This window comes from Chiroxiphia lanceolata, chromosome Z (assembly GCF_009829145.1).
Source record: "Chiroxiphia lanceolata isolate bChiLan1 chromosome Z, bChiLan1.pri, whole genome shotgun sequence".
In the NCBI taxonomy this organism is placed as follows: Eukaryota; Metazoa; Chordata; class Aves; order Passeriformes; family Pipridae; genus Chiroxiphia; species Chiroxiphia lanceolata.
Window position 1 is genome coordinate 13,140,104 of NC_045671.1, and position 288,358 is coordinate 13,428,461.

The window sequence follows — 288,358 nt, forward strand, 5'->3', positions numbered from 1 at the left end:
TTGTGTAAGAGAACGAGTGGTATTCATGTTGCTTTATTCTACTATCCTGAAAATTTTAGCGGCTCAAGACTCTTCTGTGCTTTGCAAGGAGTTTAAAGAACAACACAGTTTGGTGAAAAAAGCAGAAGTACCAACTAGACAGGATGTATAATCAGAATCATATAAGTATATTCATGAAAATTCAGTGTTCTGTATAAATTATAATCACAAAAATGGTTTTGCAGCCCTAGACAGTGCAAGCATAAGGAATTAGTGCAGTTATAGTCTGAAAAGGTACTGTATCCCCATTACTTCTTTCATCTACTCAAATATCTGATCTGTACAGTATTTAAGTGTGTAGCCTATTATGAAGTACAGTACAGCAGCATTCAGAATGAGGCTAAGAATGAAGACATTTTACTGTTCAGAGCAAACTGCAACTGTTAATGTTTCATTTAAACCGCGATAAAGATTTCCCTCTCACCATTTCTTTGGTAAAAATGTTTGCTTCATCAGCTAGTAAAAGGCATTTTCTTTTGTGGAAACACGTTTTTAGTCTTACATGCCCAGCTTTATAAAACACACTCTTATATTAACCATTTATTCAGTGAATGCAAGGTTAGTTCCAGTTTAAGACATAAAATCAAAAAACGCCTTCTAGTAGTAAAAAGACAAACGTTACAGAGAGCAAAAGTCTAAATGCAATACAGCAGATTATCATCTCTAAAAAATGAGCAGATTAACAGCATCTTTTTTTCTCATAGACATAGAGGACTTTACTTAGAAACACAGTGAATGTTTAAAATGCATAGCTGCATACATCTTCTGTAGCTTTGTAACAATTTCCACTTCTGTTGGCTTAAGTCTCCTGCAATAAAAAAGAATAAACATCGCATTATAATAGGAATTCTACTATTTTTCTGCTTAGTATTTTCCCATATTTATTTGAAAATAAACTTCATTCTGCTCCTCTCCCCACCCCACCAGTGAGGAGGTTGAGGTGGGTAAAAGGAGTTGGGACACAGCCAGAGTAGCTGACTCCAGCTGACCACAGGGATATTCCATCTCATATGGCATCATTTTCAGCATATAAAGCTGGGGGAGGAAGGAGAAGGGTACATTCAGAGTGATGGTATTTGTCCTCCCAATTAACTCAAGTAGCTATTATGCATGGTGGAGCATGATGGAGCCCCGCTTACCCAGAGACAGCTGAACACCTGCCTGCCCTTGAGAAATAGTGAATGAATCCTTTGTTCTGCTTGTGTGTGCAGCTTCTGCTTTCCCTATTAAGCTGTCTATATTACAGCCCACGCAGTCACTCACGTTTACTCATCTGATTCTCTCCCCCATCCCATCAGAGAGCAAAAGTGGCTGTATGGGGTGGAGTTGCCAGCTGGGGCTAAATCTGAACACTTAGGGAACATAAGTCAGAGGAATCAAAAGTGAAATACCATGCAGGAAACCTAGGAGACAATATAATCTTGGAACGTAATTTTCTGGTTTCCTGATTCATTACTCTTTTTACATGAGGTTTACCTGACATTTCTCTTTCTGTTCTTTAAAACAAAGGGTATGGGAACAACCTTTATTCAAGTAGATGGCTTGCGATGAGGATAAACAGTATCAGCACTGATTGTGATTTTGTGAATGCAAAGTCATTCACAACTGTCATCTGTACAGATGAGAGTTTGGGGTGCCAGATGCAGAGGGGAAATAAGAGTGTGTAGGATTGGTCCTCAACTGACAGACCATCCTTTGACAAGCATTTCCAGCTGCCATAAGTAAAAGCAGCCTATAATTGGACTGTAAACAGGGTAGAGGATCAGGAAGTTCATTACATAGCTTTCACAGGGCTACATACCCTCTGCTTCCTTATTCTACCACTAGTCCTTTTGAGTCACCATCTATTAAGCTGTCTTTTTTCCTAGACTGCTCTAACCCTTGTTTCATCTCTCCAGTACTGTCACATTCCCTGCTTGCTATCACATTTGAATCCTTCCTCCATAAACTCACTCAACATCCAAAATACAGTCTGAAAGAGCATGATTTTGAATACAGCAGCAATTCTTATGCATCTCAGCACCTATCCTGGTCATTCACTGGACTGTTTCACAATCAGGAGCCAAGCAGTTAAGCTGGTTAACCTAGGTCCCATTTTAAAAACTGCATGGGTTAACAGAACTATTAACTCACAATGACAACAGAATAGAGTTTAAAGGATTTGGACTTGCTTTCTTGCTTGACTGTATGTTGTTTCACCCAAACAATGGTTCAACTACTATATTGCTACCACATAAAAAACAGATTGGGATGGCACAGTGGACTTCTTTGTCCTAGTATTAGGCTGCTCAACAGAAAAGTAAACTCTGGTCTCTGTTTCATCTCTTACCTTTTCAGGAACTGGATTAAATTTTTCTGTGGCTAGCACTACTGCCTTCACGTGATTTACTAGAAGAAAGAGAGGTTGAATTCCAAAACTCAACTTTAAGATACCACAATTATTCCAGTCCCCCAACCCAACCAGAATACATCACAAATGTGTTAGATTTTCTCTTTTGGCATATGAAGAAAAAAAGATTAGAAGAAATTAAGCAACCAAAATAGTGACTCTTGAAGTCCTTCAAGTAAAGACTCAACTCAGTCGCTCCCAAAAATCCCACAGAACTCTGGGCAAAAGTTAGAGCAGTAATAGCACTCCCAAATGATTCCTGCACTATCACTTCATTCAATATAAAGAATTTGTACTCAAAATGAATACTCGAACAATATACAGGCAGTAAATATATAGCTCAATATTCTCAGAACATGGAATGAAACCAACACATGATTACTCCTTCCAGAGTAACTTCACCTAGTATATGGTGTGGATCACAATCAAGACTTGAGTTAAAAATTCTCTTGCTAAAAAAATTTTGTGAATCACTAGGCTCCCACCTAAATATATAGTTGGATGTGACATTAAAATTATAGCCTCATCAACCAAGTTCAGGTGTATTAGTCATCCCACACAGAACAGAAATGTTCCTCTGGAGCCATTTTCCCTGGTACACAAATCTATATTCTAAACAGCCAATAGTTGAAGCAACATTCAGTTCTTGAAATCAGAGAAGAACAGAGTTAAATAAATATTCCTCGTATGTTTTTATCTAAGATAAAATTCCACAATAAAGATTAAGCAGAACCGCATCCCACAAGCATAAAAACATTATTTTAGTGCACTAGTCTATATTACAATCCTAGTTTAATACAGTTCTAGAGGGTTTACAAGAAGAAGGGCTGTGCATAAGGACAATCATTCTATTTTCAAACCAAGACATATCCCCAAACACTGAGCCAAGTAATAGCATACTGTATTCCCAAGACATACTGCCACTTTGTACTATAATTGAGTTAGAGCTTTAGATCTGTTCAGATAAGGGCAAAAGCACCAAAACATTTTCAGCTTGTGCTGGCAAAAGGAATGAGAAAGTGTATACAACACAGGGAAACAAAGGTTGCTGCAGAAAAAAATTCAAGGAGGGAGGGAAAGACAGCTGCTCAGAAGAAAAAAAAAGGAGATAAACACAGGAGAGAAGCAACTGGGGGGAGAAAATCCAGAACAGACTGAACAGATCTAAAAAGAGGAACTGTTAGGAGACTTTCCTCTTGTTTTATGGTGTAACCAGGCCAGATGAGGCAACTGGGCTTCAGAAGATGGGCAGAAAGTACAGCCCGTTTTAGCAAGCAAGCCTATAGGCATGCATCATCCTAAGGATGGGGAAGTCAGCATGGGAGCACAGACCCTCAAGCAGCAGACCAGCAGCCCAAGTGCCTACACCTGCTCCTTTGTTTCCAGCAGTGCAGATGGTCCTGTGCCCAGAGAGCCCAAGTTATCAGTCCCCCTGAGCGGTTGGACTTAACCACCAAAACAGCCAACAAGGGCAGCTCCCAGCACCCCAACGACTACAAGCTGTCCTAGGGGAGTCAGGGCTTCGACCAAGTGAAAGTGAGAGAAGTGTATGTTAGTATGGACAAATATACATTTTTAAAAAATTCTAAGCCTCTTCTGGAAAGTTACCACCCCAAAGTTATTTCCTTGCAAGTTACAGTCATAACAAGGACACATGGTGCTTTCAATAAAAAAAAAGAAAAAGAGAAATAGCTTAATCTCAAAATCAAGTGCCAGGTAGAAAACAGAGCTCTGCTCACTTTGGAACTAAGAAGTCTTGAGGAAAATAATAAACTGTACCTCCACATTCATCATCATCCCTTACCAACTAGTCAACAACAAGATAAAACTCTCTACATCAATAATACACAAAAGAAAAAATATTTAATTTAACTCCAGTAGAGAAATTCTTTACTTACAGTTGCTCAGTTTGGTCACATGCTTTTCCACCTTCAGCAGAAGATTAAAAAAAAGGATTAAAATCTCACTTTAATAAACAATAAAAAAATTCTGATTTTGTGTATTATTTACTCATTTTTTAATCAAAACAAAACCTTGTTTTTCATTTGCTTACTTTTCTTAGATTTTTAATTCAAATTATCTTGTTACTCTAGTGAATGAAATTACCTCCAAATTTTTCAAAAAACTTATTTTGATAAAGTTTTATTACTCTGATTTTAATACAAAACATGTTATATACATACATTTCTGTATGTACATGCATATATGCATTATGCATTGATACATGCATGTATGCATTAAAAAACATATATACAAAGACTTTACTATATACAATTTCTCTTTCATCTTGCACATCTAGTTCTGTTCACCCCTAGTTTGCCTTAGGTTCAGTAACCAGTTTTACTGCATTCTGGTTTAACGCCTTTTTCCTTCTTACTCCATTTCTCTATACAGATTTCTCCCTTCAAAGCTCTTATGAGTTGCTTCCATTCCTAAGCATTCCCCCAAAAAGTACAGCCTCTAAATTCCCCTGTATTCCAAGGAAAAAAAATCAGCACTAAATCAAACCCTTTATGGGAAAATATTGCTTACTGAATTCAGTTTGCATTTGATTCAGGACTCATGGAAGAGATTTAAATATCTAAAATAATGTGGTGTTCTAGAAGAAAGTATTTTATCAGAAAGAAATGATGTAAAATTCACATTAAACTTCATATATGAAGTGCTGTGGGTCATACCTTTGATTGCACTTTCAATGGAAAGCTAGAAATCGTTAAAAAAAACCCAAACAACTTACCTGTACATTTTCCTTTCCTTTTCGAATACAACTCATAAAGGACAATGGTAGTTACCAGAATAATAACTTCAGCCACAACTGCTATGAAGGGTTTGAGAGGTGCCATGAGGGACAGAACTTTAAGTTCCATCTTCCCTTCACTTTTCCCTAATTCGAAAACAGCTTCACACCAATATACACCAGCATCTTCCTTGGTGAGCTTGAGTATCCTCAGACGGGTTATATTGGCAGACAGTCTAGAAATTAGGTACTTGTCTGTCCACAAAGATTCATTAAGGATAACCTGAAAATAAAAAGGCATTACAAGTCTTATTAATGTAACAAGTTCTTAATCAAATTGTATCATTGACAAATAGTTCTATAAAGAGATGTAAAATGGGTGAGGAACGAGTGGCATTTGTGACACATGATTACTCCACCTCCAAGGGAAGGGTTTATCTTAGGTGGCCACCCTGGTTCCCTTTAGATTCAAAGGAAACATGAACTTTCAGTGGGTTAGTTGTCTGACCTTTTTTATATCAGGTCAGCTAAAAAGGTACCTTTGGCTCTATTGACTCTCTGATGACAAAGGTATCCTCAGGTGCCAGGATCTAATGCACAGCTTTCACCACAGCACAAAGCATAAACTTTCATGGGCACCGAGGTGTGAACACTGGGAAATATCCTGACAGTCTTACAAGTCAGTGCTACTCTCCAGCAGTATAATGAAAATAAATCTATTTAACTCCTCTCAAGAGCCCTCAGAAAAGGGCTAGAACACAGTGGCTATACTTCCCAGACAGATCATAGGCCAAGAAACAGAATTACTTTCCTCCCTGGAGGAGGAAAAGAAGGGACATATTCGTATCCTCCCTCTGTCCTACAGGATCTTACAAGTCTTCGACAGTGTGTCCCACTGAAAGATTTTTTTTGTATGAAGTGGCAAGATTTGAGGAATATAGCCAGCATAAATACAGCAAAACCAAGTCTCTCAAGACTCACCTTATCTGTTTTACTCTTACATGGTCTACAGGAGTAAGGCAGGGACTTTTTGGAAAAGAAACAACATACGAACCAGAAAAAAAAAAATTCTACGTCCCAGTAACAATGATTACTTCTAAATACCACATGTATTTTTTTCCACATACAGAGTTAACATTAAAGTTAATGGAAATGCAATTTGTAAAGCCTCCAATCAAGAGCCATCATACTTTACGAATTGTCTGTACTTTGCCACACTGTTTTGCTTGGCCAACAGATGGAGACCTTACCGGCTTACTTCCACTCAACATATACCAGGTCCAAGTCATGGGAGTAGAGTCACTTTTACAAACCATTACAGCTGTATCTTTTTCATAAGTGATTACAGGTTTTTCTCTTGCTTCAATTTTCGGTACTAAGAACAAGAAGGAAAAGTTCACCAAGTGAGAGATACAGGTTTGAATTAGTGTTACAGAAAGAATATATTCAGGTATGTATTTATAGTTGTCTATTCACTTCTCTTTCACTTAAACACAGATGATTCTATCATTCATGACATGATGTAAATGAGGAGTCATTTCATGTTGATATTTCATATACAGAATTTGTAAAGAAGACTATCGGAACCCTTTTCTCAGTTGCTGTGCGATCTTAAAAGTTGCCAATTAATACCAAACACTAAGTGATAATCAGACTGTGATTTCTACCCTTGCCCATTTCCTCTTTCCCTTCCTTGATATCTGTAAGCTATATGCTTCAGTTTTATTACACTAGAAACAAACATAGAATTTTCCTGCAGTTTCACTCAATCTGCAGAAACTGACAGAAGTCTGTTCCAGCCACAGTGCGACTACATAATGGTATCTGGCAAGCTGTGCATGCAGAGAACTTTTCCAAAATTAAGACAAAACTGCAAATTGTAGATCTGTAGTTACAAGTATTTACTGAGCTGAAGTAATGACTTTTGGATGCATGACAATAAATAGGATTTTTGGTCTTATCTTGCTGAGGACACAATACAGTCAACAAGAAACAAGACATCAGTTTAACTTCAGAGCTACTTGCCCAAGCCACTTTAACTGCGGGTATCCCTCAAGCTTTGAAAAGCCCAGAAAGGCTGTTGAATGTATTGAGGCTATCCAACAGATACTGTTAGAGCTTAGCAATTACATCACGCTAGAGCATGTATTTCCCCTTCCCCCTCCTTTCCCTCTCTATTAAGATGTTCACCAACATGTTTTCCTCAGATCCAATTATTTTAAATTTTTCTTAAAGTTTCACTGCTCTACTTTGTACATGCAGATCCAGTACATACTTAAAATTATGCTGATCACACTAAACAGGTCAAGTACTTGCTTTGCAGCAATTATGATGAACTTGATACAAACTAAGATTGTTCTTGTCCCCCCCCCTTGACTAGCCAAGTACAAACTATTTTTCCCAAAAAAGTTGACTTCTCATGTGTATTCAAACTTCAGAGCTTCCAGTCCAGAAACATAAAACCAATTTTTTGATAACAATTGCTTTCAGCCTCATTTGCTGCACCATACATCAATCCAGCCTCATTATTAATGAAGTCTTCTCACTCCATGTGCATGTATTATCATTCAACACTACCCTTAGGAGTACTGGTGGAGTATGTTCACTGCTGTGAGTAAAAGGGATGACCTCACTAATAACTGTTGCCACCTCTGAAATTTAGAGAAGACAAAAGGAGGCTGGGGTAAACAAAAAAAGGAGCAAGAGGAAACAAACAAAAACCACATATACTACCCAGCACAACAAGCTTATGTGGCAGTCAAAAAGATTCAGCCATGCTGATCAGTGGCAAAGCACAGCTATAGGTATTACCAGCAATACATGTGAACACATTAGCCACGATCAAGGATATGAATATCCACCATGAGTTCTGGGATCTGGCTCTTTAACAGCTGCTAATTTCTGAATGTGCACAAAGAAATAATCTACTCTGTCCCAGGCATTTTTCCAAGCAGATCATACCAGATTTGGTGACAAAACACTTCTGCTGCACCGACAAAAATCAACTGTTGAAGAGACAGACAGCTGTTAGTTAGCACCAGCATTTACACCAGTGAGATTTCCATACAGTTTTAAAGACCAGAGCTATTTCATAGTGCATGTTCCTCAAAAGCTGCTTAAGGATCCCCAAACAAAGGGCAAACACAAATTAATCTATTCTACCTTTTTATAAGCTTGCAACACTTCTCAACACTAAAATACCCATGAATGTTCTCTGTGTTTAATAATTTGAACTTCCTTTAAATATCTCATTGTCTGCAGACATGAGTAAAAACCTAACTCCACAAAACCTGCAGGGTTACACCAGGCCAGGAAGCAGGGGAAAGGAGAGGAGAGGTAAAACATCCAATCATGCCAAACTGCCTAGTGGAAGAGTTATAGCAGCTAGTTACAGCAGTGATGACTTTAGCTACTGAGCTTATACCAACACATTACTCATCTTTCAGTTTCAGAACTGTTCTTCCTGCATTATTGACTGGAAGATTCAAGGACTTCTCTTTCCCATTTCCCTCACTCTTGCACAATCATAGAAAGTGTCAAGCCAGTACTTTTTATGGCATCAGAAGTGATGGCGTTCAACCATTGTGAAGCAATTCTCCCATCTTCTTATAATAAATCAACCAGTCCTATGCACTGTCCCGGAAAAGACAACTTCCCTATTGAGCCATTGCTGCCCTTACTGCAAGAGATATTGTATACTTTCAAAAAAAAAAAAAGTCTCCTTGGACTTTTTTCAATTGAAACAGACATGGTTAGTTACTCAACTAAACCTTACCCACATACTGACAGGAAAAATACATCATCATTTTCAGAGATTAAAAGGCTTGAATAAACTACAATTTTGTCTTCATTCAGTATTGCAAGCTAGTCTCCACCGGCTGAAGGTCTGAAAGCAGGTGTCAACACTAAAGATTTGAACACACATGAGGTTTGCTCGAGTCATATTACCAGATATTCCACTGAACAAAGGCAGCTTGCAGCACTGAGAATCAGTAAGCCCTGCTAGTTATTTCAGCTGAGGTTAGGATATTGATTGATGAGTTGGGGTTTCTCAGAGCCTGTGCTCAGGGGAAAATCTCTCACGTACGAGCCTGTAGATCCCCCACAGATTAAATGCTTCCCTTGCTCTTTGCAAAATTTGGGTAGTGGGAACAGAGAAGGGAATAACTCTCTCATGAGAGTTATTCACCATAACAGTAGTGTGTACTAATTTCATTTCGGCACATCTTCCATTCACCTACTACTGTCAGGGATAACATTATTGGAGAAGAGAACACAGAACAGAAGAAAGGGCACGCATACTGCCAATGAAGCATCTAATTGTTCATGTAAGTGCTATTCTTAGAGAGAATAAAACATGCACTAAAACAGTAATTTAGTGTTTAAGAAATACAACTGAAATTTTAAAAAAAAAATCTGCCTCTATTCTACCAATCTCTGCTTCACATTTAACACCAAATCTCAGACCAAACTTTCAAGTTACTGGCTCTACTTTTGGAAGAATTTATATGAGACACCATCCTTTATTCCCATCCCCCAGAAAGTGAAGAGTATTCACTCAGGCTCTAGGGATGGACAGGGAAAGGGGGATCAGTTACTCATTAAGGGAAAAAAACCTAGACCTGTATGTTCTTTTGGTTGTTAGGAAATTTTTTTAAAAAGGATTTTAGCTTTTGTCTTCCTTCCATGCTACAGAAATGACTTTGAAAGTAATTCTCACTTAGCTTGACCTTATTAGTCATTACTTATCAAATTAAGTTTCAATTTCCATACTCTCTAGAAGCCATATTAATACAGGTTTGTAGTGGTCAGGTGAAACAAAAATTTAAAAATCAATAAAAATTAATTAAATACAATTACCGTGTAAATGAAACGTAGCACTGATTTCTTTGTCACCTTTCAGAATACAGCTGTAACTTCCCATCTTACTGCTATCCACTATCACCAATCTTAAAAAAAAAAAAAAAAATCATCCATTTGCTTTTTGCACGTATTTTCTTTTGTCTTACAACTATGAGTGACTGCTAATTAACATTCTAAAGAAAATAGTAAGGATTAGTAGCAGGGAACATACATCACTGAAACACTAGGATTCAGGTTTAGTGCAGTGCAGAAACAGCATGACATTTTTAAGAAAACAGAAGACCACAAGAACATAAACATTCTTTTCACTCTTCGTGGTCACAGAAGGCCAAAACATCTTTAAGCAGTATGATCTATATGTTACCAAATCAGAAACAAGTTCACCATGTCAACTATCTAGCATATCCTATGTAGGACTTTAGGAAGAACAAACCATGGAAGTAATCTACCCTGAAACCAGTCAGTTCAACACAAAAAAGGAGTTTTGAAGAGCTTCCAGCATCTTCTCCACTGGCAAACTATAGGTTTCACTGGCACTCTGAAAAAGACCTGCATGGCTGTGCTTGTGTATATGTATATCAGAAAAGTGACAATCACATTGTCATATTTTCTGTCACAGAAATTTTATAAAATTATTATTGCTGTTAAGAAACCTAAGCTTGAACTCAGAAATGAACTGGAGACCACCTGGTTAAAAATGTGTAAATGACCTAATTTTAAAGAACAACAGCAAATTGTACTAATTGTAGAAAGGTTTCTATAACATTTGAGTTTCTGTAGAGGTTTGAAAGAGTTAAGAAAACCTTCAAAACATCTTTAGTGTAAAGCTGATTTCTTCTCTGTTTTGCTAATTATGAAGGAAAGGAAACTGGCCATTGATGCTTTCCAGACTTCTGCAAAGCAGCAAGGAGGTGGAAAAGACAAATGTCAAAAGAGAAACTGCTAGAATACCTCAATCTCAGACTGATATTACTATTTCACTTACTGAACAGAACTACTGAACCTCAAAGAACTGTGTCCTTATTTATGTTCTTTTCTTGCATTATGCTCTTTTTCTTGTTTTATTTTTCCCAGCACTAGAGGAAGAACTACCTGCACCCTTTCTCCTTTCCTGTAGCTCCAATATGATGATTAATCTTTGCATTTGGCTTTTTTCCAATATATACATGACTAGTGTTGGGCAGTGTATATACATGTGATAACTCTTTAGAGCCTGCAAATCACACTGTCAAGAATGCTACTTACTTGATGCTCCAGCTGTTCTCAGTTTTAGTGGTGTGACTGATTGTTTCATTCCCCCTTTTCCAAGTCACTTGAGGACTTTTTAAATGAGAATTCGGATCTAATTTGCATGAAAGTTCAACTGTAGTTGCATTGGCCAAACTGATATTTCTTTCCAGCAAAGTACCAGGAGGACCTAGAAAAAGTTTAAAAGATTTTTACTGAAAAAACCAGATTTCTTTATGCTTGGGGAAGAAGAGATTGGAAGATTGTGTTTGCATATGCAGGATTACAGTTGAATACAGAGCACTACTCATACTTTACAGGGTAAAAAAAAAACACCCGCAATGTACCTCAGTAATGTTCTTAAGCCCTGTTATGATACACAAGTATTACAATAATAACACACTCCATTTTGTAGGTAAACTTCCTAGTTTACCTACGAAGGGGTCTATTATAGAAACATAGATACTCATTTCACTGAAAGCAAGGTAGATTCATGTGTTTACATTATTTAACCCAAACAAAAAATATTAAGTACATAGTAAGTATATAGAAAGTGATATTAATGTCAAGAAGAGTAAGCTATAAATATCTATAACCCTCTGGATTTTAGACAGTTGCAGATTTTTATGCTACTGAGATCACAGCCATATCCTAATTCTAGGGAAGTTGTTGATAAAGTCCACATCCCTAACATTGTTGGACCACAGTTGGATCCAGTCTTTCACACTACATATACTCCAGCAGAAATCAAATCATCTTCAAACCAATCTACAGCTGCCTTTGCCTTCCTGACAAGTTTGTAGAATTACAATGTGAAAATATTCCAATACAGTAGGAAAAGCATAACAGGTTTTTGCTTTTAACAAGGTTCACACATATCCAAAAAGTAGGTTTTACACAGCAAGTATCTTCTGACCCATAGAAACAGCCTTTTATACGAAAACATGTTAAACATTGTACCTGTTAGCAATGACATTTTATTCCATAATTGGCCTTTTGTTTCATGTCTTCTAGATACAACTGTGGTTAGTCCATCTGAATTCTTCATGAAAATTTATTGCAAGCATCACCCCAATCCTAGACAAGCCCTGCAGTACTTGATAGTCAAAAGAGTGCAGTTGTATTTCACAGCTTGCATTCTTTCCAAGAGAAAAGGAAGCTTTAAAATACAGCTCACTGTCTTAGTAACGCAAGTCATACCTAGTCAACAGCAAGGCCTGGTTGAAGTAGAAGCACCAGATACTTCCCAGTACAGAATATAAGTGAACTTGAGTGGGTCTGGCAGAGAAATTTACAACCTGAAGAACAGCATGTCTAGAACTTCAAGTCCCAGTCAAAATATTTCAGATCTGCTGAACTGGAAATAAACTTAGAAATGTAACACCTCAGCCTTTCATAGCAGAGCAGAGTCAGTTATTGAAACATTTATTAGAGTGATTACACAATAAATGAGTCAAGCATAACTCTGCTTGTTGAGGTTGCTTATGATCAAATTTTACAAATGGAACTGGTTTCACAGCAGAAAAAGTCTAACAGTCAGATTACACTGGTTAAAATAGAATCTGTACCTTTTGAGATTATTTTAAAGTTAAAGCCACCCTTTAAATGAACAGAACAAGGAAACACTATGATATTGAAGATTAACCACTAGCAAGACTGACATCTGGGGCAACCCTGTACCAAGAGAACACGTACCATAACAGGAAACAGACACTACCTTAAGTTTCCTGCCAGAAGAAAATACAGCATAAATGCTGCACAATTATATCCTTAAAGTATCATGCCAGTACTTTGCAAACCTTTAAGAGATTTCAGTTTTTCCAGTTGCCCAAGAAATTAATTAGAAAATATTATTTGGCAACTGGAAACTTCACATCTTCTTTAGGAATGGGTTTAATCTTACCTTTTCTCCATGCTTTAACTCCTGTAATGCTGCTAAGCTAACACCTGTACCCTAGCTTACATGGTCTCTCCGAGTGGATTCACTAGTGCAAAAGAACTGTTACTTCAATTGATTTGGAGGAAGAGATAGGTATGAATTGTTTTTACTTGTAGTTTTAATAATGAATGTAATTCTCTACTGCAAAACAGTTGTTAGAACACAATAGTCAATGGTAGCATAAACTTATTTTTATTCTTTTACTGAGCTCATCACATGCTCACTCTGAGCTTCACTCCTTCTACAACTCATATCAAAGATTATCTGTAAGCACAGGCATTGGATATAAAATAAGGGAAGATAAAAAATAACACACTCACCAGGTAGAAGTATCTCAAACTGCAGAAAAGAGCCATTAGACTGGTGCTCCTTGCTTGGCTGCTTGAGATCTTGTGTGGTAAGATCTGGACCTAACAAGGTTTGGGGCAAAGCAAAGTAATATATTATTCTATGTAAGTAATCACAGCAGCATGTCAATAAGGTAGTGCAACCATTACTTATAGCAATCTTGGGGGGGAAATAATAACCTTGCCAAATGCTGACTACTACAGAGATCCTATTATATATCTTGTGTGTTAACAGTCAGAATCTTAAAGCAGCAGTGTTGTGGGGTTGCTGTTATAGCAATTATGCTATGCTAGAAGATGGTTTCCAGCTTTTATTTAATGCTCTAATTGTAAATGTCAATACTCTAAAAATGTCATCACTGTTCCACAGCCTGATTCAAGAAGTCACTTATATATTACAGATGGATCCTAGAACCATACAGGACTACATCCATGTTTAAATAGTTCCTGAAAAAGCAGTAAGCTTTAGAAAAATAAAGAAACAGAGGGACAGAACACTGCCATTCCCAAAGCCACTACAATTTTATCATACAGCCAAAAAGTCTAGGCAAGAACACCACTAGAACATGTGATCCACTAGAACACAGAGATCCTCACTGCTCCACAAAACTTCTATTGTCCTGTCCAGGAAATGCGCTTCCACACAAGAAGACTATCAATATCAATCATCATGTGCCAGATTAAAAACTACTCCTTTTGTGAGGAAAACCTACATTTAAAAGGTTTACTATTTTCTGCAAAATCCCTTTTCAGAAGGACTATGGATTCCATACTCTTCAGAGAGTATGCGATCCTTTATAAAGCCCTACAAAGCTTAGCTTGATACAGCAACTGTAAGCACAGACAGTCTGTTCCCATCACTTGTTCACACACTCAGTGTATTTCAAGAACAGAAAAGAGCAAATTAATAAACTACAGCTCTAAGAGTTGTAGACCAACTACAATAATCCTCTTTTAATTTAGTGATGATACAAAGGAAATAGATCCCCACACCTACCCCTACTAGACACACTAAATGTTTTAAGCCACATCTTACATGCTTGAAAATAATTTCTCAGATATTTCATAATGCATTGCAGAAATACATGAATAGTAATTACTGTCTAATCATACAGCATTGTAAGAGAAAATTATTCTAGATTTTGTAGAACGAAAGGGGCTTCATAATCTCTCCTGTCCATGGATAGAAAAGTTGTCTACTCACAACTGAGAAAATAAGAGGAATTGGACTGCAGCTTAGTCTTCTTGCTGAGAGAAGCACTGGGTGGCAGAGTTGATCACTGTGCAGTAGAAATAGTACCTCTGAAAGCCTAGATCTCGGTATAATTACTCCTTCTCCTTTCCTGAATAAAATAATGAACTTTCACATAAAGTTCTTAAACATGTGCCTCTCAGCTCAGCGCTGAAGGCTAGCTGAAGTTCCCGCTAGTAGTTTGCATCTAAAGGCATAAACAGAGGTACTACATGCCTTTCAAGTTGCTGGTCAGTTTCAGAAGGCACCATAGCACAAGGAACGCTCTGCAATAGGTGATCAACCTTTTGCCTGGCTTGTTCCACCTGTGCTTTCATACCTTCCATCAAGGTTCAACCAGTTTAAGCAAAAATAAAGCTATAAAATACTAAGGTGGTTGGTATGGACGAACAGGGCATGTTGTTGAGAGCAGACTGTTGTGAACCTCAACTGGCAGCCCAAAATGACTTTTTAAGCAAAGGAAAGCTGTCCCTAGTAGTAGTCACGAAGTCCTGTTGCTCTAGACAAGAACACAAGCAAACCTTGGTCTCTGCCCAATGGAGAAACAAACTAGTACAGTGTTTACCCACGAATTAACATGTAAAGGCTAAAAGTTCTGGCAAACCTTAGCCTGTCTGTGTGCACAAACACTCTGACAACATGCCAAGGCTGTCATGGATTACCTGAGTTTCTGTCAGTCTACTACATGCATCACCTGGTTTGTTATTAAAATCCCTCAGGATGACATATTCAGAAGGCACCACTGCCAGTTCATATGGTAGCTGTTACCCACCCATAAAAAAACAGACAGCCTTTAGAATGTCTTGCACTCCAATAGGATTTTCATACTGACCTTTTATCCTCAATTCACATATCAAATGAAAATAGCCAGGTGAGGTCATATTATATGAAATACTTCATTATCTTAGCTCCTATTTCTATTTGTGTTTACGTACATAGAAAGCTACTGAATCTATTAGCTACTGCACTCGTAGATCTCACAGAGCTAAAAAGCTCTGAAGATGAACAGCAGATAAATAGCGATGAACAGCAGATAAATAGCATTATCTCCAACAAAAAAAACCTGCGGAGGGAGCAACTTGTCATAACTTGATTGAGTTCATGTACAAATATAACTTGCCATTTTTGATTTGCACTAATGAACATGAGCTTTGGTACACTGCTGAAATCCTCCTTCTCTGATCTTTACAAAGAAATAAGAGGCAGAATCAACAATCATTCATTTCTTCTCCTGCCTGGAACTTATTCTCTGCTCCCCGTCACAACCACAGTTAAGGCCCAGCAAATAAAAGTAGAAGGGACAACGGATGTTTTCGACACAGTTGTAATTAATAAAATAGATGGATGAAGGCAGCAGGCACAGTGATGCAAGGGCATTATTGCACCTTTCACTAATACAAGAGCATAAGGAGCCCTCACATGAAAAATTATCAGGTCTAAGTGGTAGAACACTCCTGCAATGGTACTACTTCAGGCATTGTCCAACCTCCAGGGTCACTGCCTGCTTTAATGGCATATATGCATAGGGGCAACAGGTCACACAACTGGCAGCTGGATAGCTTTTTCCAGTACTACAGATGCTTATAACACTTAATCTCTTAAAGCAATGGCTTTAAAAGGTCTAGATAGTATATCTACTCTTGTTTCTTCTGAAAAGTGACAATTTTTTATTTTAAAAGGCTTGAGTATGAAACATGCTACATAATAAATAAGTATCACTAGGAAAAAGTACTATAAGTTTAGGTGTACTGAAATAAAACAATTACCAGATGATTCATTAAGTCCAGCTTGCATCTTAGTCAAGGAGTTCGCCTGAGACTGACTGGCATCTTGTGTTGTCATAACTGGATCTAAAAAAAAGTTTAAAGAAATTTAATTCGAGTTAGAAGCTAGTTCATGAGAAAGATTCAAGAAGAAGCTCCTCACCTCAGCATTCCTTCTCCATTTCTTCCCAAGTTCTGAGCATATACATGGAAAAATGCACAAGAACTGTTTTTCAGTAGTTCTTTAGCTCACTTTAGCAAGAAAATATTGAAGAACAGAGGCAGTATTAATTTGATCTCTAATTTCTGTATACAGCTCTTTTCCTGTAGTTAGTCTACAGTCAAACAAAGCCATTCTTCAGAATATTACAGTAGACTTTATAAACTGTACTCCTGAATTTCTCCTGGGCTTAGACAACCACTGACTCTAGTTGACTGCTTTTAACACGGATTAGCAGAATTGCTAATAGAATAAGGACTTCATTACAACCTTAAAAAGTCTAGCGTGATCCAATGAACAAACCTTATTTCCTCCTATTAGCAACTTGGTAAGCAAAACAAAAGACACCTGTGTCAAACACAAACTTCAACATATAATACTAATGATGATTTCCATTTTCCTTAACACCACTACAAATCTGATCCTCCATCTATAACAGGTTTTTTTCCCAACAGCCAGGTTAAGACTCTAGGATTTTGCTTTATGCTCTTGACTGGAGAAAGAACAGCAGGGGAAGAAGATGACTTCCTTACTTTAAGTCTTTGTGTCACTCTCCTACTAAGAATTCAAGGTATGTAGATGTTTTAGAAGAAGGGAAATGTTTGGTCCTTCCTTTCTGTTTCCACATTTGGGTGGCAGAGCTAGTTAGCACAAAATGAACACTATCTTCACATGCTAGTGAAGGTATTGCAGGACATATTCTACCACCACAACACTCAGAGTAAGGGATTCTGCCTGTAGGCACAAAGGGCAAAAAGGGCATGTTTTAGAGTTACAGTTAAAGTCTTGGGGGCATGGGGGTGATAAGCTCTTTTAGGTATCCAAGACAGCAACAAACACGCATAGATGAAAAGTGAAAACCTACATCATACTTTTAAGTCCATTCAAACTTTTGAGAACTGCATGCTTTCAGCAAAGGTGAAGTCAGCACTCTGCCATTTCCTACAAATGAATGACACTACTAACGCTCCTACCCCATTTCAGCACTATAGGCACAGACAACCCACAGACGCTCCCACTGGCACTTCCAGCACACAGTCACTCAAGACTACATCACAGTCATGCCTGGCTTGCACCATCTGCTCTCTCAGTCTGCGCATCATACTTCAACCAGTTTGGATCAAGAGTAAAACAAGGTAATCAAAGGATATGATCTAAAAAGTTAAGTGTTATGGGTTCTCAACATCAGTTTGTTTAATTTGCATAATTTTTCATAGTAGTCCACTGGTCTCACAGCTAATTCTTCCCTACCAGTCCTTCCCCTAAGAAAATAATTTAAGAAATCTGCTCCGAACATCTGCTGGCTTATGACCCAGCCAGTAAGTCTTACTCTCTGCTTTACAGAGGTGCTGAGAGCAGGAAGAGCTATTATTTTTCTGATATTCATGGTTAAGTTTGAAGAAAGCTCCATGGATTTTTATACCTGAAGCATCTTGAGGCATTCTAAGTATGTCGTGGATCACCTGCACAGTAATTAAAATCCCCAAAGATTATAAATTTAGAAGGTGCAAATGCCAAGATGTACACCAGCTCTATTATGTCTCTGCAATGAAGACAGATCATCTGCAACATGGTCTGCATATTAACATTATTCTCATCTTGGCTTTCCTCCTTGATTCATGTATTAAGTGCAACCAGCCAAGTCGTGCTATTTCTTGTCACCACTGCTCTCACATCTTCAGTCTTATCTGTCCATATGTCAAACTACACAGAACAGAGGTAACATTGCACCGCTCTTCTCCTCTCATATACACCTGCTGAATAGCATCAGAGATCAAGGTTAGGCACCACTGCAAGATTAGTGTCATCCAGCCAGGCAATGATGTAAGCAAGTCAAGTAACTTCTCAAACTACTGAGTCAGAGCTGCATGCCTTAGCTTTTAACTGACTTGCATTAGATTTAATCGACAGCGTGGTAGCTTGTAGAGCTCTTGTTCCAAGAGTATGATGTCATTAATTTATTTTTCCACCTTATGTCTGCTCCATACTGCAGTCAATATTTGGGGGATAAACTGTGGATGTACCATGCTCATCATCATCATCAGAACAATGTCAGACTTAAAAATCTATTTGCTCTCTTTCAGCCACAAAGGTGCTGAACAAAGAGAGGCTGAAATATAATTTAGTTTAATTTAACATCATTAAGGTTTGCTATCAATCATATATATACTCTGTGTAAGTACACAAGCATTCAGTAGCACCCCAAACCACTCACCAGAACCTCCTAATACCCCTGAGACACCAGAGAACCAACATGAAGGACTTCCAAATGCCCTGATAAACACACTTCCCTCAGGGCAAACCAGAAAAATTCAACCTGTAAACAAAGTCTGTAAGAAGTGAGGTTTGTTCTCATCGTCCTTGGTTTCTTCAGGAGCAGAAGATGAGAGATAAGATGTGGTGGGATTGCTTTTCCTAAATCAGTCAACTACATAAGGCAACCACAATAGTAACCAAACAAAGAAGCAAGTTCTGAACAACTGTGCTGTGATGTATTAAAAATTACCCGTAGCTCAACACAGAATAAAAGCAATGGCTTAAATTTTTCCAAAACAATTATCCAAGTTAAACAACTATACATCTATAAAAACATTTAATGCAAGTCTAAAGAAAACAGCCTTACTCTCTATGGATAAAAGGAACTAAACCTGCTACCTTAGTTCTAATAAAACCTGACCCGATATCCATCACCTTGGGAAGATGGTAGATTTGTGGAAATTTTGGAAACAAAAATAGGGTTTTGTTGTTTAATTTGTTCGGCTTTTTTTCTTTTTTTTTTTTTCATAAGAGTACATAATTTCACCAATTGCTTTATATATAAACTTGGAATTGCTTCAACTACTATCAGGTTACAGTTTTTTGGCAGCAACAGACATCAGAAAAAACCACCTCATGGCAAGTTAGCCACATGGTGACTTACATGTTCCTGTAAATATCGGCAATTTACAGTCACAAAACTTCTCAATGAAGTAAGCTGTCACAAAGGCCTTCAAGTTTTGCACATGTGCAGAAATAACACATACATATTTCACAGACTGTTTAAGACCTACAAAGCAGATTTTTCCCTGCGCATATAAATACATACTTTAAACAAGCCTTAAGAACTGCAAAGTATGTTTCCTTTCACATTATGTGAGACCACTACGAAGTTTAAGAAAGCTACCATCACACGAGAAACAGTACTGCTCCTCTCAGTATTAAGGAGGCAGGCACAAACATATAACTATTTATATAACACACACTGAAGATGTAGCTGAACTACTGATGGTTAATTCAAGTCACAGCCATGGTGTTCACACGTACATCACGACAGAACTCCCGGCCTTGGTAAGACCTGTTCTAGAAAGCTCATCTTGCACAGCAAACATCAGCTATTTGGTAGCTCCTCCTGATATCATTCCATTCTACTCTGCAGCAGCTCCCAAAGCAGGGATTAACAGCAGAAATCCACTGATTTAAGAAATAAACTCGTATTTCCTGAGAATTGCCTGGCCCCATGCTAAACTGCTGAAAACCACTACAAGAAGAACAAGGTCCGGAAGGCTCAAGCCCCTCATCCTTCATGGATTTTAAATGCCACTTTTAAAACCTCAGCATTAAATCCCAAGGAGCATTTCTCCCAACCTGCTAGGCATACTGATATTTTAGCACTGTAATCTACCAATTCGTTCTTTTTTTCCCCAGGATTTAAATGTTTTTCTCAGTAAGGATAGGGCAGCAATAAAACACTATCCCTCAGCCTCCCAGTCCTGCACCTCTGAGCTAGTAAACCCTCCCGTTTCTGACAAGAGACAGTAGTGAAGCTACAGGACCGCACAAAGCGGATGGGCCGCCGCCAGCCACCCCGATGGCGGGGGACAGCGGGGAGGGGATTGATTCCCTGGTGCCCTAAAACAGCCCCGAGCGCTGAGGGAGGCAGCGGCGGCCGGGAGGGTCGGGGCCGCTGAGGAGAAGAAACGGCTCAGCCATTTCCACAGGCACAACCGAACAGCAGCCGCCCGGCTGGGCCAGCGCCGCGCTACCCCGGGAGCCGGGGGGATGCTGCGGGCCAGGGAGGACCTTTGCTCCCGGGCGGTGTCCCGGCCCCCTCGCACCAGCCTGCCCGACACTAAGGGCGGGGAGGACCCGGCCCGCGGCACAAGGGAGCTTTTCCATTTACCTGCGGGGCTCCCGCCCGAGAAACTGATGCAGAGCAGCAACAGCAGCGGCGGCAGCAGCCGCCCCAGGCACCTCCCGGCGAAGGTGGCAGGCATGGTACCCCCGCCGCGCTTCCCGGGCTCGGCCGAGCTCGGCCCCGCACCCCGGGCTGTGCCGGCTCAGGAAGCCTCGAGCGCACCGGAGCGGCTCTGCGGCAGAGCCGGCTGGTACCGCAGCGACAGGGGTCAAAAACTGAAGCAAAGCGGCCCCAAATGCACCTGTGCAAGAAAAACGACAGACAAAAGAAACGGCCGGCCAGCACCGGTTACACAGCCGATCCCCGGGGCAAAAGGACCTGCCCCGCGCTCCGCTCGCCGCCCTTTATGTGGCGGAGGAAGGGCGGGGGCGCGCACCGGTGCCTAATTGGAGCGGGGCCCTGCGCCTGAGCCTCCTGGGAGACCCCCCGGGGTCGGCGGGAGGGTTACGGGGCAGGTAGGGCGGCTGGGGCAGGTCTTGTTTTTGTCCCCAAGGGCCGCGGCTGCGGGACCACCGTGGGTGGAGCGGTGCTCGGGGGCAGCCGGCGCTGGCACGGCTTGGCCGGAGAAGGTTGCCTGGGGCAGAGCCAGCTTGTCCCTCCCCTTTGGCTGGTGATCTTCTGGACAGCCCGGCTTCGAGGGTCAGTGGCTCCAGGGCAGCTGGGCTATACTGTATGGGAGTTGCGGCTTTTTCACACCTGTCCTTCTGAATCCCTCAGCTTGTAGAAAAGTGCCCAGGGAGCAGCATTTTTAGCAGAAGCTTCTGAGGTCTTTGATTATGGCTTGGTGCAATTGCTTACTCTCTTTTATTCTGTATTTATATGTAGTTACATGGTAAACCCACTCAGGTATGTGTATACATGCATTTCTGATTGTTCCTTGGTAAATAACTGATTTCTGATTGTGCAATATGAAATCTGACAAAGTGGCATTCTCCAAAAGAGAAACTTTGGGATAATTACTGCTTCTTCCTTCTTGTCAAGAAAAGGGTTACTTCAGTAATGCAAAGGTTGAACCGCGTAGAAGCTTTATATCAATGATGCAAAAAGGTCACTGCAAATAAGCCTTTACATCATCTTAGCTCTGATGTTGGCAGAGCTATAGGAGTTTATGTAGAACAAACGCCCCATGTGTTGATTTTCCAGGATTGTACGTGTTCATGCTGTGTTCCATATCCTTCAATACCAGTACAATGTCTTTCAGAATAAAATTTTAATTCATAAAAACTCCCAATTTATACAACTAACAGCAAAAGACTAGGAACAGGATTGCTTTGATAAACCCTTGCTGTATGTTACAGGAGGACTCAGGATGCAATGTGCTGTAAGGAGAGATTGAACCTCCAGCATTTTGTTAATCTTCCAGCCTGCTAAAATTGCACAGAATGATAGGATTCAGAGAAAGAATCCAATTCAGATAAATTTTTTAGGAATGGTAGATATCTTCAGCTTTTAATGGGAAAAAAGGTGGCTGGCACTTGAAAGCTGTTTTATTTGAACCAGTTAGGTCTGAAGAGATTTCTCTCAGGGAGGGGGAAGAAGAGGGGAAGAGAAGGGGAGGGGGAGGGGAGAGAGAGGAAGGGAGAGAGGGGAGGAGGGGAGGAGAGGGAGAGGAGAAATTGTCAACTGCCTTTAGATAGGAAGGGACTGATTTGCAGTTCCAGTTAGCTCTCCCTGAAATGGGTGGAAAGAAAACCTTAGATTTGCCTGATTTAGCAGTTTGGTGTGCAGCACCTCTTGGTGAGAGAGTTTTTGTCCACCTAGAATCCACATGGACTGGTTAGTGAGTGGCAAGTCTGTATAGAAATTTATTACTAAAGACTGCCAGCTGGCATGAATGGAGTTGCTAGGGCACTCCAGTCTAGTACTTTAGCTGTAGTTTTATCAGTTTTTGCTCAGTGGAAACTGTAGAGGTTCTGATGGAGACAATTTGTTTTTAATGATTTGATGTCATGTCCTGTATAGGACTGGCTTTTATCCTTCTTACTGAGTTATCTTTGGTGAGCAATCTGAAGATATGGTGAATACCTTTGCAGGATAACATCTCAACTCTTTAGGGCTTCTTATCTGCTAATAGTATATCCCACACTTAATGCTGAATTGGAGGGAAACAATTATTAAACTACTCCTGAGGAAGCTGTTTTTTTCTATACTCATAGTAAAAGATGCAGAAGCCTCAACACAACGGAAGGGAGAAAGGCAAAGAGGAAGCAGAATTTAGAGGAACCAGTCAAGCAAACCAAGCAGCCCTTTAAGGGTTTCAGTGCTCCAGAGTATGCCATACCATAATAACGTGCTAGTATTAGATTATTCCTGAAGTACTCTGGATGGATTTGGTAGATCATTAAAAGTGAGAGATTTCAGAAATTATAAAGTTAGTGATAATAATGATAAAGCAGGATACTGGGGATATTAAAAAAAAAAAAATAGCTGTCATATTTTTTTGCATTTGGAAACAGGAAATTTTCAGGAAAAGTATTTCTATTTAGATTGTACATACTAAGACTAATCTGCTTCACTTATTAACGTCCAGCATATTTTGCTCTTCTCTCTTGAGCTAATTCTTTTCTCTCGCTTCCATAGAGAAACTTTGACTTATTCTCACAAGGAAATTACTTGGTAGTTGTGACAGTTGTTTTGGAATAAGGACTCATATATTGAACCATACTCTGGCTTATAAGAAAACTTATGTTTAATAAAATCTCTGATACTGGGAAATTGCTGGTTTACTCAGCTAGAAGGTCTTTGCCAAAATTTTTCATAACAAAACAAAAGTAAATGAAACTCTGAAAGTTGATGTGATATGCAGAAGAAAAATCTGGATGGTAATTTGTACTTTTACAGCTCCTTTTCACTAACAACAAAGTTTTGTGTTCTCAAAGCTTAGTCTTTAGTATTCATTTATTTCTGTTAATAACTAAAACAATAAAATAACCAAAGGACATACACGATCCAGCAGTTTCTTGTCTGGAGGTTTACTTTTTACAAAAGCCACTCAAATTCTGAAAAGGTAATTAAATGTATGTGAGAAGAACTGAGAAAAAGAAGCAGACAGTCAAAAGAGCCTGAAAACCTTTTAGGTGGAAGTTTAGAGACATTTCACGAATGGGGTTTAACAACTTTCAATATCTGAAGCTGAATCATCAAGACTTGCTAGGTTCTACGTAGATTTTTCCAACATTAAAGGACTTTAATGAGGAGACTTTTTTTATGGGTATGAAATTTTTAATTGTAAAAGCAGGAAAACAAATAGTGGTAAATAGGAGTCACAATTTAGAATTACTTCAGAAATAAGTCTTGCAAGGTGTCCAGGAGGTAACTTTGCAAGGCCAGGAGATAACATGTTACTAATCTGTGGACCACTATCAAACAGATATGCCACAAGAGATGTTATGCAACACCTCCATGGGTTCCCCATTCTGCAGTAACAGGTTATAATAAAATTTAAAAAACCAATGCAGAATGCATATGTTTCTGAAAGCCAAGGAACTATACTAAATGCCTGTGCAAGACTACAAACCAGAATTTTATTTTCTTCTCCAAATATTTATTTTTTGCTTGTTCTTAAAGGATTTAACTAAGTGGACCTCTTGGCTGGATTTAAAACTACAGGGCAGATTATGCAATCCTCATACTCTGCAATTAGTTACTCTGCACTGAGTCTGCATCCTGCTAAGTGGCTGTAAATCCAAGTATCTCCTGCTACCTTCTCAAAGGCACTTTGCAAGATTAAGCATATAATCTCTATTGAGAATTCTGCCATTTATCAAATGTTTAATGTTGTATACGAAACAAAAACTGGGGTATAATGCTTTAGGAAGATATATTTTGAAGATCTTAGGTTGCTGCCAGTATGAATTACTGAGCTTGTTGATATTGATCATATAAAATCATAAACTGTTACTGTGCAGGTTTGCAGATTATGCAGTATGACTCTGCTCAGAAAAGGCTTTGTTCACGTGGCAAACACAACATCATAAGGAACTGGCATCCAAAAATTCAGCCAAGCAAGATTTTTTGGACAGAGTTCTTTCTACCACCAGCCCCTGCTTTCTGATGTCTGAACAAAAATGACATTTTGAAAATGGAAAATATAATGTAAAAAACCAGTCTTTTGTTAAAAATACAATTTAAATTGAAACCTTATGTACAGACAACTAAAAAATTGTGTAAAATCTGTTAAGCGTAAAAATAAAGTTCACAATGATAAGAATGCATACCGTCTCATCACAAGGTTTGCTTTGCAAGCTGTTGCTTCAAAATATGCAGAAGATATTTTTTATGTCTCAAACAGGACCAGACTTCGAGGGAGGCAGTATCTTTCATTACAATAAGGTAGCTGCAAAAAATAAGCCAGGCTCTGATTTGAATACAATTTGAAAACAATTACTCTAAATCTGAATACAATTTGAGAACAATTGGTCTAATTGTAATTATGCTGAGGGCATGCAGTCTTACCTACTGCTTTAATATCAGCAAAAAGATCACCTTTGATAAGTCTGTCTTTTTTACGAATTCTTCATTTTCCTTTCAAACTTTTGAAAATAGCTTCTCTTCTGTGGCAACAATAAAAAAATCATAAGAACCCTTTTATATAGTGAACTATATAAGATGGTATACTCCATTCTGCTGCAGTACCTGCTCAAGGATCAGCAATAAGCAGGAGCACTACGTTGTCTGGTGAACCAGGCCTTGCTTATGTCATTGAAATTGGGCTTCTTGGAGTAATTAATGTGTGAATGCTTTTCTGCATTTTTTGTGGGTATGGTGGCAGAGTGTAGACTTTGTCTTATCCAAATTACCTTTTTTATGGGTTTCATGGGCTGTGGAGTTTTGTAGGTTTGGATTTTTGTTTGTTTGTTTGTTTTTTGGGGTTCCCCTCCCCCACCCCATAGTTGACAGAAACAATGTTTCTCCAAAAATTTTTTTTTTAATTTGGACATATGAAATATGTTAGTAATTTTGAAGATAAGACCTGAAGATAAGGCAGCATAAAATAAGTAACAAGTAAAGTGTCCTAAGCCTTATTGATTATATTCCTGGTGGAGAGAGGTCATTCAGGTTAAACACTACGCCATTTGTTTATGAGGCAGCTTCAGTAAACTTTAGAAACCCTGACAGCATCCTTTTACTTTCATCACTGTTTTTCCTTTATGTATTATTTTTGAAAGAAAAAAATGGGGTTCAATGAAAGAAAGGGGGGAAAGCTATGTAACTAAAAGCATTATTTGTAATTCCAAAATCGTGAGATTTTAAACAGTTTTTATTAATCTTTTGCTATTTAATTCTTTTGTCTCTTAAATGAAAGCTAAGAAGATTTTTTTCTGATGACAGGACTTCTGCCACCAGTGAGGGAGCAGAAGTATGAAGAAAAAGGATTGCAAAAGCCATGAGACAATCTTCAGCACTTTTACTGACTGCAGAGTCATCAGCCGAAACTGCACAACTGAAGTGCGAGGAACCTTGATCACATTAAAACTTTGCAGAACACAGGTAAAATATGTTCCTGTCCTCATTAGTGCAGAGGCAGAGACCTCACTCCATGTGCATTGGGAGTACCTAACAGTAGAGATTTTGAATTTAACACTCCTAAAATTTAACAGTCTATAGACATGTTGGAAGAACCACACCATCTAAGACAGCACAACCAAATGTATCCTGGAATCTCCATACTACAGGAATATATCCATGTTTATTGTACCATACTCTTCCTATAGAGAAGAGAAAATTCCTGAAGAAATTTTCTGAAGAGAAAATTCAATTTCAAGGTTTACCAAAGTGATAATTCAAATGCAATGTTTATTTAACAGATACAGAACTATTTAAATACTTTCTGAAATGATGCATACTCAGAACTGAACGGCTTACTACTTTAATTTAAAAAAAGGATGTTGGTCCAGAGAGAGGTGGTCTTAGATATTTGTCTTCATGTGTGAAGGAAAACACTATTTTAACACAAAACAGTCTGCAAACATTTTTAGTTCTCTGTATATGGAAGAGCTGTTTTCCAGTCTGCAAATATTTTGTTCGGACAAGTGGAAACATCAGGCAGCAAACAGAGTTCAGACAAAGGAAGGAAAGCTATCAGAACTCTAATAAAGGAAATTACTTGTCTGCTACAATAAGGATGATTATAAGGAGTTAGGCTTTGCATATAAAAAATTTGTGGAATACTTGTTTGTAAAAAACTGTTTTCCCTCGTTTGCTTTTTCACAGGCTGAATATGCATCATAATCCTACAGTTTCTCTGATGCCTAAAGCAATATACATGCTTTACTTCTGCATGGGAATAATTTTCATTCAGAGCTGTAAACTACTTCATTAGAAGTATCCAATGGGATCTGTGAGACAGAAGCTGTTGGGCTGTGGGACAGTCATCTCATGTATCATTTTAGTCCTATTAAAACATAAATTTTATTTTACACTGGTAATAATACAGTTAAAATGGCTTTTTCAGCTGAGCTTATGTCACACCAGAAGAGTTCAAAGATGAACTTCTGGTTGTGACTTTTTACCAGCAGACTTGCTCTGCAACGCATTTCCATTATATTACAACTTGGACAATATTTCCAGAGACAAAACACTTACATATATTTTTAAGTTAAAGTAGCCTAAACTATATTAGTGTGTAGAATGTGAGTTTCACAGTGAAAAAGAACAGTCATAACTAGTTTTTAATTTTAGGTCTGATTCAGCAATTGTTAATATATTTCCAAATACTTCTGTGCTCAGTAAGCTGTGGGAGGATTATGCAAAGATAACATATCCTAATTAAGTTTTACCTTGCAATACAGCAATTAATAAAAAAATTGTTCATGAAGAGAAGAATATGCACAATCAGTAGTGGAAGATCTATAGATGTAATGTAAAATTTTTTTAACAATAACTGAGATCAACTTATCCTGGCTGATCTATGAAATTTATTTCAGGTTTTGTAAACCTCACAAATGCCAGGAAAAAAAATAAAGCATCTTTTTGTTCTTTATTGTTCAGCTTCCCCTGTAGCATGTTTTACGTTCTTCTGGTTGTGAGAGTTACTGGAACCATCTGCAAAATGTACTGTAGGATTTCAATTTCTAGTGTAAGAATTAGTTTGTTGTAATTATTGGATTTTTATTAATTCAACCACAAATTAGAATTAGTACCACTAAGATAGTTTTTTTAGAAGAAAAAAATAATTTTGTTTGGTTTTTAAATAACTCAGATAAGAAGAAGACTTAAGAAAAACATACTGCTAAGGGTTGCATAATTATTTAATGGAAAATTAGGTGTCAGATAAAAATGCAAAACAGTCTACTGTGAGAATGTTGGTTCATTCTTATTAAGTTTACTTATATTCCTCAGATTAGACACACAGTCATAGTGTTTGCAACAAGTCTGTCACAGGGAAATGGGATCTCTCCATGTGGACCCTATTCCTATGCTTGACAACATTTAATGTGTTTGTCCTTACATCAGCCCTGTGGGTAGCGTTAAGTCCAGTGAGACACAAAGTAGCTCACCTGAGATAACCCAGGAAAAGGTTTACAGTTGACTGTTCTTCTCTAGCTTTTTCTGCCCTGTGCCAGATTCTTTTTGATTCTCAGAATAAAGCTGAGCAGTTAGAAAAGGCTACTTGGGGTGCACTGAAGAAATCAGAGGCATTCCCAGCTGACCTTTATTACTCTTTCTTTCAAAAGAGAGCAAACCATGCCCTTTGTACAGACAGCATGTTTGGACTTGGCTTGGGAAGAATTTGAGTTGCAGTCTCTAGCACACCGTGCAGATTACAGGTAAGTGTGGGAGACTGCAGACAGCTGTGTGAACACAGTCATTTTGATGCAAACAAATGTTTGAGCACTTTTACACATTGGCATTATGTTGGAAATTAGATTTTCCAAGTATGAGTGACCTAAAAAACTGCTGTTCAACACTTTCATTATTCTCTAGGACTTCTGCAAGGTTTTTGATTGTTTTTAGATCTCTAGGGCTTGATAAACAGATTTCCTGAATCTACAGCTAGTGTATCAACTGGAAAACCACTTTTTTTCAAGCCAAAGCTTCTTACAGATGTGTCTTTTTCTAGGTTTACAGATAAATGCTGTCCAGCTTTGCTGTAAAAGTGGTGTGCTCACTCCTACATTTGAACTGTCCTGGAATTTTCAAATTGAAAATAAAATTTCAAGTACAGTTTCTTATTGGTGCGTACTTCTTTTAAACATACTCGAAGGTTTCATGAAATTATTTCAAGCTGCTTATAAAGTTGTAAAAACAAAGCTTATTAATTCTAAGTTGCATCGAGGCTTTTTCTTTTCTCAGCTTCACAATTAAAATGCATCAAGCCAAGAGCAGTGCATGTGTTAATTACATTTTTTAAAGTAATCATTAAATAGTTTTTACTTCACACAGAGACCATGAATTCCATGCAGTAAGTTAATTGAACTTAGTAGTAGGAAAATAAGAGAATAGATCTGTGTTGCAGAAGGCACTGTTGGAAATCTCTGACTAGAGTGGTTAGAAAATACATGATTTTCTTTTCACACACCTTTATTAGTCACTGTTTTATTTAATCTTGATAAGCAGTTTTGGACTAGATGTCCTTTTACAGGTCTCTTACAACCCAACCCATTCTATGATTCTATGTGGGCATTGACAAGTTCTGTGTCATCTAATACATCCCAGTGTATCAGTACAGCATAATTCATCAGTATTTGTATAGCTTCTCTGCAGCTTCATCCTTGAGCAGTGAAAGAGAAAACAGTCCTTAGGCAGTTCTCATGACAGTGCACTAATTTTTCCAGCTGTTGTGTGCTGCAGAAGTTTCTCTGCCCACTGAAACTCCATGAATTGCATCTTTCATTCCTAGTAGGAAAAAAATTGCCCATTCATTACCCATGAAAACCGTTGTGCTATTTAACAGACCTTTAAAGCGTGCTTTGTGATGTCTTGGGTAGAAGCAGTATCGGTGTTATTACTGGAGAAACACAGAACCTTGCAAGGAAAGTGCATCTCTAGATGGGATTGTAACAAGGAATATAATATGGTCCATACAACACTTAATTTTATCTCACTAACAGACTGAGTGATGACTTGTGCAGGTTTTGACTGGGATAAAGTTAATTTTCTTCAAAGTAGCCTGTGTTTCATATTTGCTGAAAACTGCGTTGATAATACAGGGATGTTGTAGTTACTGCTGAGCAGTGTTTACACAGTGTTAAGGCCTTTTCCGCACCTCACCCCACCCAACCAGTGAGGAGGCTGGGAGCTGCACAAGAAGGGAGGGGACACAGGCAGGACAGCTGACTGCAACTGACCACAGGGATATTCCATCCTGTATGGCATCATGCTGAGCATCTAAGCTGGGGAAGAAGGAGGAATGGGGAGTGATGGCATTTGTCTAACCAAGTAAACATTATGCACGATGGAGCCCTCCTGTCCTAGGGATGGCTGAACACCTGCTTGCCAATGGAAAGTGGTGAATAAAACCTTGTTTTGCTTTGCTTGTGTGTGTGGCTTTTGCTTTCCCTATTAAACTCTATCTTGAGCCATGAGTTTTCTCACTTTTGCTCCTCTGATTCACTCTCCCCTTCTGCCGTGGGGAGGAATGAGTGAGCTGAGTTCCTGGCTGGGGTTAGACAATGACATGACCTTTCAGTTACCTTATTTCACAATTATTTCTTTTTATGTACTTTTCGTGCATTTTTATTATCTATATTTTCCTAAAACACATACTGCGTAACATTATGCAACACACAAGAAATCCACACTTGGAGATTTTCAGAAGAGAAGTATTTCAAAAGAGACAGGATCTTGTAATGACAACTTGAAGTCAACTGAAGCTGGAAGCATCACACTTTGCAATTCTTTTTCTGCCAAGTATGCAGCTTATCTGATTCACAGTATGACTGTCCACATTTAGCTCTAAACAGGCATTCTCTGTAGTTCAAAAAAATTAAACTTCTGGTCTTTTAAAAAAAGGAAGCAAAGTACAAAAGTGAGATCTCTCACAAAAGGACTGAATTTCTCCGGGAACTGAGCAAGCATTTTTCCAGAAGATTTCTACTGAGAACAGCAGGGCTATCAAGTAGCTCTTTTATGTCTCTTATTCAGATAAGACCTTTGTGCAGTGTTTGCTACTTTTTCACTCTTACAACAGAAGCTAGAGAATGTTTATCAACTGCACATTTGTTTCTTGCTCTCTTGGTGTTACCTGTCTGCAATATCTTTTGCCGTTTTTTATGTATGTGCATATGAATATTAACTGAATGCAAAAATACATGCATCAGTTGTAGTTCTTATTGGAAAAAATGAGATAGGATATGTGAACATCATCTCCCTAATGCTAAGTGTATACAGTGGATTTTTTTTCTTTATTCTTCCTTCATAGACCTAAAGGGGAAAATGCTGTCTGTAGAATACTATCAGAGTATGGACTACAGGCACAAAAAAAATGGCTTATTGAAAACATACACTGTTTTTCACAGTTATCTCTGAGATAGCAATTTTACTGTCAGTAGATGCTGATCAGAAAGCAGGCAGGAATGTGCTTGGGATCATACTTAACAGTGGTGTGTGATTGCTTGCCCTATCAGCAATGGTCAAATTTTGCCCAAAGTCCTTGGACTTCTGGCATGATGAGCTTTGACTTGAGTGCAGGTTTGGGTCTGTATCTGGAAGACAGTGTAGACATATCCAAACCAACCATGTTTATATAAAACCTGGCTAGCAATCAGTATGCAAATAAGGCTTAAATCAAAACAAAAATCCTTTCTCCAATGCAAAGTTAACTTTTTGAATGATAATGACACGATTACTGGTAGAATTTCATAGATAACAGTAATCTTCCCTGGAGCACAACGCTGCAGAAAAGAAAACCTGGTACTATTATAAACACAGATGAGAATCTGATGTCACTTCTCTATTACAATAAATAACTTACTTGTACTTTTTTGTGTGTAGTTTTCAACCAGTTCTAGAATCCTAGTATGTTTTGTTATTGCATTGGACAGTCACACTTTTACTCCCCAGATTCTTTCATTTTAAAACCATCTTTCTTCAAAAACAGCCCATGCTTGTTTTTCTGAGTTTGCTATTTCTTCTTTTATGTAGGACATATCTAAAAGTATTCAATTTTTTTAAAATGTGCTAACATTATCCATATATAATGCACTCCATATACTGCAATAAAATTTTGGCATAAAAAGCTTAGAATGCAACACAGCTTTATAATACATTATATAAAGCACTGAATACTTTCATGAAGGTAATAGCATTCACTCATTGCTGAGACAAGATAGTTTTGACTGCTGACCTCTAAGACAAAAGGAGAGGTCATCATTCCCTGGAGACACCTAAACAACTGTGTGGTCTTAAATGTAAAAAAATTTCATTGATCCTTGCTGGAAGATACTGCATGTTTGGTTGTTTTGAGAGATCTTGGTTTTTTGAGTGTAGGTGACTAGAGCCAGGTAAGATTGTTTGTTATAAATCATATATTTAGTAATATGTCATAGTCATAACATCAGAGTTCCTAGTAATTGAATTTTACTGACAGTATTGAACCACAGAATCATAAAATGGTTTGGGTTGGAAGAACCTGAGAGAGCACCTAGTTCCAACCCTGCCATTGACAGAGACACCTTGCTCTAGACCAAAGCTCCATCCAACCTGGCCTTGAACACTTCCAGGGATGGGGAATCCTCAACTTCTCTGGGCAACCTGTGCCAGTGCCTCCCCCCCCTCTTCCCCCTCCCCCCCGTTAAACGATTTCTTCCTAATATCTAATCTAAACCTGCCCTCTTTCAGTTTGAAGACAGTCCCCCTTGTCCAGTCACTGTATCTTCTTACTGTATGTTCTTGGGAAAAGTCCCTCTCCAGCTCTCTTATAAGACCCCTTCAGGTACTGGAAGACCATACTGAGGTCTCCCCGGAGCCTTCCTTTATCTAGGCTGAACAACCCCAACTCTCAGCCTGACTTCACAGGAGAGGTACTCCAGCCCTCTGATAACCTTGGTGGCTTTCCTCTAGTCTTGCTCCAACAGGTCTTCATCCTTCCTGTGTTGTAAGTCCAAGTGGGGACTCAAGGGCAGAATAGAGGGGCAAAATCACCTCCTGGCCATACTGCTCTTGGTGCAGACCGGGTTGGTTTTCTGGGCTGTAAGTACACATTTCCTCTTGATAGCAAGGTGCAAAATGATGAATACCAGTTGTATGATTAGATCAAGAAGTGTGAATGTTTTAACATGGTCTGCATGATTTTTGCTGTTATTTCTGATTATGGTTATATTTACTCAGCTTTTGAAACCATAATTCATCTCTCATGCCTATTATAATGGTAGGTTGGGTGGTGACAGTGTGGGGTCCATTTAAAACACTTAGAAATCTGAGGGGATACTGAATACTGAATGTTGGCAAAGAGTTCTTTTTGTTGCAATCAACACAAAATGAGAAGACAGCCTTAGAAACAATGCCTTGGTTCTTCCTTGTGAACATTAAAGTGCATTATTTCAAACACTTGAATGCCACAATTAACTCTGGCCTATCTGCCTGAATACTACCGAGGATGTTCCTGTGATCTGGTAATTACCAAAGCAAAGTCTTAGTTATCAAATTTTAGTTTATAATTCCAGAGTTCTAGTGATGGTGCTAAATACATGGTGAAAAATTGCAACACAGCTTTTGAAAGCTTTCATTTTTTTTTTAAGGAAAAAAAAAATGCAAAAGTGTGGGAGAGATGTTTAAAGGTTGTTTGGCAGAATATCTTAAATATCTTTAAGTTCATGTTGTAGACTGCATCTAATAAAAAGGATCCAATGCAAAAGCTAGGGAAAAAAGTGGTTGTTGTGTGTCTCAATGTTTCTTGGTGTGCCTATTACTTATCTTTTTTTTTTTTCCTTGCTGTGTCTACCAAAACCTTCATGAATTAAATATTTTCCACATTTCCCTTCCTGGTGAGAAAAGCTGGGCCTTGAGAAAGTTGTTCCTTAAAATAAGACTCATGTCCTTTTTCCTGTCTTGCTTGCACTAAGTTCTCTCTCTGTTTACAATCCACCTGTTCTAGATTTTTTCTCAATTGTTTCTTTTGTTGAAACAAGGAATTTATGTACTCGTGCACATAAAAATCTCCTCATCTATCATTATACTGAATTTTGAGCAGCCTATTCAGTACTAGAGTCAGCAGTTTGCATATGTTTTTATGCCTGTAGGCTGTCATCATTTGTATCTTCTTAGGTCTCACATTCTCCCTCTCAATAAGGGATTGTCTTTTCTCTATCCCTCAGTCTTGTCCGAATACTCTTCAGAGCTTTATCTTTTCAATAAACTCCCTTCTGTTCCAGGTTCAAGAATGAAGACAGTGTTTTTATTTTTGTACCTGTTTGACTTGGTGAATTTATTTCGTTGCTTCGATAGCTATGCTTGTACAGACACTTCAGAATATAGTAAAGCAAACCTGCCATTGTCTCCCTAGTATGGTATTTGAAGTACGTAACCACATACTGCACACTCGCTATCAAGAGTTATTGATACTAACATTACAACTAAATTGCACTTTCTCCATTTACAGTTAGAACAGATACAGAGTTCTGTCCTAGGGATTGACCCTGACCTAAGTTGGTTGATAAATGAGAAACTGTGAAATGACATCCTCTCAATGTCTAAAGTGGGATAAAATCCCAAAGCGGGATGGCACTGAGATGGTACTTTTTCTTGCACCATGTCAGGCTCAAGCCCCCTCCCTGTCTCTCCACCCCCGCTGCAATAGCTTTTACATTTTTTACAGCATAATTAAAGATTAATTGAACCAAAGAGGGAGACTGAAAAAGGGCATGTGGCCATGCAGTTGGAGCACTCACTGGGGAGTGACTGAAAATAGTTTAATCCCATTTATGTACCTTGTTCAGTAACTGTTCTTGAAATAGTATCAGGAATCCAATTTTTTGTTTCATTTCATATTTCAAATTTTACTTTTAGTGTGTAAGTCCTACTAATAGTAATCAAGTCATGTTTTTCCTGTAGTGGTGGAAACATTTTTTAGCCCTTTCATGGGAAGCAGAAGAAGTCCCGTTAGCTGGGGCATGTGCCAAGCCCCAGCCCCAAGGTGTTTGTTGCACTCTGGGTAACTTCAGCACCTCTAAGTACCTCAATCATTACACAAGCATTTCATCTAATGACAGGTTAATTAATAACAGGCCTTGAAGCAAAGACCAGGAGAGGCCCTTGTGAAGTGAAATCCCTTTCATGTTATACCACCGGCCCTGGATTGCAGTGAAGAGACTCCAATAGCAGTGGGAAAGCCTCACCTATGAGGTGAGAAAGGCGACTCTGGACATTCCCCTGGTGAGGGAATGCCTTGAAAGGGTACTTCAAGCAGCATCTCTGCCTCAGAGGAGCATCCTGCCTGCTGATCTTTAACTCTGTTTCCTGGAACTTGCTGCAGGGCTATCCCCCAGCTGTCCTGCATGGAGCTAGTGTTAGGAGACTCAGGAAGGGAGCTGGTTCTTAGCAGTGCTAAAAGAACCACTCCAGAACACAGACGCAGGTGTGTGGATTATAGTGTAATCTGCCTGGGGAGGAATGAATGCACGATATACAGAGACCTTTTGAGTGATGCCTATCAAATACACAGCTCATGGCACTTCATGGCATTTGGGTGTCTGTAAGATAAGGTGCCAGCTAAATGGTGTTTTCAGGCTGAGTAGATAATTCCTCACTGAATGCCTACACGAAAGACCTCTCTTTTCTCTGGATCTGGCCCAGGTTCATGCTAGCTGTGGTTTGATTGTTACCTACCTCCTAAGGGTTACATTTTCTCTAAAGGACTCACACAACAATCTATTCAAAAAAGTAATCTTCCATTACCTCAAGACAGGCAAACTCTTTTGTTATTGTCATTGTGAAACTCCTCAAAACTGAAGCACTTTTACATGGTTCAGTCTTTAAATATCCTCTTTTATTCTCATTCAAGAAAGTCTAGTTTTGATAACAGTCCAGGATTTTAGTATTTCATTTCAGCTAAAGAAAAAAAGTCCAAGGAGAAATATGGTAGTTTTTATTCCTTAATTTATGTCCTTTTTTTTCTGAAGTAGAGCAGTGAAATCTTGCTAACAACATATAATCAAAGTAAAATAATCTTTTCTGTAATTTTAGTTTTAGCAATTCTTGAAGTAAAAATACACCTCTGTATGAATTTGCTCAACCACTACTTTTAAGCCTCAGTAAGAACTGCTCAAGTTGTACAGTAGTCAGCATTTTTGCTATATTTTTATGCATGCAATTTGTCATCAGTTTGTGCCTCTTTAAAGCTTAGCACTGATTTCTTAAAAAGTCTCTTTTAGTTGCAGTGCTCCTTTGTTCCTTTCAAAGATTATTTTTGCTTCCTGAGGCTCCTTGGTGGAAGACAGAAGAAAATATAGAGGCAGGAGTATTATAAACTGAAGCAGATGGCATTTTGGTTTTGGAGAATATAATGAAGCTTGCACACAAAGTAAATTGTCCCATAACTGAGTGCATTTCTTGCATTGTGTTGAAAATCAACCAGACATTTCCAAGAGGAAGGATTTTCACATAATTTAAGAAGGTGTCAGTAAATAACATGGAAATAAACAGAATCATTCCAAAGTGGGAAAACTTGAAGAGGTCAACAAATTAGCTAATGCAAGGAGTTTGGCTGGCTGATGCTTTCTCATGTTTAAAATGTTTAAAATTCTCATGTAACTCAGAGACTGTTAGTAATTCCTGTTACTGAAAACATCAAGATAAAGAGAAGCATTGAATAGACTCATCTCCAGTCAATTCCTTTGGGAACTGTCAATAGCATGATTAAATCAGATTTGACCAATGTATCATGGTCATTTGGGGATTGAAGGTGAAATAAGCTTTGTCATGGCAAAAATTTAAATGCCTTTTTAGATCAAAAGGTAGTTTGAGTGGGTTTTTTTTAATGATCTCTAGCATAGTGTCAAGACTGTTCTATTTCACCAGAGAAAACTGGTTATAGTTCACTTTAGAGAAGAAATATATGTGCTACTGTGACAGTAACTATTTACTTACCATAATAGGCTGTATTCTTAGGGATGAACAGAATGGTATTATATCTTAGAATTCCTGGAACAGGCATCAGAGAATATTAATATAACTACAGAGGCAAAATTAGTGTCTTCAGTGTAAAACAATAAGCAAACAACATCTCCTTGCTTGTCGGGGTTTTTTTGTTTGTTTTGGTTTGGAGTTTTTTAAATGCTCTTACTAGTCTGTGGAGCACAGTCTGTATTCACAGATGACTGTTTATTAACCATAATAACATAAACCCTCCTACTTGATTTTGCTTAAACTACAAGTGGTCATATTTATGTTTCTTCAGATATCCAGGGGTGATTTTTCTTTTCCTCAATACAGAAAATAATACTGGGTAGTAATGATCTAATTCAGAAAGAGGAAGTCTCATCTATATGAGAAAGTAAAGTAGTTTTTGGAAGATATGTACATGAGCTGGAAGCTATATGGGCAGAAAGAAGGGAGTTATCACAGGTGCTTCCATAAATTGAGATATGTAATTTTTTTTTAAAGATAATATACTTTATCAAAGAAATGCTATTGAACTACAACATCAAGGTTAAACTATGATGCTAACAGAAGAGAGTCAGACTCCATCTTATTGTCCATACAATGTCTGTAGGAGACTTTGCTTCCTTAATCTCAAAGAACAGACTTTGACTGTAGCTGAAAAGGTTATTTGTAGGTTCTTTCTGCAACAATTCCTCCAGTTTTTTTTCTACCAGCCTGGAAACTGTGCAATCGCATTGTCCATGCCCTTGTTTTACTGCATAATTCAGCTGTATGAACTTTATGTCTTTCAAAGAAAATCTGTCATTGCTTTTTGTTCTCCCTGCCCCATCCTCATTCCCAATATTGGAGGAAATCTCTGCGCAGTGGAATCTGTCTTCTGCAGGACTCCTTGCAGAACTCACAGCCTGGCAGACAACAGGAACAGTGAAGAGTGTAGGAAATGAAGGCAGCAGAAACAAGCAGTCTTTTTTTTTTTTTCCAGCCCACAGCAGAGAAAGAAGCTCTGGTTAGCTCATGACACTTGCAACTTGTCAGAAGGGGGAAATGGGTTTCAGAACATAGGCATGCACCTTAGTAGGACAGGCAGCTTGCCTCCAGCTATAGAGAGAGCAGCTGAGGGAGTGTACAGGAGCCTTATCTTCAGTTAGCTATCCCCAGCTGTGTGTTGCAGCCATTTTTGTTATGTAGTATTAGCTGTTGCAGCAATCCCCATGCTGTTGAGGAGACAAGGGGAATGTTTCTTGGAAGAAATGATCTAGAACTCCAGCTTCTGCTATAAATGCACAGTTGCTTAGGGAAAAAAAACCAACTATATGAGGCAACTTTTAAAACTAAGCCATCCACTTCTGCTGTGCACTTGGCTTATGTACCTAGCACACTTTTCTTGTTCACCTGTTGTGTTGAACCCCCCCCATATTTCCCAAAGCTCTCAACTCCCTGCATCTCTTAGAAGACTCCAAGCAAAACAAAATTGCACCAATCAACCTGATGAGCAGTCCTAGAACTGAAAGAATCTGTGCAGCCAAAAGGCAATTTTTAGCCTTCAAAATTAATGAATACAGAAGGCCTTAGATGTCTAACTGAATAGTTCTGATTACATACAATTAAAGAGCAGTGGTATACACCTAGCACAGTTCCTTTCTCAGATGTCTGTTATTTGCTATTATCACAGAGACAGATATATCAAGGTGGGATTTAGCAAATCCCATCCAAATACTTTTTACATTTTGTACTATGAAGTTATGAAGCATAAACTTATTTTCTGCTAGTTATTTCTGGATGTAAATCAGACAGTAAGTACACAGAATAATTAAAGAAAGCTGCAAACGGACACATAAAAAGCTTTATTCTTTGCACTCCCAGTGTCAGATTTGATGCCAATACACTGTTTTTACAATTACAATATATTTCAGAGTAATGTAGATAAATTGACTAAAAACTGAAGCTGAATACTGCAACAGACAAAGAAAGAATACAAGTATACAGGTCTCCACACTCACTTATTCCTGAAGAATTAGAAATGCTACATTACTTTCTTAAAATGTAATATGGCCATAGGACAATACATAATTTTAAAATGTGAAAGAATTTAATGGGCCATATGCTACTAAAGAAAATTAGTTTCTGAACTTGTGATCAAATGCTTGTATGGAGAGTAATTATACCTCTTTTTTCCTGCAATATTTCTTCTGAAATATTTTCCTCACAAATGGTTTAGAAAAATTTATTGGATAGTATTGCCAGTCCTCCCTAGGTAGGAGGACAGAAGTGAGGGACAGTCTTAACAAAGACTGTTTCTATGCATCAGGCAGGCTCACGTAATCAAAAATGCTGGTGTCTATTTAGGTAAAATGGTGACATTTGTTATTCCAGGTTGCAAGGAGGCTTGACTTGAGGCTCTGTGCCCTCATAAACTGGGAAACACAGATCTGTTCCCAGACTGTCTGAAATATGGAGACTGATGTTTACATTATCATGCTGAGCATTCCTTCCTGGGTAGTTTTTGTCCTTACCCACTTGGCAGCCTCCCATCTCTGGATTTGAGCTATCCTGGTCACCTATGGGGTAAGGAAGTAACTGAGACTGACTCAAAGGAATCTCTACACAGTATGCACTGTATACCAAAAGCACACCTTTATTCCAGCTGGGGGCCATGCTGGGGTTAAACCGCTACAAGCATTTCCGACAAGTGTCAAAACTCAAGAGGTTTTTATATACTGGAGTGAACAAGTTCCAAATTTTATCTGTCACATACATCCTCCCAGAGTCGGTACAAAGTTTGATTTGTAGCTGTCTTATCTAACTATACATTCGGTTACCTGTTCTCTATACCTGTTATTATATATTTGTTACATAAAGCCTTATCATTTCAAGCAGTTATACAACCATCCATCCCCTGGTCCTCTTGCAAAGTTATTGATCATTAGTGTTACACGTTGAAGTGTTTTTCTTTCTGTATTATCTTACCCCCTCAGATAGGCATGCTTACATGCAGTTACATTCCCTTCCTGTGTTTATCTTTGGTCAGGTGGGCTTCTTACAAGTGATTATATTCCCTTCCTATTTTATCTTACCAATTCAGTGGGGTTGGCCTCCTCTTAGAGGCGATTATATTTTTCAAACTCACACTTCTGCTAAGTTTCAAAGGTTATGCTAACCTTACGCTAGGTGCATAAGATTATGCTAAGATAACCAAGTCAAGCTTTATTTTATTGTCTCCGTTTCAATACCATTGTATAATGTTAGATGGCCTTCTGCTTTCCAAAACTCCACTTTGTGATGAGTTATTTTGTCCTTATATCAAGTGTTTCAGCAGTATAGCTCAAGTGGCATTTTTTAGGACTTCTGATGTGAAGTTACATACTCTGTACTTCAGTAGAAGGTTTATGTTTTAGACAACGATGTGTATGTTCTCCCCTGTCCAAGGGGTAAGTAGACTAATTGACTGCAATTAGTGTATGCAAGATAACATTTGGACTTGGGAAACTTCTCATAATTGCTACAGCCCATCAGTGTGGTTTGCTGTGGTCCTCTCCCCTCCATTGAATCAGGATGTTTCTTAGTATCTACTTCTGCAATAAGCCACTTCAAGAGCTGAATTGTTGAGAATTGCTTTTTATGTATGGCTGCTTTTTGGTTTCATTCCCTGCACCAGCTCACTGTGGATTTGCACAAGCTCAAAAGGTACTCTAGCAAAGGGGCTTAAAACACACAGGCAAAGATGGAAGATAAGTGGACTGTGGAAGCTTAAACTGAATCCATGAAATTTCATCATTATAGGGGAGGAAGAGGGGAGGAGAACAAAGGAACATGATGGTGTATAGTATGTTGCAGTGGCTGTTATTTACATTCACACATAAATTCATATTCAAAGTTTAGTCTGGGTTGTTTTTTTTATTTTTCTTTTATCTCTTTACCCTCTCTTTATCTCTTTGATGCCCTTGATGTTCTGGTTCAAGAAACATGACCTAGAGAACACTAATGACTATGTCAATCAAAAAGTTCCTGAAAGTTAAGGATTTCCAAACTCCAGAGGTGCTCCAACTATGCCTCGTTTCCCTGGACATTCTTCTTACTTATTCCTTCCTAGGAGAGTATCAGAGTGGTATATGAACAATTGCTTTTTTTATCTGGTAACAGAAATGCCTTGTAAGGGAGATTTTTTATTTCAGTTAAATGTGTGAATAGATAATATTTTTCCCCAGCACAACATAATCCTCTCCTTCATTGAGTTATGTGGTTTGTGCATTCAGTCCAGATATGGGAATATTGAACTGACTTCTTTCCTCTTCAGGAGATGGATTTTAGGCTTCTCAAAAGAGTGCCATAAATACCCAGCTTCTCAGACAAGTGCTCTTGCTCTGCGCTTGTAAAGCTGATTCTTTGTCTAAACCAAAACATTGAGCAAGGGCCTGGGATCCTCTTGAGTAATTTCAAACAGTGGAGCTGAAGGTTCATTACTTCCAATCAAGGCAGGAACAAAACCAAACCAGGCTTCTGCCAAGTATTCTAGCAAAGAGCTGGGAGAGTTTTCTGGAGTGGGAGCCTCTGTTGAAGCTTCTATAAAATACTTCAGTAAATGTCAAGAGGCTGTGATACAAGACATCAACATAAGGTCTTCTCAGCCCTTGTAAGCTACAGAATAAAAGGATGTTTCTTAGTGCAGTTTTATGACTTCTTGTTTTTCCTCAAATGAGTGTCCCAAAGTGAAACTTTTTGTTTCAGGCTTAAAGATCAATTTTGTGTTAAATTGACCTGAAATTCTCTGTCTCCTATTTCAATCTCCAGAAGAGCTGACAAAAATAAGTTTAGCTTGATACAAACCAAATATGATTTTGCTTTTTTCTTTGATTCAACAGAAGTCCCAGTTGAAGGGAACTCAGAATGCTAAAGACCATGGCCCTGCCATTTTGATAAACATATATATCACTTCATTATTTAAGCACCTTTCTGGAAACAACTATCAGGTATTGTATTGCTTGAAAACAGTTCACTCTAATATTTTCAATAATTTATTTACAGTACATTTTGCAATTATGTTACATAATACTGTGTCTTTCTAGACCATGTAAACAGAAGAAAAAATTTCTGACTCAATGTAAATGCTTATACTTGCCACGGTCCGGTGGGTAGGGGAGTGGGACTACGACACTGCATAAAGGAGAGTCCGACAAGGTAGAAGGTCGGAGTGCAATGGCCGTTTATTAAGGTAGAGCAGGGACTTATATAGGGTTTGGGTCAGGGAGGCTTGGTAACAGGGGAGGCACGTGAGATTGGCATCTCAGGGTACAACAGGACAGGGGAACACAGGAAAGGAGGAGGAATTTTGGGAGGAGCTGGGCATTAGGAACCTATGGGGATCCACCCCGCACTGCAGCACTCTTCGGCCAACCAGTGCAGGGTGAGCAGGAGAGTGAGGGGGTAAACAACTTTTGGCAGGAAAACAACCCTGGGCAAGCCCGGGGCCATACAAACATATGAGATTAATACAGCCAAGTGGGTAAAGTACATCAAACAGTGCTCAAAGCTAGATATAAACAAGCAAGTCCATAAGAATGGAGTTTCTTCAGGTGCTGTAAATGTCTCTCCACGCTTTAAAGCATTCCCATTCAGATTTGGGCTCCTCAGCATATATTGGTACCAGAATAATTATGCCTGCATATTGACATCATCCAGTGCAACAATCCTGCTGAATATTTTCTGAAACAAGCAAGTGTAAGGAGTAGAACTATAGGCAAGGTGTTTTTTTGTAAATGTCTCCATGACGATTTTTTCCTACTACCTACCCAGCTCTGCTCTTGTGACTGACTTTACTGAAATGCATAAATCAGAGTGCAGTATTTTAGAAGTCTATCCATCTATATTTCTCTTTTAGACTTCTCTTGTCAGTATGAAATATTGTGCCAAGAGCTACATCTGTGTAGTTTACAGAATTCAAATAATTATGTAGGAAGACAAAAGATTAATTTAATAAGAAAGAAAGAAAAAGAGTTGATAGTATAGAAATGTCTGTAGCTGCATGAAAAAAATCACCAAGACAAGAAAACTAAGGCAAATCTCCTTAAGTAACATTTTATCACTGTTTTGCACACCAAACCTCATAGAGCATATCTATAAAACTGCAATAGTTTAAAGACAATGTTGAGCGTTTTAATAATTGATTCAGGGGGATGGAAATGTATAAAGAAAAGTCTGCTGACATACTATCAACTGATTATTTTACAGGAAATTTCTTTTCACCCTTGAAATATTTTGAAAATTTATATATTAGCCTTATGGTTTTCAAATTTTGAATAAAAAAAAGGGAAAACATCAAACATAAATGCTATATAAAAAAATAACCAAAGTTTACACCTAGAAATCATGAATAACAACCCAGTTTTGTGGCTCTTTTTCCATACTATTGCCACAGAGCAAAGTTAGTTGGATAATTTACTCTGTTTACACAACTATATACTTTATGTTGTGAATATTAAAAGGAATTGGTCTCATACTATACAAGCTTTAGTAAAAACACACTGAAAGCTTTGTAAAACAACCTTATCAGTCACAAGACAGCTCATCTACATTTATAATATATTTAACTAGTGCTTATGGGTTTTAGATGGGACAAAATAAAGACAAAATTCAACCAAAACAAACGGCGCTCCAACAAAATTTGTAAAATGGGTTACTTCACTGATGGCAGCCTCAATCTCATTTCAGAAAAAAAAACAAAGCAGAATTGAGGAAGCTGAGGAAAGCCAAAAAGGTCACATAGACGATCTGAAAAACACACTCAATCCAGAAATTATTTTTTTTTGCATGTTTTTCGTCAATACATTTGTGGTTTTGTATTAATATGACATCCATCTGAGCTAAGACAGAGGAACTGCCTACAAGAGGATATCTTTATTTTACTCTTAGGATTTAACCTTGGTCTTATTGGATGTTTTGTGTATCAGGGAAGTAATGGAGAAGGTAGATAGTATTGTGAATACTCACCCCATGCACTGCTATAGGCATTGCTTCATTAGTGGTCCTGCCATAGAATCACAGAATCACAGAATGGTTTGGGTTGGAAGAAACTCTAAAAATCATCTAGTTACAATTCCCCCTGCCACAGGCAGGACATGTTTCACTAAATCAGGTTGCTCAGAGCCCCATCCAACCTGACCTTGAACACTTCCAGGGACAGGGCATCCACAACTTCTGTGGGCAACCTGTTCCAGTGCCTCATTACCCTCACAGTAAAGAGTTTCTTCCTAATATCTAGTGTAAACCTACTCTCAGTTTGAAGCCATTCCCCCTTGTCCTGTCACTACATGCTTTTGTAAATAGTCTCCCTCCACCTTTCTTGCAGGCTCCCTTCAGGTACTGGAAGAACCTGAAAGCTGAACAATCCCCATGTTCTCAGCCTTTTCTCACAGGGTAGGTGCTCCATCCCTCTGACCATCTTGGTGGCTTCCTGTAGACTTGCTCCAACAAGTCCATGTCCTTTGTGTGCTGGGGACCCCAGAGCTAGATGCAGTGCTCCAGGTGGGGTCTCATGAGAGTGGAACAGAGGGGTAGAATCACCTCCTTGACCCTTTGGCTGTGCTGCTTTGGATGCAGGCCTAGGGCAGGATTGGCTTTCTGGGCTGTGAGCACACATTGCCAGAACATGTCCAGCTTCTCATCCACCAGTACCCCCAAGTACTTCATATCCCAACTTCCATCCTCACAAAGATATTGATGAATCTTTTCAACAAAGACAGCACATTATTTTGGATTCCTTTTCAAGAATATAATGTATTTATGGAGGCTTGTTTCTAGTATTTATTTTAATATATATGTACATTTAAAATATATAAATAATATTACTGGAATAGGCAAAGCTTCACTAGATTTACAGAAAATGCCCCTTTTTATATGCTACATACAAAGTTATGGTTTTTAAAAAGTATGAATATAGCATAAGACATTAAAATTAATAATTTAATTTTAATTCATAACTTGTCTTGTTGACATCGCTGGGACTACTCATACTGAAATCTTATATGTGATTTGCAAAAGCAATGTCTTCATTAATAATGGACATTATTTTTTGTAATAAGAAGCAAAAATACTGACATCTTGTGCTGGTTTAAAGGTAAACCAGCAGGGAAAATGAAATCAACTCAAAAGAGAGATTATAAGTCAGAATAACAATTTAATAAAATAATACAATAAGTCTCCCCATCTTTTTGCATTACTCACCAGGTGAAACCCGGCCCTTGAGCAAAAACAATCCCTTGGATGGGTTTGCCTTTGCTTGAGGTGAGACTAATCCAAACAGTCTTCCCTAACATACCTCTCATATGCACCAGAGAGACTTTATCTCCATCTACAGTATGCAAAGGTTCTGATTGGGCAGGGCCAGCTCGATTGATGGAGCCTCGGGTGTTGACCAACCAGGTGGCCTTTGCTAAATGCAGCTCCCAGTGTTTCAGAGTCTCCCCACACAGTGCCTTCAGGGTGGTTTTCAGCAGTCCAATACACCGTTCAACTTTTCCAGCAGCTGGTGCATGGTAGGGGATATGATACACCCACTTAATGCCGTGCTCTTTGGCCCAGGTGTCTACAAGGCCATTCTTGAAATGGGTCCCATTATCAGACTCAATTCTCTCCGGGGTGCCGTGTCACCACAGGACTTGTTTTTCAAGGCCCAGGATGGTATTCTGGGCAGTGGCATGAGGCACGGGGTATGTCTCCAGCCATCCAGTACTTCCTTCTACCATGGTCAGTACGTAGCACTTGCCTTGGCAGGTTTTGGGGAGCGTGATGTAGTCAACTTGCCAGGCTTCCCCATACCTGTATTTCGACCACCGTCCACCATACCATAGAGGCTTCACCCGCTTGGCCTGCTTGATGGCAGCACATGTCTCACAGTCATGGATGACCTGTGAGACAATGTCCTTGGTTAAGCCCACCCCTCGGTCACGAGCCCATCTGTATGTTGCATCTCTCCCCTGGTGACCGGAGGCACCATGGGCCCATCGAGCCAGAAATAATTCTCCTTTGTGCTGCCAATCCAGATCTACCTGAGAGACTTTAATTCTGGCAGCTCGGTCCGCCTGCTCGTTGTTACAGTGCTCCTCATTAGCCCGTCTCTTGCATCTACGTGACCGACCTCCACACTCAGCTTCTCTACCTGGCCAGCGATGTCCTGCCACATCTCTGCCGCCCAGATGGGTTTCCCTTGGCGCTGCCAGTTGGCCTTTCTCCATCGCTCCAGCCATCCCCACAGAGCGTTGGCCACCATCCATGAGTCAGTGTAGAGATAGAGTCTTGGCCACTTCTCTCGGTCAGCTATATCCAAAGACAACTGAATGGCTTTAAGCTCTGCAAACTGACTTGACTCACCTTGTCCTTCGGTCACTTCTGCAACTTGCCGTGTGGGACTCCATACGGCTGCCTTCCATTTTCGGTTTGTCCCTACAATACGACAGGAGCCATCCGTGAAGAGCGCATATTGCCTTTCATCTGCTAGCAGCTCTACCTGGCTAGAGGCAGGGCACCCCTAGTCCTGATCATGGTACTCATTGTGCTCTTCTTGTAAGTAGGACCTGGAGGCCCCTTCAAGAGGATCAGAGTATCATCATTCCTGTACCGTCCGGAGTCTTGCTCACAAGAGACTGGAGCAGCATTTATCCTTGAAGAGTTCTTTGTAGTACTTGTTCCTCTTTTCAGTTCACGTACCCGGGCTGCTAAGGAAGAGGTGGGTTTCCCATCCCACTTCCTCATATCTTCTCCGTGCTCATGGAGGTAAAACCATAGATTGCCACGTGGAGTGTACCCTCTCTCCTGAGCTGGGGGACCCTGGCTCCTAATAGCAGAGACCCTTGTTTGTCCTGGCGAGATATGGAAGATCCCTTCCTTAATTTCTTCTCTTAGCTTCTGGTGTCCCTCTTCAATCTTCTCTTCCAGGCTTTGGACATGTTCAGCCAGTTTGGTTTCCACAGATGAAACGTGGGCTCGTAATGGGGCGGTGACAGTGTCTTCATAAATCCTGAGTTTACTAACCAACGCGCCCACCTTGTCCTCTCCCTCCCTCCATTGCAGCATTGCTAAATAGCGGGAATACATTTCTGGGGCGAGTCGTGCAAACTTTAACCACATCTGGGATGTGCACTGTACACCATCTGGACTTTTAGGGAATCTTTCGTCCTCTGAAAAGATTATCTCCAATACAGCTAATTCTCTTAAGCACCGGATACCTTGTTCCATCGTGTTCCACTGTCCTTGCTGTACGTGGAGGTCCTCCTTACAAAGGTATCTCTCCCTCACACTGGACAACAGTCGCCGCCAGAGGCTGAGAGTTTCCCGCCTCCTTCCAATCCCCTGATCAATGACTACATCTCGAGACAGGGATCCCAGTTGTCTTGCTTCACTCCCATCTAGGATTGTATCGTTAGCTGCGGCATCCCAGATTCGGAGCAGCCAGGTCAGAATGGTCTCATTCGCCTGTCGTGTGAACTCTCTCCGGAGCTCACGTAGCTCACCCAGGGATAGGGACCGAGTGATTATTTCTGGCTCTGTCTCCTCCGGTGGATGTGAAGGTCCTGCCTCTTCATCATCATTTGCTATACGGACTGATTTAGTCTTTGATTTCCTTTTCTGGACAGGGGTGCCTGCTATTGGTTTCGGTTGTTCTTCTGGCTCCTCGATGATTTGTGTGGACATGGTGCCGGTTGGTTTATTTCTTTCTCCCTCTGACTCAGCTGTGGAGATGGTGGACGTGGGTGGGTGGACGTGGTGCCTGTGGATTTGCTCCTTCTCTCCTCCCCCTGACAGTGCTGTACCATGTCAAGTAGTGTCCAGTAGGCAGTGGGCAGAGCCCAGCAGGTTGCTCTGAGCTGGCCATCTCTGGAGCTACCAGAGCATTTTTCCTTCACCAGTCTTATCATGCTAACAGGATCCTGCAGTTGTTCAGGGGAGAATTTCCAAATCATTGGAGGAGAAAACTTCTCCAAATACTGGCTGATATCCTCCCACTTCCCGTGTGTCATGGTTTGAGATAGCCCAAAATCCAATTCTCTACCTCTATTCCCCCTCCCACATCTCAGTTTAATGTGAGATGGGTTTTTCCAGACAAAACACAACCAGACTCAGAATGGGGAAAGGGAATATATTACAATGACTGTACAAATAAATACTACAATACATTATATACAACCTTAGCTATCTCTACTATGACATATAGTATTTACAATGGATCAGATCTCTTCTCCCCTCCAAATAAAAGTCCAGGAGGGAAAGAAGGACAGATCCCTTCCAGTCTCTCAGGGCAGCAGCTTCTTCAGAGTAGCAGTCACTAAGCAGCAGCATCTTCTAAGGCAGCAGGTTCTCTCTCTCTTCTGTTTCTTGCAGTAGCTGATAGCTGGATCTCTGCCAGCACACACGAGGGGGTATCCCCCTCGGCCACTGGTCTCTCCAACGAGGGGTCTTCCGTGGGCTGCGTTTCCCAGGACAAGGGCGCTATCACCACGTCATATCACGAAGCACAGGGGGTCTTTGCGACAGTCCTTATCTTCGGGGGACTCAGCCCCTTGCAGAGCTCCTGTGCCCTGCCTCAAAGATGGCTGTGAGCTTCTTTGTAGCTTGCAGCAAGGGAGGGCCTCAAGGTCAACCTCCACACACCGTCCTGGCTGAGCTCTCAGGACGACTGAGCTTCTTAGCTCCTTTACCCATTTAGGACTTCTAATCAGTAAGAGTCCACCTCCCTCCATTTTTGGAGGGATCTCTAAGGAAGTTTAGGGGAGTTTTACAGTTCTTACCCCCAAGCTTTCTCTCTGTAGAAACTTAGTTCTGTTCTCTGCTGCCGTTCTTTCTCTCTCAGGTTTGCAGAAGTTCTGCCTGCTTTGCTGCATGGTTGTTTTGCTGCTCTCTTATCTTTTGGCTCTGTGCCGCCGCTTTTCCTCCGGTCAGTGCTGGTCTGCTGCTGCTGTCTCTGCTCACATTGAAGAACCATTCCCCAGTTCATAGCTACAGATACATAGTCCAGCTTAACACTCTTCCACGTCCCTGTAGCCCCCAACCAGCTGGGGCTGGGGGGGGGGGCAGAGGCCCCCCCAGAGGGCTCCTGCCCTCTCCTCGTGGCTTTCACAACATGGTTGCTTCTTCTAACCTAAAAACTACAACTCTTCTCTTCCGTTTGGTTGTGGTATGTTTACATTTTTGCAGGAGTGCTCATTGGACAGAGTTTCAAAACTTCCAGGGGTTTCCACCCCTTGGGGTCTACCACTTTTCTTATCCTCTGGGGGAAAATAAAGTCCAAACCACTACACCGTGCCACTCAACATTATCCACTCCCAGAGCAGGCGTCCAAACAACCTCCCTAGAAGGCCCTGTTCTGACCCTAAACATGGTGTAGACAGTACAGAGCAGACAAAGCAACACTAACAATAACATTATGCTGTCTTTAACATCAAATATTTTCAAAGACTGTTGTAGCAGGTCTGAAGGGGAAGAAAGAGGTGAAAGGCTGGAAACAACCATTCCCTCCTGTTCCCCCAAAGGGCTGGGTGCAATTTTTAATGAGGCTCCAGAGGTAGCAACCCAAACCAGGGCAGGCAAACAAGACTGAATACACATTTACAATGAAACTCATTGCTTCTGATGTTATGATGACATAAACATAGTATACTAATAAAGCAATTTGGATCCCTCTCCCTGGTCTTAAAAGAGAGCATCAAAACAGGCAAATAGTTCCCCATCTGTGGAAATATGAACAGGCTCAGATACAACATCCACGTGAATGCATCAAACAACATGGTGATCAGGGAGTTTCTGTATCCAAATAGACAAATGCTTAAAATGAAATTGTGATTCTGACTTCTCTCTCTGCCTCACGCTGGGCACCAAAAATGTGCTGGTTTAAAGGTAAACCAGCAGGGGAAATGAACTCAACTCAAAAGAGAGATTATAAGTCAGAATAACAATTTAATAAAATAATACAGTAAGTACGATTATACAGACAAACAATTGGTTTTAACCCACAAAGCCCAAATGTATAACCCAGCACCCTGGGGCATGAACAGAGTGGTGTTCTTTGGCCCCCCTGAGTCCAAAGTAAAAGGAGAGGGAAAAAACCTGTTGGTGAGAGTGCTGCTGCAGTCTGGTCAAGAGTGGTGGTTGCAGCCCAGTTGAGAGTGGTTGTCTGCAGTCTGGTTGAGAGTGGTGATGTGCAGTCTCCCTCTGGATCCCACGAGTGGTTCCAAAAGCTCCAAGAATCCAAGATTATATATTCTCCAGTTCAGGCAGGAATGCTCAGTACTTCCCTCAGGGCGGGGAGTTCCACAAAAGAGTGTGAGGACAGGGGGCCACCCTCCTATCTTGCAGGCCTCTTAACACCTAGTTTATAGCCTGAGGAGTCAGGATGCTCTGGGCAGAAGTTGTAAATAGTCTATTGACAACAGTTGCTGGGAAATGGCATGGAAGGCTATAGAATACACAGTTCTGGGTTACACCCATACAGTGATGAACTGGTCCCAGCTGTTCTAACTAGAGCACATCTCCTTTAAAAAAAGATCAATTACTTAAATATTTCCTCAAATATTAAAATTAAATATTAAAATTAAAGATTAAATATTAAAAACCATCTCACTCCTTTTCTCCCAGTTATTTCTGAAATTGCTTGTTAATTCCTCTACTTTTTTCTCCCCTTTTTCCCTTTCCCTTGCCACCTTGTACATTTGCTTGAGGGAGATCTTTTTGTTTTAAATATTGCACACTTTCTTTTGAATTTGATAGATGTGTTCTGGAGGGCTCTCAGGTTTTCTTTCATTGCCAGTTCTTCTGTTTCATCCATTTGCTATCTTGTAGACAACCAGGAGTCTCACAACTGCACATCTGAAGCTGATCATCTACTGAAAAGCTGTCTGAAGTTAGCACATGGTTCTGAAAGGAAAGACATATGCATGTGGTAACCATGATTTTCTACAAAGTGCAGAAATGTATGGAAGGGAATGGATTTCTTTCTCCAAATTGTTCACTGGTTTGGATCTATTACTCCACAGACTTTTGCCTAAGATTTTTTAGTTGTTCCAGTCTGTTGGAACAATTAGCAGAGACTGAACATTTTTACTAGTTTAGATTATGGTGCTGTTTATCTTAAGAGTGACTTCTGCATTCTGGATACTGTTGGCTCACGCTGTGCTTCAGAGTTAAGATAACAGGGAATTCAGGGAATGGGTTGACTTGTGGCAATCATGAACATGGCTTGCAAACAAATTATCTGGATAACTACTAAAAGATATGAATACTGTACACATTTGGCTGTGTTTCATAGCAGCTACAGAATTAAGCAAATCCCCACACAGTGCACTCCCTTGTATGATTTTAATGTTAAATACAATGTCTTAGCTATTCTTTATAAAGGAAAAAATCCCACTCTGGCTCCTGACAGATTACACAACTGTTTTATCAGATGAGAAACAACCATCAAAGATGGCCTGTAAACAGTTAAAAAGATAAAACCCCTTTCTCAGCCATAGGGGCACTGGACAGGAGACTGTAGGAAAGTGACTAAGGAAGACATCCATATGGAATCTGAAAGTTAGGCTGTTGTATACAAGCTGGGGATGCTTTTGGTAAGAGTTAGATGAGACAGCTGCATATGCTTATTAATTATTGTAAATGTCACTTTCTTTTATTCTTAGTTCTTTAAGATTAAAGAGTGCCTTGGTTTAAGACGACTGACTGAATATTGCATTAACTCATGGTTCCAGCCTTCTAAAGGGAACAAATGCAGGCACCCAAATCTAATTATGTATGTGAAGTTAAGCATGGTTGTGCAGCAGTAGCTGAGCAAACACTATATGACTTTGCTTGTGTACAGGAAAAAGTACAGTTACAGCAGCACAAAACTCTGTGTATGCTAATCTTCCCTCTTTTTCAGGCTCTCATTTAGAGTTTGGTCAGAGATCAAAACAGTACCCCACAGACTGCAGTATAGATGTGACATGGTCTAATGATGGGATTAGTCCTCAGTTTCTAAGGGTTAACCTTGCAAGATGCTGAATCTTCCCACCCTATCAATTCAGCTAAACTGTGAGTACTTGACAATTCCTTTTAATTTAGGGTTACAAATTCTTAGTTAAGATCAAGCACAAGTTTGCTGCAATGAGGTTATTACAGCAGGAAAGCATTGGTACCTGGTAACAGATGGTGACATGGTGAATCATATTTACTAATGCAGAAAATTGACTAAGTGAATTATTTTTAGCAAGGGAAGTATTTTATAGATTGAGTACTTTCTGTCACGATTATCTGTTATTAAGAAATTCCAATCTAGATGTAGGGAACAGAGTAGGGTTTTTTAGAGGCTTTTAAACCATGTATTTGCTCAGAAATTGAGAAATTTGCCATGTAATAAGTTCAGCTGTGGTTAATGACACTTCTAAACGTTATCTTCTAGGGCCAAGTGTGAACTAGGAGCAATGCTTACATGCCACTGCAGGGCAAGAAATGCAGCTATGCCGAGAGCATAGCAAAACCATCCAGGTTCCCTGCACAGTGAATGAGAGCAGTAAAGCTCTTAGGAAGGTTATTTAAAATAGCCCATGGCCAAGTAAGGAATGGAGATGAAATTCTGCCTCTCTCCTAGGTTTACCTGCTTATCTGCACCCCTGGAGACAGGTGTCTGAGCCTGACTGGGAAGGCATTGTTATGCTCAGGAAAGAGGGTGGATCTTCAGCACTGATCACTGCTTGGCCTTAGGGTGTAACTGATAACAGGCAGTTTTGGAGGCAGTAAGCTCAATTTACTGCCTAACAAAGTCTATTATGCACTCACAGCTGTCTACTCTCTTGTACAGATCTGAATCATGGCTCATCTACCGCCACCACCTGCGTCTCCTAGAACGCTTCCATCAATGCTGTCTCCGCACAATCCTAAACATCCACTGGTCAGATTATGTGACCAATACATCTGTTCTAGAACAAGCAGCAGTCACAAATATTGAAGCCGTGTTGCTAAGAACACAGCTGCGTTGGGCAGGGCACGTCTCAAGGATGAAGGACCACCGCCTCCCTAAGATCTTGCTTTATAGTGAACTTGCCACCGGCTGCCGCAAGAGAGGAGCCCCGAAGACAAGATACAAGGACTTCCTTAAACAACATCTCAACCTTGGCTATATTGATCGTTATAACTGGTCTACTCTGGCCTCACATTGGGAGTCCTGGAGACACACCATCTATAACACTGCTGATGCCTTTGAGAACGCACACAGGATCACCCTTGAGGAGAAAAAACAACGCAGAAAGAATCGTGCCTTGCAGAATATGCCATCTAAAGAGTCTTTCTGCTGTGCCTTTTGCAACCGGACATGCCTGTCTCGTATGGGCTTTTTTAGCCACCAACACGCTTGCAACAAATGTGGGTAGAGCCCTTCCCAAATCTTTGTTCGCGAAGCCCAGCCATGATGATGTCAACTTCTAGAGCAGTATGCTGGCTACAGGGCTGCAGAGTAATCGAGAGTGAGGCACCATTACTTGCCTTACTGAGCACTGCCACTGTGCAGCCAGAAATGCCCTTGATTTGTGGAAATAGCAAGGATGCAGGAAAGCGGCAACTCAATTCAGGAGCTGGCAGGAACTATACAGTTCCCCTTATGGACTTCTTTGTGACTGACATCAGAAAGTTGTGGATATAATGTTTAGAAATATTCCTGCTTGCCTCTCTTAAAACTCCAGTTTCTATAGAGAAAGTTCCATTTTAGCCCTACTAACTTGAGCTGCTTATGAAGTGAGACACGAAGAGTGAGGTGTAAGAGGGGAACTGGATGGGATGCACAGAAGAGTTGAAAAGATGGAATAATGAGATGCGTCTCAGTGGTGTAAGACTTAGTGAGGAAAAGAAAAAGGAGAAATAAGACAAACAAGCAGAGGCTGAAAGCTGAGATATTAGTGAAGGAGGAAAAACAAGTTAAAACCATCATTACAAAGCGTAATGCTAAGAGTTACAATGCACTGTGGTGTCATTTGTGACTGATTGCATGCCCTACTGAACATTGCTAGGAGCATTTATCATTCCAGCAGCCGTAGGCTGAGTTACTGTGGACCTCAGTGACACCTGGAAGGATAAGCACTCAGTCTTTAATGGAAAGTTAGAGATCACTTGTCACAGCAATCCACACATCAGTTGTGTAGCACCTGTACATGCTTATGTTTTGTTTGAAGTGAGTATTGCTGCTGTTTAATACATATAATTTTTTAATTAAAAAAATGCAGTTGCTTTTGAAATTTCAACACTGAATTGGAAAAAATAAGGCTTGGTCCTTTATCACTTCAGTGCTTCTTTCCCCCCCTCCATTGTTATTCAAGGAAAGAAATTATGTAATGTGAAGCCCCTAGGCTAGATGAGACAACTTAAAATAATTCAGTAATTTTTAAAAACTTCAGGAGGATTGGAGAGGTGATAGTTGAACCTATTGTTTCATTTGTAATCTAAGACATAACTTCTGTTTTAATTACATGAAAATATTTAAAGTTTTTATGAAGAATTAAACAGTATTTTAAGTCATGTTATTAACTCCATTTTAACTGTCATTCTTTTTTAAAAAAACAAAGGATTTTTATCAATGGAACAGTGCTGACTCAGTCCAAAAATCGGTAAGGTTGTTCTACTCATAGTGAAATTCAGTCTGAAATCATGACAGGTTCACTATTAGTGTATTTTAAGCCAAGTCAGAATCACAGACTTAGAGTGATAACCCAAAGAAGTCAATGTGTCACTAAGGATTGGGGATACAAAGAGTGGCAATGACTCCTTGGATGGACAACTGTAATGGCATAGACCACAGCTGACTTGGTATCTGTCTAAAACTCAGTCTTAAAGAAAATTAACCAGAAACACAGAGTATTTACTTGACTATTGCATCAGAATATTAGAATGCAACTGCTAATAATAAATATCTAGTGAAAATTATACCAAAGATGTTTTTATGCCTTGTGTCACTTCTCTCTTAGTAAGAACATCTCTCGCACCTTAGTGCCTATGTTTTCAGACTAATCACAGAGTCACAGAATTGGTCAGGTTGGAAGGGACCATGGTGGGTCAGCTGGTCCATCCTCTGACAGCCTCCCTTCATATATTAATAGACATTGATGAGGTCCCCTCTCAGTTGTCTTTCTTGATGCTGAACAGGCCCAGCTCTCTCAGCCTTTTCTTGTAAGAGAGATGCTCTAGGCCCTTAATCATCTTTGTTGCCCTCTGCTGGACCCACTTCAGGAGCTCCATGTCTCTCTTAAACTGAGAAGCCCAGAACTAGACACAGCATTCCAGATGTGGCCTCACTAGGGCTGAACGGAGAGGCAGGATCACCACCCTCGAGCTGTTGGCACCCCAGGATACCACTGGCCTTCTTGGCCATAAGGACACACAGCTGACTCATGGACAACTTACTTTAGAAATTATTGTGTCATTTTAAAGAAGCTTACTGGAAGGCTAGCATTGTGTTTTATGGCTTAAGAGTAGAATTCTATTGATTTGCCTCCCAGAGCTCACTGTCTACAGCCATCAGTGAGTTACATTGTACTGATGGCTGGAATAGTCCTGGATCTTGGACAAAAAGTAGAGGTTTACTTTGTTTTGTACTAGAGGGTCATCTGGGGCATAAAAAAGTGGAGACATGATTTTGTTACTGATTTGTAGTGCTGATTACCATTTTGTGGTTTAGAGTGTTTTGGATTATTTTCCTAACCTCTGCCCTTTTTAATGCTCTCCTGCATTAGAAATATTGGACAGATGCCATATAGCATTGCCCTAAGTTCTGTCAGTCATCACATGGCTAGGCTTCACAAACGAAGATTTGGGAAAGGCTCTATCCACATTTTTTACAAGCATGCTGGTGGCTTATGAGGCCAATATGAGATAGATATGTCCGACTGCAAAAGGCACAGCAGAAAGACTCCTTAGGTGGTATATTCTGCAAGACACGATTCTTTCTGTGTTGTTTTTTCTCCTCAAGGGTGATCCTGCGTGCATTCTCAAAGGCATCAGCAGTGTTATAGATGGTGTGTCTCCAGGACTCCCGATTTGAGGCCAGAGTAGACCAGTTATGTTGATCAGTATGGCCAAGGCTGAGATGTTGTTTCAGGGAGTCCCTGTATCTTGTCTTTGGGGCTCCTCTCTTGCGGCAGCTGGTGGCAAGTTCACTATAAAGCAAGATCTTAGGGAGGCAGTGGTCCTTCATCCTTGAGACGTGCCCTGCCCAGCGCAGCTGTGTTCTCAGCAGCATGGCCTCAATATTTGTGACTGCTGCTTGTTCTAGAACGGATGTATTGGTCACATAATCTGACCAGTGGATGTTTAGGATTGTGCGGAGACAGCGCTGATGGAAGCGTTCTAGGAGACGCAGGTGGTGGCGGTAGATGACCCATGATTCAGATCCATATAAGAGAGCAGACAGCACTATGGCTCTGTAAACACTGATCTTTGTACTTTTCTTCAGGTGTTTATTTCGCCAGACTCTTTTATGAAGCTTTCCGAAAGCACTATATGCCTTTGCTAACCTGTTGTCTATCTCTCCATCAATCTCACCATCCGAGGAGATGAGGCTACCAAGGTAATTAAACTTCTGGACTGATTTGAGCACTGATTGGCCAATGGTGATATGGGGATGATGGAAGACTTCCTGAGGTGCAGGTTGATAGAGAACTTTTGTCTTCTTTAAGCTGACTTCCAGCCCAAAAAAGCTCAGCAGCGTCTGCGAAGCAGGATGTTAAACGCTGCAGGGCTGCTTCTGTGTGGGCAACAAGGGCGGCGTCATCAGCATAAAGCATCTCCCGGACAAGATGGTTTAAGATCTTAGTGTGGGCCTTCAGTCACCTTAGGTTGAATAGGCTTCCATCAGTACGATATCAAATGTAGATACTGTCCTGATCATCGAGGTCTGCAGTGGCCCTTTGGAGTATCATGCTGAAAAAGACTGAGTAGGGTTGGAGCGAGAACACAGCCTTGTTTCACACCATTCTTTATTAGAAAGGGCTCAGAAAGTGCATTGCCATATCTGACTTGGCCATGCTGATCCTCATGGAGTGAGATGATCATTTGAAGGAACTTGGAGGGACAACCTAAACGTTCCAAAATCTGCCATAGACCTTTTCTGCTCACAGTATCCAAAGCCTTGGTGAGGTCAACAAGGGTTACATAGAGACCTTTGTTCTGTTCCCTACACTTCTCTTGCAGTTGTCTTGGAACAAACACCATGTCTGTAGTACTCCTGTTGGCTCTGAAAGCACATTGGCTTTCAGGTAGAATTCCTTCTGCTATAGCGGGTATTCTTGCCAGGATTTTGCCAGCAATGGAGAGCAGAGTAATACCATGGTAATTTGAGCAGTCTGATTTAATTCCTTTCTTCTTATACAAAGTGATGATGACTGCATCACGAAGGTCTGATTGTAGTTTGCCTAGTTCCCAACAGCGCACCACAAACTCGTGAAATTGAGCATGGAGTGCTTGGCCCCCATGTTTCCAGACTTTGAGTAGAATTCCATCAACCCCAGCTGCCTCGCCGATTTTCACCTGCTGCATGGCCTTGAGGGTTTCTCCTAAAGTGGGGGCAGTATCCAATTCGTACTTCATTGGTTGTTGTGCAATGGACTGAATTGCTGAGTCTTGGACTACACGGTTGGTACTGAAAAGAGTCTGAAAGTGTTCAGACCATCGATTCAGAATGGAGGATTTATCTGTTAGAAGCGTTTGACCATCAGCGCTGAGTAGAGGGCTTTGGACCTGGTATGTAGGCCTGTATGCTGTTTTCAGGGCCTCATAGAATCCTTTGTGATCACCCATATCTGCACATAGTTGAGCTTTTACAGCTAGATCAATCCACCACTTGTTCTGGATGTCACAGAGTTTCTGTTGAAGCTTGCTGCATGCAAGACGAAATGGTAAGTGTGCAAGTTTAGGGTTTTTTTCTTTTCTTAAGACTTCTAGTATGTATTTATATGTCACAGGAACATGTTTAGAAAAATTCATATAGAACATAGTTTGGGACAGAACACAATGTCCTGATGCTTACTGAAACATTTGTATCAGTTTTACTAATACATGGAAAGGGGGGTTATTTCTGGCATAAATTGAAAAAAATCTGCTTAGTCTAAGAGAGGCAGAATCCATTTATGAGCAGAAATTGGCTGACCTATGCATTTCCTCAATAACTTTCTCAGTCACTGTTCACACATTATTGAAACACATGCACTGTGTTGTTTCTCTCTCTTTAGATAGTTTTCCCCATTACATTTTGAGCTAATCTTCTCACATAAACTTTATAATCATGTATCTCTATGAATTTAATTTGGTTTTACCTTATTTACACCTCTGTAAATGCTTTCAAGTTCCTACGAACACAAACATAAAAGTTATTTGTGTTTCTTTTTTACTTTTACTGGGATAATCAGTTCAGTACAATGTAACTGAGCTGAGCTGAACTTGAGACAAAACTAGAAATTACATGAGTCAATTTTCAAGACTGAAAAGCCATGGGAAAGACATATACTGAGTTCCCCTGAGCCAAGACCATTACTTCCAAGACGAACTTTCCTATTGTTCATGAAATTACTTGTAAAACTCTTCAGGAAGTTTCTTCATGAGAATATGTCTCTATCCCAGCCAAAACTGGCACACGGTGGTATAGTGTACATCCCCTGTAGAGGCATTACAGCATGCACACAGATGCCTTTGCAATAACACTTTGCAATAACCTGGATGTCAGCAGCTTGTCAATCTTTACAAATTTAGGGATCAACTCTATGGATTCACCTTGCTTTTCTAACACTTTATTTTCAGTATTTAAATAAACAGAGTGACCTCAGGATATAATCTAGCTTTTCCTTGCTGAAATTGGCAATTTCTGCTGTAATTGTACTGGAGTCATCAAGTAAATCAAGGGCCAAAATGATTCCTAAGAAACTAGGCATTTAAGAGCCACTTACAATAAACAACAATAAATAGAATAAATAACCAATCGTATTTTCAGACCTCTTGTTCAATTCAGTTGATGCTATGAAGCCAACTGCATTAACTGTCTTGAAGACAGTGTTTTTGCTTTGTGGATGACTTTTCAATTCACTGTTACCAAGCCAGTGAAAACAGTCTGAGGCTTAAAAAAACAGCCAAGAATTGTGCTAATTGACATGACGCTGAGAAGAACTGTGTGGTCAGAATAAACTGTAAGCAGAATTGTCAATATAACTATCCTGTAATAACCTCCCCCTTTCCCGATCCACGTGGGATGGATAACGGAGACCTTTCTCTACAAGGTTCAGGACCAGAACACCATGAGAATAAATCAAGTTCTGATTAAATCTTCTAACTATGATTAAGGGGAAGGCAGCAAACATGGCTGCTGATATTCTAGTGTGAATAGTTAGAAAAAAATCTCCAGAAAAGCATCACTTTTCAACCATCACTTGACAGAATTATAGTGTCTTACCATATTATACAGTATATCAAATAACAGTGATGAGAGTTCTGTATCCTGCCTTGGAAGAATCTTGCTGAGTAGAATCATAGAACCGTAGAATGGTTTGGCTTGGAAGGGACCTCAAAGATCACCCAGTTCCAACACTCCTGCCATGGGTTCCACTACAACTTGCTCATATAAAACTGACATCGCCTGCTGCAAAGCAGTAGCCAGGTGCTCCGTGTTAACAAAGCAGAAGGGAAAAAGTGTAAAATTTTATGGTAAAAAACTTATTCCTAACCATATGCAAGTTTTATCCGAGGACAGACTAGCATGAAATCAATCTTGCGTAGTTTCCACACTGAAAACTCATCTAAAAATCTCTCTTCAAAGAGAAATTATTTTCTTAGAGGCAGAAAGTCATATCACATGATGGATTTTTTAAGTTCCCTCCCATTCTCTCCATCAGACATAATATCGAGACAGGAAAAATTATGGAATTTTTTAATCCTAACTTCCATAGCCAATTTTCACTTAGGAACAACTAATAAAATAAAGTGTTTGTCTCCCGTGTTTGAAATCAAGAATACATGACTAATACACTAATACTTGCTTAATGAAAAAAACCACCCTTTAGAATGACTGAGCTCAAGAATGAATGGGAGCTGTTTAGAGCTGGGGGAATACATAAATAGTGAATTTGGTGAATATTCTTTCAATGTTCTAATCAAGCCTGTTTCTGCTGCACTTAGACCTGCTTTTATTAATGATAAACATTGCACTACGATGAAAGATTCTCGGTTTGGTGGACTTGACGCTCCCTTCTGAGTTATATTACGGTAATTCCGTTTTATGCACTAGCGCCCCAAGCCTGTAGCCTGGCACTGTACCGACCGCTCGAGCTCTCCGGTCTGAGAGACAGCTTTGCTGGACAGTGAGGGGAGAGGACAGCGATTAACACCGCGGTGGTCAGAGAGAGGCTCCAAACACGTTCATCCTCCCTTTGCTGTTTCCATGGGCACGCATCCCCGTGGACAGGTCGGAGGCGGATGCGGGCAGGCGACGGCACTCCTAAGAGTGGGCTGCCAGGCTGTGCTGCTGGGGCACGGCCGCGCACAGCCCTGCCCGCGGTCCCGGTCAGGGCTCCGTGGGACGGCATTCCCGTCGGAGGGAAAAAGGGCACGGGCTCCGCCGGCCGCAGCCGCCCTCCTTCCCCGCCCCGCCGCCGCCGGCCTTGCGCAACACGGCGCTGCCCGCTTCCTCTCCGGTGCTGCCAGGGAGCCGCCCCGATCGCTCGCTATCGGCATTTCCCCACCGCTCAGGAGGCGGCGGCAGACTGTGCCCGGGGCCCGGGCAGGGGGAGGCGAGCACCGACCGGGGGGCAGGGGCCATCACGCCCGCCGCCGCCACCCGGGCCGCCCGCACGGCTCTGAGCATCCGCCTCTTCCTCCCCCCGCGCCGCCTCCGCCGGGGGAGCCGGCGGGGGCCGTACGTGCCGGGCCGGGAGCGAGGGGAGGGTCTGCGGCTTGCTGCAGCAGCTAGAGCCGGCCCCGCCGCGCCGCCGGGGACCCGGTGCGGGTGCCACCGCCGGCTCTCCGCCTGTGCGGCTGCTGCTCCTGCCGCTGCTGCTGCTGCGCGGCGATCGCCGCTGCCGGCGGGAGGGGCAGGGATGTGAGCGGCAGCGCGCGGGTCGGCGAGGCCCCCCCCCGCCCTTTTTTTTTTTCTTTTCTTTTCTTTTTTTTTTTTCCCTCCTCTCGCTTCCAAAAAAAGACCAAACCAGCCAGCCAACCCCAAAAAACCCAGAGGGCGTGGGGGGTGGGGGGGTGGGGGGATCCCGTGTCGTCGCCGCCACCCTTCGCTGGATCCATTGTGAGGAAATTGCCATTCGCCGGCAGCGGCGGCACATCTGGGCGGGCACATCTGGGCATAGAACACCGGCTCCCGCCGCCTTCCACCTACGTCCTCTGAGTCGGCTTAACGGATCCCTCTGGGCCGCCGGGGAGGCTCCTGCTCGCCAGCCCCGGGGTCTTTCTTTCGGGCTGAACCTTACAAAAAAAACCTGGCAGCGCGGGGGGTGGGGTGGAAATAAAGGCTGCTGGTTTTTTCCCTGGGATTTATTTCATGGGGATGTGTTCAAGACAAGAGAGGATTCAGAAGGATATTGACGTTGTGATCCAAAAGTGCAAGGCGGAGAAGGACTGCCTGTTTGCAGGTGAGTTTCTCCCCGGGCGCCAGCTTGGCGGCGCGGAGCCTCCCGGCGCCGCCGCCGCCGCCCGCCCCGCACCGCGCTCCCGCCGCGCCGTGCCCGTGCCCTTCGCCGCCGCTCGCGGCTGCGGGGTCCGCGCTCGGACCCCGGCTCCCTCCCCTCCTTCCGAGGGCATGTGAGGGCAGATGAGAATAGCCGCCAGCCGGGAAAGGGGCGGGCGGGGTAGGGGCGGCATCCCGAGCCAGGGAGCGTGGCGGTGGCCACAGGCAGACCCGGCGGGTGTAGGAAGGGAGCCCGAGCTCCCGGCGCCTGGCGTAGCCCGCAACCGAGCGCGGCGCGGAGGCTTTTCGCTGTTCTCCGGCGCCTGCCTCCACTCCTGGCCCCAGGGCCGGTGGCACAGCCCGCGGGGAATGGGCCCTTTCCCGTGCAAGCAGCCCCCGCCGCCCTCCTCCGGGGATCCGCGGTGCCCCGGCCGTGCTGGTGCGGGGCCGACCGGGATGGGCCGCCGCAGGAGCCCGGCTGTCGGCTGCCTGTTGCCGTGTGTGACAATGGAATTCCTCGCTGTTGCCATAGCACCGGGCACTTGTTGCGAGGGGCTGGGGGCGAGATGCTGCATTTCTTCTGGTTCACCCCTGCTCTCCCCAACCACCCCCGTGTCGGGAGCTGAATGCTGGTCCGTAAAACCTCAGCTACATCAGCCAAAATAAAGACAAGTTGTAATAAAGCAGCTCTTTGTCTTTCAGATTTCAGGTACTCAGACTCCACCTTTACCTTCACCTACATTGGAGGCTCCAAAAGGTACTTTACTTTGCGGTAATGACTAGCTTCATTTCCTTATGACAGTGAAGTGCAAAGGTTTAATAACGTGCCAGGCTTTTTTATTTCCTTATCTTTTGCAAGGAGGATGATTAACAAACGTAAACAGAGAAAGAAGCATGGAGAGAGGTGATCAGAAAGGTGATCTTAGTAGTCAGAGGCTTGTTCTTCTGTGAAGCTTCACTTTTTATTTATTTTTTTAAAATTTGTGTGGACACACAGGATTTCTGCCACATGTAAACTTATCAGAAACATAGCAAAGGCATCAGCCTATGATGTAAAGTTGATTCATGTTAAAAACTAGGAAAAGTTAAGATTATCATAACAAATAGGCCAAATTTCATGTTAGCACCTTACTTTCTTGCATGAGAACCATGTTTGGTCCCATGGCAGATGCAAGGCTGTCTGCATTTGACCAAATTAAATTCTTGAGGGATTAAATGAAATGTCAGTCTAACTTCGAAGGCTAAAAAAATGTTTTATTGAATGTTAGTTGAAATACTATTTTTAAGTGCTTCCAAGCTCTTGGTTATAAATTAGATTGTGAAGGCGCACATTCTTAAAATATATTTTGGCATTTGTTGTGTTTGTCTATTTTCAAAAGGAAAGGAAAAATATGTAAAATATTGAACACATCCTTTTCCTTTCTGTGATGGTTAGTTATCTTTTATTTAATAAGGTGTTAACAGTAAATGCTACATTGGTCTCTTTTAGTTGATTTTTTTTTAGGTAGACTTGGCAAGAAGTTTTTGGTTTATTTTTTGGTTCCCTTTTTTTTTTTAAATTCAGTTTGTCTTGTATCTTTGTCAGTTATTTTTCTTTCCCAGGGTACATCACATTAAAGTACTGTATTCTTTTTTATTTACAAGTGAACTTGTCAGTGCAGGCAGCACTCCCACAGCTATTGGTGCAGCCCCTGGGCATTCTTTGGGATCTGGCTGTAGGACCAGGCTCCCAGATGGTCCCCAGGCTCCAGGATGGCTCAGAAAAATGTTTTCCCACCTCACTATCCCCCCTCTTCCTAGTAAAGGAAAGAACAACTTCTGTCATTTTCAGTTGAAAAGTTCACCCAATAGCTGAGAATTAACGTATGTTTAGGTTGCTTGTAGTGTACGCTTGCTTTTAGCATTTTAATCCATGTTTTGTTTTACTGTTGTTTTAAAAGACAATTTCAAAAGGATTATACAGTAAAAACTGTTTAACAGATATACTATTTACCCTAAAAGTAAAATGATTGAATTTGAAAGTTACTTTGGACTGTTCTCTAAACCAAATGTCACAGCAAGAAACCAGGAAGTGAAACCTGTCTATTGTTTACATTTTCTGAGCTGAATAAAGTAGAAAGCCTAAGGGCACAACTGATGGAAAACAAACTGGTTTATCAATGTTGAAACAAAGTGTTGTCACTTGTTCAATGAGAAACGGAAGAGTGCCTTCCATCCCACAGCCTTGAATTTTAATCAAGGGCAGCATATACTTAGGAAAGTTTTGACTGGAAACCAGTCTCAGGACCTTGACAATTCAAACACAATTGAGAAAAAATCATTATGCTTACAGAAATAGGTGAAAGTGTGTTGTTACTTAGAGCATACCCAAATTTGACTTTATTTTGCACATTTTAAGGACATTTAAAAAGCATCCTTTGAAATAAGGGCTTTGTGTTCTCTGCATTCTTTGCTCATCTGTATTGTGATTCAGAAAGATGTTTTGCAATATTCTTGGTGTATGGTGGTGTACCGAGTGGCAGGTTTACAGCAGTAAGCTCTAATTCGATGTACATAAAATGAAAACCCTAAACCTTGACTATTCAGTGCCAAACTTCAGCTTCTTACATCAAAGATGAGTTAATAGTTTCTTCTCAGAGAAGGTGCTGGTGGAGCAGCAGCTATACTGCACTGTATGCAGAATTCAGGCAAGTCTCCACTAGAGGGTCGACAGCAGTGATTTGTCCATAGTCACGTTTAGGATAGCATGAGGTCATCCCAGGACCTTTATTTTGGCCTTTAAAAGCTGTGATTTTTTTCTTACTGCCACTGCTGCAGCTGTGGACTTCCTGAGTAGGAACACCGTTTTTTGACTACTGCACTCAGGAATTGTCCCTAAATGACAAAACCTGTATTAGATCCTGGCCATGGACTCATCAGCCAACGGGCCTTGTCCAGGTACTTGCGATACTCATCCCAATGACTTTGTTTTTCCAACCCTCAGCAACACAGGTGCTGGAGTAAAGGGCAAAGGGGTAGATGTTCGCTGAGTGGATGTTCAGACGGAGGATTTAGAGAGTCGAAGTGGTGCGTAAGGAAGATTATAGTACTATAGTGGTTACATGGAAGAGCAGAAGCCCTTGAAAGAAGGCAGTCTGTTTGAAAAGCAGGATTCTTTGTAACCCTTGTATAAGAGCAAGTGACAATACTAGCAAGTTAAACATGACTTGGGGTTTTCCTCAGTGTACTATAGTTGCCTCTAGTACCCATTAAGTCCATTTGTCAGTGATCTAAATTTATAAACTCAGATCTAGGTTCTCAGTAAATCGGGTAAGTCCATGGAAATTAGTGTTGCCAGTATTATTTCAGTTATTATGAGGACCTAAAGTTTGTTTGTGGTTTTTTTCTTTTAACTGTTATCTGTGTGAGATTTTTCTACTTGGGACCAGCTTCTCAGACTTTATCTGATTTTTCCCCTGTTGCTTGGATTGATTGCACAGTCTCTTCCTGCACTAGTAGTATTGAAATATTAGGCAGTATGTAACCACACTGCAGATCCATCCAGATAGATAGGCCTGATCCAGGGGACATTTATTATTGCTTCTGAGAAGTTAATTTGTAATCCCACAGCATAGCAGTAGTTCTCTTAATTCTTTTAGAATGTATTTCACGTCACCTTTTTTTTAATTTATTTTAATGCAATTTGTTCGTACTTCCCAATTATTAGAGCTGTTTGACACTGCAGAGATGTGACCTGGTTTGGGAAGGTTGTAGTTAGCAATTTATTAGTGAAAGTATGTCTTTGTGCATAATGTGGGCGCTAGATAGACGGCAGATTGTTTACTAATCTATTAATGTTTAATTTCACTGTCAGAAAGCAATAACTGGGTTGATTTCTTGTAAAGTGAGGTGTTCAGTCAGGTGCTGTGACTTTGCGAGATTTCTTCTTCTTTAACTATATCTGGCATGATTTCAACAATGGCTAGATTTTTTTAATGCTTTTTACTGCAGGTTCTAAAATTTGTCTTAAATTGTGAACATATTGAGTTCTCCTTTTTAAAAGAATATCTGGTTTCCTTTTTCCGTTTTTCTGCCCCTCTATGAAATACTGCTCCTCCAGAAACTGTGCAGACTGAACAGAACTGCTTATTTGCTTATCTTTCAAATAAAAATGCGTGGTGCCCTGAAGTTGTTTTCACTTTGTATGCCATTTGACATGCTTTACATAGAAGCAGTGCTTGGTTGTCCAGAAAAAAAGATGTTTCCCCTTTTTCTTGTTTTTCTTACACCCCCACCCCCCCACCCCCGCCGGCTTATTTTTTTTCCCTGAGGCTAAACAAGGATATCATATGAGTCCTGAAATACCTCTTCATTCAAATGCATTCTTAACTCTCATTGGCAATGAAGGACAACGGCAATAAGGCTGTGCATGAGAACAGATCTAAAACTGCGTCATATAGTTAGGAAACTAAATAACGCCTGAACACACAGATTAATTTTGTCCATAAAATTCCCATCTCCTATTCACACAGTGGACTTCTGTTCTGCTTTCTGTACTTTAGCACAATGATTATAGCAATGGGAGTTCTGAAGAAACAAGGAAATTAGGTCTGAAGTATTTGTTTATTTTTGCTTAAAATAATGACTGGTTATTATTTTACACTTTGTTTGGCGTTTTGTGTTTTATTCGGGAGGTCATCGTAGAGCAGAAATTCTCATGTAAACTGATGAATTAATTCCTACCTCACTGTAGCAGTGAAATATTTCACAGATGGGGAGCTGTGCCACTGAAGAAGTGTCTAAATTGCTTATAACTTTCTGTAGCTAGAGATGAAAACAACTATCTGAAGTTCTAGCACATTATGTCCACCAGGTGTTTGAACCACTTGACAATAAATAGATACATATAACCTTTTTTTCCCTGTAGTGATTGCTCTTTTTCTGCTTACATGAATTTATAAAACTGCCTGCATGAAAGATTCTGTTTGGTGAATAATTTTGAAATTCTGGTGTAACTCTGATAATACTGAAGTCTTCACTACAGAAAGCTGTGAAGAAAAATATTTTTGGGGATAATTGATAGATGTTTTAATCTTAAAATTTATGTTCAATTTTTGTAAACTGTAGGAAAGAAGGAGAAAACTGAAAAACAGTTTTTAAACTGAAACATAAAATTGTGTCCATCAGAAAGTATAAAACCACTTTTCTGAATTTTTTGTTTCTTTCATTTACAAAATCATCTAGTCTAAGACAAGCTTTCTTTATATTGGTTAGTTTTAACCCAGCTCCTCTATCAGGTTCCTTGCATGGCAGTGTGCTTACTGGCTGGAAAGAGAAGGTTTGACTGTTCCTTTTGGAAGCAATGGTGGCTTATGTAAGATGAAAGTGTCTGTGAAAGTATGACTTAAAAGATGAGAACATGTTTTTTTGGGATCCATTGCTCTAAATGGTTTTAGTTTAGATGAAATCAGTTTTATGCAGGGCCTAGGAAGGGCTGGTAAAAGTACAGTTCATCTCCTGTTGCTGATGGCTGCATATAACTTTGTGTTCAAGTTATTAAAAAGGTAATTTACATTCCTGAAATCTACTTCTATTACGGTAAGAAGGGGTGAAATATAGATATGCAGCTTGTACCTAGCTGTTTGCTTATTGCTATTTCTACATCATCCTTCAGTTTTAACTTTCTTATCAAATATGGCTTAACATTTTTGCTGTTGGTACATGATTTCTTACCATTTTCTACACTGCTTCCGTGGGAGAAAAGTCTGTGATATGAGACAGGAGTCTAGTTTAGACATGGCAAGAATTGTGATTTTCATTTCTCCACTAAGGATTCTGTAGATGAAGTAGTGTTGAATACAGCCTTAGGTAATTTTAAAAAGCATTTTTGTGTTAGGTGTTACTTAGGTTTCAGTTTTAAAATCTGTGTTTAAGTCAAGCATTTTCCATTATATGACTTCCTGTTAATGTACCTATTCTAACTTCATATCACCTTCTAATACTGACCATGTGTAGTATGCACTTGAAACTTAGCCATACATTCCTATAGATAGCTTTTCTATAGGTATTACCAGAAATTCAGTAGGTGTGATTTAACAAATTTTTCATCCTATAAAGAGACCTAGTAGGACCCTATGGTGTCATTAAGTGTAATGTTGAAGGTAGCGAAAACCAAAATCACCACCATTGTGCTCATGGTCTTATTGATAGTTTTGTGTCTGACAGCTCCTTCTTACCTTGCTGTTAGAAAATGTGTCTTGTCTGAAATTAGCCCAGTCCCTATCATCGCGCTGTGTAAAAATTGTGTATTTCAAGGAGAGGATAGTCTTGTGGAGATCTTGTACTGGTCTGGTGAAGCAAATTGCTGTCCTCTGTCAGCTGCATACTGTACTGATACTAAGAACAGCACATTTAAATTGTGAACTTCTGCCTTTTAGTGTGAAAAATGTGGTTTTACGCACTTAAATGAATGGCTTAGTTTTAAGAAGTGCCGAACTCCCACACCACCTAGAAGTAACCTACAGTGTTACTGTAGGTTGTTTAGCACTTTGTAAAAGCCTCACCATCTTTATGCAGGTGTTTTTGTCATGTAGATGTATGCACTGTTGTTTGAATGGTTCACCAGCATAGAGTTGGGAGGGGTTCTTGAATGTCTTTACAGAAAACATTTACAGTAACTGCTACTTTCTCTACTTCCATCACATATTTTAACATATTAAGTACCTAAAAATAAACCTATAGGCTGTCATTGTTAAAGTGTTAATGTTTCAAATAAATTTGAAAGCAGAGCACACGCTGACAAAATTAATTTAGATAATTTTTCTCTATGTTGGGACTAATGCCATTTCTTGTTTTTCCTGTTAGTCTCTACTAATCTCCTATATTTTTCATTGCTCATAAATAAAGAGCGGAAGATACCTATTGGTATATTTTTTCCATGGATTACTTACTGTGCAGAATATGAATTCTCATTTGAATCAGAGTCTAATCACTCCAAGTCAAAATAGTTTCAGCACCAAAATAGTTTCAGCATCTAGACTGAAAGTAAATTTAAAATTGCTGGAAGAGATGGCTTAAAAAAAGAAAGGGATGAAACGTGAGTAAATCTAAAGAAAAACTCCGGTATATAGTTCTGCCTTGGCATTAAATTCCACGAAAGAGGACGACTCTTAAGAATTTTTGCCCTCCTTGCTACAGGAAGGGTGAAGATTTTTACAGATATTTCATTGAATTTACCTCATCTGAGTCAAAGGACCTCCTTTTACAAGGTAAAATAGTCTCATAAAGGTAAGCCTACTATCCTGTGTAGCAGTAGGTAGAAAATCTCACTGAAAGAAGAGAGACTGAACAAGATACAGAAATAACATCTCCTTTGCCTGACAGCCTTCTGTATGCTCACACAAGATTGTATCCATCCTATTTCTATGGAAGGAAGAGCAGGAAAGAGCCTTGCCTGAGGACCAGGAGCAATTGTTGCTTTTATGAGTCACTTCTCCTGGGAGGACCCATTATCTCCTGAGAGCTTTATGTCATTCCCCTGCTGCAAGGGCTAAACACCATCATACATGCTGTTGGCATTATGGAATCCTCTGGAAGTAAGTCATGGTCTTGCACATGCTCAGGGAAGGCAGCAGGCAGAAAAAAGTCTTGAGTTGGAGGTAAGCATCTTTCTCGAGCTTGCTTGAAGGTAGAGGACCTACATGAGCCTTATTTGTCTTCTGCTGTCTTAGAAGATGATGGCATATCCTGGCAATTAGGATGGAGCCGAATTACCTGTTCTGAGGGAAACTTCTGTAATGCTCAGTGGGAGCCTGTCTGGAGCCTGGAATGGAGGGCAAAGAGGAAGTTCAAAGAAACTAGCTAACCCTCCAGATGTTTCCTTCCAGCCTTGAGGCATTGATCAGAAATAAAAGGAGCAACACCTGCATAATGAAATGTGCTGTTTGCCAAAACAGAGTGCAAAAATGGTCGTATACCATTTGTAGAAACTAGTATATCATTAAAGAATAAGTTACTCTCATGTTGGGTAGCATTTTTCATCTCACAGAGTTTGCAATTTTGAAATCTTGTTGCGTTAATATACCATTTTATATTTAAGAATTTTTCATATTAAGAGGCAAGCTGGAAGGCAGGATTACTTTGCACTGTTAAACTGTCATGTACCCAGTAATGTGTAAGGCGTTTGTGACAGACAGCATTTGCTCACAAGTTGAAAAAAATAGCCTATGAGTTAGACATGATATTCCAGGTCATTAGCTTTTCTGGAAATCATAGAATTTGTATGTGTGTCTAATCAACTCATTATTGCTTATTCATTTTCCTTAATGAAAAATTCATTTTTGATGGGGAGTCCTCACCCTGGAATAATCACACATACAGCAAAATGTGGAGGCTTCTGTCAGTCTGGGCTTGATAAAGGTGTTAAAACTAGGAAGCACTTCATTTTCTTGAAAGTACTTGCTGATAGTCAACTTCTTGATCTCATTTACAGCTGCGTAAGTCTGGAGTAGTTCTGCTAATGTGATGGGGCTAACTTTGCTCCACAGCGATACTGCTGAACCTTTGATTTGGTGCTGACTACTCCTAGTGAGTGGCAGTCTCAGTGATTTTTTTCATCTGGGAAGGAGGGTTCTGAAGACCAGAGCATTGCTTTCTGTCATCTTTGCAGATGTATTGTCAATTTTGAGTACTTTTGTGGATGGTTGGAGAGCTGCAGTCTATCCAAGGAAAAAAGATGGCTTTCATGCATTCTTACAAAGTTGCTAATGTTGCTACGGGCACAGGTAGATGGCCAGTTGTCAAACTTGTGCTCCCTTTCTGTCTTTTTAGCCTTAGCATCTGAAAACCTGGTTGTCACAGAGTCCTATTTTAAAAATGTAATTTGCTGGGCCACATGAAAAGCCTCTTTACCTGTCACTCATTCAGAAGCAGTATCAAATCTGAAGCTAGTCCGAAAATGGTTTCAGATCTTTTTGTAGGTATAACCATTAGTTGAAATGGAAATGGTGATTTCTTCATGAGGACTATTTTGTGAAAAAACCTAAAAGGATCATATTGACTTTGTCTAGATTTAAACTGGTGAAATCTTGTCACTTCAGTATGTATTTGTGCAGAATACTGGAAACATAGGAAAAAAAAAAGCTTTACAGTATTTCAGACTGAATAATGTGATCTTCAAGTATTAAAAACTTGTGGAAAACATGCTTTAGTACAGCAGTTATTGACACTATCAACAGCCTTCCCTTACAGACAGGGAATTATATGAAGTAGTTTACTAGTTTAATATAGTCCTATGAATATTCCATGGACTCTTTCATATGTGTTTGTAGCTCTGATAGAGTTACAGCTGAAAACTAAACATACTAATTCTGTTCTTTTAAGGTGTACAATGTTAAGTGTTTTGCTGGAAGGACATTTAACCATCCTGTAAAACAAAGCTTGTTGGGCTTGGCATAAAATTTAAGTCGTAGGATTTTCTTAGGCTTGTATTGAAGAAGAACTAATGTTTTGTTAGTAGGTGACAAGAACAGTGAAATTGGGTGTTTAAGAGGCAACAAGAGGAACATAACCTCTGCAGGAATCTCCTTGGGCATACACTAGTTTTGTTAACTCAGGCCAACAGAACAAGTTTTAATAAGTTTATCATTGCCTCTAGAGTATAAAGAAAAGAGTCATAGTAATCAGTCCACCGGAGATGCAAGATCTTTTGCCTTTAGGAGACTGATGTACACAATGTTGGGTTTTTTGAACGTCTGTATAACACTAAGAGTAGCATTGCCTTTGGTATGCAGTCCTGCTTCGTACGTGTTCTCTGTGCCAGATTTAGCAGTTGATGGAATTTTTACAGCAAATTTTAGTGTTAGTTAAAGCTTTGAGCAGTATTGCATGGGTTAGCAGCTACCAGTTTGATTCTTGTTAAATTATTTTTAGTTTAGTTTAGTTTTAGTTTAGTTTATTGCTGCGTAATTTAAGGACATTTATAATTCTGTGTTTTAGCTGTTATATTTTATTTGTTTATTTTGGTAATCTATTTTAAAATTACAAGTTATGAGCAATTCTAGTGTTTCTTTGGTTTTATGTGTATGTAGTGAATTAGAAGAATCACATTCTCCCTGTGAACCACACTCTAAGGACAAGTGTAGGGAGACTCCAGGCTCTATTTGTACCTGAATTTATATTTTACTTCTAAGCATTTACTTGTTTTAGATTGTCCCTCTTGTGATGAATAGTTGCTTACTATACTGTGTCTATGTTTAAATGTCAATGAATAGATGTTAAAAAATACTACTTCAGTCAAGTGTATGCCTTTATTTAAGCCGTGAAGAAACACATTCATCCTGTAGTTCAGCTAAGAACTGACCTTTGCCAAAGACAGGAAACACACAGAGGTATGGCAGGTAAATATCTTTTACAAGTAGCACTGTCTGACTTCAAGACAGGCATGGATATGTGGAAGATCCTGGCCTCCCAGTGTTCTACTAAGGATTAGGCATTTGCAGTCCATGAAGAGAACAGGAGTTGCAGTTAAATGAGTCAGGATAAAAATTATAAAAGCTGTTGGTTTTGCTTGTAAAGGACATAAACCGATCACCATTTGGAGTCAAGAAAAGCTGTCTATGAAGACTTTACTTATTTCCTCTACTAGTAAGGCATAATCAGCCACTCAGCAGAGTGAGTGGCCTTTGACTGAAAGGCCACTGTGAATGGTCGCATGTCTTGTGTGGCATGGCAATTTCTAAAGCATATTTCCAGCATATCTCAGTGTATATAACAGTTGCAGAACTTTTGACATAAATGCTGAGCAAAGCATCATAAACGGCTAATATTAATGACCATTTTGCCATTATTCTGGCTGCTTATAGCGTATTCTCATCTTTATTTTGTCCCAAGTTATTTCTCTGTTGTACTTTATGTGATCTAACATTATTACCATAGTCTCAGCTAATATAAATTGACAAATTGCCATGGAATTCAGTAAAGTCATGCCAACTTATAGCACTGCGGACTTGTCTATAATTATATTCGTCTTGTTAAGGAAGTTTAAATAGAGCAAAGCCAAATTTAAATGTTATCTTCCTTGACTTCTAGTAGAGCTGCTCGGCCCCGGCAGATGAACCTCAGGATTAAAGGGTGGGCTCAGCTCAGCGCACACTGTGTCTCACCTAAAAAATCCACTGCGCAGGCTCGAAGGGCAAAGACCCTTCCCAAATCTTCGTTCGCGAAGACTGGCCATACTATACTATACTAGTAGAGCAGTTTAGTATATTTATGATTAGTTACATACCAAAGTGAAATTACACATTTTTTGTGTTGGCATTTTAGGTGACAAATGAGGACAAGTTTCTTGGAAGCTGATAAAGTCAGATAAAAGTTATATTCTTTGGGAATGGTTTGTATGAAGTGAGGGGAGGACCAAAGTGGTGCATACATGCCTGAAGTGATAGAGACTTGGGAAGTTACATAGCAAATGGGTGTTCTCAGCAGTGTAGCACTTGAGTCTCAGGTTTGCATGTGGTGCAGTGCCGTGGTCAAAGGCCAAGATACCGCCGAGGTCTCTTTTTTGTTTTCAGTGCAAGGTGAGCTTGGCAAAGTACTGACCAGCCTGTTTGTAAGGTAGATGGTCCCACAGGATACCTCTGGAACAAGGAAGATCTTATCCTCAAGAAAATAGCACCTCTGCACTCCCCCTTGGGAGACAACGGTGACTTCAGTCTGCAGAAGTTAGAGAAAGGTTTCACAGTAACCCTGGCCTTGCCATTTTCATTTTGACTGTGCCACTGGGGAGCATAGGCTCCTTGCAGTTGTCTTCCTATTTCTTCCCAACTTGTGATTGTCCACCCTCTTTCTTATGGCCTTTTGTTTTCCAGAGGTGATCGGCATACTGATTTATTACAACAAAAACTGCTGTTTGTTTGTTTTGTTAATACTGTTGAAGCAGACAGACACGAAACTGTTGGCATTACACAACTGTGCTATGCAGATTAACAACAAGGAGCAGCTATAGACCGTGTATCTCCCAGTTCTCTTCTGTTTATGTATAGAACCTGAAATACTTGTTTTGGTTCTTTGGAAGCTTCACCACAATAACAACGGGTGCTCAGTCTGTTAATCAGAGTGATCACATGTTCATGGCTATTTATTATTCTGGTTTTGGTTTCTAATATGTGAGTGTCTAGGGGGAAAAAAAATCACTGCTAAAATAATTGCAGCTGCAGCCTGAGTTGTTTGCTGATTTAAAGTTTAAAACTTAAAATATTCTCTTTAAACTGGTGTGTTTTTGCAATTTCTGTTGTACCTAAGTAGGTCTGAATGAAGACGTTTAGAAATGGTATGTACTTCAGATCTTTAACTGTAGGTGCTGCAGAGCTGTAAGAGTGCATTTTAGCTTAAACCAGTAAAAGTTTTATGCTCTTATGCATAATAGAAAATGTTTTAAATAAAACTGCAAAGCGGATAAAACCAATGTTGCTTTATACAGCTTCTCATTCTTCATGTTACAGGCTACTTTTTAAGAAGCAACCTCTATGGACCTTTGTGAGTTTCTCTCCAGTTACTGTTTTTTAATTCTGTTCCCTGTAATAGAGGAAACCCGATATTTCCATCGCTGATGACACGCAGTTCATTAGGTGTGTGGTGGTGTTACTTGTCACTGAACACCCAGGATGTGGGAATCATGACAATGGGGATCACTTTGGGGATCATGACAATGTTGTTTTCATGTGTTTGTTCAGTAATAGAACTGATTGGCGGTGACTTTTTGCTCTCTATAATGTTTGAGCTTTTCTTTGGTTGGCTTCTGCTTTGGTTTGTAATGGTATAAGTGACAGAGAAATGACTTGTCCTGTTGCAAACGTGAGAGTGGATTTTCGCTGGTGTGAATTGGACACCTTTGGTACATCTGTGGTTTTTCAAGGGTCAGGCTTGAAAACCAGGTTTGCCTGTTGTGCAGATCACCAGCCCCATGGGCAGAGGATGAATGAAGTGTGCCCTCAGAACACAGGACCTGTAGTGCTAAGGAAATCTGTCGGGGTGGTGTACCAGTAAGAACAGCTGGGGGAGTGGGCCACGGACTGTGCCCTGCACAGCCATGTACATGGAGGGAATGTGAAATTCTTGTGCGTATACCCATTCCACACCTCAGTGTACCATGAAAGCCTGTGTTACTAAGTGGCTGCTCTCCTCCCGTATCAGGACAAGTGGGACTTGTGGCAGGCTGGCAGATAGCATAACTCCAAAGGGCAGTTCAGTGGGAGTCAGATCAGGTAAAATAAATAATTAACTGTGTCAATGAAATAATATAGAGGGTGGGGAGAACCTTTTGTTGTCAGCAAAAACTCATCAGGCAAATGGAAGGAATGCTGTAAGTTCATTATCTGTGAAATTTGGGAAAAAAAAGGAGTTGAAGAAGGATCACAGACCTTTCTTATTGCCTCTGCTTCCTAGAAGTCTTGAGTCCTTCAGTTTAAGCATAAAACATTTGCTCCTGAAGAGGAACTAAGCAGAGAATATCCCTTTGCTATTGCTAATACCATGCAGTAATCTAGCGTGCACCAATGTGCAGCATATGAAGCCACTCCAGGCCATATCTCGTGTGTGCACACACCATTTTTGACAAGTGGTGTCAGCTTTCTCTTTAGCATTTGGTCCTTTCTCAGAGGATTTGTAGATCTGAATACATCTGAGCTCTTCATAATAAGTTTTTTTTTCTTTTCATTTTTCTCTCGTTCAAATCTGTGTGTGTTTTTTAAATGTACGTGCAAATGAGTTTTGCCCTTCACTTTGTTTCATTTTCATTTGCCACAGTGGCCAGGAGGGTGGCAGAGGTTCTGCAGCATTGCTTAGGGGATTGTTAGTGTGTGACTGAAGGTGGAAGGTCCTTGTCACAGGAAGAGGTTCACTGTTTCCTTTTTGTTGCTGCTGCTGTTGCATGAAGGACTATAGAAGTGAAATCTGGAGGAAGTAGTGCAGGACAAGAGCATGGGTCGACATTCAGCCTTGAATTACATCAGTGCAAAGTGGAAATCTGCCTGTGTGTGGACAGGCATCTCTAATAAAGAGGTTGTGTTAAACAGCAAAGACAGAGTAAGATGTTATTTGTTGCTGTCTAGTTTCATCTACAAATAAAATACATTAAAAGACAATAAGGACAATGAAAATACCTGTTTTCTCCTTATCTGTTTACCTCTGTATTTTCTCTCAGAGTTGTTTATCATTTATTTTTAATGGCAATAAATAATTCTGGCAGGAGTTTGAAGCCAGTTGTGTTACATGTTATAGTAGTGTTATTTCCTTTGGCGATACAGTGCCAGGTTTTATTTTATTTTGTTTTGAAGGGCTGAGTATGACCAATACCACACGTTATTCGAATATTCTAACTAAATTAAAAAAAAAATAATTTATGCATTTGACTGACATGCATTGAAGGCTCAGATAGTCGAGCTGCTCTGCCTCTGGTATTTTGCAGTTCCTTATTGGATGCAGCCCATGGCTCGACAGTGGCAGAACATTGATGGGACATTAGCTGCTACAGAGGGAGTGAGAATCCTTTACAGCTCTCACACTTCAGTGGTTTCAATGTCTTATGATTGCAATATGCTCGTGATTAACTATGTGATATACTGTACTGAAAAATCCTTGGATGGTGAGGTGAAGGCTGAGTGGGCTGGTGTGATGTTGGAACTTTCCTAGCTAGATTATTTCAATTTTGAAGTGAATTGATCAGAACTACTGAGGTTTTTATTATTGTACTTGATAAGTTTCAGGAGTTTATCACAGAAAGAGTTTCATTTTGCTGCTAATTGGTATGTAGACTGAAACAGAATGTATAAGAGATTTCTACATTTAACCTGTTCCTCTCCACCTCTTGACTATGTAAACTGATGAGATGACATAAGCCTAACTAAAGAGAAAGCACAGTTTGCGTTCTTTTATATGGTCATATTTTACCTTTATCATTCCATTTATTTCAGTTAAAGATTATTGGAGCAATAGAGGCAAATATTCAACTTTTGGCCACATTTCATTTTGAAATAATTCTCTTCATTGTTCAAATTGCTTTGATGTGTTTTGGTGTCTTCATATCTGTTGCTGCAGTCATCTGTATGAAGTTGAAGCAATGATACTCTTATTTACACTCAAAGAACTTAACCCAGTGTATCTGCTTGGCCATCTCTTTAGCTAAAAACCCTCCTTATATTTATACGTAATATATATTTACAGAGGCTCCAGATACTCAGTGATTCCTTGGCTAATATTTTTTCATTAAGATTGACCATGTCACATGGTCAATGCCATGTTCAATAGCGATTTGAGAGAAGAATAACTGATCAGAGTGTCTGTTAATCAAACTTGGGAGAGAGTTTGATCGGGATCCTCCCACACGTAACATGCCATATTTATGTTCTTGATACAAGCATGTATTTGTGTTGGTGATGGGAAGCTGGATCACTGTACTTTCAGTTTGTGTTATTTCATAACCAGCTGCTTCACAGTTACTCTAGTAAAATGGCAAATGGACCTGCAGAGGTGTCTTAAGAAACAGCAGGGTAAAAACATTCGTGTTTTAGAGTGAAATGTAAAAGAACTTCATTTTCCATTGAAAGTGAAGGTGGATTAACATGCCAAGCAAGTGCCAGTGTACTAGTAAGAAGGCAGTGAGGCATTTGTGTCAAAGAAACTTACACTTGTTGGTCTTTTGAATAATTTTCCAAGTATCTGTAAAACTTATTAATGTCTTACAGCACCGGTCTCGTAAGGTGTACTGGCCTCTGTCTGGTTTCCTGTGAGTTGGAGGTGACAACATGAGGACCCAATTCTTGGTAGGACTGTCAGGGTGCTGAGGAGAGGCTTTACAAAGGGAATAGCGTGAGGTGCCCAATAGGAAAAGCTGCCAAGCTTGTGTCGGGCCATGGACTTCCAGGGAATTTAGGTACTTGCCTCCTGTCTGGAGTCATGTAGCAGGTATTTATGAAGGCCCTTTTTGTTTCAAAATATGATGAAATGTTTTGTGGCAGTGGTTCCCTTTCCTTCAGTAGCATATGAGCCTGTTCTATTCCCATGGTAAAGGTGTGAGGGTCCTTGGCTGTGAGACTGCACATCACATCCAGGAGCACAATTAGGCTGCTCTGGCATGAAAGTAGAGCCTAAATGTTTCTTAAAACCTCGTCATTGTCAGGCCCTTTCTCATTTATCATTTAGCTATGGAGGTTTCTAAAACTTGGTCTCACGACCCCTAAATCCTTTTGTAAGCCTGTGACTAATTGTGTAAGACTGCTTGAATGCTGGCAGCTTGAATGCACCCTTTGGAGCGGAAATGTAGGTGCTTGGTGGACATGGCTTATTAGGAATGGAGATGTCAAAAGACTTTTTAATGAGCATTCAGTGTTCTGTCTCCTGGGTCAGCTAAAGATTCTATTCCTGAAGTGAAACTCAACTGATGTCAGTTGACATAGGTTCATGTATTTTTCCATGGAATTTTACTTTAAATCCATCTTTTAATACAAAGCAGTTGTAAGATTCTTGCCTTGTTTTGGTGACTGGAGTAAAATGACAGTTGCAGCTCCAGCATACTCTCTGTGTGAGATTCAGGAGCCACTGAACTGTGAAGGATACATCAAGCCTTTGACACTTAGGATATATTTAATCAGTAAAAAAAGATAACAGCTGATTCCCCCCCCCCCCACACTGGTAAAGTCTGTCTGTTCTGATCCCTAAATAAGTGTATCTCATTCTTACAACTTAACCTCAGGCTGCCTTGGTGTTGCAACATGGTTCACAACCAGTTTCTGTTCTCATGTGTTCTCCTTCTCCCGTGGTATGTTTTAAAAAGGTTGAAGATCATGGAGGAGAAGGTCTGGCTGAGATTATCTTTCATAGCTGGATATTACACTGATGAAATAATGTAGTCCAATCATGAGCTTACCTGAGCATCTGTACTGTATAAATGCATATACTTGCATTTAGATATTTGAAATCGTGTTTAAGTGATATTTAATGGCATGAGAAAAAGTCACATGCAGTTGCCTCAGTATGAACATCTGTGGGTCTCAATGATGAGAAATTATGTTAGGTCAGTTTTAAAGCAATATGATTATGCAAGTCTTGTTCTACTGTAGCTTTGGTCTGTGTCTTATGACTCAGTGAATGCTGTTGCCTCAATTCATTAGGAAGTCTACAGATGCAAAAGTTTGGTGACATCAGGGGTCATCCCTGGCTTCACTGGAGTGCTTTGGGACATTTCAGGAATAATGCTCTTTCACTGCCCTGTGTCCAGCTTCCATGTAATTTGGAAGGGGAAATGGAAAGACCAGTGTGAGAGCTTGAGTCAGAGAAAAAAAATGCCCATCAATAAGAGCATTTGAGGAAAGATGCTATATGGAGGGGGGGACAGTAACCCTCCTAAGGAAAAATGGAAAGTAAGTGTTACCTTCTAAAGGAATGTAGCATTCAACACTGAAATAATTGAAATGGGCTAGGAGTAAAGGGAAGCATAATTAAATTTTGATGCTTTATGGAGAAGATAGACTACAGAACAATAAAACAGAGTAAAAATCAGAGCCATGTGTAAGTGTATATATATTCAGTGCTGCTCTGTAGGATAAGACAGGTTTTATCAGTATGTATTATGGATAAAAGTCCATATGGACAAATACCTGAAGCATCATCTTTCTCTTGCTGTTCATCAAGTTCTTGATCTAAAGCATAAGGCCTTCAAGTCTTGCAAGTATGTATATGTTTTTTTCATGTGTATAAAGAAGATAGTCTTTATTAGTCTCATTCTTAGAAATAATTGACCTTTTTTAGATTTTGCTTTTTAGAAAAAGTCAAGATAGATAATCTGTAGGAGAAACTGCCCCTAAAACATTACAGTCTGATAAAATCATAGAATATTTTTAATGGTGGCCATGGTCAGATTCTAAATTGTGTTTAAATTAATTTGTGTCCCTGTAACTTGTGAGTCTGGTTTGAACTGTAATAGCAATCACTGTATCTAACTCCTGACTGTACTGGTGTTTTCATTTCAGGCAAACAAATTAAAATTGTGTTAATTATAGAAAAACTTTTGGATGTATCTAGCCTAGGCTTCTTATTAAAATGCTTTACTTTTTGGCTGCAGTCTGAAAACTAAGTGCTTGCATATTTCCATGCATAAAGTTGAGGCAGAGGTTTGTCACTGTTAGTTAGATTTTAAATATGGATTGTAATCCAGATTGACATAAAAGGGAATGATGAGATAAGGATTTTCAAGGCCTGCAGTGGTACTGTGGACTGTGGTAGGCAGTTACAAACAGGAGCCACAGTGAGGAATGGGTTGCTGGTCCTTTTATGTATATTTTAAAAGCAGCTGTCACAGTATTCCAAAGGTAAAACCTGAAACAAGACTGGTCGTTACTGAAAAGGTGTTATCCTTGATGGTTTTCAAAGCCCCTATTAAGCTGGAGATGTACAGTCTTTCAGGGACCTGCAGAAGTTAAAGTGGAGAAGAGAGATAAGAAGAGTGTATCTGGATGTATTTGAAGATTTACATAAATACTTAAAAGTTGGAGACATTCGTACTGCTACAAGAAGTTCCAAGTTCACGGTATGTACTGTTAGGAGCAGCCTTCTCATACTGTACCTGTTCACTGTCAGGCAGCTCAGTCTCACACTGCAGCACTACTTGCTTGGTGGCCCCAGCTGGTGTCACTTGGGGTCACTTCGTGCTGTGCTCCCTCCCAGGCTCTTACCCAACTCCAGGCTACGTGCGTGCTTGATGCTGTGTAAGGATGGCACAACGATAATTAGAAGAGCCTTGTGTTATCAACACTGGTTATAGAATCATAGAATGGTTTGGTTTGGAATGGACCTTAAAGATCATCTCATTCCAAGCCCACACCATGGTCAGGGACAACTTCCACTAGGCCAAGTTGCTCAAAGTCACTTTTCAGCCTGGTGTCAAACGCTTCTAGGGATGGGGCATCCACCAATGCCTTACCACTCTCATAGGGAAGAATTTCTTCCTAATGTCTAATCTAAACCTACTGTTTCTTAGTTTGAAGCCATTCCCTCTTGTCGTATCCCTATCTGCCTGTGTACAAAGTCGCTTTCACTTTTTTTTATAAGCTTCCTTCAGGTACTGGAAGGTTGCAGTGAGGTCTCCCCAGAGCCATCTCTTCTCGAGGCTGAACAACTCCAACTCCCTCAGCCTGTACTCATAGGAGAGGTGCTCTGGTCCTGTGATGATCTTTGTGGCCTCTTCTGGACCCACTTCAGAAGGTCTACATCTTTCTTGTGCACCCAATCCTTCCACATCTTTCCGAGGAACATGAAGTCCTTTTGATATTTTGCCATCTCCTTGTTGCAGCTTCTTTTGAGCGTACATGGAAAAGTAGGACTGGTCTCTTCTGATCACAAATCCAAAACACAGCACCATACAAGCTATTGTGAATAAAATTAACTTGAGCCCAGCCAAAACCTGTACACTGCCATACGTTCATACTGATTATTCAAGAAATAACTAACACTAGGCTAAGAGGATTGGTGTCAGTCTGCAATGTTTTTCACCCTTCGGGAAGAAGAAAACAAGTTGCTAATTATTTCACAGCTCAGCAAGTCCCTTTCTGCCCTTACTAACGACATTTAAATTGTAAACAGTGTCTGTCGAAATCAATAAAGTCCGATGGAATTATAATGAAACAAAAATAAGAAACTTTCTCTCTTTTCATTTTATATGCTTCCCTTCACACATCTTAGACTGCAGGTCATTTTGATCCTAGATTGTAACAATTTCTACCTATTTTTGCAAAAAAATCTAAAAATGTTTTAAAGTGCAGTTGAAGCATGTTAAATATTTGTATCTGTTCCTAGGATTGCTTGTATTTCTATACCTAATGTTTTGTATAGGTGTAGCCACTAAATCTGCATGAAACTAAACTCTTTTGTGAAGTGGAACACCAGGTGCCCTTCTCTAAGTTCAGGGAAATCACATCAGGACAACATTGTGCGTTTTATTCTTCGGAGGATTTATTCACCTGACCAAAAGCTATTTTCCTTTACTTATTCACTTTAAAATTAACCTTTGAGTACTTCTGCTCAACAGATCCAGGGGGAAAAATATGTCTGAGGGAGAATCTGATTTTATTCAGATCTTCTTTTTTACTTTAAGACTTCTCGTAGCACTGAGAACTCAGGGATATTTAGTAGACCTCAAAGAAAGATGATTGAGATTTTTATACTGCCATGTATTTAATACATCAGTGCTGAGACAATTCAACATGGAAAGATATGGTCCCATTAACTGTTTCTGTTTCTTAAAGAGTGTCTGATGTGCAGCCTTACAGCAGTGACAGGCTGTGGATTAGAGACAGTCATCTGTGTACTCTGGAGGCAGCGTTGGGAATATCAGCCCCCTGGCTTCTATTCTTTGAAGAGTTTCGTCTTTTCTGCAAGAGGAATAAGATGAAATGGCTGCTACCAATGCTGTTTTTTAAAAGCATCTCTTCTGAAATGTTAAAAATCTGCTGCTGAAACTGTGGTGATTGAGGTCTGTAGGTACTAACATTTACAAGCAGAGCAGTAGCTTTGTGTTCCAGGTGTGCAGAATGCTGTATCTGAAGGGTGGAGTGTAATGGTCACTGTACTAGTCTGCCCTTTGCTGGCTTGCAGAGAATCCCAGGTGTATAGTCTCTGTACCAAAGCTTAGACTCCTAACCTTGCTCCCATTTAAACCTAAGTGGGTTCTGTTATTAAAGTGGCCTCTGTCTCTCTGTAGATAGATGTATATTACAATGTCTGTGGATATGTAACATCTGTAGATATTTGTCTGCTACTCCTAGGGAAGCTGAGGCTCTTCTGTATGAAGCAGCTCTTGATATTTAATGCTTCTCCTTTCATGAAAAGTGTTTCTACTGCTATACATTCAGCATAGAAGGCATTTTGTGTTGGGGATGTAGTTTTGGGTGTGTTAGAAATGCTTTGCCTGACAGAAAAGGGTATTTTGTATCCTAAAGATGCTCAGAGTGTGAATTCAGCTGATCTTCCTTAAGGAATGAGATCTTCCCAAGTGACTATGTTGTCCCTGGCTTTCATATAGATGTCTACCTTGTCACCCATGTGTTTTTGAAAAGCTCCATTGTCTCACCATTGACTGAGCGGTGTCTTACATGTCTCCCTAGATAGATCATGATCTATCAGAGAACCTAAGCAGTTTTGGGCCATGCACTTTAATTTAGTAGAGGCTTGTTAGAAACAAGTCAGATGTACTAGCTACATCTCTTGACAGGTAGGAGTCGTCTTTCAAAACCAAAGTGGTTGGGTTGGGTAGTCAGTGAGAAAAGGGTAAACCAGGACAGAGAGCTGGATGCAAGGGCTCAACAAGAAAAGATGCAGGGCTGCTGTTACCTTTGTTCCATCCTGTGCAGACAGTAGGAGATGAAGTTTGGGTTATATAATTGTAGCATCTGCATTTCTTTGTGTAGAGGCTCTTTTTTTTTTCATTCCTGTGTTCCCTGAAAACAGCCACTCTGTGTTACCTTTCCGTGTGTGGGACCAGGTAGCCTACAGGTCATGGAGCAGCTGCTGATGCCTCAGAGTCTGCACTGCTCATTACCATTTGTTTCCAGAGTTTCATCTCCAGGGAGGTTTTACGCTTTAACAAGTAGCTGTAAAGTGAGAGGTAAAGGAAGCAAGTAAAAGGGTAGGTTCAACATGGATTTCTTGTCTCAGTTTTGCTTAATTTAGCCTGTATTATACACAGAGGCTGACTGGTTTATTTCCTTTTCTGCTGTGAACAACCTGTGGCCTTGGGCAGGGACAGGCTCTTCTGTGGTAATGTATAAAACATCTTCCCAGAGCCTAGGCTGAGCCTCAGACTTGGATCTTGCTGGCCTGCTGGGAAAGCCTTACCTCTCAGCCTGTCTTTGGCTTGGCACTTCTGATCGTGTGTCCTTCTCCTCAGTTCCCTAGAGATCTCAGAATATAGCATCGGAGCCTGGACTCCTTTTATGTTGTTATGCAAGTTATTTATTTCCAGTCTTAACACCTTTTTCAGAAAAAACAGAAAAACCATTTTGTGTTGAACTAACCGTACTCATTCCTTACTATCTCTTAATTAATATGTTGGCTATTTTCTTCCCCTGAAAAATTGGTAATTGTCATTACTCTGCTTTCAGTGGGAGGAGCACAGTTCAGTATGCTGTGAGAGTGAAAAGCAGCTGTTAGACATAAAAATAGAGGCAGTTCATAAAGGCAAAACAGAATTCGTATGTTTTATGTACACAGATTCACCCACAGCACTACAGACAGCATTTTAAATTTTTGCTTGTGCCACCTCCTTCTTTCTGTAAAATTTTTGTCATGCTTTCAGTTGCACATGCATTTTTAATGTGTAAAATGACAGGCTTAAGATGCCCAATGCAGATACTCCTTTTGCTCAGTCTTTCTCTCTTGCATGTGCCTCTGCTGTCTTGTCCTTCTTTGGGTGTTTTATGCCTGGGTAGAGACTATAAACTAGGGGAGATGGTGCGCCTAATACGGTGCAATTATTATTTCCTCTGTAGCTGCAATAACTGCCATCTTACACAGCAAACCCCACACAGAATCACGCAGGTCCTATGTCTGAAAGAAAGGCTGACACACTTGTTGGGAAGATGATGCCTCTGTGTTTTAGTTTGGGAAAGGAAACTATCACGTTCAAGGCATGTATGGGTAAGACTGCATAGTGTGTTTCCAGAATTAGTCTGATGAGCATGCGAGATGCATAGTTGTTACACAGAGAGTTCAGAACAGAGATCTGGCAGAAAAATTAGTATGTTCTAAGCACCAAAGAGTTCCTTTTTTGAAATGCGTGGTATTCAACTGTGTTGGCAAAAATAAAAAATAAATTATTTCTTTTTTTTTGTGCCTCTCAGCTGTCCTGTTCTTAATGTTTGTGTGGTCACAGAACAAATTATCAGTGTGGTGAGTTCAATTTGTTGCAGAAAATATTTTGTTCTCACAAAAGTAAGACTATAATACATGCCTGGAGGCCAGAAAATAATGTTGTAACTATCAACTGTTGCAGTATCTCAATTCCAGCAGTATTGCACAGGAGTAATTTCACTTCATAGTAGTATTTTGAGATTAATTGGCTTATAGTGCTTTGTTGATACAAAACCAAGACGGTCAAAGCTTGTCATCATTATGATGTGTGAGGTTCACACAGCAAGGGCAGTTTCAGTTTCAGCACTAGATGATCTCTGCTTCTCCAGCTGAACTCTGTGTACTCACCTTCTTTGGCTAGCATGAGAACTGTAAGCTAGTTCATTTACCTGCCCAGCAAATGATTTCATTTTCTTTTTTTCCTTTTTTTTTTCCTTTTCTTGAGCAACATTTACATTTCTTTTTTCTTTGATCTACATATGCAGTTGTTACTTTCAGTCTTTGTGGATATATACCTTAGGACTTGACATTTCAGGCCTTAGCTTTTCGATGACTTTTAAGAAGAGAATTTCACAGGTCATGCTTGTGGCTGTGCAAGTTATTTTCTCAGGGGGTCTGACAATCCTGGATATGTGAAAGCTTTCTGTTACAGTTTTGAGACTAAATGGGGAAAACATTTCATAACCAAGAGGGTCTCTCATGTGTATAGCTTCCTAGATTGGAAAATTTAAGGCATATCATGCAAATGCAAGGTTGAAATGAAGGAATTATTTAGAGATATGTGGGTGCAGAGGCTGTACAGTTCTAGAGTTTGTAATCCAACCTAGATGCAGACTGCTGCCCAAACGCAGCTCTTTAACTGCTCTCTGGTAAAGAGGACTATGTAGCTATATTAATATACCTTCCTTTCCACTAGGGTGTTGATTTGTTAGAGAACTGGTGATTATGGATACACAGTTGTTAGATGTAGCACAAGGGAGAGATTAAATAGATTGTTGGTTCTTGCGAACAGGGAGAGCAATGAGAGGATGGGATAGAAGGGGGTGTCTCTTGTTGGTGACAGCCCACTGTTTAGGTCAAATTAACCACAGGGATCTAATATTTAGTCAACTTGAGATCTTTTAGTACCACTGTAACTCACTGTCCTTGCTTGCACATCTCCATCTGTCAGTCAGAACATTTCTCCCTTGGTTTTAGCTTGTTTTGCTTCATCCCCTATATTTATGTATTTTTTGTCCCAGACATTGTGATAGAGAAAGCCATAAGTGTCTTGCCTTGTTCCCCTGTGGTCTGGTTTGGATTTCATTAGGCATACACCTTCTGGTTCCTCTGATGCCCAAGAACATGGGGTGCGTGCTGTAGCATTTGCTCCTTCAGACTCATGTTTTTATGCAGAGAGCACATTGAGACAATCTCTCACTGTCTTGCTGCAGCGGCAGGAGCAGGCACATCCTTGCTGCACTCAAACCATTTAAGGATTCAGGAGCAGTTTTCCCACTAGGCTCTGGTTATGCGTCAGCGTGAGAATTAGCTATCAGAAAATTTTCTTAACCCTGATACTAATCACTGTAGGGCAGCGCTGATGGTATTATGACTTCCAACTATTTATGTTTGCTAGCGCAGGTAATTGTGATAACTAGGCAGCCACTCGAAGATAGAAGAACTGGGAAAGGAGTGGGTGTGTGTTGTTAGACATGCTTTGGTGTTCGCCTGCCTATAATACTGCTGAGAATGAAATGGATTTTCTGAAGATAATGTAGAAATGGTGAGAGACCTGGCTGGAGCTTTGAATACAGGATTGGATAGATTCTGTAGCACTGAATCCAAGCTATATATGGGAAACCTTCTGGTGATAATCACTTGATAGATGTATAAATCTCAATACAGAAATTTTGAGAGACAGTTTCAGACACCTTCCTTTTGATTATTGAGCACTTTTCACATTTCTGACCTAACTATAGGTAGTGAACCAGCATCTCTCCATCTTGTGCTTGCAAAAACATTTTCCTTTACATTAAATAGTTGTTTTTCCTTTTGGGATTTTGTCAGAGACAAGATACACTCATCACAGCTTTGTTTTTACTTGGCCTCCCCATTTGCATCCCTCTACCTCATGGTTCAGTTTGGGAACAACTGTGAAGAGCCTAGTACATGACATCTTATTTCAGGATGAAAAATAAACTCTGATCTTTGTGCTTTAGATTATTGTGGTTTGTGTTTTGGATTATTGTGTTAGATAGGGCCTGTTAAATCAGTAGAAAATGTTTGTTAACTGCACCTTTGACAAATGTATATGATTAAAAGAAAGAGACTTCTAAATTAGAGGTTTGTGACTGACATCTGTAGCTTCTTGTTCATACTTGTCATTTATTCTGCTCAGTTTGAAAGAATTCAGCTTTTTAAAAAGTGGCAGCCATTAATGTGGCATCTTAGAAGGGGGTGTTTGTGTTTTCTCTTGAACCATCCATTCTTAGTATAATAGTGTAAATGAAGGAATTCAATGTTCCCTAGTACTGTGTAACAGTCTCAGTTGTTGGACTTGGCTGCTCCATTGTAGTGGCTGATTTATAATGCAGTTTGATATATTGTAGATTCACATATAGGAGAGGTGGAAGGAAGAGCCTGTGGAGTGAAGCTGTTTTTCAGTACTTTAATGCAAGCTTATGGTGCACTGTGTTCTGCTGGTAAAAATTGTACCTGGAAAAATCTATCCTGATGATTAAGGGGATGGCTGTCCCTTTATTTAAAAAATGGAAATGTTTGGCTAAAATTAAGCAAGTGCAAATATATAGGAATACTTTGTAATCCACATAGTTGGTTTTCTGACCTTGGCGGACAGTCTAAATACATAGCATGTAGACACAGCTCCAAAAAGGCTGTAGAAGTGCTTCCTTTTCTCACAAGGCTGAAAAATAAAAGCTGCATCTCCATCTCATTGGTGTGTATTTTGTAGTCGCAGCTCTGTACTTGCAGCAGTGTACCACTATGTGCTCTGCGTGGTAAACCTATACTTGGATTTATATTTACAGGTTAACAGCTTCTACTTTGCATAATAAAAGACTGGCATAAGCCGTAATGAGGTACTAGCTGCAGGCTGGGCCCTCAGCCAAGACTCATTTCACATGTGTATGTCTTTGTGCAAGGGTGTGCCTTCCTTTCTCAATGCATGTCTTCAGATTTACTAAGGTTTCTTGATGTGACACAGATGTATTCTAACTTTAGCTACTTACCTAGAACTGATGCTCCAATGAGTGGAATCAACTGAAAAGTATATTATTTAGTATAACTCTCTAATTTTCTTGAATTAATATAGCATGTTATTCTTTCTTGTATTTTCTGTCTCATATTTTTGCCTTTTGGCTTTGGTCATTTGATTCTGTGATGTTTGATTATGTGAAGGATGAATGATCAAAATAATCTGGTTTTCTCCATGAATTCTCTTCTCAGCTGTTCTGTTTTCCTCAGGGGAAAAAAATCATTTTCCCTTCTCTCTGCATTTTAGAGAAGGCAAGGAGTTACAAATCTCTCTTTTGTGTGAGCTTTTCAGATTCCTTTATTAAATCAATAGGTGTTTGTCTCTTTGAAATCCATTTCTAGACAGTTTATTGAAGTGGGACCATTTAGCCTGGCATGCCATATCACATGCTGCAGTGTTGTAGCTTTTGTTTCAGTTCTGCATTGCTGTGTAATGAAGATAATTTAGCATTGCTGACATAGTATATACTTCTGTTTGAGTTGTGTCAATAATATATTTCCATGTGTAAAAAGATTCATTAAGAAAGGAATTTTAATAATGCATGGAGAAGGTAGGGTTCTCACTCCATATAACAAACCCAGTTATTTAGATAGGATCCATTTTAATGTGTTCGTAAGTAGGCAAAATGTAAAAGTTGTTTGGAACTCTAGGACAATCATATCAAATAGCCATAACAGCTTTGCACTAGTATTATCATTTAGTTATCATGGGGACAGTGGGATTTGGGGTCTGTGCTTTATTTCCTTACTTGACCAATATAGCCTATGTGGCAAGTCTTAGGGGAACAATAAATATGCCTTCTATATCTTTAGGTTGTGGTGAGTTTCTTCTGCTTGCACTAGCGTTATTATTTTTATTATTTGTTATCACTGGCACTTGAATGGGAGTTGTTAATTCTGTGTCCTAATACGAATGGGGAAAAGAGGGAGAACATTAATTTAATACAAAAATCTGTGTATTCTCTAGTGAGGCTCATGCATCTCATCCCCTGTAAGTGCTTTTGAGTAAAGACTCTATAGTACTTGGAAGTATAGCCCAGGGAGGATTTTAATTGTGAAGTGCAGTTTTCAGCCAAAGTTTGTTTTTCTCTTGCATGAAGAGGCAAAAAAGTCCCCAGTGAAAGTGAGGGTGAGATGAATTTTAGAAGGATTGAGTAAACTGTGAGGATGGAGCAGTACTAGGCCTCTCTAACAACTTGCGTCAGTCCTGCTTTGCCATATCCTTGTTTCTCAGTCATTGACGTTGACTGAAAACTCAAGGAGAGCTGGTTCTACTTGCATTGCAGTTTTTGTTGTACAGAAATTTTTGGACAAAGCTGTTACATTTCTTTCACTGTTTAGTTTCCAGTGGTATTAGTTACTGTGGTGAGGATTTATCAGTGGTAATCTGCAGGAGTTTGAAAAGATTGTCTTAGTGCCTCCTACCAGAGTAAAGGATCACTGCTGAGTTTTATTGCTGTCACCTTTAGGTGACCTATCCTAGCAGGATGGAAAATAATTGGAAGGTCTAGATCAGTTATCTGTCCAATGTATGTAGGTGAATGTACACTGAAGTCAGAAAAGCCATGTCATATGCATTATGTATTTGCAAAGTCCTGTTATAACCATTCCCTCCCTGTTTGCCTTCAGGATCTCACATCTAAATCCATGACTTTTAGTGCAGTTTTGCTGCCTATTTGTGTGTTCCTGTAGTAAGAGACCTTGATTGAATGACATTGTAGCTTTGTTTGGGTAGGTAGTCTTGTAATACATACCTGTGCAAGGCACAGGGAGCCCCATTCTTGCCTGAATTAATGTTGTAGAAGTAATTAATGTAAGCTGTTCATAATTAAAATCAGCTAAATTGATTTTTGATAATAAATTGTCTAATTATAGAAGTTTGTAAACTAATATTATTCCTTATCTTACTTACTGTGCTGTTGGCAAGGAAATGGCAAAGCAAACGAACATCACTGTTCCTAGTGACCCCTGGACTGTTACTCCTATGCCCTTTCTACTTGCTCTATCTGGCAGCTCAAGGCAGCTTAAATTTCTTATTTTAGCCCAGTTTTTTGCACTTTATCTCCTGCTTCTGTGCCTATTTTCCCTATGGAGTTCCTTTTATTATGCCTCTTTGCAATGAAATATGTGGTTGGGTCATTTTGTTATTTGGATCATGTGCATGAGAGCCTGCTAATGTGTTAAATATGGGATGCTTAGTCCACTCAGGCCACAGAGTACATCAGATTCCTCAGCTACAATTTCCAGGGTTCACTAAGTCCACACAAAAATATTTCAGCTGGAAGATATTTACCATTTTGATTAAAAACTCATCTGCATGAAATGTTTCTCATGGAACTTTTTGGTTTAGTGGAGACATGATTTTCAGTGGTTAAATAAATTATGGGGAATTTTTAAACCCATTCCATTTTGCATAATTAAGTATAGCCTGTTTAGAGCGCTATGCAGACCAAGAGAAAAGGAATGGATGCAAAGAGAAGATGAAAAAATAAAATGCAGAAGAAAATTGGGAAGAAGGAGAGAATCTGATATGCAAATCAGGAAGAGAGACTTCTTAGAGGAGAGAGAGAATGGACAATTTGACAGTCTTGCCACATTAGAATAAAATGAAGTTCATCTGAAGTGATTAAAAGATCATAACAAAAGAAAAATTTTAAAGCAATGTAATTTGAAGTACAGGAATCCTTAGCAAAAGTAATTTTAATATTTCTTTCATAAACAAATTTATACTTCAATATTGTGAACGTAACTATTAAAAAATGCTTTGGAAATCTTAGCTTTCCACAAAATCTGCAGACTTCTATTTTCATGGCCGACAGTAGTTTCCTAATGTCATTTGGTATTTGAAATTTAGATTTTAGAAACTGTCAAATTAATGCCACCAGATTTTACTTTTATTGTAAAAATATAATAACTTACACATTTGTAAGTTAAAAGTAGTCTTGAATTTATTGTCATCACGGGGGTTTTTTACAAGATAGGGAAGCAAGTTGGCATGGAATATGAATAGTACTTTTTCAGGTGGCTCAGTCCTGAGAATAAAATTGGTAGGGGATGTGAAAAGAGTGTTTTTCTCTCTGCTGGCTGAGAGTTACCTGAGCAGAACTCTACCGGAATTCTTTTCATCAGACCAAGTGTTGCACTTCGTCTGAACATCCTGTTTTAGCTGGGGAGAGATACGAGGATTTTTTTCTTTTAATTGTAAAAATAATCTCCAAGACCCCTTCAGAATTACGTGCCATGTTTGCATTGGGTTTCTTCTATTATTATTCCAATGCTTTTTGTTTCGTTTCTTTTCCTCTTATTGATTAGTGTGAAATATATATCAGCAAAGATGTTTCTGCCAGACTTCTGACCTCACCATATCTAAATGCAGTGTCAAGGGTGAAACGTTTATCTCTCTGCAAAGGAAGTAACAAGCTATCACTAACAGTACAGGTTTGTCATCATGATCAGTTTGAAATTGAGGGTAAGAGAAGTAAACCTTTGTCCATCCTTTTTTGCGCTAGGGAAAAAAACCCTCTGAGACAAGAATTTGCAGATCTTTCATCCTCTGCCTGAGGGTTCTGTTCTGACCTGCACCTAAAAGAAATAAAGTTTAATACAGTACCTTGAAAGAATGTTAAAGCTTTAAGCCCCATGTGGACAAATCTTGTGTTCTTCAGTGATAGATTGTTTTGGAAGTTCTCAACTAAGGAGAGATTTGATATGCCTGCAAATATTTTTGATGAGTTATGACTAATCATGACTAATATGAAATCTGGATCTGAATAAGGCACTGTAGATGGACAGTGGTGCAGTGAAACCTGGGTTCTCTTCCAAAACTAGTTGTCTTACATCTCTTGTTTAGCAGAGGATCTGTGTTTAGCTCGTATTTCTGTAGTAGAGGCTCAGACAGATATGGACAGTGTGTGCTCCAGGTTTATAACTGTAGACTTACATGGTGAATGTATTCTATTTATTGTGGCTATGTCCCTAATCCTAGGAGATATATTGAGGGTAATTTCTTTGTGAGGTCAATATAGAATAGCAACTCATAGTAGATTTTCTTTGCTTAGCACCTGCATTTGTCAAGATTTCAGAAGTGAAAAGGTTTACCAAGAGAAATAACCCTCCATACATGACAGCTGTCAGTGCTTTGACTGTGTCGGCACTTTGACTGTGTCAGCAGTTTCAAGATGTTTGAGTTGGAAATGAAGTGAACAGAAAACCTTAGTGCCTCTTCTGATGTGCTGTTTTGTTGGAGTGCTTGTGCCTCTAGTGTTTTTTTGGTGGTTTTTGTTTGTTTTGGTTGTTGTTGTTCCTTCCTTATATCCCACACATATTAGTCAGACTATTTGGTGTTACCCACCTTTAGGTCTGCAATCAGTTAGAAGTGCCCTTTAGGGCAGTCGGTAGGAAGTGCCTGGGTTACTCTCATATTGGGAAATCTGGGAATAAAGCTGTGGATATGTTTTGGTAATGACTTGAGAGATAAAGAGTATGAAAAGGCATCTTCAGATCTGTGCTCAGATCAGCAGCCTCTGGGTTGAGGAGTTTATAGACACACTGATTATTCTGTCTGTATCTTTAGGGCTGCTCGCACAAGTGCTCTCTGAAAGCACCACTCTTGGGTATACCTGTGGTTGCTTGCGAACATTTTGGCCTCTGCCTGAAAGCACCCGTCCTCTCTTTGTATGAGCAAACCTTGATCCTTTCCCCTTATAAGAGTAAAATCAAAGTCAGTCTGCAAGACTGTACTATCTCAGAGATTTATGAACCATGTCAAATATTTGTTATTGGACAGGTTTAACTGAACACCTGTGTTTTCAATGTTTCTAACAAAGAATGGACTTGGTGCTATGTAATGTTTAAACCTGAATAAATAAATAAGTTTATCTAGTAAGGAGAGAGCACAGGAAGGAATTCCTGAGTTGTCACAGGCAACCTTATAAAGTAATGACTTTTGCAACACTGCAAAGCATTACAGAAAATTGTCTCAAAGTAAAAAGAGGCACTTCAGTTTAAATTAATATATATTCGTATTTCACTGAAAATGAACATAAATGACTTCCCTCTTAAGCTAAGAACAAAGCAAATCTTGCTTTATATTTACATACAAAGGGTAGGAATAATCTGCATTTGGATGGCCTTCTGTATGGCCAGACTAACTCTACCTCCTTCTGTGTCCAGAAATATTTCTTCTTTTTAATGCTTGCTTTTTCTGTGGTGGCAAAGAACAAAGTGTACTGGCCTCACCCGGCCTTGTCCTCTCCCCTCTGAGTCAGGCAGGGAGGGACACATGGATGAGAGTAGAACAGGTGCTCGGAGTGCAGGATGCAGTGTGGCTCTTCAGGTTCTGCTGGAGGGATACTGGAAACCAGAGGTGTATGGTAACAGTGTGGGACACTGGAGAGCAAGAGGTGCCCAGTACTTCTTACCGCCTGATGAGAGCTTTTTGACTCCCCTTGAAACGAGCTCCCCCTAGACCCCAACCTTTCAAAAAACCTCCATTTTTCTGTCACCCCTTTCAACTCACCAGCGTTTCATTAAAGTTGCTCTAGGGTGGATGCTTTACCATTGCTGGGAAAGACTTTGTGCCTGTGCTGCTGAGAAACCATGAGTCAGCTTGCTCAAGGGAAGGAGGAGGATGTGAGGAAATCTCCTTTTATGATGAATCTTCCCACACTTCCTGCTGTTTCTGTTTTGGGCATACTGGTTCAGAAGCTGTGGGCTGTTTTCTGCCTGGCTCTCAGTGTGTGAAAATTGTTCTTTTCCTAAGAGGGATCACCTACTTGTCCTGATACCAAGCGTCAATATCCCACGCCTTTCGCTGTCTAGAACAAAAGGGATAATCTTTCATCTCCACTCAAAACTGGTGTCATGGGGGGGATACTGGGACAGGAGAAGGCTTTGCTGAGCTCTGTAGAGTTTCAGAGTCCAGTTGCAGAGGTTTTCTGAGTCACTCCTTACTCTGAGAAGCTGCTGTTTAGTCTAATCCTGTGGGATAAATATATTCTCATTAAATTCATAGGAACTCTCATTCTAACTTAACTAAAGCGTGACTGGACTCACAACACTAAGAGCAAAGAATTTTTTGTAAATAACTTACCATCCATTTGAGTAGATTGTGCAATAAAAAAGCCCCACATCTGTTTCTGTGTTTGGAAGGTCAGATTCTGAGGGTGACCATAACAGTGCTGAAATGATTTTAATACTAATATGACTGGATAAAACTGATGACAAAAAGATAACAATACTGTTCAGTTCATTTGCTGGAAACATCTTGCAAGTGCTTCAATTCTGTTTCATGCTGGAGTTGAGAGCTGCTACAATAGTGACAGGAGGAGAAAAATAGACTTGCTTCGTCTCTGTTCTTCCACCCACAGACGTTCCTTAGTGTGGAAAATGAGTCATCAAGAAGAGATATTTTTACTTTGCAACAGACATTAGAGAAACGTTAATCTTCAGACAAACTGCATGCCAATTGATTTACCAGTCAAAAGGTCTGATCCTGCTTGCACAGATCTTATTTCCTTTGGAACTACTGGGACATCCCAGGAAGAGGTGACCAGCAAAAGCTCCCCAGAATTCACAGTCAGCTCAGATGTGGCTCCCAAGGGCAGCTGTATGACATGGCTGACCTTAGGGCTGTGCCAAGCTCCTGGGGAATTTGAGTCTTATTTGGAAGAAATTAGGGTAGATCCTCAGCAGAGAGATTGGTGGTTCCAGGCTCCTCTGCAAGCACTGCCTGCTGTGGCATCATAGGTCTGCCAGGTCAGGGCTTGCTTGCCCGGTCATCCTCAACTCTGTTAGATATGGCCAGGGACACTGGTTGCTTTTGGAGATGGAGACAGCTTTCAAGCAGTTTTTGAGAAGTGTCCTGTTGTAAAGTTAGCATGAACTGATTAATGAGCTGGCCCTTGGTTTGAGAACATAATCATGCAGGGGGAGGTCATGGGATGCAGAGGGAGGCTGCTCTTTACCATTTGAGAACTGGAGCAGTAATTGAATTTGTATCTTATTTCGAAGTATAAAGCTTCAGTATAATGAGTAGTAAACATAGGCTTTTCATCTGTCATTTTCAAAGCATTTTGCAGAAGGGGAGGAGGGACCATAAGGCTCAAAGCCATGTAAAGGAGTTAATCAGTTGCCAGGTGCAAAGCTCAGACCTCCTCCTCATTTGTTTTCACTGACCCACACTTTTATCCCTCTCAGCTCTTCAAAGGCACTGATGGCTCAGATGAATGTAAAGCTACAAACCCACAAGTGTGAACTAGTATTTATCACCCCAGACCTGTTTTCTGGCAAGCCAATGTGACTTTTGATTTAATATTTTTTTCTCCAGTAAAAGCATAGATAATTTTACAGTTTATAAGTTTTTATGTCATTATTACACCTTTTACTTCCTTTTACTTTTGTTAGTATTTACTCTCAGTTATCAAATTTGCACACTTGGAAATCTTTCTGTATTCTATATTGGGTTTGCATGACCAGGCTTTGGTAGTGGGGGGGCTATTAGGGTTGGCTTCTGTGAGAAGCTACCAGAAGCTTCCTTCATGTCTAATGAAGCCAGTGCCAACTGTCTCCAAGACGGACATGCCACTGGCCAAACTTGGCCTATCAGAAATTATGATAACGCCTCTGTGATGTTTAAGAAGGAAAAATAAAAGTACTGCATAGATGTAATTGCAGCCAGATAAGAGAGGAATGAGAGGAACAACGATGCAAATACCAAGGTCTGTGAAGGAGGAGGAGGAGGTGCTGCAGGTTCCAGAGCAGAGATTCCCCTGCCTGGTGCAGACCATGGTGAGGCAGCTGTGCCCCTGCAGCCCATGGAAGTCAACAGCAGTGCAGAGATCCACCTGCAGCCCGTGGAGGAGACCCACTCCAGAGCAAGTGGATGCCTGAAAGAGGAATGTGAACCTGTGGGAAGCCCATATGGGAGCAGCTCCTGGCAGGGACCTGCAGACCTGTGGAGAGAGGAGTCAGCACTGGAGCAGGTTTGCTGGTAGCACTTATGGCCCTGTGAGGGGCCCATGCTGAAGCAGCCTGTGCCTGAAGGACTTCACCCCATGTAAATAGACCCACGTTGGAACAGTTCTTGAAGAACTGCTGACCGTGGGATAGACGCGTGTTGGAGAAGTTTGTGGAGAAGTGTCTCCCGTGGGAGGGACTGACCCCACGCTGTAGCAGGGGAAACACTCCTTTCACCGAGCAGCAGCAGCAGCAGCATGTGACGAACTGACTGTAACTCCCACACCCTGTCTCCCTGTGCTGCTGGGAGGGATGAAAAAGGAGGGAGGGGTGGGGGAAGGTGTTTTTAAGATTTGTTTTACTTCTAATTATCCTGCTCTGATTTTGATTAGTAATAAAATTCATTTACTTTCCCCAAGTTGAGTCTGTTTTGCCTGTGATGGTATTCAGTGAGTCATCTTTCCCAGTCCTTATCTCAAGGACTCCTTAACTCATGAACTTTTTGTTTTATTTTCTCTCCCCTGTCCACTTGTGGAAGGGACTGATCGAGTGGCTTTTGTGGGTACCAGGCATGCAACCAGGGCTAACACACTATAATAACTGATCTTTGGAGTTTTGTGAGCTGTGAGGATTATAATTAGGATATCCTTAACCTTACTTTGGTGGGTATATAGTTCTTTCTTTATGGATATCACATGAGGAGTTGATGCTTACTTGTGTAAATCCATCACAAAGACTGTGTCTGCCAGTAGTTGCCAGCTGTGGTAGCCTGCCAGAGGTGAGGCTGACACAGCTCCATGTCCCTAAGTCCAGCTGGTGGTGAGGTGGATCATGTATTCTCAGTAGGCATGATGTGCATCTATATTTATAAATGGCCCACCCTGCCTCCTCTCCTGTTCACCAGCTAGTCCAACTTGCTGCTCATGAGAGGCCAGCCCATACCTACCCAGTGCATGGCAAGAAAACAAGAGTCCTGTTGACACAGGACCAGCCTCTTTAATTCTCCTGTCCCTCTGTTTTCTCATGCTTGTTGCCCTCCAGACCACCTTTGCCCACCTTTTGGCCTTCCCATTACAAATCTTTAACATATCCCAAGTGCTATTCTCAGGAGCCTCATGAAGAACCTCATGAAGTGTCCCATGCCCTGGCAGTAACCTCTCAGTCTGCAAGAGGCTGCAGGAAACATCTCCCATTGACACTCTGTGTTGGGTGTCAGCCCCAGGAGCCCATAACTCCCAGGGTCAGCTGTAGCCTCCCTGGCACTCCCTTGGACAGGCCAGGCTGTTGGTGTTTCTTTGCTGACTGGTGTCACTGTGTGTGGAGATGATCACTTGCCAGCAACCGGAATGAAGTGCCAAGTGCCCCCCTTTCCAGTACATCTGTTCAGTGCTTCCCGCTACCAGCTTCAGGGAGCTGCCTGCTGCTACCAGTGGCTTCAGCTGTAGACCTTGTTGTCATAGGTGTCCATGGTGTGTGAAAACTGTGAGATCTCCCTCAGCTGCTGAGTCGTACTGACTCATCAGGCTGCTTCCGGATGGCTTTATGTATCTATTAATAAACTGGTATGCATTACTTTCAGTTGTGCCTAGGCAGGGCTGAACTCCTTGAACCCTTGTGTCTGTTTATTTAAATTAAGTGTGATTTGAGTGCCAGCTAACCTGGGCAAATAATCATTTTTTCTCCCTTTTTTTTTTTTTTTTTTGTCTTCTGCTGTAGCTAGATCTCTTAATGGATCATAAGCATATGTTCACTTGCACATCTCAAGTGAAACATCTCCTGAAACATCTCCTTGCCTGATCCTCTACGGAGCTTTGTAACCAGATGAAAGTAGTTTTTCCCTGTGGAAATGGATGTCAGGGCTCCCACTGAGTTTAGGAGCAGTTCAATTTAGAAATGTAATTCCTAGGCATTCTGGTGGTCTAATGGTTAGGATGCGGCGCTTTCACCGCCGCGGACCGGGTTCGATTCCCGATCAGGGCACTCCCCCGGGCAGATGGAGCTCGTCAGCCCTGTAAGGCCATCCATCTAAGAGAAGGTCACTCTAAACAAACCTACGTCCTGAGGACCTCACTGCCACTGTCCAAGCTTGCTCGGCCCCGGCAGATGAACCTTAGGATTAAAGGGTGGGCTCAGCTCAGCGCACACTGTGTCTCACCTAAAAAATCCACTGCGCAGGCTCGAAGGGTAAAGACCCTTCCCAAATCTTCGTTCGCGAAGACTGGCCATACCTAGGCATTCCCAGTTCATGTCATTCTCCATTTCTTTTCAGTCCCACACATTCTTTGGGTTAAAGCATACCTGCTCCTTACCCCTCTCTTCCTCTGCCCTCTTCTGTAGAAGAAGGGGCTGGCATGTTGTTTTCAGTTTTTGCTTAAGGAAAGGAGGTTCATTTATGCCTGTGGATTTGAAAGAAGAGGTGCAAAAAGACAAATAAACCTTTGGCTTAGAATTCTGTTCTTCTGAGGGCATAAGGTCACTGAGGTCGCTGGAGGGATTGCCTGACCCTAAAGAGAAGAATAGGCTGCTAAATTAAATGGTTTATAGGCCTGGACCTCCAGTTGTCTTTGTTTTCCTGTTCAGATTTAGATTCAGACTCGTTTCTGCTTGCACAAATACTTTGATGAAAACAAATACAACTCAGTGGAAATATACTGTAAGAGTAATTGATGCCTATGTTTGCCTATTTTATTCGGCACATTTACAGTACGCTGCATTTCTGTTTGCCTTCTGATCCCATAAAGTAAATATATGTCCTAGTTCAAACAGCTGGGCTCAGTTCATCACTGGATGGGTGTAACCCAAAACTGTGTATTCTATAGCCTTCCATGCCATTTCCCAGACACTGTTGTCAATAGACTATTTGCACCCTCTGCCCAGAGCAGCCTGACTCATCAGGCTACAAACTGGGTGTTAAGAGGCCTGCGAGATAGAAGGGTGTTTTTGTCCTCACACCCATTGAAGAACCCCCTGCCCTGAGGGATGTACTGAGCATTCCTGCCTGGAGAATATATAATCTTGGAGTCTTGGGACTTTTTTAACCACTCGTGGGATCCAGAGGGAGACTGCAGATCACCGCTCTCAACCAGACTGCAACCACCACTCTCGACTGGACTGCAATCACCACTCTTGACCAGACTGCAACAGCACTCTCACCAACAGGTTTTTTTCCTCTCCTTTTACTTTGGACTCAGGGGGGCCAAAGAACACCACTCTGTTCATGCCCCAGGGTACTGGCTTATATATTTGGACTTTGTGGGTTAGAACCAACTGTTTGTCTGTCTAATCATACTTACTGTATTATTTTATTAAATTTTTTATTCTGACTTATAATCTCTCTTTTGAGTTGAGTTCATTTCCCCTGCTGGTTTACCTTTAAACCAGTACAATATAGTACATCAAATTACATTAGCTTCATTTTACAATTAGTAGTGGATCTAGTGTCCTGCAGGATCTGCTTTTTATTTTTAAAACAAACCGAACAAATGAAACATAGTTATTTCTCAGTAATTTAATTTCTTTTTAATTATAATTTTGGAAAGCAAGTGGTTTTGATGTCAGAAAGATGTAGTATGCATTACACTGATGTTCATTAGGTTAGAATGACCTGGTGAATTCACAGAAGGTGAGGGACCTCTTGTTTAAGAGATTGAATTTGAATAACTGTAATTTCTCATGAATGCTAGGATTCATTAGAGATGAATATCAAACAAGAGCAGTTTTCTTTCTCATATTTCAGTGTGAGATCTGTATTGCAAAGAATGTTCTCAAAAGAAACAGAAGAAAATCTATAAGCAGAGGATTTGTTTGTCAACAAATTAAAGTAATTTAACTATCTCTCTATGATTTTTTCTTCCAATTTTGCCTGTCAGTTTTCTGTAGCATAGCTGTATCTGCAAGCTCCATATTGGATTTGTCACTGCTGTAAAGCTTTTGGCAATGATAGGATTGGTGGCTGTGCAACTGTGCTTATGCTCAGTAAAGTCTGCATTGTCCCAATTTTAAGAGGTATAGCTATACCTCTTATTCCCAATGGGATTACGTCTTGTTCCTATGATCTCTTATACTACTTACAGACATAACGTTAGTAAAATCTCAAGCTTTGAAAAAAATTGAACTGTTTACTGCTCATCTAATTCTCTTTGCAGACAGTTTAGCAAATGTGAGGTCAGTAAAATCCCCTTGCTCTGAGAACCGGTGGCAATTGGATGGTTAGCTACTGTGACTGTGTTTAGTGGAAGTTTGGTAAAAAATGGACAGTCAGTTTACTTTCAAAAGTAAAGCTAAAAATCTTTATTTTATTAAAAATGCATAGCAATCACTTTTATGTGAGCCTTTTAACTTTGTTATGTAGGAAAATAGAAGTGGCAGGTTTTGCAGTTTGTGGAGGAGCAAAGCGGTGTTGTCTGTATTAGTTGGATTTTCGTTGCATAATGTACTCACTGTTGGATATACATAGCTAAATTAGGCAGGTAGTAAATGTAGCATTTGATTATATATCTGGTGACTTGAGAAACTGTAGCAAAAATTCAGACAACCCTGAACCACCTGTTGGAATTGAAAATATCTGTATTTCGCAGGAGACAATCACTGTGAAAGACTCATATCCTGTAGATAACAGTAGTTCTGCCATCATTGAAGAACTTGTTGTGAGAAAAGATGATTTCCATCTGGTACCTGTGATAGAATAGATCTCTAATTAACTATCACTGACTGACTGTGGAGCTGACAAAGTTTAGTGTCATTCCTGGATATTTGTCTCCCACTTAAAAAGCAGAATCATCCAGATTGGAAAAGACCTCCAAGATATCAGGCCCAACTACCAATAAAGTACTGCCAAGCCTACCACCAGACCACATCCCCAAGTGCCACATCCATATGTACTCTAAATTCCCTCAAGAGATGGAGAACCAACCTCCCCGCTGCCAATCCTAGAGCAGCCATGGATTTCCCACCAAGGCATTGTCCTGGAATTTTGATGGTTTTTCCACAAGGGCGGGGACCCAGAGAGAATGCAGTTGAGAACAAGAGCAGTAGATATGTTCTATGTTGGTCCACCAGCTACAGAAGTTGGGAGGGGGGAAGGAAATGCTTATTTCTCTTCCCTTTCACTCAACTGAGTTTTGCATCTGAGTAACAGGTAAGGTGAAGTAGTCAATGATAAGTTGTTGTGTGGTGTTGGATTCTTGGTTGTGAGTTGTTTGTTGTTTGTTTTTTTTTAAAAAGCTTGAATTTTTTTTTGCTTTCATTACTAACCCCATTGTTGTTAAATGTTGTGATTAAAGCTGTTTGATCTGATGGAGTCATTTAGACTAAATTTAGTTTGGATTTTCCTTTGAGCACTGAGGATCCTATCCGGCAAAGTGCTAAGCATACTATGCTCCCACAACCTTCTCAGTAGGAGCTGAGAACACTGCATGCCCTAGAAGGTGACTGTCATCATGAGGCCATGTCACACATACTCTAGCATAATTTAAAAATAGAATGAAGCTTTTAAAATGTGCTTTGATTAATATGTCATGGGCTTTTCTACAGTAATAACTTCTGTGGCTTAATATATCACTGTAAGTATTTTGTTAAACAGTAAAATCTTGCTATATTTTTCAGGCCCTTTGCTATATACGTCCAGGTGCAAAAGGAGACTGCTATTTTTCCTTTTAATTTCACTAGGGCAAATGAGTGGTACAGCTTTACTGTTCCATTTCACCCCACACAGTAATTTCAAATAGTTATCCCACTACTCTTGGGCTTAATGACGCTATCAGATGATGGACAGTGAGTGACCTTTGAAAACAGAGGGAACTATAATCTCCCTGCAACCAAGCTCCTGGTTTTCTGTTCTAGAAGGAACAGCCTCCACAGTAACCCTGGAGCATCCGAGGAGGCTTTGAAAGAAATGGGGGTGTTTGCTGATCAAAGTGTACACATGACTCACATCACCAATGCTTCTGATGATAAACAGTTGTGTAAGTAGGTGAGCAGTTTAACCTATGTTTGCTTGTAAGTTTTCCAGGGGAATTCTTTTGAGATTAAAGTGCAGCGTACCCACCCACTTGGGGCAGTATTAGGTGAAAGTTTTCTTTTGTGAACTCTCTTCCCTCAAGAAGAACTCAAAGCCCCAAGCCTCAGACTTAAAAAATAATCCTCTCAAATGCGCATATTCATATTGTTTTGACTTTACCTGCTTGTAACTACTTGCAGTTTGGTGTTGTGTATGTTTTGTGTATCCCAACATGCCTGAAATGACACTTTGGATTTTGGTAAAACTGGCCCAGATTTTGAGATATAGATGTCTGAAACAGATTTTTTAATATCTGTAATTAGGTTCCTCTGTACAATGGCCTCAGTAAACAGGATGACAATCATTTACAGCTGCATTACTGCTTCCAGTGATGCTTTCCCTGGACTCTGAGCAGTGCTTCAAGTTATTGGAAGTGCATGTGATGTTGGTGAGACATCAAGAAGGGATGGGTTATTCTTTGGTGTTTGATCCTTTTTTCTTTCGTTCATGTAGGTTAGTTGGTTTTGTTCTCTTTGTGCCATCTAATTGTTCTTTACATTAAATTTTCATAGCTCTGTCTTTATGAAAGGCTCTAAGGAGGTCTTTAGGTTAAGAGCTCTGTATTGTGAAAGACTTACTTGTTTTAATCTCACATTAGTGTAAGTTTTCTGGCCACATTTAATTCTCTTCATTTACTAGAAATGCTTAATAGTAGAATGCATGGTTACAAAACTTAAACCTTACAGGTTGTTTCCCATCTTCAGGATGATTTCCAAATTTTGGTGATCATTTTGGTGGGTGGGCATGCTAAACTGTACAATCAGAGCAAGGAGTAAGGAAAGGATGAAGGGAGCACATCATGTCTGACATTTTTTAATTCCATATTTGCTAATGACGAACTTGACAAAAGGATAAACCTTCACTTTTTTTTTTTTTCTGAATGAGAGTTTTACCTATGGAATTTCATGGAGCCAAGATTTCATTCAGTGGTTTGAAAAGCATGTACCAATTTTGAGTACCTTAGCATGAGTCACATTTTACTAGTTTCTTGGCGGTATTTACATGCTGACTTCATAAGAGGTGCTTAGGTAGTCAAATCACTTTTAGAATATATAAATTTCTATTGAAATACATGACAAAATGGAAATTTTCATACCTTTTTGAGTATGCTGCCTTATCTACAATGGTGAATATGTACTGAAGGTATTTTCAAGGGAATATAAACAGTTTAGTTTTCTAACTGTCATTTCTGCACAATTATTGTTGCCTAATTATTTTTAAAATGTGGACTATAGCCCCTTATTTTTCAAAACTGCCAATGGTTCCTGCTGATTTCTCTTGGAGATGTGGTGGTTCAGCACACATGAAAGGTAAATCAGTGTCTCTAAAGCTTTGTAGTTACTGATTGCTTTTTGAAAAAGTGTGCATTTTTTCTTACTGGGAGGCATAGAGCAAGACTAGGAATAGAAGTAACTCTGCCTTTGCCAGAATACGCAGGCTTCCTAAACCAGTGCTTCATCTGACATGTAATTAGTTTTTTGAAAAAACAGGGATCTAATTAAGGCTGGTGGAGAGTTTTTTTAATATCTTTACAAATTGAAATAGTATTTAAAATTTTCACAACATGTTGGGGTAGGGTGCTAAAATCATCTGTTGTTATTTGTTCTATAATTTGTTTAGCAATCTGATTTTAATACAGATTAAATCAGATTGCTCAAACTACCGTGGTATTACTCTGCTCTCCATTGCTCGCAAAATCCTGGCAAGAATACTCTTGAACAGACTAATACCTGCTATAGCAGAAGGAATTCTACCTGAAAGTCAGTGTGGTAGAGGAGTACCACAGACATGGTGTTTGTTCTCAGACAACTGCAAGAGAAGTGTAGGGAACAGAACAAAGGCCTTTATGTAACCTTTGTCGACCTCACCAAGGCTTTGGATACTGTGAGCAGAAAAGGTCTATGGTAGATTTTGGAACGTTTAGGTTGTCCCTCCAAGTTCCTTCAAATGATCGTCTCACTCCACGAGGAGTGACGGCCAAGTCAGATATGGCAATTGCACTTTCTGAGCCCTTTTTAATTAAGAATGGTGTGAAACAAGGTTGCATTCTCGCTCCAACCCTATTCACAGTCTTTTTCAGCATGATGCTCTGAAGGGCCACGGCAGACCTCTATGATCAGGACAGTATCTACATGTGATACCGTCCTGATGGAAGTCTGTTCAACCTAAGGCAACTGAAGGCCCACACCAAGACCTTAAACCATATTGTCCAGGAGCTACTTTATGCTGATAACGCCGCCCTTGTTGCCCACACAGAAGCAGCTCTGCAGCGTTTAACATCCTGCTTTGCAGACGCTGCTGAGCTTTTTGGGCTGGAAGTCAGCTTAAAGAAGACAGTTCTCCATCAACCTGCACCTCAGGAAGTCTTCCATCATCCCCACATCACCATTGGCCAATCAGTGCTCAAATCAGTCCAGAAGTTTAATTACCTAGGTAACCTCATCTCCTCGGATGGTAAGATTGACGGAGAGATAGACAACAGGTTAGCAAGGGCATATAGTGCTTTTGGAAAACTCCACAAAAAAGTATGGTGTAATAAACACTTGAAGAAAAGCACAAAGATCAGTGTTTACAGAGCCATAGTGCTGACTACTCTCTTATACAGATCTGAATCATGGGTCATCTACCGCCACCACCTGCGTCTCCTAGAACGCTTCCATCAACGCTGTCTCCGCACAATCCTAAACATCCACTGGTCAGATTATGTGACCAATACATCTGTTCTAGAACAAGCAGCAGACACTAACATTGAGAGCATGTTGCTGAGAAGACAGCTGTACTGGGCAGGGCACGTCTCCAGGATGAAGGACCACCGCCTCCCTAAGATCTTACTTTATGGTGAACTTGCCACCAGCTGCCCCAAGAGAGGACCCCCGAAGAAAAGATACAAGGACGCCTTGAAACAACATCTCAGCCTTGGCCATATTGATCATCATAACTGGTCTACTCTGGCCTTCAATCAGGAGGTCTGGAGACACATCATCTATAACACTGCTGATGCCTTTGAGAACGCACGCAGGATCACTCTTGAGGAGAAAAGACAACGCAGAAAGAACCGTGTGTTGCAGAATTTACCACCTAAGGGGTCCTTCTGCTGTGCCTTTTGCAATCAGATATGTCTATCTCGTATTGGCCTCATAAGCCACCAGCGTGCCTGTAACAAATGTGGATAGAGCCTTCCTAAATCTTCATTCGCGAAGTCCAGCCATGATGATGATGAATTTCCTTAGCAGTTTCTGTATGAACATCTGCCAGATGATCAGATATGGTTGTTTGGGTATAGTATAAAATATTATTCTGCGAACAGTCATGCATCTTAAAGCATTCTTTGGCTCAAGAACAGCCCATGATTTATAAATTATTCTTTTTATATGAACTGTTACTAAATATGCCTAAATGCAAAGAAAAAAAAAAAAGTTCAGTATGCTTTCTATTGCATTTTGTCATGAGGAAGAAACCAGATTATGTGATATTCAGAATTAGCTAAAATTCATGAGAAGTTGGTGGAAGACCTGTTTCAGATCTTAGCCAATGCTGCCACTTCAAATGCATAAAAAACACTTGATCCCTGCTGTCCCCTGTTATTCTGCACACTATTGAAATGCAGTACAGGGGTGTGCTTTTAAATTTTTCTCCCTGAGTTACATTGAGAGTCATCAATGTAACTGCTCAGGAAGAGCAGTTATTGCCTTGAATTAAAAGGCGTGCAGGATATGGGGCAGTGGTAATCATACTCTAGCCATTTTCATAGATGCTGGACTCCACATTAATGACTCGAAGAGGAGACTGTGTGTACATGTAAGCAGTAGATAAGTAATTGGCTGTAGGTATGCCAGTGGTCCTGAATTATATGAATCTATTATATTGGCATAAATAAACTGTGTTGGGCAATTTCATAGATAACATCTATTAAAAATCTTGCCCTGTGGGATTTTGTTATGTTGAATGTGTGCACTTTTAGTTTAGAGTATTTCTAAAAGCACGTATAAATAATGTATTTGGAAGTTATATATTGAATTAACACTGATGTTAATGGAAGCTTGGAGAAAAAAATTAGTTTTAGTCCATATATACAGTATTTCAGATGTACCAAGAAATATTGAGGGCTGACTTTAGGGAAAGGGGGAAAGTGAAAAATTTGAATTCTGTGACATAAAAAACGGAAGAGAAAGAGTATTTAAGTTTTTTATCTTTTCCCTGTGCAGCAATGGCTGTTGCACACCAAAATGCCAACTAATGAATGTATGGAGTGATCAAATGTATAGGTTATAAATTTAAGAGTGGAATTTTTCTTCCCCCTGCCCCCCCCCACTGTAGGAAAGACGGAGTTTGAATGAAAAGGGGGAAGGGATCAATTAGCCTTACAAAGGGTCTAGCTGGCCAGACCGCATTCCTAGCTGATGGCTTATCAGAGACTGGGGGGAGAGGGGAGGAGTTTTGGGAGGGGGGGCTGGCTCTGCTTGGAGGGGAGAGGGGCAGACTGCTGAGTTCTCTCTCTTGAACGGAGACAGAGTCTGTGTGCAGACATTTTTTGAGAAAAAGCCTGGAAGCCGGGCTTTTCTGGCTTCTCGCCAGAGAAGGCCTGGCTGGCTGGTCTCGGCTGGCTTTGCACACTGCCTCGTGACTCCAGCCGGAGCCTACTGTGTTTTCATTGGAGAGCTCTGTGCTCACCAAGGGAGAGAGAAGAGGAGCTTTGAGACGCCGTCATCTGGGAACAACAGTGAGTTCCGTTGGGGGTGGACTTCTTTCCTTTCCTCCTTTCTTCCTTTGGGGGAAGGGTCCCTCATTTTCTTTTTTGGCTTCTCCCGTGACCCAAGACCACTCCCCAGACCCGCTTCCCGCGTGGTGACCGCCAGGGCCTGACAGTGCCCCCTGCAGGTCAACACAGAGAACTTCAGGCTCTACATCTCCAGCGAGCCAACAGCGCCCCCCTGCCAACCATGATTAGAACTGCGCTAGAAGACAGAGAAGTATTCAGACTTTTTCTTTTGTTTGAAGGGAACTTCTGGGTACAGTACCATTATTCAGTTGTTTTTATGTTCTGTTACTGTTCTTGCCAATATACATATATCTTTTAATAAAGGGTTGTTATTTCTTCTTTTTTTTCCCCACACTTCCTCGATTAAAGCCCCTTAATTTTTGAATTTACAATTGCTGAGAGAGAGGAGTTTGGTCTGTCTCATAACTCATCCTCTTTAGCAAACATTCCAGTCTCTTCAGACTGAGACATCAGAGAACCCCTGCATCATATGTTAACTGCCTGGTAACAATATACCGTCCAAAGATGGATGAACCAACTGTGGGCACGATGTCTGCCTGGATATGGAGTATAGAAGAATATATGGAAGCCTCCTCACTTCCACGGGCCAACAAGTTAGATTCCAGAGACAGCTCCAACACCTGCACTGAGGAGAGGCCTTGCAAGTGCCCTGAATGTGAGAACTGCCACAGAGAGAGCCCAAGAGATCGGTCTCGGTCTCCTGTCCCACTCAGAAGGAAAGGAAACCCCAGGAGTAGACCACGTGGTGAACTGTGGTTTTTTCTGCATGACCAAGGGGAAGACATGAAGAAGTGGGATGATGAACCTACCTGTAAACCTGAAGCCTGAGTACGAGAATTGAGAGGGAAGAAAGCTAGTAAGAAGGCTGTCCATGTAGTTGATGCAGAGGCCCCAGAAAGAACTCAGTGACCCTTGAGACATAAAAAGACTAAGATCAACTCCTGTGATCCTGATGGGGAGACCTCTAATTGGGCAATGCAAAGCTCAGACAGTGAATACTCTGACCAGGAAAAACAGAGGGGCCCTGCCTTCAGCCAGGAGAAGGAAAGGGACGATAGGGTTTACTTGACTGTGTGGATTCGATGGCCTGGCATATCAGATCCGCAGAGATACAGAGCTTTAGTAGACACTGGTGCACAGTGCACTTTGATACTATCGAGGCATAAAAGCACAGAGCCCATTTGTATTTCTGGAGTAACTGAAGGAAGTCAAGAATTATCAGTGCTAGAGGCTGAAGTAAGTTTAATGGGGGACAGATGGGAAAAACACTCCACTGTGGCTGGTCCAGAGGCCCCTTGCATCCTTGGCGTTGATTATCTTGGGAGAGGATAATTCAAAGACCCAAAGCGGTATTGATAGGCTTTTAGTGTAGCCACAGTGGCTACAGAGAAATGTAAACAATTATCTACCCTACCTGGCCTCTCAGAAGATCCTTCCATTGTGGGATTGTTGCAAGTGCCCAAAGCCACTACAACAGTACATAGACAACAATACCGAACAAACTGAGATTCTGTGATTCCCATCCATAAGGTGATCTGAGAACTGGAGAGCCAAGGGGTGGTCAGCAAGACCCACTCACCCTTCAACAGCCCCATCTGACCTGTACATAAATCTGATGGAGGATGGAGACTGACTGTGGACTATCGTGGCTTGAGTGAAGTTACCCCGCTGTTGAGTACTTCTGTACCAGACATGTTGGAGCTCCAGTACGAGCTGGAGTCCAAGGCAGCAAAGTGGTACTCCACCATCGATATTGCAAAGACATTCTTCTCCATCCCCTCAGCAGCAGAGTGCCAGCCGCAGTTTGCTTTTATGTGGAGGGGCACGCAGTACACCTGGAACCGACTGCCCCAGGGGTGGAAACACAGTCCCACCATCTGCCATGGACTGATTCAGGCTACACTAGAGAAGGATGAGGCTCCAGAACACATACAACATATTGATGATATTATTGTATGGGGTGACACAGCAGAGGAAGTTTTTGAAAAAGGAAAGGAAATCATCCAAATTCTTCTCAAAGCTGGTTTTACCATCAAAAACAGTAAGGTCAGGGGACCTGCCAAAGAGATTCAATTCCTAGAGGTGAAATGGCAAGGATCTGTTGTCAGATTCCAACAGAAGTCATCAATAAGATCATAGGCTCCACTGACTAACAAGAAGGAAACACAAGCTTTCCTAAGGGCCATAGATGTTTGGAGAATGCATATTCCTGAATACAGCCAAATCGTGAACCCTCTTTACTCAGTGACCCATAAGAAGAATGATTTCCAGTGGGGTCCTGAACAACAGCAAGCCTTTAAACAGATTAAGCAGGAGATTGCACACGCCATGGCCCTTGGACCAGTCAGGACAGAACCAAACGTGAAAAATGTACTTTATTCTGCAACCAGGGATAATGGTCCCTCCTGGAGCCTCTGGCAAAAGGTGCCTGATGAGACCCAAGGCCGATCACTTGGTTTATGGAGCCAAAGCTACAGAGGATCTGAAGCCAACTACACTCCCACAGAGAAGGAAATCCTAGTGCCTTATGAAGGAATACAAGCAGCTTCAGAGGTGATTGGCACAGAAACACAGCTTCTCCTGGCACCCCGACTACCGGTGCTGAGCTGAATGTTCAAGAGAAAAGTGCCCTCTACACATCATGCCACTGATGCTACATGGAGTAAGTGGGTTGCTTTGTTTACGCAGCGTGCCCAAATCGGAAACCCGAATTGCCCTGGAATTCTAGAGATCATAATAAATTGGCCTGAAGGTGGAAACTTCAGTCTGGCAGATGAGAAAGAAGAAGAACAAGTAGATTGGGCTGAGGAAGCTCCACCATACAATCAGTTACCCAAAGGAGAAACACATTATGCCCTCTTCACTGATGGTTCTTGACGTATTGTAGGGAAGAACTGGAAGTGGAAAGCAGCTGTCTGAAGTCCCACACGACAAGTGGCAGAAGCTACTGAAGGAGAAGGTGAATCGAGTCAATTCATGGAACTCAAAGCTGTTCAATTGGCCCTGGACACTGCCGAACAAGAAGGAAACAACTTCCTTCTTCTCTTCCGTGACAGTTGAACAGGATAGACAGCTGTTTTCGGAGGAGGAAAACACCTTTCTTGGGGAAGTAGTCTTTATTGTTAGTTTTCCCTGTGTGTATAGTGCTTATAGTTTTTTTTTTCCTGTGTAAATATAAAACCACCTTTCTTAGCAGCCTCGGTTTTGCAAGTTTTTTTTTCTTTCCCCCCCCTTCCCTCCTCCTTCTCCCTCTGTGGGGGTTGGACAGAGTCTCGGTGGACACCAGGCCTTCAACCAAAGTGCTGATAACAGTAACATTCTCCATTTGATTCAGATGCACTTTGGTTGCATGAGAGGACCAGTAGTTCAATTATTCTTAGTGACAAATGCAAACTATAGTAATTTTGATTCAGTGCTTCTGTACCCCTAGGTTATGTCAAGAAACGAAAGCAGTGCCATTTTTGACGCACTGACACTGCTCATCTCTCTTTGGAATAGTTCTAATCTGTCATCAGTGAATGTGCCTGGGACTTTTCGTATGTCATCACACACGCACATTCTCCAACATCCAGAGGAAAAGATTACTCAGAGTCACTTGTTACTCTTTTTTGTGTAATTCCTGGTGCATAATGGAGACTTTTGATGTATAGTCAAAGGGGCACGTGCATATATTTCAATTCTTTGCAAACATCTGGCTCTAGAAGCAAAAAATAGCTGTGACTGATGCTGGGTCATCAGTCGTCAGATAACAAGGATTACAGAAACTCATTGAGCTAAGGTGTTTTAGATGGACATTCGAAATGGCCTCTGTATCTAAAAAGAAATTGCTGAGATGCAGACATGCACATTCAAAGCATTTGAAAGAGTACTTGAAAAGCTGTTTAGAAATCCATCAGATTGTTTTAATCAAGAATCTAGAAAATAGTAGGATATGAAATGGTTCACAATCCAGTAGAGTAGCAAGCTGCAAATATTTAAAATAAAAAAAGAAAATAGTGCTCACCAAAATTTGCACCCTTTGGAATACATATTGAAATTTTTAGGAAAGGATGAAGTACTTGTTTCCAGAAATAACAAGTGTGATCTGGGGTCAGAACAAAATCTATAAGATAGGAAAATTCAGAATACTGCCATAGTTCTGTGTATGTTTCTGAATATGAGCTTCGGTGGAGCATTTCCTCAGCTGATATGTGCTGGGTGGAATGGAATCCTTCAAAAGCTCTGAAGTGGAAAAGCAAGATTATTTTTTCTGTAGTGTAATTGTATTGGTTTTTTAAGAGCTCCATTGAAATGTAATGAAGTGTTTCATGACACAACAGTTGTATATACTAAGTGATGAAGTAGTTATTTCATTTCTTCATACAGTGTCAAAACCCCTAACATTTATCATTCACTCAGAGTTGTGGCAGTTGAACACCAAATGGAGAGTTTGCTTTAAGTTTCTTTGTCCTGTCTATAAGTAACACAGGAGTAATTTTTGCTTATTTTTCAATTGCTGTTATTTTGTTTGTTCTGTTTTCAACATAGAATGAAATGGTTGTCTCCAGGCTGTGACTTTATATAAGACTAGTCTTTTGGTGGTGTCCGTTAAACAGAAGATATCTTTTTGCTATAGAAAATTGCTGCTAATGACTGCTGAGTCTCTTCTGCTGTTATTTGCATGCATGTAATCTATATACAAAATGGAAGAAAGACTTGACAGTGAAGCCTTTTGAAGTGTGTTTAAATATTAGTTTTGAATTGTAATTCTCTAATTTACATCATCTAATTCACATTAAGTCAATTAAAAAAAAAAGTGTTTTTTGTTTGTTTGTTTTTGTTAAGTAATCCAATTTTTTTGTGTAGATAATGCACCTAGTTTTTCATCTGGCCAATGCCTAAATGCCTTCATTTCCTATAAATTCTAAAGGCCCTTGTTCAAAGGTCAGCTATTTCAGAAATGCAATTTGAAAGTTTTGTTTGGGTGGAATCCCACAATATGCGTTCTGAAAATCATAATTTCCACCCTGTATTTGTGATGGGATTTATTGTCAAGCTATTAAATTTCAAACTGGATCTCAGAGTAGTTACTAGGAAAGATAGTGGCTTGTGTTCATGGTGAAATGCTTTTTTGGAAACAATTTTGTTTGAAGAAGACGGCTGGTCAGAAGTAAAGCAATATGAATGGTCTGGTTTCAGGATCAAATTGTGATCTTATTGAAGTAGAAGAGGAGGCTAAAGGCTGTGGCAATAATAGGAATCCACTGAAGAATTTGAAAGCATTTTCAGAGATAAGAAAACAAAGGCTTGAAAATGGGAATGGAAACATTTTCTGTGTAATTAGTGGACATTCGTGAAATGTTAATCTACTGTGGAATGTTATGTCTAGATACTGAAGATGAGTATGAATTTTGGGAGCTGATAGCTAGGAACTTGTAAAAGAATGCAATTTCGCTTGCATCTCCTCAACTGGACCTTATTCCTTTCCGCTGCTTCACTAGAAGAGAATGAAAAGATAATTTCTGTGTTGTATTGTACTTTCAGAAGTATTATGTAGGTCATTAAAAAGGCCCTTTGGTCCAAAGTTGTAACCAATATAATTTTATTTTTTGTATGAAAGTTTCAGTAATATTTTTTTCATCTCACCGTCTTGAATGGGTTAGATCTGAGATTTTGGAATATTGTAAACAAAAAATAACATCTTCTGAATTCTGTAGCTCCAGATGCATTAAGATTAAGGGAATCCTATTTACTTTCTGGTATCGTGTTACAGATTGGTGTTAGACTACTGTAAGACTCCACATGACAAAAAATCTTATTTCCTTTGTTCAGCAAGTTTGCAAGCTTGCATTAGGACATGGAGCTCTAGCTCTACTAGAGACAACTAAAACTGGAATAGAAACTAGATCACAGTTTCCACACTTGATAAGGGAGTAAGTCAGTTGTTGCCATGCAACAGAGCTGGTTGAATTGTCATAACTATTACATAGGCATAAATCTTAGACTTGTGCCAGATGCTTCACGCTGTTCCCGCTGTGCAAAACAGCTGGAAATTCAGCTTAAAGGATTTCTTTCCTAGAAAGAAACTATATCTAAAATCCGTAAAAGTTAAAAAATCCAAAAAAAGCTCTGAGGCATCGGTGGTATAGAGCTGAGATAACACAGAGTTGATGGGAAGCTACATCCAAGCTACAACATTACTGTTGTGGCTTTAAGGATGCATGTTGGATCCTAGGTTGTATCATGATAGGTAAAACTGCAGTTTAGAACTCAGGAAGCAGTCTTCCAAATTGAGGTAAGGAGGTGAAGCTGGTTCTTTTCCTTTTTATGAGTGTGCTTTATCAAAGTATTTTTTGCTTTGCTGTCTTTTTCAGTTTTCACAGATATTTTTCTTTACCCTAGAGATGCAATTTGGGGGTAGCATTTTGTCTGGTAGTATAATCACTTTGGACTCTCCACTTCTTCTTAACTAGCTTTCATAAATTATAGTAATGTCAAATGCAGGCAAATCTACTTCTTTTATATTCATTTGGGACAGATTAACATGAAAAATAGCAATTACATGGTGCATCCCTGTCTACCTGATGAATTATTTCTCCAGTGGAGATGAACCATTGCAGAATAATCTTTCTGAAGAAGGAACAGATATGGTTAAAACACATTGGAAATGCTTACAGTGAGACCCCTGTGATTAAAAGTGTTACTAAGCCAAGGCTGTGGATGTTAATATTATTTCTAGCAATAACAAATTTACATTAAAAACACATAAGCAGTGAAACTTGACAGTTTCCACTAATTTCTCACATGGTGCTTTACTGTTTGTTAAATAAGAAAAATTTTACTAGGCCATTTCTGGTATGAAGCTTGTTCTGAGCTTACGGGTCGAGCAACATACGTACTGCAGGATGTCTTCTGCAGTGGGTCTGGGCTGATAAAACAGGAATAGCACCATCATCAAGGCTTTGTTTACACTCAAAAGTTTAGCTGTGTTCGTGTAGCTAAAGCAATATAACTGAACGAGCAACGGTGATGGTTAGAATGTGTTTATGGGAATGGAAATAAATTATAGTGCTATAAGCTGTATTTAATAACTGCAATAAGGTTGTACAGAGGAACTGCATTGCCAGAGGGGAAAAACCACATCTCTCACTGGAACAATCATGTTGTACTTCTATGTGAGGGCCAGGCCTAAATTAATTCCAGTTGCATTTCTGAGTACTTAAATGAGAAAACTGCTTCAGTAAAGGCTTTCTCTGGATTTGAGAGGATTTAACACTGAGAGGTGTTGAACTTCTGCATCTTTACTTAAGTCTGTGCACATTAAGGTGCTGTAAGCCATCACAGTCCTGTGTTTCTGTCTGGGCTCTAAATCTCATTGAAGTCAGTGAGAGAATGCCTGGGTGGCTACAAGACAGAAGTCCCTTAAGAGACCTTTAATAGCCTTGTAATATCTTGTTCTCTGGCAAATCATGTGCACAGTCAGTGGGAAGCAGTTTATCCTGAATGCAGAAAAATGTGTCCAAGTGTGATCATATGTGACAATCACAGAGGTGAGCTGAGACACAGATCCAGGTTTTGTTTTGTTCATTAGTTTTATTTCTGCTTTTTGCTTCCATAGTCCACGCATAACTAACACAAGATGACAAGCCCAAGCAAAGCACCACCACCTCTCTTTGGTGCTCAAGCCGTTTATTCTTCCTACTGCTGGATTTACTGGGTACTGGATCAGACCTTGGATTTGAACAGTCACCACAGGGTCTGGTTTGAGACTATTTCTGACTTGCATTTTCACAAACCTTTTTATTTATTCCATCTCACAAGATGGAATAAATAAAATGGTATATTTTTTCGTTACTAGTTTCCATTTAGCATTACCACAGAAGTTGCTGCCTCGGATAACTACATGATGAAGAAAAACACACTTCCATAGAGTTTCTGCACATGTGCACATAGAGTAAGTCAAGTACAGCTTCAAAATGAGGTTAGGTTGCTACAGGCTTTACCCAGTTGAGTTTTGAGTATCTGCACTGATGGAAGTTGTGTAACTCTTCAGCCCCTGTTCTTGTTCTCAGCATTAAAAGAAACCCATATATAGAAATTCTGGAGGCAGCAAAGAGGTGTGCAAGCAGCCAGTCTAAAAGAGTAAGATTGAAGTTCCGCTTTTGGTAGTGGAAGGAAGAAGTCATGATAAGAAAGGCAATACCTAGAACATGGGTTTTGATGAGAACAGACCCTCAGTTGACAGCCTGGGTTGGTTTTTTTTTTTGGTTGTTTTTCTATAGCACAGAGCAAAATTCTCCTTATGTGACCACAGTGAGATCAAACATTTCTTTATTTTGGAATATTTCCCCATTTAAAATAGTGATATTTTACACCATGACAGATTAATTAGATTTAAATAATCCAGTCCTTAGGGAAAATACTCCACGATGAGGGGATACAGATACTGCCTATTCCAAATGTCTAAAAAATAATTAAAAGAGAAAAATAATAAAAAAAATGTTGAATGTGTACAATGATGGGATTTTAGCTGGTTTGACAGAGACTGTCAAGAGTTGTGTGACGAAATCTGTGCTCAACTGTAATAAACACTCCTTCTACTTCAATTTATATGAACATTTGCAGATGTTGAAGAAACAGGCATCTTTGCCTCTTAATCAAACAATACATAAAATAATCTAGAATAGATGACATGCAAAAACAAGTGACAGAGCTGTGTGGTAATAGATTGACTTACGGAAGCAAGTGGGAGGGACCTACTTTTTCATATTGCCTCTTACAGTCACTGGACTGTGAAAGTGGAGCTTGTTTAACACAAGCCCATGAGAGAGAAAAGTTAAAAATCATACCTGGCTTCAGTTTCTTGTCTACATGGAAGCTGTATTCTTGTCCCTTAGAAAGATCCCCTGAACCAATTCTCAGCACTTTTTCATGAAGTACAAGAGAACCCAAAATTTAGTAAGAGGACTGTGCCACCCTGCCTTTGTCTGCTTAACTCACTACAGACATGAACCTGTACTATGTATTATTTATATGAGTAAGTTGACACAGTTTATAGGATTTAGAATTGGAAATAGCATGAATTATGCAACAGAAAGCTTTCAATGTGGTGCAGAGTTGAATGTGTTTAATGCAAAAATGAAGATGCACACTTAAAACCAGAAGGACTTGATGGGTAGTTAGATAACTGAGCAGCCTATTGGGTAGTTAGATAACTGAGCAGCCTATTTGTCCTGCTCTCAGAAGCGAGTTTAGTGAAGGTCTCCCTGGGTGGCAGGGAAAACAGACGTGGACTGAGCTGGAGGATCAGGATGGTGTGTTTGAGTGACTCTTTTCTGATGAGGTTGATTCAGGTAATCCACATAGTGAAGCTACCCTTTAGTGTGACTGTTGTTCTTCCAAATTTGATTTGAACGCAGCTTGACCCAAAGGTACAGATATGACATAAAATGTGGAATTTTGATAAGAGAACGGAGACCAAGCTATCCAGAGCCTTTGCTGAGACTCACAGGAATGTACAAAAGTGCCTCAGACAATGAGAAAGGCCCCCTGCTGAGTCTTGAGTCAAACCCAAAAGCCAGATGCAGGGAAAACTGGGCTTTACTAGTTTTGGTGTTCAAAGAGTCAGTGACTTTTTTTTTAATAATACATACAGATATTGTGAAATGTTACCGTAAAGGGAATTTAGCGCTGCTTTGATACTCCTTTTAAGAAGGTTGAAATCAGGGTGTGCCAATTTAATGAAGTAAGCTTTCACAATGATGCTCTTTATTTTCAGCTGAGCACTTCAGAAGCCATGAAAATAGCTCTTACCTTCTGTTCTGGAAACTGTCAAGAACCTATAAATAGGCATAAAATAATACAGGAGCAGGAAAAAATGTTATGCCAGGAGTTAATGTTGTTGTTTCTAATTTTGTTGTCGTTTCTTTTTCTTTTCTTTTTACAGTGTATCCTATTCAGTGCATGTCTCTGAGGATTACCCAGGTACAGTGCAACATTCTTGTACATGAGACATGTATATATGTTCTACAATTTGCTGTATTCAGATGGAAATATCTGAAAGGGTGTTAATGTCTTCCAGGTGCATCTTATGCTAATAATTTTCCATTAGTTAGAATATTGTCAGTCATTTCTCCTTTTCAGGCATCATTTATCAGATGGGTCAGGGTGAGAACACAGGTTCACAACTTTAGAGAGACTGAGGCTTGTAATGCTTTCCGTGTCTGGAGCCAGCAGTGACAGGAGTGAGAAAGTGCCCTGCCTCTCTTTGGCATGGTAGATAAAGCTTGATCTTCAAGAATCTGAGCAGCCTGGCGCAGGGCCAGCAAAGAACTTCTGCATTAGACCTTGATGAGACTACTCATGTTCTCCAAGATAAGCCTGTGGACTGTGCATTGATGCATCTCAGGGTTAGTTGGAGCCAAGAATCCATGCAAGGACCTTCAGTAATGTTACTTTGCAAAGCTGGGTTGGCAAAAGCATTTGTGTAACCATGCGGCCAGTCTCAACAAGGGGAATTATTCTTAGGAAAGACAACCAGGTAGTAGCAAAAACTAGTTTTCAGGAAGCTTATTTCCCCAATTTCCTTCACAAAGAGACTGCACAGGTACTTCAGGCAGCACAGGCTATCAGGAACAGAAGAGGGATGACATGTGCTGTGCAATTAATAGTACATGGTAGTACTGTCGGGTTGCACCACACTATGCACCTGTGATTGTTGAATAGTGTAAGTACCATGAATGATATTAAACCCTCTGTACTTTTTTGATCTTTGTCCGTAACATCTTTGTACTTTTTCTCAAAGAAATATTTCTTGTTTCTTTTAGAAGCTCTAAAGAAGTATGACTTTGATCTCCTTCACTGATGAGCAGCAGACTATGTCTGATCAAAACACCAGTGTTTGAAGCATATGCACATATATATTTTTAACAAATAAAAACTAGAAAGAAAAATGATACTAATATTAGTCTATTCAATATGTAGAAAGGGGGAAAAGTGAGATTCAAAAAATGCACATTCATAAATTGATTTACTAATTACTCCATTGGGCTGACAATGAATGGAGAGAAAAATGGTTGGAAAAAATCTTCACCATGTGTTATTAACAGTTTCTTCTACTAAACATCACAAAATTTTACCTCTGGGAACCCCTAACTAAATGGCAAGCTGGAGCACTGAACCGGCAGCAGTTACTCCCACAGCATGTGAGATCTCATTTCCTGGCAAACACTTCTGTCTGACAGACCTCAAATTTCCCTTGTGAATGTTATTTGCAGCATGTCCCAATGGCCTACAAGCCTGAGTGACTTTGTTGGCCTTAAAACCTGATGAATATTCTCTGCCATCACCCATTATATTTTAAAGGCAGATAGCATTTGAACGTTTCACACTATAGCTAGCTTGGAGCACAAAGTAAACCTGCACGTCTACTAGTTAAAATCCAACCCTTCAAGGCTTTGGAAGACCTGATTTCATTCACATCTCAAGGTTTTGCAGGATGTATGTGTGCTTCATGTGAAGAGGTTTGTTAGGAATGCTAATAACTTTTTACCATTTTACAGCTTTGATCATAAAATACTTATTTTGACCTGGTGAACCAGATTCTTTGTCTCCTGTCTTTGTCCTAAATTTCTAGCTTAACATTACTGCTGACCATGGGTCTGTTCTCTGGCATGTGTTTTAAGGGATGTTTCAAGGAGATGTCAGGGTGCGATGGTGTCGAGTCTGGGAAGCTCTGTCCTGTTGTCCTCCTCAACAGGAAGGTGTTCTTCAAGTGCTGCTGCTCGTTGATAGAGTTCAGAGCAGCACGTGCTCATCAATAAAACTTTATAGTGCAAGGTTTAAGTCCATTATCGCATAGCTATACCAGACTTGTATCCAGTGTAGTTTAAGAGTGTGTAATACAGAGTGGATTGAATTTGTAAATCCAGGACAAGGCTGTCATAGTTGATCATCAGATAAATTGCTAATGCATGCAATACATATATGAAAATAGAAGTTGTGAAGTCACTATACAAATGATGTTGATTCAGCTAAAGTGATACCACCAGAAGTAAGAAGAGCTTTGAGTAATATGAGTAATATGCACACTCTCACTGTCTGCATTGCTCTTGTGTATGCAGCAGCACCATCTTGGTACTGATAACTGTGTGTAGCTGTTGCTGAATTGCTTCTTAAAGCATCAAATACAAACAGCTGAGCGTTAAATTGTACCTATGGAAACTGTAATGTGACATGACAACTTTCAATAGTGGAAAGTGTTTGAAAGTTTCATAATTGTGAATGAAAGCTAAAAATGTACTTACAAAGGCACACTGCAAACTTAGCAGGAATAGTGCTGAGACAGTAATGTCTGAAAGTTACATATCCATTGCTGAAATTGTGAAAATAGAACTGAAAAGTTTAGTGGCAGGTAATAACAATTCCAACAAAATAGCTCTGTAACAATTTTCTCATAACATTGACACAACTGTTGAAAATAATACTCCTAAGTAGCACTTACAGAATATAACATCAATGAGTAGACTAAAGTCCTATTAATATGAGAATATCATGACTCCTGCAAGAGCTTTTACAGCAGCAAGTATTTTGCTAATGAATATATGTTCAGAATTATTTGTGTTGGCTGACATAAACTTGTAGAACTGCTGTAGTCTTTTATCCCACTGATTTGTGTGTTACATACCTGTTAGCAGAAACATTCTTTTCTTAGACGTCATTAGACTGCAGCAGAGACGGAGAGAACCAGTTTGGCAGCAAGTAGTTTGCTGCATCCCTCCACTTAAGGTCTCCTCTTAAGAGGAGAGGTGTTCCTGAGTGTAGTGAGTTAGAAACTGGATGTTGAAGAAAACAAACCAAAGCCAATATCTTAATTTCAAGTTTCATCAGATTGATGGAAGATAAAAAAAACCCCTAATAACTGCCAAATAGAAAAGGAAAAAAACGCCAACTTGGCAGTGAAAATCATTATCCAGCTGCCGAGAAAGAATGACAATGGACATAAAAACATAATAAAAATCTATAAAACCTATTACTAAGCAGTCTTTTTTTCCATATATGTATGTGTATTTGTTACAGAACATACTGCTTTTCCTAGGTTTTTTGTACAGCAATAAGCTGTAGCACAAGGATTTCCTTTCTCCCATCCTTATATATGATGTTAGATATATTTAGAGCCAAATGGTGTCCTCACTTACCCCAGCTCATTAGACTCTATAGCAGTAACTTGCACTCTCCAGCCTGGAAAGGGATGGACCTGTGTTGTTTATGCCCAAAAACTATCCAGCATGGTGAGGCTGACACTGAAATGATGACAACAAGGTGGAATATGCAAATAAAGGCAAGACAGGTCGTTCTGGAGAGTGTAAGATGCAGCTGTCCTGGAGGCATAGCTCAATGCCTCTCCTGCTAGCAGACAAAAGTGGGAGAAGGAGTGAATGCTGGCAGAAGAGACCCCACTTAATTTGCATGATGTCATGGCTCTAAAACATGTCCCTGTGCCCAGTGTGCAGCTGAGCAGACACCAACTCAGCTGATGGAGCAGGTTTTTGTGCCCACTGGAGTGCCCAGGAATCGATGTTGGCCTCCTGCAGCACTGCCTGCACACAGTCTGTGTGTGTTGAGCCAACCACAGATCACTCACAGTGCCCTCATGGTTCAGCATAGGAGTGGAAGCAGGCAAAGGTGCAGGACAGTGTCAGACTCGGCAGATGCATGTGAACGTGGTAGAAAGGCTGTTTCCTAGGTGGCCAGGAAAACCCCAGGACCCATTTGTGTGTGGCAGTGTGGCTGCTGTTCTGCCCAGGCAGTGTGGCACACCGTGCAACGAATGGCTGGCAGCTCAGGCTCCCTTCTGATAAAGGTGGCTAAGAACTGCTGTGATACAAAGGATGATATTACTGAATTTTCCTCTCAATTAATTTTAATGTCTTTAACATTTTACTGGAAGCACCTGGGTCAAAGGCTTTGAGGTTGCAGCAGTATGTTTGAAATTACTTGTGAGTTCATGAACTTTGCTGATGTGGAACTGGGTTGTTCAGAATTGTAATAGATAAGTCATTCTTTCAGTTCTTTTATTTGTCTCTTTATCTGTATTATCTTAATTGTCAGCCCTTCTGCTCTAGAGCACAAGTTTCAATTCAGCCCAGATCATTAGAAAACAAAATACCATTACTGTCATAGGCGGTTCAGCAATACATGCAAAATTAGCTCGTGCAGATAGTACACAAAATCTTGCTGCTTCTTGTTTGTTGTTGGTAAACGTTTGGTTGGAAAGCAAAAAAAGCAGCCAAACAAAAAAAACCAAACAGAACACAACCCTCAGCCTAATCCCTATATTTTTAAAGAAAATTTGGAATAGACTTATCATATTCATATCCATACCTAATGTTTTTGTTAAGTGGGATGACTTTTTTTTTTCCTGAATCAGGCACAGGAAAGGTTATCCACTGATTAGAAGACACTTCAAACAACCTTTGTGTGACTAGACAAAATGAGGCATGGGTATTTTTCATAATTGACTGTTAATACCCAGCTCTCAGTGCAGCCTTCACTCTACATGGCAGATCTAGCTTGAGTTTTAGTATCAGGCATAGAAAAAAAACAGAGAACAAGTATTAATTTTGGAAGAGGTTGGCCACAGTAAGCCTTGTGGTTTGGTTCAGAGCACCACTAGGTGTGAGTCATAAAAGCCATGACATTGAACTCCAGGGGTTTGCTTTATAAAGGTTGGGTCTGAATCTTCCATTCTTTCTTTTTGTTAACAATCTTAAAAGAAAAAAACCAAAAGCACCAGGAAGATAGTGCTTAGCTCCCCTAACCATCTTCAAAGTGGTTCCTTGTGGTACAAGGGTGGGACAAGAAACATGGGAAAGGGTTGGCAGAGCACAGTGGGACTTCACCATGCGAAGTGTTTTTCTTTTGTAGATAACACTTATGTTTCCAGTTCTGATAACGATGAAGATGTGTTAGTCACAACAGAACCAATTCCAGTAATTTTCCATCAAATTGCTACAGGTAATCTTATGTCTGGATAGTTTTATCAAGTTCATACTTTGTGAGGAAAGACAAGTCCACACTTAAAGGGAGATGTGTTAATGTGTACAGCTGTACAGTTTGCTATTTTCTCACAGTCTTGCAATAGTAAATTATCCTTCTTTTGGAACAGAAGAAATTAAAATACCTCCTTGTGTAGGCAAATGTATTTTATTCTTTTAATATCTTGCAGCCTGTGCTAGAGAAATTCCCCTTGAATAGTTGGAGGTCCTTAATACTTCTCAGTTAAAAGGTTTTGTGTTCACATGCTTAAAACTTCACTAAATCTTCACCATTGTAGATGAAATAGTCTGTAACTACCATTGCCTCTGGTGAATTATTTCAGGAAATTTCAAACAAAATGGTTCAGCTGTTTCTCTAAATTAGACTGTAGCAAAACGATATATTTTTTCCAAATGATTTTGGAAACCTCTCATTTTAAATTATTTCCTTACTTTTAAAAACTATTTGATACACAGAAAGGTATGCTTGTCAGGCATACAGGCATTTATACTATATATAATAAAGGTTTGTGCATATTCCACAGAGACTTTTTATATTTTAGCAGATAAATTCTCAGATTGTTTTAGGTTACTGAAGAAACTGCACAGACAGTCTTAATTCTGGGAGTTCTTCAGATAGGGACACTTGACTTTGTACTTTTTTTATTATTACTATTGTAAGTCTGCAGGGCTTTTTTTTGCATATCACAGAGTTACTTTGAATTCCACTGGAAGACCAGTATGATCTCTGATGACCTGTCTCTGATCTCATTTTTAGAGATGTAAATCAAGAATAATTTTATTGAAGTGGGTACAGTGGCACACAAACAAAATAACAAAATCTTGGTATTATAGTCAGAAGTTTGAAATTAATTTTACTTGCAAATACTTCTTTAATTTGAAAAGAAATGAAACCCATCATTTAAAATAGAGTGAAACCCCATGTTTTATATGGAAGATGATCTGATTTAAGTTTCATGAGGGGTTTTGATTTTTCATTCTTTTATAAATTATACAAAATTAATGAATGATGCTAAATTGTAAATCACAAATTGGCAAAAACAGATCTCCTGGGTGAATCAGCTGAGTTTCAATTCACATTTAAAAACATGGGAGGTAGGGGCTTCCTAATTTTAGACTGTTGCATTGTAAACTCTTTGATGCATTTCATATCTGTAACTTTTTGTTCCTTATTTGCTCTCCTACTGCAACTAAGAATTCCAAGTCTGCTTATGCAAAATTGTTTCACATTTTTTCACGTATATTCCTTATTTTCTTTTTTTTAAAGAATTAATAAGAAAAAACAGTGATGTCAACTATTGCTTATCCATAAAATCAAAGTTACAGAGGGAGAATGGAGAGGTATGTATTTCTTGTATGCATATTTTTACAGAAATTATTTTAAGAAACAGCAGTAAATAATAAAATATGAATGGTTACCACAGACTTCCTATCAAAGTGTGCTTATGCAATCTGTACATGTTTACACATTTTAAAACCTGAGCATGTTTCATGTGTGGATGAACCAGCGATTCACTTAATTATGATAGAAATTCTCCTGCTGTCCTAGGAAATGTGGTTTTGACGTTTATATAATTTTTTCTGTTTGACAGTGGTGTAGACCCTATCTGACCTAAAAATACAGCTCTCCTGGAGAAATAGATTGTGATCCCATTACCTTTTAGCCTGCTCTTGCACATAAGACCACATCCCAATTATTTAGCTCACTGCTTCTTCATGCAGCCTGCAGCAGTCCCACTGGAAGCTCTAGACCTCTACTTGACTCTCCTCACCATAAGTAGGGTCTTGAGTATTAAGGTCTTCCAGTCATGGTTGTATTTATGCTGTACCTGGTGCTAATCACTCCCTGACCAGTCTCATTGAGACATTAAGAAAGCAGTGGCACTAATGTGAAGTCTGCAAGGCTTGACAGTGTTATGGGCTCAAAGAAAGTACCACATAGGCTCCTACTTCAAGCATTGTCAGGAACTTAGGTGCTTGAGTTAAGATTTCCTTTGATAAGATGGATGCTGTTTCTTGACGACTGTGTTTAAGGCTATGATCTGTATTTGACCTTGGAAAGGGAGGATAAGCATGTCTAGATGCTGTATGCATTGTTAGTTTTTTTTAGTAAATGAAACCTGATTTGATGTAAAAAACTGCACTGAAAATACTTTGCTTATACTGGCTCATCATTGTATTCAGTGCTCTGTGAACATGGGAAAAATTCGAGTATGGGAAGAATTCAGCCATTTGATTAAAAGCCTGAGATATAGTTAGCTTCTGTGGGACAGGATGTGAGCTTTTATTTTTTTTTAGTTGAGCAAGGTATTTAAATGTGAAAGTACTGAAAATAAAAACCCTTTATAGAAAGTCTCTAATACTGATCATTTCTGTTGGCTACGCAGTTGAAGGTTTGGTTAGGATATGATTAGTTTTTCACTATTCTAATGTGACAGTTTGGAATTTTTGTTCAGTTGAGTCCTGTTCTAAAACAGATTTCCCTTTGAGCTAAGGTTATTCTAAACCAAAGAAGAATAAAGCAATTTTATTTCTTTTCAGTGAAGTAGAAGCAGAAATTATTTTTATATCTTGTCGTACAAAATTGCGACAAGATTGGTCAAAATACAGTTTTTATGCTGTATATATACATACAGTGAATAGAGCAGAATTTTAAAGGCAGAGATAGGGAAATGGGATTATGATGTCTGACCATAGAAATTGTTGATATGGGTATATTTTGACATTCATGACTATGGAATTTAGGGGTAATGTCTGTTATTTGATTCATACATCTGATTTCTGTTCCATTACAGTAGTTCTGTGCAGGACATAAATAAAAAAGAAGCAGCTGTCACATCATGTTCAGATTAAAGTGAAGAATTGCAATTTTAACAGGTGGTCTTTAGGGGTTCCTAGTCAGCATAGGTCATAGAAATAATGTATGCATTGTGGGAAACAAGAATTAATGTCTCAAGCAATTGCATAATTATAAGAAAAGGTTCCATTCTTGGGAAACAGAATATAACATTTCATCTCATGCTGAGTTGCAGTCTGTACCATGATCAGTTCTATTTACTTGATGCAATTATTCACAGGGCAGCTTATTTAGAGCAGGTTTTACTTAGGTAAGCATATGACTTTCTAATCCTTAACTTTTCACTGTCTCAGAGCACAGCTAGTCAGAAAATTAAGTTTGACCTTTTCTGGCATCAGCATGGACTTTCTGTTAAAAAGAGTAATTAGCCAGTGGTATGTCAGTTTTTCACAGAAGGAAATGTTAGATATTCTGTGTTTGGAATTGAATTATTTCCTTAAAGTGTTTGAGTTCATTTACAAGACTAAAGTAAAATAAAATTGCTAGGTCGCTGAAACAGCAAAAGAACTAAGTCCAAAACCAGTCTTGTTTAGCAAAAGCACAGAGTGAAGTATCCCTGCATAGTCTGCTGAATTATCCAGTTCTTTAAAATACCACATTGTCTCTGTAGCCAGACAAGAATTATTGCTCCAATATATATTCAGGTATTTTCATATACCCTGTATTAGGTGCTTGTTTTCTCTGATATTTCACTATTCTTAAAACCAGCCCTCTGGAAAAATTATAATTAAAGATCTCTTAAGAAAGGATGCTGTGAGTTTATTTGTAAAAAAGTAATTCTTGTAGTTATATTTAGAGCTATAAATGCAAGATCAGCATATTACTTTTATCATTGTTAACTTTCCTTTTTCATTAAGGAGTCACGGCACAACAGCACAGTTGAAGAAGACTCTGAAGGAGATAATGATTCTGAGGAATTTTATTATGGAGGGCAGGTAATGCAGAAAACTTTGCACGATTTTCAAAAAAAGTAGTATTTGAAAGTTCTTTTGGTTTTTCCATTATAAATTTATGATATTTCATTATGTTATGGATAGAGTGCCATGAGTATATGTACGTAGTATTTTGTAGCAAAAATATTATGTTATACTTTATCTCAAATTCAAAATAAGACTACATTGTTTACATCTGCAAAGCTGTTAGAATGGAAAAAGTAAATATTCTCCAAGAAGCTTGAAAATAGAAGCTAGTTCCTTACTTCCAGGAAATAGCTTATCCCATAATTGATACAAATCTGGCTGGGAAGGCCAGCTGGATCCAAATCTGTTTCCTTCTGGAAAACTGCCATTTTTTAAAGTCAAGACCCCTGCATTTTAGTGGTAAAAATTGTTATTATAAAACAGTTTTGGTCTAGGCAGTTCTTCTTCTGAGCTCTACAGTACCATTCACCTTGAAAAATGCAGCATATTTTGGATGAAAGTACTGCTCTATGTCTTTCCTTCTTGTTCCCTCAGCAAAATTAATTATTACATTCTCTTATGTGTTGGGATGTAAAATCTTTTCACACCTTTTCCTTTCACAATGTGCTTCACACTGCTAGGCTCTTCATGCAGATTTCTTATTTTTTAACCTAAATGTTTCCCCAAGGAATCATTCCTCACTTAATGTTATTAGAACTGTTTATTTCGACGAACATTTTAACAAATTATCGTTGCTGGTTATGAAAGTTGTCGCTGCCTCAGCCTTGAGTCTGAAGCCATCCGTGCCCTGGATGCAGAGCCAAGGCTGCAGGAGCATGCCAGCAGTGCCAGCGGGGTGGGTCGGTGCAGAGAGCGTGGGATGCTGATGAGCAGGACATCGCTGAGCCTCTTCTCTTGCAGAGCCAACAGTGCGGTGGGGTTTGAACACAAAATACGTGTCAAGGTTCTTTACAGTTAAAAAAAAAAAAAAGGCATGCCCTTGAAAAGCTATTAAAAGTTATATTGAAAGTGGAACTGAAAAAATGTATTTTCAGTGTCAGAAATAACATGGGGTATTGACTCACGTTCACTTTAGAAATTACTGCAGGAATTACCTCCCTTCAGCTGCTGTCTCCTACAGCCCCATGCTGGCGAGTGCTGGGGAGGACCATACACATAATTCAGTGCAAAGAGCAATGTCTTATTTTAATCTGCCTGAGAGGAAAAAGCTTCTGATCTTGCCCTGTAGTGATGAGTTGTGTGTGCTGGCTTCATTTTTCAACTCTGAAGAAAGGGCAGTAACCTCACGGTGAAGGAAAAGGCAGAGAACAGCTGGGAGTGCTTGTTTCTTGAACCACAGCTAATAGATTTGGTAAAGGATGCCTGCCAGTGCCCAAATGAATGAATAAATATTAACACTGCCTATGAGACATGAACACAGAGAGCAAGCAGTACATCATTTTGCAAGGTGTGAAAGAGCTGTGTAATAGGCAAGACTAGTTAGAATTCAGTTGCTTTATATTAAAGTCGAAACTGCATTATATTGCGTTGTCTTCTTTTTAAGGTAATACATTTAACTGAAGGAATTGTAACTGGCAAAAAAAAAATTAGGTCTGCAATAAAAATAAAATATCAGATGATTGTTAATGTCTTGAGTATAGAATATCCAAAGCACAAAATGTGGAGAACAAGGGGTGGGGGGAAGCATCACAGAAAGTGTATTTAACAAGAAAAAAAGAGGAAATTTTGAATTTAAAATTTCATGGTCAAAAAGACAAAATTCTAAAGAAGACCTGTAGAATTGAAGAAAATACTGAGGGTTCAGAAAATAAATAGCAAATCAGGTAATGAACAAAGTCCCTCAAAAGATAAAAGGAACAATCCTTTTTCAAACAGTGTTTGTAAGATGTTAAGTGAGCACCAGGTGTATTGGAAAGACAAAAGAGTTGACTGTATGTGTGGGGAACAAGCAAGGCAAGCTCCTTCATTTTAGACAAGTATGTGCTGTGTCCACAGAGAAAGGGGACAAAAATAGTCCCCTTTAGCAACTAGTGGGAAGAGATGCCAGTGTAATTGTGTGCAGTACAGTTGGGAAAGATGGAGGGATGGATAATTCTTAGCATTTCTGAATGGTTACAGCTTGAAAGACATGAGAGCCATTGATGATTAAACAAGGACCATGGAAGATGGGAAATGGCATTTGATGGGCGGTGAAAAGAGCAACCTTTTGCTTGTAAATTAAATGTTTGTATTCACTTCCTAGGCACCTGCTTGTAATCCTCCCTAAGTATTTAATGGATAAATACTTTAAAGTAGCTAAATGGTTCAATGGCCTAAGACCTATTGATTTTGAAAGGGATTTACATTTGTAAATCACTTAATCTCCTTTTAAAAAGAAACGTTTTGTCATTATGTGGGGCAAAATAATCTGAATAAGGCTTTATATTAAAAACTAAGACTTTCTAGACACAGATCTTTCAGTCAGAGCAAAGTTACCATATTTTTTAGCCTTTATATTCACTTTCTCTGCAACTCTTTGTTAATTCTTGCTTTGAATCTCTATATTCTGCATTTGCAAATGAGAACCAGAGGTGAAAACAGTAGTACTACTGCCTTTGGCTCTCTCTCTGCCTCCCTATTGTTCTTCAGTTACAGGACATACTTGAAAATGCAGAAATACAAAACTCTGACACTCTCCTCTGCGTACATCAGTGTGTCTGTGGCACTAATTCAGGAGTGAAAAGTACCATACTGTGATCTTAAAATATGCCAGAACATTGCTTTGTTTCCTTTTTGAGTTTATAGCCTCTTAGCATCAGAAAATAGATAACAAAAAGCATTATGTTGAGCAGTTCAGTGTTCTGCATAGTATTCCTTTTGGATTTTACTGTTATTGATGCATAAGACTGATTTAAAAATCTTGTTTAGGACCAACAAAGTTAGCAAGTGCACCCCAGCTGTGATTTGTGAAATGATTGCTGTGCTGTCTTTGGAAGCAGGACAGCAATTATTTATGCATCTTTAAAGAATTCTTCTTTGAGTAATGAGCATGTTAAAAGGATTGGTTTCCCCCTACTTAAAGTGAAAAAAAATTACAAGATTTTCTTCCCGTGCTTTTCTACTTGGAAAATTGTTCTAACGTGCCTACCCAAACTAAGGAAGGATATTTTATAAACCTTCTGATACGAATATCATTGACACCTCTGATAAATACATGCCTATGGTATGCTGATGAATTCTGTGCCTTATATTTGAAGAAGTCTAATCAAATTATTCTTTACTGTTTTCACATATAAAAAAGTGATCATCTGATTATTATTTTAAAACTATTGAAATTTAATTAGATTGAAACGCACATCTCTAAATATCAGAGCTGAAAGTGTCACAGCACTGGTTTTCTACAGATTGAGATGTACAAATGGAAGAAGCAGTAGTGCAGTTGGATGCAGCTTTGCAATAGCAAGAATTGTCTGCAGGAATTCGTCTATAAGGATATAGATATGTGTACGTCTAAAGGGATAAATTAAACTCTAGTGCTTTGCTCTCTGAATTTGTCAAAGGTACAGAGCAAATCCTGCACTCATTTTTGAATTTGTCCAAATCTAGGGAGTTCATTGACTTCTATGGAATTACTGTCATTCTAATAGTTATAAAGAAGTAGATTTAGTATCGCACAATCAAGATTATATTTCTTGAGAAGAAGGTAATAATGGGCAGATTTTTAATAGATTGTTATGTGCCTAATGAGGTATTTTTGATCTTGTAGAAGAGAGGAGGATATTAATTATTTTTAGTTCATATATTCCAACCAAGCCAGCTCACAAGTTTTGCTTTATATTGTAAGCACAAACATAACTTTTTCCATTTTTCATGTAGAGTTTGAAAAATAAAAAAGAGGTGGAGGTGTTGGTGTCTGAATAGGTGTTTCGTTACACCTAGTGTATGTAAGAGTGAGACAACAAGAAAGAGTGAGCAAACCTTTGTCCTGTAGTGGTTGGACTGGGATGATAGGACTGGGGAGATTTGGTTCTTATCCTGCTTAACATTTTTGAAATACAGAAATGTCCCAGAACAAACTGTGGGACAGAATAGGAGAGATAGATGAGACTCCACAAACAACAGAACCCTCAAAACTTTTCAAGGCAGAGGTGCCTGCTTCGAAAATCTCATTACTTAGCAGAATAGATGGCCTCAGTACTTCAGCTAATCAACACTGTCTTTTCTGAGCATGGCATTAAGGAATCTTAATGCAATATATTTTGCAGGGGGAACTTTCAAGAGCCTAGATACATGCCAGCAATGAAATAAATAAGAACTCCCAAGATATTTTTCTTTCCCCAATAGGTTAGCTATGATGGAGAACTTCACAAGCACCCACAGCTGGAGGCTGATTTGACAGCTGTGAGAGAGATCTATGGACCTAATGCAGTATCTCTCAGGTATGTCATTGACCTTACTGTATTGTGGAACCTTTAATATTTTGGATATTGAGTTCCATGTGGACCTTTCCTGATTGCTGAAGCACTAGTCTCTTCTGGTGAAGAAGTGCAGAAAGCACGTTGTGTCACAAAAGAAAGGAACGCTGCAAACAAGCAATAATGCTGGGTTTTCATTTTTTTTGTTTAGGTTTGGTTTTTGTTGTTGTTGTTGTTGTTCAGTGTGGGTACAAGTGGCTGTGCTGAGAACAAGCCCTGGAAGTCTGTTCTGAAACATCACTGTCTTTTGCAGTTCTGGTGGTATTTGATCAGGTTGTTGTATTTTGTTGAAAATTACTAATCGACATTTCTCTAAATCCTTGTTAAACTCATTTTCTGTCATGCTCTGTATATTGCCCTGGAGGTGAACAAGAGGAATGATAAGAGTTTTAATAAATATTTTCCTTAGGGAAGGACTGAAGGAATTGGATTTGTCTAGTCTAGAAAAAAGAGAAGGAAAAAACACAGTAACAGTTTTTCTTCTTCAAAAAAGCTGTTTGTAGGTAGAAGGAATGATCAAATGTTCTGTATTGTCATCATGAGAGATAATAAAAAACCTAGAATTTCATTAGAGGTTAGGGAAACTTTCTAACTGTGGGTATCTAAAGTATCCTACACAGGGAAGTGAATGGAACCTCAGTCAGATATGGATTGCTAAGAGTAATTACACAAAAATTCTGTTGGACATAGATAAGCATGCATGATTCTGCCATAGGGCATATCTATATGATATTTCAAATATGCTTCAGGTATTTATAACTTTATTTTCCATCTGTGCAATCTTAATAATTTCATAAAAATAACAGGTAGGCAAGATGTAACAGACCTGTCCGAAGTATTGCAAGGAAAATATTGAAGTTGTCATACAAACCAAGTAATAAAATGGAGATAATAATCTTAGGCATACATATACTACAAGTAATTATTTCCATTAATCTCTAAACAGTAAGCTGTGTCATTTTGTCATAAGAAGAGAGAACATGCCTACAACTATGGTGTACTCCACCTGTTCAAATTAAGTAGGAATTTACTACATTTCGAGGACCTGGGGAGTTGTGTGTGGGTTTTAAAAAGTGGATAAGTTATCAGTTGCCAAACTGATAACTATGGAATTGAGAATACTTTGATTATAAGTTTCCTCACACTCCTAAAATTGAAATATTGTATGTAACCTTTCAGAAACTTTAATGCATCTAATTTATTGAATCAACTGTTTCCCTGGAAGCATTGTGATCCCCTTGAGCTCAATGTAGTAGAAATTGGCTTCTGTGACTGCTTTTGGCATGTGTAAAACTTGAATGCTTCATCCACTCTATTAAGGTTCAAAATACTTACAAATTCTTGGAATACTTACAAATTCTTGGAAATGAAAACCACAGGATTAGGCATTCAGTTTCATCACTCTGCTGCAGCAGAGTGAGGAGAGAGAAGTTTGCATGACAGGGAGGTCTACTAAGATGCATATTTCCCAGAAAGTTGACCCTCTTTTGCATAGTCTCTTGCTGTCACAGAGTCAGCTATACGTATAAAAGTTAGGTTCCTATAACAGCGTGATTTTCAGCACTGCTCTTAGAAATCTGACCGCAAAAGCCATGAGAAGGTGATCCATCCAACTGATCCAGACTCTTCTGTATCTCTTTACGTTGTTTATGCATTGATGGACAGAGGACCTCTGGGAGCTTCAAAAGCCAGTTGCATTCATGAAGTCATTTTAAGCAGGAGATCATAAGCTGCAGGTGTTGGAATAAAACATAATTTCTTCCTCATTTTCAGTTTGGGAAATTTAAACTAGAGTCAGCATCATGTTTCTAAAATCCATCTTCTGAGATGGTGGTGTATTGGGGTGCAAAGGGATTTCAGTGAATATGGAAGTTTCACGGTTAGAAGTAATTTTTATCTTACTCTTTCTTCCACTAATACTTCTGTTACATTAGTTCAGCTGTGCTTCTGTTTAATTTACAAAACTATCCTTGTTAACAGCCTTTTGAATCTCAGTCAGGTAGGTAGCACCAGCCCACATTCATAAATATTACTTAAGAGTGCATAACAATCTTTGGATCTTCTGGAAAATGAACAAAAAAACCTCATGGCACTGTTGTGTAGGGTAGTGGCTAAGCCATTCAGTAAGTGGAGAGCTCACTCACTGTTTCAAAGACACGTTTTCAGTGAATTGTAGGAGCACAGCAAGTGCCTCTACAGTTCTGGGTGAGGTGACACTGGAGGAGCTGTAAGCGTGACTGAGAAGCCTCCTGTAATACAGCCCTGTCCAGCCATTCACCTGCCCTGTGTGTGCCATGTGTGGACACATCAGATCTAGAGAGAGAACTCGGGTTTGCCCTGACTAGAGAGAGCCATTGGATTGCCAGGGTTTGGTGTACGGGGCTGTCTTGGCCAAACTTAACAAGACGCCAAGCAACTTCCAGTGCAAACTCAGTCCTACCATGGCTGAGAGGCCACTTAGGTAGGAGACTGTTATATTCAGAAAAAATTTTAGTATTTCGAGATTGTCTTATGGGCTTACTTATGATCAACTAGAGCTATGTACTTCAGTCTAGTTAATAGAAAAGCATGGAAGTCACCATGAGAACAACCATATGAATGCAGTGTAAAGAAAAAAAATTAGTGACTAGAAGCTAATCTGTAAAAAATTAAGAGTGATTGCATTTTTACAGTATTGACCACTTAAGCAATTTAAATGAAGAGGAAAGCAGTTTTTTATTCAGGTGCATGAATGAGTATTTTCTAGGCCTGTTTTTCAGAAGTCTTTAAGTATGTAGGGGAGGGCAATCCAAGTGAGTCAGAAAATAAGAGGCAGAAAAGTCACAGTTTAAATGTAGGATTTCAGATGGCAATGAAATACCTGTTAAGTATTTCATTATGTATAAGTTATGTATAAGTTAAATCTGAACCTTGGGAATTCCAGCAATACTACACATAAGAAAGAAAAAAGGCAACTATTGCCTTGAGCACATTACAGGGCAGTCTTTAATTTTGACAAACAAATACTTGAATGTATGGAGCAATCCCCCCCAGTATAATATGTTCTCTAGGCTGTGTTTTATTTGTCTACAATGATTTATCTCTAGCCTCTTCTCAGGTTACTGGCTGTTAATACTAGCTGAAAAACTTTTGAAAATTACAGGCGCAGCATGTGACTATTAATTTTCTTTGTTTATTTGTGGAATACATGAGACAAAAATACACAGCAGCAATAGAGAGATTTTGGGGGAAGTAGAAGAAAAGATTTATCCTGTTTAAGGAAGATTCTCTGAAAAAAAACTTACAGTGCAGCAGACAGTCACCCACTGGGAATATTAATCCAATCTATGTAAATGTGTATTTGATAACCATTCTGATTTTACAGACAAGATTATCCTTTATAAAATCTTCCCTGTTGTAAGTGTTCCTGGGTTGAGGAGTATCTTAAAGAGCTCTAATGTAATGTAATTCTTTCTTTTCAGGGAATATGGAGCCATTGATGATGTAGATATTGATCTACATATTGATGTTAGCTTTCTTGATGTAAGTGATCTAATCACAGAATTATGTAATGAACATTAATACCCATTTAATTTTGGGGTAATACACATCAGACTCTCTAGACAACCACTGAGACTTTCCTTTTGTGGAGACTTGCTCTTCACAAGTGGCTGTCACATTACTGATTGATACTCAGCGGAAAGATTTTGTTTTCCTTTTGTGATCACATTGTTAAAATGCTTTGTAGGTTTTTATTTACTGCATGTGTATTTCCTTTCAAACGTGCTTTGTGAATGGTAAATGTTTTAACAAATATAAATTAAATACTTTTTTTTTTTTAATGTTATCCTAGACGTTAGTCAGGTAAAAGCATTTAAGCATTTCTTACCACCCTGAAGGGAAGAGGGCCTTGGCTGGAGTGCTTCTTTACAATGATTAGGGAGAGGCAGTGGTGCTGTCAATGGGCAGCATGGCTTCTGTAACAGTTTGCTGTCATTAACTTCACACTTCCTCACTGCATCTGTGCGGTAGCTTCCTGGACTCTAGATAATAAAAATTAGAACTTTTAAGGGCATCATTAGCTTCTGCACAGATATGCCATATTTTTAGGTTAGCACAGCATATAAGACAGTTACTCTTGGGCTTTACTTATTTAAGAAATTTTTTTCTTAAAAATTAAGAATATAAGAAAATTGTTGAATTATTTAGATCAGTCTTAAGGAACAAAAGTTTCATTTGCCCTCTGTTATGGTGTTAGTTTCTATTCTGTATTTGTGTGCTCCTTTGCCTCTCACCTTTGAAGCGGTATCTGTTGATAGATGGGAATGTATCTGCCTGCACTGTACATGCAATGTTGTGTATAAACCTGTGCTTGGTTTAAATGAGTTCACTCAAGAACTGGAGTTAGACTGACACCGCTCTTGGGGGCATTAACAGACAATAATTTGTCCTAAGTCTCAAGTGTAATGTTGGAGTAGATATTACACAAATGGGTAGATGTATGGATGGTGTTTATAGCTACCCTGAGGTAGACTGACAAAGTGCAGCAGTTCCTCAAGATGGCTAATTGTGTCTGTTGTTTTGTTTTTATCTTAAACTAGGAGGAGATTGCTGTGGCTTGGGATGTGATTCGCACAGAGCCTATAATAGTGCGGTTGCACTGTTCACTTACACAGTACTTAAATGGTCCAGGTTGGTCAATTGTGTTTTCTTCTTGTGCCTTGTATGGTGTCCTGGTCTGACCAAATCTTTGACCCTGCATGTGCCTACTTCTACTGCTGATAGCAGTCCGATTGATTTGAAATTAAGCTGGCTCATGTTTGCATGGCTATGCACTCTATAATGACACGTGCATCTAATTTAAACTTGCATAGGTGGAGTTTTGGAACTTGTTTTCCTGATGTCCTTTGAGATGCAACTGCTTCACCTAGGGTTAAGGAATAAAGATCTGCAGTTTCTAATATGTGATTTCCTGATTTTGGAAATCAAGCATGATCTGCACAGATGAGATAAGACTGATAATGAAGATGTACACAGACCTTTGCAGCACATTAACATGCCGTTTTTCACACACCTTTGAAGAATTCAGCCACAATAATTATCCTTGCGGCTTCTGATTTCTATATGAGCATGTGAACTCTGGAAATCTTTGTATTTGAGTGAGTTAAGTGAGTAAAGTTTCCTCATGAGAGGAAAATGGTCATGCTCATGAAGAATCAACTGATTTTGAAGATTTGGAAACATTCATATGCAAGAGTCAACTTCAGATATATTTTTACAGTGAGAAGTCAGACTAAGTTTGGATGATAACTTGCCCAGCTTTGGAAACTTGCAGTACAATCTGTCAGTTCAGGCTTTTATCTGTGGGAGAATTCTGCCTCTGGAAAATTAATAGATATTTCCAGTTATGTTTAGCAAAATCTGTCACAATGAGCTATTTTTACAGGATATGTTGCCTGATGATTCTAACTATAAGCTATATTCTGTTCATTCAAATAAGCATTTCCTTATATCTATCTTTTTTTTCCCCCTTGACTTTGGTATTTTTGTCTGTAGTTTATTACTTCAATGATTTTTGTAAGTATCGAGATCTTAAAATATGTATTTGCCATGGCAGGAAGCAGTGTTAGTATTCAGAACATTTCTGTCAAAATGTAATTTAAAAAATAAAAAAGTGCAGCAAATGAGAGAAGGTGAAGCGTGAAGAGCAGTGTGCAGTAAGAAATGATCTAGTGAAATGAGAAGTAACAACAAAATATCTTTGGCACTGGTGACAAGGTTAAGATGGAGAGCTTAGTTCTCAATGCTGCAGCTGAGTGATTGTGGAAGTGCCTGAGTACTGAGAAAGGTAAGGTCAAGGCCAGAGGCAAGTGCTTTGCTGACACTGGTTTTATAAACTCAGCTGCTGTTGCAGCCGTGTCTCTTTACTAGCAGAGCACAGTGAGATCCACCATCTTTTGTGTTAATTCTGTGAATTCCTCTTCTGCCTTAAACATGGGTGTTTTTGAGACTGCTGAACCAGAATGTTATGCTGTGTCTTTTTCTCCTATAGTACATTCTGTTGATTGATAAACAGAAATACAGCACACTCCAAAGCACAGCAGGAGATATTAGTACCACCTTGATGCTGAGTAATATCCTGATTTTAGATAGTCATTCGTCTAGTTAATAGCTTGTCTCAGTAGTGTCCATGTGGGCATTTTTTCCCTTGTGCCTTAGAAACCTTTTTTAGAGAGGATGAATCATCCACTGAAGCTATTGGGATCCCTCCTCTGACTCTAGAGCCTAGACAAAAATTTTAGTCTAGATGTCAGATTTTAAGATTGCTGGTGTAGGTATGATGATTCTTACTGAAAGTATTCCCCATCCCAGCACAGTGTGTCTGTTGACAATCCAGATATATTGCTACTGCTAATGAGATCATCCATCCCTTTTGAAAAACTCAGTTTGTATTTAAAAGATGAGTTTATGTTTTATGTTATTTGATTAATAATACTAGAGAAGGGGTATATACAGTGCTTTAAATTAAGTGAAATTGCATGGCCAGTTTAGATATATTGTATTTTATTTTAAAATTTAATTTATTAAAGCAAAATTAAAGGATAAACTTTGACATTCTGAATAAAATCTGTCATTGTGAGTGGTCAGAATAACATCAAAATACTGATTTACTGTTTCTAATAAAATTCTAATAAAATTTCATTCCTTTTTTTATTCTACTGTAGTCATTACCACCTTAAACAAATTATAAAGTCTATTCATGCTTGTAATATGCATTGGCTGTTGTTCTGCCCTGAGGACCTGAGGCTCTCTCAAAAAATACTGGATTACATCTGCTACTTCTTTCTAGCAAATGTTATTAAAGGATTTTAGTAATGCCACTAGCTAATTTTTGTCCTTTGCCCTGTACATTTTCAATTTCAGACAGATGAATGTGGATACACCAATGCTTGGATGGGCCTTGAGGAGATGTCAGGGTATTCTGTGGCCACTGGCATTCACATACTAAGCACTTAGATTATGTTTTTGGATCTTGAATTAAAACACCCTCTGAAAGAAAACCCAGATACTAAATAATTCGGTTCCAGTCTGGGCTTTCTTTGTAGCCATAGAAACTCTACTGTGTTTAGATAATTTACTTGCAAAAATGTTTCAGAATTTAGGTGAGATGAATTGCTCGTCCAGATGTATTTAATCTGATGCTGCTTGCTGTTTGCATTATATATATATATATATATATATATGTATATAAAAAAGATACATTTTTGTAAATAAAGTTAGTGGGAAGAGATACATTTTGGAGAATTCCATTTGTAGAACTGTAAATTGTATAGGCTGATATTCCAGATATTCCAAAAAGTACCATTCATTTCTTTATATGTTTAGATGACGTCCACTTTTGCTATTGCTTCAATTTCATTGTCTATAGTCAAGGTCCAGGTAGAACAGAGTCCCTAAATGCCACTTACATGGTCATCCTGAGTTCTTTATTGCTGTTGTGAGTTTCTATAACAGCAATATTTTCTTATTCCCTAGTGCCAACTGTGGATGTATTTCAGATCTCTACTAAGGAAAGATTTGGGCTGGGACATCAGCTGAAAAAGTAAGTCTTTAAAAGTGTAAACCCCTGTTTTTAGGCAAATACTACATTCTTTTTAGTTCTTGGACCATGTCAAGTAGCATAAAATTCATGTGCTCTCAGGTTGGTTGCTGGATCAAGGTGTTTTGATGGTGGTTGAGGAGAAGATGATCTGTGCCACTTGCCAGGGTTCTCTGTCCCTTTGCTGACTTTTAGGGAGTAAGCTACAAATGTTCTGAAGAGTGCAGCTAGGAGTCAATTTCCTGTTTCTGCTTAGATGGTGAAGCCTCTGAAGTAGGCATCTTTTTGAGCTTCATGCATCCCTAAGGGGGCTATGCTTTCATAGTGGCCTCTAGGATATATTGCAGTAATTAAGCCATCCATGTTTTGAGTACAGGACGGAAGAATAGTCAAAAAAATAGCACTCATATGGTCATGGTACAATTCATTTTAATACAGTTTTGCTGAGTCATCTTTTCACATGTGCATGTGTACTTGTAATAAAATTATAAGTATATAGGCTTAATATCTGACCATTACAACGTTAAGAAACCCTTAAGGCAAAAAAATTGCTGTTGGTATTAAAATGTCACTGCAACATTTTTATAATCTTACAAATGAAGCAAGTTATTAAAATCTCTGTGATACATGACTTTGAAGGAAAAAAAAAAGAAACACTCCTCTGACATGAACAATCTCTTAGAACGTTTCAGTATTTGCACTGTCTCTGATTTGTGCACCAGGTAATTACTAAAGGTTCATGTCAGGCATTTTTAAGAACATAGCTGCCTACTGCACAATTGAGCAGGAGTCAGAATACCCATGAACCCAATGGTCCCTCTTAGCTGTGGCAGTGGAATAGTCATCTCTTTTGGTAAAGTCCATACCAAATTCAGCTTCGACTTTTCACTCAAAGACTCCCCCACTGCTAGATTAGATTCAGAGAATAAGCTCCTACTTAGCTGTGCAGATGCAATAGCCTATCCCTGTAGTCACATGGGAGACAGATCCCTGTAGTTGGATGTGATGCCCTTGAATCAGTTAGTCTCTGAATCTCCACGAGAAGTATGGTCTGCATAAGCCTCGCAGTTGCAGTGGTTGTACTCACACTGTATTTTCATTAAGAGTTCCATGTTAAATTAGTTCTATGTGGAAAAAAGGCATTTTTGAGGAGCTGAGGCACCCAGTCATCAGTCCACATACATGACAGAAAACTTTGCCTGTAGCTTGAGAACACTGCATTATGTCACCTACTTGGTGAGCACTGAGAGCCTAGTATTAAAATGATTAAGTCTTGGCTAGGATAAGAAAATATTTTTTTTTCTTTCTTTATTTCCAGGATCATGCAGACATTTGTTACACAACAGTGGAAGAACAGTAAAGAGAAATCTAATTGTACGCACAATAAGAAGGTGTCTGACAAAAAGGTGAAATCCCCTCTGCACATCTTTTCTACATTGCGCAGGTAATAGCAAGAGAAATGAGCTATTACCACCATAAGCTGTTCAAAATCTACAGCAGACTTCACAAGGTGAAATCTTGACTTTTCTCCACAGAGAAGTGCTCTATTTATATCTTACCTCATGGGTTTCCAGTCCTTGTGTTGCATGACATCAAGAGTGAACTGGGTACTGCTGCAGCTTCTAAGAATATTTGAAGGCAGAGCATTTCAGTGCCCTGCTATCTGAAGCAACCAGGTTTCATCTAGAACTGGAAATTTTAACTTGTGTTTATATCTTTATTAGCTTGGTAGCATTTGACTGGTACTTGAATAGCAAGAATAAAAATATAAGTTATATATATACAAGTAATATATATGTATAGCATATATTATGTGTATTTAAAAAAACTGTGGTTTTCTAGCTCTTATTTCTACAGGAGTATATATTTTTAATTTTTTAAAACTAGAATGGTCCTTAATGAAAGACTGATTTTTAAAGATGCTGAGCACTCTTCCCTCTCCACTATTGGATTACATTAATGTTTACCACTTGTGAAAGGGAGGCAGATTCAAAGAACAAAGGCATTAAAAGCACAAGAAGTAGTTTGTGAATAGTTGATTTCAATTAACTATTATTATTAACTATAATTAACTATTATATTAACTATTTCTACCAGTTACTCATACTCTTAAGTGTATATAAAATCAGGCTCTAATTTTACCTCTTTCAGTATTGTGACTCTTTAGTCTAGTGTGTTTTCCTGCTCATGGAAGGTTGACAGATCACCCCTTTGATTCAATTAATGAACTTGAATTGAATGCTTCTTTGAATATTCCTTCTTTTTGATTAATTTTGCCATTCTAAATTCAATGTATAACAAAAAGAATACAGCAATTGCTCACGTTGAAAATGAGAGCAGTGTCAAAGATGACAAAAGGTTGGTTGTTTATTCAAAGGTAAAGGAGGAAAGCTGGTGTTTTAAGTAGAAAGCTTATCCATTCCCTACCATGCCATACACCCACCATTGGTAAGCACAGGCACAAGCCTGGGGTTTGGTTTTATTCAGAAATGGCACACAAAACCAGCCTACTCTTTTTCCTCTGGATTTGGCTGCTGATGCAGTGCCTGTCTGAAGATGGCTCAGCCCAAATACAAGGACCCTCTCTGTCCCTATGGTACCATTCCAAACTCCCTTCTGCAGAAGGGTGATAGTGATCCTGCTGCTGCAGTGAATCAGCAGCCTCCACATGCATCTTCCACTGTCACCACTTGCTAATGGGTTGGGGAAGCCTGCCAGCCTCTCCCTTTGGGTTTTCACTTCTTTACTTGATGCAAAACAAAAAAATACTCCAAAGATTGGGCTTGCTTATAAAACATAGGAAAATGATTCAGCATACCTGTTACATGTTCTTACTTTGCAAGGACAGGCAAATGTGAACCTTACAGAAATGTGTCAGTATATGTGAATGTTGTTTTGTAAAAATCTCTTGTTATTTACTTTCTGCATTTATAATTTAGGTGCTTCACATTCTCATTTCCAGTGTTACAGAGCTAGAATTTGTCTAAAACCAGAAAGAGTGGCATCAAATTGTCTTCCACAGAGTGCCCAGATTATTATGAGATTTTTAAAAATCATGTCCTTTTCAGCTGAATTAAATTCAAATTACTGTCTGCAAGTTTCACTGCTCATTTTATCTTCCATTGGATCCGAACATAGAATTTGTTATGCTGTGTCCAGAAGACAGTAACTTTCATGGGATCATGCTATGCTGGTTACATAGAAAAGATAGATTTTGTTAAGGAAAATGTGTTGTAATCTCATGTGAAATATGTGGTTTTCATTGCAAAGATGATTTCTTGAATAATTGGTTTGTTTAGAGACATAGAGAACCTTACAATAAGCTGTAAGGTCATAGCTATGACTTCTACTTAAGTTGTCTTTTTGATCCATGAGCTTGTGTGTAAAAAGGAGTAAGATGTCTATTTTGGTATTGGAAAATGTCTTACAGTTGTTTATTTTTTAAAAGTTTGCATCGTGTTTATCACTAGTGAAAAACATGAAGATAGGTGATACTTAAAAGTGGTTACATCTGTGTGATCTTGCTTGATTTGCACAGAATTTTGATCATTCTCCAACTTTGCCATCTTCTTTATTTTAAGGTCGCCGAGTTATCCTCCTCCTGGCTGTGGTAAAAATAAATCAAAACTGAAGTCAGAACAGGATGGCATCTCCAAAACTCACAAACTACTGAGAAGGACTTGCTCTAGCACAGTGAAGGCGGAGGATGTGTGTGCCACAAAATCTCACAGAACCTTTGGCCGCTCGTTGTCGAGTGACCCTCGTGCTGAACAGACAATGGCTATTAAATCGCACAAACTGCTGAATCGTTCCTGCTCTGCAGCTGTCAAGCAGGAGGAGTGCATCACTTTAAAGCCTCATAAGCTGTTAAGTAGGTCGTGCTCTGGGGATCCTCGATGTGAGCACAACAGCGCCTTGAAGCCCCACAGACTTTTAAGTAGGTCCTACTCCAGTAATCTTAGAATGGAAGAGTTGGATGGATTGAAGAATCACAAGTTGCTCACCAAGACTTACTCCAATGCCCCTAAATCATCCAAAATGGAGCCTTTCAAGGAGTCCACCACGGCAGAGAGCAGGAGGCTCTCTCTTACCTCAGGGCTTATTGGTATCTTAACGCCATCTTCATCATCGCCTTCACAAGCTGCTGTGCGTAATATTTTTTTTTATTCTGCTCATTTTCCTCCTGTTAATTTTCAAACGTGCTGTTATGTATTTTATGCAAAGATATTAGACTTAGGACATATGTTAGTGACTATATTGGATATACTGGAAGACGGGCAATGAAGTCAGCTTTTTAAGGAGGATTCAAACAGCTGTGCACGCACATACATTTAAGTTATAAAATCAGAATTTGCTGAGGTCAGGACAGAGATGTTATATGTTATGTTGAATGCAGCTCAGTGTATAGCTGCTGGCCGTGGGAAAAGTTCAGTCGTCCAATTCCTTCCCTGCATCATGCAGGAAAAAGGGAGACTGTGCACTTCTCTGCTGAAAAATTAGTTTAGTTGCAAGGGCTTTTCTCATTTCCCTGTTTGCTTCATACGGGAAGCAACTGTCCATTAGCTCTTTTGAGTGCCAAATTACCTCTGCTTCTGGTCTTTTCATCTGCCATCGTCATTGTACTGGAAGGAACACAGTCAGAGTTCAGCTCACCTCTTGCACATTTTTGATTTTTGAAAGGTTAAACCTTCAAATGCGTTGGCAGAAGTCAGAGGCCGGGGAACAAATTAGGCCCACACTGGCCTCTTACTTTCCCCAGAGGCATAACTGATTGGGAAAAAAAAGAGTAGCTCTGAAAATTAATTCTTCTGCCTATGCCTCTTAAAACATGGCTTTTATACTTTAGAACGAAGAATGGGTTGGTTTGCACTCTTTCAAGGCATCAGTCTGTTTTCCGTATTGGATTTTGGGAGAGGCATTTAGGGTTATCTTGGAAACTGATGCTTTCTTTGGATGCCATACATATATTCATAGTAATCCATTCTGAATAATGAAATTACATTGAGTGCACTATGTCTCGTAATTTAGTTCAGTAAGCTGTAAGCTATACTCAATCAAATCTAAAAGCAGTGGTACACTATCATAGGATCATTTATATACGTGCTGTGTGGTTGATGTATGTGATGGGCACAGCAAAATTAAGATGAGCTGTCAGAGTTTTTACTTGCAGTTTAGAGACACACTTTTTTCTGAATCAGCACAGGATGTCCTAAAATAGCAAGACTTTTCTCTCCTGATGTTAATAGGAAAAGTCCCATTGGTTTTTATAAGATAATGAAGAGCTGACTAAGTTCATTACTGATGTTATCATTAGTGATGTTATCAGCTGATAGGGAAGAAAGGCAAGCCCTGCTTGGCAGCCTGTAAATACTACCCTTAATTTATTGCTGGAATGCATTTACTTTGAGGGAAGATCATCACATGTGTGATCAGATGCAGTTTGACTGATGTTAGTGGAAGGACACTGAGAGTCTATTTCACATTTTATATGCATGTACCAGATGTATGGGTAACCTGGGTCCCTAACTGTAATTTGAAGTCAGTGGAATGTGGAAGTGATGAATGAGGACCCTAAATTCTCTTCAATTCTCAGCTGAAATATTAGAGTATCATATATGAACACAAGTAGGACTGTTTTCCAGGAGAAAAATGGAAAAGCAGTTAATCAATTAAGCAGTTAGAGAAATGAAAGGACATAAGCCTATAAACAAAACCCCCGAAACACTGTAAATGGAGCTGGTCTGACTTGTTCAAAACAAGATGTGATTGAAATAGATGTCAACCTAGAATTCTGTACCTTGCTGAATCTTGTAACAGAAGTTCCTTCTAATTTATGTTGCTACGTGTTGAAAAAAAGGAACTCAAGTGGTATCTGAACATAGAGAGGTCTGTTTCTGTGGTGCTTACAGAAGTGAGATCTTAGTAAATATGAAAGAAAAAGGTTTTCAGCCTTTCTGAGAATTACACTAGTCTTTCAAGCCTAAATGTATAGCCCATATTTGGATAGCAGTTAAAATATAATGGAAGTCACCAAATGCCAATTTATTAGGCTCGAGTGAAGGCACTGGTGTTTCCATTTGAGATTCAAGTTTTTGGGATGGTGAGATACAAAACTTCATCCGATTTAAGAACTAAAAAGAGATACTAAAAACCTACCACACACTCAGTAAACAACAAAAGGATTGATTATTTGTAATGGCTGGTTCATGCAAGTGAAAGATCTTTTTAGATGCAAACACTGCTTAATTAATGTGTTTACATGCAAAAAATATAAGTGCTTTACCACTTCCCTATAATTAGCATACCAACACTGAAGTTGCCTCAACTTTTTCCTTGCAGCAAAATTATGGTGCAAAATGTGTTCCCGAGCGACATCGTGGCTTTCTTGTGCAGGTAGGATATCATGTCTTACCCACTTATGAAACGCTGTGGAGCATGAGCTAATTGTTAATTATTTTTAAGCAGATATTACTATCATTTTCATTGTTCTCAGACTATCGAATTTGCTGAGCAACGGATACCAGTATTGAATGAATACTGTGTAGTTTGTGATGAACCCCATGTGTTCCAGAACGGCCCTATGCTGAGGGTAAGTGGTGTGCTGGAAAACAATGCATTTTATAGTGCCTTAAGTAGCAGAGGACCGTACAAACCTGTTGAAAAACTGATTTATATGAGATGTGTTTCATTCTGATATCCTTCTAAGATGTAAAAATGTAAAGCATATTAATTAGATTTTGCTGTAAATTTGAAAAAAAAAAAAGTCTTACAAACAAGGAAGATGGAAATCAGACTTGTATAATACCACAGAAATGTAAAGAGGGACTGTATTTCACTGAACACTGTTGTGCTGTAGTAGTCACAACCAGATAAGATAGAGAAGTGTATTAGAATGCTTTCATGATCCTCTGGCATTCTTCTAACAGCTCAGGGCACCTCATTCTTGAGCTTTTATCAAGCCAAGACCACTCTATTTACGTACACTGGTGTTAATGCCACCACTCTTCTTTTGACCTTGTTTTGCTCACAAGCTGCTGGAATGAGCCATCTTCAAACGTGATAAGAAAGGCAGTAGAAAGAGATGCTCTGTGGAGTGTCTGATGTAGCAGTGACCTAGTCCAGGGACACTGTCATAGTTCAGTATGCCCAAAGTCTGTCCAGTTAGACAGCTCTTCCTTTCATTCCTGCGTGACTGGGAACAGAATTTTCCTTGATGAACATTTTACCCTCTCGTGCTGTTGGTGAATGCATGCAGTGAAAAAGAGTAAGATGGACCATGGGAGACACAATCTGCCTGGAGCTACTGGATCAGTGCAGCTTTGTGAAAGAGTATATTAGAATAAAATTCTTAGCTCTAGGACTAGTCTGGCAGTTTAGAATCCTCTTGTTTCACCTGCCCTGCATCCTATGGAAACATGAATAACTTTGAAAGATTAAAGCTACGGAAAACTGTCTAACTACAGTGTGTGAATGGTTGAATACCTGATAATTTGTCCACAGTGTAGCAAGTGACTACACATAAGCTGAAGCAGATGTCATCTATGATAGTTACATAGAACTAAATTGAGGAGAGTTATTGCTCTACATGGCAGCAGAAGTCATCTCAGTGTCATTCCCTATGACACTGAATGGCTCCAGGGTCAAGCATCCTGACTGCAGGCAGGGTATGCAGATAGGTTGCTGATGGGGTTTGAAAAAGCATGTACATATTCAGTTAACACTATTTTAAGTCATTGTTTAACTCCTATAGTTTTGGATATCCAATTAGGTGTTATTTTTGCCTCTTCAAGCTCATATCTACCTTTTAAAAGCAAGGTTTTCTAACAGAGTTATTAGCGACCAAACACTGGCATCAACAAAACAAAAAAGGCATCGTTTCCTTATTCCGGTTCCAAGTTCATCTTGGAAAGCAGTGCTATGAATATTACCTGTGACAGGATAAGATAAAGTGAGTAATGTTTGGATAGTGAGTAAAATGTGAATAACGTAATTATTTATGTTATTGGGGTTTATCTTTTTTCCATGGGTCGAAGCAAATTGCAGGATTTATTCCTGTTCGCATGATGAACTATTAAAAGAGCACAAAATGGGAAGTCATCTGCTCTAAATAAAAAAATCTTAATTCTTCTTACTTTCCCGCTGTAAAGATTACAGTCTCTCAGAATTACTCTTCTGTGACTTCAGTTTAAAGAGATGTCATTTTATAGGTATTAGTTGAAGAGTTTGTCAGCATTTCAAAACAAAAGAAACCACAAACAACATGCTTGCCCTTGAACATATATTCATCAGTGCCTTTGCAAGGAGCATAACCTGGCAAGCTTTGCAAAAATGAAAGGGTGTCATTATATAACCCAGGAAAAATGAGATGCCAGGAAGAAATCTATCATGCTCTGTGTATACTTGAATGACTCAGTAAGCAATATAGAGCCACTAGTGAGTTTGCAGTTCTATAGAAGGTGAGAAAGGATCTCAGTCTGAATCAAGCATGAGCTTGCCAGAGTATGTTAAGGAAATTTATGCTTCACTAGTGAGAGTTCTGGCAGGGGCAGCCTGAAGTGGTCAGTTGTGGGGTTTATTTACGTGCTTCAGCTAGACACACATACATACATGCATACATACATACATACGTGTATACATACATACATAGAGAGAGAGAATGTATGTAAAGAGAAAAGAGCATGTTACGTTTAATACTGCTGCAAGAGCAAATCTCAGAAATAGAGTATTTTTATTACAAGAATGCAGCAGGCTTTCATTTAAGGTAAAGCTACATGCGGTTTAGCCTTATGGAGAATCCCTGGCCTTCGTAAAGAGCTCTTCCTTTTGATAGCACTGTAACTTGACCAGTAACTTCACCAACCACTGTAACTTCACCAACGCGCTTGCAACAAACATGGGTAAAGCCCTTCCCAAATCTTCATTCGCAAAGCCCAACCATGAACTTGACCAGGTTTCATAATGATCAATACCTTGCTATGGTGTTCTTAGCAAAAGTGTCTAGATCTCCTTTTCTGCAGGTGACTATCTCGAAGGCATTACTTCCATAGGCTCTCTCCGTAGCAGGTTGTGTTACCAGAGGTGCCAGAGACTAAATAGTTCTGGATGGTTCATCAGTTTCTAACTTTAAAGTTTAGTGGCTCCACACAGATGCACACAGGATCACGTCTGGGTGTGTGTGTAGCCTTAATGATGAGTTTCTCTTCTACCCTTTGGACCTTTTTGTTCAACAGCAAAGAAGGCATATTAATTTATAAAAACATAACAAAGTTATTGCTTGAAAGGATATTTTAATATGTATTTAGGCTAGATTTTGTAGTATTTTATGGAGTTTTATACAGTTATAAAGAAGCCACTGAGAAATTTGATTGTCTAATCCTCCAGCATGTCAGCCTGCTGCCTTTCCTGACTTATATTGTAGTTCAGTTAATTGTCTCAAAATGCAGTTTAAAAATTCAACAATTGCCACCACACAATAATTATGTTCTTTTAATACTGCCATACCTACTTATAAACTCTCATGCCATACATAGTTTTTTGTGCTGGTTGTTACTGACATCTCATCCTCAGGACAACTGGAGATAAATGTGAAACTGAGAGATAAAGTTTTTCCCTTCTGCAGACTTACTCTACAGGCTATCTTTTTATCTTCGTTTTTAAGTATTTTTAAATCAATCTCTTTCAGCAAGCTTTCTTCTCACTATTGTTTCATTTTCCTAAATAAATTTTTCGGGTGGAGTGTTCTGTTTTTAATACCTATTTCAATTTAAGTTACTTTCTTAAAATCTTGACATCTTTTTTCCCATAAGAGCCACTTGATGACAACAAGATGTGTCATTTTGTATAGCTTAATTTAGACACCAGATACCTATGTCAGAATATCATTGTATGGAAGACGTCTGTTGCAGAACAGCCACATAACACAATTGCATTTGTTTGACTTAATGCTTTTACAGTGGACATCTGTCTTACTCTAGAGTCCACAATACTAATCTAATCATGCAAATATTCCCTGCTGATTCAGGGATCCTGTTATACACAGAAGTCTTGAGATGTTGTTAGGCTGTCTTAGTCCCTTACTGAGGATAAAGGGGCTACTTTACTGACCTACTGAAGATGAATAAGTACAAAATTCTTAGATTTCTCTTGGGAATTTCTTGACAGAGCAAAGTATGGCTCTTTCAGAATTTTGAGTTCCAAAAGCTCTCTGAAATACAGAAGATCAGAATTAAAGAAAAACATACTAGGTAGACGGGGTGACTTTAGAGTATACTCAAACCTAATGCCATCACAAGGAACTGCAGCTCTATTACTGTGAAATGGAAGCACAAAGGTTCTCTGGAATGGAAAGTACCATAATGTATCATGAAGTTGTAAGACTCTTCTTTATGAAGGCCCATGGTCCATTGCTTCATTCCCTTTAAAAAAAAACCCCAACAGTAAAGCAGTCAATGTTTCCTATAAGTTTTCACACCTTTCCCATAAGAGAGGAGGATGAATGAAAGTTCTCATCATAGCATGTATTTTCTATATTTACTTCAAGAGCACAGTCAGATCTAATGATTATTTGCAGTGTACCAGAAGTTATAAAAACTAAATTGAACGTTCAGAGTTACTCTACACTTACGTAGAGTGGCACCAAAAATGGCAAATTCCCTGAAATCACTGCATGGCATGATTTGCAGTCATTCTGCAAAACACAGGGAAAATTCAATGAATATATGGATCCTAAGAATAAAAAGTATTCTTTAACCTCTTGCATAACATGGACCATACTATTTCATGCAGTCATTCTTAAAAATAATCGGAATCCTACCTATTTTGCTCTTCATAGAAGGATTAAGAAACAGCTTTGAAATCATTAGCAAGGGTTGGGACTGAAGCCTAAACATCTAGACATCTAAACTCATATGCAGGGCCAGGAGCTGGATTTGGTGATCCTTGCGTGTCCCCTCCAACTCAGCATATTCTGTGATGCAATCACACTGCATCCTCCTGCAAGGTGACCTGTGCTACGCAGCTCTCAGGAGCTCTGTCATCTTCTGAAGTAGCTCTTTCCTCCATTTTGAAAAACAGTGGGAAGTACAAGGTCAAACTTTGTGCTGAGGAGAGACAGAGAAGGCGGACATGATAAACATACTGAAAATCTCCAGGGATGGAGATCTGCACAGCCTCTCTGGACAACCTGTTACAGTCGTTGATAAAGCTTTAGGAAAAATCAATTTTAGCTTTATCTAAAACTTTGTATAAAGTTTAGCTAAAGCTAATCCTATATGAGAGAATAAAAGCACTAACTGACCTGCAAAGGTACTTTTCAATCATCTCATTTGGTTCATCTAGCTAAAATAGGTATTTTCCAAAGCAGATATAAAAACATAATAAAGAAACTTAATAAAGAAACTTAAGCATTATTTGGTTCTGTATTAGAAGGCTATTAACTTTTTTTAATGCCCTATAAAATTCTTTCTTTTGTTATTACAATAATAATATTAGGGAAGGACTAAGTTGCATTTTAATAATGCAACAGTTTTGCTGCTGTAATAGAAGAGAAATCTCTTGTTTTAGGAATTCAGCATGTACTTTTATTACAGACATTCTATGTAATGAGATTGTGAGTCATTAACAAAAGTGGTTATTATATTTAAGGATCCGATTAAAAGAAGTGTAATAAAAATGTATTATTGTATTCGAAGACTGGAGGAAAGAAGATGTCAGTCCTCTCTTAAAGAAGGGCAAGAAGGGGAGGACCCATAGGCTGGTCACTCTCACTTTGATGCATGGAAAGATAATGAAGCAGCTAAGCCTCAAAACCATTTCCAGGCACATTAAGGACTAGAAAATCATCAGGACTAGTCAGCATGGCTTCACCAATGGGAAGTTGTACTTGACTAACTTAGTAAACTTCTGCAATGAAGTGAGTGGTCTGGTAGATGAGGGGAGAGCGGTGGATATTGGCAACCTGGACTTCAGTAAGGCCTTTGGCAGTATCTTGTCATAAGATCCTCGTAGACAAGCTGTTGATGCATGGGCTGAATGAGGAGATAGTAGTCTGAAAACTCACTGAATGTCTGGGCCCAGAGTGGCTTAAAGTTGAGTTGGAGATCAGTAGCTAGTGGTGTGCCCCAGGGATCAATAATGGGTCCAATCCTGTTTTGGAGCTTCATTAATCACCTAGATGATGGTGCAAGAGAGTTTGTAGATGATGAAAACTTGACAAAAATGAGAGAAGTGTGTGATACTCCAGACTGATGGGTGCCAGTCAAAGGGACCTCAACAGGCTGGAGAAATGGGCTGCCAGGGACTTCTTTCAGTTCAACAAGAATTGCCAAGTCCAGCACCTAGGGAGGAACAAACCCAGGCACCAATGTATGCTGGGAGCCATCCAGCTGGAAAACAACTTGGCTTGAGCAGAAAAGGACACCAACTTGAGCATGAGTGAGCAGTGTGCACTTGCAGTATGAAAGGTTAATGGTATCTTGAACTACATGAAACAACAGAATTGCCCACATGTGGAGAGAGGTGGTCCTGCCCCTCTATGCAGCCCTGGTGAGGCCACACTATGTCCATTTCTGGGCTCCTCAGTACAAGAAAGAGATGAGGCTGCTGGAGAAAGTCCACTAAAAGGTCACTAAGATGATTAAGGGGACTAGAGCACCTCCCATATGAGGAAAGACTGAGAAAGCTGGGAATGTTCAGCCTGGTAAAAAAAGAATATCTGTAAATACCTGAAGGAAAGGTGCAAAAAGGATGGGGTCAGCCTCTTTTCAGTGGTGTCCAGTGACAGGACAAGAGGCAGAGGGCACAAACTGCAACACAGGAAGTTCCTGAACAACAGGAAACACTTTTCTACCTTTCTCACCTTTTCTGAAGGTGACTGAGCATCGGACAGAGTTGCCCAGAGGGGCTGTGGAGTTCATATTAATGGAGAAATTCAAAAGCTGTGTGTCCAGGGCGGCTGGCTCTAGGTGACCCTATTGTAGCAGGGATGTTGGACCAGATGCCCTCCAGAAATTCCTGCCAACCTCAATCTTTCTGTAATTCTTTGATCTTACTCAGATTTTACATAGTAAGCTATATGTGAAGCTAATGCTTATCTTGCTGTCTATGTCTTCCGGAATCCCTCACGCATTAGTATTTATAAATACTGAAGCCTTTGGTAAAACAGAATGATTGAACAGATTTTACAGACCTGTGAGACAATTATACAGGACAAAAAAATCTCAGAATGCATTCAATAAGGTAATTCAAAAACCCTCTGTGTATCATTTTTCAGTCAAGACGTCTCCTTAGAGTGCCATCTTGTGTTGAAACCTCAGACTGAGGCCTCTGTAGAACAAAGCAGGAATTGGCAAAAAACTCAGCAATACGAAATATTAAAGCTAGTTTATTTGAAGTATGGATTTGTACTTTGAAGTAAGTTGGGTTCCTGTTAACTTGAAGAGTTAACAGGAGAGTTAGATTTCTCTATCATTTGAATATGAAATTCTTAGGCGCCACTGAAAACACAGAAGCACTGATGTTTCAGAAACAGTAGGCCACTTAGGGCTAGGAAATTTTTGGAATAGAATAAACATTATTGAACTATGGAGAAAAGGCTAGGGGTAAAATATGTTTAGTCATACTGGAGTTTAGCCAAGATGTTTGTGGAATTCCAAGATTTTTGTGGAATAATGCTGTGGTCCTTCTAATCCTTACTTCACAATGTAGGCTGGTTTTATCTATTTTTATGAAAAAAACCTCTCCAGTTACAACCTGTACTTTAATTAAATGGATTTCAATTACTTTATTTTTTCTGACAGAGTAAAATGACTGTAGTGATGCTTTTCATGTAGCACAACTTACCAAAGTGCACCTTGCACAGCTAGAAATTCTATAATGCTTGTTTGTTCACCATCTATTTATATATTGTGGAAGTAAAAACATCAGAAAATGAATCCAAAGCCAAAACAAAGCCAAACAGAACAAGTGACATTTCTTATTCAGCCACAGTCTACTCTCATCTTTGAGCAGCATGTTCCACATAACACATGAATATTGTGAGACTATTCAGAGAGTTTACTTTGCAGTAAAACTAAGAGTTTCTGTGGTTGAAAGTGGGCAACAGAACTGAGATTTGAAGTTACATTTCATCTCCATGTCTGTTGCTTTCAGTAGAAGTGAGATGATTGCTAGTGGTTTCACCTTTACCATTACATTTGCTGTAAGTCAGGCAGTGAGCCTTCCCTGAAGCATCTCCTATTATATCAGTGGTTTTTAGGTGTGTCAGTCATGCTACAGCCTAATTAGTGTCTGTGTGATATCCCTTAGGATAAGGAAAGTGTGGCACATTGCTCTTCTGAACACAGCTTCAGCCCACAGTAGAAAGTATCAAGACAGATAAATACACACTATGAAAGTTTCACCTTTTTGGAATTGAAGGAATGCCTGGAAAATACTTTAAATAGTGTATGAGTCCATGAACCAGAGTATGTAATAGCACCTGGGTTGTTTGCATGTCTGCCACTCTCAGTCACTGCAGGAAGCAGCAACACTTGCATTGTAACACAGGGGAACTCTGAGCCCTTTTTCATCACAGCAGCAGTTGGGTGGTAGCTACTGATCGTGCAAATGGGGGTGGCTAAACGAAAAGTCTGAAAACCTCAAATGTTTAGAAAATGCTTTCTGCTTCTGTCGTTACCTTCTGCTTCCAAGCCTCTGCAGTCTCAGGTTAACTGCCCACCTCTTATTTTCTTCTAGTTTTTCACTACTGAAATAATTATCCTTCTAAATAGTGTTTCAGCACTAATGATCTCCACTTAAGTAGTAGTGTTGTGAAAACCAATGGCTTTATGTTAATTTTCTTTTTTCAAGTGAGAAAATAAAATGTATATGAGACCCCGTGCAGCTGCTGTTGCTGAAAGGAGTTAGAGTTGCCCTCTTCAGGTAGTGGAGAGCAAAGTCTCCCAGCCAGTCAGCTCTGTGTGTCTTCAAGATGATGGTTGTAATCTGTGCGTGCACCTAAGATGAAGTTCACGTTGGGAAATACATATTTGAGTGTATAAGCCTTATTTTGCTGTGTATTTTCCCTTTGAAAACAATGGGAACCAGTAATCTAATAAAAGGTGGTTATTCTGTACATTTGTGGATATGGATCCACATCAGTAAGAAAAAGTCTGTATATTTCATATACATACACAAAAATTCTTAGAAAGTTCAGCTTGCTTAATATAGTACATGTACATAAGATGATGTTGGTATGATGTAGCTTTTTATAAATGTGTTAGTGTTGTTCTTGTTTGTTTACTGTGGCTAGGGACATTTCTTATATTTATGATCTGAAGTCAGAACAATCCTGTCCCAAGGGCTTACATCCTGTGACAAGAGAAAAAGGGACACCATAAAGGGAAACACACTAGCAATCTGCAAAACATTAGCAGCAGAGTAAGAGCAGCCTTGAATCTCAGTTCCCCCATAAAGCTTGTGGTTTTCTTTAAACTCTATCTTCTGGAATTGATTTATCAACTTAGTTTTCATGTGTTTTCAATGGTTCTAGCATGCATTATTGCAGAAAAAAAAAAACAAAACAAAAATAAGGTAATGTAATACTGAATAGGCATGTCATAGTGTGTGACAAACAAAATCTCTCCAAATGTTTACTTCTCAATTTCAAGCTAATATTTTGGTTTTGGAGGCATTTAAAACATTTAAATGGTTGAACCTGACTAATGACTGGAGAACAGGACACTGAAATGACCATACCAAAATCTCTTCGAATACACTACTAACAGTGTGGGAAATGAAAGTTAAAACCATCTGATTTTACTAAATAGAGACAAATTTCAGAAACAGTATTCAGAACTGCTCTCAAAATGGCTGGAATTTGGGTTAAAAGGCATCCAGGGTGGATATATGAAGACAGGGTTCTGTACTATGGCATTGGGATTATTCTCCCCATGATACTGCAATGGAAAAATATTCAGTGGACAGAAAGGTTCATCAAATACATAAAATCAAAAGAATTGTATAGCTGCTAATAGTGTCTGTTCCACTTCAGAGCTGAGATTTTGCTGTCTCACTTATCTTCATACATAGAGTTCTCTAGTGTCTATCTAAGACAAAAAAAGGGCTTTTCAAATGTCATGCATAAGTACAATGACCATTTTCCTAACTTCTCTCTTCAAGATGCTCAGACATTTCTGGAATCATAAGACAGGTGCAGTTAAAAGAAAAAGAGCAACAATGACAAATCGTGTGTTCCCTTTGCCATCATTAAATCTCGGGATAATTTACTTTGCTGAGACTGTAACCAAAATACCAAAAATAAGTATTTTCATAAAACTTTTCTTCATGGCAAGCATGGCTTAACTTAGATTGCTCTGCTATTCCAGAGCTATTCCTTGCTCTGGAATAAAGGAAGTTGGTGTATACTGTTGATAATGATAGTCAAGGTGGTAGTGCCAACATGCTTCCCCAACTAAGCAAATGATTTAACCGTCTTCTAAATGTGGAAAACCGGAGAATAATGACAGAAGTAAATACCTCTTGTTTAGTGTGTCATGGCACAGTGAATTAGATCATGTTAGGCTTTGTCTGCTGCCTAATGCAATGTAACATGGTAGATAAAGTAAATCAAATGGGTGACACTATTAGATTTGAAGGATGATGGCTCTTGTAAAGCAACTGATGTGAAACTATGACAGTGCAGAAGATTTCAGATGTTTATTGAGATAAAGTCTTGAATCTTTGAAACTCAGCAAACATATATTTTCAGAGCAAGTGACTACAAGCACAGCAGTATGCCTGTTACTGACCAAACTGTTGTCTGAAACAGAAAACAGCTAAATTTTTGTGTGCTTGATTAATTTTTTCATTTCTGCAAGTGCTTTCTAGAGGCATTGGCTTGAACTTCAGAAGGTGCCACTACTAATGCTTTAGTGATTGTTGAGTGAGAAAAGTTTACTATTGTCTACCAAAGATAATTGTAAGTTTCAGTGGGTTTGGATTTAAGAATATGTAGTATCTTAAGTATTACATAGAAATAGTATCCAAGAAATATTTTTGATTGTTTTCAACATTGTCATAAAACATTTTGTTCACTGGGTTATTTTAAGGAGTGTTTTAATTTGTGCTTCCTTCTATTTCTTTCAACTGTTTTCTCATTTTGAATACTGATAATAATTCACTATGTGATTCATTACTTGAGCCTTTAAAAAGTTGATCTGCTAATTATATTTCAGTAAATAAGATGGAGTTGCTGTAAGGGTTGTAGAAACTAGGAAGCTCACGAAGTCGTGCCTATTCTCTCTACCTGAAGCTGTGTTCTTTTTTTTTGTGCTTTGCTTTATGAAGGCAGAATGTTCAATTCTCACTCCATATGCAGTTTAGATAAAGTTTTTTTGTTTGTGATGACGTTGTGAATTATTTTTTAACAGGCAAAAACTGATTCAACAGCAGGGGGGTTTTGTTATTTTTTTAATACCTACAAAAGAGTGGAAACATCTTTATTTATTAAAAATTTTTTTGTGGCCTTCCCAAATTCAGTGTTTTTGCTGTCAAAATATAATGTATTTTCTTACATGATATGGTTTGAAGCTGGCTCCCTACCATGTCTCCAAACCTTACCACAAGAAGCCCCCCCCCTCAAACCTCAGAGAGAAGAGGGAAAAAAAAAAACAACCAAGAAAAACCGAAACGAGAGACAGCTAAAGCAATATATATAAATATATTTACACTTATATTACAGTTATATACAATTGAAATATATATACAATTTCACAAGGAAAACGGGGAAGGGAAGGGGGAAGGGAAAAAAAGGAACAAAACCAAAATAATATGTGTATATATCCCGATCAGTAGCCCAAGATCTAGCAACTAAAAGAATTAGCAAAAGAATATCTTACTACTGTCCTTGGGACAACAGAAATCGTGCTGGAACGATCGCCGGCAACCTCCGCCTCCCAAGGTCGACAAGGCCTTACCAAGCCTCGCTCCCCAACATGACAGACTCAACAGCAGGGAAACCTCCAAGCTGCCGGAAGGAAAGAAAGCGAAGGCCTTCCCTCCTTTCTTCTTATAGCCCGGCTTACATAAAAATCGTAGGGAATACTGGGTAAATCTGGGCACTTCCTTGGCTACAAACTGGACACCAAGGAAGGCCTAGACCAAACTACCACATTACAGTTTACCAATAATTTGTTAAATTGTCGAAAATTAAGAATAGCTTTTCCAAGAAATTTTTCTTCCAGATCAAATTTTTATGTGTGTTCTCAACAGCAGAGTAACAAGCTGTGAAGAATAAACCTGCTCTGCTTAGTTTCTGGATTTGTTCTCCATTGATTTTAATTAGCTAGGAAGTTTTCAGATAGGGTAGTGTTAGGAACATTTGGGTACTATGCTTGTAATTTTGATTTTGTAATCATGTTTGGATTTCTTTTAAGTTTAGCCTCTGTGAGTACTTATGAGTTTTAGAGTTCTTCACTCTTGCTCTTGAGGTTATTAAAATGCTTCTCTAATGTATCTTCCTCAATAATGGACATGTATTAATTGTTTAAAATTAACGTTGCAGTTAAAATATGAAGGAAAGAATTAGCATTAAATGTGTTCAGGGTTTGTTGTAGATATGACAAAGAACTCAAAAGTAGAACAAAAATAAAATTAACTTTCTTTTTCTGTGTAGCCCACTGTTTGTGAACGGGAGCTCTGTGTATTTGCTTTCCAAACATTAGGAGTGATGAACGAAGCTGCTGATGAAATTGCAACTGGGGCTCAGGTAGAACTATCTAATGCTTAATACATGTCTGATCTTCTGTAGTATACTGAGTCTTCTCAGTCTCTTCTAGTATGTATTTGACTTTTATTCCCCTTATGTGTGCTATTTGGTAAGTATACTATTTATTTCTCAACTGTTATAGCTGGAAATACACTGGTTTATGCATGGTGTATTCAGATAGTGCTAATGAGGTGTTTCCATTGTTGTGCTTCCATGTAATTAGACCAACTGTGTTTTTATGTTCTGTTATATTCAATTAGGTCACCTAGGTTGTAAATAAAGGCAGCTATTGTCATTTGGAGATAATTCGCATTTATTTTCACCTAATGAAATTTTTACTCTCATGCAATTAATAAGTTATTTCCTGCTCGTGGCCTTGGGATGCAGCTATCCACTGAGAACCTGTTTTCTTCTGATCATTAAACAGCAGTGGGAAAGTCCATACTGATGTTGCTACATAGGATTCTTTTTTTTCTTCTGAAAGATCAGGAATTTAGCATAAACTTGCTTCCTGACTCCAGGAAGTTATTGATATAGTTATAACGGTATCATTTTCTTAAAGTATTGAAAATGTGTTTCCAAATCACCATTTAACACTTACAATAAATTAACTAGCAGTTAAAAGATCTTATGTTTAAAATCCTCTTAAGATCTTAAGCTAAAAATTTACACATCTTAAGGAAAAAGGCACTCCTCTCCGATTTTCCAGTCACTGTACTTTTACATAGTAAGCAGCCTGGGTTTTTTTGAAGAATAAATGTTCAGTTTATTTAACTATAACTAGTACTAGTGGGTCTAGCCACTGAAAAGAAACTATTCAGCTAGGTGCCTGAGTACTACCTCTGGGCATATCCTCAAAGGAAGAAACTTACAATAGTGTACACATATTCCAGAATATGACTCTGGAATCTGAACACCAGCTCTTCATCTGATGACTGTAGACCATTACATGGCTATATTTGCAACATCTGGGTACCAGACAATTGTCTAACTATTTAAGCTTGTAAGAAATAGAGAGAGATCTGCTGATGAAGGCCCACATCTTCCTCAGCCTGAAGTCCTGTGAAGACCTCAACTATGTGTTTCTGGGAGCTAGAGTTTTGGTTTTTTTTTAATTCAGGCAAATACATGGTACATTATATGTACATTTGGAATCAGAATCACAGAACAGTTTGAGTTGGAAGGGACCTATGAAGGTCATGTAATCCAACCCCTACCATGAACCTGGACATCTTCAGCTAGATCAGGTTGCTCAGAGCCACATCTGACTTGACCTTGAATGGTTTCAGGGATGGGCCATCTACCATCTTTCTGGGCAACCTGTGCCGGTGTTTCAGTACCTTCATTGTAAAAAACTTCTTTATATCTAGTCTGAATCTCCCTCCCTTTGCTTAAAACCTTTACACCTGATCCTATCACTACACTGCTAAAAAGATTTTCCCCATCTTTCTTATCAGCCCCCTTTAAGTACTGAAAGGCTGCAGTAAGGTCTCCCAAGAGCCTTATCTTCTCTAGGCTCTTCTTCCCAGCTCTCTCAGCCTTCCTTCATCATTCCAGCCCTCTGATCATTTTTGTGGCCCTCCTCTTGACTTGCTTCAACAGGTCTGTGTCTTTCTTATGCTGGGGCCCTAGAGCTGAGTGCAGTACTCAGGTCAGGTCTCATGAGGGCAGAAGGGCAGAATCACCTCCCTCAACCCACTGGTCATTCTGGGCTTTCTGGGCTGTGAGTGCACATTGCTGGGTCACGTCCAGTCTCTCATCCACCAGCACACCCACATCCTTCTTGGCAGGGCTGCTCTCAATCCCTTCCTCCCCCAGCCTGCATTGGTTCCAGGGGTTGCCATGACCCAGGTATAGCACCTTATACTTTGCTTTATTGAACCTCACAAGATTCCCACAGGCCCACTTCTCCAGCTTGTCCAAGTCCCTCTGGATGGCATCCTGTCCTTCAGGCATGTCAGCTGCACCACTCAGTTTGTGTAATCTGCAAATTTGTTGAGGGTGCACTCAATCTCATTGTTTATATCATTGATGAAGATATGAAATAACACTGGTCCCAGTACAGGCTCCTGAGGGACACCAGTTATCACCAGGATCCATCAGGACACTGGGATATTGATCCCTACCATCTGGATGCGACCATCCAACCAATTCCTTATCCACAGAACAGTCCATCCATCAAATTAATTTCTCTCCAATTTAGAAAGAAGAATATTGTGGGGAACCTTGTCAAAGGCTTTACAGAAGTCCAGATAAATAACATCTGTAGCCCTTCCCTTGACCACTGATGTAGTCATTCCATCATAGAAGGTAACTGGTTTTGTCAGGCAGGACTTGTCCTCGGTGAAGCCATGCTGGCTGTCTCAAATCACCTCCCTGTCCTCCATGTGCCTTAGCATCTTCTAGGGGCATTTGTTCCATGATCTTCCCTTGCACAGAGATGAGGCTGCTAGATTGGTAGTTTGAAGGATTCTCCTTTCTGCCCTTTTTAAAAATTGATGCAATGTTACCCTTTTTCCAGTTATTTGGTACTTCACCTGGCTGTCATGCCTTTTGCAATATCACGGAGAGTGGCTTGGCAAGTCCACCAGCCAGTTGCCTCAGGACTCTGGGATGCATATCATCAGGTCCCATGGACTTCTGTATCTTCAGATTCCTCGGGGGTCCTCAAATCTAATGTTCTCTGACAGCGGGAAACACTTTGCTTCCCCACTCCCTGACTTGAGCTTCATCCACTCAATAATGTGGGAAGGGGAGACTGACACTGAAGACAGGCAAAAAGCTGTCAAGTTCCTCAGCCTTCTAATCCGCTGTTACCAGTTTGCCAGTAATGTTCAGAGGTGAGTACACTTCTTTGACGTTGCTCTTCTGGCTCCCATGCCTACAGAAGCTCTCATTATTATTATTTGTAGCCCGTGTCAAGTTCAGCTCCAGTTTCACCTTGGCCTCCCTCACCCCATCCTGGCATAACCAGGCAGTGTCCCTATATTCATCCCAGAATATCTGTGCCTGCATTCACTGCCTGTGTTTTTGCTTCTTGCCTTGTAGTCTGACCAGCAGGTCTGGACATCTGTGCTGGCCTCTTGTCTTCCTTTCCTGATCTCTTAAACATGGGGATTGAGAGAACTCTTGTGGTCTAGAGAAGGCATCCTTAAAGATCTACAAGCTCTGTTCTGCTCCCTCATCCCTGAGAGCAGTTTCCCAGGGGGTCCTGTTGACTAACTCCTTGAACAGCTGGAAGCTTGCTTTCCTAAAATAGGAAAAACTTTTTAAAATAGAGCTGACAGGAGAAGTGGCCGTGGTTAGCTCTCACTCAGTGTGTTGTGAAGGTGTCACTGTTGCAGGCATATACGGAGCTTGCTCTAGATCTCTGGAGTACCACTACATTTACAGAGCTTTGCTGCAGAGTGATTACAACCTTAAGAATGCTTTAAAAAGTTAGATAAGGCTTTTTGTCTATTGTCCCATCGGAACTCGGTGGCTAAATTCTGTTAAGTTTCACTTTAGTGGTAGCATTGAAGCCAGCTCACTACATTGGATATGGTTGACCATCCCATTCCTGTTCACAGAAAGAATTGATCACTTCTACGTTTTGATTCATCTGAGCTATTTTTGTCCTTAGTTTAGGACAGTGTGATTCACAGCGTAGACTATTGGCACAGGGGTTGTTTCTCCAAAAAGGCTCCCCTAGCCAGCCTAGGCTAGTAAGAGGCTTCTGAGAAGCAGAGTGTATGAATTCATGCTCAATTTCACAGTAATACATTTACACAGTGTCAGGCCTGTTGCCTGACCTGGCTGCATATGCAGACTCCTGGTCTCCTTTGCAAATGCTAATGCATATGCCCTATTTTGAAACATTCATCACATTTACAGGTATTATAAAATGGAAAGTAACCAGAGCAGCATTGAGAAGGGGATCATTATTTCAATAACTTCATTTTTAAATATATGTGAGATATTTAGTGACTGGAACTAACAACATTTAAACTGATGGAGAAAATTGTCCATTCATGCTGAAGGAGGAGAGGAAAATGGCAACTGTATGACTCACCATAGCACAGTCCCTTTTCCCTTTCATCAGTATTCTTATTCATTGTGCTTCTCTGAAGGATCATCATTTTTTTTCCCTCCAAATGATCAGATACAATGGCAGATATATAAAAACTTCTAGAACAGCTTGAGTTGTGAGATGAGATCTGATGTGCGTAGAGTTGTGGGAGGAACCAAGGATGCCTACTAAGTACAGCTTGTCTCAGCTTTTTCTTTCTTTCCTGGAAAAGTCTGTTTTCATACACAAATGTTTTCAGAAGGCACAGAAAAAATGGGGAAATGAGCTGATTTGCAGCTACTTTTTAATGTAGAAACTGTGGATTTCAGTATGAGCTGAATTTATGTTTTACAGGTGCCAGAAAGCTACATTCTCTCATATTTGTTATTGCTGTATTCTTTTTAACCTCTGAATTATATATTTTGAAACAATTACATGGGAATCTGTGACTAAGTTGTATATGCACGTATGTGTACATGTGTGACTACATTAGACGACATCTGTGTACACATTTACGTGCATGATCCTGCAGGATAATCTTGCAAATCATGGATATTCAAAGCTGTGTTGTAATTTTGTACAACAGGATGGAAGGAAGAAGATCCCCCAGTGTGAACTTTGCAAATGACTGTTAAATCACTGCACTGTTCTGGCCTTACCAGAAGCAATGTTTACAAGTGTTTCTATGAACACAGTCTTCAGGAGAACAGCAGGAAGTCATACAAATTTCACAGACCATTCTTTGTTCTTGAGCAACATTTTCACTGGCATGTACTATACAGAGATACACAGATCGAGCACAACTTCATTTCCTTAGAGAATGAATTTAATACAGGAATTAGTGTATGTGCACAAGAAAAAGCAGAAATGAAAGCAATATGTTTGACATTATAATACATTTAGGACCAGGTAGTGATCCTACTTATGCACCTGGAATAATATGCCAGGGCTGACCCCAAACTCTGTTGAGGTTAATGGAAAAATTTGAGTCCTAAACTATGTCCTGTGGATAACATGGTTTGGGCTATATAGGTAACAATGAAATATGGTATAACTATAATGTGTAAAAAAAGTAAGCTGGAAAATACAATATAAAAGTACATATGTTGAATAAATGTCCTTCTTTATGCTTAGGTGGTTGATCTCCTGGTATCCATGTGTCGGTCTGCATTAGAGTCACCTAGGAAAGTTGTCATTTTTGAGCCATATCCTTCTGTAGTTGATCCTAATGACCCTCAGATGCTAGCCTTTAACCCCAGGGTAAGTAGTTATCTGTAATTATGTCATCGCTTGATTTTAGTCCTGCGTGAGATTTCAAAGCAGACTTCTTATGGAGTTTCCTTGTTTTCAAAACTTTGTAGCTTTTTTTTTAATTGTCGCTGATGAGGTATTTGAGTATAAACTTGTCCTGGTTCCAGCTAGGACAGGGTTAATTTTTACAGTAGCCATGTGGGGCCATGGCTAGGACTCAGAAGTTATCCTATACCCTGTCACATCATTGCCAGGGGCAGGGGGAAGAGAGTCTCTTCCAGGAAGGAGTCCCTTGGCAGAGGGAGCAATCAGCTATTTCTGTTTCTGTGTGAATTGTTCACCTCTTTCTTGTAGCTTGTGTCTTCAGTATTGTTGCTGTTACTGTCTGTTTTCTTATCTCCTTGCTGTTTCTAGCACGTTGTTCTCATCTCAACCCATGTTCTTTACCTTTTGTGCCTTTGATTCTCCTCTCTAGCCCCTGGTAGTGGGAAGGGGGAGAGGGAGGGGTGAGGGGCAGAGTGAGCCAAGAGGTGCTTGATTTCAGTGTGAGCATTAAATTGGAGAATACCATTCCTAAACCACAAGAAAACTGGAAGTTGTGTTCCAATTTATGTTAAAGACAAGGAACTCTTTCAGGGAGCAAATTCTAGATGCAAAATTGTTTATTCTAAGTGGCTTTCTCTCAATGTACACGTTGGATACAAAGAGAAAGATGGCCTTTGAGAGGTGAAGACCATGTAAAATGAGGGATCTATCAGATGTTGACATAATAGTCAGGTTTTGTACAAGGTAAATTTTGAAATAAAGAATTGTACTTGCACTACCTGCTACTTGAACTCCAAATGCTGCCTCTCACTCCGTGTCCCTTAAGCCATCTCCCCAAAGGCATAAATGAGAATTTAGCATGTCCTGCATTGGAATGCATTTCAGTTTTTCTGAACAAAGGCCAGTTCTTTTTCAGGGTGTGTTCTGTAATATGTGGGAATAAAGACTTGTCAGGAGATGCTTGGAAGGGGGCTGAGGAGGAGACAGCTGTATGGTGGCTGGGCAAAGCAGGTGTTTGAAGTAGATGAGGATTTATGAGAAAAGGTCACACTGAGAGAGGAGTGGACAGAATCCCTGGGCTGCCAGTGCCTCCATCTCCTCCCAGCTTATTGTCAGCTTGGGCGAGGTGAAAGACCATGGGCAGAAATTGGTGAGACTCGATGGCAAGCAGTGAAGCTCCTGAAGGTGGCATGTCATGTGGAGTGGTGACATGTCATGTGGAGTGGATGAAGCATGAACTGTTAAGCTCACTCACTCAGAACAGATGGAACCTTCTGGTAGTGGTTCCCAAGCAGTACGTAGGTGAGGATCAGGGTGAGGCAGAGGGACAACTGAAGGCCTTATGATACTTTTTAGAGCTGCTAGCAAAATAAACACATGTGTTCATCCACATTTTATTTAAAATCGATCTGGAGTCACTGCATTATTTATCTTAAGAACATGTTGTCCAACCGTCAGAACCTGTGTTTAGTTACAAATATTTGTTTAAAAAGTGAGCTGTTTTTCTGTGTGTTGGAGATTCCAGTGAAATTCAAAGAAAAACCATCATAACAATATTTTTCCAGGTTAGAAATGTTTGAAACTATTGGTTTGCTCAGTGTTCATCCTAGCTTTGGTTTTATACACACTCAAAGAATTCAGGTTTTTATAGAGCCAAAGACTAATATTCTTTGAATTTATTTGCATATTTTATGCTACATCAGAAGAAGAATTATGACCGAGTCATGAAAGCATTGGACAGTATCACTTCCATTAGAGAAATGACACAGGTGAGTTTAAAAATATTTATCTGACTTAATCATTATTTCTAGAACTTGAGAAATGTTTATATTGGCTACCTCTGGTGGGTCAAAAAATCAATGGTATCATCTCTTTCATATAGAGCTGTAATAATATTAAAATGTGTGTTCAAAATAACTAACTTAGAGTATCCATAATGGCAGTCAAGTAAAAGTGGTGGAGTAGAACTCGGATCTTTTGAAGTTTAAATTAGGGATAATAACAGGAAAATGGAACATTGTAATGAGATAATCACCAACTGCTGCATTTCTGGAAATATTAAAGCCAGAGTTCTTTACTGCCAAAGCAAAAGAAATTGATTTTGTGACAGTGTTCTGAATGATACCTTTATTACAGCAAAACACTTGATCAGCTAAGTATGGTTGGATACTTGGAAGGTTGGGTCTCTTGGGATTACTGCCATTTATTTCAATAACATATCTGATAGTTGTATTTCTGTTTATTGTTACACTCCTTTGCCAAACAACCCAGATGATTATAGCTGGTTGTTGAAATCTCTTCTGTATATCTTGCTTTTCTGACTGCTATATAAATGTATCCTCACAGCAGTTTTTAGATCTTACTCTAAATGTATTCACAAAATACTTTGGGATTCTGGATAAAAGAATATAGAGAGATGAATAAAATAAATAGAAAATTAAAATTTGTATATTTTTGTTAATTTTTATAACATCTTGGAAAAAATTTAAAAATCAGGTATTTCTGTTACTTCGTATGTCTCTTAACAATAAAAAATAATCACCGTTTTGTGCTTTTTTAATGTTAAAATAATTCTTGGAATGATGAGTTTTAAAAGGATGCTTTGGACTGTAATTGAAATCAAGAAAGGTTTTCAAAGGAATTATATTACATGGTATTTTACCAGTTTATACTTTAAAAGAGTTAAAAAACCCAAAGTGGATTATTTTTGGGGTATTTTGAGAGACTTAATTTTGTGAAATTCCAGTCCAATTTCTTAATACAAGAGCTGAGCAAAAATACATGTCTTCTGCTGTTTCTCCCTGAGATCACCAATGTTTGCTATAATGTAGTCATTTTGATGCTAATTAAATGCTTATTATTTTACTCCAGGGAAAATAATTGCTATATTAATTCTTGTTGTTGTCAAAACACATTTATAACTCTAGTATGCTGTATATGAGTAAAATTGTGATTTAAACCTAATAATGAGTCCCATGTATTAATTTTAATTGATTAAATCATGGGCACTGTAACGTCCAAAATTCATCCTAGAAATAAAGAACTTATTTACTCTTTTCTAGGCACCTTACTTGGAAATAAAGAAGCAGATGGATAAACAAGACCCGCTTGCACATCCTCTTCTACAATGGTATAAAGTTGATTCACATGAGATAAAAATTATTGCAGTATCAACTGTAATGAATAATTTACACTGCTGTAATGAATAAATTACACTGCTCAATTACACTTGAACAGTGTAATTTGGTATAAGGTCACCCTAAGAATTAAAATCAGTATTTGCAACTGCAGTTGTTCTGGACTGTTTCTGGACCTCATCTGGGTCCTCTGATCTCACTTTCTGGTTGAGGTTTGGTCTACTTCCATCTGATAGGTTTAAAGACCTACAGCTGGGTGCATTATGGTGGCCATTCATAACACATTTTTAAGAAAAAAAGGTTTGTTTTGGTTACCATGTCTAATTGAACTGTTTCTTATTTTAGGGTTATTTCTAGTAACAGATCACACATTGTGAAGCTACCAGTGAATAGGGTAAGTGTCTGTAGGTTCTCTATTATTTTCTTATTTGTCATGGCTTTTATTAGCATTTCAGGTGAGAGTCTCGTAGCAAAACACAGGTGTGTGCTTCGAACTGGTTAACTCCATTAACAGACAAGGCAGTGAAAGAGGCAGTTTCAGGTCACGATTTTTGGAATATCTGAAATAGGTCAAGGGAATAGTACTTGTAAAAAGCCTATTTGAGGTAAGTAGCTCAAATACAAGTGCCTACCTTGTAGTCATCTGACATTGTGGGAAGAACATCACTTTGTTTTGTTGCCATATAGAATATTAGATACAGAATTGTACAGAAAGCAGTGCACAGAAACACAATATACCAGGAAATTCGTATATAAGTACACCTTTAAAAAAGTATGGTGCTTGAATTTGAGAGGGATGTGTGCCTCCAATCCTCTGATTAAGGGCATAGTAATCTGCAGTCTTCTAAATAACCTTAATTCAAAGCCTACTCTGATCAGAATACCATAATGAAATCATTCAGTTTAATTACTAGAGCCATATATGACTGAAATGTGTTTCAAAAATTTCCCCATGTTTCATAAACTGAAAGATATTTTTACTGTTTGATTTCAGCTGAAACTGAATTGTTTCTGCTAAGGAGACCAATTTCATCTTAGTTCATGTAGTTATTTAGATGCAGTTATGTATTGTGTGAAACAACATGATATCTTAAGGTCTATTATCAGGGAAATACAGTACTTTCATTGTTAACTTTTTTTCATATACGCACTCCTATTTTACAGCAACTAAAGTTTATGCACACTCCCCACCAGTTCCTACTTCTCAGCAGTCCACCAGCCAAAGAATCCAATTTCCGAGCTGCTAAAAATCTCTATGGAAGTACCTTTGCATTTCAGTGAGTACACATATTCATATTAATCAAAAGTTATCAAAATGCTATGCTATTTTTTTGTTCTGGTATTTGAGGTTTGCAGCTGTGAATCTACTGTTTTAAAGGATTTCTGATTTCACTTTGCATTTTACCCTTTGAGCTTTAACGCTTTCTTTTTCGTTTTATTCAGTGGTTCACACATTGAAAATTGGCATTCCATCCTGAGGAACGGCTTAGTTGTTGCTTCCAATACGAGGCTGCAGGTAAATAGTAGACAAAATAGACTTTAGTTGACCTGTGCTTGATTATGCACTACTAGCTTTGGCAGCTTTTCAAGGGGTTTAGTTATAGTAGTCATATAGGTCGAAAAAGAGATGATTTCAAATACCCTCTTGTTTCCTGGAAAAAGTACTTTTCTGATAAAATTAAGGTAAAATAATGTCTCTGCTAAAATGTCTAGAAAATCCCTCTGCTGGAATCAGTGTTTCAGTCTTACATTGCAGAGCAGCACCTCCCGGAGGCTTCACTCGGTACTGCTTAAAACCAGTGACAAAATTTAGAGCTGCCTAAACTATCTCCATGTTACAGGATCCAGGAACATGCTAGATTTACAGGAACTGTGTTGACAGCACCTTCTCTTGTGGTTTCTTTGGAAATGGAAGCATGTAGGTCAGAAGAGATCAGTTGCAAACCAGTTCTCAGACAGTCATCAGGAGACCACTATTACAGAGCAAAGAAGGCACTACAAGAGGGACTGGGGAGTCTAATGGAGAGTATTTTAGCATTGTGGTTTTGAGAGCTCTTCTCCAGAGCTGAGTCCAAGTACCTTGGAGGAGGATCCCAGGGTGCTGACTAAGGATTGGGATACAGAAGACACTGAAAAAAAGGAAATGGCTGTTCGTCATAGTGGTTTGGTTGTTTTTATTAGTATCTGTGGAAGATAATTCCCCAAGAAAGCAGGATTTACACACTAAAATTCACCAAAGTAAACTCTTTTGTTTATACTTGTGTTGTTATTGTTGCTCAGGGTTGAGATACTGGGAGTAGTAAAACCCTGTTTTATGTAAGTCATCATTTCTGTCTCTCTCACACACCTAAGGCACATCCTGAGATGAGTTCATCCTGTCTACCGTGGTACCAACCAGTCAGGAAAACTATCTACTCCCCAAGGATTCTGTACAATATTATAAGATCTGGAGGAGTGAAAACACATGTGCATACTCCTATGAGAGCTCTGCCACATTGTGGAGACTGTGTAAATATAATTTGGTCAGAGGAAAGAAATAAGGGTGAGCATGACTGAAGCCCCATGGTCATCTAGGTAGGACATCTACCTAGGTAGGAGATACTGGGTTCTCAAAAATGAGAAACTGCTTGGTGTGTTTTCATTAAAGGCATTTCCATATAAAGCAGTCAGATCCTGGTGAAGTGAAACCCATACTTTCCCCTTTCCAGACAAGAAAATGACTGCAGGGCTAATAAAAAAGTCCTCACTTTTGTTGCTTAGCCAATGCTTCATGACATGGAACAGTGATGCCGATGCAGAATAGTTTTCCCTTTCCTCTGTTCTTTTCAGACATCTGGTAGCTTTATGGCTAAAGCACAGTCCTGCACTGATGGGAGATATGCATGCCTGAATTGGCCCAGGCAAAAGCTTGATTGAACCCATTCCACTAGTACTCGTGCTGAACTAGTGACTAAATTTCTCTATAGTATATGGCTAGTATCATCACTGTTTCTTAATTTCTTACCTTAAAGAAAACAGAAGCAGCTGTTGCTGCTGTTGATTCACAGAGGCTGGCCTAGGCTGTGCTTCCTGACAAGGTTTTGACATGAGACACATGCCAAGGTGTATTTAGCAATGCACAGAAGCACCCTCTGTGGGCATCCTCCATAGTAATGTTAGATTTAAAAACAGGAAACACAGTTTTAACACAATATAGAAATCATGTATAATTATGGTTGTGCCTCTGGCCATACTATACTATATATAATATTATAATTTTATACTCAGGACATGTTTTTTTAAATATTTCTTTGAACACCATTAATTACCTGGCAATAAATTAGTACGGTGGGACAGATGTTTATCTTCCCTAAGACAGGGACAGAGACAAGGCAGAGGTGTTTAATGCTTTTCTTGCCTCTGTCTTCAACACGGATGATGAACAAAGTTCCCTTGAAGTGGAGGACCACGACTGTGAGAATTATCAACTCCCAGTTGATCCTGAAATTGTGTGGGATTTGCTGCTTCAGCTGGGTCCCTACAAACTATGGGACCTGACAGGATTCATTCCAGAATCCTCAAATTGCTGCTGATGCCATCATAAAACCTCTCTAGGTGGTTTTTGAGCGATCTTGGGAATCCAGAGAGGTCCCAGCTGACTGGAAGCTGGTGAACATTGTCCTGATTTTCAAGAAAGGCAAGAAGGAGGACTCTGGAAACTACAGACTTGTCAGTCTCACTTCAGTGCCTGGTAAAGTTATGGAGAAGATTATTCTGGGAGGTATTGAAAAACACCTGGAGGACAATGCAGTCACTGGTCACAGACAGCACAGCTCCATGAGAGGACAGTCTTGCTTATCAAACCTGATTTCCTTTTATGACAAGGTAGCCCACACAGTTGATATAATCTTTTTGCATTTCAGTAAAAGTTTTCGATACTGTCTCTCCCAGGATCCTTCTAGACAAAATGTCCAGTACACAGTTGGATGAACACATCATGTGGTGGGTGAGCGATGGACTCACAGGGAGCACAGAGAGTTCCAGAGAGTTCTAGTGAATGGGGTGACATCAGATTGGCAACCTGTCACTAGTGGGGTTCCACAGGGCTCCATCTTAGGCCCTGTGCTCTTCAACATCTTCATAAATGACTTGGACACAGGACTCGAAGGGACACTAAGCAAGTTTGCAGATGATACAAAACTGGGAGGAGCTGTTGACTCCCTCAAAGGCTGGGAGGCCCTGCAGAGAGACCTCAACAAATTAAAGCACTGGGCAATCACCAGCCGTGTGAAGTTCAACAAGGGAAGGTGCCGGATTCTGCACCTAGGACAGGGCAACCCTGGATATTTGTACAGACTGGGGAATGAGATGCTGAAAAGCAGTGCCAGGAAAGGGACCTGGGAGTCCAGGTGCCCTGGCAGCCAGGACGGCCAACTGTGTCCTGAGGGCCATTGGGCACAACATCGCCAGCATGTCAGAGGGAGTGATTGTCCTACTCTGCTCTGCACCAGTGCCGCCTCACCTTGAATATTGTGGCAGTTTTGGTCACTGCAATATAGGAAAGATATTAAGCTACTAGAGAGTGTCCAAAGGAGGGCAACAAAGATGGTGAAGGGCCTTGAGTGGAAACCGTGTGAAGAGCAGCTGAGGTCACTTGGTTTGTTCAGCCTGGAGAAGAGGAGACTGAGGGGAGACTTCATTGCAATCTACAACTTCCTCCTGAAGTTCTGTCAGGGGAGATTTAGGTTGGATATTAGGAAAAGGTTCTTCACCCAGAGGGTGGTTGGGTGCTGGAACAGGCTTCTAGGAAACTGGTCACAGCACCAAGCCTGACAGAGTTCAAGAAACATTTGGATGATACTCTCGGGTACATGGTGTGACTGTTGGGAATAGTCCTGTGCAGGGCCAGAAGTTGGACTCGATGATCCTTGTGGGTCCCTTCCAACTCAGCATATTCTGTGACCTGTTCCTCTAATTATTATTTTGTCCAGGTAACCAAATTAATGCCACATAACCACTCTGCTCTTTTTCAGCTCCATGGTGCAATGTTTGGAAGTGGAATCTACCTTAGTCCATTGTCAAGCATATCATTTGGTTACTCAGGTGATATTTATAAATCATCTAAAGTTGGAGAAATATAGGGGGGTATCCTATTCTACTGCTTTTCTTACCAGCTTCACTGTTTACAATACTGTATCAATTTTATCTTTGTTGACCATAGTTTAATTTATTCAAAAAAGAGAAAATCTAAATTCACTTATTAAAAACTGTCCTTATTTTCCAGGGAGCTGAGTATTGTGAAGTTGTGTTTGAAGTAAATATTAGATAATACCAAATGCTTTGTGTAGTGAAGCAGGTCTTGATTATGTTGTGGAAATCCAGCTTTGTGATTTTTGTCAGTATCTGCCTAAGTCCATCTAACTTTACCTATGGATTCATGGTCTTTTATGACCTGATCTGACAAAACAAATATTCATCAATAAACATGTTCAACCTTGTATATTTAAGAGTATTCCCAAGTATCACCATGTCAGGATTACATAGAAAGTGCCAGACAGTGTGTTTATTTTAGCCTCAGAAGGGGAGAAAACATAATTTGTCTCACTAGTGAATCCGAAAGGGAGTTGTGCAGAGTTTTCCATATAAAAATTAAATCATAAATAGAAACAAGATACATGGAATGTATCTATAAGAAATTAAAGAGTTTTTAAAATATGCTGAATTTTATTTTGGGTATGTGGTATTTACCATTTCCTCACATATGAAAGTGAAGGTATAGAGCTGAATGTGTGTTTGTGTGCATCTAGGTAATTTTGACTGTTTTAGTTATGCTTTCTGACACTCAGTATTTTGAGGTAATGTCACAATTCATTTTAAGAGTTCAACATGTTTGAGCTACTATTTGCGGAACTTCAATATCAATTATTTTTAACTAAACCTTTAGGTTTTCAGAGATTACACGGGTATGGGGGCTCACTAAAAGTGCTGGTTACAGTATCATTATCTAATAAAATGCTTTTCTTTTTGCACAATACTGTTTTGTCAACTTCAACATGTTATTGCTCCTCTCTCTGCCTGTCTTGATTCCTTCCATCCTGTGTCCTCCAGAAAGGAGGTCTGTGTTCCCATCAAGTGTGTAGTCCTTGATGCTAATAAAAACTATGGAAGAGTCCTACATGTCCCGTTCCTTCAAAGTATTAGAGTTCCCCCATAATTCAGTCTGTGTTTGAAAACTGCCAAGAAATGGAAGTCTTCAAGACCAGGCTGGACAGAGCTCTGAGCAACCAGGTCTGGTGGAAGGTGTCCCTTCCCATGGCAGGAGGGCCAGAACTAGATGATCTTTAAGGTCCCTTCCAACCCAAACCATTCTATGATTCTATGATTCTGTGAAATCTGGGATACTGGAAAGGCAAGGACATCCATAGTAGCATATAACACAGGAATTTTAGATAAACCAATATGAATGAGATCTAAAGCACAAAGATTTTTGAGATGGATATTGGATCCAATGTTGACAAATGACTGACAAATGATCTAATATTTTTGAATGTAGATAAGGGAGTCAAACCAAGGTAGATTTCAAGATTTAAGTGACCTACTCATAAAAATTAATGAGACTGTTCATGTAAGTCTACATAGAGTGCTAAAGATTAATATCTAAAGTTCTTCTCTTGTGATTTTGCTGTCCCATCCACAGTAAATCAGACTTACTTCATCCCAAAGGTCAGTTAGACTCAGGACATGCTGACCTGTAAAGCAACCATGTAAGAACATTCCTGATCTGAATTCAGTGACATTTAATTTCATGTTTATCTCCTTTTGCACCTACTTAATGCTAACTGGACTTTGCTAAGGTCTTTGCAATACATGCAGAGGTACTGGTAATTTGTAGGATTACATTGTGATTTTCTATGACAAAGTTGAGTAGCTTATTGGGTACCATGCAAAAGACTGTGATTCCCACTGTGGTTCTTGTTTCTTTCTTGCACTTAACTTTTCTTATTACAGTGTTTATATGCCAGGGTATCTTACATGATTTTAATATTCCTAGGGATGAACAAGAAGCAGCAGAAGGTGTTAGCTAAAGATGAACCAGCTTCAGGCAGTAAGGGCAGTAATGCATCACAGGTATGATACATCAACCATCTCTGGAAGATTTGTGGGTTTTTGAGAACTTAGCAGCTGAGAAGGAGGTAATATTTCCTTTGTGCAAACTAACAGTTTTATTTCATTGAATTGAAATCAACAACTTCAGAGACTGCAAACATCAAACACAGCCCAACTGCTTTAGTAAAAATTTACAGAGTATATTGCAGGTCTTGTGCCCTTCAAGAATTTAGTAAGAGAATGAAAATGAAATACAAATTGCATTATGATCCTTAGCAAGTCCTTACTTTCTGAGTTTTAGACTTCCAGAAGAATGATGCAAAAGAACTTGAGAGTGCTTCTTGCTTGAAAATTAGTAGCATTTAATTTATAGCATGTCATTTTTTCTTTTTCATGTTTTTTACATATGAAACCATTACAATTCTGCTTTATCTAAAGCAAACTCACAGCATCTGTGTGTAAGGCTAAATTATGAGAAAGTAATCTTATGTCTGTCTCCCTGGTTAACACATAGAAACTACAGAATAATCTGGCTTTGAAGAGAGATTGGTATGTCACAGCAGAAGCCCTCAGAAGTAGGAAGGCCAGTAAAATATCAGGGTGGTGGCCAAAGAGTCAATGATTGAATTCACCTTTTTTTCTTTTTTTCTGCTACCAATTCGTTTATCAATAGCATTCTGATGTTTCTGATGTATTATTCATTCTGTAAGAATTAGAAACTTTTGAATGTTATTTTTCTGGATAAAGGAGTTCAAATCCCTCCTACAAAAATCCAAATGAATAATAGAATCATTTTTATAAGTTCTATTACATTCAGAAATAAAGAGAAAAATTTTAGGAAGACTGCCTCTGTTCATTAATAAACCACTGAAAACAACAGTCATCTACTTTGTTACTTTTTCACTCAGTTTGCTTTACTGCACTAACTATGTTTTCTTGCTTTTATATCTCAGTCACAGAAGAAAGGACAGCAGTCACAATTTTTGCAAAGCCGTAACCTAAAATGCATAGCCTTATGTGAAGGTAAGCTGAAGTCCTTGGTGAAACTTTTAGTCATGGTCACAGGATGCACAGGTTACTGGATGCAAATCAATGAGACCTTTAGTTCCATTATTGGTTGTTCAGGTAAGAGACTACTTATAGGTCTATGAGTACTTGCTCAACAGCAGACCTTTGTATTTCAGTTCAGAATGTTTCCCCTCTTTAAACAAAACCTGTAGCACATACTGAATTTTCATGGAATAATTATATGCATTTGGAGTTGTTAAATTTCATGCCATTAATGATTGCCCAATGCTCCAATCTGTCTAGATCCTTCTAAAAGGCCTCTTGTCTCTCCAGAGAACACCATCTCCAAGTATGGCATCAGCAAACTCAGTAATGGTGCATTCACCTCCTGCATCCAGGTAGTTTATAAATCCATTGAACAGAACTGGCCCTGGAATGGAGCCCTGAGGACCACCACTGGTGTGTCTAGTCACCAGCCAGTCTTCAGTACAACCCTTTGGGCTCAGTCCCTCAGTCAGTTCTTCACCCAGTGCACCATGAACCTCCTTATCCCACAGTTGGACTACTTGTCCGGAAGGATGCTGTTTAAATGAGTTTTGAAATCTTTTCGAATACAGATTGATGGTATAGCTTCTAGTTAGCAATAAAAATCTTTCTTACCTGTGTTGTCCTCATTCTGCTGGTAAACAACCTATCGTCAAATACTTTGCTGTTTTCTAAACATTAAGCAAGTTTTGGCAAGCTTTTTGAACCCCTTGAGTCATAATTGCTATGGTTAATTGTTTTAAATGTTTGGTAGTATTGCAAATCCAAAATTTACCATATAGCAGTTTCAGGCGTTGTCTTAAACATCTTGGTTTTGAATCAGCCATCATTATACACAAATATCTGTTCCAAAGGCTGATTAGTTGCCTTAATAGCCCTAGAACTATTTAAAATTATAAATATATTTTTTAATCTTTCATTCCATTTAAGAACTTGCTCCCATACATCAAGCATCTGTGTTTTCTAAAAGATATATTTTGGGCACAAGAATCAAATTCATCTTTCTGTTTGTACTAGCAGCCATCTCAAAATCTGCGCCACACCCCAGACATGCAGTGGAAAACTACACATTCCCAGAAGCCTATTTAAAGTGTATAAAACCCCAAGCCTTTTAAAGCAGTATTTTTCAGGCATATTTTCATCACTATGAAATTTATTCTTTCCCTGATAGTGATAACCTCACCCGATCTGCACAAACATGGAGAGATATGGGTAGTTCCCAATACGGATCATGTGTGTACAAGATTTTTCTTTGTGTGAGTAAAAGCTTCATTTAACATTCAGCTTCATACTATACCTTTTTCCCATGTTGCCTTCAATGGTTGTAGTTAAAGTAGATAAAAGACATTTCTTCCTAATTCTGTTCAGCGTCACTTCATTTTTTATCTTCCACTGTACTTACGTGTGTTAGGAAATGCATTGATAAGCTAGTAACAAAGGTTTAGTAGATGTTTTGTTACAAAATAAATGAACAGAGAGTCACTAATTTTTCCCATTCAATGGCATTACTTCATGTTACAGTAAGCCTATCCATGTATTGTAAAGCATAATTTTTATTTGGCTGTGTGTATTTAAGCTGAAGAATTCATTAGCTTCCTGTCTGTGATGTGAGCATTTTCCCTTTCACCTAAGAGTTGTCCCTTTGGATCCTACTGGCTTATTCAGCCTCAGGGTTCTAATGACAATGGCAGCCTTATCACCCTCTACTCTCCATAGTTTAGGATCTTAATATAGTGACCGTATAATGATGAAGTGCAGCGGAGTTTTTAATAGAAACATGTTAACATATGGAGTAAGAACTCTTGATTAGTGAAAGAAGGAGAGTTTGGGATGTTTTCCAGTAGATTAATAAAATACTAATTTGCTTTTATTTTCTGTACTGTTTTTTTTTTAGTTATGAAGATGGTCAAGTGGGTGATACAAGTATAAACACACAGGAACCGAGCATTCATAAAGAGATTCTTCGAGTCATTGGCAATCAAACTGCTACTGGTTAAAAGGACCACTCTTATTTAATTGATGTGAAGCCTTCCTCAGTGTCAAAGCTGGATTTTGAACTGAAGAAGATGCAAAAAACCTAATTTATTATTATTATTCTAAACAAATTAACCATTTGAATACTTACTGTTTTCTTACTTAGTATTTCTTATCTCATCAAAATACCTGAGATGGTATCAATTAGCAACTGTAGGGGTGCAAAATCTATTATTATTATACTAAAACAATGAATAATTAAACAGGCATTTGGGTCACAATAAACAGACTTCAAAAAGGACTTTTGTGCTGATATTTTTATATTAAACTTCAATTGGAGGTTTTAGTACTGTATACTGGTATTTTAAATTTAGAATGACTGAATTATAAGTGAGAGAGAAGATTTTATAGCGGAGCACCTGTATTATGCAGGATACTTTGCAATAAGTAAAATATTCTCATATTAAAACACAATAAAAGGTTGTCTGGAACATGTAAAATGAAAGGGATTGGTTACTTGCAGCTATCTTTGATTCTTTTTGTTTTACATAAATGCAGCTAGCATTTAGACTCAAAGGGGAAAGCAACAATACATTTTTTTATTTACTGAGTGAAACAAAGCAAAAAGTAATGAATGTGTTAGTGTATGTTCAGCTTTCTTTGTCTTCTCTGGAAACACTGTCTTATCCATTACACAAGTCAGTTGCATTTTTTAATTATACAGGCCTAGCAAACACCTGGAAATCCTGAAGCTGTTAACTTCCTTTTTACAAATTTGTTTTTTATATACTAGATTTTACAGTTTCATTAGATCAACAAGGTTTTTTAATGTTTGCATCTTAACTTCAGTGAAACTGCTTTGTGGTTAACTTTATTCACATATTTTAAAGTATGTGCTGAATTAAGGCTTTTACATGGTTGAGTTGATTGTTGGTACATCAGAAAATATAAACAAATGCAAAATTTTACTCATTTTGTCTTGGTGAAATATTTTTGTTAATTTATTCCTTGGGGATAACGAATCCGTTCAAATCTCTCTGTCTTTTAAACTAACAACTATTTTTTTCAAAGTGAGCATGATGGCAACACAGATAGAGAAGGGCCTGATCTCCAAGGCATAAAGCATACCCTGTGCCCTGATGAGTGCCCTTGGCAGCCCTTGTGGTAGCTGTCCTGAAGAACCAGTCACACCTTTGGATATGGAGAGCAGTTCAACTTACCCATCTGTGCAACAACTACAAGCCACTTCAGAAAGCAAAAATAGACTGAATGCTCTATTATGTTATTTTCATAATAAAGATACTAAAGTGCCAAATAACAGCACAACAGAGCTCAAGTGTGTTTGTTTTTTTTAAACAGAACTGCATGAGATATGCTGAAATGGGTGATTCCTTCTTTCTAGGTCAAGCTATACTGCTGTATTACTTGCTGCAGTTGAAGTGTCCTACAAGTAAAATAGTGATATTTGACCCAGCAGCGTATACTTGATGTATTTTAGCATTCTAGACTTATTTGTTGGGGAGTTCAGTTTTTCAGGGTTCACCAGACTTGTAAACCCAATTGTGTTTGCATATCCCTATTTTGCTATTATTTCTGTTGACTTCCCCCCAACATTTAGTGGACCCCTAACTTGAGAATCACTACTCTAATTGTTATCTTTTGTGTTAGGATACAGGTTAATTTCTTGAAACAAAGAGGTTTCCTGAAATTTGTTTATCTCCGTAAAGACTGCCTTAGGTTGTGTTACTGCACAAAATCAGCGTAATTCAGAAGTGGAGCTGAAACCCTGGCATGTCCATCTCTCTGTAATTGGCCTGCCATATGTATCTGAATCACAATGTTTTGCATAACAAAAAGAAACTGGGAAGCAAGTCCACAAAGGTGTCCTATGATTATTTGTGGGGCTGATAGTTCACCACCCTGGGATGCCTGGCCAAAAAACTAGGAGAAAAGAAAGATGACCATGAGTGAACTGCAGAAGCCAAGCAAGCAGTCATCTTCTCTGTCCTGTCAAGCTGCAGCAGGGTCATAAGTGAAACCCCTGAAAGAAGAAACCTTAAAAGTAGCTAGTGAGTCAACTAGCAGTGAGGCAACCTCAGTTTGCATTGTGGGATCACGATACTGGTCATGCTTGGTGCCATCGTAAGTACAACCTCTGGAAAGAGTTGGGAAAAATACATCGCTGCCAAACTTTAGGACTACTCAGAACTTATGTTTTAAATTATGAGCCACAGTAAGGGACAGTGTGGAGGAAAGCAGGGCTCCAAGGTGTATGGAAGCCTTGCTGTTTTAAGGGGCCTGCTTCAGGGAGTACTGTGGCGACTGACTTACCCATGGAGGAGAAGGATGGTGGCCAGGAGTAAAAGGCAGAATGTGATAAGCACAGATGTTACAAACCAGTGGAAGAGGGCAAAACCTTTCAGGGACACAGGTAGTTCTGAAGGGATGAGGCGTGGTCAGTAGCTCAGGTCCCATGCAGTGCATGGCAGGAAAAAGGGATTGGGAGAACAAAGCAGCATCATGGGGATATGCAGCCCATGGCACTATGGAGCAGCACCGTGCCCAGGGAAGCTGGGCCACCTGGAAAGGCGTCGCACTATAGTGTGACAAGGACACAAGCCCAGTGCCACACATAAACAGCATTTGAATTAAAAAATATTTCTCTTGCTACACAGAAACTCAGTCCCTTTTTTCCTTAGCCAATATATTAATGAGAAACTTCTAAGATATTGTGTTATCTGCAGGTGGATATGAATCTTCTTATTATTTAACAAAAGATTAGTTCTTATTAATTTTAAAAGGTGAGGGGAAGGACTGAGTTTCATTTGGGGTCTGTTACTAAAAATTGTCCTTATTTAAATGTCTTATAAAACTTATATGAACTTACATAAACTTCAAAGCTAAACCAAAAATTTTTATCACCAAGAACTGGAATGAAAAAGCCTGAGGATGAGATTTGCTTTGAAGGATTTGTCCCTCCAAGGGTGAAAGTTACATATTGCCAAACGTTTCCAAATAACTTACATTAACATGGATTCTAGGGGATGAAAAACAAAAACTCAGGGTCATCTGAGCAAAACTGTGTGTTATCCTCAAAGCCCTTGCATTTCCCTTCCTCTGTTACCATGCACACATATTGGTGATAGAGCAATCATTATAACTGCTGCTGTGAAGATGTAGGCTTTCCACAAATAGCTTTTAATCAAAGAAAGTAGAGCCCCAGGTTCTGGCATCTCTCTTGGTAGAAATTTCCATGAAGTCATAGCTATCTAGCTGTCACCATATCCAGCATGGAGCAACCAAGGGAATTCTTGGTAAGAACTTTCTAACTTCTTACTATATCCCACAACAAAATACAAACCCTCACATGGGAAAGATTTGACAGAATTATGTTAGTACCTTAATGTTTCTCCCCAATTATGAATTGCCATATATTGCTAAATATTTTAAACATTGAGAAAGAAACCCAAAAAGATGCTTTAAAATATTTCTTGAGATTTAGGTAAGTATTTATCATTCAAGCGTTAAATTAAGCGATTTTACTTACCTTTTCCTACGATATGAATCAGCATAGCCCTGTTTTCTTCAACAGTGCTACAATGTTTTGATAACCCAATTTTTTTGGCTTCTTATTACTTACTATAAAGTGGCCAGGTTGTGTGATATTTTGGTTAATATTCTACAGGAACTGCTCAATGACACTGAAACTTTTTAGGCTTATATTTTCCCTCTCTAGCCCTTGAAAAACTGTTAATGATGCTGTATGATTTTAAGATTATAGCTGTTGGTACTAAAAATGTATCTGATGAATCTAAGATTGTGCTTTTGTTAATACAAATATAAAATCACTCCAAATGAAGACTTTTTGCGTAGATCAATTTTCTTTGCTTATAAATCATTTACTACTGTGGAAGCAATTAGAATACTTTGAGCAAAGATGAATGAAAAGTAATAAAAAAAACCTTAAAGGGACAATGAATGAAGGGATTCATGGTTTGAAAAGATACAATAAAAAAAACCCCAAACCCTAAGCAAATACAAAAGCAGTATCTAGTTACTTAAGTATTATATTAATTTAGACAGATTCTTTTTTCCTTGGCTCTGGAAAATGAAAGTGAGATACAAAAAGTACGAGCCATGACTGACATGACTCACCACACACCAAATCTTTGCTGGCAGCAGTATGGCAGCTGGAATGTCCCTGGCCACGCATCTCTTCCCTGCTATGGCATGCAGCAGCCTGCAGTATTTTGTTTGCAAAACTGAGGTGTTAATCTGGGTTCCACGAAATTTCTTCATTGCAAACACTATCTCAAAGCGAAGGACGAGTCTGCTGACTAAACTGAGCAAGGTCTGTTGTTTGTAGAGAAGCTAAGATTATTTGGAGCACTGGGAGTTGGTCAGAAAGGGTCTTGAGTCCAGTCAGCTGAATTTTTTCCTCAAAATGCTCAGGAGTGGAGGAACACATGTGCTTCAGAAGGGGATATATAAAAATGGGAAGATATGCTCCAAGCAGAGTGTCATTCTGTGTGTATGGTGTCATGTGAAATGCACAAGGATGTTGTCATTAGTTTGAATTTCCTGATTTGGCTTTGGAAATGTCAGATCTGAAAGCACTGACCTCTGTCTTTCTTGGGATATCAGTGTTGTTCTGCTTTCCAACTGCAGCAACAGTTGCTGTTTTGTAGCATTTGGATTGCATGCTCCTGCTGCGTTTTAATCTGCCACAAAACAGCTGCAATGTAAAGTACTGCCCATTACACTTCACATTGTGATTTTGTATATGTACTAGGTAAAAGATTTTTGTAAAGAAAAAAAATTAAGTAGATTTTAGATGAATATATCTACTGTGTTGAAAACCTGTTGAGATTGCATTGAACTTTGCCAGAAAGTCAGTAAAAATAGTCCTTACACAGACATTTAATTAATATTCTAAAAATAATTTTTGAACTGACATAGTATGTATTGTATATTCAACTTTTTACAAGCAGCCATTCCTTTATGTAAGCATAAAATATGCCTATTTTTCTTATAACTCTATAGCCTTTTTGTCTCCAAATAAATTTATTAAATTCTATGCACAAAATCATACTGCAGCCTGCTATTTAACCTGTGGTGCCTTAGAGTTTCTACAAATATTTAACAAAATGTACATAATGTAAATACTGCCAGAAGATCACTAAGGCCAAATATTTTGTCTATTCACTTTTTACTGCACTTGCTTTCTATTGCTATGTAAGCCTCTTTTATTGAGCTTTGTAAGAGCTATAGCATTGTAGCCAATGTAAATGTTTACCTTCAATAAATCAGAATTTGTTCAACAACCACTGTGTTGGGCATTTGGACACTATTTTGAGAACCCTGTTTGAAGTTAAAACAGCCATCTAAGAGTTAAACTGCATCTGAAGCAGTTTCTTAACTTTGCTACTCTCAATGACATCTGAAAGTTATGGCATGCTTTTACACATATTGTCGTGAATTTTTTTGCAGTGATCTTTTTAAAAACACTTAGACAAACGGTAAAACCAGCTCTCCTTGATATGTTTATCTGAATGGGTTACACAACTGGTTCGAAACAGAGATACTGGAATTAAAGCAGTATTTTGCATGTACAGTATGCTATAAAATGCATAAGGATGTCTCAAGATGCATTTTATAATTGCTTTTAAAAAATAAATCCTCTGTTTTTCTGTAGAGCTGTTTTTGTAATAAAAACCCAGCAAATATATGACAAATCATGTCATACTTCAATGTGGCACTGTTTAAAGTATAAATGCACATCTGCAACTCATAAAATATGCAGACATTTGTGGGACTGGTTATTAATTCAGTGAATGTAGTGGTTTTTTCACTGTGAGCTCATTTTAATTATATGGGTGTATATAACCTGTATCTTTTGAAAGTTTTACCTGTTTTTTGTTAAATTTATGATTTTGTTACTGCAGATTTTCAATTGAAAGAGTCAAAGTGGTACTATTATTTTGACTGCTGTGAAGCGTGTTATGCAAATGTGACTATCAGAGAAATGAAAAGATACATCATTACTACCCTAAATAACTGATAATATGCCTTTGATTTAAGTTTACAGACTGGAACTTGAATTCTCTAATGGAAGAGATATTCCAGATTTTGAGGATCTTAAATTTGGAAGAAGCAGTGACTTCTAAACTCAAAACAAGAACTGAATTGGAGGGGAAATCTCAAATCTTCAGGAGGGACAGGATTTATACCCACTTTGGCTTAACTGTTACTTCATTTCCAAGTGGCTACAATCACAGATTCTCTCAATATGCATGAATAGTCTGTTTTCCCTTGAGAAAATATGTGGTATATTGTATTCGCCTGTTGAACAGTTCCATGTGGGACCCAAGAGATTAGTAATCCAAACATTAATTGACAGCAGTAAAAAAAATTATTGCAATGGACAAGGGCTACTTTCAAACACACACATGGCATTTTTGACAGGAGGAAGAGCAGAAAATCTGCTGAGAAAACATGACCATTGCTAAAAGTATGTGCTGTATTCACTAAACCATGTTTGCACACTTGAACAACTTCTCTTTTTTGAAATTAGTCTGCAGTGCATATTCAGCAAATAATTTTGCACAGGTCTCATGGCCTGGGCCCCCTCCAAGAGGGGTTTGTCCTCCTGAGATATTGGGAGGCAACTTAAATAGAGCTACATCAGATGAATGAAGCCAATAGTAGCTGAGGGCCACATCTTTGCTGTACCCTAGCTCTCAGCACAGTGCAAACACCTGAAGAGGAGAAAACTTAAGGAATGTAACAAAGGGCTACTTCAGGGCTCAATGCCTTGCAAAAGCCTACTGTCGAAATAGGTGAAAAACAGGAACAGCACTTGGAAAAAAAATAGCGTTTTTATTAGAACATTTAATAGATCTCTCAGGTTAATTTTCTTGAATGTGAGAAATATTCATGTTTAAGGGAGAGAAGTGTGATTCAATACACAGAAATTGAAGCCTCTGATCAGGGCACAAGACCTTTTTGATATCAGTATTGTATGTAGCAAACCCATGTGTGAGGCATCAGCCTTTGGATTTCAGCCAGCTCCAGAAAACTGCCATTTTGCAAAATACTGAAGCCGTGGGAATTACACTAGCAGCAGGAACAGTGAGTGCTGCAGAAGCAAGAGCAGCACAAGTCTCCAGAGATCGTGTCTGGAAAAAAATACAGGAACTCCTGGCTTAAGGTTTGCTCAACAAAAGCCAGAGCTTATCATCAGAAAGGCAATTCTAATTTGTGACTTTTAAAGGGAAAGTTTTCCATTGTTTGAGAGAAATGAGGAAAAAAAAACAATTTAGTTTTTTTCAACCTGCTGTCCTGTAGCTGTGCAGCTCAGTCTAATAGCGTGCCTGGGGCAACGTCCTACTGTACTTGCACGTGGCAGGTTTACTTACAGCAGTAGTTAGCAACTTTCCAACAGATCTCAGGCAGAGTGAAGAATGGTTCAATTAGCTGACAGTTCCTTGGAGTCTATCTTATATTTTGTATGTATATTCTGATGGAGTTTGTATGGGTAAAATATTCCAGAAAGGGAATGGGTAGCTGATACTTGCTGATTTTCAACTCTGATCAGACTATTCTTCTCATACGAGCTGTTGAACAAACAATTTTGCTGACTATTTAAGAAAAAATTCTTGATTCCTCCATCTCTCCTAGAAAAATAGCTTGGAGTTCAGGGGTATTTCTGCTCACAACCATCTACAAGGTTAATTCAGTATGAAGAAATTCAAGGATGAGAAGAGTAAGAGCCTGAACTAATTTGAATATATATATAAATATAAACATGTAAATATTTGCTTCTAAGTATAGGAGTGTAAGTTAAAACAGTTCTTTTGACTCAAAACTAATGATAAGGTTATCACAGTTTACAACACTTTTGACAAATGCCGTGTGTTACAAACAGGTTTTGACTGCCCTAATATGGTACCTTTTGGTAGGTCTAATTTGCTGGCTTTTTATCAATGACATATTTTGCTAGAGGCTTTTGAAATTTTGCCTGTGGGCAATTTCAAGGATCCAGTAACGCTTTTTCTGTATGTTATCATGTAACTGGCATGCAATATTCCATCTGTGTGAAACTGTGTTATTCTGCTGTTTGGCTTTTTCTTATCCCATGCAAACTTCGATTTCATGTTTGCCATGCTAATTAATAGGACATGAATATCGAAAATATCAGAATCTTTTAATATCAATCTTTCTTCAGATTCCTTCAGATACTGTATGCTTTTGAACTTTACGTCTTTTTTTTCAGCTGCAATTCTTGACAATTACCAATAGAATTCAGTCCATTTTACACCCTGATTGCAAAGATCTTTGAGTGGTTGCTAAACTACTTGATAAACCTGAGAGGTGACACTTCTCTCTCTCTGAGAGTTGATTTATCTTTTTTTTTTCCTTTTAAAGTCTCCAGTAGTCTCTTCCCCTACCAAAAAATTATATAAAAGATAGAGGATGTGTTGATGTTTGTAATGTTGTTCAATGACTTCATATTCTGTATAGCTATGCTAATGTGACCTGAATTTCTGGTCCATTGCAGTTCTTTTTCCTGTCACTCTTTTGCTCACACAACTAGCCTTTAGAAAAGCATCAGATATAAGCATTAAAATACAATATTGAGTATATTTCAGGTAGTATATTTCAGTTAAAATGCAAAAATACGTGACCACAAATAGTAAAAAAAAGTGTTGAAATTACAGTTCTTCAATATGAAAAGCATGTGTACAAACTATTAACTTATACATGAGAACAAGAATATGTGGCCAGAAAGGTATGCCAAGAAGGATGCTGTTATAAGTTAAAGAGTTTTATGAACACAATTTTCTCTCATATTTTTCTTTCATCTAAGAAAAATTGACAGTGTAATTTTAAAATACTCATCCCTACCTGTAGTTCTAACTCTGACTTTAAATAAGGTTCAGGTTGGATTGCTGGTCTTTCCTTCACAGTTTCTTCTTTTCCTGTTTTTATTGTGAGGAAAACTTAATGGGGTCTTAGTTCCTTGAAAGAATGTTATTGATCTTGTAGACTAATCTGCTAGAACAATTTCTATGTATTGGCTGAAGTGGGCTTTTTTATCAATTAGCTACCATATGTATTTGATTCCTTTCCATGGAGATTGTTTATATTTGTAAACCTCAACTCTATTTACTTGAAACAAACTTTTCCGTAGAGGACTGAAAGATTTGATGGCGTGTATGTGTGAGGTTTATTATGATAATTTTTAACTTCTTTCTTTGTAAGTGGAGTTTCAGTGGCCTGGACAGCAGATGCTTTGGTGTAGTGCAACAATTTAGGAATTGGTCCCAGTGAGGACTGATTTTGATTTTTGATTTTGAAAAAAAACCAAAACTACAATAAAGATGTGGTTCATAGTCCATGGTAACTGAAGATTTTGTAGGGGTTTATGTAGGTTAAAATTGTGCAAGGTATCACTCTAGCAGTTTTGTGAGCTGAACAGTTGCCTCTTGTGCCCAGCAATGTTCTCGAGCATGTTCATTTTGCTTGTGTAGGTGCGGCCATACTGGTCAGACTTGGATGGCTGGTTTGTCTAGAGCAAGATCTTTGCTTTGTAGTGACAAAGGTATTCCTTGGTGGAAGATTACCTTTCTTAAAGCACTGCTGTTCTTGCTTTTCTTTGTACAGTTTCCTGTGGCAAAAGCAAATGCAAAGTGGATGAAGGATACTATTATTTTGATTTGTAGCATTATTCCTACATCATGAGTAAGTACAAGTGATTCCACAGCATTTAAGTCAATTATGATTCAGGCCTCTACATAGACTTCAGTATCCATAATAATTAACTTTGGTTTTCTCTGACTATTGATATATACACATGCATATGTACTTTTAATTGTGCAATTTTGATTGACAACTAGGTGTTTAAATAGAGTAAAGTGGGGACCACTGTTTTGTATATACAGAGATTGTCTAAACTTGCAAAGAAAGCTGTGCAAGTAGAGCTCAGTCATGAAGAACAATTTATTCCAGTGCTCTGCTAAGCAGAGACTACTGAATCCTGTGGGTGGTTTTATAAAAAAATGTGAGCAAACGTCTACTGAAAAGTTAAGTCTCTGTGATCAGAAGAGATTCAGAACCAAACTTCTTGAGGTGCAAGGCTTGTAGTTTTACGTGTTCCATCCCTCCAGCCACAAAACAAGGATTTGATTAAATACTTGTACTTTTTTTTCTCCTCATCCCCCTCTCCCACCAGAAACTTTCTCTGGGCAAATAACTATATCCAAAAACTTTTTTAACTGTAAAAGCCATTGCCAGTTAATCACAGCTATGTCAGTTTAAGGATGTGATTTCCACAACTTAGTCCCTTAGATTTATGGTGCTCTCTATGATTTTTATTTTTCCCCCACATTATGAATGCCTCATTTCTCTTGAGGGTCATAAAAACTTGAAAGGTATAGTAGCAATATACAATGCAGACTTCCTTGCACCCTCTTGCTGGTCTGCATAAAACCTGAATTGAGGTACTCATTTCCTGCAGTGATTAGTCAACATAATGTGATCACTTGATGAAAATCATGCTATAGTAGTTAGATATTTTGGAGAGGAATGTTGGGGTTGAGTGTTTCTGTTTCATAGAACTCTTTCAGCAGCAAGTGAAATCTTTCCTTTTCTGTTTTGAGCTCATCTCTGTATCTTTAATTTTTATTTGCTTTGTTTAGGTCAGGATGTTGGGTCAACCGTCTAAGGGCTACTTAACTGAGGAACCAATTTTACTTACAGAATTCTTCCTGCAGTGTCCATACTGGACCAAACCGCAGGTAAGAGAAAGCCTTGGCAAGAACTGCCTTTCCAAGATGTTTTTTAGTGGGCAGGGTTTGCTTTCTGCAGGGAGCACCAGGCAGGATGCCTAAAAATTTGACCACTCCTGCAGATTCCTTCTGAGCTGAATGTTATCTACAGTCACACCTGAGCTAGGGGACCTTTCACCTTCTCCATCTTGGTGCATTTCAGTTGTCTCCTGGAGGTTCAAACTGAGCTATTTTTTTTTAATTCAAGTCCAGTAGCTCCAAAGGCTTACTTACAGTAGAACATGCATTCTTGCTCAATAAAACACTTAGTTCTGTGCTCAAATTTGCATAAAATTTTTTTAAATGCTGTCTTGGAACTATGCTCTGTTGCCACAGAAAGTACCAGAGGGCTGGAGGACCTCTCCAGTGAGGACAGGCTGAGAGGGCTGGAGCTGTTCAGCCTCGAGAAGAGAAGGTTCGAGGGAGGTATTATTGCAGACTTCCAGTACCTTATAAGGAAGAGAGGGAAAAGCTTTTTAGCAGGGCCTGTTGTGACAGGACAAGGGATAACGGTTTTAAAATAAAAAAAGGTCAATTCAGACTAGATATAAAGAAGAGATTGTTTACAATGAGGATGTTGAAGTGGTGAAACAGGATGCCCAAAGAGGCGAGGGGTGTCCCATCCGTGGACATATTCAAGGCCAGATGGAGGTCTGAACAACCTGATCTAGTTGAGGCTGTCCTGGCTGATTACAGTGGGGATTGCAGATGACGTTTACAGATCCCTTCCAATGCAAACCATATTATGATTCTATGGAGAACATCTACCAGACATGATCACCTTGCTATTCCCTGGGCCAATCTGTGTGGGCTGGAAAACCATCCTCTCTTTTCCCAGTACTGCCTAGACAGTACTGCTTCTTCTTATGTACACTTACAGGAGTTTCACATGAAAAGTGACCATGGCACTGGGGCACAGGCCCTTGTCAGCACCAGAAGACCTGGCTTTTCTACCAGCTGAGTTTGCCACATTACTAAAGAGGTCACCAAACACATGCTTTTGTTCAAATTGTTTTTCTCCTGTGTAAAAGATATCATCTGGTAGAAAAATAAACAAAATGTGTAAACTCCCTGCTGGACTTAGGGAGTAGTACTTTTGAGATCTAACACTAGTATTGCAGTAGTAGAAATATAACAGCCCATGCTTTCAAACAGTTGTCAAACTCTCCAATCACTTCAGCATAATCAGATTTGGATTCTCATCAATGCTTTGTGAAATGAATGCACTATACCCTTTTCTCCATAGTGCTGTGAAATATGGATATGCATGCTAAACTCAAGTCAGAGCCTGTCTTCTGCACAGCAGTCCTGAGATCAGCCTCAAAACTACAGGCATGCATACAGTGTGTCATCCATAAGGGGAAATAGTGCTAAGGACCTGTGCTTGTGAGGGTAAGAAGTTCTGGACAGGAAAGACAAAGCCTTGTGTCAAAGATGCAGGAGCAGATGGTAGTGATTTGTCCTGAATAGGATGTAGGATTTGGGTTCTTTCCTCTGTTCCAAGAACCTCTTTTCTATTAGCCTTCTTGTGGTGCAGGACAATGGTTCTCAACTCATAACTCATGGAAAACCACAGCACATCAACACACAACTCTAAAAGTAGATGAGGACAGTGGCATAAAGCCACACACATAATATATGCCAAGAAGAACTCAAAGCACAGAGAGTGCAGCTTTTACAACATGCAAAGTGTTCTTCAGCTTGCAAAAGTAAAGCTAGCACAGTAAAAGCAAGTATTTTCTGGGTTATGTTGGTTTCAGGACAGAGAGGGGAAAGTTCTTCCTCAGTAATGCTGGCAGTGCAGTCCCTGAGGAAAGCTGGCTCAAGCACAGTGCTGAGGACCCATCTGTTCAGCCCCTCACTGGGGACTCAGGACTTAAAGTCTCAGCCAACACCGGCTGTCAGTAGAAAAGTTCAAGAGAGAACGAGGCTAATTTGTGAAAGATAAAACCATGATTTTGTAGAACAAGACCTGCAGAAAAGTGAGTATGGGGGCAATGTGTTTTCTACCAGCAATACCAGTAAATGAGTGGGTTCTGGGTAGTGTTCAGGATGTGGAGAAATGTGTGTGCAATGTTATGTTTCCACTTGTTTTCCACATATATGATGGTGCTGTCTTCATTGTTACTCCTTTCTCATAGAACTAATTCAAATGAATCATTCTCATAAGACTTTCTTTAGCCCTGCATCTAAACTTTGTAAATATCCCAAACTGAGAATAAACCTGGCTGTTGGAAATTTTATAGAAAACTGGGCTATCAAGGCATTTCCCAAAACCAGAGTAAGAGACAAGTCATGTCAAAAAAAGGGCGATTCACCAGTGTGTATCCCCTGCCACCTAGTCTGTTCTTCCCCATGGAGCGGATACGAAATATAATTACCTCAGTCTAAGGAAGGAAATCATAGATCTGAATTTTCTACTAGTTATAAACTCTAGTAATAAGTTCTTTTCTAAAAGCCAATGCCATCTTTATCAATCATCAATAAAGAAAATTAGATGTGCACCATTTTTCTAAGAGAATAGACATAATGCACCTACTTTCTGTGCTCTATCTTATAGAAAAATTTGTCTGTAGCTGCCCAGCAGGTATCTAATCTCTGAAAAAGTACCATCTAGTTCATGTTTTCTGACTTTTTGTTCCAAATAGAGATTTATGGTGTCTTTTCACTGGGTACATCTGCCTCTACACATTATACATACTCACTCTTGTTTGACTATTAAGATCCAGCTATCATAGTCATCTTCATGCTTTCTAATCCCAGTTTTTCCAGGTAGACTTTGTTAGATTTCTGAACTTTTATGGGACATGAATATTAGTCAACAGAGAGGGGAATAATGATGGATTCTAAACTCGAAGATCCAGTTTTTAAGTCATTTGTTTCCTTCTCTCAGAATTGACTCATTTATACCTTTAAAAGTAACTTAGCAAAATATTTGTTACTGTCATCTGAGTATTCTATTTTACTTTCTTCCATAAAAAATGACATATTAAAAACATTTTTTTAATTTTGATCTCTTCCATAGTTGTAATGTTTTTTAACCGTGCAGGTAACAGCAAAATTTAAAAAAGGCTGTCAAATGAATATTTCCAGGTTTTATTAGATATTTTTATCTAAGAGAAATGGTGAGATATGCAACTGTAGTGTTTGTCTTCCAAATTTGTTGAGCTGCAGGAATAGATTTGATACTATTTCCTTTACCTAACACTTTTGTATTTGAGATTTTGGACTCCCATTGACCTCCATGCGCTGCAGGGGCACAGCTGCCTCACCATGGTCTTCACTGCACAGGAATCTCTTCTCTGGCACCAGGAGCACCTCCTCCCCCTCCTTCTTCAAGGATGTTAGTGTCTGCAGGGTTGTTTCTCTCACATATTTTCAGTCCACTCTTCTCTGAGTGTATTTAATCTGCTCTATAACTTTTTTCTCCTTCTTAAATACTCATATTCACCTTCCCAGAGGTGTTACTACCATCTCTGATGGACTCAGTCTTGACCAGTGACTGGTTCATCTTGGTGCCAGCTGGCATCGGCTCTGTTGGACATGGGGGAAGCTTCTGGCAGCTTCTCACAGAAGCCACCCCTTCAGCTCTGCTGTCGCTACCAAAGCTTGGCCACACAAACCCAGTACATCAATACATCTTCTTGACTGGAGAAGGATATAATATCTTATCTGTATGAATAGCTGAATATTTACTTTCTGTGTCTGTGAAACCTGCAGTTTAAAAACATGTAATGTTTCTACAGCTTCCTTCAGCACGAAACTTGAGAGAATTGATTCTCTTGGAATATGACATGGTTCATTTTCCATGGTTTTTTTTTGGTGTGATGATAAGAGTTGTCTTTTCACTGAGGTGTTATCTAGAGTAGGACTGCAAAACAATACCAGTTAAAGTTCACAACATGGCATATAACCAGGACATTTGTATTTGATACGGTTTACACTTTAGGAGCATGCTTATTTCACAAGATTTTTATTTTATTTTACTTGGAAAGAACACTAGCAATGGTTTCTTAAAAACAAAGAAAATATGCTAGATATATATTAGCATGCCAGCAATTGTTAATTGACTACACATTGTATATATTAAATCCTGGCAAAGAAGAAAAAGGCTTTTGCCATGAAAAGACTGGTCCTGATATCAGTATGAGAAGAACACAGAGATGCATTTAGCAAATCTGTCTTTCCAAAATATACTACCATCTCACAACGTAACTAAAAAAATAGTAATATACAAGACAGCCAATCCCAAGCACTCTCTGGATGGTCTTAGTCTCTATGTTTCCCCTGATTAACCTTATTTTCTCTTTACAGATATATAGATGAAATGATATATATACAAATATATATTTGTCTGGAGCTATCGCAGAGACCACATACATCAGCATATTTCTGAGAACACTAATTTAGCCGAGTGCTCTAGATGGATTGGTGGTAATAAAACCAAAATATTTCCAAACACAATGACTGCGGTATTTTAAATAGGTGGGTAAAATCCACAACATATATTTGTCTCTCGTTTCCCTTAATTAGAAATGCTTGCTGCCTCCTAGGATGCCTTTGTTGTGGCAATGCTTTACTGATTGTAATGTCTTCTTTATTAATAGTTATTTCATAGAATCATAGAATCATCCAGGTTGGAAAAGACTTCTGATATCATCAAGTCTAACCCTTAATCCAACACTGCCATGGTTACAGACCACGGCACTAAGTGCCACATCCAGTCTCATCTTAAAAACCTACAGGGAGGGAGAATCCACTACTTCCCTGGGCAGCCCATTCCAATGCCTGATTACCCTCTCTGTAAAGAATTTCTTCCTAATGTGCAACCTAAACCTCCCCTGGCAGAGCTTAAGACCATACCCTCTTGTCTTGCTGATAGTTGCCTGGGAGAAGAGCCTGATACCCACTTGGCTACAACCTGCTTTCAGGCAGTTGTAGAGAGTGATGAGGTCTCCCCTGAGCCTCCTCTTCTCCAAGCTTCTTTTACTTACATCTCACAGCTATGAATATATCAACTACATTAAAGTTTGGTTACAGTACTTCTAAGGGAACTATTATTGTTTTCTTCCAAAATGGGAAATTGAGGCAGTGAGCAATAAAATTTCCTCTGACACGAAGTACTACATGCTGTTCCACTGAAAGCCAGTACATCCAGGCAAAAAATGTGATTAATGCAAAGGTGGGGGTAGCAGTAGGCTGGTAGAAGTGACACAGAGCGTGAAGTGCCAAGCTTGTGATTCTGGTCGTCTGGGTGTCTGACACAGTAAGGTTACATTTGTGGCAACAATTTCTGGATGCTGGCATTGGGCAATTAAAAAATGTAGTTATGTAGCCTAACAAAAACTTCAGTGTGTTCTCTTGCCTCCAGACTTCAACAGAACTTCAAGAGTTCTCTGCTGGGGCACAGGCATTTGGGCCAGAGATGTACTGAGCTCCTTACCGTTTATGAAGAAGAGGTACCACCCAGGTTCATGCAGCAGAGCAGACCTTTCTGGCACATCATAGCAAATGAATGTCCTTCACTAAAACCTGTATCTGAAATTACAGTAAGGTCATCAGTTCTCATTTTTGACTTTGTGCCTAAATTATCTAGATACTTAATTTAAAGAAAAGTAAGGGAAAGAAACAGAAAAAGCAATGAAGTTCTGGTCTTGTTCTTCCCCTCTTTCATTCTGATAATGGCTGAAAGGAACCATTTACTCAGAAAAACAGAGCCAAAATATCAGGGTCTGTCACATACAGTAGTTAGGCACTGCCACCCTGGGAGCTAGCTTAGCTGCCTAGCAATTGTCTGTGTGGGAGCGGTGAATAATGGCAGCGTATCACATTACTTAGAGGCCCTTGCAAAACACCTTTTCTGGTTATGCAGATAGAGGGAAACAGAGGTGACAAAATTTCATATTGAAAATTGTGCTGAGAAGTAGCAGGACACTCTAACGAAAGCCCTGCAAACACGGTAAGAGGCCATTTCTTAGACTTGTTTTTCAGCTTCACTTATACAGCACAGCAAGGTCTGAGACTACCTGAACATCATGCTCAGGGTTAGGCTGCCTCCAACTATTTCTACAGCAAGAAAAATTCTGCAGTCTGTACAAAGATCAAGAGTGAAGTTTTCGAAAGCATTTGACGTCTGTGAACCTTAAATTCCATTTTAAAAACTATTTTATTTCTTCAGCTTGTTGGATTTCAGCAGAACTGGATTTGTACGCATTTTATTACAGCTGGAGAGCTGCAGCCAGTTAGGTGCTGGTGTACATCATGATATCTGATTTCTTACTGTCCCAGAACTAAGACTGCACAGGATGTTTAGAAGAAAAAGCAATTTTATTGGGAAGAAGCAATTCAATAAAGTTTAAGAATGCTTTATGAACGTCCCATCCATGGAAGTGTTCAAGGCCGAGTCAAGTGAAAGGTCAACGGCAGGGAGTTCAGAACCAGATGACCTTCCAGCCCAATTCAATGATTTTATGTTTCTATGTACTGTTGCCTGTGATTTAATATTAAATAGAGAGAAGCAGAAACACTGACAATGCACAGCTGAGGAGACTGTGTTCTGAAATTTCAGTCTCCTAGGCAATCAGCCAGCCCCCAGCAGTGCTAAGGATCTCTGCTTCCGGAGTGCTACTCTGTAGTAAAGAAGTCCCAAGGGTGCTATGGGATCCCTGGAACTCTGTCAGGACACTAGGAAAATGGAAACTGGGGAGGATCTCAGGATACAGAGGCTCAGTGCCCTGGAATTGTACTCTTGGATACAGCATGTGTCATGTACCCATGATACAGCATGTTGAAATATCCATTGAGAATCACTGAAACATGCCCACATATAATACTTTATTTCAGAATTTTTTGTGTCAGATTTTCCACTCCAGTGGAAGTTTATATTTCACTCTAGGAAAGAAAACTTATCCTCCAAAAACCTAGTGCTGAGTGTAAATTCAGATTTTAAAACAGAAGCTACTCTTTAGTTTGGTAGTTGCCCATAAAAATGTTGGACGAAATTGGACCATCTACAGTGCAGCTCAGAGCTTTGTGAGAAGGACATCCAAGCACTGTATTAGCTCTGTTACTGACACTTGTATAGCCAGTACTTACGTAATGTAAACTTGTGCCTCAGTAATTCGTACCTGATGAACATTGCACTCAGAGTATTTGTTTTATTTTCCCTCCCTACACTGCTCAGGTCATCTAAGAATCAGTTATACCATAGACCTCATAAAACAGTTCATATACCGTCTTTTCATGCCCCCAGAAGTCACCTTTTCTTTGCGTTTTCTGCCCCAAATAGTAGTGTTAGTTGATCTAATGTACCACCTCCAAACTCTTTGGAGAGTAATAAATCTAGTTGGTGGTCTATTCATTTGTAAGCAGTTTTTAAACCTGCACAAAATACATTTATTTTCCTACTTCCAACCTCTTGTTTATTTTACAGAGATTTTGTTCTTCTGTAAAAAAACCCCAACAAAGCCCAAACGTTCTGAGTTTACAGCTGTTTTTTCACTGCAGGTTATGTCAATTCTTAAAAAAAAATAAAAGAAAAGAAAAATAAAAAGAAAAGTGTCTGACGGCTCGGATGGGAAGAACAGGTCAACACACTTCTGGGTCCACAGTGAAATGGCCTCTTTATTAAAATTCCTCTCACCTTATATAGAGTAGGGCAAGAACTCACTAGAAAGAGGGCGTAACTGGAGAGGAGCAAGGGCAGAGTATGCAAAAGAGAGGGATGGCACAACTATATAGGGAAAGGTAGCAATGTAGCAAAATTCAGCCAATGACAGGACAGGGTTAAGGGCCACAAGGGACAAGGGAATTTATCAGGGTTTAAGGTACAGCATATAGGGAATAATGCAATTGTCATGGTTTGAGATAGCCCAAATTCCAATTCCCTAGCTCCATCCCCCCTCCCACATCTCAACCCAATGTGAGATGGGTTTTTTTCCAGACAAAACACAACCAGACTCAGAATGGGGAAAGGGAATATATTACAATGACTATACAAATAAATACTACAATACATTATACACACGACTACAACTATCTCTACCATGACATAAGTATTTACAATGGATCAGATCTCTTCTCCCCTCCAAATAAAAGTCCAGGAGGGAAAGAAGGACAGATCCCTTCCAGTCTCTTAGGGCAGCAGCTTCTTCAGAGTAGCAGTCACTAAGCAGCAGCATCTTCTAAGGCAGCAGGCTCTCTCTGTCTCTTCTGTTTCTTGTAGCAGCTGATAGCTGGATCTCTGCCAGCACACACGAGGGGGGTATCCCCCTCGGCCACTCGTCTCTCCAAACGAGTGGTCTTCCGTGGGCTTCGTCACCCCAGACAAGGTCGTATCACCACGTCATATCACGAAGCACAGGGGGTCTTCGTGACGGTCTGGTATCTTCAGGAGATTCAAGCTCCTTGCAGGGCCTCTGTGCCCTGTCTCAGGCTGCGAGCTTCTTTGTAGCTTGCAGCAAGGGAGGGCCCTCAAGGCCAACCTCCCACACCGTCCTGGCTGAGCTCTCAGGACGTCCGAGCTTCTCAGCATGTTGCACTTCAAGGCTCTTTCAAGTAAGAGTCTATCAACTTCCTCCTTCCAGGAGGTCTCAAAGGAGTTTTGGGGGGTCTGGTATCAGTTCTTACCCCCAAGAACTCTGTAGAACTCAGCTGCTGACTCTCCTTCCCTCAGGTCTCCTTCCAGGAGTCCCTTCTCTGGTGCTGCATGTCTTTGTTGCTTCTTCGGTTCAGTTCTGGCTGCTGCTTTCTCCGGCCACTGCCACGGCCACTGCCCACGATGGAGAAAACATCTCCCAGCATAACTATAGGCACCTAGCCCAGCATTATGCTGTTCCAGGTCCCCACAGGCCCCAGCTGGGGCTGGGGGCCAAAGCCCCCCCCTGTGGGGCTCAGAGCCCCTTCCTCGTGGCTCACAACATGGCCACCTTCTTCCAACCCTCCAACTACAACTCTTCTCTTCCGGTCTGGTTGTGATATGTTTACATTTTTTGCAGGAGCGCTCATTGGACAGAAATTCAAAACTTCCAGGGGTTTCCACCCCTTGGGGTCTACCACTTTTCTTATCCTCTGGGGGAAAACAAAGTCCAAACCACTACAACACTCCACCCCTCGCTCCTGCGAAAATGTCAACATATCACAATGTTGACTAGGAAACAAAATATAAAAAATGAAGCGCTTCTTTTTAGAACAGTCCGTATTCTCTTATATAGAGTTTTTGTCTTCGTTAACAAATATCTGTGCTTCTTTTCCAACTTTCCAACTTTCATAGCTTTCATTTTTCTCTCCTCCAACTTGTCTTGGAATCTGAGTCTCTGTTACCTCCTCTCATTCAAACATTTAGGTGTTGTTTTGTATTCCACCTTCTGTGCTGTACCTGGTCTATTTGTGAGAGCATGAAAAGTATATGGTATTAGTGAGAACTTTTTTTAAAAAAAATCAATTCAGAGCCACTATTGTTGGGCAAAATTTTTGCAGGTGTGATTCAGAGAGAGGCCAATTCTATTTACAGAATTACATAAATGAGTTAGGAGATAAATTGCAATGAGACAAAGCTGTTTATGTAAATTTCTTGGGAACAAAAATAGCTACTCTTGTAATAGTCTTTAAAGCCTGGTCCCTTTTCTTCCTCTAGACATAGTTACCACTGTTTCCTGAGTGGCTCCATTTTGATATCTGGGCTGATTTTTAAAGGCTTTTGTAATATACAGTTGCTAACTCTGTATGGTTCCATAACATCAGCTGCAACATGTTGAAATCTGTAATTGGACAAGAAATCCTTCCACGGAAAATCGAAACATTTCTGTTTGTAATGGTCAGAACAGATTTTATTTCCTGTTCTGTGTAGTGTTTGTGATACTTTGGTGGAGAGAGGAAAGTAGATCTGCTAAAAGGCAACTGCAGAATCTGGCAGAGAAAGATCAAGATAATTTTACTGCTAATAGATGAACAGGATACAAAATCACACTCGGCTTTCTAACACATGTAACTAATAGGAATGGGGTGAAGTTATCTGCAGTTTTCATTCAAAGAACATATGCCTTTCTAAAAGACATCTGTAAGGTTTGCTACAAAACTTATAGGCTAAAGCAAAATGATTCGTGCTGTGCAGGGTCTGAGATGACATGGATATGCCTATTTTTCACAGTGTTAAATACATACCTTGGTAACCTCATCTCCTCAGATGGTAAGATCGACGGAGAGATAGACAACAGGTTAGCTAAGGCATATAGTGCCTTTGGAAAACTCCACAAAAGAGTATGGCGTAATAAACACCTGAAGAAAAGCACCGAGATCGGTGTTTACAAAGCCATGGTGCTGTCTACTCTCCTATATGGTTCCGAATCATGGGTCATCTACTGCCACCACCTGCGTCTCCTAGAACGCTTCCATCAGCGCTGCCTCCGTACAATCCTAAACATCCGCTGGTCAGATTATGTGACCAATACATCTGTACTAGAGCAAGCAGCTGTCACTAGTATTGAGGCCATGCTACTGAGAACGCAGTTGTGATGGGCAGGGCACGTCTCAAAGATGAAGGACCACCGCCTTCCTAAGATCCTGCTCTATGGTGAACTTGCCACTGGCTGCCGCATGAGAGGAGCCCCGAAGAAAAGATACAAGGACTCCCTGAAACAACATCTCAGCCTTGGCCATATTGATCACCATAACTGGTCTACTCTGGCCTCCAATCAGGAGGCCTGGAGACACACCATCTATAACGCAGCTGTCTCCTTCGAGAACATACTCAGGATCACTCTCGAGGAAAAAAGGCAACGCAGAAAGAACCGTGTCTTGCAGATTACACCATCTAAGGAGTCTTTCTGCTGAGCCTTTTGCAATCGGATATGTCTGTCACGTATTGGCCTCATAAGCCACCAGCGTGCCTGTAGCAAAAGTGGATAGTGCCTTCCCAAATCTTCGTTCGTGAAGCCCAGCCATGAAATACATAAAACTTTGCATTATTCTTTCACTCATCTTGTTGTCTAAGTAGATGACAAGGACCTCAGAAATTTACTACCACAGGCAATGGTCTAGAAGTGATTGATGTGCAACAACCTGCGCACTAGGGCCATTCTAAGTCCATTGACAGTGAGAGAAGCAGAATCTTTAGGAGGACTGCAAGTACAGGGATACCAAAACGAATGAAAATATTCCCATGTGTAACAAATTGTATAAAAGTAACTTAAATTGTTTTTCACGGGAGAATTTGGTCTTAAAGAGAGAAGATTTTCCTCAAAGATGAAAAATGAAAACTAACCATTATTTGCAAATTATTTCCAACAAGAAAGAAACTGCAGGGTAATTGTGGACAGTCCATTGAGAATATGAGCTCTGTGTTCAGGTGAAATCTAGAAGACAAATTAAATTATAGGAGTTAATAGGAAGGAATTTCAGAGTGAAACATCGATCACAGTACTAGAGGCACCTGTGATCTGTGTACTGTTCAGATACCGAGCTCTATATATTTTAAAAATATAAAAATATAACTATATATAATGATAATTAAATAATGCAGGAGGGTGAATATATGGGTAGATGCTCCATATGATAAACAGGCTTTGACTCTTCAGCTTATGGAAAAGGTGTCTTTAAGGGCAAAAGCTATGTAAAGTTATCAGCACCATAGAGAAAGTGAACAGAAATGATGAATCATTATTATAACACAAGGACTGCAAGGTACACAATGAAATATACAAAATCAAACGCAAAAAATGACATGCCTTCCACATGACTCAAAATGACATTAAGAAATGCATTGCCACAGGATGTTGTGGAGGCTAAAAAAATTAATAGGAATAGATAAATTAAGAGAGGGTGAATCCATCAAATGATATAATGATCCTACTTCAATCTGTAGTTCATCAGCTCACTGTCATATAGCTGGAAGCCAAGAGGATAAATCAGGAAAGAGCTCAAACCTCTATATTTATCTTGTTTCTAATACTCTTTTCTATATAACTCTAGTGGGTTTCTGTGGCTGGGTTTTGGTAAGGGGGGGCTACAGGGTTGGCTTCTGTTAGAAGCTGCTAGAAGCTTCCCCTCTCCCATGGTGCCAATGCCAGCCGGCTCCAGGACAGACTTCCTGACGCTGGCCAAGGCCAAGCCAGTCAGGAGTGATAGTAATACCTCTGTGATAACATATTTAAGAGCAGAAGACTATCGCACAGAAGGAATTCCAGCCAGGGAAGAGCGGAGTGAGAACATGGGAACAACAATGGTCAGTGAAGAAGGAGGGGCAGGAGGTGCTCCAGGTGCTGGAGCTGAAGCCCCTGCAGCCCGTGGTGCAGACCATGGTGGAGTAGCTGTGCCCCTGGAGCCCAGGGAGGACCATCAGGGTGCAGAGACCCACCTCCAGTCCGTGGAGGAGCCCATGCTGGAGCAGGTGGATGCATGAAGGAGGCTGTGACCCCATGGGAGGCCCAGGATGGAGTAGGGTCCTGCCGGCAACCTGCAGCCCGTATAGAGCGGAGGCCCTGCCGGAGCAGACTTTTCCTGGGTAGGACTTGTGGCCCCTGTGGGGGGCCCACGTCGGTACAGCTCATTCGTGAAGGACTGCACCTCATGGAGAAGTGACCCATGGGACAGCAGTTTGGGAAGAACTGCTGCCTGAGGGATGGACTCATGTCAGAGAGGTCCACCAAGGACTGTCTCCCGTGGGAGGGACCCCATGGGAGCAGGGGAAGGACTCCTATCTCTGAGAAGTGGCAGAAACAACAACTGACCGTAACCCCCATTCCCGTCCCCCTGCACCTCTGGAGGTAGAACAGGGAAGGAAGGAGAGGTGGGGGGAAGGTGTTTTTATGATTGTTTTATTTCTCACTCTTTGGTTCTTATCCTGTTAGTAATAAATTTAAGTACTATCCCCACTTTGAGTCTGTTATGCCCATGAAAGTAATCAGTCACTGACCTCTCCCAGCTGTTATCTCAACTCTGGTTTTTTTCCTCTCTCCTCTGTCCAGTTGCAGAAGGAGAGTGAGAGAATGGCTTTAGTGGGTGCCTGGCACCTGGCCAGGGTCAACCCACTACAATAGCTGCTACCAGGCATTGCTATAGACAGTCTATTGAGAAAAACAAGGACTTCTGTCAGGTCACATTCTTCTTACCAAATTATACATCTCCTTTGAAATTCATCTAACTCTCTCTGGTGGTATCAGTCTTTGCAATTATTTTCCTTTCGTATTTGACTGATAGCAGGCAGAAATATTTTCAATAACAAGTATAGATTTAAGCTTTTCTGTTGAGTCTAAGAAAGAAAAAGTTTCATAGTTTTAAATGTATTTATAAATCTATGTTTTAATTGTTACATTGTTTTTTAATGGATTGTAGAAAGGGGAATCTGAAAGATAAATTAAGAAAACAGGTAGTTGCTGCTTCAATAAATTGACCTGCCTTTAGTAGAAATGTAGGGTCAGACTGCATTCTTTTGGAATGTGTGCATGTGCACACATTGAAAACAATTATTTTATATATTGGTTCAAAGATTGGTTTGGTTTTAGATTGTAAATAAAAAGAAATCAGATAGTATATTTCAGAGAGAATGAGTTTCTGAAGCAAGATGTGGACATATCATGTGTGTATCCATTAGGAGCAAGTTTCTTGGCACCCATATGAATGCAATTCCTTTACTTACGTTTTTTATATAACCTTTTTAAAAAAAGAACAACCAGTCACTTTTCAGTTTCTGCCCGTTAATTCACCTTCCAGGTCTAATGTTGCTAAGAGAAAGCAAGATCCTGACTGATTCCAATCCAACTTTGATGTCTTCCTGCATCCTTTCATCCACTCTGGTTCACCCCTTTCTCTTTATGTTATTTCTCTTTCCCTCTCCTCCCTGCCCCATTCTTTCCTCAATCTCAGAATATAACTTGGTCAAGTAAAGATACCATCATGGTATGCATAAGGAAGCTGCAACTAAGGAAGAGTACACAAACCTTCAGGATTCATGGCTGATAAATTTCCAGTCCTGCTCAGGCACAAAGAGCCTGTTCCTTGTTTTCAGTATTATGCAAAAATAAAACAGACTTTGCAATGCCTCATCAAGTAATTATTTTGAAAGGGTAAGCTCGCACATCTTCTAAAGACACTAATCCCACATTCATATTAAGTAGTGAGATGAGAAAGGGAAATACAAAGACTGTAATTTAATATCAATTAAATAAATTAATTTATCTAAAGTATGTTGCATTTGCACTTGAAGATAAGAATATACATGGAGAAACAGTTTGCAAATGAGCAGGAAAATGGTTCAGGATTTTAAGTCAATATTAGAAGAATGAAAATCCGTTTTTTAAAAAACAGAAAACATGATTGATTAATCATTTTAAATTGAAAAATCCCCCGATTCTAAATCTCAGGATGAATGCTCAAAAACTGAATCCCAACAGATCAAAATGAAAAATCTCAATCAGCAGTGTGCCTCTGGATTTTCATAATACATACACTGAGAGAGTATAAAACAGCAGGGCAATTTCACAACTCTGTTCAGTCAAAACAATGGAAAATATTGTGAGTGCTCTTCAGCAGCTGTTGCTCAGCTACTACAAAACACCTGAGACACATTGCAAAAAGAAGTAGACATTCTCTGTTAAAATATGGAAAAGATTAATGATTAAGATGACAGAGTGCATTTGATCTCTCTGTTGAAGAGCCCCATGCACTGCCTGGGGTTTTACATGCCAGGAACTGTGGTATGCTGGTAGCTGCCAAGTCCCTGCCTTTGCAGAAAGAGTTTGGTGATGATTGTTGAATTACTTGTACAGTACCTAGTTGTGGAAGGATGAAACAGTAGGAATAATAACATTATTAATAACAAAATAACTATAATGCTCTTACATTTCAAAAGTAGGTCTTAAAGCTAGGAACACAAATATTTGCAGTAGGTACCAAATAATAATAATGGTAGTACAAGTAGTATCACTTCTTCTGGATTCTTCCCAGAACACATTTCTGCCTTGAGGATTGAAAAAAAAACCCCAACAAAGCACACAGTGACAAAATAGCAAATATGTCTGATAACCCAGAATGGAAATGGTGATCTCTAATGAGTATATGTCTTCTTTCGCTTTTGTAAGGGACAATTGCTTAAAGGATTGCTCTAATGACAGCTATCACATAAGGCAGACCCTGAATAGTTTCCAATAAACAGTTAAGTATTACCTTAGCAATTTCTTACTAGACCAGTGGAATTCTAAGACAATAAGCTTTGTAGTTGGTGATGACTTCAGTAGTGATACTGGATTTACCCGTGAAATTCCAAGCAGTTGCCCTGAGTACCACTATGTCAGCTAGTACTTTAATTACTAAGTTGCTCAACAGTCTAGAACCCTTGACAATGCCTGTATTAGTCTCATTTCAATGTCTGTTGAAAACAGTTGAATTTTCTGTAGAGAAAAGTAGATAATCCTGATCATAACACCAGAAAATCTCATATGTTAGAGATATTTTTCCAATTTTTTTGTTTCTACATCAGTACTTAGTAGCTGCATTAATATCCAAGATACCTGGATATGTTTCAGTAGTCAAAATACTTTACCTGTATAACTACTGTAGCATTTCTTCTTCTCCTTTTTTTTTTTTTAAAATTTTCTATTTCAATTTAGCTGGGACCCTTGAAGATCTTCTGGAAAGAACCAAAGCAACATTTCTGAAGTAAAATTGACAGTAGAGCGGATAATAATGTCTCAGCATTGACTATGCTCTGTAATTCGTGTGTGGATCTCAGCTGCAAATACTATAATCTCTTTCCTCTTTGTGGCCCACCAAATCCCCACACACTGATTGCCCTTGCTTTTAGTCCCTTAGGGTAAGAAAAACTAAACCACCCAAACCAGAAGGTTGTCCTATCTTCTCTGTCATTCCCACGTGGCAGTTTACATCTGTATATTTAATATGCATCTAAAGAAAGCAATCATAATTCTGCCAACATAAATAGCTGCTAGTACATTGTGATTAATTGTTATGATGAGTCACTATAAAATATCCCCTTTCTTCAGAAATCATCAAATTCTACCATCAAAGACAATATGATCTGGTTTTTTATTTATATATACACCCTTTGACTACACATTTACAAAACATCCTATTTCTGGTTCTGCTCACTTACCTTTGTAGCAGAGTCCATGTTATATAAATCACATTTCTCATTATTATGTTCTGTCAATACCACTCACACAACAAATCTGTATGTGTCTATAGTGACCTCCATATTCTTATTGGCATTTTAGCCACTTTGCTTCCACAGGCCTGTAATGGGTGAGTGCCACATGCCAATAGTGTTATCTGGCACATAGGTTTTAAAATGGGCTGTTCTGAAGTCCGTAACAGATAGAATTTATTTTATTTTTCTTTTTACAGATGCTTTTGTCACAATGTTTTTTTTATTAAAACAAGCACTGCTATTGTCTACCAACCCTGACACATTGTTCCAAGGTGGGTTGTTACACTTGATGTTTAGATACAGTTTATTCTCTGCTTAATTCATTTAGTACTATGATCTCCGTAATATAGGTTATCGTGTTTGGTCTGCTTTGTCACCTCTCTTCTATGAGATTTAGTGATGTTCTGACAGTACTGATGTTTTACCATGAACTTTGGGTGAGCAGTAAGTTACATGCAACTTGGGAAGGAACCTGTCTTTAATGCTGTCCATTTGCATCTTGGATTTTCTCACGTGGGGAGACCTGCAGCTTTCTGGGGCCTATTTCTCAATGACAGAAATGTTCAGAGGCAATATTTTTATTAACAGGCCTGAAAAACATTGTATGAGCAAAGAAAGTTTAGACCACATGCAAGAGTCAAATACCTAACTTCTTAGATGTTAAAGGCTGTGTGCACTGTCTTCATCATACTTTCAGATCTGTTACTTGGAACATACTAATTAGCAAGTTTGTTCATATGCTAATGTGATTGGCTGTACTTTTAGGCCTAGAATAATTAGTACATTAGTAGTCTTGCATAAAGGGTTCTGCACAAATATGTATCCTTCATAAATACTAGTATAACAGCAACATAAAAGATCTTAGAATGCTAGAATGGTTCTGGTTGGAAGGGGCCCTATAAATCCCTTAAAGATCTAATTCCAAATAATTGCACAAAACATTCATTTTGGGACATTTTTAACAGCTCAACTATTTCAACTCTTCTAAATAAATTGCTAAAAAAGTGGAGACCTTGAAGAATAAATTTTGTTATCTCTGTCAATACCAGCCAAACTAATGCTTACTGAACACGTGCCTCTTGATATAGAGAATAGGAAGCCAGTTTAACTATTCTGATATGTGAGATGTTGCTTCTGTCATTTTCTTGTGTACTTTAACATTCTGGAAGTTTGCTCTGCTTTGAATGATGGTGTTCAAGCATTACAGAACTGGAACCTGACCAAAATTGCAGTGAATTACTGCTGACAGAAATTATCTACTACCCCATTGCATGGGGATTTAATAAGGCACGTTTCTGCATCACTGAACGCAGGTCATGCAAGTAGAAACTCTGCTGGCTGAGGCCAATCAGGACTTTCTAGGTTTGTGTCCTAGTTAGAACAGCTGGGACCGATTCATCACTGGATGGGTGTAGCCCAAAACTGTGTATTCTATAGCCTTCCATGCCATTTCCCAGAAACTGTTGTCAGTAGAGGCCCGCGAGGTGGGGGGAGGTTCCTGTCCTCATACCCTTTTATGGAATTCCCCACTCTGAGGGAAGGACTGAGCATCCTTTTATGGAATTCCCCGCTCTGGGGGAGGGACTGAACATTCCTGCCTGAGCTGGAGAATATATAAGTTTTGGAACCTTACCACCACTTGTGGGATCCAGAGGAGGACTGCAGCACGTCGCTCTCAACCAGACTGCAGCTCACTGCTCTCAGCCGGACTGAGACCACCACCCTCGACTGGACTGCAACCACCACTGTTGGCCAGACTGCAGCAGCTCTCCCACCGGCAGGTTTTTCCCCTCTCCCTTTGCTTTGGACTCGGGGGGGGGCCCAGGGAGCACCGCTTTGTTTGTGCCCCGGGATGCTGGGTTGTACATTTGGGCTTTGTGGGTTAGGACCTGTTGTTTGTCCGTGTGGTCGTACTTATTGTATTATTTTATTAAATTGTTATTCTGATTTGTAATCTCTCTTTTGAGTTGGTTTGGTTTCCCCTGCTGGTTAACTTTTAAACCAGCACAGTTTGACCATGTTCACAGTGTGCCCTGTTTGAGTATTCATGCTGGCAAGACTTTGGGTAATAGTATGTCACTTCTGCTGAACACTGGCAAAATCTGACGTTGTGGGCTACTTTGAAATGTTGACAATGTTCATGGCATTTATTTTTAGACCTCCCATATATCAAGCTCTGAAAATCTCTACCTAGAGTTTGTTGGTTTTCATAAAGCTATCACTGAGATTTTGTGAGATTGTGTCTTGGAAACTCAGCACCACAGTAATAGCGTGACAACAAATCCTTATGTTACTCTGTAATATTTCAGCTACTCAAGTTAGCAGTCACATGTCTGTGATCCTCTCAAACACTGTATTCCATGCTGCAAATGTGCTGTCTAAAGTTATTCTGATGTCATGATATCCCTTCATTGCTCACAATCAGGAAGAGAAGTTTCCAGAAACTTGTTGAGAAAATCAATTCCTGTGATTATGCAACGTAGTTTACTACAGTCAGAGAGACTTTAGTGAAGTTATTTACGACCCTGATACACCAGTAGATAACCTACAAAGTCGTTTGAACTGAAAATTGACCCAATTCCTTCCTCTTTTGCCATGATTTATCCTTCCCAAATGAAACCAGTTACGGAAACCAATGTTTTTGACAAGTGATTTCAGAAAAAAAAGTTCATTTATTTTGCTTGTACTTCGGGTATTGAGTGTCTGTCATCAAAACTTATTAGCAATTTAGAGTAAGGGAAGTTAAAAAAAGTGGTAGTTTAGGCTCTTTGCAAGTTGTTACACCACTGCAAATGTATGTGTCTTTTTCACCTTAATGTGGATAATGTTGGAGACATAACATTTACAATATTTGTGAAGATGGTACCCACCATGCCCAAATATTCCTCATTTCATAGTGGTGGTATCAGTGATTTTCAAAGTCATTCCAAAGGTTACCAATGACAAAAGTGCTAACTGAGAGTCTCCAGAGGAATATAAGTATATTTTCTGAAAAAGTTAGAGAAAACCAGTCAAGAAATCAGGCCTTAAGCTGCTCCTTCTTGCACTAGAGAATATGGTTATACTTGGTCGTGAAGTTGTTTGTTCATTCTGGGGAATGAAGGAAGTGTTGACATGTTCCTGTGGTGTAGGAAAACTGAATTATGGTTAGTGCCATCAAAATCAGAGAATTCTAAGAGCAAGGATGAAAGATTTTCCTACAAATTGAGCAATCACTTTAAGAGGCAGTAAAGAGTGAGACAGTGTGGTGCCATTTGATGTCTCTGGAGGCTGCATTTAAATCTTTTATTTCAGTTTTAATTGTATTATTTCATGCATAATTTTCCTCTAAGAGGCTAGGACATCTCTAGAATGAATACTAAAATTTAGATTGTTTTGTGACAGGAAGGAAAAAAATATTCTTATAGCTGGTTATTTATTTCTTTATTTAGTGCTTCACATAATGCATCACTATCCATCTGCATCTGCAGTATATTATAAAGTAAAAGCTTTTTTTTTAGAAAATGCACCTAGTAGATGGTCCCATGTCATAAGAGATCTCCTTAAATAACAAAGATGTTGTCATCTGTCAGGTGCTCTGACTACTCACAATATTATTGATCGAGATAAAAGTGTAAGACAGCTACCAGAAAGTGGAAAACTGAATCAGGCAATGTGGGAAAAGTGAGAATTAATTTAAAATTTTTTAAGTGAATCATTAGGCCTTTGCAATAAAGTATTAATCTGGGTAACTGTAACCTATTCAAGGTTATTCCCAGTGTCAGCTATGAAAACAGCAAAACTGATTAATGGCACCTGGTGCTGTGCTGTAGTCTAGATTAGGTCTGAGGAGTAATATTTTCAAATGCCTTTTTAAAAATAATGCATTGATGTATACATTGACTTGTTAGTCTGCTCTGCTAAAATTTTAACAGAAATTAGGTCAAATTTTCAACGTTTTTTACTCTTCTTTGTCCCAACAGGCAGAAGAAAACCCCTGCCTGCCATTCCTACTCTTTGCCTGCATGGGAGATGAGTTTGAAGATTGAGGCTCTACAGAGCCATGTACCAGACTCCCAGCTCTGTAGTGATCACAGAATTTTAAAATTTTTATGACAACAAAATCTAAGTCAATTTATATGATTTTCTATTCTTGTCTTTTGCATTTGGATCTGTTCTGCATTTTCAGAAGAATATCTCTCAGAAGAAAATTCTTTCTTAGGGTCTATTAAGCTCTTTATAACACCTGAGGACATCTAAGAAATAAATCATGTCGTTCAAGAATCCCTTTTCTTATAGTGAGTAATCTGATTAATTTTTAGGTTAGTATGATTCCTGAGACAGTTGGGGGGGTTGGCGTTGGTTATATAAGGTCATTTAACGTGAGTTAAGAGTCTATGTAAGAGTCTAATTACCTACTCTCTGCTGTCAGTGAAAAAGGGTAAGAACCTCTATAGAATAATTTAGCCCATCCTAAACTTCATACATTTAAAGGAATGAGTCAGCATCAGGAGGTGCTGTTTCCAGGTCAGAATCGCACTGAATTCCAGGTGGGAGTTGTATGCTTAGCTCCCTAATCAAGAAAGTAAAGTTTTCAACTATATCTAGGCACCTTAATAGCATAAATAAAAAACAATTAAAATCTTCAGAAGCAGTTAGGATCCAAGTCTGAATTTCCTCTCTTGAATCCACTGTGTACCTTGGTGTGTCTAAAGGCTTTTTAAGTTCTGTCTTTTACTTTGCAAATTTTATCTTACAGTTTATTTTTAGAATTGAGATGGATGCTTTGCCCTAAATTTTTTAACACATTTGAGTATCTTTCTACTGATGGCATGACAGAGTAACATTTTCAAAATCTCCATCTGGGTTCGTGTAGCTTCACTGAAATCCAGTGTACAATATTCCTGCTTAGCTAGTTCTAGATCTTCATGTAGTGGAGAGCACATGGGTCAGGCAGAGCCTAGGACCAGTTCCTTTGGATCATAGAATCTCAGTATCTTTAAGATTGAAAAAGACCTCTGAGACCATTGAGCCCAATCTTTGACTGATAGCTACCTGGTCAATTACATATGGCCTTAAGTTCCACATACAGTCTTCTCTTAAGGGATAGTGACTCCATGACTTCCCTGGGCAGTCCGTTGCTTGACAACCCTTTCAGTGAAGTTCTTCCTGTTGTCCAACTTAAACCTCCCCTGGCATAGCTTGAGGCTTTGTCCTCTTGACCTATCACAAGTTGACTGGGAGAAGAGACCGACCTCCATCTTGCTACAGCCTCCTTTCAGGTACTTGTAGAGAGTGATAAGGTCTTTCCTGTGTCCCCTTTTCTCCAGACTAAACAACCTCAGCTCTCTCAGCCACTCCTCATATAACTTACTTTCTAGACCCCAAGGTCTGGGAACTCCCCAGGTCACTCTGGCTCACTGAGTCACAGATGTCAACAGATTATATGCAGACTGAAATAAACTTTTCATTGTTGTTGATTTTGATGGGGTTTTTTTGGGTTTGGGTTTTTTTTTTAATTATAAATTAGAATTACGTTTAGCTTGGAAGTTCCTCATGATAAAACCTGAAATTATTATAAACCGTTCAGTACTGATGTACAGTTTACCTGAGAAATATTTGCTGGCTCAGAAGGTACAGTGAAAAAAATGTTCCAAGAAAATGGAATAGTTACATCAATTCCTAAGAGAGCTGTCTTTCTGGAAAGCAGCTCTGAGCTGTGCAGGTGCTGCCTCCGAGCCACAGCACACAGTAGGTGTCAGGGTTGCACCACCATGGAGCAGCAGAGTATGCCTGATTCTCTGCTGAGACATGACACTGCGTCACCTGCCAGGGATGGCCACCAGCATGATGATACTCAGCTGTACTGCAGGGATGGACTTTGTCTACGTGGAGGTAAGGTAATGTCTGGGGAGAGAGACTGGCAAGATGATTTGTTGTTTTCTCTATAATCTTCTTTCCAAGTACAGTCATTCCTCCCTTGACTGGTTCACGTATTACGCTGTCAGACTTGCTCTGGCTTCACAATACACCAACAGTTCACTGTCATTTCTTTTTAATTAAAAAAATCATTCTTACAAGGCACAATACACAAAAAGATGGTGGAAAATGTGCAGACTCCTGCCATGATTTTAATTTTTTTCCAAATATAGTAAATTAGTAGAACACACCTCTCATCTCACCTTCAATTTGCAGACAACCCCCCTTCCTTAAAATTCCTTTTGCTGAGTCCTAGACCATCAGCCTCCCTCATTCTCTTCACCTTTCTACACCTTTTTAAACAGAAATAGTGGAGGTTTGGGAAGATCCTATAGAGTACTCCTGAGTGTGTCCAGCTCTAGTCACAAAAGACCTCAGTGATTCTATTTGCATTGGTACAGTTAAATATATACCTATGTGTTTGCTAGTTCCTGATTGTAGAATGAACTCAGTGATCAGGCTGGACCCAGGAATATAATTGCTTGAGAAAATCTATTTTAAAATCAGTTAACAGATACCATTGCAGATATTAAGAAAGAAATTATAGATGTAATGGAGCTAAATGTTGAAAACTAGGAAGCCTTAAAGCTTTTAAGCCAGAGCTCTATATGAATGCCCTATACCAGGCAAATGTAGAAATACATTTATTTTGGTGAATATTTAATGTTATTCTTATCTGTAAGTTAGACAGCCATATTGGAAGATACCTTGTGTATATATATTTTGTTTATGAAATAGCAAGGCATTGCAGAGTTTATTTCAGATTTTCACATTACTTTCAGAACTAATACAGTAAAACAGAGTCTATACTTGACAAGGGCTTAAATAAGATTTTAATTTTTTACAATGCTGTATTTTAAATTAACTTCAACTTCCCCTTGTCTTTGTGCTCATTTGGTGAAGCTCACGCTGTCATGACGGTAGTTGACAATAACAGATAAAGTGCTGTAGATAAGAACGAGTTTGATACATTTTACATGAAAGCCCTAAAGCAACTGGGTTTTTAAATCAACTATCTAGCTGGAACTGCTTTCATTTTGCTTTTTAGCACCTCATTAGGCTTACTGCAATTTTCCTGCAGTACTAAACTGCTGCCCCAGTCACAGTTCATTTTCCTCCTCTAATGTCCAATTACTCCGTTGTCTACTGAAAATTATAATATTTTAATTTCACAATAATTCAATTAAAATATTTCATCCTAGAATATAAATCAGAAACACAGAGCAGCATGCTGCTGCATCCTTGTGTTACAGCTCTGTGGCATCCTGGAAAACAGCACAGCTGTCACAGATTGTGGGGGAAGCTAGAAGAGTTTGTGCCATCAGAGAGCACCACTGGGCTAAAGATGTTACACTCTTTATCCCTTCCTTGCTTTTAAATGTCACTGAGTGCCCTACAACACATTTAGCTTTCTAATGTCCCAGAGCAGTAGCAGCACCTCTGCAATGTGCCCAGAAATCCTGAATGAACATCCAGGTTCCTCTGACTAGGCTCACTTTAGGCTTAGAAATGTGGTGTTTCTTTTGAGCTCAGTCTCTCAGTGTAGCTATTACTACCTGCGTCCTCCAACTCCAGGTACCAAGGCAGAAGGAGTTTTGGCAATCTTCAGTACCTGGGCTTTGCAAATTTACCACACACTTAGATGGAGAAAGATGTGAAGTCACTTTACAATTGATAACTACCTTGCAAAAGGTAGTGGAAGTCCTTGTGTTGTGATTTAAGCATAGTAATATTTGCAGAATGAGGATAGGTATCACATTTTTTTTTCTTCCTGAAGGAGGAATATAATTATTCCTGTTTGGAACACTTTTCCTTGACATTAAAAATTGTTTTTGCTAATTCTTACTCTTTGGGATAATGAACTATTTAAAAACTGGGATGAGTTACCAACCTAAGGCCAGGGGTTACAAACTCTGGTTTCTAATGATGAGATAGAATGAACAGTCAGTCATAACTCAAAATGAACAGCTTACATTTGTGAGGCTTCTGAAGTAATACTCAAATGAGAGCTTTTTTAAAACAAAACAACAAACCACTTAGAAGAAGCTCAATGACAAAATATTTCAATAAATACTTATTTTTTTTTTAATGAGATGAATGAAAAAGTGAACTAGAAAGGTGAGTACCATGAAGAGCTTCAGTACTTGTTTTAGACAAGATTCTAAAAAACCTCATTGCACTTTCAAGTTACCCCAGCCTCAGGCCAGATGTGAACTATCACATCCAAACATTCCTTTCAAGCTAGACTAGTATTATTTTATGCTTCATAGTACAAGTAGGCCTGACTAGGTGATGCTCTGATTTTTATCCTTTGATTTTCTTCATTAAGGTAATTTTCTTTCTTTTCCCATATTTTTCAATCAAATATTGAACATAAATCCACCACAAAGGATATACTTTCATTTGGGAATTGCCCTCATTCATTTAAAACATGAAATTTTCCTTACTCAAATGGACATTGTCCCATGGGACGGTATTCTTGACGCTAACTTTGACTTGGGCAGACTCACGCTCAGACTGCTGTGAAAGCTCAGTCAGGTCTGGGATACACTCCAGTTACTGCCAAAGATCCCAAAAAAGGATCTGCATACCATGACAAGTATTTTTGTCAGTAAGGAGCAAATTCTTTGAAATCTCATCAACTCTATTTTGTGTTGGAATCCAATCAACTTTTTTTCCTCATCAAGTGTGGCTAGGATGTAGAAGCCATTAAGAATGAACTGATTTACTGATAGTAATCCATTAGAGAAGAAAATACCCGTTACTGGGTGCTCCCAATAATCATTATGTAGTCTGACAAGACAGAACAAAATTGTGGCACTCAGGAAGGGAATGCCTTTCTACGTGGATCTACTCAGTGCAGCTAGGAAACCAAGGTTAACTAGGGAAAAATGATACTTTGTGGGAGGTTGTGACTACGGAGAAATGGGTAGGAACACAGTTTCTGAATTTGTAGTCTTCTTACATACACTTTATACATCTATATATCTCACTGGCTGGAGGGCCGGGCCCAGAGAGTACTGGTGAATGGTGCTGCATCCAGTTGGCAGCCGGTCACTAGTGGTGTCCCCCAGGGATCAGTGTTGGGCCCAGTTCTGTTTAATATCTTTATTGATGATTTAGATGAGGGGATTGAGTCCATCATCAGTAAGTTTGCAGATGACACTAAGCTGACACTAAGTGTTGATCATCTGGAAGGCAGGAGGGCTCTGCAGAGGGACCTGGATAGGTTGGAGAGTTGGGCTGATTCCAACAGGATGAGGTTCAACAAGGCCAAGCACCGGGTCCTGCCCTTTGGCCACAACAACCCCCTGCAGCGCTACAGGCTGGGCACAGAGTGGTTGGAGAGCAGCCAGGCAGAAAGGGACCTGGGAGTTTGGATTGACCGGAAGCTGAACATGAGCCAGAGTGTGCCCAGGTGGCCAAGAAGGCCAATGGCATCCTGGTCTGGATCAGGAACAGTGTGGCCAACAGGTCCAAGGAAGTGATTCTTGCCCTGTACTCAGCGCTGGTGAGGCCACACCTGGAGTACTGTGTCCAGTTCTGGGCCCCTCAGTTCAGGAAGGATATTGAGGTGCTGGAGCAGGTCCAGAGAAGAGCAACAAGGCTGGTGAAGGGACTCGAGCACAAGTCCTATGAGGAGAGGCTGAGGGAGCTGGGGTTGTTCAGCCTCCAGAAGAGGAGGCTCAGGGGAGACCTCATCACTCTCTACAACTCCCTGAAAGGAGGCTGTAGCCAGGTGGGGATTGGTCTCTTTTCCCAGGCAACTATCAGCAAGACAAGAGGGTATGGTCTCAAGTTGTGCCAGGGGAGGTTTAGGTTAGATATTAGAAAGAATTTCTTTACAGAGGGGGTGATCAGTCATTGGAATGGGCTGCCCAAGGAAGTGGTGGATTCTCCGTCCCTGGAGATTTTTAAGATGAGACTGGATGTGGCACTTAGTGCCATGGTCTAGTAACCGCAGTGGTAGTGGATCAAGGGTTGGACTTGATGATCTCGGAGGTCCCTTCCAACCCAGCTGATTCTATGATTCTATGATATATTCTTGCCTGATATGTACTTATTTATTAAGTATACTTATTTGTACTTGTCAAAACTAGGTGAGATATTAATAAAAGAATATTAGTGTACCAGAATTTCAATGCTTTTGTCCAACATATTTATAAGGGTTTTTTTATAGCATGAGTAGGTATTCTTTGACAATGGCAGTAACTTAAGCTATAATCACAGTAACTCTGCTGGTTGAGTAGGGGTAAGAAATAAAGTTCTTTATCCAAAGTTCATTTCTGTACAGGATGTCAATACACAGAAAATATGACTTTTCCATCCATGAATGCCTTTGAAGAAAGAAAACAATTCTTCTAGTAAGTAGGTACTTTTATTTTAGAAACAAACCTTCTATTTGATAAAATCAGATTTCATCATCTATTCACAGTATATATTTTCTCATAGTCTAGACAGGATTTTTCAGGGGGAATGTGTGTTCTCTTTTAACATAGCTTATTTTCTGCTTTTTTTAGTTCAGGTTATGCTGAATACTTTTCACTGGAGACAGGAATTTTGATTATTTTTGTCATCTTTTCCCTTCTTTCTTTTTAATCTAGGTGGCAATGATGGAAACAAACCCATAAGAATAGTTGATGAATAGAACTGCCAGTGATTGACCAGGGCAGTGGTCAAAATTCAGAGTACCAAATCAACACACTGTGGTGGTGATTAGCACGCTATAAAAATGTTGTCTGATGAGCACCTTCTATTCTTAGACCCCAACACAATATGACATTTCCTCAAACCAGTGTAACTGAAATATGAGACTGTAGAGTGAACTTGACATGTGGGGGAAGGTGCTTGCTGGAAAGGAAAAGAAAGAAGTAACAAGGAGTTAGGCTCATGAGAACTATAGTGCATGATACATTAGTTATTTTTGAGTACTCAGAACTGAAGTTAATTGGATGCAATCTGAACCTTAGCAGCTGCTAAAACCTCCAGTTGCAAACATAAGAGAAAAAGATCTCTATATGAAATACTGATGTCTGTAGTCTTCTCTGGTATAAATAATGTTTTAAGTCCTCCAAATACCTAAACTCATGAAAGACATGATTTCATAACTGATTTTTCAAGGGATTTTGAAGTTACACAGTACCAAGCAGCTCAGCTATGCTTTAGCCTTGAACTGCACATTAGCAGTCCCAAGAGGGCAAGTCTGGCAGCTGTTTCTGCCTTTTGGAAGATAAACCCTGTGCCACCAGCAAATCTTGGACCTTGACACCATTTTACTTTACCTGCTATGTTTTTATGGCCTCCAAAATCACCTCAAAAAACAATTACAGTTGCTCAAAAAAAAATACAGTAAATTTCATTATATAGTTAGTTGTTTTCAGGTTAAATAACATTATTAGCAAGTGGACAGAATTACAAGTTCGCTGTGACTCTGGTATTGGCAATAATGCAGAAATCACTTTAGTAAGCTACATAAAAACCTGTCAGAAGACAGATCTTTCCAGTGCTACCAAGCTGGCAATCTCATTCATGCCTGTAAGCTTGTTGCTGCATGTTGAATTGACATTAAATTAAATAATATCCCACATGCAATGAGTTGCAGGCCTCTGTGACAAGGTATGGCAGAGGTAGTAATTCATAGCATAAATTATTGCTTGAATGTTTAATGTAGTCTTTCTAGCACTCTTATCCTTTCTCTTCATTTCGGCACATAAGCCTAGCCTAAAAAGTAAACTGTTTTGATTAAACAGCATGTGTATTTCCTTTCATGCTGTTTTGCCAAAGAAGAGGTGCATGAGGGAAAACAAAAATACTTACAGAAAAGCTCTTACAAAGAGAAAGATCTGTGTTCTGTATCTTTCAACAGAGGTCAAGGGCTCCTTCAAATACATCACTAACAAAAAGAATACTGCTACTGAAAGGAACAGGAACACCTGCATCAGAGGTTCCAGAGAAGACAGAGTTACTGAACATTTTTTTTACTTCAGTCTTTACTGATGTGGCCTCAGGAATCCCTGACCCAGAAGACCAGGGAGAAGATCTGGAGAAAGGTAGACTCCCTCTAAGGGTTGATACTGAATCCAGTATTGCTTAACTTCGTGACTTGAATGAAGAAATGAAGTGCCTCCTTAACAAGTTCACTGAAAATAAAACACTGAGAGGAGTGGCTGACATTCCAGAATGCTGTGCAGCCCTTCAGAAGGACCTTGAGAGGTTGGAAAGATGGGTAGAGTGGAAACATTCTGAAATTCTCCAAAGGTAAGTGCAAGATCCTGCACCTGGGGAAGAATAACCCCAGGTACCAGTACAGGCTGACCTGCTGGAAAGCAGCTCTGTGGAGAAGGACTTGGGGGTCCTGGTGAACAACAGGCTGTCCATGACCCAGCAGTGTGTCCTGGTGGCCAAAAAGGCCAGTGGTATCCAGAAACAAATTAGGAAGAAGACTGACACCCAGTCCAGGGAGATAATCCTGCCCCTTTACTCACCCCCGGTGAGGACTCACCTGGAGTATCTGGCTTTGGGCCCCTCAGGACAAGCTCTGGGAGCAGGTTCATCAAAGGTCAATGAATGTAATTAGGGAACTGGAGCACCTCACTTACAAGGAAAGGCTGAGAGAGCTGGGTCTGTTCTGCCTCAAGATGAGATGACTGAGAGGGGACCTCATCAATATCTGTAAGTATCTGAAGAAAAGGTGCCAAGAGGATAGATCTAGGCTCTTCTTGGTGATGCCAAACCAATAGGACAAGAAACAATGTGCAGAAACTGACAGGAAGTTCCACCTGAACACGAGGAAGAACTTCTTTACTGTGCAGGTGACTGAGCACTGGAACAGAGTGAACAGGTTGCCCAGAAACATTGTGGAGTCTCCCTCACTGGAGATATTCAAGAATGTACTGAACACATTCCGGAGTAACATATTCTAGAGTAACATACTTGAGTAGGAAGGTTGGGTCAGGTGACCTGCAGTGCTCCTGTCCTACCTTACCATTCTGTGATTCTGTGAAGTGCTAGTGAACTCTGCTCATATTGGACATTATAGAAACTTTCCAACTATATAAATAGTGACACACTTGAGCCCATGAAGTTTTCATCCTTAGAGGCTGTTAAAAATGAGTTAGCTAAATGTCTATCAAAAATAATGTTTATAATTGATTTTACTGTGAGGCGTATAGGTGACTAGATGACTTTCAAGGCCTTTTCTTCCCTATGACTCCCTAGTTCTATGAAGGTACTTTTTAAAAAAAAACAAACAACAAAACAAAAAACCCTAAACATATCTTATTGTTCCATTTTATCTTAACAAGGAAAGCAATAATTTTGTTATACATACTTTATCTAATATTAGATCATATATAAGACCTACAGGGAATGAAACTGATTTCTGTGCTGGAGCTTATGAGACAGTTGCAAGTTAATTGCAAAAATAAATTAAATCCAAGTTATTGGTACCACAGGAACAAGATGGTTATAAATGAATTACCAAAAAAGCATCAGGACCCTAACATGTGGCACCACTTCCAAATTCAAGAGAGGTGTAGAATATTCTTTGTGGTCTGGGCTCAAACCCCTTGGAGTACAGCCATGAAGAAAAAGGTTGTGATTAGCTGCAATGTTTGAGCTCCTGCAGATCTGGCCAGGCAGTTTACTGTTTCATCAAACTGTCCCACCTCTCCCTTTGTGTGAAGGTACCACTCCTCTTGCTGTTCAGTAGTTTTTCAGATTGTTATCTACACTGTAATCTTTAATTGTTTATACAAGGTGAAGCTATACCTTCTAATATTCCTAAAAGATGAGATGAAGGTGGTCCATGTATGACATTTTTCTATGTCAAAGAAGAGAACTCAATCTTTTAACTTCCAAAGTGTGAGATCGGTACTTAAGTCACAAGTTTTAGATTATATAGTTGCATTAGCAGCTGCAGCTGTTAAACTGAAGAGGCAGATGTACACATAAGAGTCAAACATTACAAAACCAAATATGTCTCCTTTAAAACTCTAATCCAGTAGGAATCGATTTCCAGGCCTTTGCTAGGCAAAAATTCTCTTGCTATACTTTGATTTATGTTTAAACAGTCAAGAGAAAGCATTTGAAATTATGATACAGAGAATGCAACATTAAAAGTGTTTTACAAAATCTTTACCACTTGGAGAGAAAAAGTCTTTTCTGAGCCAAGATGGCTCACAAGAAGAAACAAATTATAGTCTGCACTTGACTTGTTTTCTGTGAAGTGTCATCCAGGCACACACACTTGGTACAATAATCTACAATGTAACGTACTGTTTTGTTTAGCAGCAAATAAAATGTGACCTCTTCATTTAAATAAAGAGACACCTGGAAAATTTCCCATAAATGCATCTTTTCTTGTAGACAAAAGTGAGGAGAATACAGTACCTAGCTAATCAAGAACCTTAAGCAATAACTCAAAGCTCCTGGCTTTTAAATCATTACTACTGCTCTTCTAGTGACATTACAAGAAAGTGCTGCCAACATCACTCCTTAGCAGATAATAAAAAACTGTTAGCTGTGGAAAATTTTGGACACAGTGGATGTAAGCAACATCTCCTAAGGCAGGTGCTATATGACTTGTGGAGATTACTCTCAACGAGAGGTTAGAAGATGCTGCTGCTTTGAACGGCCTCAAGAAAGTTACTCCACAGAAAGCTGTTAGGTTGGTCAAGAAGAAATTAAAAAATTCCAGACGTTTGAGAAATGGTGGAGTACATTTGCAATAACATTATTCACAATTCTCACACAGGGAAACTCTAAACAAGGCAAACACGCAAAGTACTCAGATTTTTCAGTCAACTTCAGATTGACTCAAAAATAATTATTTTCAGAAAGTAACTGTCAATAGGAATGACAGATAAATGGGCAGGAATATATTGTTTTAGATCATTATTACTTGTGTGAGGACTTTAGTTTTCTGATACTGTGTCATTACACCTTTGGATTTTGTGCAATTATTTTAATCCACATTTCCACGTAATAGGTAGTAATGTTTATGGGTGTTGAAAAATACCAGACATTTTTCCAGAAGTTTGGACCAGCCTCTGCGATAACCATCAGAAAGTGCAGATGCTTGTCCTAATGAATATATGCAAAACTTTACCAATCCTTTCCCCCTCACCTTCTTAGATTAGAGAGATACTGCATTCCTTCTTTCCCTTTGAAATCTCACAGGAGTTAGAGTTCCGTCCCCAGACAGACCTTTGAGCTCAAACTGCTTTTGGAAGAAAACGCACTTATAAAACTTAGACAAAAGTAAACTCAACCTATTCTGTAGTTAAAACCCCAAATAAAAATGCCTTTCCATGTTAAAAAACATTAAAATTCATCCATCTCTTTTATCATCTGTACCATACAAGAATATTATGAAAGAGAAAACTAATGCCAAAAAGGTGGGAGATGCCAGAATTTTTATGAGAAACACATAAAGTGTCAGTTCCTAATAAAAAAAACCTGTGGTTTTTAACAGAGAATAACTTCTCCATAGGTGTTTCATTCTCACAAATATATATTATAGATGAGTTGCAGAATTTATGAATTATACAGTCTAGTATTTACAATACATTCTGAGAATGATATGCTTTAACAAACTGTCAGATTTTAGTCTAGTACAACCACTATTCTATTAGTGCTGGGATACGTTTCCATCAACGTTGCCTCCGTTCAATCCTAAACATCCACTGGTCAGATTATGTGACCAATACATCTGTTTTAGAACAAGCAGCAGTCGCAAGTATTGAGGCCATGTTGCTGAGAACACAGCTGCGCTGGGCAGGACATGTCTCCAGGATGAAGGACCACCGCCTCCCTAAGATCCTGCTCTATGGTGAACTTGCCACCAGCTGCCGCAAGAGAGGAGCCCCGAAGAGGAGATACAAGGACTCCCTGAAACAACATCTCAGCCTTGGCCATATTGATCAACATAACTGGTCTACTCTGCCCTCCAGTCAGGAGGTCTGGAGACACACCATCTATAACACTGCTGATGCCTTTGAGAAAGCACGCAGGATCACTCTGGAGGAGAAAAGGCAACGCAGAAAGAATCGTGTCTTGCAGAATATACCATCTAAGGAGTCTTTCTGCTGTGCCTTCTGCAACAGGTCATGCCTGTCTCGTATTGGCCTTTTCAGCCACCAACGTGCTTGCAACAAACATGGGTAGAGCCCTTCCCAAATCTTTGTTCGCGAAGCCCAGTCATGACTTCTACCTCACAAAAAGGTGGAGAAGAAATTAGGACAGGAATTCACTGCCTGGATCTCATCTGCCAGGTGCCTATGCAGGCAAGTTACATGTCATTCAGAATTTAGAAACTGCTCAGGGGCAACCAGGCAGGAGAAAGCATTTCAGCTAGTCCCAATGCCCAAAGAAGGTGAATCAGAAGTGGAGGGATGGGATGGAGCAGAGATTGGATATACAGGATGAGGAGTTGAAGACTGTAGCCATGAAGCAAGGAAAAAAGAAACTGAGTTCTGCTTCCAGCCAAACCCTGGCACTCCTCCTGACTGTTACTGACTTATTTCCAGGTCCTCATGTGCTCTGCCTTTAGCAGTGGCACAAGCTAAAACATCTCCCCGCAGTCCCCACAGGTTGCTTGTTTCCGCATTCTACACACAGCTGACCAGAGCTGTGCTGCCAGGGCTCAGTTCCCTGTTTTCTCACCTGCCTCCTTTGTAACCTTGGGAAAGTCACAAAGAAAAGCAATCCTGTTCCTCAGATCTAGGAGGCTAATTCTCACTCTCTCTGTTTCTTTGCATGTCCTAAATTCTGTCAGCCTTGCCAGTACAGACCAGCTTGGTCTTGTGCCAAAGCCAGGAACACTGGGCGCCTTGTAACAAGCCTTACACATGCCAAGGGGGTGGGTGGAGGATCAATGGGAAATGCTGATGTCAGAGGTGTTTTATGTCTAACTCAAAGGCTTCAGCACTCAACTCTAGGATGGTTGCAAGCTAAAACTCTAACCCACACATTATTCATTCTACAGTTTCTCAGAACACCACTTTGTACAACGTCCCTTTTGTAGTTCAAATAGAACAGAAGAAAATAATTGTCATTAAAGAAAATGTCTTAGCATTCTCATTAGTGAGACAGATTCTCAAAACAAATTCAATTACGTTTCCATGGTGGTTGTTTGTACAGAGAAGTTAATGTTGATGCTGATGAAGCCTTAACATGTAAGGGAGACTAAGTTGACTGTTAGACTGAGTTAGAATGAACACTTCCAGGAAAACAGAAAGAAAGCACTATAACTGTTTATATTTCTATTAGTGGTAAAAATGGTGATAGGGTTGTCTGTGCTTCCAGATATTATGGAGGTTGTCCAGGATACATCACTTCCAAGTACAGCTTATTGGCTGCCTCACACTCACAGCTAACTTAGTTTGATCCTGTGGTCAAATTTTAGCAATAATCTTTTTTTTTTTTTTTAATTCATAAAAGCCTTTTTTCTGGGATATATATGGTACTTCACAGTCTTTGAATATTTTAACATGCTGGCATTAAAGCTGTTGCTTGGTCTCAAGGTTCCCCTTAGCCCAAACTGTGTTTGGAGACTGCTGTTCAACAGAGCCACCTTCTTGTGTTGTTGCTTTTTTATGTCCTACCTAGACTTTTACTTGAATTGATACTGTACAAGACTACAGTAAAGTTTTACACTCAGATATACCATAGTGCGTCCCTTTTAGTTACTTTCTTTGATGATTCATTTACTTTGCAATTCATATTTAGTGATTTGGTGCAAAGGAACAGCTTTTTTCCTTACTCTCAGAAAAAGAGTTTCTTGCAAATACAACATAGAGAATTAATTTGTACTAGCTGGCATGGCTATTAAGAAGAAACTGTGAGGGTGTTTTTTACACCATGACCACTCTGCACTAAACAGTTTTAACAGGTCCTTGTAATGATTACCCCACATTTAGGGCTGATGGATAAAATTTAGCATTAATTTATTGCATTTTGTGGGCATTTCACTAAGTCTCCCATTTTTGTATATCTCTTGTGAGGGAAGGACTTGTCTGGCCTTAATTTAGCTCACCATAAGATATTTTAGTGCTGTGAAATTCAGCACAGCACAAGATGAAGAACCTCTTGTGGACGAACACTAGGACAGTCAGAGTGTCCTGTGCAATTTTAGCTACCAGCCTGTCTGTAACTGGGACCAAAGCATAGACATTGCCTAGTGACTCAGCAGCAATGCTGTCAGCTCTGTTCTGTCTTCCTTCCTTAGCATGAATTTGCAGTAATTGAATTTTACTATTGGGTTTCACAAGCTCCCAGTTACATATGCCTAAGACATTACAAGCCTAACATGGTCTGTGAATAAGCTGCAGCCAGGGGAGGTACCATAGGCTTCCTTCTTTTCACAGCTGCTGTTTTTATACAGCAGTAATCTCCATTACATGCATTTACAGTTTTCGGGGTTTAATTTATATGTGAATTTAGAGGTACATAATTGATTCTCTTCCACATGGAAACATCTAGCAACAAACTGTTAAACTTAGTAGTGTTTTTCTCATTTTATTTTGTGTCTCACTTATCCTGCTGGTTGAGAAGTATGCCACTGGGTATACAATAACACAGCAGGAATATTTAGAATTTTCAAGAAGACTGCAAACTTCTCTTTTTTTTTGCTTTGCTTTGCTTTATTTTGTTTTTTTATTCATATAGACAATGGATGGATTTTGTTTAGGCCTATCTAAATTCCATAAGGAAGCTAAGTGTTTTTCTGATGTAATCATTGTGCCTGTAAAAACACTCTACCTGAGCAAATGTCAAATGACAAGGATACCTATTATCTTCTGGATCTCCCCACTTCACAATTCTCCTTAGTTATTGACTCTAGATTTGCCCAGAATAGCCCAGAACTGCCCCAACACTATTGCAAAGAGAAAGCACAAAAAAGCCTGAAGAGCAGAATTTCCTGTAAAGATAGAAGAGATTTCATATTTCAATTACAAGAGTCAATGACAGCAGTTCTCAATAAAGCTATTATTCATGTGGTGTGATGACATTCACAAGGCCTAGGACTTTCACAGTTTTGTGGAATATTATGTCTTTGTCCTGAATTCCTGCCTTGCTTGTGGCACCTCCTACAGTCCCCAGTCACGCTCAGGACTGCACAAATACAGGTGGTACTTGCCTTAAGAAATTTATAATGTACCAAAACATATCTTCAAAGTATTGTCTGTAGATACAAATGTAGACATGGACATGTATTAGGCTTAGATTTGATATTTTATCCTGTATAGCTTTGCTTCTTCTTAAAGGAAGTCTTTTTCTTTTTTCTCAGCTTTGCATATTTCATTGAGAGCAGATGCTCTGGGCTTTCCTGCAATCTGCCTCTTTCTAACTGGCCTGATCCCAAGCACTCTTGATTTTTATGAAACCACATCCTTCTCAGTCTCTCCATTATGAGAGTGCTCTTGTTACTTCTTCCCTGTTCAACACTGGTTAGCCTGCTGCACTTAGCTCCTGCCCTCACCTGTGGAAAGGCTGCCTCTTCACTATCTGCACTCTCTGCATTTTGCCCAGGGAATTGTCTCAGCAGCAGAACTGATGAGGTAGTGATGGAAAGGGGGTAGGAACCCCTATGAAGATCCTCCCACAACTCTCTTTGTCAGGAAAAAAAAAGAGCATGGATAAAATTAAATGATGTAATAGCCTTTTCTGCCACAGAGCAGAAGGTGTAACTAAACCCTGGGGGACATAGAGGTAATGTTGAAAAGATCCTTAGTGGATCTTTAATACATCTTGATAAAAATTAGTGGCTGAAAGACAAATATTGCAGCGTGGAAATAGTGATATGGGGCAGTGTAAAGAGAGCAGGTGGGGCACAAGCTTGGACTTGAAGTAAGCAAGCATATGGGCCAAAATAATTTCTGGTGTAATTGTATATTAATGGTTATGTTAGCATACATATGACATATTGAGACATTCTTAATTAATATTTAATTTGTGAATTAATGAATAAATCAAATATATATAACCTAAAGCATGGGAGACAGTGTTTATTATTTCTATTGTACTTGTGCTAGATGTGGTACCAATAGCTTTTACTGTGGATAATATTCAATATTCATCATTTCTCTATTATGAATACCAATAGCTAATAATCTGCTCACCTTAATAAATATCTTACCATAGCCTAAATGGATTAATATACTATATAACTTCTGTAAATTTGCACCCAAGTTATATATAGACACTTATATGTATATGGGCATATATGTGTGACAGGTATATTTTTTTTTCTACTAGGGAGCTAATGAAATGTTCATATAATTAGTCTCATAGTCTAATTTTTTCGCAACAGTTTTAACAGAAGGAAAAGAAGAATTAGTGATGGAAAGAAAAGAAGAAAGGGTCTGTTTTACGTTTTATTTGATTGCTGGGAAATGGCAAGTGAAATTTCTGTAGCTAATTAATTTTGTAACAGATGTTTCTAGTTCATACAGCCACATTCTAAGCAGGGGCAACTGCCCCAGTGCTGTTGACTTCCAGGTTTCTAATCCTCAACGAGCTTAATAAATGACTCCCAAGTTACATGTGATTAGAAGTGATTCCTGCAGTAATACATTCCTTGAGAATCAAGGAACATACTCAGGAATTCTGCTATAGAACAAAATCCTCTCATAACTGATTATGCCAAGCTAATGACAACTAACTACATCAAACTAGTAATAATGCAAAACAATCATTAACTTATGCTGCAAATGTACTTAGAAAACCTATTGTGATCTGGGACCCATGGAGATCTGGTTGCCCTCAAGATCTATATATTTGCACAGCAACATATTTGGCAGGTGAGCCGTAGCTGAACTGCAGTGATTTACCAGTTACCCATCTTGGCCCCTGCTGGAAATGACCAATGTCTCCTTATCAGCTTAAATAGTTCATAAAATGGGCTTGTGTTCGGGTCCTGGATTGTAAATTGCTGAGGCGTTCTATTCTGGCACTCATTTGTCAGGACAGTGTGGGAAGAGCTTATACACAGCTAGATCCCTGGCCTGGCTGGAGGCTACAACTGAATTTTCTGAAACAACCAGCTCAGGGAAAGAGATAAGAAGCAGAATTAACTAATCTCAGACCAGTACAAATACAAATACTGAAGATACAAAGAACGTTGTTACTTTAAAAGTAAAATCATATTTTGTACATTCTAGGTATTGGCAACACTGAACGCATTCAACTCAAGACTTAAGCAGAATTTCGTAACGAAGGACTATTCTACTGAAAATTCAGGTCTTTTTAGTCCTCTTACTCTGCAATCATCATACATCAGATTCCTCAAGGGATAACTATATGGGTACTGAGGAAGTGAGGATGATGTTTCCCCTGCCCTTGTCTCTCTCCCTATCTCTGACCCTCATCACATCTGTATTTAATATTGACATGCTCTGTGCTCCCATGACACCACGAAGAAGAAAATGCGATCCTGGATAAAGGCTCCACTTGGTTGCAAAGTAAGAATTATGTGGCAAATGTGATCATCGAAAAGGAGGTAGAAGCGCACACTACACCTCGGGAAACAGAGGGTGTGGATGCGTTACTCTGGTCCCTCGGTTTCTCCCTTTTGTTCTCATCACTGCCTGGAAGGCCACTCTCTGAACGAGCCAGGCAGACTTCAAGAGCCCTGCCACAGCCCTGTAAAATCACGCCCCAATTTAGGGCCGGGCTCAGGGTGGTAGCGGACGCGCCCGTCACCTGCCCGCAAGCCCCGCGTGGGTAGCCGTCAGGGGCGCGCAGCCTGCGCGGAGGCGGCCTTGGCCCGGCGGCGGCTCGGTGGCACTCGGTGGCGCTGGGAGGCGGCCCGCCAGGTGGCAGCAGGACCCCGCGGGACCGTCTGTGCCGGGAGGGACCGGGCTGTGCCCGCCGCCGCCGCGCGGCCGCGCTGCTGCTTCGCCTCTGCCCGCCTGGGGAAGGGGCCGCTGGAGCGCCCGCCCGGGGCACGGCGCTCCCCCCGCGGGGGCAGCGCAGCCGCCGCGGTACAGCCCGACCTCGGGGGGTTCCGCCGGCCCGGAGTTGGGGGGCCTGCGGGGATGCGGCTCCGGGTTTAAACTGCGCTCGAGAGCGATGTGCTCATCAGTTCGGTGCAATTAGTACTATAACCCGTGCCAGCGCAACCCGCGGTAAAGACAAAGCTGTACGCAAATCTCCTTCCCCTTGCCCATCCCCTGCTCCCGGGCTCTGGCGCCGTTCCCCAGCCTGTTTTTAAATGATACGGTGCGCGGAGTAACTTGAAATTAATTACAAGTTTCTTGACCAAAAGGCAGGGGGAGGCGGTGTCATCCGGCAGGTTCGGCACTCGGAGCCGTGGCCACCTGCGCGTGGCCGTCACGGGACAGGGGAACCCGGCTGCCGCCGCGGGCAGGGCTACGGAGCCCGGTGAAGGTACGAATCGGGGCTCGGGCTCGGGGACGGAGGGCAAGGGGATGGAGGGCTGCGGGCTGGGGAGGACCCGGGCGGGGGCGGTCTCTGCCTGCCTCCAGGTGGAGGAGTGCTTTTTGGGGTGGAGTGCGTGTGTATGTGTGTGTCCGCCTGTGTCTATGGGGAGTTTGTAGGTCTCCTGCCTAAGGCTCCGAATTTCCGTCTGCATGCTCTCCTTTTTTTGAAGACCTACACGATTTCTTCTCCTAGAAGCTGGCTTGTTGCTTTCTGGCATATAGTTATCTAACTCCCATCCCCGAAGATAAGTGTTTCAAAATACTGAGAGGACTTGACTACAAAACGTGCTGTACTGTGAGGAGGATAGAAGGAAGGATGTGAGGGTAGTGAAATTCTTAAAAATACAGTAACTAGTTATTGTATTAGGTTATATATGTATATGTATGTGTTATACACATATATAATAGAGAATTCTGTGTAATCCAATCACAGGAAAAATAATAAGGGGTCTTTTCGACACGGCTTTCATCTACATACCTCCTTTTCTCTCTCACACACGTCTTTCTGTTTGTCTCCTCTATATTCTGCTTTTATTGTGAGAAGTTTATTAATGCGACATGTCAACGTTGCTGGCTTCAGACTGCACCACTCTTTTACAAAACTAGACTGAAAACATTTCCCCAAACCTCCACTTAATGGCACAACTGGTATGTATAAATAAAATCTTCATTTTTTAAAGTGACGTGGATGTGGTTTACTCTGTAGCCTCAGTAATTTAAACAGCACCTATCTGCTGCAGATAGAGTTGCTATGCATCTCTCTACTAGTGAGTTTGAAAATTCGAACTAGGCTTTGATTTATTTCCTCTCTATCAGTGATTAATGCGCCGTAATTAGCTAATCTCAAAGCCATTATTTACAACTGGGACAGACAAAGGGGAAAAACTGATGATACAGCACTTAACTCTATTTGAAATTATGAAACGGAAAATAATGTTTAGGTCTCGTCTCTGAACCGGATAGCCAGCCCAATAACAACAACAATAATAATAAAACAACAACAACAGCAAGAACAACAACTTAATCCATTAATTATCGCTGATTTTTTTTTCGGCCGAGAATGTACTCACACACTCACATCTCTGAGTTTAAAAAAAAAAAAAAAAAAAAAAAGTGCGTCTGCTGTGAGCCTTTTCTCTCCCCCTTTGTTGAGGAAGGAAACTAAATTTGTGTCGGCCAAATGCGCGAGTGGTGGGTGCGAGCGTGGAGAACGAGAAAGCCCACGGGTACACGCGCAGTGGGGCTCAACCCACGCGTTCCCGCTGGGGGCTCCGGTGGCGTTCGCCATTCCCGCCGCCCCAGCCCCGCCCGACCCGGGTGCCGGGTAACCCCGAGTGCGGCGGGGTTGGTGGGCGCTGTGAAAGTGGCCGGGGGGCGGCGGGCCCCCCTGGACAGTGGCCGTCCGTGGGCCGCCCGTGGAGGCCGAAGTCGCCTTGCGCCGGCGGAGGCTGCCGGCCGGTGTCCCCGGGTTTCCTCAAGGTTTTGCCAGAAGAGTACCGGCTCCGCTAAATACTGAGATTTTTTCCCCCTTTCTCTTCCTTTTTGACTGTGGGAATATGGCTTTCTAATAATATCTTAATCCCCTCGACCCTCACCATCCCGGGAAGATAGACGAGTTTCGTTTGATCTGGAAATGAGAGGGAAAGAAGGAAAAAAATCGATGAAAATAGCAGGGAGGGAAAGAAGAAATTCTATTAGGAAATTTAAATATTAAGAAAAAAAGAGAAGAGAAGAGAAGAGAAGAGAAGAGAAGAGAAGAGAAGAGAAGAGAAGAGAAGAGAAGAGAAGAGAAGAGAAGAGAAGAGAAGAGAAGAGAAGAGAAGAGAAGAGAAGAGAAGAGAAGAGAAGAGAAGAGAAGAGAAGAGAAGAGAGAAGAGAAAAACAAAACCCGAGGGGCGCTGGGACAGTGGCAGACCAAAGGTGCGTGGTGTGAGCAGGCGCTGATTGTCCAAGAGGTGCAAATGTTCTTTGTTCCGAGTTGCCTTGTCAGGGGTGTACAAAAGTCATCCTTATAGTAAAAAAAATACCATAACTCTGAGGAATAGGAAAAAAAAAAAAAAGAAAAGGAAGAAAAAGAAGGAAAAAGAGAACCTATCAAAGCCTCCCCACTCTGTGTATCAGTCCTGGGGTAAAAAGAAAATCCCGAAACAACATAATCTACAACCTTTCCAGTTGCTATCCTCTCTCCCCTTCGCTCCCTCCCTCTTGCTCCCTCCCAAACAAACAATGAATTACAGATGATCGCCCCGTGCTCGTTGTAACGCGGCGACATGGAACAAACTGGGAGGGACCGGCCACGGCAGGGAAGTGAAGAGCTGCAGGGATGGATACCCAGGGCAGTGTGGGACTAGCCCCATTCTGACAGGGCCAAAATCTCCAAGCCCTTCTTCTTCTTCCCTTCTCTTCTTGTCTAATGAAGGATTGATTGAGACATGACGCTACTGCTTGAGACATGATGCATTGAGTAATGCCTGATGCTACTTAGCTCTTGAAAAAAAGAATCCAGGCTCTAAACTCCAAAGAATTTTGCATGGGATTTTGGTGCTGAGAAATGCCTCTGTTTGTCCTAAATCCATCCACAAGGGAGGGGGTTGGGTAGGTGGACATATGTTTAATTTGAAGCAATAAATACACCGGATCTGTGGCTGTTTGGGGGTTTACATTTTTAAAGATTATTAATCCCACCTTCACCCCCCCCCTTTTCAATTCGACTGTAAAGAAATGGATTAGGAATGGTATCAAGAAGGATTATTCATTTATATGAGGCAGATGGAGCTGTACAGTAGGATTTCAAAGAAACAAAGAAAATGGTTTCTAAATGGTTGTTTGGCATGAATTATTTGGTGGATTTGCAAACAAGCAAGGCGAAGCACTGTACAGTGAGATGTAGAGGAAACCCATCTGGCACCTTCTGCATCCCTGTCTGAGGCTGCAGATGTTTCCAGACAGGTAGCGTTGGAGTCCCTGAGCAGAGCTGGCCAGAAAGGCCAGGGAGCATCAGGCGGTTCTTCTTTCGACACTGAGAGCCTCCCGCATGCCCGAGCTGAGGGGCTCCACGGCCCCGCCGGGGCATGGGGCTGGCCTGGGGATTGCTGATGCCTGCACCTGCGGGACGGGCTGCAGGCGGGACTCTGCACAGATGGAACACTATAGGCTCTGGGGGACACATGCCACAGGGCATGGACCTGGTGGGGTCCTGTCTACTCTCCCCAGCTCCTCACCCAGCTCTCCTCCTCCCCATCAACCGTTGGCAAAGTTCACGGCTGAAGGGGGCAAACAACGTAGAAGTGACAAACTTTCTGAAGCGTTTTCATCCCGATCTGCCCCCCCTTGCATTTCTGTTTCTCCCGGAATTTTTCAAGTCAGCCCGGCGCTGAAATCTCCGGCCATTTCAAGCAGTTACAAATGTGATTGACGTGTATGTTAATGGTTTGTTTTTGTGCAAAGCAGCTCTGCAAATTTCCAACACAAACACATTGTGCAGATCAGATGTTAGGTATAAAAATGGTTTATTGATTGAAATAATAGAAGCATTATTTTGATTTGTCCTGACATGCTGACTGATTTATAGATTCCTACTCCATTGATTTCTTCTTGTCCGGGCAGAGGGAAATGATCAAATCTCATGAAAATGCCCTTTTGTGCTAATTAGGAACCTGAGGTGCACATTTCTTTCTTTCTTTCTTTCTTTCTTTCTTTCTTTCTTTCTTTCTTTCTTTCTTTCTTTCTTTCTTTCTTTCTTTCTTTCTTTCTTTCTTTCTCTCTTTCTCTCTTTCTCTCTTTCTCTCTTTCTCTCTTTCTCTCTCTCTTTCTCTCTTTCTCTCTTTCTCTCTTTCTTTCTCTTTCTCTCTTTCTTTCTCCTTTCTCTCTGATGGGATTTACCAGATTTATTCTCTGCTCTCTGGATTTGGTGCGTGTATATATATATATTTTATCTTTTTTACATCTGTTTTCACTTTGCACTTTCGATAAGCTGTAGCAGACAATAGTGAGAGAAACATCTGAAAATGCAAGGAGACAGAGTTGCATATGTGTTTCTTTTATGTGGGTTAGTCGGAGAAAACAACAAAAGGACAGCTGGAGGGGGGGGTGGAATAAAACACAGTTACAAAGGGAGTTGTGACCCTGTAAGAGGGAAAGGCGAGTACAACGAAAAACGAAAGCAAAAAGTAAGGAAGAACAGTAGAAGTAAAGCGGGAAAAAGTGTCAAAGAAAACTGATCGACAGCAAGAATAAGAAGTTAAAAGCCAGTTCGGCTGGATGTTTCTTAGCCTTTTTTTGAAGAAGAGTTAGGGAAAAGATATCTCGGTACGGATAAACAAACTGGGAAGACGCACCTGCCGAAAGTACGTATCTGATCTGTCTACACAGATGTGTGTGTGTTTATCCATCCATAAATTTATGTAGGGATATCTAGAGCATCCCAACACTAATTGCAATCCTACGTCGAAGAGGTAAATCTCGCAATTCTCTCTTTTATGAACAGAGAATCGAATCTACTGAGTAGCCAGAAACAGTGACATCCCAGGCAGTATTAGTTTTTCTGAACTTTCCGTGTGGTTGTTTGTTTGTTTTTTTTTTTGGTGGTTTTTTTTTTTTTTTTTTTTTTTTTTTTTTTTTGGTTTTGGAGGAGACAGGGTTCAGTGGGAGACAACCAGATGGGGAGGGAGGGTAATCCCATTGTCTGTTCGCCAGAAGATCTCGTTTTGCCCTGGAAAAGACGATCAAACGCAGCCATGGTCCACTCAGGAAAGTAAAAGGAATGGTGGTGGTGGGGGGAGGAGGGGTAGCGGGGGGGAGGGAATAAGAGTGGGTGCATGTGGATTTAATAGCAGTGAAAGTATTACAGGAGGATCAGATTTAGCGAGCGAGCGAGAGGGAGCTTTCGAACATCTGTCTAATGCAGCCAATAGAAGTGACATTAGTGATATTGGAAAGAGAGAGACATCGCCGCCGATCGGGCTGGGATTACGGAAGCCTTTTCCAATCCGATTAGCCGCTGCCCCTCTCCTGCCAGCGGCAGAGTCCAAACCCTAGCCCGGGCCAGCACCACCCCCGCGCCGGGAGCGGTCCCGCTCCGAGACCCCAGCGTCCCTCGGCCCCGGCGCTGCCCAGGCCCTCCTGTCGCTGTTCTCCCTCTTCCCACCACCCCTGGCAGCCCCGGCTCAGCCCCTCCGCAAAACGACTCCAGTGGGGTAGAGCCGCAGCCTGGCGGTGCCGAACAAGCCTCTCGGGTTTAATATTCATCGATACACGGCGATGAAATTCCACCCCACTCCTGGGGAAACCATTATTCTCCAGCTAATTGTAATTTACAATTACGCGTTACACCTCATCACATAGGAGGTTAGGAAACAAGATTCTTCCATATAATTATTGTCCCTCCTAATCCTATTCCACCGCATATCACCTCGCACCCCAAAGTCCTATTGTTCCCTTCTACCCATTGTACTAGTAATTTAAACTAAAAAAAAAAAGAAAAAGATCCCAGTCTGCATAATTTTAGGTATCACACCCACGCTCCTAAACGCGCAGCAAAACGTATCAATGGGTTATAATTCCAGTAGAAGGGGGCGGTTGGCTGCACCGGTCAGGGCTCGTACAGCACCGAGTTCCCCTCTCCGGACCGGCGGGCAGCTGCCAGGACTTCCGTGTTGGGATGCCCTCTGCTTTCGGATGGCTTGACAGGTATTTTCCCCTCTAATTTGCTTATCGAGTCGAATAGTTTAAAAGCTTTCCTTGATTAATGGCAGGGAAGTTACACAGAAACATGCATTTATGAGCTCCTTGCACCGAAGTAAACATCTGCCCACACGTACCATATACCTTACAATCCTTGCTTAACGGTAGCAGTAGCCTTTAAAGCAAAGAGCATCTCTCTAGCTCTCCAGTGCGGGGAAAATGCCTGCAGTTTGTACCTCCAGGCACTACAACATGCCTCAGCCCAACTGAAAGCAACACTGCAGCTGGAGTGCAGCCGTCCGCAGAGGAGTGTCACTGCCTGCAGCTCTGCCAGGGACGCTGCCAGGGGCTGCCGTGGGGCTCTCGAGTACTATCAGGTTCAACCTTGTGCCTGACTCTTCACAAGCTGTTTCACCACCCGGTAGGAGCTACTCGAAGCGTGACTCAAAGGCTGACTAGCATTCACCTCATGAATTACAGAAAATTGATGCCCTGCTTAAAATTCACAGCAGTGAATTTCTAACGTTCACATTTCTGTGTGACAGTCATCTTACAGAGAGATAACATCTAACGGCTCCTGAGTTTCCCCCTTGTAACACTGTGGGAATAACATGGCAAAGGCCAAAAAGTCTCTCTGTCACTCATTCACACACAGAGCACACACCAGAGTATTGTGCAGTTTCACTATTTGTAACACATCAGCATAATATCTATATCTGAGAAGCTACACTGGTGGTATTTTGTTGTTGTTGTTGTTTGATTGTTTGGTTTTTTTTTTTTTAATAGACATTAAAATCTTTCTTCTTATAGTCCCAGGTGGGCTAATTTTACTAATCTTTCATCTCTACGTATCAGACACCAAAGTGATTATGCACTAAAAAATTCCAAATTTTAATAATAACAGTCTAGTCTGCATCAGCCTCTTAATTAAATATAGCTGGGGCAAACAGCTGATGTTAGAATTAGAAGATATCACTGTTGAAGAGGGTGTATTATGAGGCCTATATAAAGTCGTCCTGATTTGTCACCCTTTGATCTCTGAACCTTCATCATTCAAACAAACAGGCAGGCAAGCAAGGAGTTTATGCAAATTGCTCATAACAATTCTTCTTTTCCACAGTCTTCAGCATTATTTTCAAATCAAAATTTCATAAAGTTATCCTGGGAATCCAAATAGTCTTAGAAGAACAAATTCTATCCTACCATCAAGGCCTATGCTCATTTTGTTCCTGTATTTCTCTTTATTGCATAGTTGTGTTTCTTTTAAATGATACACTTTGGAGCTATTATTTTCGTATTAACTCTCTGGTGTTCTTAATAAAGCAAATAGTTTGCATCATTCTTTGTTCTGAAATAGAGGGTTTTACACTATGTGAATATTTTCAGGAGCTGGCCAGTAGGAGACAGCGACAGTTTGGGGATCATAGCATCTCTCTACTATGTGCATGTGCCATTCAGAACACTAGAGAATTTCAGCACAAATTTGTGCTTCTAGAGAGAGCAAGACAATCAATATCTTGAATCTTTTTTCTGTACCCCCAAATTTCGTATGAAATATGTTCATAGGTTAACATGGAGTGCCCTGAACTGATTTCCTCTATTTAATGTTTCCTAAATTTTTATTGGAGCTTTTTACCATACATATTTTTCAATTTTAACACATATCTAAAGCAACAAAATTAAAGTAAAATTAAAATTACAACAGATTCAGTTTACAGGAATGGAAAGGTAAAAATACATATATCTACTGTTTAAGATAATTCTGGATTTTACCCTGCAGTGAGCAGCAAGTATTTTTTTCTAGGATTTTCCATTATTTTTATTGGGTTTTACTTATATGTTGCAATTTTTGAAAAACTTATCTGAGATACTCCATATGGGCATGCAGTGGATTCCAAAATGCGCACACCCTGATGTGGAATAATACCCATTTTAAAGTTCTCTTCTGTCATCAGTGAAATGCTCAAATTCCTCCTTACATCCATGACACTTCAGAATGGCACGTGCCTTGTATTGGGAACTCCAGGGCTGAGAAAATGAATATGATATTGAATATAAAAATATCAAGATCGTAAACCACTACTCTACAAGAGTAATTTTTTGCCAACACAGAGAATATCTAGGTGCAATTGTCTGTAGATGAGACCATGTCAGGCTGCAGGATCCTCTACTTAGATGAATTTTCTCATCATGAAAGAGCTATTTTTGCTTGTGTTAGCTGAACACCAGTGTCATATAGCACATGTATTCCAGAGTAGTCATGGACAAGTGGAGTGGCTTTTAGAGAATAATTAATTAGCAGACTGTGTTTTGGATATTATTGCAGCTGTTCCTGCTGATTCTGTCAGAGGCCAAACCCTGTTGGGCCACACATTATGCAACCTTGGAACCAGAAAGCTGGTCCCTGCTTGGTGTTTCTTTTGGAAGCAGGAAACCCTGCCTCCTGTTTGGTTTGTTTGCTTGTGACTCTGGTGCTAAGAGCACCACAGCGCCTGAACTTCAAGTGCAGTAGAATTAGCTGAAACTTCACAGATTAGATAAAATGTCTGAGGTAACACTCAGGACAAAAAAAAAAAAAAAAGAGAAATGTGAAGGAAAAGACAGAGAAAAAAAATATGTGTTAGAGGAAAAAAGTACATGGTGAAAAATACTGATGAAAAACAAGGCAGTGGAACTTCATATAACGTATTTTTCTTTTACCATGCAGTATTTCCAGAAGTTCTTTGGAAGAGGTAATTCTTTGTCCCACAATCTCCTCTTGTCCCTTAAATATTTATGGATTCCCCAGGCTGCCATGGCCAATTACACCAAGGAAGAAAGAGACTGGGAGAACTAAGAAAGTCTCAGCACACAGAGTACATATTCAAGAAAACGTGAACTGGCCCACAGTCTTACCTCTGCAAAATCATCTTTGTATCTCACCTGTGTATTGACGCATGCACACACATGCACATCACACACGTCCTTTGAACTGCTTCTCAGCAAATATTGATTGAACAGCCTGTTGTGCCAACATATCATATTAGGAGCTTAAAGCAAAGAAGAAAGAGTGAAGGACTGAGATGGAAGGGTATTATCGATGTCTACATTTGACTGCCTATAAATGAGCCAGGTAAACCTCAACAGTGGTGTCTTTACACTCCACAAAGTGTACTGTGTTTTTGATCAGGACTGGAGAGGGTTAGAAAGGGATGGATTCTTAATGGTACTTTTTTGCACCCGTTTTAAAGTGTGCTTTGAAGACTTGGGAAGAATACAAAACATATAGCATTGGTACTGTTTAGCACTGCTGTGGGCAGGGCACCCTCAGATAGCTGATGCATCCTTACTCATATTGCTCTGTCAGGGCAACCCCTAACTTGGAAAGTAAGTGAGAAAACTGTTTCCTGTTTTACACTGGAGTAAATCAAATATACCTCGGTAAAAGTCCATGTAGCTTTACTGATGCAAGTCTGTTTTGTAAGCAAAGTGAGAGTCAAGCCCTATTTCACCAGTCATTGCAAAGCGATAATTTGTGATTTGGGCTGTTCAACTGCTGCCACAATTTTTGAGCCTGGGCCCAGTGGTGCTTAGGAACTAGTACATACAGAGATGACAAGAGGGCTGGTGTGGGGTGTGGTATTCCTGTTCACACCATTTCTCACGTATCCAGACATGGGGCAAGTGGAGAACAGCTCAGAGGCTAGAGCAGTTTCTCCATCCCTTACTAGGCAGACTGTGTGAAACACTGTGAACACCAAGATTTCTAATATTTAGCAAGTGAAAAGATGCATCAGTGCTTTGTGATGGTCAGATTAGCTGAAAACATTATCTTTCCTGTCTAGTCTGAACTCCTTTCCCTGCTTACTATCACTTGTCATCAGAGACAGCTTTTCAGTTCTGTTTCCTGGGAGTGATCAATTGTTTGGATATATCTTTTTGAATATTTGCGGGAGATTGTAACCTGATTGACTAAAAAATAAATAAATAAATAAGCGAGAAGCTTGCTTTGCCAAGCAATATAATTCTGGAAATAAGTCTGGTTCTGTGTGCATGGGTCTGAATGCAGTTTTCATTTCACCATGTGTCCAAATGGGGAAAGGATGAATAGAGGATGTGACATCATACATAGCAGTAGGACGCAGCAATTCACTTGGAATCATCATGCTAAAAGGAAGAACCTGTTTCTAAATAAATTGTGTTTTAGGTGTTCCTCAATTTTAGCAGTAGAATGAGGAGCACCCAAGTGAGAATATTGCAAGTTTCCCATCCTTCCCCTGGCCTGGAATTCACTCATCAGCAAATAGAAACCAAGTCTCCATTGTGGCAGCACTGCAGATAAATAACTGCTTGGGCATCCATTGCAGAAAATCATGTCCTACACTTTCTGTTAATTTTATTCCTACAAATTTCACCCCCCACAATTGAGGGGAGTTATCTGTTTCTAACAAAAGCCCAAGCATTTGGTAAAACAAAAAGTCCCATTTAATCAGGTGTATTTTTAATCTCACTACCTTTTTGTTCTCTAAAATTGTTCTCTGTTCAGCACTAGTGCTATTATTCAACTATGAAATAGCAGGGCTTTGTTTGTTATTTCCTGCAAATGTTAGTATCCTGAGTGCTTGTATCTCAGATCTATTCAGGGGTAGACTTTGCCTGTTGTGCTTTCAAAATTCAGGAGATTAGCATTAAGCTTTGGCAATGATTTATGCTGTTACCAAAAATCTTTGGACAAATGTGGAATGTAAAAAAACCTAACCTGATGCTAATGACATTTCTGGGCCAAATTCATCTGTCATAAATGGCAGAACAAGTTGCATGCAGGATGTGTGTTGATCAGAGACAGATCGATGAGGCATGTATATCTATAACAGGGTAATTTGTCTGAAGCTGGCTTTGAAAGTGTAAAATGAGGATAGCTCAAGCTGGTGGAACAACTGTGTGCACCTATGCGGTGTGTGAGTGTGCGCATATTGGGGAAAGTAAAGCTTTATCCCACACTGGCAGTAGGAAAAAGCCTTAATCCGGATTTATTTGTATTTCATTTCAGAGTGACGTAAAACAGTCTTAGGGCCTGTCTGTAGTGCACGAGGGAATCGGTTAGAGACATTTGTGTGCTGAGAGACAGAGAGCTCAGAAAGCAAGTCAGCCCTGTGAAGTGGTAGCACCATGTGGGGGGAGGCCCTTGGCTCCAGTACTGCAGAGGAGCTTGGCTGCTTGGTGGAGCCACCACAGGCTGTGAGGAGGGGCTCCAGTGCCACCCACACACCAGTCCTTCCACACACACCTATACACTGTCATCCCTTCTTCCCCTTGCCATCACTGCTTCAGTACTTCAATCCCTTGACCAGTTTCATTTTTTTACACTCAACCTCTAATTATAGCCTTCAGGTGCTCATTTGCTGTATACTCTTCCTGGATTGTTGTAACCCTCCTAACCCATCTATGCCACAAGCCTGCCCCAGCTGCCCAATGTTTCCAGCGCTTCCCAGTTCCTATGTGTGCGGTCCTGGTGTGGAGCATGCACGAGACAGTTCCCATTTTATGACTGCAATCTGAGGCTTACAAAACAGAAGCGAGATGTGTTAGATGTTGTCTCCTGATACCTTAGGATCAGCTGAGACAATGAAACACATATTTCTTTAATTGAAAGCAACTTCTCCGTTTTCTGTAGAGCTTTTGCATTGCTGCCCTAGCAGTGATTAAGGCAGCCACCACGTGAACCTTTGAACTGTGGAGAAACTACAGAATACGTTAGGACTAATGAATGCATTAAAGCTCACTAGTTCTGGTGAAATGAAAGGCACAATTCAGCGTCTAGTTGTGAAATAGCTAGAGACAATAGAAGTCACATCTGGAGGTATATAGACCTGAGCAAAGTATTGTTCAAGAAAGATTGAATGAGCTTGTAAAGGGATGCAAACTGAAGTTACCCCTCTGTTCTTCCAGCCTCTTCTCCCCACCTTTGTACCTCTCCTCTACTCTGTGCTGATACATGTGTTAGTGTAATGCACCAGCAACTGGAACAGGGAATAGTGTGGCTAAAAACCACCTAATGAAAAAATCACCTAAAATATACAATAGTTCAGTACCATAAAATCACAGCCAGCACTGCGAAGCCATAGCTAGCAAGATCCCTGGCACCAGTCTAAAATCCAGAGGAATGAGTAGTCATTTGACATGCTGTGTGGAGAAGAGAAAGTGTGAGAGGAATATGACTCTGGGTAGAAGCAAGAGAAAGACATTTTCAGAAGTAGAGTTGACTAAGAAAACACGCAGTTGGGAAAATGAAAAAGCTTTATGCTTCTAAGCCATGTGATGCACTGACAGCTCACACTCAGTCATGAACATGGTTGCAGCAATGAAATGTTTGTTTGGTAGAACACATTTCCTCAACCATCAGAAACTATTCTATAAAAACTTTATATTGTGTAACTGCTCATGTCCTGGCATTCAGGTTAGGTTACACATTTTTAAAGCCCACAATCTTCCAACATATGTGTTGCCACAGAGGGTGTCCTTAAAGCTGGTATCAGAGTAGAGACCTTTATATGACCCCAATGACATCTGCCTTTGTATGACTTGAGAAGTGACCTGAGACCTAGGATAGAAATGCCTCTGAGACTGTACTTCCCTCTGCACACAATGCTTAATGTAAGATGATATTTATTGTTTCAGTATAAATTTAAATAATATAAATTTCTTAATGCTAGTATAAAAAATACAGAAAAGTAAATATGCACGCTTTGACAAATATGAGGTATATATAAATGTACCAGGACACTTAATATTTCCAGAAGCAATAAAATTCTAGTATGCCTTACAAATCCTGAAATGAGATAAAGCAAGTGTCATTATGAAATGATCGTGGGGGTGATGCTGTTTTCTAATGAACTATAGTCAAGATCATCTGGTTATTCTTATTTTTAATCATGTCCTGCTGTGGATTCTTTTCCATAAGCTTTCTGGAAGACACTTTCCCCCTTAATAAAATAAATTAATATTCATTTATCATAATGAAATTCAAAGTAACTTTCAGTTTAGGGTTTTAGCTTCTGATAACAATTTCTTATGTAAAGCAGATGGTATTTTAAGTCTCCCTCTCTTGCTTGCTCAAAGAAGAGTGTAACGGGCTTTAGCTGGCTATCTAGAATGTTTGACTTTTTTATTTTAGCAAACTGTAATTTAATTAATTTATAATATTTAAGATGTTAGCACCAAAGTCCATTTGATAAAATTAAATTTATGTGTTATAGATGAGGAAGACACTTAAGGATTTCAGTAATTCTTAAAAATATTTACATTTTTCTTCTGACGTTTTGTTTTACACTGTATTTTATAGGTCTTCATTTTTACTTGGTGTAGGTTTTGAACTTCAGATTTATGTCTCAACACCTCGCAACAAATTTTGTAAATATTCTGTGGGAGCTTGGTCCTGAAACATAAACACTTCTTCTTATTGAGGCACTGAGGAAAAACAGACCCCCTTATTTATTATGTGATATCCAGAAGGCTAAGGAGATTTTGATCTCTTTTTTCAGGAACATCTTCTTCAGTAAGAATAATGAAATGCCATCATGCTAAGGTGAATCATAATAAATGTTATGTCTTGGCTGACACCAAAAAATAAATCAAGGAAAGTTGTGAGAAATATTGGTGATTTTTTTTTCCACAGAGATTTGGACCGGCTTTATAAATTAAACAGTATGGGATGACAGCTTTGGAGAGGTAAGTAAACCATTCGGTAGATAATCCCCATAGTAACAAAAAAAGGTTTAACCATCTCAAACCAAAATAGCACATCTGGACTTGGCTATGTCACATGGCAATAGGGAACATTTTATTGTTGTCAAAATTCACAGCACACAAGAAAACTGTGCACAGTTTAATACTTGTTAGCAGAAATCAGTGAAGTGTAAGCAATGTGTTCAGGAGGATTCTGATTCTGTAAATCATTGTCTATTTACTCACCTTTATGCTGTGTTAAGGGTCCTGTTGCGATTCATCTGCTCTTTGCAACTTAGGAAAATAAAGCAGGCTTTCACTTAATGAGTATGGAGTCCAATCCTGAAAATTCTTGCTCTTGACAACAGTCCTAAATCATTAGCAGAATTCATTTGAGTAATAGCTGATGCACTGCATTCCTAATTAGCAGTATTTAGTTTTAATTGCACTAAACTTCAAAGCTGAAGACCTATTTTACAAGACAAATTCTTTAGAGTGCTAAATCAAAGATGAAATTATTTAATCTGTGTGGGTGCTGAAACTCAGAGATAAAGAGTGAACTGCTGAAGAGAATGCAAAATTTTCTTCAGTATGGACAAGGTTGTGTGTGACACTCCATATCTCCCCCTGAGAACAAAAAGGAGTGGTGGCTCTACTTTGCATCTTGTTCAAGCTGCATGAACTCTGGGTCAAGCCTTGCTAAACTGAGTGCGTAGCTGACGGCGGAAGGTATCCCCAGGGTGGTTTTTAAAAGCTGTGTGGGGTCCAGCTGCTGCCTTATCACAAAACTCACTTTTGGCTTCACTATAGGGTGTAAATTTGCCCTTGTCTAAGGCTGCAAATACTTAGGGAAGGAAACAAGTATAATCTTCATTCTGTCTTTATCCTGAAATTGTCATTCCAGCCAGGTCATTGGCATAGAGGGATATAGCAATTTTTAGGTATGGGCTGTGGCATAAATTGTGTCTCACTGCGAAACTGTTTCAGGGTTTGTGCTTCCTGAGGCTTTTCCTGGACTGGGATCTTAATGTATCTCTTTTTGCTCAGACTTGAGATCAGAGACATAATTTGGGTCTCCAGAGCTATGAAATCCTGTGTCACTGGTCAGTTCTCTGGGACTCTCTGAGATCTTTGTATACAGCCTAAATATCCTGAAGACAGTCAGCTCTGACAGACTTTCCTAGAATGCTTTCATTTCATCCTCATCTGTACCTCAGTACTGCTAAAGCTACAACACTCAGGAGGTAGCTCAGTCTGCTTGGTCAGTTCAATCCTTTTCTTTCTTTAGAATGTGCCAGGAGAGTTAAAAGGGCCAACATGGGTTCCAGAATTGGAACTAGATAGATCTCTAGATTTATGTCAATAATAGTAACAGACAGCAAATTTCACACAGTCTCATTTCTGGCACCACCTCCTTCCTCATTGTGCCACAGCATGATGATGCTAACCTCTTTCTCTTAAGCTCTACTACTTTCCTTTTAGCTCCAGGACAGGTCCCTGGACATATCTAGCACCATAAAATCCTGTGGATGGGGATGGTCTTGTGTGAATGGGTTCTTCTTCCCCTTCCCATGATTTTAAAGGAAGGACTTTGCCCATAGCAAACTCTCTCAGTGCAAAAATCTTTAAGCGTGATTCAGACCTCTCTAAAGAATTCTACTATGAAGGAAGAATCACAAAATCACAGAATCACACAATATACTGTGTTGGAAGGGACCCATAAGGATCATCGGGTCCAACCCTTAATCCTTCACAAGACCATCCTCAAGAGTCACACCATTTGCCTGAGAATATCATCCAAACACTTCTTGAACTCTGTCAGGCTTGGTGCTGTGACTACTTCCCTGGGGAGCCTGTTCCAGCACCCAAACACTCTGTGGGTGAAGAACCTTTTTCTAATATCCAAAACAAACCTCCCCAACACAATTTCAGGCCATTCCTTTGAGTTCTGTCACTGGTCACTAAAGAGGAGAGATCAGTGTCTCCTTCTCATGAGGAAGTTGTAGACTGCAGTGAGGTCTCCCCTCAGTCTCCTCTTCTCCAGCTGAACAGACCAAGTGCCCTCAGCAGCTCCTCATACGGCTTCCCCTCAAAGTCCTTCAGCATCTTCACAGCCCTACTTTGGACGCTCTCTAACAGCTTTATAACTTTTTTATATTGTGGTGCCCCAAACAGCACACAATGTTCAGGGTGAGGCCACACCAGTGCAGAGTAGAGTGAGACAATCACCTCCCTCAGCCCACTGGTGATGCTTTCCCTGATGCCCCCTAGGACACGGTTGGCCCTCCCGGCTGCCAGGGCACTGCTAACTCATATTCAACTTGCCATTAACCAGGACCCCCAGGTCCCTTTCCATGGCACTGCTTTTCAGCATCTCATTCCCCAGTCTGTATGAACATTGAGGATTGCCTCTCCCAGGTGAAAAATCTGGCACTTTCCCTTGTTGAACTTCACACGGCTGGTGATTGCCCAGTGCTCTAATTAGCTGAGGTCTCTCTGTAGGGCCTCCCAGCCTTTGAGGGATTCAACAGCTCCTCCCAGTTTTGTATCATCTGCAAACTTGCTTAGTGTCCCTTCGAGTCCTGTGTCCAAGTCATTTATGAAGATGTTGAAGAGCACAGGGCCTAAGATGGAGCCCTGTGGAATCCCACTGGTGACAGGTCACCAATCTGATGTCACCCCATTCACTAGAACTCTCTGTGCTCCCTGTGAGCCCATTGTTCACCCATCACATGATGTGTTTATCCAGCTGTGTGCTGGACATTTTATCCAGAAGGCTCCTGGGAGAGACAGTATCAAAAGTTTTACTAAAATGCAAAAAGATTATATCAGCTGGCTTCCCTTGATCAACTTTGTGGGCTACCTTGTCATAAAAGGAAATCAGGTTTGATAAGCAAGACTGTCCTCTCATGGAGCTGTGCTGTCTGTGACCAGTGACTGCATTGTCCTCCAGGTGTTTTTCAATACCTCCCAGAATAATCTTCTCCATAACTTTACCAGGCACTGAAGTGAGACTGACAAGTCTGTAGTTTCCAGAGTCCTCCTTCTTGCCTTTCTTGAAAATCAGGACAATGTTCACCAGCTTCCAGTCAGCTGGGACCTCTCTGGATTCCCAAGACCGCTCAAAAACCACCTAGAGAGGTTTTATGATGGCATCAGCAGCAATTTGAGGATTCTAGAATGAATCCTGTCAGGCCCCATAGTTTGTAGGGACCCAGCTGAAGCAGCAAATCCCACACAATTTCAGGGTTGGCTGGGAATTGATCATTCTCACAGTCATGGTCCTCCAGCTCAGGACACGGAGACTCCCTTGGTCTGTCATTCATGTCGAAGACAGAGTCAAAGAATGAGTTAAACACTTCTGCCTCATTTCTGTTCCTGTTTGGAAGGTGACCATCCTCATCCTATAACAGGTTGATGATATTTCTATACTGCCTATTGCCATTAATGTATTTGAAAAAACTCTTTTTATTGTGCCCCACATTTCTGGCCAGCTGCAACTCCAGTTGAGCTTTGGCCAGACAAATTTTCTCCCTACAGCAGCAAGCAGCATCTCTGAATTCTTCCCACGTCACTTGAGTTTGCTTCCACTGGACGTATACCTTCCTTTTTTGCCTTATTTCCAAGAGAAGATTCCTGTTCAGTCAAGCTGGTCTTGTGCTTTGCCTGCTGGACTTGCCTGTTTCCATTAAATGCACCAAAAATGTTCCCTAATCCTGACCTAAAGTGATGGCTGCAGTTAGAAGCCAGGATTTGTAAAGTCTTTACACAACAATGTATGCGATAACAAATGATTTGACATAAATCCTTCCAAGACAAAAAAGGCATGCATGGTAGAGACAGGTTTATAAAGCTGGGTGAGGAAGCAAGGTCAGTACCTCTAATCTAAATGCAGCAATCCTTGCATTGCAGCGCAAGAAGCCTTCTAAGCAATCTTTCCACAGCTTGCTGAAATTATGCACTTCGCAATCTTTGCTTTCATGCTTCCTTTGTTAAATAATTCAGTGGGGATATTTTGGATGTGATTCTCATTGGCACATGTTTATCTTTTAACACAAATGTTTCCACCATCTCTTCTTCCTCCCTTTGGCTGTGTGAGTGTGCCAGGCATTGTTTGTGGCTGGAGTGGAGAGCACTTGTGTAATTACTTCTATTACACTGCACAACAACATCCTTTACAATTTAAGGTTGCCAGTGCTTTGGCAGCTCTGAGATCGCAACTCAGACTTTAATAATGTGTTGCTAAAAAAGGGGATTAAATGTTGTTTATACATTATATTTCTGGACACTGCAAATTTCACTTGCACCTGCGAATGGCTTACTGGTAAATATATACTGGTAGAACTTCAACAGCAGCAGGCCAGTGAGTTAGATAAATACAACAAGACACCATGAGCATTGAAGGTTAGTTTTTTCCTGGCTCTCACACTCCAGTAGATATCAACTCCCTTCTTAAAACAGATTAAAAATAAATAAATCCTCTTCGCAAGGTAAAAAAAAAAAAAAAAGGCATATTCAAAACACAACATAAATTTATGTTGGAGTCTATCACAGTTATCTACTAGGTTTCCTGCCTCTTGGATGCTAATTATGATTGACTCAAAATTTGTGGTCAATTTTTAAGTATAAAAGCATCTCATATGACTGGTTGCCAATTCTGAAATCTGAAGGCCTTGCTTTATGTTGCTGTAGTAGAACTGAAAATATAATTAAAGTTTGACCTTCAACTTTAATCTTATAAACAGAGAATTTGCTTACTTTACCTTGGAAACGGATGTGATTCATCACAGTAGCCCATAAATAACACCTCAAATTGTTAGACCAATCAATGAAAATAAGTTATTGTAAAATAATGTGACTGTAAAGTCTCTATGTAAACTACTTCAATGTTATTTTAGAATGAGGAGGGCTTAAAGCTTGAGGTAAATATTTTTAAGGTGAATAGTTACTATGTAATAAATGCAGTAAACATCAAACATATTTGGTCTAAACAAGCTTTTTTTTCATGAAAAGTACCTTAAGGTAAATAACCATTAAAGTTCCAGAGGAAGAACTGGGCTCCACTTGGATCAAGACTGCAAATGGCAGGTTAACTAAATTGTCTGTCGCTTATCACCATGGCTGAAATAAAAACAGAGGGTGAACTCTTGTCCACATGGGAGCCCACAGGAACAGTGCAGTCATGAAAATGCTGTGTTTCAGACCTCAAAGCTGAAAGTAGAAGTTCTGAGATCTGAAAGGAATTAATTAAGTCTCCACTTTTTCTTTGTGGACGCTGACTCTGCAGTCTGACAACAACAATTTAAATAGAAGCTGCTGTTTCATGGTTTAGGTTTTTAACAGAAATACCCAGATAATGGAGCATTTCACAAAAGATGTCTTTTTGGCTGTAAAAATTCTGATTTTAAAATTCTTTCATGTAGCAGCATAGTACTCATTCAAACAGTATTTAACACTCATTTAAACAGACTATATGGGGATATTGGACTGAATGGAATATCAAAATAAATAACCTAACTTTGGTTCATGTGTATTGTTGGATTTTACTGTCCACTTAACCAAAAAACTATTTTACTGAAGAGAAGGCTGAAGCTGATTTTAGCCTGCTATATCAGAGTCAGAGCTTGTCTGTCCAACATTTAGGTCTACCAGCTAAAGTTTTTGCACTCCTGATGTCAGTGACAGTGGAGATGCCAAAATACAAATAACATATTTCATCCTACTTTATTAAAAACTTTTTGTTTGTACATGATGGAGTCTTTAAAGGTAAATAATTCATGTGTGAATAAACTGTACTGCTGTTCAGTAACACTTGGAGGTGGTGGAGTTATATCTAATGATAGGTGTGTACCTTCCTTTTTACCTTTCATTGGTGCCATAAAAATAACAGAAAAATAATTTCTTTTTACCCTATACAGGAATCACTCTGCTGAGATTATATTGTAAATATGTAGAGAAAGAATGTAATATAAACAATTATTGTTGTGTGAATAATTTTCTGACAGAGCAGCTCTTTAATATTTTTTGCCCAAATGCGACTGTGTTTTCATTTGTTAATATAAATAGAATATAGCTGGAGTCAAAAGCATTCTGGATTTGCATGATGACAGCCAGCACCCTCTCCTGGCCTTTCTCTTTGTCATTTATAGTTTATTTATTTACTTGAACCTCAGACCTGGTGGGAGGAAATGAGGAAATGTCAGGAATCCCACGTGGACTCAGTGAATCTCTACCAATAACAAGGACCCCAAGAGCTACTCCCTGGAAGCCTCTGCCTCCAAAGAAACACCATCTTCCTCATCGATCGCAATATCTCAGTCCTTGGGCAGCCACTACAGTCTTGGTGCCACGGGTATGGATCCACCAGTGTTACAAGTGGGACCCCCAGTGCTGGAGGGGTGAGTGGCCTCCCACCGAGCACAGGGTGCTGCTTTCAAAGAGGTCTGGCCTTGTAGCAATAGCAAAGCCAAGAGGACACCTCTGTTTGAATACAAACTATTACTAGAGGGCAAAGAACTGCAGCTGAGGTCTAAGCATGCAAGACCCTAAAGATAAGAGCCCATCCCAAGTAACTCTTAGCTTAAGTAGAAAACTAAAGATGGCACAAGGGTGGAGCAGAGGGGTGACTGTGTTGCATATCTAACTGAAGCAGTTACCTTTTCATCCAAGCCTAGTCACTCTTGGCAGATGGAGAGGCTCCTGTGGGGTAAGAGGGGTAAGATCCACCTCATATGCAGAGGGAGGGTGCTGTGACCCTGTACCATTCATCTCCTCTGATCAACAGTCCCACAGTCAGGGTAGCCCAAGGGAACAACAGCTTGACTTACATGATGTCCTATGGAGGGAGTGTAGCTGTTTTGAGAAGGTTTGAGGAACGATAATGAAACAATTTCGAAACTGTTTATGTATAACTTCCTGCAAATCTGCAAGACGGAAAGAGAGAAAGCACAGAGGTGCCTTCCTGATGATTTAACAAATGGCTTTGCCATTCTCATCTGCCTGAGATCTACACTTCCAGCTCTCATGTCTTGGCTGTAAAATGAACTTACTACTGCAGTCAGTATTTGAAGACATGCTTCAATATATTATAATTGAAAGGACCTTTTAAAGAGTGATCTCCATAGACAACAAAGCTTACTTCCTATTTCCTTTTTATGGACTATCACATTAGACAACTGAATGTTAAAAATCATCTCTACACTCACAAAACTTTTTAATGGCATCCCTACTGAAATGTCACTTAAAGCAAGCAGCACATAATTTTCTGTGGTCTGCTTTAATACTATTTCTGGTTTTACAGATATTTATTTTGTGTTTGAAGATTTATTTGGGAAAAGAGAGACTTCTGATATGAGTACTGTAGCATTGATTCTTCAGTCAGTGACAGACAGATTAAAGCAAGTAAATTCTACTTAGAGTGAAAATTTAAATTGCTGAGTTTGGGAATGGAGAAGAGACTTCTTTAGAATGTTTTAATTTACCTTTCATCTTATGAAAAAAATTTTTTTTTAAGAAAATAATAGTGAACACTAAACAACTTTTTGTTGTTGTTATTACTATTTTTGTTTTCTTAAAAGAAATATCTCTTTTAAGACAGAATAGCAGTATCATGTAATTACTGCTTTCTCTTGCATCTCCCTCTTCTCACCCAAACATATGTTATGGGGCAGAAAACTTTTTTGTCATTTATACTGATTATGTAACTAATTCACCTATACATGCTGTACTGGTGTCATAAAACATGCCAGTTTATCTCACACATTACCCATCATGTTGTGGAAAACAGAGCCTGAAATATCAGAAAGAAATTTGAAGAACAGACAACTGTGATTGAGCCAAGAGAAGTGGTGCTGGGGTTTATAGATGTAGTTAATACTACTGTGAGCAGTGCTATTGCTGGCAATCCTGACAGCCAAAAAAAAAAAAAGTCGCTTACCGAGTTCCTTATGTTGGGCTGAGCAACTCACTAAAAATAAATCATCCATTACTTTCTACTGCCGTGAAATAGAGGAGAAATATAAGTGTTGTAGTTAACAGAAAGGCTGACCTTAGAGATTCTGTTGCCCCAGAACTGACGAGATTATAGGGAAGGGAGAGTTTATAGTAGAGATTTTAGAAACAAATGCTTTAAGATTTCATTATATATTTTGTAAAAAAACCCCTGAAAAACATTCAGTCCTCTGGGACAAATTTCATGACTTGTATATAATCTTCTGTCAAGCTCAGCTCTCATAAAATCTCACGATGTGTTTGTATTGCTTTATGGCAAGCTCTTGCTATTTTGCAGCAAAACTGCAAATAACTGGTACTGGAGTAAGCTTGCTACCTGAACATTTAATTTTTCACAAAGGAGCAGAAGAAAAATAGGTATACAGTCCATGGGACAGCAGACAAGATTGCTGCTCACGCTGACACCAAGACCAATCAATTAATTAACTTATTTATAAAATCTAGTTATTATTAATCATCTCTATGGTATTTTTTATGCAGATTGTGAATGGGAGATAGAGTAGTACAAACCAGCCATCATTCTTTCGTGAGAAAGATGACACTTAAATCCCAGGCACAATACTTTAAAGGGGGTGTTAGAAAACCATATATTTCTACTGTAAAGGTGAATTCCTACCATCTCTGAACATACATGCAGCTGTGAAGTACCACAGTTTGGTCTTTTAAGTTGTATTGAGTGGTTTCTATATAGTTGTTCTAGCTTTTTTCAAACTTGAGTTAATGAAATTTTCAGGGAATTCACAACCAAATTGGTATTCAGCAGGTCTCTCTCACCAATCCTAGCATGTCCGCTAAAGGAAAATACCTACTTTATTGATACAGCTGAAGCAGAAGTGTACATAACATATGCTTTACGTTTTAAAACACTTCAAAAACTACATCATGAAAAGGCATCATAACACATATTCACTTCATACTTGATGGTAGAAGTAAGATCAAACTCCATGGAATTTAACAATACTTGATATTCCTCTAAAAATGACTTAATTTGCGTCCAGGTTTTTGTCATGTTTCAGGCCTTCACTAATGTTACTGTTTTCCAAAAAGTCTGGATTCTTTTAGATGAAGAGGCAGAATTGGCCTTCAGCAATTTATTTGATAGAAAATAATTCAAAAGTATATGAGAGGTAATAAATAAAACTGAACTTTCGTTACCTTTTTCAGCTTTGCTGTGATATATTTTTGGAATAGATTTACATTTACGACTAAGGATAGTGTCATCAATAATTCACCCTTCAGCAAAATGCATTATGTTATAAATTTAATCTCACACCAGATCAGACTATTCTAATTTTAAGATTGTGGCATAAAAAAAAACCCCTTTTTACTGAGAGAGATGTGATACTTGTCTGTGAGAAGTGTCTTTTCACTTATCCTCCAAGAGTTATTTCAACAGGTCAATATCCAGATAAAATACTAAAGTAATTTTTCTCTTGTTAGAAAATGTTTTGAAGTTGTGTCACTTTCTGTCCTTTTAATTGAAAGATATAGAGATCGATAACTTCTGGGTGCATCTCAGAATTTTGATTTTTTAAGGTGGACATAAAAATATACCCTCTAGGACTCTGCAACTCTTTTGACAGATGGAAAAAATTTAATTGAGATTAAAATAACCAAAATATTTTAAATTGAAAGAATGACATAATTGAATAATTAACAGGGGAAAAAAATCACTTTCCATTAATTTATAAAGAGACTGCTGTCTGGTAAAGTTGATGTTATAACTTGAAAATGATTATATAAAGTTCAAACTTTTAAATTGTAGTATACATTTTACATTTGAAAATATTTTAATGCAGTTTCATGTCTTTAAAATAATGAAGCAGAAATGGATTATTGCCCTTTTCGCTCTGTAGTAACAAAGGACTTCTCTCAATATTTTTGTATTTCTATCATTTCAAACATCAATGATGACAGAAGAGAATGTCTTTTTCAATCAATTCTTTAATTGTTTCTCCACTTCTAGGAAGAAAGAATACATCAATGTCAATATAGAAAACTTTAATATGATAAGCCATTTTAGCTACAGGGAAAATTTGTGGAACAACACTTTAACGTGCTATTGTAGTGAATGAGTAGTACTGTTCTGTTCCTTCCACAGAAGCCATCTTGCAGATCTCTGAATTCCTTAGCAATTAAAACAGTCAACAAAACAATTACACATTAAAAATAATTCAGTACACTTGCTCTTAGATGCTGTGATAGAATTATATTTATGACTAATTCCATTTTCATGTTGCCTTTCATCTTATGAAGTGACAAGTATATTTGAGTAATTTATTTTGCCTAAACTCCAGTCAGCCTTATGGCAATTATCTATATGAAAATTTTGTTCACTCATTTTGGAAAATGCAAAACCTCTTCTTCTGCAGTACAGAACTTGTTTATAGACTGCTATCATGGGAATTTTTGTCACCGTTATGATTTACATGGGACTGCAGCTTAATCATGCCTGTATCATGATCACTGCTTGGCACTTGTATGCTGGTATGTTATTTCCCAGGTCTGTTTCCTATGTAATCCATTATCAAAATGAAGAGAAACATGGAATAAAACAATATTTAAACACCAGATGACTGCATATGAAGAGAAATCCTCACTGAAATACTTTTAGGTAGACTATAGACTATAAAAATTTATAGACTATAGACTATAAAAAATTTTCAGGATTATACTGATTATTTAATTCATACTTTAACGAATTTCTGTGAAAAGTCAATCCCTCCTTTTTTTTGTGTTTTCTGTACGCTGTCTAAACAACAGTCATTATTTGAGATGTCAGACAACCAGATATCTCTTGAGAAAATTCCTCCAGCAAAATAAACTTAGGTTTTTGTATTTGACTTTTCCTCATCTGGGTAACAAATTTAATGTAAATCTTATAGTCAGGATGATATTTTAATAAGCAAAAGTCACAAAAATGGGATACATTTGAATGTACTGTTGATATAACATGAAAAGAAAAAGCTTTTCTACCAAATCTATTTGTTTAGTTCATCCTATGGTTAATAGATCCCTAGTAAGACTTTACCTATTTGTTTTGTTCTAGAGATAGATTGAAATATTCTGTGAGGGTTTCATTTTCCCAATGACCACAGAGGGTGTTAGACAGCTAGTTTAGAAAGTAACCTCATGTTTGAATGGGTAGACTTAGGTATGAGGACTATCAACCTTAGTTTTTTCAACTTTGAATCTGGACTGTGAATGTGGCACGAACAACAATTACATTGCTTGCTGTAATATGGCTTGAAAAGCTTAACTGATTGATTCTGCTTTATCCTTACATGCATTATAAATGAATAAGGAATGCTTTCTGTGATCAATGAGTTCAAAGCAATAGTGTGCCAGTCTCCCTTGTGAATGTTTGGTGCTATTGTAACGTAAAAAAATTTCATATTAATGCATGTTCTGTTCTCGGTGAGATTTATCTTGAAACAGTTATTAGGTCTGTTCAACTTCTACTGTTGTTACTTATGTATTGTCAGTGATTGGTTGCATTCCATTACTAAGGTTTTTGACATTGCAATACTAATTATTTTACCACTTAATTTTTACATTCTTCATAACCATATAGAGCTCCAGCCCTCGCACAAAAATCCACAAAAGCTATAGAGGAAACACGAACTGCCAATAGAAAGATCAAGACTGTATCTGAATTTGGAGGTGAAAGAGAAACTTCTGAGGCTTTATGAGCTATGGACCCTCTTTTAGGAAAAGATTACTAAATCAAAGCAGTTCATCTCCATTTCTGCCTTCCTTTCAAAAAATGAGACCTCTCCCTATTGCTGTTTCTGACAGTCATCTAAATGACCAACAGGAGAGACCTGGAACAGCAGATGGGAATCAGTCTGAAAGAAGCCTCTTAATTACTACTTTTTCATACCAACCCTGTCTCTGTGTGGTTGTGTGGCTGGGAAAAACAACCTCTCTTGCTCTTTCTTTTTTTAGCTACTTTTTTTCCCCCTAAAATAATCAAGATTTATTGAGAGGATGATGGGACTTCTTTCCTCCCATCCCAATGTGTTGGTATTCAGTAACTGTCTTAGTATCTACAGAAGGCAGCATAATCTCTGGGTTTCGTGGTTTAAACCAACAGCCGCTCACTCATTCCCCCACATCAGGATGGGGAAAAGAATCAGAAGAGTAAAAGTGAGAAAACTCATGGGTTGAGAAACAGAGAGTTTAATAGGGAAAGCAAAAGTTGTGCACATAAACAGAGCAAAACAAGGGATTCAGTCACTACTCCTCATGGGCCAACAGCTGTTCAGCCATCATCAGAACAGCAGACTTGGGAAGACAAATATGTGCCTCTGAATGTCCCCTCCTTCCTCCTCCTTCACTTAGCTTTATATACTAAGCATGATGTCATATGGTACACAACATCCCTGCGGTCAGTTGTGGTCACCTATCCCAACTGCATCCCCTCTCAGCTTCTTGTGCATCCCATCCTACTCACTGATGGGGTGGGGTGAGGAGCAGAAAAGAAAGGCCTTGGATGTATGTCGGAGCTGCTCAGCAATAACAAAAACATCCCAGTATTATCAACAGACATTTCAATACAAATTAAAAATGTAATTCCATACAGGCCAATATGGAAAAAATTAATTCTAAGCCAAAGAATTACCTTTGTCCTTAATTTCTATTTTGCTAATATTCCCTCAACCGACAACAGCATTTGACATGTTAGGAAGCACCAAAGACAATACTCATCTTCTGGTCTTCTGTTTTGATGGATGTCTTCTCCTTCCATTCAATATTTATTGAACATAGATATTCAACATATTCAAATCACATAAACTAGAGGAAGTCTCCCTTAAGAAGGAAGCAATTTTAGTACTCCAAATCATAGTGTTTTATTCCAGAAATTGCGCAGCTTGCGGCAGGTCTGACCTAATCCTTCAAGGAAGGCTGCATGGTCACATGGACTTTTCTGAACTACGGGATCAGGATCTGCATCATCTGTGGGTTGTTGGGGGGCTACAGGTTCACCACTCCAACATCTCCTAGGAAATAGTTGCCAGCTGAGTTTTCTTGTAGTTTACAGCTGGCTCCCATCTAAAATTACAGTTGACACAAGCTGCAGTGGTTTGTTAGTTAGTTGTGACTGGCTTCCAGAGTAATCCCTGAGGAGCAGAAGACAATATAGTTCTTGGTATTTTCCTACCCTGAAAGTCAAATTTTTAATTTTCATCACTGAACTTCCACGTTTATTCAAGATATTAAGTAAATTTGATATCTTTTTCTATAAATTTCTTTCTGAATCTGAGAAAAACACACCAAAAATGCAATGAATTCTCTTCTTGCCCAGAAGTGGAAAGCCAGTAACAATACATTAGACATCTAAAAAGCATTTCATTAAAGTTAATATCAGAATATACTGGTAGTTATAGATCATTTAATTGTTATGTATTAAGCATAAGATTAAGCATAAGATATCTCTAACATTCTTTTCAAGCTTTCATATTCTTGAAATTTATTATATCAATCGTCAGCTGTGATGACATCACAAGATGAATTCAAAGCGGTGATTACTTTAGTATTTAAAATGCTTTGAGTGTACCAATTATTCAGGCTGCTAAGTGAAAGTAAAAATGTCATCTTAGCTCTGTATAATCCCATAATGTTTAAAGGTTCATGAATTACACATGGACCAGAGAGAAAGAGAGAAGCTAGATTTTGACTAAAAGACATTTTCTGTGCAAAATATGCTGAAACCAGATATTTTAAAATGTTCTAGTGATTAATCAGAGTGATTTAAAACACTTGTCCCTGTATCTGAATTCACTTTCAGCGTAAAGCTTTCCAGTATTTATTGTGAATTTTAAGTAAACAGGGTGTGTCTAATGTTTTATAGATATGCATCTGTAAAATGTAAGGACCCAGGTCTTGCATTTTTTGCTTTTTGAACAAAGCTGAGAAATGCAAGCACCAGTAATATGTGACTGAGCCTCAAAATTTTGTTTGTGTGTTTTTAAATCCTGTTTCATGGTGTCACTCAAGAATAACTCAGCTGAACGTTGAGGTACTTCAGAAGAAAGGTTATATTTCCTCTTCTGGTACCAGATAATGGAGGTAGAAGAAACTAGTCTTGAGAAGAGATTCAGTCAAGTAGATCCTTGCAGAAAAGTATTACTATAGGCTGATGAAGAACTAGAGGGCCAAGGAGTAAACATAGAACCATAGAATAATTTAGATTGGAAAAGGTCTTAAAGTCATCTAATTCAACTGTTGACATAACACTGCCAAGTTCACCGTTAAACCATGTCCCTAAGTGCCACATCTACATGTCTTCTAGATACCTCCAGGGATGGTGACTCAACCACTTGTTTGGGCATCTTGTTCCAGTGTGTGGCAACCCTTTCTATGAAGAAATTTCTTCTAATGTCCAGTCTGAATCTCCCCTGGCGCAACTTGTTATCTGAGAGAAGAGACTGAACTCCCACCTCACTGCAACCTCCTTTCAGGTAGTTGGAAAGAGCGATAAGGTCACCCCTGAGCCTCCTTTTCTTCAGGCTAAACATCACCAGCTCCCTCAGCCACTCCTCATAACATTTCTGCTCCAGACCCTTCACCTTCTCTGGGCATTGCTGCATGGTGGTTCTCTGTGGTGCTGCATGGGTTTGTTGTGATCCAAGGGCAGAACTTCACCTTGTTGAACCTCACACCATTGACCTCAACTCAGCCTGTTCAGATCCCTCTATAGAGCTTTTTTACCTTCAGCAGATCAGCATTTCCATCCGGCTTGGTGTCATCTGCAAACTGATTGAGGGTGCACTCGATTCCGTCATTCAGATCAATAAAGATATTAAACTGGACTGGCCCAAATATTGAGCCCTGGGGGACCCACCTAGTGACTGACTGTGAACCGGATTTATCTCCATTCACCACCACTCTCTGACCCAGTCATCCAGATAGTTTTTTACCTAGTGAAGAATACCCCTTCCCAAGCCATCAGGAGACTTTCTCCAGGAAAATATCGTGGGAAATGGTGTTGGAGGCTTCCCTAAAATTCAGGCAGGCAACATCCACAGCCTTTCCCTCATACACTAAGCAGGTCACCCTGTCATAGAGGGAAATCATGCTGGCCAAGCAAAACTTGCCTTTAACAAACCCATGTTAGCTGGTCCTGATCCCCTGATTGTCCTGCACGTGCCATGTGATGACATTAAGGATGATCTGCTCCATGATCTTCACCCACTGCAGGGGTCAGACTGACAGGTCTGTAGCTCCCATGAGCCTCCTTCCTGCCCTTCTTGTAGATGGGTGTCACATCAGGCAACATCTGGTTAACTGAACCTCCCCAGTTAACCAGGACTGCTAGTAAATGATGGAGAGTAGCTCAGTGGGCACTTCCACTTGCTTCCCCAATACCCTTGGGCGGATCCCATCCAGCCCCATAGATCTGTGTGTGTCTGAGTGGCGTAGCAGACAACTGACCACAACCCCTTGGATTATGGGGCTTCATTCTGCTCCCTGTACCTCTCTTCCAGCTCAGGGAGCTTGGTACCAGAAAAACAACTAGTCTTATCATTAAAGAGCGAGGCAAAGAAGGCATTTTCTCTGTGCTTTCCGCCCTTTTTCACTGTGTTTCCCCCCACATCCAATAAATGTGGATCTAATTTCTTCAACGTTGCTTATAAAATAACGAAGGGGAAGGATTGATTCTTTGTTCTTTTTATGCTCTCCCTTTTACTAATGCCATCTATAAATATTACTACTCTTGTACTTCTTGTGACAGGAATAAAAAACATTCATTGTTTAACTATCTGTTTAACTAATCAGAAAATGTTCAGGAGACATTTTCATATTCACTTTTAGCTCTTATAGCTTAAAAAATGAAGAATGTCCCTTTTCCTGCACGGATTTGAAACCCTTTTCTTCTTTATGCCAATCTTTCTAGTGCTTTCTGTTGTAAATTCTAGATTAGCTGTGTTATATGGTGCTGCACATTTCGTACAGGGCACTGCCAAACCAAATCAATGAAGAAACAGGTAAAACTTCTGTTTTGCAGCTTTGCAACACCTTTGGAGAGCTTTACTGAAGCAAAACAATTCAAAATGAGTGCAAAAATCTCTCTGTCTGGATATAAGTAATACGGTCTAACTCAACTACAGGCAATCCATGCATCAGATGTATCAGATATGCAAACTTCAATCTATGAAGGTTTGTTTTAGTTTCTTTTCAGATATATGGGTAGTATAGTGACAGATCTGGTTGAGCCTATAAATCTTTGATGAGTGTAATGCATTTGTGGATTGTTTGTATTTCAATAGTTTAGAATAGAAGTTCCATTATGAAAGGATCACACTGTCTTCGATTATGAAGGATAATTAACTTGTCTTAGAGATCTTGTCTGGTTACAGCAAATTGTGTTTGGTCTCAGAATGAATTTCACATTTTTCTTCAAAAAGACTTCACTGGTGAAATGCTGCAGAGGCATTAGTGGCAGGAGTGACTAGTTCTTGAAGGCTTTGGTTTGAGAAATTCTGACATGCAAGCAACTGCAACACATCTGTTCACAGAAGATGCACAAAATATTGTGATCCACCTGGTTTTCAAGTCTTTCAGAACCTGAGGAAAATTGAAAATTGTGGTGGGAGTCATGTATTGGATGTAAATATAAGGCAAGAAATATTATTGTTCTACTCTGTGGGGGCTTCCAAGTATCTTTAAAATAAGACTGATATGCAGACTTATAATACAAATAATAAAGAATACATCTAGTATTTCCTGGGTAAATATTCATAATTTTCAGGTGGAAGTGGTCACTCTCCAAGTAATTTAATTGATCTACAATGTGTCATCCCCATTTAGTTCGTATTGGTGATGATTTTGGCATACTTTTGATGGTTTCCAAGCTCAACTCTCTTCAGGCATATTCTGAACCTTCTTTGAAGACAGAATAGGAGGGTAAAATGAGAAGAATCTTTTCTCAGGTTATCAGTTACACTCAGGTTATCATCTTCTCTGGTTCAAGGTCAGATATCAGTGTGACTTTTGGTAAGCTAAAATGGTTTTATAAAGATTTGACTATACAAAAAAATAAACTCCTGCTGTTCAGGTCTCTCTGTTCGTGATAATCATAATTAAAAATGCAGTCCATGTATTCAGAATGATTATGCTTATTGACTTTCTTGAAACACCTTTCAAAAGTCCTGTGAAAAATTAAAATCTGAGTTAAATTCTAAAATGCAGTGGTTCTGGTTTACAACGTTTTATGTTATATTAAGCTATTATAAAAGTGTGCTATTCATTCATACTGTGAACCAGAGCCGCCATTTAGTATTACTCTTCAAAATTATTCATTAAGGACTTGAATCTGTGTCAGCCATGTTATTTGCAGTGAGCATTATCAGATTTAGGTGATGTTTTTAAGTGATGACGAAATAAAGACAGCTGTGTTGCTAGCATATCTGTGATGTACACTTGGAAGAAAGATTGAACATATTCTTAAAACTTCACAAAGTGTAAAACAAATGCTTGAAAGTGTCAATATACCAAGGCATTACATAATTTACAAGTTTGCAATATAATGAGATGAAAAACCAGAAAAAAAGGGCAAATTTCAATATCTTGGTGTAGAAATGCATCCAAGATTTTTCAGAAGATAGGTGAGATTTTTTGTCCTCTGTATACTGTCAATACAGTGTGTATTGTAAATGACAGGGAAGGAGACGACAGGACTAGGTGATTCTGATCCAAAAACCTATGTAGGCAAAAAGGGAGAAGTCTTGCAGGTGACTTCACTGCATTTTTAACTACAGATGTAGCAGTCTGATCAGATTACAGTATCCTGATAGAAATAATTGGAATGATAAATTTTTTCAAAAGTAGGCTTGATCAACTCCGTAAATGGTTTCCATCACCATTGCGTGATATGCTACTTAGAAATACTGACAAAAGTAGAAAATTTAGAAAAATATTTAAAACATGATGGTGAAGATTTCTTCTGAAATTAAGTAACAGTTAACAGTATAATGATTCCCTAGCAAAAGAGTGGGTAGACTTTGAGTAAACTGTGAACATATGAAAACTTGCTGAGAAAAAAGTTTGGACTGAATTATTTAATGACTAAATAAAAGCAGAACTGAGAAGTCTGTACTGAGTAAAGCAGGTAATTAAACTTAATTTCAGGAATACAAATAGAAATAAAACCTATGACTATGGTTTTGCAAATGAATAGGTAAGAAGCTTTAATTAAACTGTTTAAAAATAAATTAGAAACACATGCAGACATGCTGTCTCTCCCTGGAGGGAGGTAGATGGAATAACAAGTGTCTGCAACCTTGAATTTGCCAACAAATCTATGCAATAGGCAGAAATAAGCTCCACATTTTATTATACTGCTCAGTGATTTAATTTTTTTTAATCCAATTATTTGTCATTTGCTGGACTTCTCCTTCAATAATAATGATGCTAAAATTAAAAAAAAAATTGAGGTGTCAGATTAGTTTCTAAAGTAAAGTAACGTAGAAATATAATGACACCAAAGACTGAAATATATGCAAACATGGTGAGTTTATAGAATGGCACATTTCTGCGTTCAAGCAGAGCTGTAAAAAGAGAAACTCAACCCATGTGCAGTTCCAGTGCAAATTGTAATCAATATCTGTGATTTTTAAAAGTATACTTAGGTTTTTGGTGTCATCATTGATTGTGTAATATTTTATCTGTTTTAGCACAAGTACATAAAATGACAATGTTCTGATGGAGTGCTTCCTCCAGTCTGTGGAGACAATTTTACTGTAGTGAGTTGTTTGAAAATTTAGTAGGTGCAATAATTATGTAACTATTAAAAGCATACTGATAGACACTTAAAACACATAGCTAGGTTTGCTTACCTCTTTTGCTTACAGTAGACTTGAGACAATGTATTTCTTATTCTGAGGTGATTATTAGTATCTCAAGATATTATGATAAAGCAATGTATTTTATTTTAAAATGATAAGGGAAAAGAAACAAGCCCAAAATATTTCTATAAGAGTGCTGTGTAATACCGTCTTCTCCTAGGCACATGAAACTTTCATAAACTAATACAGGAGTTGAATGTAACTCTTTGTGTAAACAGAAGGGAATAGCACATAAAATTCTTTTCAGGTAGGATGGAAGTTGAGTTAGCAGTGCCTTCAAGCCCCAGAGTACTTATCGGTATACTCAGAAGGACATGCATTTCAGAGGATTCTTTAGAATATTTTGTTTTGTTTTATTCAAGAAATTTAAAGCAAGTATTTCTCACAGCAGCTGTGTGAATGTCACTAGTATTTATATCGATTTAATTGTTAGAAAATCATGTATTTTTATAGAATTGTCATTAACCTGCAAGCAATAACCTTTTACATGTTTAAAGAGATTACAGTGCTTGTTATTACAGACCACTTTCAATGCTGTTCATTTAGTATGCTGTGTTTTTAACACAAATGTAATCCACTCTGCATTTTCCATTTAAAATGCATAAGGCAAAGTGCATCATAACAGGATGTAACTACGTATTAATCAAATTAGCACAACACTTCAAAGGCCCTGGCTTTTTACTAGGCTACTGTTAGACCACAATTCATGATGGAAAGAAACAGCGTAATGAAAGGCTTGGCAAGGGAGTTGTTTATTTTCTTTCCAGAAAGATATATTGTAGGTTAATTTTCATGATGGGAAAAAATGCAGAGGAAAAGTAACAGTAAGCATTAAGCTAAAGCACAGTAAATGGAATTTAAAATACTACTATGGTTTTACTATTGACAAGCATAAATGTAGTAATTAGTCGATGACACAACAGAGCTCAAATGACCTATTTTTTAATTACTGAAAATTCACGACCCAAAGAAAGAAAAGTCAGATTATTCAAAATTCACCTCATGAAACAGAAACAGCTGGGAAGGTTCTTCCCTTATCATACATTTAACTTACTACATAAACATAAGACCCTGCAGCTAATACTTTTTAACTACCATTTCTCAACAATTTCAAGTATATATACTACTGATTTTCAGTTTATGATCATTTTAGATTATCTTTCAGAATAAAAAAATGAGGTCTTGTGACATACAAGACTCCTACCTTGAATAGTCATGATTTAGGAAATTCAGTCTAATATACTTGCAGTGGACTGCAGCCAAGCATCAGGAATGCACAAAGAAACGGTGTCTGCATTGCTCTCCTTGCAATGTAAGGGTTTGGTGTAAAATGTGAAAATGATTCTCCAGCTTGGATAATCTAACATCATTAGAGTTTCAACTGAAATTAAAATGATTTATGCTAATTTTTAGAAATACTTTTTAAATGTGTTCATATGTATTTGCCTCTTAAACCCATTTCCATTTTCCTCGTTTATGCTTTTAGGCTGCAGCGTAGTTTGGAATTCAGTCTGAAAGTGAAGGGTGAAACTCCCATTGACTATAGCTCCAGCAGGACTGACTTATTGTATTCAACAAAGTCTTCCCTAAAACCAATAATTCCCCTGTCTTCCAGATTCAGCCGTCCTCTCTCTTATTACTCATTTGTTTATTTACACAAACTTCTATGCATGCAAGCAATTAATGCTGTTTTTAAATCAGTATGTAGTCATTACACCCTTTTCTATTTATTCCCAGTAGATGAAGGAAATAGTACTCAGTCCTCTTTGTGTTTTGTAAAATATATAAGAGATCTCTGTGGTCTTATCTTTGTTTCTATTATTGAAGTGCATTAGTAATAGCAAAGTCTATATGAGCACCTTTTTGGAGATGCTGAAATTTTATCCTATGGAAACCTGCTTTGACATACTTGATTTGACAAGCACACAGGCTCTTGGTAGAGAAAATCACTGAGGAAATGTTATTTTAAGTTATGATGATAATACTTCCAAAAGGAAGATTGAAGATGACAGGATAAATCTTTAGGAACCTTTCAATTATGAAAGAACTCAGTCAGTGCAAATTATGAAACTGTTCAAAGATTAAAAATATTAAAAATAGAATTACTTCTAAGAGTACCTGTATCTTTTTTATGTGATATCTATATTATAGACATGGCATATATGTAAGAATTTTATACAAATAATAACATAAATCTGCATTAGTTGTGGTATATGTATGTATATGGTGGATAGGATTATTAGATAATACAAATTTTAAATGGTACTAGAATCATCTGTTGACAAAAAGCCAATTAAAGATATGCTTTGAGGAAGAAGCTTAGTATTTAAATATATCTTCTGGTCTCCGCTAAATTAAAAGTAAAAAATAAAAAATAAAAAATTATTGAAATGGAACCCTAAATCAGCTACATTAATATTTCTTAATGTTTGATGATTAAATGTGATATTTTTAACAATTGTACTGTCAGGATTTTTTGCTTAGTTTATTTCTATTTCCTGTTTGGGAGAAGCTAGATTACTCTTAAAAATTCTGTACCTACTGACATAGATGAACGCAGTCACAATAAAAATAGCTGTTATTATTGACTTTAATGTGAGAACTGCACAACACGCACAAAATTTCCTTTGACTGTAAAAATTTCAATAATTTAAGTCACTCCATGAGACCATTACACCTGAAGAGCTGGTATCAAGTAATGATTGGATACATTATTACAGTATTCACATTTGGTTCTGATTCTGCTATGTGCTGAATAAGAAATATTTTCTTCTGAAGATTTCCAGCTAACTTTCGTTTTAAGTTTTAACTTAAGCTTACAAATTATCATTTTATATCATGTCCATCACAATGACTTCATAGAAACTGCTTATATAATGTCTGATGGTATTCTGCTGTCATTGTGAATGACCAGGATCAAATAAGAGGCTAAATTTTGACCTTAATCATGAAAAACTCTCATGGAGATGGCTGAGTAGAATTGTACATTTAAACAAAGAGAAATTTAAATGGCAAGACCTATAATGTCATTTAGCTATCTCTTTGTATCATTCTCTGTGGTATAATCTTTCTATGTTCCCTCTAGATGACTTCTAAATCATTCAAATCATTCCATCACATCACTAGAGAGAGTCTTTTTTATATCTGACAGTCCTTGAAGCTTGAGAATACCTCTTTGTTTTAATGATATGTTTTCTCAATTTTATCCTTTTACTTCTAGGCTGAATTTTAGCTAAATGAATTGGTTATCAAAATAGGAAGATGAATCCTTTTTTTCCTGTCTGAAACTGTCCAAATGATTCAGAGAACACTAAGCAATAATGACTTGCAGGACATTTTGCAGATATGTGTTCAGTATGACAGTCCTGAAAGAAAGAAAAAGCATTTCTGAACAAATGTCTTCTTCCTAAACATTTGTGTAGTAGAAGTCCAGTGAAATTTCAGATAACTAAAGTGTTTATGGGAATACAAATGCAGTACTCAGAAATTTCTCCTAGACAGAAATCCAGTGATACTTCTGTAATGGGAACAGAAGAATCATACTTCAGTGCCTTTTTCAGAGAGAAGGGGACTATCCAGTCACTGCTTCACAAGAAGAAAAGATCATGGTAAAGCTTTGATGGAGAACATATGTTCCATACTTTGTCTAGCAATCAGGTTGCCTGAACTAGGCTCTTTTAGACCACTGAAGTTCCCCTTATACCAATACAATAAGGACAGAGAACATGAAGTTACTGAACTGGTCTGGATATAAAGGAGAGAGTCCTATATATGAGGGTGCAGAACAATTTCAGCAAAAGCTGCTGTTCTAGTAGTGAAGGAAGTTTTTAAAACTGTTTGTCTTTTGTATCACCATTTAGCCAGCAAGATCAGAAGACTGAATGTAGAGCACCTCAGGGAGAATTATATTGTTTTAGTGAAAATGTTTTTTAAAATTAATTTAAAAAGAGGGGAAGAACAGTACTGGTAATGAACAGAGTGGTTTTTATAGGAAAGACCACTTTATGGCAAGAAGAATGGTATTGTATTTTACTTACATAACTTTCCTTTGGAAATATGACCAGAGGAACACTTCCAAAAACAAGAAGTAGATTGCATAGTGAGAATTCAGGTATCTCCTTGAGAGAAGCTCTATTGTCTAGGAAAAGTCTTTTTTTAATACTTCAGATAAAATGAATCTTTCAGACTCTTGAAATTCTTTTTGTCAATGATTTTATAGACTTTCTAACAAAATTTAAGACCAATACAAAATTTTTTGGTTTTGTATTTATTTTCAGTTCCCCCTAATTAACTTCATTATTCTCTGAAATTAAGTAGTCTTGGGTGAAATTCTTCTGCCTTTATTTACATGCAAAAAGAAAGTATCCGATGTTTCAACAATACTTGTATTTATTGTTTGTTTCATCATAGGTAAAAAGCAAATTATTTCACCCCACCCCACAAGGTAATTTTCAAGACAGGAATATCTAGCTTGCATAGTGTCTTACATACAAATATATTTGGTTTACACATCACATTGAGTGTTCTATTTAAAAGTAGGTCACAAAAATTAAGTTATTCAATCAATAGGAGCAGAACTTTAAGGAGTGTTTCTACAATCATTACTTAGGATACAGAACGCATGCAGGAAATTGCACTATTTACTTTTGCACTGCAAACTGCTCAAGTTCAAGAATTAGAGATAAGAATAAATAAACTAATTTAAAATAAAATACCATGTGTCATTGAAAAGTTTTTATTACCCTAGGCTTGTAATTATCTCAGTTGCCAGACAGTTATATTTCAAATATTCACAAAATTTGACATATAGAAACAATATTCTTGTTTATTCTTCAATCTTAAGTTTTGCAAACCTCCATAAAATCAAGCCAAATCTAATGTTTATATTTCTAAACAACTGAAAGGGTTGCAATCCAACCACATTTTTAATATTCACTATTTTTAAGGATATTTTCTCATGGTATAAACTGAAAAGGATACAGTCAAGATTCACTTCTAAACATTAATGTACATTACTACATCAGTATTTCCAACACTTCAATCATGTTAAACTTTCAAAATGTTTAGTCTAAAGCTGAAACTTTATTACATTCTGTTGTTAGCACAAGTAATTGTTATGTCATCTTTAACTATTCAGAATGAGAGATTTTCACTATATGCTTGCACAGAAGTGTGCTAACAACTCCTTATCCTAAAAATGTCAAAATTGTATTTGTTTTATTAAATTTAAGGATTTTTATGAGAGACTCATCTGTTCTCTTACTGTGTATGGTATGAAAGTATGACAAGGATCCATTAAAACAGAGCATACAGTTTTTTGGAGTTTGGTGAATGCAGAGATGAAAACCCTCCTATTATAGCCAGTTTGACAGTTTGAGGTTCACTGAGCTGAAAATGCTGTTTTCTTCTGTTTTGTGATATCTGGAAAGTAAATTCTGATTTACTTGGTCTGAATACAGGCTTTTAGTCATAAAATAAGCAGAAGATGAAATGCCATCAGGTATTGAAGCCTTTGTATAACAGAGCCCAAAAGGCTTTGTCAAAGAATTATATTGCAAATATTTTTGTTAAAAAACCCCCAGCTTTTCAGTGTAGAAATTTTTCTGTTTCAAACTTCAGTAGGACTTTTAGCATCAGAATTTACTATTTTGAGAATATTATCAAAATGCCAAACTGTGTAAAATGATAGGGCATCCAATCATTACAACGTTTTCTTTTAGCTCTATATGTGTCTAATGTTTATCTTCTGGTATTTCTCTATTAGCTTTTATATTCCAGGCAACACCTGTTGCCATTCATATGTAGTAGCCAGTTGGTGGCCCTGAAGATTTACTTAATGTGGTTGCTGTTCTCTTTGTCATTCTCCCCTGGGCTGTGATATGTCAGGTACCTGAGACTGATCTAAAAAACTTGCTACTCATGGTTGGGAAGAAGCTTTGAAAAAAATTCCCTTTACCCTTTCCCTCTTTTATTCACAGTGTATAGTGAGGGACTAGCCACCTTTTACTTGCTTTCAGTCCTGTTGGAGCAGGACAGTACTGGTAATAACTAGAAGTCCTGCTTAGGAGATTTCAAACACATTTCCCAGAGCAGAAGGTTTAGATAAGGCCTAGTGTTCATCTAAAATGAAACAAATCTTCTAAACTTTTGGATAGTTTTGTTCATTGTGAATATAAATGTGCTGTAGTCAACTAGTTAATAACCTACTTAAGCAAAATTTGCTTAAAAAAAAAAGGCTGTAATTATGTACAGCTGTACACCATTAATATTCTTGGATAGAGCTTTCTGATAAAGGAAGATACAAAATAAATGAACAAGTCATGACCTAAGACGATGCATAACTGTTTCCTTAGCTCCAAAAATGCATTTATTGATTTTGTTTTCACATGTTCAGAAGAATACAAATATTTGTCAGCTGCATACGTTAGCACTCAGCCCATACCGAGCCACTAAAAGTTACCCTAATAGATCCCGCTACAAATAAAATGCTGTTGCAGTATGTAGAATTATATCTCTTCTTCAGATATACAAATAAATATAGTCTTCACAGGGTAGTGTTAGCAGTGTTAGAATACTTCAGTTGCCATTGGTAACAACAGGCATGATAATACTTTTGGGATGAATTATGTATTAATTGTTTTGCTGAAAAAGTGGAGATGAACTTTATTTATGGCTGGGTTTCTCTAAAAGGGTTAGAAGGGTTGCTCTTCTATTGTGCTCACCAGGTTTTCAAATCAATATTTATACATTTTCTGCAATGCTAATGCAACCCTATCCATTTGTTAAAATAAACAATAAAACCTGACCTATTTATGGTGCTCTATATATGTTGTACCAGCTACTCTATAAACATCACTGTAGAGAATTAACGCTACGAATTCAGTGGTATAATTTATCAAATATGCTATCTGAAATTTAAAGACCCTGTTCCATGGTCCTTTCATGTATGTAGCTCTCTGAAGTGATGTGGGTGTCTGTATGAGAATGGGTTACGGGACTGTACAAGATGATTGTTCTCCACCAAAATCTGTAAACTTATTGGAAACTTTAAAACCCAGACATAGGTACAAAGATCAGGCTAGATTCTCTGCTAATGTCCAGAAAAGTAGCCATTTTGAATCCAACGTTATACCTTCTGAAGAGATAATTCATGGCTTTGAGAATATATCTCCATTCTAAATTGCTAGATTTCTTAATACTCTTCCCATCACTCCTCAACTTTGACCCTGCAGAATCACTACCTACTGAAATGAGAGGGGGTTTTAGCCTACATGGCTCATTCATCTTTAAATCTTTTCTTCGATCTTCTTTCCTTTTTAAAACCAGGACTGCTGACAACTGCCCCGAGTGTTAGCTGAGTGAGTAGCCTTAATTTATCTTATTAGAATCCAAGCCCCAACCACCAACCTCATTTCACCTCAGACCTTTTCCACACATTTATTAAAAATGACTTATGTCCCTCTCAGACAATTTGCATAGAAAAGATATGTCAAGTGCTTAAGTGCAACAGATCCTAGATTCAATAAACCCATATCACAATTTTCACTATCTCATAATATTAAAAATTAATTTTTGATATATAATGAGAAAAGTCCTTATATTATAAGTAAGAACTGTAAGTAGATACATTGGGAAATTTCCTTTTGCATAATATGAGAATATGTAGATGTATAACAGTGAGATTGACTGATTCTTCTGTAATGTTTTTGTGCAAAATAAGAGCAATTGCACTGACTACAGCTAAATCTAGAGCAGATTTTGGTTGATATATTTGAAATAATAGATTCAAAGTTTGAAATTTTTTTTTTTCAGGACTAGATATAGGTAACTAAGTGTCTCTTAAGCTTATCTCCCTATGCTTACAGGAAATTTAAATATATACTTTTAAAAAACTTAGATGTTTTATTTTGCACCAGTAGAACATATGCAGAATACTCCTCTCTGTTAAAGTTAATGGCGGTCTCACTTCAATATGTAGTGTTGACTTATATTCTGCAGGGATCTTCTCTAAGGAAGGTAAAATTGGTAACTGAAACATAGTGGCAAAAATCCAAAAGCAGATCTTCAAGGTCAGAAGACATCTTTACGACAAGCAAGACCCAGCTTTATGTTTCTTAACTTCAGCTACTGCAATTTGTTCTAAGGTGGGTCTCAGCTTTCTTCTACAGTCACCATAGAAAGTAGATAGACACAGATATCAGATGGATATGACTGGGCAGGTTCATCTTCTTGAAGTTACATGGATAGATTGCACTTCGGATGTTTGAGTCTTCCAATGACTATCAAAGAGCACAAACAGATGTTTTATACTGGTTACATTAGGTTAAGATAACCAAAAGTAGGTGATGAATCCAGCCCTGACCCACCTGAGTATTGGAAGCTCTGGAGTTTTAGGCCCTTACTCTTCCAACAGAGGAATCGTCTCACTGATGGAACACTGACTGGTAAAACACAATGCAAGAATGAACTAAAGATGACTTTTCAAACATACAATATTTCCATTATAATACTTCAAGTCTGTAAGTACAGACTTATCCCATCTACAGACCAGAGTTAGCTCTAAGGTGGATATGCAGAGCTCTCTGCAAGTGCAGAAGAAGATGGCTGCTCCACCTGAAGAATGGCAGAAGCAGCCTCAGTCCTGCAATAACACCATTTTTATGGACTAAACTAATAGCAGACTCGACACGGGCAGATTCAAGATCGGAGCGATACTGAAAGAGCAAACATTTAAAGATATTGGACATCTCGATTCCTTTAATAAGCAAAAGCAACTGATAAGGATTTGATGAAAACCAACTGGTTTTTATATGTGCATGAGCATAGCTTCCCTTATAAGTGAATTAAAATTGTTTGGTTTTAATTTTTGAATATTAAATATGGTACTTAAGAAAAAAAAAACCACTACCCTCAGACATAACTACCTTTGTTGCTAATATTTTGAAAATATGAGGAGAATAAACAATAAAAAGAAGTTTTAAGAGCCTCTCTAGTTCTCATTGTTCTTGTCATTCTTACCCTTTCCTTTTTTCTTCAAGATAGCATTCAACCTTCTGGCTAAAGTTAAATTTAAAGATGCATTTAAGATTAGTTATTAGGAAAGTAAAGTACTTAACTTATTTGAACTGATTGCTGATAAAAAGCCTTTCAATATCACTCAGTATGCACTCTAAATACTTGAGGGGCAGGGGAAGATACAAGTGCTCCCTCACTACACCAAGAGGCTGGCTGCACTCTGAAGTTGCTGTCCCACATGCTACAGTTGACAAGATCCCTGTATTATCTGTTGTGCAAGTGGAGTACTCACACATATCATTGCAGCAGCTATCACTGTTACTTTTCCCCATATCATATTTAAGGAGACTGCTTAAGATATCCACTTCTTCCTCCAATTTAAATGTGACATTAAACACAGTTATTCGTATTCACAATCAAGGCAGGTAAAATACTGAAAGATAAATGATTTGTAGTGTTTGCCAAGAGAACCATTTTGTGATTTGCTAGACAGTAATATCATCATCAGGTTTTATACACTTATCAAAAAAACATATATATATATATATACATATGTCATTAGCCAAATTTGGAACAGTCCATTTATTTCTGTAATGAAAAAAACCCACAAAAATATGTACATGAAAAGTGAAGGAAAAGAATCACAAGACTATACATCAGCCTTTCCACTTCTTGTGATGTCTCTAATTATAGAAGATGGAATTATACTTTTCTGGGTATGATATATTTAATAATACTGTTTCTGACAAACAACTGAATAAGGGTAAATGAAAGGGAAGGGCTGTCTGTATTATTCAGGTCTTTCTATTATTTTTAAGGTTCTTGCTGGTCTTTTCCAACCTTTTGAATTAACACAGAAATATAGATATATCTAGACAAATTAAATTATGTGTAAAACAATCTCAGACATGAAATACTCTGTCTCTTACAGTTTCTCTAAATGCTGTTATAAAGCACACTTGTATGAAATGCTATTTAACCATCAAAATATTTTTGTATCAATGGAATTGCTCAAAAATTAGAAAACTGGTAAATCATTCTGTATAAGTCTAGAGAGTTCATAATTTTTATCTGATAACTTCTGTGAAAATGTTGACGGTATTTAGTTTTTGTCACTAGTCAGTATTCTGAACTTTTGTGGAAGATAGTTGCACTTTTAATTTTTCTTGTTTTTCTCTTGTCTCCTTCTCCTCCTGTTTCTGTGAAATGTATTTTTTTATTTCTTTAATATGTTTTGTCACTTAGAAAGTGGAAAATCTTTTTTTCTTTGAAAGCTAGAAAGGCCAGAATAATGTAAAACTAAAAGTAAAAAACCCATCCAGTTTCTCTAAAAAAATTGAAAAATCTCAAAAATTTAAAATTTTAGGCCAAAAGGTTGTTATTTAAATAATTATTAATTGTTTTGCTTCAGTTTCTGGACATGATTTTTCAGACACTATTCCATTTTTTTGTAAGAATTTTGACACCGTGTCAGGATTGATAGCTAAAGGTATTAATAAAAAATCCCTAGCCAACTATTTCAGGTTTGTGAGTTGTATCATATTGTTTACACACATCAATGTAAAGCTTACAACTAAAAACAGGAAATAACTTAGTGTAGATTAGCTTGAAATTAACATTGACCTTGTCTTAGAGCTCAAAACAGGCAGTTCTAAAAATTAATTCGGTTTTCCTCTACAGATGTGAAATGCCATGTAATTTGCCTTGTGTGCAGATGAGACAGTACACAGGGCTGAGCACAGGTGGGTTTTACACTTGGGAAAACCAGCAGGAAATCAGTACATGGCTCCACATGCTACCATTCTGCAAGATTCAGGTTTCTTGTGCTGTACCACCTCTGCCCCTAGTACAGAAACAGCAGTGGGCGTGTGGCCACAGCTGTGCCCATGGTACCATCCCCAGTGTGGTTCAAGGGATTTCAAGTTAATGTTGCCTTTTGACATTGACTGTACAGCTATCTAAAATCCCACAGCTTTGGAAGGTGAACACATCATCCAGGATGGTTGGCTGTACCTATTCCCCACTTGCCTCCCCATCCTCTTCTGCAGCCGAGTGCTAACTCTTGTGGTGGTGCAGAGGAGCAGGTGGCAGCTACCTAATGTCTTGCTGTGAAGCCACATGGACACGTTTTTCTTGCATGCAGACACCCCAGGGTCTTCTGCCTTTAGCACAGGCCCATCTGCTGCTCTCTGCTGCACATGCTGGAAAGGATACTACTGCTTAAAGAAGTGGGCAGTAAATCTGTGACATGCATACCTGGGACCAAAATGCCATCTGACATAAACAATTTGAAGCTGAGAGTTGCTGTGCTCTTTCTCAACAATTTCAGGGTCTGTCCCAGGTTATGGACATGGTTTTGAACTATGCCAGATTTGAAAGTTTTAAAAAAATCATTTAATTGATATTTTGATGATTTTCTTGGAGATGCTCTGTATATGCAAGCACTATGCTGTACCTATAATTACACCCTCTCTGAGGCTTCTGATTTTGAACAAATTCAGATAGAAACTCTGTGTTTCTCTCCTTCTGTGCATGACTATATCAAAATAGACCAATTAAATGGAGGAGAAATCTATGATGTATTCTTCAAATGTGGTACTATAAATATAGCTAATATATTACAATGCTACTTTGCTTTTGATCAGCTTAGGCTTAAATAATTCAAGACAGAAAACAAAGACTGGTGTTTCAGTTAAGTCCTCTAATCTTCCAGGTCATGATCCTGCACTTATGAAGTTGAACACTGATTTTAGCTAGCCTTGGATTGGCTTCCAGAAAACCACTTCCTTGTGAAACTTCATCTGTTTAATCGGATCCGTGATCCCACAGGTCTGTGGGAAGAGTCACACTGTCTTTGCCAACTGTGAAAAGACCAAATATGTGTGTGTATTCATAAATGAATGTGCAAGCACCAAATCCAACATGATTTCAGCAAATAGAAATGAGATCTCTCTACTTTCTTGACTTTTTTTTAATAACACTAAGCAAGCACAATGACACTTCTCTAGAAGTTTTGAAGGTCACAAACTCACCCTTGGTGCCTGTCATGTAGAAGAAAATGTGAAACAAGCATTACCATACACTAAGTATTAGATTTCCCTTAATGGGAGAGTTCTTCAGCTGATCTGTTGATAAATATGTTTTTAATTAATATTTTTCTATTCCTTTACAAATTAATCAAATTTGAGATTTTCTTTCTTTTTCTTTCTTTCTTCTTTCCTTCTTTCTCTCTTTCTTCTTTCTTTCTTTCCTTCTTTCTCTCTCTTTCTTTTTTCTTTTTTCTTTCTTTCTTTCTTTCTTTCTTTCTTTCTTTCTTTCTTTCTTTCTTTCTTTCTTTCTTTCTTTCTTCTTTCCTTCTTTCTTTCTTTCATTCTTTCTTTCTTTCTTTCTTTCTTTCTTTCTTTCTTTCTTTCTTTCTTTCTTTCTTTCTTTCTTTCTTTCTTTCTTTCTTTCTTTCTCTCTCTCTTTCTTTCTTTCTTTCTTTCTTTTTCTTTTCCACTGGAGGAATAATTGCAGTTCTTTTCAAATCTCCTAGGAAATTTTTCAGCTATGCAAAGTTATAACAAGATGTGACATCCAGTCTTAGCTAATCAGTGTTCAACACAGACCCACTACTGCAGTGCAGGGGGTGACACTTTCAATTTGCCCGTGACACTGACCAGGTTTATAAGGAACAGTGAGTGAAGGGAGAAAATAGCATAAAAATACTTAAATTTTTATAGAAAAGGTATAACTTTGTAAGAAAGCACTATCATAAATTCAAAAAAACTATATCTTAATGATACACTTAGAGTAAATCATTTGCCTTGAGAGACAGGAGGTCTCTGGTGACCTGTATGGCAGCCACAAGAGACTACCAGGCTAGCTACTTTGAGCTAAATGTACTCTCATATTAATATTTTAAAATGCCATAATGCCTCTCTGAAAACCTCAGAGGACAGATACATCAATTTGCGAGGTCTTCACTCCAGGAAATAGAAACAGGGATAATCTGCCATTAAAAGAAATAGTTCATTATGTCTGCTTCTTGGGAGCACATAAACTATGTCCCTCACATACTTATGTTGCAAATCCTCACTTTAATGTGAAGGGAAGCACCATGCCCCAGAGCTTTATTGTCCCACTGTTTATTAGTACAAAAAGGTTTCTTGTGGTATGAAATCTTAAGCTTGTTGCAGTAATCAATCAGCTTCAAAGAGTCTCTTCCCTGAGCTAGAATCATTACAAATAAATCAATTAAACATAAAGTTCCTATTTTCAGGAGGATCACAATACAGAAAACCAGAAGTGTATCATAGTTAGAGAAAGGGATTTTACTAGGTTGGGGCTTCTAATACAAGACCCCTTTCATTTATTTTTTTGGTGCAAAGGGTGAGAGATTTGTTTTTATTCCAGTTAAATGTAGAGTATTCCTCTCCTTAATGCCTATTTCAACATGAGAAATTTATATATTTATGAAAAAAAATAAAGACTACTACTTAACACTTATCTAGATGTAGAAAGAAATAAGACATTAATTTGCATTGCTTTGGCTATTAAAGACACAAAATCAGAGAGGAATGAAATAGAATGTGTGAATAAAACAAATTTTTATTTTATTGGTTTATCTGCTGGAGGAGGTACCAAATATTAGGACATATATGGAATTTTTTTCTTGAGAGTTTCTGCTTTATTGGTATTCAAATATATTCCTGAGATTTCCCATAGCATTAAGCAAAGGCCAACAGTGATAACAATATTCAATTCTATTCTATTCCATTTACAAATTTAGTAATATTGTCACCTTTTTTTAGTGTGTAAACTGGCTACTCACTGAAATGTTTTGATTACCTGGATTTTAATTTTCTGGGAGAGGGATGGATGTGTTGCTCTTTAAAAGCACATTCATACCGGTTACACTTATTTTTGTCAAAGACGTGAAAGAAGGAGCCTTTTTGTCTTGATAGGTGATGTTCTGATCCTGAGATCTGTGACGATCTTAGGTTTCAAATTTATATGATCATATACTGTCTGCTTATTGCAAAATATTATTATTGCAACATATTTCTGACATATGTTCTGCATGTCAGTGTTCTGTAGAAAAAAAGGTGGGTTTAAGTGTAATAGAGCTGCTGCTGCCTATTGCCTATTGCCTATTGCTGTGCAGATTGAAAGGTATACTGTAAAGGAGTCAGCAAAACACAGCAGAGGGAGGACAGACTTTGATGTAAGTATTCCCCTGGATAACTACAGCTAGTTGCTTTTTCTGACAGATAGATGTCCTGTGGACAAAGCAGATGCATGGTCATATATGGCTGCTGGGCATAGTCTTGTTTTACTGTGTACACAACCCAAGATTTCCTAAGCAGAGCCTCAAGTCTGATTTATAACAACTAGGAGGGATTACAATAGAATGGTGTTCCGAAAGCCAGGCTAAAGGTTTGATGAATCAGTGTCTAAATCGATCATTTCTGTTCTGCTTGCAGTTTAGACTCAACTTTGACAATTTTCTCCGTGAAAAAATATTCAAAACAAATATTTTGTTTTGGATCAGCTCAAAGAAAATTGTCATGTTTATTTACTGCACTGATGCCAAACATTTTGTTCCAATAAACCAACCAATTGCATTTTTTGACTGAGCACTTAGCATTGAGGTAATTTTAGCCTGAACTTACCTGCTGAGTTCCTTGAAGAGTTACATCTTCCACTGCAAAAAGCAGTTTTCTGGTGACTGATGATGTGCTATCAGCTTACATCACTGCTGGTGCACCATAGGAGACAACTTTTGACTTGATGGCAAAAGGGACAAACTGATTTAACTGCGGTGTTCATTCATTGTGCTTAACAGGGTTCCCGAGTTTTGAACAATAATCACCCTTACCTTTCAAAGGTAATTTTTAAGCTTACATAAATCTGAACAATTTCCTAAGGGTGTTTATATCTTTTCATTTGCTATAGGCGGAGCTCAGGATGTGTAGGTTCTTCGGTCAAACCACTCAGTTAATTCCTAATGTTATGTAGAATGATCCAGGATTGGAGAGATGCTTTCTTAAGTACATAAGTTTTTATTTGGTTTCCAAGCAAGGTAATCTCCAGATGACTTGCATTCTGAGTGTAGTAAAATAAGTTACCTCTGGATGATCAGGCAAAGATGATAATACCCATTCAAATTCAGTTTGTGACATTCTTACCTTTTTATCCTACAGAAGCATGTTTCAGAGAAACAGAGAGGAGTTGATCCATTCTAAGTAAATTCTGAGTATATAGAGTCTTGAAAGGAAGGGGAATGGTTTAGATAGTGTAACTATAATCTTGCAAATATATACTATTTTCAGTATGAAAAAAATCATAATTATGTATGGAAAGCAAAAAGACTTATTTATCTTCTCCTTTAATCTTAATGGACATTTATCAGAGAAAATCAGTATACTTCTAATGATGGAGTTCACCATCCCTGCAGAATTCAGTAAAAAGAACTGCAGCAGTCCAAACTACTGTCCTTACTCTCCTTGAAAGGAGATTTCCTAGAGCCAGGAAATGACATCTGAATGAACAAATTTGTATTTTCCAGTTGAATCTCTCCATGGGGAGTCATGTTCATATTGTGCCCTCTTACACGTTGGAGAAAGATCTCCAGAGTGACTGGGGAACCTCCATCCTTGAAGTTTTTAACACCAGACTATACAAAGCCCTAAACAATCTGGTCTGAACTCAGTATTGACCATGTTTAAGGCAGGAGGTCAAGTCCTCCCAAGGTCCCTTCCAGACAGAAAGTTTTGGTGATTTCACAGTTCTACCACCTGCTCCAAAAGAACCCCCACAAAGACATCCAGGGGTATTCCAGGAATTATCAGAGAATTAGAGTTCCTGCCAGGATTGCTATAAATACTGTGAACAAAAAGAATTGCTATGAATTAGCACAATCAATCAATCAATCAATTAATTAATTAATGAGTTCTGTAATGATGAAGAGTAGAAATAAAGTAAGATGAGACAATATTTGTGCGGAACATATGTGCCATGTAAAGAGCAAAATATTTAATCTTCTTACAGCTACCACCATTTATCAGTTTACCTAGTCATATGTCCGTGATTGCAATGCTTGTAAAATGGTAGTGCTAAAAATAGCTGACCCCAGAGGGCTTTCTAGGCTAGTGATGCCAAAGAATTAATTTTCACTGAGATGCAAAATTAAGGTTTTGTTCCAAGAAAAAAGGAGAATAAAATAACATAGTGGTAAATCTGTGTGAAAGGAACCAGCATCAGCAAAGCTATCTTCCCTCGTGAAAAACAAAACCAGCTAAAAGCCTTTAGTAACATCCACTAGTTCCTTGATACATAATACACTGCGCATATGGTGAAATATCCAAGTGCTCTTCCAGACCCACAAAAGAAACAAAAGTACAGAAAAACCACTTACTATAACACTAATACTTCCAGAGGCTTGGCACTAATTCTGTCACTCTATTCAGAGAAAAGTATGAAGCATTCGGCTACATTTTGCTTTGAGTTACCAGATGATGCTTCTCAGAGAGAAAAAATATCTTCTATGAATAATAGCATACGTGCTCTATTTGCTTACTTCTCTGAGATAAGGTTGCATCAGAACCTCTAGTTTCTATAACACACCTGCTCTGATAAAAACCAAAAGAAGTTAGGGGTAGAAAGAAAATAGACTTGTGATGATCTTAGAAGGCTTGTTGAATACTTTATCTGAATACTTGAAAACTTTCCACAGATGTATTACCTTTGGAATTTCGAATCTTCTGACCCCACCACTATAAAAAAATCATCTCTATGCAGCTAAGAGATAAGCATTTCATTAATGAACACAAGATACAATTTTACTTTCAGGGCCAGATATTTTGTTTATTTGTAGGGAACTTTTATTTGCACCCATAGACTGTACCTGACTGTCACTTTGCTTAAGCTAAGAATTGTATTATATCTATAAGATGGGGAATCCTGTTTCCAGAGGTCTGAAGTATATACCTTGTTCATGTATCTATGAGCTAAGGTTCATATTTCTAAAATAAATAAATCCTCTTAAAGATGATTTTGACATTGTTGATGAAGACTTGATGATCTTCTGAGAACACTCTGAAAACTGTCCAGCAGATGAATGTTAATTTAGACAAACGCTAAGTGGAAATTTTTGCCTTCGCTAATTGCCATGACAAAACCTCTGTGTTCGATGTTTTCAGATCCCAAAGATATGGTTTGCTGCTAGGTACCCTCCCATGAAACACAATTTAGTTCTGAATCATTGAATTGTTGTACCTTAGAATAAGTCACATTTCTACTCCTTCAGGTTTTGCCTGTGAAGATCGTATGTCTAACTTTGCTACATACATTTTTCCACTTTTGAAGATATGTATTTTATGTGTACTATAGTCAAGAGAAAATTATTCATTGATTTCTGAACTTTTTAAAGCAACCTTGATCAGATTATTAGTAAAATAAAACATACTTTTCTTAGAAATAGTGGGGGGAAAAAATTACAAGGACTATTACTATGTCATTCTGCCTGTGACTCTTGTAGTTCAGTCACACACCCCAATATCTTACTGCATGACAGAGAGACATTAATTTCATCAATAGTATTTTCAAAATGTTCCTACCTTTTGTCCATTAACTCTGGTACTGCTTTCCCTACACTTGGCACATGCACCTCAAAAAAGTTCTCACTCTCTTACAGTGGATGATAGACAGAGGAATGAGAGCACTTTTTATAGTGTCCCGGAACCTGAATTTACTGCACTTAACTCAAGGAATGCTTGCTGGTAACTGTTACTCTGTCACCTTGAATTCAAGTTAACAAAGCAAAAGCAAAAACTACTGTCATATTCAGAATATAATTTTTTTAGAAAAAGTGTTAAGTAGAGGTAAAGGGAAAATGTTTGTAACTTACACAAAGATTACATTAGAAGGTCTCTATTTCCATCAGCCTGGCAATAACCTTTTCATGGTGCTCCTGTCTTAACAAAGGGTCTTAGAAGAGCATCCTTGACAAAGATGCTCTTACAACCAAACTCTTTTTGCTTGTTCTTTAGGAGATCTAAAACCCATTTAATATTTCTTTCTGAATCTCCCTTCAAATTCACTCTTTTGTTAGGGCAATGTCTTTTAACTAGCAGAGGGTTTTTTCCTTTCTGTATTTATATGGATGTCTTTCTTCCCAGCACACCCTTCCCTGGCAGTTAGTAAACAACTCTGTGTTTATACAGAGTGTAAGAGTTCCCCCTATCTGTAGTGTCAATTTGACATTCTTCAGTCTAGCACATGGCTGTTGTTATACATATACAACTGTTAAAAAAATCTGTAGATTGAAATTATGCATAATTCAAACTGCTAAGCAGGCTAATTTAATATAGTTTATGATTTGCTACTGACTGAGACCCTACCTGTTGGCAGACAATATCTCGGGATGACAACCGAAATGGTATGATTAATAACAAAACCATTTTTAAATAACCACCTTTATTCTGCTACAATGTAAAGATACATTAAGAAGAAATATAGCTGGACCATGTTATTTTAAACACAGTAATACACTTAGGTTTTTACTAATATATTATGTTACTAATGCCTTAATACAGCCAGAGTCTTCAGTTGCAGCCACCAAAGTACAGCAATTTGTTATCTGAGAAGTAAATTAGAAAGTTCGATTCTTTGGACATTATCTGGAGTAAATAGATGCTCAACAAGAAAGATCACTAAGGGCCACAGTACTGTGAAACCATATCCTTATGGAATAAAGGGCACTTAATGTCTCCAAAAGTATCAACATCTGCAGCACAACATGAAGTGGAAAAGGCGGATCATTTGGCACTGCATTGTGAACTGCCCTGGCAGCCTTTGGAAAAATAATAGAGATGTTACTAAAATGACTTGTGGCAAGGGGCCAAATGCTGACATTTTTTACACAGCTGGACCTACTACTTAACCCAATGAAGTTCCGCATGAATTTCGGTATGGGGCATGAATTTATCTATTTATTATATATTCATTTTAATAATCTGCTTGACCTTGTACTTTCTAAGCTTTGAATAAAATCTATTCAATTCTCTGAAAAGCTAAGCTTGCTGCAGACATCTTATGAAGTTTAGTATTATTCAATGCTGTCTTCATTTTGCTGCATATAATGGTCCTATTCTTCACCATTCATGAATTATGTAGGTCAGTACATACACATGCCAGGAAAACCATTCTAGCACCCCATACAATCATGTATTTTGTATATGTAACATCATACATTATTGTGATTCTCTCAGAAATATTTTGGGGAAATACTAAAATGTTAAAATGACTATTTTTGTTTGACTACTTCTGTAATGTCAAGTGAATTAGTTGTCATGAATACAACTGTGCAGCGATAGGGAACAAAAAAATAAAAAACGGAAAAAGGTGCAAAAATAGGTGCTTGGCCAAAACCATCTTTGCTATACAAAAATCATAATGCTGTGTTATGATTTGACTTTGCAGATCTATGGGTTTGTATACTCTAACATAATTTTTCATTGTAAAGATATAAACGTGAAGTTTATTAGAAATCTTCCTGTGCAATGATTAATTAAATAAAGGAGGTTCACTAACCCTCATCGTGGGTTCACTGATTTTTTTCCAAGATCTTAAGCACGGTTTGCAAGCACTGCTATGGTAGTCCAGATCAGATTAAGAATCAAAGATTTCTTGGATCTGGGATGTTAAATGTTTGCCACCACTGACACTAAGTCAAAGCTGGGGAACAATTAATTTCAGGGCTAAGAAAACTTTTTGAATCATAATTGCTATTTGTCCATGCTTCCAAATTTCAAATCTTGTTTAATTTTCATTATTTTACTTTGTATCGTAATGCACAAGCCCTGAAAAATTGCCTAATTACTGATCTTTTTTTTTTTTGTCTCTGAAATGCTTGTCTATGAAGTGAATTAATGAAGAGACAGATCAGGGTTTTTTTTAATAATTTTATCATTAATTAGACAATGGAAGACAAGATTTCATGGATAGACAAAGGGCCGTAGAAAGATGTTAATTTCTTAATTTTTTATGTGGGTTCAAAGAAATAAGAAATCTTCTGAAGCTGCTCAGGACATACAGATTTTCAGAGATAGTTCTTGAAGCAACATATATAAGGATGATGAGGTGGAAAAAAGTATTTTTTATTACTTCAAGACTTACATAATATGGTTGATGCATTACTGCCTGAAATAGGACTAAAACAGCATTTATTGTATATGCTAGTGTATTTTTTAAACATTTAGCTTGATATATTTTAGCATTTATCTTGAAGAATTTTTCAAAGTTTTGAAAACATACAAATTACTGCTTTAGGAGCAAAGCTCTGAAACAAACCTGTGACATATTTACACACAAGGAAAAAATGTTTGTGTGTGGGGCTGGAGCATTGTTTGGTTGTTTAATCTCACGGGACTAAACAGGGAAACCATAAGTACTCAAGTTCATCCTTGTTAATGTGGTATATGTAAGAAAGATTTACTGACTGATTGTGGCCACCAGAACACACTTTTTGATGCTATTATCAGCTATCAGTCATTATCAGCTTTCAAGTCATTATGTACATTTAAACAGATAGCCCAGCATCTAATTCTACAGTCCAGAAAAATTTGGAAATTCCATCTTTTACCAATCACTGTAGCAAAGAAATATATTTCAGTCTATTCCATTACATTTACTCTTAATATTAATTAAAAGGGTGCTGAACATACCCAAATCAGATGACCCACTTACCATCCTGAGAGAAACACAGGTGGCAGAAGAAAAGCACATTTCATTTTCTTATGCAAAACCTAGAGGATTCCTCTGCCTCACTACTCTTCTCTCCACTTACCTATACAAAAAAAAATTGGTTTTAGACACAAAATCTTATATACAAAATGAAAACCTTAGACTCTGAACCTTGTAGTTTGTATAGATACGCAGATTGTCAATCATTTTATGTGCAATGAATAACTGCACTTTTTTAATGATTCTTCTTTGAGTGATAACAGTATTCAAATATTTATGACCTCATTTTTTTGGATACAAAATCCTCCAGTCCAGTCTTTAAGAGATCCTATGACACATACTCATTCTTTTGACCACTAAGTAGTTTTTTCTAAGTTCAAAACACACAGGAAAGTTTGCCACATCTTTCATGTCTGTAACTATTTTTTCTAAGTCAAAGTGGTTTTATTTGGTTTTAGTATGTAATTTCATTTACAGGGGTCAACACTCAACCAGGAATCCAACACTGATCATTAGCCACTTTCACATGAAGCTATACAGTCACAAGATACAACATCCAACCTCTGTCAGGACTGACTCAGAGGGCTCTCTCTCTCTCGTTCTCTCTTCTAAACCTTAAAATTTCAGAAAATCACTGTTGAAACCTTTTCCTTTGTGCTTTCATACCTGTCTTGTTCTATCAAGATCACTTTTTAAAGGCATTTCTGCACTACTGAAAATCAAAGCAGTACCAAAACTGGTTGTGAGGACTGACAGTTTCTCAGAATAACCAGACTGATCAGTCTTTGAATGAAAAAGATAAATCAATAAGTGCATCTAGTTATTTTATGATTTCACAGCTAAAGCTCTGTGTATTTGTAAGTAAACAAATATAAACACATGCTTTAGCAAATATGCTTAGACTTTGGAAAGAGAGAATATTCTAAGAACAAAACACAATTGTTCTAACAAAACTGAAATCTATAAAGAGATCATGAATTTGACCTTTTAGTGTAGTTTATTGCTTGTAAAAATGTGTTGACTGTAAGAACATCTTGGATGCTCAGTGCAAGTCCTAGCTATTATGATATGTGGTCTAAATCAACTAATAATGTCATAAAGCACCTATAGGTTGTTAGGTAAGATGCTACTGAAATATGGAGAAAGAGTACTTATATTAATTCAGTTATGTAAGACAATTATGAAAATTTATTTCATAAAATAACATTAGAAAAAGAAACATTTGACATTTGCTTTGTCCTCTCTGATTGTCCATCCTGTGTGGCTTTCTGTCTTTTCAGTTAAGTGGTGTTTCAGTTTAGAGGGATGTAAAGTCATATTTTAAAAATAAGTACGGGCTTTTATTAGACAATTTAGTCCAGTTTAAGTCTTCCCTACCAGGTCCTGACATTTTATAGTTCTACAATTAGCCTTTTCCCAAGGGCATTCTCCCACATGGTGACAAAACATTTCTATTTCTGGAAACAAAATAACACTAGTCTAGTAAGAACAAAAAAAAGTGGTGTTGTTTCTAGATATACACCATATCTCATTTTTCTTCTCTATAGAATTTCACCTTGATATTTGACCTTTTTTTCTTGCTTCATTTTTAACAGAATAACACATTATTTCTTCATTTCTTTTGCAATGGTATAAAAAGTTGTTCAGTATAATTAGAAATTATGCTTCAGCTGAATAAATTTTTTTTGACTCATACCTAGTATCGCAACAAACAGGGATAATTACTCCTTTTTTATTCTCCAGCAGTCAGCTGAACTTGCTTCTCACAGTTGATGTTTTTCAGCTTTCTGGCATTGTGGGTCTCTCTTTTATTGTCTCTCTGAGGTAGACTGGATTCTCTTTCCTCAAAGGAGGAGCCAGAAAAGGAAAAAGTCTATGAATTTCTCTCAGTGAGAGTTTTTACTGTTGCAAGGCCTCATTTCCCAAGTGGTGCACCTTTCTTCTTTTTATTTTCTTTCTTTCTCTCTTCTCCTTCTGGGTGCAAGTGTGTCTACCTATCTACATTAACCAGTTGCAAGGGAGCAACCCTGTTAAAAAGGAGACTTTTGTGGTAGTGGGAAGAATATATGACTGAGTGAAAATTATTAGCCTCTGACATACTGGAGGTCAGTCCAAATGATCTATTGGTCCCCTTGGACTTCAATTTTACAGGACTTTATAGGTCTATTATTTTAACACAAATTATAAATAAAACTTAATCACTATCTTTCATAGTTTTCCTGGTGACGGATGGTGGTAGAAGATGCATTATTCAGTTGATTCATTTAGAGTAGGCCTACAGTATGGACTAAAGAAAAACTATTAGTTATTTGGACTCCCACCTACTGCAGAACATGCAGGATTTTTATGGTAATCACTGGCAAATTACATCAGTAAGGAAAACTGTACATTGGACTGTATTAGGAGGAGTGTAGCTAGCAGAAGAAGGCGGGCTTGTTCTGTGTTCAGCATCAGTGATACGTCTCCTGGAAAGTCCACTTTTGGGACTTCTGGTTGAAGATGTGTTCTGGAAAATGGGGAGAATCCATCAGAGAGTTTCCAATGTGGCTAAGGGCCCCTAGAGTGAGGGTTTTATGCAGTTGGGCTTGCTAGTCTGGTGAGGAGAAGACTGAGGAGAAAGCTAATATCTTTTTACTGTTGCCTGAAAGGTTCCCAGTGACAGAACCAAGCTCTTCTTCTAGAGGAAAATAGCAAGCAGAATGGGCAGTTGTGGCTTTTTCACTAAGACGTTTACCCAGGGAGATAGCAAAACCTCCATCTGGAAGTTTTTATGAGATTCAGATAAAGAAAGTCTAGAGTAACCTGAATTACCACTGATGTCCTGCTGCACACAGGAGACTGGATCTCCAGAGGTTGTTTTCAGGTAAAGTTTATGTGACTACATGGCACTTGTTTTTTGCAAATATTTGGAAATCCATGAGTCTACAGAAACTACTCTACATCACCATAGACACTAGAGTGAAGTATGAGGCATTAATGTAGTACTACTCTAAACAGGGGACATGCATCCATGAATGTATTAGGTTTTGTGGGAATATGTACAAATGTACAGTAAACTCTCTGGTAAATCTGCCTCTGAAGTTTTAATATTTTAAGGAAACTGAATACCAAGACTCCGCCAAATTATCATTGCTTCTTCAGCAATTCAGAAAGATGATGTTGTTACATACAGTATGTACGCAAGAGAATGAATTTCTCATATAGAAATGTTTGCAGATAAAAAAGTAATTTACACAACAAATCAGCCATAATTCATTTAGATCATGCAGATGATTCAAAAAATTTGAAACAGTGGGTTTTTTTCATTAATATAAGCTCAAGTTTCAGTCCCCAGTCACTTGAATTTACGTATGTGGGACATTCTCAAAAAATAAGATAGAATCATGCATACTTGTAAGCATTTGTATGATCAGACCCTAATGGATATGATAGGGTCATAGGAACAAGAGATGATACAAAATTTCAGCTTTTATAACGTCAACTGCAAACAGAAAAATGTGACAATGTGTGGTAAGATTTCTATGTCAAAACAACATCAGACCATTCAAAGAAACCATTTATGATGTCAATGAAAGAACTACCATTCTACTAATTCACATTACTTCTCTTTTCCTTACTTACTTATTTATGTGCTTTACAGGAATGCAGCTTTCTCAATAGATGGTACCACCTTGGAACAATTTCTACTGCTACCCTCTTATAAGTCAGGTCAAGTATGCGTCATACACATCTGCATATTTTTAAAATGGAGTTTTATCCTGTGAAATTCTAGGTATGACAACTTTGTATAAGGAACAATGCTGTATAAGGAACATGATTTTATTTTGAATCATGATTCACAGCCTCCAGGAGGAACCTCAAGAAACAGCCAGAATCAAATGACAGATTTGAAAATGCTATTGTAATTTAAGACAATAAAATATTCCTCCTTCAGTCTTTGCATCAGATTGAATATTCTGATGCCTAATATTTGTTTTTAAATTCTATTTTCATAGATATAAAAGCAGAGAATTTTTAACCATAACTTGACGCAATTGAACACAATCTAAGTCTGTGACCCTTTCAACCAGTAGCCACATTCAAGGCCAAAGCCTGTCAGAAACTTTGTGCTTGATTTTGTACTGTATGCCTCCAATATTCTTGAGGTAATAATGTGCTACTAATTTCTTATTTTAAAGATAATTATAATTCAGGATCATGAGGTAGCCTTACAATATTAGATAAACAATATTCTCATAAGATTTTGGAGGAGTTTACTTAAGAAAGGAAATCCTAATTGATACTCCTACTGAATGCCCCAGTCATGCTTCTTTGTCTGCATTAGCATGATACGGGGTCGATCAATTTGTAATGGTTAATATTTTTCCAAATGTATTACAATCATTTCACTCCATGAGCAGCAACTCAAATCAGTTACAGAAACTGAAGACTTTAAATCCCAACTGCAATCAGAAATGGAAATTTGCTTCTTCTGTCCAAATAAAGGCATTATTGTTATTGTGTGTTTGCTGTAAACCAGTGTAAAGCAGAAAAATATTAGCTCATTTCAGATAGTCTAAGTAATATAATTTGCCTAATTGCACTCTGCCTATCTGTCGTTCTCCAGCAGTTTCAGCTGAATAATTTTGCCCCCTTCATCTGGCTTAAACTCCAGTGACTTCCCCAGATGATTCTTCCTTCCTCTTTCCTCACCTCGTTCAGACACACACAAAGGCAAAAAGCTGAGAGAATAAATGATCTTGTACTGTGTTCTGAAGGTCAACGGATACAGGATTTGTAAGCCCAGTTGAGAAAAAATTTCTGAAGTCAAGAGCTTTGGTAAAGTGTGCAACAGCACTTTAAATTGAACTTTGGCTCTATTTTAACGTATATAGAATGGGTTCTGTTAAACTACAGTTTTCTGGAAGAGAATGCTTTTTTTCCCATAAGCAGCAGTATTAAGAGCCTTTATCTCACATCCTTTTTTTTTTTTTAGCACTGCTGTCAGAACCTCTTCAAACTGAAACCCAAATGTTTTGAGTTGGCTGTGGCTTACAAATGTTACCATCTGGACATTTTAAGGAACAGTTTAAAACCCCATGGATATCTAAGACACGTTCAATTCAACTACAGTGCTGAGTAGTTTTTTTCTTTCCATCTTCAGCTCTTTGAGCTTTTTCTCTTTGTGGCAATAAAAAGATATGTTTTGTGTCATTTCATTTTGGAACTGAGGAGTTAGAATTTTAATGTAATGTGTAAGAGCAGCTCCTGAAAGGAGCTGTTCACTGGTTTAGTTAGAAGAAGTTGCTAAACTGCTTGGATTTATAATGATGCAGCTACTTAAGTTAACATATTTAAGTGTTAATATCAGGAAGGAAGGAAAGATGAGCACAAGTTTATCCAATGAATAATCTTAAAAAATGAAAACAAATTTCAGTTTATATAAGGAAAAAATAAAATTATTTCCAATTTTATTTGAAAAGCATATATTTTTATTTTCAGGCATTGAATTTTGGCCATAAAAAGACTGGTTTTGATTTGATTTTTTTAATTAACCATGGAAATGGTATTAAGAAAAAAAATGGTAATAAGAATGTAAATAATTCCGGTAGTATATATGGTTTTAAAAGGATATTTTGCTCCTATGAATCATTTAAATATAAATGCTTAAGAAATATTATAAAAAAAGTCAAAGGACAAGAATTTAACTGAATGTTATAGTTATATTGAAATAGAAGCACTCAACAGAGATTTTATTAACATTCTATCTGAATATTCCTGGTATGTTGTATTTCTTTTGACTGACTGAGATATTTAAGCTCAATCATCACCACAATATATTTCTAATACAGTCATTAAGTTAAAAGCAGAAATTCTCACTGGAAAGATGAGCTATAGTATGTTGATCACTGAAACTTAGAGTACATTTCTTTCAATGGTTTTCCAGAGCACTTGGTCTATCCTGGTGAGTTAAGTTTTGTACATGTGGATAGGCAGAGAAGTTAGAAATTTTACTAGAGTTTAAGTACTTTTCCACATTAAAGTATTAGAAACATCAAATAATGCTGCTGATGTGAATCTCTCACTCATGTATCTGAGGTTTTCCACCACAGAGATTCGTGTCTTTCGTACTTTTTTCTTCCTTCCCTCTTTTCCCCCCACCTTCTCTGTGCCTGGTCTGCCTCCAGTACTTAAGGTTTTGCCTTGCTTTTAGTTCTTTATTTCTCAATATGTTCTTCTCTTTGAATAACCCTCTTGCTTTACACAGTCATCTTTTTTCTTTAAATAGCTCACTGAACTGTAACTGTGTAGGAATTGATTGGGAGTACATCAATGGCTCTGTGCTCCACAGGGAACTACTGAGGGCCAAGTTATCACTGTGCTCTGACACAGCTGGTTCCTGTTAACTTGAGTCTGAGATGCTGTATAGGTAACATTAGGGTAGGTAAGCAATAAGCAGTGCTATGAGACCTTTGCATCTCATGGCTTTTCCTAGTGTAAAGGCAATACTAGATTAAAATATACATGTAAAACTAAACAAGAACTACTATGGCTCATCTAACTGTAAGGACTGTGTGACTCACTATATGCTGAGTATGCTACTTTGCACCTGGAGGTTGTAAGGCTACCAGTCAGACCACAGTGTGTGCTGCAATTTGGCTGTGGGAGCAGCTTGAGTCTGCCTGCGCTGAGGTACCCCTGTGGCTGGAAAATCAGCATGTGATGAAGTATTCATACATGCCATGCAAACGCAGGCATTGTTATCACTCCCTTTTGTAGAGTCACTGGAGCACATATTTCTGGAGAAAGAAAGGAGGGAAAGTTAAGGGTTTCATAGAATAACATGGTGTTGCATAGTATAGCCTGGTGTAGTCCAGCATGGTGTTCATGTAGCAAAGCATAGTACCATGTAGCATAACATGGCATGGTTAGTGATGTATTGTGTAGTGTAGTGTATTATAGTGTGGTGTGATGTCATAGAGTGTAGTATAGAACACTGTGGTGTGGTCTGTTTTGGTACAGTGTCAGGTTAGAATTTATGGAATGAAGTAGAGAACTATAGTGCTAAATATGTCCCTGTGTTTGTTTTTTCTTAATCTAATAAAAAAGTGGGCTGAAGATGTTAAATCCAGGTTTCAATCCATAGATCATGTCTGGTTTATCAAACATACCATTTCAGTTTGAGTGAGAGAATCAAATACAACTCAGTACCAGCCACCTCCAAAAATATCAGTACATATCACATACAGAAATTATCTTAATTAAGTGAAAAAAAATGGATAATCTTAAATTAAACTTAATTGAGCAAGACAGGCTCTTTTATCCTTTAGCAGCTGTTACATTATGATGTAATCTAAGGCTGTGAGAAGAACCACAGAATCTCAGGGTCACAGAATCATTTAGGTTGGAAAAGGCCTACAAGATCATGGAGTCCAATCTTTGGCTGATCACCACCTTATCAACTAGATCATAGCACTAAGTGTCACTGCAGTCATTTCTTGAACATCTCCAGGGAAGATATCTCTTCTACCTCCCTGGGCAGCCTGTTCCAATGCTTGACAACCCTTTCAGTGAAGAATTTCTTCCTGATGCTCAACCTGAACCTCCTCTGGCACAGCTTGAAGTCATTTCCTCTTGTCCTGTCACTGGTTGCCTGGGAGAAGAAGCTGAACCCCACATCACTACAACCTCCTTTCAGGTAATTGTAGAGAGTGATAAGGTCTCCTCTGAGTCTACTTTTCTCCAGGCTAAACCCCAGCTCCCTCAGCCACTCCTCATAGGACTTATTCTCTAGAACTTTAACCCTTCTCTGGACTGGCTTCAGCACCTCAATGTCTTTCTTGTAGTGAGGGGCTCAAAACTGAACACGAGGCTCAAGGTGCAACCTCATCACTACCATGCACAAAAGACAATCATATCACTGGTCCTGCTGACTGCACTATTGCTGATATAAGACGTTACGTCATTGACTTTCCTGCCTACCTGGGCACACCACTGGTTCCTGTTCAACTACTGATGACCAGCGTCCCCAGATCTTTTTCCACTGAGCCTCTTTCCAGCCACTCTTTTCCCAGCCTATAAGGCACTGCATGGGGTTGTGATGTAAAGTTTGTGACCTGGCAGTTGGCCTTGTTGAATGTCATCCTGTTGGGCTCAGACCATCCGTTCAGCCTATTCATATACTTCCGCACAGTCTTATTACCTTCCAGCAAATCAACACTCCCACCAAACACAGTGTTGCCCACAAACTTACTGAGGGTGTACTTGATCCCCTCATCCACTCATTCAGATCATTAATAAAGATATTGTTCCCTACACTGAGCCCTGGGAAACCCACTAGTGACTGGCTGCCAACTGCAGCAGTAGTCTCTGGGCCCAGCTACTCAGCCAGTTTTTTACCAAGTGAGAAGTGCAACTGTCCAAGCTTGGGGGCAGCCAGCTCTTCCAGGAGTATGCCATGGTAGATGGTGTCAAAGTCTTTACCGAAGTCCAGGTAGACAGCATCCACAGCCTTCCCCTCATCCACTAAGTGGATCAACTGGTCACAAAAATAGATCAGATTGGCCAGGCAGGACCTGCCCTTCCTAAACCTGTGCTGTCTGTGTCTGGTTGATTGATTGTTCTGTGTGTGCTGTATGATCAGTCTCAAGAGGACCTGCTCCATAACCTTCTTGGTGACCAAGGTCAGGCTGACAGGTCTGCAGTTCCCCAGATCTTCCTTCTGCCCCTTCTTGGGGTGGGCATTACACTGGCCAAGCTCCAGTCATCTGGAACCTCCCCAGTTAGCCAAGACTGATGATAAATGATAGAGAGTAGCTTGCTGAGCTCTTCTGCCAGTTCCCTCTGATCCAGATTCATCCTCAGATGAATGAATCCCATCTGGTCCCATAGACTTGTGAGTGTCTAAATGGCTCAGCAGGTCACTAACTACTTCCTTCTGGATTGCAGGGGATCCCTTCTTCTCCCTGTCCCTATCTAACAGCTCAGGAGGCCAGTTGTCCTGCAAATCACAGGTCTTACTGTTGAAGACTGAGGTAAAAAAGACATTAAGTACGTCAACCTTCTCCTCATCCTTGGTGACAATGTTATCTACTGTGTCCAATAAGGGATGGAGACTTTCCTTGTCCCTCCATTTGTATTTATAAAAACATTTTTTATCATCTTTCACGGCAGTGGCTAGATTGAAAGAACCATGAACAGATGATAATGTCCAGAGATTTCAAATGTTTCTTGGTGGGCAGGAAAACCACAGCTTCTGTCTTTAAAAAAGAAGAAAAAAAATGACATTATAACATGGTAGATTTTATTTTCAAAAACGTAACTCCTATGATGGACTATTTAGACAAAACACTGAAACTACAGGCAGTAATGAATTGACTGCTCCATTAAATGGGAGTACTTGGTAGAAACACGGCTATGGTAAACACAGCTTTATAACTGCTTGCAAATTGTGTGTGGAAGATGAAGAGTCTTCATTAGAATAAATAAATGTACAAGGTTATACTACAGCTATGGGGAATATGCTCCTCATTTGGCTAGTTCTGGATAATTTCGGTGTCTTTTTTTAAAAAATATTTTTATTTGATGCAATTTCTCCTCCTTTCCTCCTGCTGAGAAAACAGGTACGAGTTCCTGTGGAGCTCAGCAGGCACATCTTTCCTAACTTCCAGCCTGCTGATGTTGCTTGACCTGTGGAGAGAGTCAACAAGATAGTAAAGAAGGAATTTGTAGTTCAGACAGAGACCAAGTGTACTGCCATGCTTAGACTCATGAAACTTGGGAGATCTCACACGTGTTTTTGCAAAGATGTAGAGAGTGAAGCAGGTTAATTTTATTTACAGAACTAACTTTTGATAGACAAGACCAACATGTTGCAAATACTGTCTTCTTGCATTTGTCTGTTATCTATGCTTATGCTTATCTTGGTCTCAGTCATTCGGTCTGCACTGTAGCTGTCTTTCAGTAATTGCTATACCTAGTATACAGCCCTGAGTTCTGCAAAACACAGTAAACTGTATTTCCTCCATTTCAAGTCAGAGAAACCATATGAGGAGAAAGACATTTCTATTATTCTGGCATTTGCGTTTTTCCCTTAATGAGAGTTATCTGTGTGTATACTTGAAGGGGAAAATTGCAGAGATTAAATGAAATTTAGTCTTAAAAACAAATGATAGAATGCAAAGTTATAATGACAAACTCAAATAAAAAACAGGGATTTGGAGAATAATTTCTGAATTTTTCATTCACATGAAACAAGCAAAAAAACCAGAAGTTCAAAGAAGGGTGAGAAATTTCAGGTAACTGTCTGCTTTAAAACTGTTCTTGTACAGTCTTTTTTGTAAGATTCAATTGCCCATGTAAAACAATTTCTTATGAACCAATGGCAGTAGAAGAACAGAAAATCTACTAGAAAAATTCTCTATGCCACCAAGGGGATTGTTTGAACTGACATAATGGTTAATACCTAAGAAGGCAGGAAGAAAATTAGAGTTCTGACATACCTGTAAAATCCATCATACTGCTTATGCAGAATCACTAATTAAACTGCTAACTTGCAAAATATGATTGGGGATTTCAGTTAAAATAAGAAATTATGACTGTTGAGCTGTGAGAAGATGATCTTACATAACCAAACAATTCAGACGACAGCTTTAAAGCTTAACTCAGCTGCATAACTCTCTACGTATACTTTCTTATCCATTTTAGCTGTGAGATGAAGCTCATTAGCTTAGAACTTGGATATGGGAAGGAATCAGTAGCTAACTAACACGTTGTACTCAACAACTGGAATAATTTAGTAAAACAAAGGATGTGGGCAATTCTCAAGTGCTTCAGGGAAAAGTCCAGTGAGTGAGTTTAACTAAATATTCTTTTGGCTGTCAGGACTAACCTGATAGACGTTATCCTGAAGTGCTGAGATTCCATTTTGGCGGCTCTGACATGGAGTAATTCCTGGAGGAGACATGACGGAAGAAGGAGCTGGAGGAAGGAGCTGGAGGAAGGAGCATCCTAAACTGCCCGAGCTGTTTGCTAAGAGTTTAAATGTCTAAGTCCTAATATCGTTTATTAGGATCTTTATGTCAGCTGAATCACAGCAGCTCAGATGATAGATACCTTATATGACTGTCATACTTCATTTTGGTTTGGTCACACACCAATATACTTACACACAGAGAGATCTACTTCAAGGATAGTCATTGTTATCAAGTATGATAATTACTAGTGAGGATAATAAGATCCACTTA

General features: G+C 39.1%; 2 protein-coding genes and 2 long non-coding RNA genes across 5 annotated transcripts; 3 read left to right on the forward strand and 1 right to left on the reverse strand.

Annotated features, from left to right (window-relative positions):
• Positions 1-736: 736 nt before the first annotated feature.
• On the reverse strand, positions 737-21,301 carry EMB (embigin). Of its 2 annotated transcripts, none has more exons than XM_032675969.1 (10): positions 20,932-21,301; positions 16,560-16,645; positions 13,515-13,604; positions 11,274-11,445; positions 10,026-10,114; positions 6,416-6,540; positions 5,166-5,448; positions 4,327-4,357; positions 2,369-2,427; positions 737-847 (listed from the first exon to the last, which is right to left on the reverse strand). In XM_032675969.1, exons 1-9 carry the CDS (start codon positions 21,027-21,029, stop codon positions 2,385-2,387), a joined length of 1,017 nt encoding a protein of 338 aa, XP_032531860.1. In that variant the 5' UTR covers positions 21,030-21,301; the 3' UTR covers positions 737-847; positions 2,369-2,384. The 2 variants fall into 2 exon arrangements, with proteins under 2 accessions (XP_032531860.1, XP_032531861.1); XM_032675970.1 differs by having other exon boundaries at positions 16,560-16,643; positions 20,936-21,300.
• Positions 21,022-26,446, forward strand: LOC116780689. The gene is made up of 2 exons (XR_004354574.1): positions 21,022-21,405; positions 26,282-26,446. It is a non-coding gene; the product is annotated as an uncharacterized LOC116780689 (long non-coding RNA).
• A 2,179-nt stretch (positions 26,447-28,625) lies between these two features.
• On the forward strand, positions 28,626-29,116 carry LOC116780690. The gene is made up of 2 exons (XR_004354575.1): positions 28,626-28,719; positions 29,013-29,116. It is a non-coding gene; the product is annotated as an uncharacterized LOC116780690 (long non-coding RNA).
• Positions 29,117-61,192: 32,076 nt separating this feature from the next.
• PARP8 (poly(ADP-ribose) polymerase family member 8) lies at positions 61,193-176,084 on the forward strand. Its single transcript, XM_032676037.1, has 26 exons — positions 61,193-61,611; positions 62,349-62,403; positions 116,496-116,533; positions 121,475-121,564; positions 122,873-122,946; positions 125,320-125,397; positions 129,706-129,800; positions 133,298-133,358; positions 134,417-134,507; positions 137,352-137,418; positions 138,734-138,859; positions 140,997-141,561; positions 143,755-143,808; positions 143,909-144,004; positions 156,068-156,160; positions 161,343-161,468; positions 163,208-163,273; positions 164,567-164,634; positions 164,987-165,035; positions 165,806-165,918; positions 166,085-166,157; positions 169,654-169,723; positions 171,672-171,748; positions 172,681-172,750; positions 173,952-174,036; positions 174,675-176,084. The coding sequence occupies exons 1-26, from the start codon at positions 61,521-61,523 to the stop codon at positions 174,775-174,777; spliced, it is 2,574 nt and encodes an 857-aa protein (XP_032531928.1). The 5' UTR covers positions 61,193-61,520; the 3' UTR covers positions 174,778-176,084.
• Positions 176,085-288,358: the final 112,274 nt, after the last annotated feature.

Bases quoted from the DNA above. Each gene is read 5' to 3' on its own strand.
- PARP8 (XM_032676037.1), top strand. From the start codon at position 61,521: ATGGGGATGTGTTCAAGACAAGAGAGGATTCAGAAGGATATTGACGTT. The intron at 134,508-137,351 runs GTTGGTCAATTG...CTTATTCCCTAG, and splicing joins ACAGTACTTAAATGGTCCAG to TGCCAACTGTGGATGTATTT. The intron at 138,860-140,996 runs GTAATAGCAAGA...CTTTATTTTAAG, and splicing joins ATCTTTTCTACATTGCGCAG to GTCGCCGAGTTATCCTCCTC.
- EMB (XM_032675969.1), bottom strand. From the start codon at position 21,029: ATGCCTGCCACCTTCGCCGGGAGGTGCCTGGGGCGGCTGCTGCCGCCG. The intron at 10,115-11,273 runs GTAAGTAGCATT...TTTTTTTTTAAG, and splicing joins GAGAACAGCTGGAGCATCAA to ATTGGTGATAGTGGATAGCA. The intron at 4,358-5,165 runs GTAAGTTGTTTG...CTTCTGCTGAAG, and splicing joins AAGGAAAGGAAAATGTACAG to GTGGAAAAGCATGTGACCAA.